Here is a 243,793-nt window from a genome sequence, read left to right on the forward strand (position 1 = left end):
CACTGGGAGCACTGGGAGGCTTCTCTCCTCCAGCTCTGTTGACGAAGTAAATGCCTGGCCAGGCCCCCGCGCTTAGCCTCTCCGGGGACAGACATCCGCATTTATAGACCAGGGCCTTTGAAAGCCAGTGGGGAGGCCTGGGTTGCGGGAGTGGGCAGAGGGGCTGTGCACCTGAGTGGAAAAGGTGGGGTTATGGCCGCCTGGGCTGAGCCGCTTGGTGCCGCTGCGGCTGGAGCTCAGCTGACTGGGCTCAGGGCCAAGCTTAGGCCTGGCCTCCTCTGGAAAAGCTGGCACTTTTCTGTGAGGGTGTGCCAGCCGGGACGGGCGCTGCTCATTCTGCAGCCTCTGTAGAGCAGATGGGGTTGCTTGAGGGGCAGGTACGAGGAGGCAGGAGCTGTGGATGGGACCTACCTGCTGTCCCTTACACCCTTTGCCCTCCCCTCCCCCACCCAAATCCTGGAAGCTGGAGCCTGCATCAGCCGTGGCTATGAATTCCTGGCAGAGACTGCAGTGGTGACTTATTCAAATGAATCTGGTTAGGGGAAGACTCAGCTCTCAACACCAGCTTACTAGGACCCATCTCCAGGGGTCTGCCCTAGTGAGGAGAGCATCTCAGGGCTCCATCTAAATGAAGAAGAGTGGGAGGAGGGGGGAGGGATGTCTCTTGGCCATCTTATGTCCTCTTTGGAGGTCACTGCAGTCTAAGAGGCGCCTGTGCTGAGGGTAGCTCCTCCAGACTTGCCCCAGGCTCTGCTTCAGTCATCTCAGCCATAAACCTCAGCACAGGTTGAAAAACAACGGTCACACAACCAGAGTTAAAGAGACATTTCACTTATACCAGCGGGTGCATCAACTCCAGTCAACAAACACTCATGGAACTAGTTATGGCCTGCACTGTGCCAGGCATATTTTACAATAGGAAGTGAGATTGTAAGGAAAAAAGAGGTTCTGACAAGCAGACCTTGTATATATCCTGCCGTAGAATTCAGGAAAATGCTTATAAATCTCTGAGGGAAATCGGTAAGTCGTTTAAAATCGGAAAAGTGGTGAACAACTTCCTTTGCTTTAATCTCTACAAACAGATGATGTGTCATACTTGAAAGAAGGAGCAGCTTAAAGCCACTGAGTGGTTTCTTTGTATTGGCTATGGTGAAAGGAGAAGGTTAAATATAGGAGATTTGAACAATTTTTTGGAATGTTGTTTTGGGGTCATAGCTATGGAGTGAGATGCACTTAATGTAATTAAGTTGAAATACAAAGTTGTAATTTGGAATTTCTACAGTGTTTGAGACTTCACACAAACGTGTTAGAAGATTAGACTCCTTGGAATTTAGAGGTCCAATTTTCAATATCCACAGAGTTTGTTTTTTAAGAAAACTTGGTGTTGGACATTAGTTCAAACTTTCACTTTGAAGATAGCTAGGATAACAATCAAAATTGTCCTGATTAAATGAGTTCTTATTTATCTTCTCACTGGTAAGATAAATACACAATTTTTCACTGTCCTAAAAAATATTCTAATGTAACAATTGAGTATTTAAAATCTGGAGGACTTTAATTTACAAGTAATTTTTCTTAGCAAATAAAAATAGACAAAGAACATGCAAATATTAACTTTAGAAAACAAAATAAATATGGAAACAAACTTTTAAAAATTTTTTTTCAATTGCAGTTGACATATAATATTATATTAGTTTCAGGTGTACAACATAGTGATTAGACATTTATATACCTTACTAGGTGATCATCCCAATAAATCTAGTACCCATCTGATACCATATACAGTTATTACAATATTATCTATACTAATAAAAGCCTTGGGGGTGATCAGGCCAGCAGCGGAGGGTATTTGGGGGCAATCAGGCCAGCAAGGAAGCAGTTAGGGGGCAATCAGGCAGGTAGGTGAGCGGTTAGGAGTCAGCGGTCCCGGATTGTGAGAGGGATGTCCAACTGCAGCATTAGGCCCGATTCCTGTGGAATCGGGCCTAATGCTGCAGTTGGACATCCCCCGAGGGGTCCCATATTAGAGAGGGTGCAAGCTGGGCTGAGGGACACCCTCCCCAGTGCACGAATTTCGTGCACCGGGCCTCTAGTTGACTATATTTCTGATTCTGTAATTTATATCCCCTAGGTTGTTTTCATAACTGACAATTTGTACTTCTTCATCCCTTTTATGTTTTTCACCCATCCTCTCAACTCCCCACCCATCTGGTGACCATTAATTTGTTCTCTTTGTCCATGATTTGTTTCTGTGTATTTATTTATTTTGTTAACTTTCACATATAAGCAAAATCATATGGTATTTGTCTTTCCCTGTCTGATTTATTTCACTTAGCATACTACGCTCTAGGTCCATCATGTTGTCACAAATTACAAGATTTCAGTTTTTTTAAATGTCTGAGTAATATTCCATTGTATATATGTACCACATCTTCTTTATCCAGTCATTTATTGATGTACATTTAGGTTGCTTCCTTATCTTGGCTAGTGCAAATAATGCTGCAGTGAACAGAGGGGCACATGTGTCTTTTTGAATTCGTGTTTTAGATTTCTTCAAATAAACCCCCAGAAGTGGAATTGCTTTTGTTCTATTTTTAATTTTTTGAGGGAAATCCACACTGTTTTCCATAGTGGCTACACAAATTTACAATCCCACCAACAGTGTACGAGGGTTCCCTTTTCTCTACATTGTTGCCAACATTTGTTGTTTATTGATATACTAGAGGCCCCATGCATGAATATTCGTGCAAGAGTAGGCCTTCCTTCCCCCGGCTGGCACTGGCTTCCCTCCGGCACCCAGGACCCAGGCTTTCCTCCTCTGGCCACCAGCTTGCTTCCCCCTGGGCTGCCTGCAGGCACCTGGGACCTGGCTGGCTTCCCTCCAGCCTCGGCTTTGTCAGGAAGGATGTCCGGAATGACGTCCAGAAGTTGTCCAGTCTAATTAGCATATTACCCTTTTATTATAGATTGATGACAGCCATTATATCAGGTGTTAGGTGATATCTCATTGTGGTTTTAATTTGTATTTATTTCCTTGATGATTAGTGATGTTGAGCATTTTTTCATGTCTATTGGCCATCTTATGTCTTCTTTGGAAAAATGTTTATTCAGGTCTTCTGCCCATTTTTTAATCGAATTTATTTTATGTTTTGGTATGAGTTTTTTTTTATGTATTTTGGATATTAACCCCTTATTGGCTGTGTCACTGGTGAACATCTCCCATTTGGTAGGTTGTCTTTTGGTTTTGTTGATGTGGCAATTATTTCCAGTTCTTCTGTTTCCATGTTATATGCTTTTAATACATTTTTAAATGTTTTTATTTATCAACTAGAGGCCCGGTGCATGAATTTGTGCACTGGTGGGGTCCCTTGCCCTGGCTGGCAATCGGGGCTGATTGGGGCCGGCCGGCCAGGGGGAGGGACCGCGAGAGGTTGGCTGGCTGCAGGAGTTGGCTGTGGGAGCGCACTGACCACCAGGGGGCAGCTCCTGCATTGAGCGTCTGCCCCCCTTGTGGTCAGTGCATGTCATAGCAACCAGTCAACCGGTCGTTTGGTCAACCAGTTGTAATGGTCGCTTAGGCATATATATATATATACATATTTTCTTTTGTTTCTTCTACCTCATGTTGTATGATATATATATTTTTAATCTTTTTATTGTAAATATTTGCAAACATACAGAAAAATTGAACAAAAAAGTTCAATAAATACTCATATTCCCATTACCTCGATTAACAATTGTTAGCATTTTTCTTACTAATATATGCTTTTTTTGGGCCAGAACTTTTCAAAATAACTTGTAGACATCCTGACACTTTACAACTAGGTACTTTAATATGCATTTTCTCAAAAAAAGACATTTTTCTACATACCACAAAAACATTATCACACTTAAGTAAATTAACAAAAATTCTCTAATGTCATTTACTACCCAGTTGTTTTTCATATTTCCTGAGTTGTCCCCAAATATCTTTTATAGCTATTTGCTTATTCATACTTGCTTAACAATTGTCTTACATTACTAACAGTGAATATTTCATGGAATTAACCAATTCTCCTAGCACCAACCTGAAATTTGCTTCTTTCTTTGCAAATTTGTTCTTTCAACTAGTGTTTATTGAGCACCTACTAGTACTATGTTCCAGCAAAGTGCTGAGTACTGAGATTATGGGGGGAAAGTCATTTTCCTATGACAATATCTCCTTTATGGAGATTTTTTTCCATTCTTTTAATTAATTAATTAATTTACTTATTTTAAAATATATTTTATTGATTTTTTACAGAGAGGAAGGGAGAGGGATAGAGAGTTAGAAACATTGATGAGAGAGAAACATCAATCAGCTGCCTCCTGCATACTCCCTACTGGGTATGTGCCTGCAACCAAGGTACATGCCCTTGACCAGAATTGAACCTGGGACCCTTGAGTCCACAGGCCGATGCTCTATCCACTGAGCCAAACCGGTTAGGGCTAATTTATTTATTTTTTAAATATATATGGTTTTATTGATCTCAGAGAGAGGAAGGGAGAGGAAGAGAGATAGAAACATCAATGATGAGAGAGAATCATTGATTGGCTACCTCCTTCATACCACACAGGATCGAGCCTGCAACCCAGGCATGTGCCCTGACCAGGAATTGAACCTTGACCTCCTGGTTCAAAGTTCAATGCTCAACCATTGAGCCACACCGACTGGGCTCCATTATTTTTCTTTTTGGCATCTCATTGGGTAGAAAATTATATTGCATTTTCTTTATTCCTTGATGAAGCAAAATGGATTTTTCTTCCCAAATCCTTCAATTGCCTCTGTTTGACTTTGCTTCCATGATCCTTTCCTTTGGTCCTTTTGTGCTGACTTCTTTACTCCGGGCATTCCCGCCCCTGGAGAGAGGAGGCCCTACTCAAGTATTTACTGCCTGGGTGTCCTGGGAGACAGTGTGCTCGAAGACTGGGAGGCGAGCTGGGTTGTTGACAGCCCTCTGTCTATGGCGGTCTCAGTCTTAGTCCATGGTGTTTTACAACTTCTACTGGGGGAGATGGGACATCAAGATTTGGCATGCCACAGAGAATGGGAAGGAACAAGAGACAACAGGAAGGAAAGGCTCACTCAGCTGGAATGACACGTTGGAATTCACGCCTCCTCATGCTGTTTCACCTTCTTGTCCTAAACCTTATCTGCGTGTGGTCCTCCTCAGAGCTGTGTCCCTGCCTGGAATGTGCTATCCATTCTTTCCTCCATCCTCATTTTGCCACCCCTCAAGGCCAATCTCAAGTTTTTAAATTTCCTCTTGCTTGGCTGACACCCTCTTGTCCAGCTCTCCTCAGCCTCTGTAGCCCTCGACTCTCTGTCCCTCTCCCTCCTCACCAATGACAGCTACCGACACCAGCCACCAACTCTCCCAGGGCGTCACCGCCCTGCTTCTTCAGGTGCTTCCAGCCAGCTCTGGTGGGAGTCACGTGATGGCTTCGGTGTGCAGGGGAAGCTCAGCATCTTGAGGGGAGTCCTCCACCAACTTGATTACAAGGGTTTTGGCAGCAGGAACCCGGCTGTCTGCTGCACGGCACAAAGTCATGACTCTTCCCAGCAGTTCTAAGGGGATGCAACATCAGCATCTTCCCAGCTGGCTAGAGGAGACCATCTTTCCAGCAGGTGGAGACCATGGTCCGTTCTACCCTAAGGTAGCAATAGCATGGGGCTCGTGGAAGTGCCAGCAGCTGCATCCACGGGAGAGGCTGGTTTGGGTGTGGAGCAGGTGTGCAGTTCTGCTCTGAAATGTTTGAATGTGCCGTCTCAGTGGGACAGCTGTTTGGAGACAGGGCCTTGGACTCTCAGGAGAGAGGAGGCACCAGAGATGTAGGTTTTGGGGTCAGCAGCACTGGGCAAAGGTTTAGACTCTGAAATCAGACCTCTATTTCCTGGGAGATGATTAGAAGAGGCTCAGGAGAGAAAACTGTGCTCCAGGAGACACCCCCATTGAAGAGGGACAAGTGGGGTGCTCAGTGGGTAATTTCTGTCATTTTATCCACGGCCCTCAAAGTGGTGGGAACTCCGGAGTAGTACCTGTTTGTGCACAGATGGCTCCCAGCAGCCCTTTCTCTCCCCCTGCTGGTCATATGATTTAATTATTAACTCAGGAAAGAATTCCGGATGGAGGGGAATTAAAACTCTGCTAACATTTCACAGGCCCGGACTCTTCTTGGCCTGTCCTGGTGGATTCTGGGCCTACAGGGAACCTACATTTCTCGCAGACCAGTGCTGCAGAGACCCCTGGGGGAGGCAAATCAGAATTGTGAAACAGGAAGGGGCCTGGGCCTGCGCTAGTTCCAGGTAGACTGTCCAAGCCTCACGTTTTCTGTCGCTTGATGCCCTGGTGAGGTCCCTGGGCCACTTGAGTCTCAGCTCCCGAGCTCTGAGCACCTGCTTGTCTGGTTTTCTCACCCGTGACACTGAAAAAGCACCAAGAGCGAGCAGGCCACTCTGCACCCTGCAACTTGCCTCTGCCTTGTGACTGTGCTTAATATAGGTCAAATGAAAACAGCTCCCAAAATAGACGTTCTCTGAGAAGCAGCTGGCTTGTGAGCTGCTCCACAGAAAGGGAAGAGGTGTGGGTGACGGAGTGGAGTTCTCCTCAGGTGTTACATAACCTGGGCTGGAGAACTCGGGCCAAATATCTGCAGAGAAAAAGTGAGCCCGCCCCTGCCCCCGCCTCCCACCTGCACCCCTGGCCCGGGAAGCAGCCCAACCACGCACATCACAAACTCACAAAGAGTCGGTTCTGCCCTGAGCAGCAAGGTCACCCCCTCAGAGCATCACTCCGGGGAGCTCGTCATACACGGGAGTGATCACATGACTCCCACCAGAGCTGGCTGGAACTGCCAGTCATGAGGTGGCTCCCCTGGGAGGCCTGGTGCACGGGGTGGGTTTCATCTGACCCCAGTGGTGCGGTGTGGGAGGGGTGGAGAGAAGTGGTGGCTGAGAGACTGAGGGGGGTAATGAAGCCGAAGGGAGCAGGGTAAAGCTGCCATGGGCCCCTCTTCCTGCAGCCTCTTCCCCACTGTCCTCCCAGGAGACAGCAGTGGGCCCAGCACACCCCATAGTGGCTTTTTGTTTTGTTTTGTTTTTTGTTTTTGTTTTTTTCCATTTTCGCCTCAGCCGGGAGGAGGGGGGGATTTCTATAACCAAAGAGAGTTGCTTCCCCCAGTATTTATTTTTACACTCACTCTGTGACAATATAGTAAGGCCTGCTGATGAAGGAAGGCAGGTAGAGGATCACGATTTCCCTGGAGAAGGGACTTGAGAAGGAACAGGAAGCTGAAAGGGGCTACCCAGGCAGGTGAAAGAAATACAGACAGAGGAAGCACAGGCAGGGCACACCACATATGCACAAAGGCCCAGAGGCGGCAGGGAGAGCTCACCGCCATGAGAAACTACAGCCACTGCAGAGGGACTGCCGGCCGACAGGCAGAGAGAGATGAGGCAGGCAGGGGGAAATGAAGCCACGTGGGGAAGGGCCTCTTGGGGGAGGAAGTGTGGACCTCCTCCTGACGGAACTGGGGGGCTGCTAACGCAGGGGCTTCTCGAACGTAGGAGCACGTTGGAAAAGCAGATCGCTGGGCCTCACTTCACATGTGCGGAACCAGAGACTCGGAGGTGAGTCCTGCAGCCTGTTCTCACAAGCACCCTCCACATGCTTCCGATTCGTGCTCAAGGTTGAGAACAGCTGAGCAAAGAGTGGCGTCGATAGTAGAAGTGAGACTGTGAGTAGAGGTTGAACTTCCAAGGAGTTTGGCTGTGAAGGGGAGAGGTTGGTGATGGTCAGTGGGGTATGGCGGTAAGAGACTAAGACATTAAATCAGTTCCCTGGGAAACAGGATGCTAGGTGGAGGTCTGCAGGCAGGAAGTTTTGGGGGATGCTCCCAAGAGTGGGGGCAGCATGCCAGAATGGAGAAAGAAGTTGGACTGTGACACAGGGATACACAGGCCGCAGCAATGCTCTGGGAGCGATGATGGCCCTTCAGAGTTGCCCCAGAATCCAGGCAAAGGGGGGCTGGGCCTCTACAACATGTATTAATCATACTGTTTTATTGTCTGATGTTTTGATCTCCGGGCCTTGCTGATCCTAGAGAGTCTGCCCCTTCCAGGGCTAGCAGTTCCAAGAGATAGAAACTAACTCCCCCGTGAGCAGAACTTTCATTTACAAACCAATCAGTCCAGAGTCCATACCCCTCACACTCAAGGGGCACTTACCCTGGGAGCCACTGTCCACCTGTTCCAGTCACCCCAGGGTCAGGCACCAGACTAGCTTGCACTAACCTGCTTACTCTGCCTTGCCTTGCTTTTCCCGCGGAAACCATAATAGAAGTTCCTGTCCACATTTCCTCCTCATTCCCTCTGCCTGTGACCAAATCAGGTGATTCCCTGTGTGGCCCTGTGTGATGTGCTGTGTATTCTGTTTCTAGGGATCTGTGAGTATAAACTTCTTCCTTCATGACAGTCATCTCCATGTCTGCATGTCCTACTATACCTGTTTAAAACAAATCTTGAGCACCCTGAAAATGGGTGTCACCTTGAGCAAGGCAGCTCTCTTGGGCAATTCCAGAGCGGGACTGAGCTGTGAGCTGTCAGCAGCTGACACTCCTGGCAGCTTGGAGAATGAATGCCTCAGTCCAGAAGGGGCCTGGGGTTATGAATCACAACATCCACTACAGGGGGATGTTAAGGTGGAAGAGACTTAACCATACTTAAGTGCTGGTAGAAAGAATCAAGTTGGAAGGGAGAGATTAAAGACATGGGAAAGGACAGAAGCAACTGATGGGCTGAGGGAGAGGATTGAAGTATAGTCGTGTGTTGCTTAACAACAGGGCTACATTCTGAAAAATTCATCCTTAGGTGATTTCATCATTGTGCAAACATCACAGAGTGCACTTGCCCAAACCTAGGTGGTATAGCCCACGGCACACCTAGGCTATATGACCTAGGAGTCATAATATCTGATTTCTTGTTATCTTTGCAAATATTTTTTGGGAAACAAGGTTGCCTTGGGCCTACTCAAAGGTTATTGTGCCTTGTTTCTACACTCCAAGGTTTGAAGACATGCAGGGCAGTCCCTCTGGCACGGCAGCTCTGGCTTCGTTTAAAAGTAGCTCTATTGCCCTAGCCAGTTTGGCTCAGTGGATAAAGCGCTGGCGTGTGGACCGAAGGGTCCCGAGTTTGATTCTGGTTGGGGGCACATACCTCAGTTGCAGGCTCCTCCCCAGGCCCTGGTCAGGGCGCATGCAGGAGACAACCAAAAGATGTGTTTCTCTCACACTGATATTTCTCTCTGTCTTTCCCTCTTCTTCTGCTCTCTCTAAAATCAATGGGAGAATATCCTTGGGTGAGGATAAAAATAAATAAATAAATAAATAAATAAATAAATAAATTAGTTAATTAATTTAAGTAGCTCTATTTAGGGAGATCCATGATGGCGTCAGAGCAGGTAGAAGCTACATTCATCTCCTCCCAGAGCCAAACTGGAATAAGAACTAAATGGTAGACTAATCATCCTGAACAACCAACTGAACACTAGCTGAAGAGAAGTCTTATAACCAAATATTTACAGAAGAAGCCACATTGAGACTGCTCTGAAGAGGGTGCCAAGGGCCAATCACAAGCAACATCTTACATTGGCTGGCATCAGAATTACTCCCAAGAGGACCAGAACCAACACACAGTGGCCAGCTTCAGACAATAGCAAAGCAGGATCCAATAAGCTTTACAAGTGGCATACCAAAGGGAGATCTTGGCAGGTACCAAACCCTGTTGAGGTGAATTCCATTTCATGTGGTCAGCACCAGCACAATAGTTCACATGCTGTGGTCATGGTTGAGCTTCACAGTCAGCCAGCCTCAGTATTGATTTCATGAATGAATGGGCCAATAGCAATCAAGTCTCAGTTACAACACAAGGGCCCATATAATCCATGCAAGGAACATTACTGGAATGCCCAGATCAGGTGTTTAAGGAGACTTCACCACTGAATCCCACAGAATACTGACTATATAAGGCCACCCCATAAAGACTTGGAGTCATAGCAGATCTATCTGATACATAGAAACAAACACAAAGAGGCAGCCAAAATATGGAGACAAAGAAACATGCCCTAAATAATAGAACAGGAGAAATCTCCAGAAAAAGAGCTACATGAAATAGAGGCAAGCAATTTATCAGATACAGAGTTCAAAGTAATGGTTGTAAGGATGCTCAACAGCATGAAAAGGGAAATAGAAACCATAAAAAAGTCACAAATGAATAATGAAATATCTGAAATGAAGAATACACTGGAAGGAATAAACAGTAGGTTGGGTGAAGTAGAGGATTGAATCAGCAATTTGGAAGACAAGATAGAAAAAAGCACTCAATTAGACCAGCAAAACATTTTTTAAAAATTAGGACCTTTTAAGGGATCTTCGGAACAACATGAAGTATAACAGCATTTACATTATAGGGGTACCAGAAAGAGAAGAGAAAGAGCAAGGTATTGAGAACTCGTTTGAAGAAATAATGACTGAAAACTTCGCTAACCTGGTGAAAGAAAAAGACACAAAAGTCCAGGAAATGAAGAATCCCAAACAAGAGGCCACACAAAGACACATCATAGTTAAAATGGCAAATGTTAAATACAAAGAGAGAATCTTAAAAGCAGCAAGAGAAAGCCAGTTATTTACTGACAAGGGAGCTCCCATAAGACTGTCAACTGATTTCTCAAGAGAAATATTTCAGGACAGAAGAGATTGGCATGAAATATACAAAGTAATGAAAAGCAAAGACCTACAACCAAGACTACTTTAGCCAGCAAGGCTATTATTTAACATTGAAAGAGAAAGAGTTTCTCAGACAAGAAAAAGCTAAAGAAGTTTGTTATCACCAAATCAGTACAAGAAATGTCAAGGGCCTGCTTTAAAGAGGAGGAAAAAGAGGAGGAGGAGGAGAGAGAGGAGGAGGAGGAGGAGGATGAGGAGGAGGAGGACAACAACAACAACAACAACAACAACAAAAAACAGAGGAACATAGTTAAAAGAATAAAATGGCAATAAATATTTATCTATCTATAATCACTTTAAATGAAAATGTCATAAATGCTCCAATCAAAAGACACAGGGCAGCTGAATGGATAAGAAAATAAGACCCATATATATATACAAGAAACCCACCTGTCTACAAGAGACCCACCTCAGAATGAAAGATACATACAGAGTAAAAGTAAAGGGATAGAAAAAGATATTTCATGCAAATTGAAAGGGAAAAAAGCTGTGGTAGCAATACTTATATCTGACAAAATAGATTTTAAAACAAAGGCTATTGTAAGACAAAGGAGAACGCTACATAATGATAAAAGGAGCAATCCAATGAGAGGATATAACCCTTGTAAACATTCATGCACCCAACATATGAGCACCTAAATATGTAAAGCAAATCTTGATGGGCATGAAGGGAGAAATTGACAATAATACACTTATAGTAGGGGATTTTAACACCCCATTGACATCAATGGATATATCTTTTGGACAGAAAATCAAGAAAGAAATGGTTATCTTAAATGACCATACTAGATCAGATGGATTTAATTGATACCTTCAGAGCATTTCACCTCGAAACAGCAGAATATGCATTCTTTTCAAGTGCACATTGAACATTTTCTAGGAGAGACCACATGTCAAGAACTCAAAACAAGTCTCAATTGAGATATTTCTTGTTTCTTGAGGTAGACCTATAATGCTATGAGTTTTCCTCTCAGGACTATTTAAGCTGGAACTATAAATTTGGGGTTGTTGTGAAGATTGAAATCATATCAAGCATCTTCTCTGACCATAATGGTATGAAACTAGAAATTAATCACAAGAAAAAAATTGAAAAATACACAAACACTAAACAATAAATAGGTTAACAATGAAATCAGGGAGAAATCAAAAGATACCTTGAAACAAATGAAAATGAACACACAACAAACCAAAATCTATAGTTCACAGCTTAGATAGTCCTGAGAGTAAAACTCATAGCATTACAGGCCTACCTCAAAAAAACAAGGACTATCTCAAACAATCGAACTTCATACTTACAGGAACTAGAAAAAGAATCACAAACAAAGCCCAAAGTGAGTAGAAGGTTGAAAATAATAAAGATCAGAGCAGAAATATACAAAATAGAATCTAAAAAATTATACAAATAATCAATGAAACCAAAAGCTGGTTCTTTGGAAAGATAAACAAGATAGACAAACCTCATCAAGAAAGAAAGAGGAGAGGACCTAAATAAATAAAATCAGAAATGAAAGAGGAGAAGTAACAGCTGACACCAAAGAAATACAAGGGATTAAGGTGTTACATACATATGTAACACCTTAATCAATAAAGAAATTTAAAAAAAAAGAAATACAAGGGATTGTAAGAAAATATTCTGAACAACTATATGCCTACAAATTGGACAATCTTGAAAAAATGGATAAATTTCTAGAAACATATAATCTTCCAAATGTGAATCAGGAAGAATTAGAGCATCTGAATAGACAGATTACAACTAATGAAATTGAGGCAATAATAATCCTACCTAATAATAGAGTAATATGCAAATTGACCGCACCTTCGCTATGCCCAAACCACACCCACCAGCCAAGCCATGCCCACCAGCCAATCAGGAGCAAATATGCAAATAAACCCAACCAAGATGGCTACAGCCACCGAGAGTGGGAGGGAGGCTTGGGTTTCCGAAGTAACAAAAGAAGCCATCCTGTTGCCAGCCTAAGCCTCCACTCAAGGCTACAAAGTTTCAATTATAGAAGGTGAAGTAACTCCAACAGAAATCGCTGCTGGCTGCAGAGCGAGCAACAGGCTTGGCTTTGCTCCAGGCTACAAAGTTTCAATTGTAGAAGTTAAATAAATTCCAGATACCAGGGCCTCCTCTTGGGTCACCAGGGGGTGTGGCCAGCCTGCAAACCACCACAGGCCCCTCGCTCAGGCAGCCCCACACCCCAAGGGAACCCCCACCCTTCAGGGCAAACCAGTCAGCCCCCACCCATGCACCAGGCCTCTATCCTATCTAATAAAAGAGTAATATGCAGATTGACCATCACTGCAACACACAATATAGCTGCCCCCATGTGGTCAAAGATCCTGCCCCCATGTGGACACAAGATGGCCACCACAAGTTGGCCAGCAGGGGAGGGCAGTTGGGAGGCACCAGGCCTGCAAGGGAGGGCAGTTGGAGGCAATCAACCCTGCAGGGGAGGGCAGTTAGGGGTGACCAGGCTAACTGCAGAGGAGGGAAGTTGGGGGCAAACAGGCTGGCTGGGGAGCAGTTAGGCATCAATCAGGCTGGCAGCGGAGTGGTTAGGGGGTGATCAGGCTGGCAGGCAGAAGTGGTTAGGGGCAATCAGGAAGGCAGGCAGGTGATCAGTTGGGAGCCAGCAGTCCTGGTTTGTGAGAGGGCAGTCGGACATCCCTCGAGGGGTCCCATATTGGAGAGGGTGCAGGCTGGGCTGAGGGACAACCACCCCCTCCGTGCACGAATTTTGTGCACCGGGCCTCTAGTAATAATAATAATAATAATAATAATAATAATAATAAAAATTCCCAATAAAGAAAAGTTCTGGGCCAGATGGCTTCACAGGTGAATTTTACCAAACATTCAAAGAATTAACACCTTTCTCAAACTATTTCAAAACATTCAAGAGGAGGGAAGACTCCCAAGCTTATTTTCTGAGGCCAACATTATCCTAATTCCAAAACCAGATGAAGACACTACAAGGAAAGAAAAGTATAGGCCAATATCCTTGATGAACATATATGCTAAAATCCTCAACAGAATATTAGCAAACTGAATCCAGCAATACATTAAAAAGATTATACACCATGATCAAGCAGGATTTCTTCCAGGGATGTAAGGTTGGTACAATATCCACAAATCAATAAGCGTGATACATCACATAAACAAAACAAAGGATAAAAACCACAAGATGATATCAATAGATGCAGGAAAAGCATTTGATAAAATTCAGCACCCATTTGTGATAAAAATTCTCAGCAAAATGGGAATAGTGTGAACATAACTCAACATAACAAAGGACATATATTACAAACCCACAGCCAACATCATACTCAATGGGCAAAAATTGCAAGCATTTCACTTAAGATTGGAAACAAGACAGAGATATCTGCTTTCACCTCTCTTATTCAACACTAGAGGCCTGGTGCATGAAATTCGTGCACTGGGGGGGTCCCTCAGCCCAGATTGTGAGAGGGCGCAGACTAGGCTGAGGGACCCCACCTGTGCACAATAGGGGCCAGGGAGAGATGTGGGAGGTTGGCCAGCCAGGGAGGGACTGCGGGAGGGCTCCAGGGCGTGTCCGACCCATCTTGCTCAGTCCCAATTGGTTGGACCCCAACCGCAAGCTAACCTACTGGTTAGAGCATCTGCCCCCTGGTGGTCAGTGCATGTCATAGCAAGTGGTTAAGCAGCCTTAGTATATCATTAGCATATTATGCTTTGATTGGTTGACAGACAACCAATGACTGGACACTTAGCATATTAGGCTTTTATTATATAGGATAGTACTGGAAGTCCTAGCGACAGCAATCAGGTAAGAAAAAATAAAATAAAAAGCATCCAAATTAGAAAAGTAAAACTGTCCTTATTTGCAGATGTCATAATATTGTACATAGAGAACCCTAAAGATTCCACCAGAAAACTATTAGAACTGATAAATGAATTCAGTAAAGTATTAGGATACAAAATAAATATCCAGAAATCAGTTGCATTTTTATACACCAATAATGAACTATCAGAAAGGGCAACTAAAAAAACAATCACATTCACAATTGCTTCAAAAAGAATAAAATTCCAGTAATAAATTTAACCAAGAAATTATAAGACTCTGAAGAAAGGAATTGAAGAAGATACAAATAAGTGGAAGCATATACTGTGGTCATGTATAGGAAGAATTAACATCATTATAATGTTCACACTAACCAAAGCAATCTATAGATTCAACTCAATTCCTATTAAGATACGAATGGTGTATTTCACAGAACTAAAACAAATATTCCAAAAAATGTATATGGAACCACAAAAGACCTGGAATAGCCACAGCAATCTTGAGGAAGAAGAACGAAGTTGGAGGAATCACTCTACTGGATATCAAACTATCCTACAAGACCGTAGTAATCAAAACATCATGGAACTGGCATAAAAACAGACATAAAGATCAATGTAACAGAATAGAGGGCCCAGAAGTAAACCTACACCTTTATAGACCATTAATATTTAACAAAGAAGGCAAAAAATATACAATGGGGTAAAGATAGTCTATTTAATACATGGTGTTGAAAAATTTGCAAGAAACAAAATTTGTTACACCATACACAATAATAAACTCAAAATGGATTGAAGACTTAAATGTAAGAATGGAAACCATAAAAATCCTAGAAGAAAACATAAACAGTGAAATCTTGGGCATTTCTCGTAGCAATATTTTTGCAGAGATATCTCCTTGGATAAGGGAAACAAAACAAAAAATAAACAAATGGGACTACATCAACCTAAAAAGGTTTTGCACAGCAAAGGAAAGCATCAACAAACTGAGAAGACAACCCACTGAATGGGAGAACATATTCACCAATGACACATCTAATAAGGGGTTAATATCCAAAATGTATAAAGAACTTATACACCTCAACACCAAAAAAACAAACAATCCAATAAAAAAAATGGGTAACGGACCTGAATAGACACTTCTTTAAAGAGGACATATACTAGTAGATGTCCAATAGATAGATGAAAACATCACTAATCACCAGGGAAAGGCAAATTAAAACCACAATGAGGTAACATCACACACCTGTCAGAATGACTATCATCAATAAATCACAAACCACAAGTGTTGGCGAGGATGTGGAGAAAAGGGAACCCTTGTGCACTGTTGGTGGGTATGCAGATTGATGCATCTGCTGTGGAAAGCAGTATGGCATTACCTCAAGAAATGAAAAATGGAACTGCCTTATGACGCAGCGATGCCATCTCTGGGAATTTATCAGAAGAAATCCAAAACAATGATTCAAAAGAATATATTCACCCTTACGTTCATTGCCGCCTTATTTGCTAGTACAATAGCCAGTGGAAGAGCCCCAGCGAGTAGATGTGTGGATAAAAAAGCTGTGGTACATTTACATGGTGGCGCACTATTCGGCTATATAAAAAAAAAGGAAATCTTACCCTAATCGACAGCATGGATGGACCAGGAGAACATTACGCCAAGTGAACTAAACCAGTCAGAGAAAGGCAAATACCATATGATTTCACTCAGATGAGGAATTTAAAGAACAAAATGAACTAACAACCAGAATAGACAGACTCATAGATAGAGAGCAGCTTGGCAGCTGTCAGGGGGTGGGTTGGGGGACTGGGTTGTGGGAGTGGAGGGATTGAGAAAAAAAAGAGAGAGAGAAAAAAAAACACACCTCATGGACATGGACAACAGTGTTGTGATTGCTGGGTGGAGGAGGGCCGGGGGAGGTGGATGTGCACAAACGGGACATAAATGGTGATGAGAGGAGACTTGATTTGGGGTGGTGAACACACAACACAGTGCACAGATGATGTGTTGTGCACCTAAAACCTGAATAATTTTGTTAACCAGTGTCAGCCCAATTAATTCAATAAAAAGGAAAATAAAGGGGCTCTGTTTCTATTACTATTTGCAAGCCTGTTGCTCCTAAGCTAGAAGCCTGTAGAGGGTGTGACTGTACAAAACAACCCGAGATTAAACCAAGCACAAGAGAAAAGGATGCAATCAAGAGATTGTAGCTGTTGGTTTGGAACCTGCTCATTTTGCTTCATTCTGTGATGTTCTACTGGATATCTCTGTACCCCTTGGGTCCACTCTACCTTTCCCTGCCTTGCTGTCTGCCCTGGAGGATGTCTGTGGAGCAGTCTTGCACTCTGGCTTCTAGATGGGTGTGGTGAGGAGAAACCCTACAGGAGATAAGAGGATGTAGGACTGTGAGGACAGGGTATTTATCTCAGGCAGCCACCCTGTGGGGTCACCTTGGGCTACCTGTGGTCCCCTATTAAAGGTCCCTGCTCCTCTCTGAGCAGCCCTGGCTTCGTCCAGAAGGTCGTTTGGAAGGTCATCTGGACGGTCATTCTGCTGTTCGGCCATTTGGTCTAATTAGCATAGTACGCTTTTTATTATTATAGATACCACAAATATGTGGGCATTTTCTTAAGATAAATTCCTAGTAGAATTTCTAGGTTAAATTGTATACACATTTTTAAAGCTTTGGCTATGCATTATGTATCAAAATGTACTGAGTTTCAGTTTGCATTCTGTGATTGCTAGTAAGCTGGGACATTGGTGTAGTCATATTTTTATTTCTTCTTTTGTGATTATCTTCCAGTTTCTTCAAACCCTCCCCACCCCCGGCGGTTTCTTTTAATAGCTTTCTCCCCCAAGGCTCAGACTGCAATGCATTGAGGGAGGTACATGGGCTGCAAAAATGTAAGGGCGCATGCTCTCTCACTTGCACAACCCTGAGGGTGAATGCCTCCTTGAATTTTGCATCATGGCTGTCTCCCTCATCTCACCCTAGTCCCTGCCCTGCTCTCCCTGCATCCTCTGAGGACTATGATAATGCTCCTACTAGCACTAGGTTATTACTACCCCTTCCGTTTCCTCTGCACTCTGCCCTTAGCTCTGTAAGTAGCCCTTTTATTAATCCCTTCTAAATTTCTTCCCATTTGAGTGTGCCATGAAGTTCCTCTTGGGACTCTGGCTGCTATGATTGTGTGCATCTTCCTATAGCACTAAGTATTTTTTATAGTATTATTATTTGTTAATCCTCACCTGAGGATATTTTTTCCATCAATTTTTAGAGAGAGTGGAAGAAACGGGGAGAGACAGAGAGAAAATCGATGTGAGAGAGACACATCAGTTGGTTGCCTCCTTCATGCACCCCAGCCGGGTCTGGGGATTGAACCTGCAGCCCTGGTACGTGCCCTTGACTGGAATCGAAGCAGAGACCCTTCAGTCCTAGGGCCTAACCACTGAACAAAATCAGCTAGGGCTCATTACTAGAGGCCCAATGCATGAAAATTCGTGCAAGAGTAGGTCTTCCTTCTCCTGGCTGCTGGCACCAGCTTCCCTCCGGCACTGGGACCTGGTCTTCCCTCCTCTGGCCACCCGAAGGCACCTGGGACCCAGGCTGCTTCCCTCCAGCCCCGACTTGGTCAGGAAGGACGTCTGGAATGATGTCCGGAAGATGTCTGTTCTAATTAGCATATTACCCTTTTATTATAATAGATTATTTTTAAAAGATATTTTTTATTGATTTTAGAGAGGAAGGGAGAGGGAGAGATAGAAACATCAATGATGAGAGAGAATCATTGATCAGCTGCCTCCTGCATGGCCCCCACTGGGGATTGAGCCCACAACCAGGGCATGTGCCCTGACTGGGAATTGAACCGTGACCTCCTGGTTCATAGGTCGATGCTCAAATACTGAGCTATGCTGGCTGGGCTTTATATTATTTTTAATGGTGCATTTACTACATTTTTAGTTGTGGTTTCTCCTGTATAAAATACTATTGCTTAAAAAGTCTTATTTCTTCTTATTAGACTTATTTGGTTTCCTGATGTTTACTATTATAAATAACTAGAGGCCTGGCGCACAAAATTCGGACCCAGGTAGGGTCCCTAGGCCTAGCCTCTGATCAGGGCCAATCTTCCCTGGCTGCTGGCAGCTGGCCCTTCCCCCCACCGCTGCCAGTCGCCCTCTGTGTGTGGGGCAGCCAGCGGGGTGATCAGAGCCCCAGCAATGCCCACGTCCGCCACCACCCACACCCGGTTCCCCATATCCCATCAGGCGATCAGGGCCTGCAGGCTGGGGGCAGCTCCTGCATTGAGCGTCTGCCCCCTGGTGGTCAGTGCGCGTCATAGCTGACTGGTCATTCCATCATCTGGTCGAATTGCATATTATGCTTTTATATATATAGACTAGAGGCCTGATGCACGAAATTCATGCAAGGAGCTTGGCCCTTGCAGTCCTGGCTTCATCCGGAAGGTCGTTCAGAAGGTTATCTGGACCGTCGTTCTGCTGTTCGGCCATTTGGTCTAATTAGCATAGTACACTTGTATTATTATAGATACCACAAGTATGTGGGCATTTTCTTAAGATAAATTCCTAGTAGAATTTCTAGGTTAAATTGTATACACATTTTTAAAGCTTTGGCTATGCATTATGTATCAAAATGTACTGAGTTTCAATTTGCATTCTGTGATTGCTAGTAAGCTGGAACATTGGTGCAGTCATATTTTTATTTCTTCTTTTGTGAATTGTTTGTTCATGTAAAATGATATTTTTTCATATTGATATGTAATGGGTCTCTATATATTAATCTTTTGTCATCTGTTGTGAATATTATTTCCTAGTTTGTTGTTTGACTCTTTCTTATTGGTATTTGATAAGAAACATTCATTGTTTTGTTTTTGGTTTCTTTCTTTGCTTTTAATTTAGCAAGGCCTTTCCCTCCTCAATATCATATAAATATTTTATATTATTCTTCTCACTTTTTTAGTTTTGTATTTCATGTTTAATACATAAAACTTTTAGTTTTGTATTTCATGTTTAATACTATTGATACATAATGCATAGCCAAAGCTTTAAAAATGTGTATACAATTTACTTGAGCTGTTGGAATTTTTTTGAATAGTCAGTTGTCTTAGCCTTTAAATCCCAATTTTTTCATATAGTAAATATTTACTCATAATTGTATTTGTTCCCGGACTGCCAATTCTGTTTCACTGAGCTGTTCATTCTGTGACAGAACTATGTTTTCATTATTGTAGCTTTGAAAATTAGGACATGCTCTTCTCCCCTTCACACCCCATTAACTTTCTTTTAAAAAAATGTCTTGACTATTCAGCTACAATGATTCTTCCAAATGATGTTTAGACTTAGTTTGTAAACTTTCACTGAAATCTCAAACATTTTTATTGGAATTACTTTATACCTGTAAATATATTTAAAGAGAAATGATATTTTTACATTATACTATTTTAACTTGGTGTATCGATATTCATTGATTCAACTTTTTTTTTTTTTTTAACATCAAGACTTCTGCCCTAGCCGGTTTGGCTCAGTGGATAGAGCATCGGCCTGCAGACCAAAGGGTCCTGGGTTCAATTCCAGTCAAGGGCTCGAACCTTGGTTGCAGGTTCCTCCCTGGCCTGGGTCCTGGTCAGGACTCATGCAGGAGACAACCAATCGATGTGTTTCTCTCACATCAATGTTTCTCTGTCTTTCCCTCTCTCTTCCACTCTCCTTAAAAATCAATGAAAAAAATATCCTGGGGTAAAGATTAACAAAAACAAACAAACAAACAAAAAGCATCAAGACTTCTTTAATATTAAAATTTTATCATTTTCTCCATATATATTTATGATTTAATGTAGCTCTCGTTTAATTAGTTTAGAAAGAGCTTCCTATTTTAAGTTGACTTAGATGTATTTTTATGTTGTTTTTTTAATTGAAAAATTTACTTGTTTAGATTATGGTAAATCTGTAACCATAAAATTTATCATTTAAAACCATTTTAAGTGTATAATTCAGCAGCATTAAGTACATTCACGTTGTTGTGCAACTATCAGCACCATCCATCTCCAGAACACTTCTCATCTTGCAAAACTGAAACTCCCAATTAACCAATAACTCCCCATTCTCCCCTCTCCTGGCAACCACCATTCTACTGCATGTCTCAGTGAATTTGACTACTTACTCTAAGTACTTCATGATATATCTCTTCAAGTTTCTGTTTCAATAATTTTGAGTATTTATCCAGAAGTGGAATTGTTAGATCATATAATGACTAGAGACCCAATGCACAAAATTCGTGCAAGAATAGGCCTTTCTTCCTCTGGCTGCTGGCACCAGCTTCCCTCTGGCACCCAGGACCCAGGCTTCCCTCACAGCCCCAGCTTCGTCTGGAAGGTCGTCCGGAAAGATGTCTAGTCTAATTTGCATATTACACTTTTATTATTATAGATTCCATTTTTAATTTTTTGAGGAATCTTCATACTGTTTTGTTTTTGTTTTTAAAGAAAATTGAAAAGGGAGTGGGAGATGGGATATCCAAAGGGAAGGGCTGCACAGCACCCAGTCAAGGGGACATCGGGTTGATGGTGGCAGCCTCCAGGAGCTGCAGTTTCAACCTTATATGCAGTCACTGGCGAGAAACTTGTCCTCAGTGGGTCTGGGGGCTGAGCTGGTGAGCTTGGAATGTGGACGAAATGCAGGTGTGTGATCAGGTGCCTTCAGGACAGTCTTGTGCTTATATTTGAATCAGGTTTTTCATTTTTTGTTGTTGTTATTGCTGTTAAGTTTTAGTAGTTCTTTATATTTTCTAGCTATTAACCCCTTATCAGATATGTAACTTATAAATATTTTGTCATGTTCTGTGAGTTCTCTTTTTATTTTGTTAATAATAAAAATGTCCTCTATTGCACAAAAGTATTTTCATTTCCAGGAAGTCCAATTTCTCTATTTTTTCAGTTGCTTGTGTCTTTGGTGTCATATCTAAGAATTCATTAACAAATGCAATGTCCTGAAGAATTGCCCCATGTTTTCTTCTAGAATTTTATAGTTTTAGCTCTTACATTAAGATCTTTGATCCATTTTTAGTTAATTTTTGTTTATGGTGTTAGGTAAAAGTCCAGCATCATTCTTTTGTTCATTTGTGTAGATATCCAGTTTTCCCAGTACCATTCGTTGAAAAGGCTGTCCTTTCCCCATTCAGTGGTCTTAGCACCTTGTTGAAAATTATTTGAGCATATTTGCAAGAGTGTGTTTCTGGGCTCTCTATTCTATTCCTTTGGTCTATACGTCTGTCTTTATACCAGTGCCACACTGTTCTGATTGCCACAGCTTTGTAATAACTTTTTAAATAAGGAATGTGATTCCTCTAACTTTGTCCTTCTTTTTCAAGATTGTTTTAGCTATTCAGGGTCCCTTGAGATTCCATATTAATTTTAGGATAGATTTTCCTATTTTCTCTAAAACCATTATTGGGATTTTGAAAGGTATTGGGTTGAATCTGTAGATTACTTTGGGTAATGATGACACCTTAACAATATTGTCTTCCAATCTAATAAGGCCATTTCATTATAAGATGTTTTGATATTAAGAATGTACGCTAGAAATTATCAAACAGCCTTTTGGCATTGAGATCATTTTCAAGGGATAATTAAATTAATAGATATATTAATATTCAACTACCCCTACATTCCCTGGATAAAGCCAACTTGGTCATAGTCGACTATTCTTTTATCATGTTGCTGGATTTGACTTGCTAGGATATTTAGGATTTTGCTTTTCTATTCATCAAAAGGTTGGTAACTACTCCCTTTTTTTACTTTGGGAAGTTTTGCTATCACATTTGTGCTAGCTTTGAAAATGTATTAGGAAACTTTCTATATATTTCTCTAATGGTGATCTTTTTTATAGCATGGGGAATATTTGCACCCATTATGATTTAATAGCAGGTATGAACTTCACATAGGTTCAGAGATACAGATATGTAACTATCTTTATTTCTCCATAACAGAATCTTAGTTCAGGACAGCCCATTTCTGCTAATGAAAGAAAACATACTCTTGCCACTTTTGTACTGAAATATGTCAATCCAGAGAATAAACAAATAAATTCAGTATTCACCCCTCTTTCCTCTCTCTTCCCCATGGTGATCTGAATTTCAGAGGTTTACTTGTCTTTCTAGCCTGAGGAGAGTTGTTTGGCGCTTGTGCCACCTCCTGTCTCTGAGTCCTGTTGCCGTTGCCGAGTGCCCAGCCCAGTTCTAGAGTCAGATTGGCCAAGGGCCCGTGAACACTGCAGATCCTTGTCCTGATGACATCATTCCATGTTTGTCTACCTGCCTACTCACTAGTTCTCTTGACCCCTATGGCTTGGATGCTTTCCTTCAACTGCGCAGGGTTTAGGGAGCAAGTAAGGCTTCCGTTCACCCAGACAACTCACTCAACCATTTGATTTACCACTCTGTTCCTCCAAGGCTTGCAGGGTCATGGAAAGCCAGCCTATGGGCCTTGCTGCTCTGGGACTCCTTTAAACTAGCGAGGGTTTTTCTCACACTGCCTTCTGTTTCAACCAGGAGAGAGCTAGGGTGCTGAGCACTCTTAGAGACTCTTTGTTTGGTATCTCCCAATATCACCTTCAAATCTCCTTTTTTTCTTTTTTTTTTTAAATATATTTTTATTGATTTTTTTACAGAGAGGAAGGGAGAGGGATAGAGAGTCAGAAACATCGATGGGAGAGAAACATCGATCAGCTGCTTCCTGCACGCCTCCTACTGGGAATGTGCCCGCAACCAAGGTACATGCCCTTGACTGGAATCGAACCTGGGACCTTTCAGTCCGCAGGCTGACGCTCTATCCACTGAGCCAAACCAGTTAGGGCGAATCTCCTTTCTTTCTGCCAGCTGGTTACCCGCATTCATTTTGGGATGAGAAAACTGTCCTTCTGTGATCATAAACTATATTCTCATTTGTTTCATTAATGGCCATTGATTTGCAAAGACAAGTTTTTTTAAATACAAAACAAAATAAAAATATTTTTCCCCTAAAAAATAGGCTCTTAATGACCAAGTGTTTCTGGCATTCAGGCGCTGTCTTTTCAATAAGGTAAAATGCGCTTTGAAACTCAAAGCTGAGCAAGAACTTTCTGTGCCACTGTCCTTACTGTAGTCATAAAGTGGTGAGCGCCTTTGAGTTAAGGATGGGTGATGAGCTGCTGGTGAAGTAGGAGAAACCAAGAGCTACTTTTATATGTATCTCTATATATCTATTGATTTCAGAGAGGGAAGGAGCGAGGGAGAGAGAGAAATATCAATGATGAGAATCATTGATTGGCTGCCTCCTGCATACCCCATACTAAGGATCAAGCCCACAACCCAGGCATGTTCCCTTGACCAGAATCGAACCCAGGACCCTGAAAGTCTGCAGGCTAATGCTCTATCCACTGAGCTAAACCAGCTAGGGCCCAGGAGCTACTTTTAATGAAACAAAAAATTAATGTTAAATAAAATACCCTGCTGTTTTAGAAATTATTTTCTCATAAAATAATCTGGGTCTAGTACATGTCCAGAAGGTAATTATTCTTTGATAACATTTGCAAAATTTTCATTGTTATTTGTCTCTTTGTATTTTTTATAAATTTAAATACCTTATATATTCTGAAAAGCTATCCATTTTACCAGTGCATTCAAGCTCGTTAGCATAGTCTTATACATGGTACTCATACTTTCAAAAATACCTTTCTATCTATGATGATATCCCTTTCCTTACATTATTGGTCATTTTTCTCTTTGACCCACATCTGTCAAGGTTTACTTCCAGAAAACAATGTCCTTCTAACTGGGGTAAGCAGAAAGGAAACTATGTCAGTGTGGAAAATAACTTACAGAATTGTTGGGAAAACTGAAGAAACAGACAAGGTTGAACTCTCAAAGACAGCTTCCCAAGGCACATGCAGACACTTAGGGAGTCCTTACTATGGATTCACCCCGCCCCCCGCCCCATCCCACCTTTTAGCTCTTTGCAAAAATCATCTCAAGGATGTTTCACAAAACACCACGAGGTAGAGTAAAAACAAAAACAAAGACCACAACCACATACAGGCCAAGGACCAGGACCTGACCTCATTCTCCAAGTGCAAGGTAACCACGAGTCAAAGCAGAGTTGGGATGAGCCACAAGGGTTTTTTTTAAACTTTATTTTTATTGTCGACACTATTACAGATGTTCCCCTCCCCACTCCTTTGCCTACCTCCACCTAATCCTCACCCACTCCTTCCCTTTGGCCATCACCACACTGTTGTCTGTGTCTATGGGTATGCATATATGATCTTTTGGCTAATCCCTTCACCCTTTTTCATTCTGTCCCTCCTTCCCCCCTCCCCTCTGACAGCTGTCAGTCTATTCCATGTATCCACGCCGCTGTTTCTATTTTATTCATCAGTTTATTTTGTTCATTAGACTCCACATTTAATTGAGATCATATGGTATTTGTCTTTCTCTGACTGGCTTATTTCACCTAGCATAATAATCAATGAACCACTAGTTCTTGGTGGCCATGGCAAGTAAGTACCTAGGACCCTCTTCCAAGGAACTTGAATTGCGCACATCTATGGGTCAGTCTGGTGTCCTGAGGAATCTGGGCCTGGAGTCAGAGTGGGACACAGTTGGTTCTGAGGGAATGTCTGACCTCCGCCGTGTCTCTGGGTTGTTTTGAATGGTTTGAGGGGCTGGTGCTCATCTGAAAGACACTGGAGAGGCAGCTGGAGTGAACTCCTGAGAAACTTGGACTCCAGTCTCTTCCTGTAGTTTTCCTTTCCTTTCTGCAGGCTTGTTAGTCTTCTCCTGATCTGACTTGTAAGAGCTCTTTATGAATTTCGTATGTGGAGGTGTTATTGGCTATATGCAATACACTGTCTATATGTGGGATCTCTTGATGAAAATAATATTTTTTGTTTTCTTTTAAAAATAGTTAACTCTATCAATCTTTTGTCATAAAGCTTGTGTCTTTTCTATCATATTTCCTTCCCTAGCTTATTTTTGGTTAAAAAGATACTTTCCTCTATTTCTATTTTAATGTTTTATTTTTCCCCCCATTGATTTTTAGAGGGAATGGAAGGAAGGGAGGGAGGGATAAGGAGAGAGGGAGGGGGAAAGAGAGAGAAGTAGAGAGAGAGAGAGAGAGAGAGAGAGAGAGACCTATGTGTGTGTGTGAGAGAGAGAGAGATCTATGTGAGAGAGCCACATCTATTGGTTGCTTCCCACACGCACCCTGATGGCGGGTGGAGATCCTGCAACCCAGGTACATGTCCTTGACCAGGAATCGAACCTGAGACCCTTCGGTGTGCGGGCTGATGCTCTAACCATGGAGCAACACTGGCCAGGGCTGTTTTATTTATTTATTTTTAATTCACTTGAAATTTGTTCTATGCAAAGTATGGTGTCATAGTCTAATTTAATTCAGCTGCCCCAGCACTATTGATTAGATAGTCTGTCCTTTCTCCATTGATCTCAAACATCACTGCGTAATAACCAAATGAGATTTCTGAGGGCCGCCATGGGAAACTGCACAGAGTGCACCCTGCCAGGTTCTTTGATTCTGTGCCTTCGGTTGACTTGCGGTATTCTACAACTCCGTGACTGTAGGTAACTAAAGGCAATGCAGAATAATTCTTGTCTGCAGACAAGTGAATAAATTCTGCCGGTGGAAGTACAATGGCTTCCCCCTCCCACTGTGGGAGAAACCAGCTTTGTCGCCATTTGCATGTTCCTCTCAATATTCCTGGTCTATCAGCCTGGCCGTTCTTTGGGTTACTCTTTGATCTGGTTTGGTTGTAAAAGCGTACCGGTTCCCTCATTCATAATGACTTGGACAAAATTTTAACATGTGTTCACTTATGTCTGTATGAAAGTGACGATTTTACCCTTATTTACCATTATGCTTTAGTCGCTACATATCAAGGTCATATGACTTTAAGCAAACCCCAAGGGAAATGATTATTAGGTGATAATTATTCACTTATGTAAGTTTTCCCATGTGAGCAGTCATCATAGGATCCAATTCACAAATATTTAGACTTTTCTCAGGAGCACAGTCCTGAGTACAGAGCACACGTACATACGACAGTGCTTTGGCTGGCCAGGGGGAAAACAGACAGAATGCATATTCTGATATGTTTCATCAGCATTACCGGGAACCTTTCCAACATTGTGATGATAGTGTAGTCAACACTGAGCATCTGGAAGGAAGGCACCTGACTCAGAGCTTTTCAGAAGCTCCCATTCATCCATTCATCCCTCAACACGTATTGACTGAGCACCTGCAAAGTGCAGCACTCGATGCTCAAAAGCAGCAGGGAAATAAAGACCTGCGTGTCTTTGGTCTACTTGAAACTAATGTCCTACTTCCACAGGGGGAACTGACCCCCTGGGCCCTGCACAGAGGGGTGTGCTAGGATAGGCTATTACGACATGAGGCAAGATAAGAGATGTGATGTGCTCACTAGATATGAACAGGTCAGAAAGCAAGTCGTAATGCTGCCTCCTGTCTTAGCCAGGTCGGGGGCAAGGGAGGAGCCCGGCCTGGAGGAGAGTGAGGAGCCCCACTTCTCCCCACTGCGGGCAGGGGCAGATCGTCAGTGCTGGCAGAGAGGGCCTGGCACTTTCCGGGACACCCCGGACTCTTGAGCTGGTCGTCTGTGAGGGCTCCAGTGGGTGTGGTGACTAGCTGTCCTGCAGAGGTGAACCTCCTTAAGGGGCCCCTGAGGGAAGCCACGGTGTCACTTGTTTATAATTCCAGGTCTGTGGGATCTACGAATTTAGTGGACAATTTGATGACTAAAGGAAGACAGTCTCGTTACCAAGTAGCATTGGCCTGGGGAGCCCAAGCCCCTTAAAGGACGGTTTTCCTAAGAACTTTCTGTTGTTACAGAAAACCAAAGAAGAACAAAGCAATACCAGAGAGATGGAGTTACATTTATTACGCGCAGGTCCAGAGGAAAATGTCTCTCAAATTCTGGGCCCCAACATGCAGGAATTCTCCCTATTTATTTGATTTTACCTTCTTTGTCTCCCAAATATGGAGTGTTTCCGGCCCTTTTTGCAAGTTCTTAAAGAGCCCGTATGTGCTGGCCTTGAGACCTCAGCCAGAGGCCTGGCCTGGCGCCAGCACTGATAACCTTGTCTGGGGTAGGTTTAATGGCCTAGCTGAAGTGGGAGTAGTCTTAGCAAGCAAGAATTTACAGAAGCCAATTAGCAGGGTTAAAATTTCAAACAGCAGTTTTCATATAAGATGGATGCTTCACTGTCACTACAGAAACACAGTAGCTGCTCTCAAGGTATTTAAGCATCTACTTGAGAAGACAAGACTTGTGTAGGTAGGAAGTCAAAGTATGACATGTCAGCTAATGAGTTATAGATAGGTCCAGAGGATCACTAAGGGAAGCTTGAAGAAGGAAATGGGCATGCGGTGGGCATTGGAGAGAGGTCAGCTTTGGAAGCAGGGTAAAGAAGGGTATTCCAGGGCAGGGCAGAGGGGAGTCCTTGGGACAGAGTGGGGAGTACGCCAGAGGGCTCTCAGGCAGTGCAGTGAGGGTGCCTGATTGTGGGAAATGCTATTCTCAAGCGTGAGACTAGGAGTGGAGGTGGCTCCCACAGTGGTACTCTCCCTGAGAAGGGGCAGCCAGTTACCCCCATGTGACCAGTGGTCCTTCCTTGGCCAACCAGAGTAGGAAATCACCCTAAAGCCCCTCATTTCAGAAGCCTCTCTCTCTTACATCCTATCAAAAAATACCCAGACTGTCCATGCAATGGGCTGGACCCAGGCCAGCCTTTCCGGAAGGCCCCATCCCTCCCACCAGCTGCTTTCCTCTCCCACAGGATCAACCCGGGAAGTCCCTGGTGGCCTGGAGGGGACCCTGAAAGTGGGACACAGGGTTTGTTAGAGGGAAGGTGCTGCCTAGGGTCAGCTGATAAAGACAGAGAGACCAAGGCCCAGTCCTTATGATAGGGGCAGAAATAGAATATTGGGGACCAGCTGTAATGGTAAGAAATATTCATCATGCTCTATTAACCGTGCTTGTTTTGTTCTGATTAAAGAAGGCACATTTTAACCTGGCTGGGAGTTGCATGTGGGACCGGGAGCTCACCTGGAAACTTGTCCCGTCTTCTCCATCCAGGATCTGCCTATTATCATGGAAAGATGAACAACCTTGTTGCAGAAACCAGAGCCACCAGCCCTTTGCATATCGCCAGCCCTTTGCATATTGCCAGCCCTTTGCATATTTCCAGCCCTTTGAACCCTCCCGCCGCCCCAGCCTTTGCATAACCGCAGGCCTTTGCAAATCTCCAGCCCACATGAACTGTAAATTGCCCATTTGGCATACCCTTTTGCCTACTTCCCCAGGTAATCTTTGTCCTTCTACCCAATATAAGCAGCTGGCTTATGGTGGGGGGCAGAGCAGATTTTTGTGGATGACCTGCTGCTCTCCCATATTGCTGGCAGTATTAGGATAAATGCTCATGTATGATTCAACTCTGTCTCTGCTTAATTGGCTCAGGTAGTGACAGGCAATTACACTTAGACTTGGGGAAGATGAATCAAGAGCACACGGAGGGCAAGAAGAGAGGCCTAGGGCCTCTGGCTTCAGGTGCAGCCCCCCATTCACTAGCTGTGTGCCTTGGGCAAGCTTGTCACACTCTCTGTGCCTCAGTGTCTTCATCTAAAAAAATGGGGATATAATTCTATACTTCATGAAGTTTTTGTGAGGATAAAAAGGGAGAACACATATAAAAAACACAGAAGAGCAGATAGCAAAGACAAAAGAAACAAGCTACTATCGATTAATCCAGTGAGTTTTAAATATTTCCTAACAGAATCATTCCTAAAGCAGCTAGCTCCACAGGGTACAGGTGGAAGCCACTGCTCCAAATCCACCCTTGACCCGAGAGTGGAATTCCTTCTGCCGTGGCCCTAATCTGGCACCATGGGTGCAAGCATTTGCTGATAGGCCTCTGTGGTTCCCTAGATGGCCCAGGAGGGGACAGGCCATCGCATCCCTGGGTGCTGGCCTTATGCTGGGCAGAAAACCGCCTCTGTTTGCTGGACCCATCTCTCCTCTAGAAGCATGGAGGTTGCGGCTCCCCAGCCTTTCCACCCACATCCACCTGGGGTTGCTTTGAAAAATAATTACACCTGTATATGCCTGCATCTAGAATAAGACAGTCTGTCTGAGTTCCCAAGAGGATCCACCTTGATCTTAGCAGGTACTTTAATTACTAACAAAGCCCCCTGCCCAGGTAGGCATCCTGGACAAGGTGCAGGAGCAGAGGAAGGTGAGAGGCCCAGGAAGACACCCGCGTTTTTCCTCTTAGGTCTCGAAAGCCTCCCCTGTGAAGAGCAATAACCTGGCCTTGTCCCAGGCCTGCTCTTCCTTCCTTGGCTGAAAGGTTCAAAAATGCTCTGAAACATGGGGCCAGGTGTCTGACAGCTCCCAGTGCGCAACTGGTGTCTGTCAGTGATTTCAGGCCTCCACTGGGCAGCGCTAAGCAATCAGCCCTCAAACTAAACGCTGCTCAGAGGGACTGATCGGTGCAAGGACTTGCTGGAGAGGTGCTTTGTGGGCCCAGCCAGAAGCAATGAGCCAGGGGCAGGTACGAGGTGTGCAGGGTAGCTGATCTAAGGAGACTCCGCAGGGACACAACCAGATGTCACAGCTCGGGCTTGTGAATTTGACGAATGAGTTCTAGTCCGTCACAAGGGAAATGGATGAGCTCAGAGTAAGCGGCCTCAGAGACTCATTGCAAATACCTCCTCCAAGCAAAGTCTTTCTCGTTTCTGGTCTCATTTCCCTCCAGTGTCCCTGCCGTTCACAGGTCTATCTTATTATAGATCCTGTCACAGGCTGCCTGATTTCACTGCTGGTTAAGTAAATACCTGTCTTTCTCATTAAACTGTGGAGGCAAACATGGTGTTGTATTTATCCTGGAGGAAATCCCTAGAGCTTAGGGTACTTTGCACATGGTGGGCCCAGTGGATGTTTAAATTGAATTGGCAGCTATTCCCGTCACCTTTCCCAGAGGGACCAGTTAAAGTTGTCTCCAGACCCAGTTTAGACCACTTACTTTTTTTCTAATTGCACACTGTAGCGGCAAGGGGCGATGCATCCTCACAGGTACACAGCACCTGGCCGGAGAGGACCCCAGAGAATGTCTGTCAACGGAATGAACGAAGGGCCAGGGTGAGGCATGGACATAAGTGTCAAAGAGGGCGGATCCAAACAGTCCTGTGGCCATTGCCGTTCGGGTGAATTCTGCATCAGAGATAGAGCTTGTTCAACCAAGGGATGTCTGTGTCCACGGGCCTTTGGGTGGAGCTGGGAAGGTAGTGAGTGGCCCAGGACATTCCAGTGAGGGGGTAAGAAGACAGGCTTGGGGTTCAGGGAGATTTGGTTGGGAGATCTGAGGTTTGGCTAACTATGTGACCCCAAGCTTCAGCTGCATAATGAGGATAATGGTCATGGCATAGAGTCACAGGGAGAATTAAACGAGATAGTGCTTGTTACATGCCCTCACACTGCTCGACACATACATCATCATGCTCAGTCCCTGGAAGCTGTCACTGTCATCGAGAAGAAACTTGACACAGGGGTACATATACCTTTATGAATTAGTGTCTTTATATTTTTCAGGTAAATAATTCCAAAAGAGGAATTTCTAGATGACATGGAAGTTTTATTCTTAATTTTTAAAGGAAATCTTATTTCAGGATCAACTCCCCACGAAGCCAGTTTCTGTCCCTGTTGAATATTCTCTTGCCTTCTTTCTGTCCAGCTCTTGGAGATGCTGGAAGCTGCGTGACAACGCCAAAGGAGGCATCCCACGCTGCCCCTGACATTTTCTGATCCAGCCTGAGACCCGCATGCTGTTCCCACCCAGGTTCCACTCGGTCGCTTGTGCCCCAGCCCCGTCTCTCTCCTGCTGGTGTCCAGGTGCCTTTTTCTCTACACAGTCAAATGCTGTTCGTCTCCCCCAGACTCAGGTCTCGGTGGCTTCCCTGTCTGCCCTTCTGCATGTTCTCTGTGTGCCTCTCTATGCCTCTTCCGCAACGTCTCACCGTCTATCTTGAAAGGTGGGAGAAACGGTAAGAGAATCATCTCTGTGGCTTTTGCTCTTTTCCTTAGAGTCTGTGGAAGGAGGAATGCCCCAAACCCACCCATTCTTCTTTTCCTGCTCTCTCCCACCCTACATATTAGCTCCTCCCTGGAACTTTCTAGAACTTCCTCCAACTGTCTCCCCAACGACCAACTGCTGCAGCCTCGGCTCCCCGCACTGTGGGGCATCCTCGAGGGAACTTGATCCCCACCTTGTCCAGCCCAGAAACCTGCCAGGATTTCTCACCTCCCCGCAGTCACCACCAGCAGCTCCCACACTGCTCTGGGGTAAGTGCCCCATCAGCGGGAGGCAGGGACTTTCCATAGGACCATCTGGAGAGACCTAGAGACAGAGAGAAGGAGCACATCTCAGGGAGGGACTGTGGCCTGGGGAACTTGGGGGAGTTAGGGTTTAGGGCGTATTTTTGGTTTCTTCACTCTGATGACTTGAGGCTACTTGTGGCTTTTCTGCAAGTTTGTCTCCGAGCATCTACGTTTCCCAGAAAAGACACTGTGGCACGTTTCTCGCTGCTAGAGCTCTGGACTGGGACCAGCATTGCTGATTTCAGTTCAGACAGCCTTACTGCCAACAGACTTAGGAAGTTCCCATCCTTTGTGGGGTCCTGATTTGCCTTTCCGCGGGAAGAAGAATCCCGATCGCCGGCCATCCTTAGATATGTAGGGAGAACTGGAGATTCGATCTGTTCACGAAAGGAGCGGGTAAATCACAGCTCGGTAGGCTCTAAGGTCAGTTCTCACCTCCATGATGACAGGCAAATATTCAACCTTCTGAGAATAGTAGCAAATGAACCTGAAAAGTGTGGATGAAGGGATTTTGTTTTTTGTTTGTTTGTTTTGTTTTGTTTTGTTTTTAGCATTTAAAAGACTGTATTTTAATGAGAACACTTTCTCACCATCTTTACAGAAAAATGATTTGCACTATTTAATCAGAAACAGCTCTGGCATTAGACCTTAGTTCTCCCTGGTCCATGGGGCTTAGATGCCACCGCACTACCGACTCCCCAGTGCTCGCGAGGCCCGTGGGAGCCACTCCTCGGTGGGAAGTCCTGGTGGCAACGTCCAGGGCTTGATTCTTATCAAATGTTTAGTCACTTTCAGTTTTGCATTCACCGAAGGGATGTTCTTGTGAACTCGAGGAGTATGTGCTTTTTCTTTTTCTTTCTTTTTTGTTTAATATATTTTTTATTGATTTCAGAGAGGAAGGAAGAGGGGAGAGAGAGATAGAAATATCCATGATGAGGGAGAATCATGGATCGGCTGCCTCCTGCAAGTCCCCCACTGGGGATCGAGCCCACAACCCAGGCATGTGCCCTTGACCGGAATCAAACCTGGAACCTTTCAGTTCGCAGGCCGATGCTCTATCCACTGAGCCAAACCAGCTAGGGCAGTATGTGCTTTTTCTAATCCAAGCAAGCATCATCATCACCACATATTTTCCCCAATGTGGATCCCACCATATTTTGCATGATCTTCAGGTGAAGGCTGAAACACTTTATCTGGAATTCTGGAGGAATCCAATCTATACACACGAGAGCCTCTCCATCTTTTGTCACCGTATGTAGTCTGCCCGGGGGCCTCTGAACTGTTGAGCGCAAAATTCTGGCCGTGAGTGTGGTGACTGGCCTCGGCAGAGACAGGAGTTGCTCAAGGTTATTAAGCCTGAACTTCCTGCCGACAGGAAGCTGAACCTGAAGGGAACTGTTAATACCGTTTGTGGCTGAAGAAATGGGCTTATTAGTCAATGGTTGGGTGGTGAGACCAACAAGCTGAGGCTCCTAGAAAGGAGAATTTGTGTCCCTGGAAAGAAGCGGCCCAGGTCCCCAGCTTCCTGCCAGAGTCTGCAGAGCCCTTGGATTAGAGGAGTGGTTGGGGCAGGGGCAGCGCTGGGCTTGCCCCATAGACACTCTCCTAGTTTCCTCACTCTTAGGGGATGTACCTGCTCACACATGGGGCTCTGGAGCTCTCTCTGCCCCTGCTCCGACACCCCACCCCTGTCACCACCACCAACTCCTGCATCTTCTGTTTGATAAGTTAAAAGATCTACAATTCAAAATGCAATAGAAGGAAAGCAGGATTTAAAAAAAAAATAACAACAAAAGAAATTACATTTTGATACTTTTACATTCCAAGACAATTTTCAACTTGATTATCTGATATCAATGGTGCTACAATTAGTAGTCAATAGCACAAAATGGCCCAGATGCATTTTGGGAGACTTTGGGGATTCTTTCCTGTTCTTTATTTTATTTTTTTCAATTACAGCTGACATTCAATATTGTATTAGTTTCACGTGTACAGCATAGTGATTAGACAATCATATACTTTCCAAAGTGATCCCCTGATATTTCCAGTACACTCCTGGCACCATAAAAAGTTATTACAATATTATTGACTATATTTCCTATGCTATGCTTTAGATCCCTGTAACTATTTTGTAACTGCTCATTTGTACTTTTTAATTCTTTCATCTTCACCCATTCTTTCAAACCCCCCTTTCCCCCTTCCACCTGGCAACTATCAGTGTGTTCCTGGGTCTTTGACTTTGTTTTTATTTTGTTTGTTTATTTAGTTTTTTAGATTCTACATATAAGTGAAATCTTATGGTATTTGTCTTTCTCTGTCTTACTTAGGACTCTAAAGGTCCATCCATGTTGACACAAATGACAAGATTTCATTATTTTTAAAATAACTTTATATTTTTTAATGTTTTTATTGATTTCAGAGAGAGGAAGGGAGAGGAAGAGATAGAAACACCAATGATGAAAGAGAATCATTGTTTGGCTGCCTCCTGCACACCCCCTTCTGGGGATTGAGCATGCATGCTGGGCATGTGGCCTGACCCGGAATTGAACTGGTGACCTCCTGGTTCATGGGTCAACGTTCAACCACTTAGCCACATTGGCTGGGCAAGATTTCATTTTTTTGTGTTTTTTTTTATGGCTAAATAATGTTCCATTGTATATATGGTACCACAACTTTATCTACTCATCTATTGATGGCCACTGTGGTTGCTTCCATATCTTGGCTATCTATATATATAAAAGGCTAAGTGTCCATCCAACCGTCTGACCAGTAGCTATGATGCACACTGACCACCAGGAGGCAGACACTCAATGCAGGAGCTGCCATGACACGCACTGGCCATTTAAAAAGAAATGGCACCATGGACCTGGCGCCGACAAACCAACACTCGGCTTCCCCCAAGTGGGACACAGGCCCCGCCACCACCCCGGATAGACAGCCCACTAAGTCACAGTCAATGCTGTCAAGATCCCATGGCACAAAATGCAACCCATAGCCCAGCCCAGCCCGGAAACAGTCACTGGGGGCTCCGGGTAATGACATCAAGTAGTAATGTCCGGCTTCCTCTCCCTAGTGACTAGCCTCCTTAGAGTTTCTTCAGCCCAGGAACATGACTTGCTTTATAGCCAAGTACAAACATTTTACAGTTTAACCAAATGTCTGTGAAGCATTTTCCCGTACCTCATCTCATTTGATCCTCACAGAAGTCCTAGAGTAGGTAGATAGGAGACTTGGTAGAATCCTATTTTCTTTTCATTAGCCAGAAAATGGAGATTTAGAAAGTTTAGAAACTTGACCCGACTGAAAAGAAGAAATGGTGGACCTTGAAAAAGACTTCAGGTTTTCTCACTGCACAGAATATAGTCAAGCACTGCTGCAGTTAAATATTTACCCTTTGTTCTCCCTGCGTGATCTACAATAATAATCTGCTTCATGTTGATATTTACTGCTGTGTTGCTGACAATTACCTGAAAGAGAACTTGGGGTGCTTCACTGGGCTGGAAAAAGTTTAGCTAAATCAGAAAGCAGGTCTAATTAAGAAAGTTTATTCTATATATATATATATAAGGCTAAGTTAACTAGCACATGCACGATACATATAAAGCTCTTGCTGGCGCCAGTCACAGGCATGTGTTTCAATCTGCCATTGTTGATTGTGAATTTGGTTGACACTTCTATTATAGAGAAAGGGGGAACAGCGATATTAAAATATTTTTTCTAATTAATTTCCTTTCAATTAGAAAAGTGCACCAGGACACTTCCCATGCCTTATCTCATTTGATCCTCACAGAAGTCCTGGAGTAGGTAGATAAGAGACTTGGTAGAATCTTATTTTCTTTTCATTAGCAAGATGCGAATAGCGATATTAAAATATTTCTTCTAATTAATTTTCTTTCAATGTGCATGAATCCGTGCACTGGGACACTAGTTGTAAATAATGCTGCAATGAACATAAGAATGCATATGTCCTTTCAAATTAGTGTTTTGGGTTTCTTCAGATAAATATACAGAATAGAATTGCTGGGTCCTTCTTTGTCTCTTGTTTATAGCCTTTGTTTTAAGGTCTATTTTGATCAATATCAGTATTGCTACCCCAGCTTTTTATTTGTTTGTTTGTTTCCATTTGTATGAATATATTTTTACATCTCTTTACTTTCAGTCTCTGTTCATATTTCAATCTGAAAATGGGTCTCTTGTAAGAAGTATATGTATAGGTCTTGTTTTCTTATCCATTTAGCCACTCTATGTCTTTTGATTGGAGCATTTAGTCCATTTACACTTACTTATTGATAGGTATGTAGTTACTGTCATTTTATTATTCACATTTTCTTCTTCTTCTTCTTCTTCTTCTTCTTCTTCTTCTTCTTCTTCTTCTTCTTCTTCTTCTTCTTCAGAAGTTTCTTCAACATTTCTTATAATATTGGTTTGGTGGTGATGAACTCCTTTAGCTTTTTCTTGTCTGGGCAACTCTTTATCCTTCTTTGATTGTAAATAATACCCTCACAGAGTAGAGTAATCTTGGTTGTAGGTCCTTGCTTTTTATCACTTTAAATATTTCATGCCAATCCCTTCTGGCCTGCAAAGTCTCTGTTGAGAAGTCAAGTGACTTATGAGAGGTCCCTTGTAGATAACTAATTTCTTTTCTCTTGCTGCTCTTAAGATTCTCTGTCTTTAACCTTTGGCATTTTAATTATGATGTGTCTTGGTGTGTGCCTCTTTGTGTTCATCTTGTTTGGGACTCTCTGTGATTCCTGGACTTGTATGATTATTTCCTTCACTAAGTTAGTGAAGTTTTTGGTCATTATTTCTTCAAGTAAGTTTTCAATCCCTTTCTCTCTCTTTTCTCCTTCTGGTACCCCTATGATGAAAATGTTATACTTGATATTCCAGAGGTTACTTAAACTATCCTATTTTTTTGAATACTTTTCTTTTTGCTGTTCTGATTGGATGTTTTCTGCTATCTTGTATCCCAAATTGTTGATTTGATACTCTGCTTCATCTAATCTATTGATTCCATCTAATGTATTCTTCATTTCAGTTATTCTCTTCTTCATTTGTGATTGGTTCTCTTTTATGGTTTCTATATCCTTTCTTATGTTTACTATGTCTGTTGAAGTTCTCACTGCATTCATCTGTTCTTCACCTAAGTTCACCCTTTAACCAGTGTTTTGCACTCTGCATCTGGTAGATTGCTTTCCTCCATCCTGTTTAGTTCTTTTTCTGAAGTTTTGTCCTATTCTTTCACTTGGGACATGTTTCTTTGTCTCCTCACTTTGGTTGACTTCCTGTGTTTGTTTCTATTTATTAGATAGATCTTCTATGTCTCCCACTCTTGGCAGGGTGTCTTATGTAGTAGGTTCCCTTTAGGACCCAGTGGCACAGGACTCTGGTCACCTGAATTACTGGTGTCCCTTGTATGGGTTATGTGTGCCCTCCTATTATAGTTGAGCCTTGATTGCTGTTGGCATTTCAGTGGGTGGAATTGACCCTCATGCTGACTGGCTGTGGGGACTGGTCATGACATTAGGGAACAAGCTGTTGTGGGGGGCTGACCCAATGGAGTGGTATTCACTGTAGAAGGGCTCTGGTGTCTGCTGGGTCCTCTCTTTGAATGTGTCATTTGTGGAGCTAATTGGGTGGTTCTCTAATGTGGTCTGAAGCTGGTTACCACGTTTGGTTCTGGGACCTCTTGGAAGGGCTCTGGTGTAGGCCTAGATCAGTTTCTGCCTATATCCAGCCCAGGGCCACCTGGTAGAAGCTACAAAGTGGTATGCAGATGGTAGCTGCCTGTGTTTGGCTTCTTTCCTGTATTCTTTAAATATGGAGGACAACAAAAGGTCAGAATATTCTTTTTACAACATGTTATCTTTAAACTAGATGCCTGGTGCATGAATTCATGCACCAGTGGAATCCCTCAGCCTGGCCTGCGGGATCGGGCTGAAATCAGCTCTCCGACATCCCCTGAAGGGTCCTGGATTGAGAGAGTGTGCAGGCCAGCCTGAGGGACCCCACCGGTGCACGATCAGGGCCGGGGAGGGACGCAGGAGGTTGGCCAGCTGGGGAGGGACTGCAGGAAGGCTCCAGGATGTGTCTGGCCTGTTTTGCCCAGTCCCAATTGGCTGGACCCTAGCAATAAGCTAACCTACCAGTTGGAGCATCTGCCCCCTAGTGGTCAGTGCATGTCATAGCGAGCGGTTGAGTGGCCTTAGCATATCATTAGCATATTATGCTTTGATTGGTTGAACAGATGAACAAACGACCGGACACTTAGCATATTAGGCTTTTATTATATAGGATGTATGTGCTTGTTTATTTATTGAGCATGTATTATGGTCAAAGTATTGTGGGGAATGCAGAAATAATAGAGGCTCTCACAGGACTAATTATGTACACAGAAATCTAGAACAGAAGGAATATATTGATAAATGCTATTGAGGGAGAGACAAACACTTCCCCTAAAGCTTAATAGAGGTGGAGGTGTGACCTTTAGGAAGTTTATATCGACCCCCTCCCTCCCTTATTTTCTTCCTTCTTTATTTTATTATTATTATTTTTAATTCTCACCTATAAATATGCTTTTACTGATTTTGGAGAGAGAGGAAGGAATTAGAGAGAGAGAGAGAGAGAAAAAAAAAATCAATGTGAGAAAGAAACACTGATCAGTCACCTCCCGTACATGCCTCAATCAGGGATCAAACCCACAACCTTTTGGTGTATTGGATGATGCTCCAATCAACTGAGCCACCTGGCCAGGGCTCCTTCCTTCTTTAAATGATAACTGAACACCTGCTGTTTCCCAGGCACTCTGCTAGGTTCCAGACACACCAATTCACAGGATACACATGGTCCTTCCCCCATAAAGGTAACACAAGTAAATGGCAAATTAAAAAATGTCCTGATACCTACTGTCCTGGTGGAAGGATTGCAGATACTGCGTGTGGATATGAGAGGACATCCAAGAAGGTTCTCTGAATAAAGTGATGTTTAATTAACACCTAAAGGATGAGTAAAATTAGCCAGATGGGTCACAGGGCAGGAGAGAATGGCACTCCTTGCAGAGAGAACGGCTTGTGCGAAAGCCTAGAGTGGGAGAGTGTAGCCAATTGGCAGGTGGAGAAGAGTAGGCTACCCAGGCTGATTAAGCTGTCTATACACTGCGGGGAATGGATTAAGCCAGTGTTTCCAAAGTGGGCCTTGTATAACACTAGTTCCTTAGATGTGTGTGTGTGTGTGTGTTAAAATATACATAACCTAACATTTAAATTTTAACCATTTTTAAGTATACAATTCAGTGACTTTAATTACATTCACAACATCGTGCTACTGTCACCACTATGTATTTCTAAAACATTTATTACCCCAACAAGAAATCTGTAACCATGAAGCAATAACTCCCCATTCCCCAAGTTCCCCAGTCCCTGGAAATGAATCTAGGTACCTCATACAAGTGAAATCATACAATATTTGTCTTTTTTGTGACTGGCTTATTTCCCTTAGCATAATGTCCTCAAGGTTCATCCATGTTGTAGCATGTATCAGAATTATACCACATGTTCTTTAGCCATTCATCTGTTGATGGACACATGGTTTGTTTTCACTTTCGGGCTTCAATGAACACTGGCATACAAGCATGTGCTCTAGTCACTGCTTCAGATTCCTGTGAGTATATGTCTAGGAATGGAAGTGCTGGATCATATGGTGATTCTGTTTTGCTTTTTGAGAAACCACCAAACCGTTTTCTACAGTGGCTGCACCACTTTACATTATCACCAGCAATTTACAAAGGTTCAAATTTCTTCATAAGCTCGACGACAACACTTGTTAGTGTGTGTGTGTGTGTGTGTGTGTGTGTGTGTGTGTGTGTGTGTGTGTGTGTGTGTGTGTACCGGTATGTGTGTGTTTACTTATAGCCATCATAATGGGTGTGAAGTGGTATCTCACTGTGGTTTTTATTTACATTTCCCTAATGACTAGTGATGTTGAGCATTTACTCATGTGCTTATTGGCCATTTGTATATCTTTGGAGAAATGTCTATCCAAGTATTTTGCACAATTTGTAGTTGGATTGTGTATTTTGCTGTTGTCGAGTTGTAGAAGTTCTTTATATATTCCAGATATTAATCCTTATCAGGCATATGATTTGCAAATAATTCCTCTCATTCTGAAGTTGTCTTTTCACTGTCTTGATAGATTTCTTTGATGCTAAAAGTTTTAAATTTTGGTGAAGTGCAACTTCTCTGTTTTTTATGTTGTTGTCTGTGTCTTTGGTGTCATATTCAAGAAATTATTGACAAATCCAATGTTATAAAGCTTTCCCCTTGTATTCTCTTCTAAGAGTTGTATAGTTTTGGCTTTTATGTTTAGATTTTTAAAAATCTATTTTGAGTTAATTATGTGACCGTATATGTAATGGTTTATTTTTAAGCTCTCTAATCTATTCCACCAGTCTGTGTTTCTGTCTTTATGCTGGTTTGATTATTATAAATTTATAGTAACTTTTGAAAGCAGGAACTGTGACTCCTCCAACTTTGTTCTTCTTTTCAAGATTGTTTTAGTTATTTGGGGTCTCTCAAGATGAATTTTAGGATGGATTTTTTATTTGTGTGAAAAACATCACTGGTATTTTGATAGAGATTGCAGTGAATCTGTAGATTGCTTTGGGTAGTACTGACATCTTGACAACATTAAGTTTCCAATCCAGGAATGCAGATTTCTTTCAGCAATGTTTTGTAGTTTTCCATGTAAAAGTCTTTCTCCTCCTTAGTTAATTCATAAGTACTTTATTCTTTTTTATTCTATTGTTAATGGAATTGTTTTCCTGATTTCTATTCAGATTGTTCATTGTTGATGTATGAAAAATGTGCTGATTTTTGTGTTGAATTTGTACCCTACAACTTTGCTGAATTCACTTCTTAGCTTTGTTTGTTTGAATGATTGGTTTTCTACATATAAAATCATGTCATCTGAAAACAGATAATTTTACTTCTTCCTTTCCAATTTGCCTTTTATTTGTTTTTCTTGTCTAATTGCTCTGGCTGGAACTTCTAATAGTGCATTGGATAGAAGTAGTGAAAGTGGGTATCCTTATTGTCATGGGCTGAATTATGCCCCCCCCCCCAAAAAAAATTTTACACATTGAAGCCTTAACCCCAGTGCCTGAGAATATGACTGTATTTGAAGATAGAGCCTTTAAATAAATGATTATGTAAAAATGAGACCATTAGGATAGGTCTTAATTCACTCTTACTAGCGTCCTTATAAGAAGAACATTTAGACACACAAATGGAAAGACTATGTGAGGACACAGTGAGAAGGCAGCCATCTGCAAACCACGGAAAGAGGCCTCAGGAGAAACCACCCCTGCTGACAACATATACAAAATACCCATAGCTAACAACATACTCAGTGGTGAAAGACTGAAAATTTTTCCTGAAGATCAAGAACAAGACAAATGTATTAGTTTTCCAGTGCTTTTATAGTAAAATACCACAGATTGGGTGACTTAAACAACAGAAATTTATCTTTTCATAGTTCTGGAACAGCTGGATAACTACATGTAAAAGAATGAAATTGGACCTTCTGACACAATTTACCGGGAGATGGCATTAGATCCCACAGGTTAAGGGCGTAGTCCTACAGTACTGCCCCCCCCCCCCGCCCCCCACCTTCAGATGTCAATCTCAAATCCAAGTTATCACCTGGGCTTCAAAATGAGAAGTTCCAGTGACCCCCTCTTGGGTTTGATTAATTTGCTAGAGTGACTTACAAGAACTCAGAGAAACTAGATGGAAGAGATGCATAGGGTAAGATATGTGGGAAGGGGCATAGGACTTCCATGCTCTCCGACGTGCCACTTGCCCTGAATATCCACGTGTTCGCCAACCCGGAAGCTCTCTGAACCTTGTACTTTTTGGTTTTTATGGAAGTTTCATTACAAAGGTATGAGTGATCAAATCATTGGCCACTGGTGACTCACTTGACCTCCAGCCCCTCTCCATGGAGGTGGGGGTGGTGATAGGAGGGGAATGAAAGTTTCAACTCTCCAATCACACGATTGGTTCCCCTGGCATCCAGGAGGAATCTGGTCACTACAGTTCAGAGGTTCCAGAGGGCGTTAGTGGAAAAGTTTAGGAGGAAGGGGAAGGGGAAGAGTCTGTGTCTGGATAGAGAAAGGAGATGGCACCCGGGTAGTGACAGGAGGTGTCAGGCACAGGAGGCCTGGAGAGATGAGAGAGGGGGTCAGAGGTTCGGCAACACTGGTCCAGCAGATCCTGGGGCCTGGAGGGACTGAGGCTTGGCCTGATGGATGATGTTGGGAGACTGTCCCAGCCCAGGTGACTGAAGCAACAGAAGCGGGCTTCACATGTGAGCACCAAGGGATGTAGGGATGGGCGCGTCCAGAAGTGAGTCCATTGAGTAAAACAAGCTGGTGATGGGGTGAGGGGGGCAGGGGCTGTGCCTCCCTGGGCTTGATCTTGCCCTCCTAGATCTGAGATTCTGAGTAGTCCTATGAACCCCCAAAGGGAAGATCAGATTTGAAAATACCAAGAACCACTACATTCTGTCAGATATCTCTGTACAAAAACAAGCCGGAGAAGGTTAGATAAATAAGAAAAAGGGATCTAGGGCCAGATGCCAACCTGAGCGGTTAGTTCCCTACAGGTGTCTATAGAGAGGTAGGAGCTGTGAAGTGAAAATAAAGATGATCAGAATCAGAAGTGGCTAGTTTGTCAAACATTCAAACAAGAATTTATTAAGCATCTAGACAGACCAGGGACTGTGCTCGCAATGCTAGACACAGATCGAGTGCTGCCTGGAATCACAAGCAAATCACTAAGCAAGTGATTACAGAAGATTTCACGTAAGAACAAGGGAAGGGGTAATCAAACACATAGGGACAGCTAGGGAAGGAGCAAAGTGCTCTGATCCTGTATAACTGAAACCCAATGGACCCTGGGGGCAAGAGGAAGTTGCTCTTGAGGAAATGAGCTTGGCTAGTGATCAAAGGGGGGTGGAACGAGGGGCATAGGAAGGCCTCGGGGCAGGAAGGAACTTGCAGGAATAGCTGGAGTTAAGAAGGGAGCAGTGGAGAGTAGAGAAACAGGGCTAGAGAGGCAGGAGAGTCAGACGGAGCAGGGCACTGTGGGCTACGTGGAGGATTCTGGGCCTTATTCTAAGAGCAAAGGGAATACAAGGGGAGCAAGTGAGAGGACAGCCGAGCTGCAAGAGGGGGCAGTAGAGCAATAGAGCAGAGTAGTTAAGGAGCATGGAGTCTGGAGTCAAATGGCCTGGGTTCAAATCCCAGGTCAGCCACTTACTACCCAAGTCTCCCTTAGTTCAGAGGCTCATCATGAGGATTCAATGAGAAAAGCCTGGAGCATGCTGAGTGAGGAGAAATTGCCCACCTGCGTGGGCTCAGCAGGAGCAACCCTGCACTGAGGACGCTCCCTCTCCTCCACACAGCCATTCATTGCTGCTGCTAAGGGCTGTTGGCACCCAGGAAAGTATTTCCTTCTCTAGTGGCTGCCACTTGAAGACAAGAGTCTCTTGGCCTTGAACGATCGTTCTGGCAGCATCATCCGCTGGCTCTGGCTGTCCTTGGGCTCCACGAGGACAGGGACCCTATACCTCGGGCTGGCACAAGCCCAGCGCATGGGGGGCGCTCGATACCTGTTGGTGAAATGGGTTATGAATGAATGAACAAGTGAATGGATGGGCCTGTGGAAGAAGGCCTACACCATATATCCCCTAGGTGCCAGGCAGCTCACCAAGTGCCTTACCTAAGTCATTTCCTTTCATTCTCACAACCATCTTGTGAGGAGGCTACCAGGAGACACTTTCTAGTCGGGGAGTTCTTGGGAATGAGTTCTCTGTGGGGGAGCCCTCGTCACACTTTAGGGAGTCTCATTATTAAGAAGTGTGTTTGGTTTGTAGCCCCAAAGAAGGACTTCTTGCTGGAAGCTGGAATCCTGGAGTTAGGAATTCAACTGAAAAGCAAGCTATGCTGAAAACAGTTGCTCTAAAGATCTCGCTGCATATACTAGATGGTTGTGATCTCATATTCCTTAGCAAGGCACAGGGGTCACCAGGTCATATTATTTGTTTCTGAAAGGGGGACACGGTGCATGCTAGAGAGGCATGGCACTCCATCCCCCAGCAGCCTGGAGCAGCTCAGAGCAGAACTCAGGAGTCCTCCGTTCAGGGCTGGTGAACTCCCCCACACCCCTGTCTCAGAGAAGTGACAGATCAATTGGAAAGGCCGTGGGAGAACCGCTTTTGATCTTCCCCTGCCAGTTCTGCTTCCAATCAGAGTCCCACACACTCCTTCCCGCAGGCCTCTTTCCCCAGGAAGAGTTCAGTATGACTCAGCCCACGGCGCCCCTTCCTCCCGGCACAGTGCTGGTGCAGGCCCCCCTTCCTCCCGGCACAGTGCTGGTGCAGGCCCCCTTCCTCCCGGCACAGTGCTGGTGCAGGCCCCCTTCCTCCCGGCACAGTGCTGGTGCAGGCAGCCGCTTCCTTAGAGCTCTACTGGCTTTCTTCCCTGGAGACTGTTATTTTGGGAGCGTGCTGAGCTCAGCACTGTTGCAAGGTGAAGTCGGATGAGCCCTTCTGTCCTCAGCTGGCCCCTCAAAGCTGGCCTCGGGCTGGGTCGGCCCTACCCCATGTGCAGCAGCCCTTCCTACTTACAAGATGGCTGTGCCCAAGCACATCCACCACCAGACAGCCCGGGCTGTCAAACAGGTGGCGGAGGAACTGTGGGCAGAAGAGCAGAGCTGTCCAAGGAGCCCAGCCCAGCCAGACCCCTGCTCTTAGAAAAACAACGAAGGCCAGGCTCCTGCCAGCTCCCCAGAACCTCCCCCAGCCCGGAGCCTGGCGTGGCCAGCTTCCAGGGTTTGCATAAAAGCCAAAGGAGCAGGCTGGCCCTGGGCCAACCGACCACGCACGGGCAAGTGGTGAGGGCAGGATGAGCTGAGAGGCTCACCGAGCACCTCTGCTTTGCAGCCTGCTCTGGGCCCTGGCAGCCAGGGCTTGAGTGACAGCAGAGCCTTGTTCTGACAGAGGCGGGGCCTCAGCCAGGACTGCAAATGGAGTCCAGCCTGGAGTAGGCCTAGGTCCTCCTAAAGTCCGGGTGGCGATTAGCTGCCCGCTCCTCTCCCGCTGCTCACTAGGGGTCTCTGTTCCTCCAGGCAGGCCCTGGGGAGGGGGGCGGAGGCAGGGGAAGTGGGGGTGGCAAGGGCTCCACCTGCAGAGGGCTGGCAGCACTAAAGGCTCCTTCTGTTCCAGGTGCCCATGGGCTGGACAATGAGGCTGGCCACCGCAGCCCTGTTCGTGGGCCTGGCGATGGTGGCCGCCGGATCCCAGAAGGCGCAGCAGAAGTGTGCGCCCGAGCCCGTGAATGCCACGGACGCTGACTTCTGCAAGTAAGGCTGGTGGGAGCCCAGAGCAGCTGGGCAGGGGTCTCGGGAAGGTGCTTCCAGAACAAGGAGCACCGCCTCCTAAGGCAGCCTTTGCAGACAGGCAGAGACTGAGACCCCGTGACGCGGGACGGCCCTGAGCTGGGCACCTGCTTCCAGAGGGCAGCTTCCGGGGACCAGGGCGGTGTGTGGATGTGGTCGGCTCCTCCTGGGGCTCTCAGGGGCTGGCCTGGCCCGCCTTGCGGGGACCCTGAGAGCCCATCCTGCCCTACAGTCCCAAAGGCTCCCCCCGCCCCCTACAGAGTGGCATTTTAAAGAAGAGTGGCAGCTTGAGAGCTGGTTGTTTGCTTTTCAGTAACAGGCCCCAGGGGTGTTGGGACAGGCTGGCCTTCCCGGGGTGTGGCCACTGGTTGCTGTCCAGGAGGAGGCTGGGCATCCGAGGCTGGGTGTTTCCTCCAAGGGCACAGCTTCCCTCCGTCTACGGCTGCGTGGAATTTCAGCTCCCTCCGCACAGACCGTTGGTTGGAAGAGCCAGTCTTCCTTGTCAGGGGTCATCCTGAGGGCTGCCCGGCCCCGTGGCCAGTTTGTCTTCCCACTGAACCAATAGAAGAGAGAGGGAGGAAGGCGGCTTCTTACTCTGTCTTCTTGTGTAATTTGAATTCTCACAGACATTGATTTTAGAAAGAGAAGTAATCCTTCCCCTTAAAGAGGTAGTTGAAGCCCCCCCCCAAAAAAAACAAAAACAAAAACAAAAAAAACCCCACACAAATTCTGCTCCTATGAGTACATTTTAAAACTCTAGTGAACAGTTCTGGGTGAAGGTTCGTGTGGGAGGGAACCCGCCCTCCTGGTGCTCTGCTGAGCGGAACCTTCTGGGCAGGCTTCTTCCTCTGGGAGGCAGGGGTCACGGCCCCTCCAGCTGGCAGGTCTGCTGGGCCAGGCAAGGCAGGGCCAGGCTGCAGTAACAGCCCCGTGGTGGAGTGACTCTGTTTCCCACCCCCACCCCCCCCCGCCACCAATCCCTGAGTCTGGGTGAGGACCCGCTTCCCTGTTCATAGACACCTGTCTTCTTGCTGTGTCCTCACACGACAAAAGGAAAGAGAGATCTCTATGGGATCTCCTTTGTAAGGGCACTAATCCCATTCACGAGGGCTCCACCCTCATGACCTAAGCACCTCTCAGAGGCACTGCCTGCCAATATCATCACACCAGGGGCTAAGATTTCAACATATGAATTTGGGGCTGGGGGGTGGGGGAGGTGGTTCAGACCATAACAGGAGCCATTCTTAAGACTCCCCAGAACACACCAGCACACCCCAGTTTGAGAAACACAGACTTCCACCACTGAAGTTGTGTGCTAGACAATGTCTTCAGGCTGTAAACCGTTGTTGCAAATTGGAGGCTTTGTCTTTGTTTCTGCTGAAGGTTTTTGTTTGTAAAAGATCATCACAGATTGTGAGCACATCTGGACACCTCGGACCCTGGAGCAGGGATCAGTAGGTCCTGTGCTGGGCCCCCTCCCCAAGAAACCCGCTCAGCTCAGGCTTCCAACCTATGAGAGACACCCCCCCCACACACACACACACAACCCAAAGCCACTCCTCTTGTGGGTATTTAGTCTAGTAGGAAATGCTTGAAGTTAGAGCCCAATACCTAGAGGAATTGATCTGTGAAGGAGGAATTTTATGTACAGGGACAAGCAGTGGGAAACATTTAGAGAAAAGCTCTTCTAGAATAATAGCTCACCTACCCCTGAGATAAGCCAGACCAGACTGACAGAAACACCGAGTCAGAACCCTGGCTCCATCTCAGACCCAAAAGAACCACAGGTGCCCAACCCATGCCTTTTGGGTGATTCTACTCAATAATCCTCTCTCTCTCAAAGCCCTCTCTTTTGTGCTGAAAAGCTCCACCCTTCAGAGTGTGTCCTAATCTCAAGAAAGGGGCTATCTTTTATTTATTATTTATTTATTAATTTATTTTAGAGCCGAAACCGGTTTGGCTCAGTGGATAGAGCGTCAGTCTGTGGACTGAAGGGTCCCAGGTTCGATTCCGGTCAAGGGCATGTACATTGGTTGCGGGCACATCCCCGGTAGAGGTTGTGCAAGAGGCAGCTGGTCGATGTTTCTCTCTCATCGATGTTTCTAGCTCTCTGTCCCTCTCCCTTCCTCTCTGTAAAAAATCAATAAAATATATATTAAAAAAATTTATTTTAGAGAGAGGAAGGGAGAGAGAAACATTGACTTCTTGTTTCACCCATCTATGCATTCATTGGTTGATTTGTGTATGTGTCCTGACTAGAGACTGACCCCGCAACCTTGGTGTATCGGGTTGACACTCTAACCAGCTGAGCTGCCCAGGTTAGATGGTCCTTCGAATGTTTGGAGACAGATGTCATGCCCCACCCCACCCCACCCTACCCCAGCCCCGGATCTTCACTCCATTTGTCAATTCCCCCTCAGGGGCCGTGGTTCGGGGCCCTCACTTTCAGGAAGGGTCTGTTGCAGACAGACCCATTGCTCTTTTGTAAGTGTGGCACCCCACACTTTCATGTTGAGAACCATGCAGTAGTGGGTGGGGGTGCCCACAGAGACCCTTCATGCCTCTGTGAACGCAGCCCCGTCACTACCCTTGCTTTCGGGCAGCTGGAATTTTGAGGGGAGCTGTTTCCCTCTAATCCAATTCTTACAACGCCAGAGGGTCAAACAGAAGCCTGGAGAAGCTGAGTGACTCCCTGGGGAAGCAGTGTGGTATGGGAAAGTGCAGACAAGCCCGCTGCAGTCGCTCTACATTGCTGCACAACCTGACTGTCTCACCTTGCCTCCAGTTGTGGCTCAGCTGGGCATCTCTGGCTCAAGGTCTCTCAGGAGGTTGCAGTGCAGCTGTCAGCTAGGGCCGCAATCTCATCTGAAGGGTGGACTGGTGGGAGACTAGGCTTCTGAGCTCGCCCATGTGGCTGTGACAGTCTTGGCCACCTTGCCAGGTGGCCTGTCCACAGGCTGTTTACACACAGCAGCTGGCTTCCCCAGAGCAAGGATTTGAGAGGGAGAGCATGAAAACGAGGACCTCCAAGCAGAAGCCATCATCTCCTTAAAATTTTGGAAGTGACATCCTGTTACTTCTGTTGTATTCTCTACTAGAAGCATGTCACTGAATCCGGCCTCCATTCAAGGGGAGGGGATAACACAAGGAGACGGGGATCATTGGGGGCATCTTGGACACTGTCTGCTACGCCCATGTCCCTTTCCCCCTCCTCAGTCCACTAATTATGAGACTCTGGGCTGGTTCCTTAGCTTCAGTTTATTCATCTGGGAGATGAGAACAGTGACAGTAGCTGCTTCAAGATATTGCTGTGTGAAATGGAATAATATTATGTAATGCACCTGACCTATTGGGGTGGTCCAACAAATGACACTTCCTTTCCCCAATCCCCACCCCATTCTCTATTGCAATGCCAGATAATGGCCAAGTCACGATCAGAGTCCCTGCTCCTTTCCTCCAACTTTCTTGGATGCACCCTAGTCTCCTCAGGAGATCAGGAGATGCCCCACATCTCGGGGTGGAGATTGGAACGTGTCCCATGTAAGGGACACCATGAGTGGAACGGGCACTCACTGCAGGAAGATAGCCCCTTCAAGGTTTTGGAACTTGAATGCGAGGGTGTTTTCACTAGATTTAATTTCTGGTTCGGTTCATCTCAGGTTTGTCCAGATCTTCTTGTAGGCGGGTTTGATCATCTGAATGGTTAGTTACCAGCGTTGGGCCATGCACAAACCAAGTTTGCCTCTGTCCTGATCCAAGCCTTTAGTAAAGCGGCTCCTCAGAACCCTCGGCTTGCCCTGCTGTGGAGCGACAGGAGGGCTTCACACCCGGCTGGCAGTGCCCATGGGTGTGATGGGGCTGGGGCACTGACCCCGGTCCCCTGGCACATACATACCCTGCCAGGGCACGCTCAGAGGCTCTAGGCCCACTAACCAAATACCAACCTGCTGATTTTGCGTCACTGTTTTAGCACTTGCAGCAACTCTACGCAGATGAAAACAAGAGACCTGTTTGTTCCCTGGGGAAGGCCCATCTGGTCCTCAGTTTCCCCTCCTCCCTGACCCTTGGCCTTTCCCAGTTCAGTGCCGTGTGATGAATCTCTCTCTCAGCCTCAGTTCTCAGGAGCTGCAGGTGTGGTAGAAACAAACCAAATGATCCTTGGAAGGCTGCTGTGAAGATAAATGCAAACCTGTCCTCTGAAAGATCCTCAAAAGCTATTAAAACCACGCCATCCAAAAGCAATGGCTGTAGACTGTGAAGAGTTACAAGTTTGCTCAGCAAGTCGGTGGTGCAGCTAAGTGGTGAACCGTCCTGCCTCAGCCAGCCTGAGTCCTGGCATCGGGGTGCTGGCCTGAGGAAGAATCTTGCATCTGGCGAGAGTTGCAGGCTCCAGCTGCCTTTGCCTAAGATAGGGCCTCAGAAGCCTCTGGAAGGGTGGGGTCAGGAGGGGGAATGTGGGGCTCCTCACCAGGTCGTTGTCCTTGCCTCTCTCCCAGGTTCAAACTTCAGGAGCTCCCCCTCCAGCTCTACTTCCCAAATTCCATTTTCGCCCGGTCCCCTTCAGGCGTCAAGCCCAGCAGGAAACCATGGGCAGTGCTAGGTGATGCTCGGTGGGCTGCGGAGCTGCTCAGCCATGCTGGGCTAGTTGGAAAGGCTGAGGACACACACCTTCTCTCTCAATGTATCATCTGAACCAAGTGAACTGTTGACTGAGAGTTAATGTACCTGTTGAAAGGGGCTCCTGGTGGCTAACTGGGCTAAAATCTACAAACAGAGCCTAGCAGCTGCTGCTAAACAGGAGCTTCTCGGGAGCTTCAAGCCGCACTTCAGGGAGAAGCCAGCACTGTGTTCCTGCCAGCTGAGCCAGCCTTATATAGGAGTTCCCTGACTCCTATTTCAACCAATAAGACTGAGATTGTTCCTGTCCAATTAGAGCGGCACAGCTATATCCTCATTAGCATCTTCACCAACCAATCAGAGCAGCTCCATTCTGACCAATCAGGACAAGGCTTTTTGGACCAATCAGATTGTGAGGATTTGGAATCCTCTTTTGCATGAGAACAAATTAATCAGGGGCAAGGGGGTGGGGACTTCTCTCCACGGAAGTCAGCTCCCCTCTAGCTCAGCGAGCACCGTGTTTATCCCTGGCTGAGTGGAGCAGAGCTGTCTAGCTGGAAAGGGGCCATGCCACCTCACACCCAGGGGTGCCTCACAGCCATGCTGTTTCCGAATTGAGATGTAACACTGTTGAGCTGTTCCACAGCCATGCTGTGTGTGTCACAGTTGAGCTGTTTGCACTGAATGAAGTCTCCTCCTCCACCATAATCCATATTGGGGATTCCTGTTAGTGTTGAATTGGCACCAGTGACCATCAGTTGACAAACCCTAGGGAGACCCTGAGTTTTTGTGATAAAAAGTGACAGAAGTCTGAGGAGGAAGAAGCAAGTGAAAACAAGGCACAAAGGTTTTTGTAAATAATGGATTTGAAAGCCTGGCTTACATCCCTGACTTTTAAACACAAGTAAGCCCTTAAGGCTCCCCCTGGTGGCATTGTGGGATCAGCCCTCCGGCTGAGCCGGATTCTCAGAGCACTCATGCTGTTCAGACCCTTCTCAGGGAGAAGGTAGATAAATAAGTACACAGCACAGTCTTAGTGATGAGATATTTTACCCCCTGAGAGATATTTGCATTTTGATAGTGCAGTGAATAGTAGGCCAGGGTACGGGCAATATCTAACCCAAAGAAGTGGATTGTTTAAGTGGTGGGATTCCAAACATTGAGAGGATCTCAATTGTAAGGGAAGAACACAGATTGTGCCATGAAGAAGGCTGTGTTAATCTGCTAAATATTTCTTTATGTGATAAAAACATTCCTGAAAAGCAATGTTCAAATACAATTCTTATAATCGTACTTTAAAGATACTGATCACACCTGGCCCCTGATTAGTTTGCCTAGGATATATGTTCTTTTTGAGAAGAAAACACTGATGATAGCTAACACTTTCTGACTGCTCTGCCTTGATCCCTTACTTTACTCCTCGAGCCAACCTGTTCATAGATTCTGTTAGTATCCCCATTTTACAGGTGAATAAACTGAGGCACCAAGAGGTCAGGTACCTCTTAGGCCACACAGCCACACAGATAGTGGCAGGCCTAGGATTCAATCCCACTTGATTATACAATTCCCAACAGAGTTAGACAGAAGCCTTATATACCCCAGGCTCCCTAAAGCCCTGTCATAGGCCAATGACTTGTCTCTCTCTGTAGGGGCCTTGAAGTTTTCTACCCAGAGTTGGGAAACGTCGGCTGCAAGGTTGTTCCTAGCTGCAACAGCTACAGACAGAAGATCACCACCTGGTCCCAGCCGAAAGTCAAGTTCCCGAAGGCCTCGGAGGTGAGTGAGCAGGCCTGGCCTGGAGGATGAGCCTGCTCCTCTGAGTGACTAGAAGCTGTGTGCAGAGCCATCTGGGTTGGGTCTGGTGGTAACAGATGGCTGTTAGCCTTGGAGAAGGTTGGATGGGTGGGGTGGGGGAGGTTGCAGATTGGGAGAGCTTTGTCGGGGCTCAGGGGCCATCTGCCCGGGCCTTTCCCTGCTTCTGCAGCCCCCGAGCCCCCAGCCTGGCCCCTCGGTCGTGGGGACCAGCTGGTGCATGCTTTGGAGTCTGCAGAGAAAAGGAGGAGAGGGAGGGTGTGGGGAGTTCTTTCTCAAGGTGCAAGGGGCCTGGGCTTTCAGAACGACCCTCCGAATGGGGAGGAGCGGGTGTGTGAAGGCAGCACGTCTGGTGTAGGCTGAACAGCGGGGTCAGTGTGCCTTGACTCGGTTATCACAACGGGCAACACGCTCAGAAGTTCACCCCCAGTTGCCTAAAGTAGAAGATTGGAGCACTTTAGGAATTGGAAGTGACTATGCCTCTTACTGGGAAATGATTAGCACCACATTGTTCTGGAAGGTTCCCCTGGTTTGGGGAAGGGCCATGGGACTGGGAAGTGGGATGTGGCTGCTGCTCCCGGTGTCCAGGCCACGTCCTGGGGGGAGCTGCTCCCGGGTTCTGGGCGCCATTTACTTCTTCCTTGACTCCGGGGCCAGGCCGAGCCCCCAAAGCATCCGGGGTGAAAGGTGACCTTCACTATGTACCTCGTTTTAGTGGGAGGTGCCAGTGTCCACCCGGGGACAAGGACTGACGTGTCCAGGGCCCAGGCCCTGAACGGGTGGAGACAGAGGGCCATGATCAGGACGGGACCGCAGGGGCACCGAGGCCAGCCTATGGGTCTCCTGGGCATGTGGCAGGGAGCGGCCACAGCGGGCTCCTCACCTGTCAGCGCGGCCTGCCCTCTGTCAGCCAGGCAGAGCGCGGGAGTCCGTTCAGGGTGGGGTCAGTTAGGGGTAGAGGGATAGATTTTTCTTTCTTTCTTGAACTGTTTCTCACTGTCAGGGGCCAAATAGATTGTGACGTGTCTCACAGTTTCCGAGGCTGGGAACACGAAGGGCTGATAGGCTATCGTGTTTGCAAAGGTGACAAGAATCCTTTCCGCTGGGAGACGGAGCAAGGGAGTAACAAGGAGACCTTCCAGATCTCCTCCCCTCTGCCCTCTCAGTCCTCTGTACACGCAGGCACACTCAGGCACACGCGTCACCCCTCCCCGCTGGAGACCCTTGGCCTGGGTCACGCCATGGGCAGGCGGGAGAGGCAGGGGAAATGGTCACTGTGATTCTAACTCATGGGACGGGATGGAGGGCTGAAGAAGTAGGGCGGGAGCAGAAGAGCGCAATGTCGCCCGTGGGAAAGGACTCTCAGCTCACCACTAATCCACTCATCCTCGCATTGTCACTGAAGGAGTGAGAAGGTTGGACCAGATGATTTACAGCCCATTAAGTAACTGCCCCAACAAGGATTCTGTTGCTTACTCATGTTATTGCTGCAGTTTCCACTAGATGGCAGCAGAGATTTTTCTGAGTACCTGGTGTCCTTGGGAGGGACAAGTTTGAAGCAAGTTGGGAAAGTCTGCATTTGATTGGATTCAGTTGATGCTGATTGTCCTGGGGTCTGGGCACTTGACGCAGAGAGGTTATCACCCGCTCCGGGTCCTGGGGTCTCCCATCCTGTCTCATCCCTGAGGTGGGGCGAGGAAGAACAGCTGGGCATTTAGGAAAGACACAGAGCTGTGGCTAAGAAAGCCAAGGAGGGCAGAGATTTCACAGAGGGAGGCTGGTCGAAGTGGTGGAAAGAAAGAAAGAAAGAAAAAGTAGTTTTGTGCGACTACACATTAGAACTACACATTGTGGAAATTTGACCTTTGAGAAGGCAGATTCAGTTAGACTTACCCAAAGCCACCATTCATCACGTGGAACCCACATGATGCTGAGTGCTGTTCATGTGTCATGTCATCTAATGCTCTCATCAAGTCTGCAAGCTGCATTTTTCTTTAATTGAGATTATTAGTGGCAAGTGACAAGAAACAACTGAAACTAGCTTGAGCCAAAAAAAAAAAAAAAAAGAAAGAAAGAAAGAAAGAGAGAAAGAAAAAAAAGAGAAAGGAAGGCATTACTGGTTCACAAACTCAAGACTCCAGGGATGACTGCAGGCGTTGCTGTATCCAGGTGCTCAAACAACATCACTAGGGCTCTATCTACTGTCCCTTTTCTCTGTGTTTTTTTTTCTGTGCTGGTTTTGTGTGTAAAAAGACTTTCCTCTGATGACAAAGACCACCCTCAGCAGCTACCGATTTGTGTTTTACTAGCTCACCAATCCTAGTGGGAGTAGATTGACTCTTTCCAACCCTGAAAAGTCCCAAGATTTGTCCCACTTGGATCGCATGCCCATCCCTGAACCAAACAGTGAGCTGGGCAAACATCTTAAAACGCATCCCTTCTCGAGCCAATGAAAACCGAAACTTCTAGAATGAGGCTTATTCTTCACCTTGAATTTAAGCAGCTGGAATCCTTTTGAAGTGAAAAAAAAATTGCCTTTAAGTGGGGACTGTGCATTGCATTCAGGGAAGGAAAGACCACGGGGCTCTGTCCCGCTGTCCCTCGGCTTCCCAGTGAGGGGCGGCGAGGCCCTGGGTCTCCTCCCGGGGGCGGGGGAGAGGGGGCAGGCAGGTCCCTGCAGCATCTGTGTTGCTGGAGGCCTCGCCCGGGGCCTCCGCAGCCGAGGTGCAGATGGACGCTTCCAGGTGCGGAGCTGGCAGAGGGGAGGACAAGGAGTGGTCAGCAAGGGCCGACCGCAGGGGTCCGGTCAGACAGACCGACACCGGGAGGCTCCTGCACGGCCAGGCTCGGGGACAGCCTGGCACTGCTCTCGAGCAATGGGGACAGGCGTTCCGGACAGTGGGTAAGGCCAGGACCGGGTGAGGACTCTACTTGGGGTGGGGAGGGCCCACCCGGGGAGGGTGGGCTCACCCGTGTCCCAGTGACGATTTAGGGAAGAATCAGTTTGATGGGACCGTCACCCAGGGCTTCGCACAGGAACGTGATCCGCGGCCCCGTCGTCCTTAGGATGGGAGACTGGCTGGTAGTCTGAAGGGTGGGCGGTGCAGACGGAGGATTTGTGTTTCACTGGCTTCCCAATCCTCGTGCGGGCAGGCGGCTCCAGGAGGCCTGGTGAGTCGGAGGCCCCGGGGCAGGAGCCAGTGAGGCTGTAAGAGAGGGAGGGGTGACAGGTGGGGCCGGCCTGGGAAGGCAGCACCCAGCGCTTAGATGAGGCTCACGCGTCATTCTATCCTCTGTCCCCGGTCAAAGTCTGCGGCAATCACCCCGCCGTGCCCCGCCCCAGCCCTGCGGCTCAGCCGTCTTGTGGGGGCGCCCGTGGCCACACCAGGACCAGGTGAAGGGGAGCCCTGCTCCTCAGCCCTTCTCACCTTGGCAGCGTGACCTTGAGGCTGCAAAGGGACTTCCCCGGCAGGGTTTCTCAGGGTCCTCCCAGCAGCGGGGATGATCCCACCACGGCAGTGGGGCGCTGCCCAGAGCCACACTTGCCCAGGCTGGGAAGTGCAGGCCCCAGGCCCCTGCTCCTTGCCACTCTGATGAAGCGGGCCGGACTCGGGGTCATTCGTGCGTCTGCCCACCGGAGCAGATCCCGGAGGAGCCCTCCTCTGGCCCTCTGCCCACACTGTGCCAGCAGCCAGGGACACAAACAGAACCAAAGCCCAGCCCTGCCCACGGGCCCCTCGGAATGCTGAGTGTGAGCTGCGGTCATTCCGAACAGAACGGACTCAGAAGCCCCATGTGATCGACTATCGCTCCCTCCCCGGCGCCTCGGCAGCAGCTGCTGGGCCTTGATCCGCGTTCCCAGTCCCCTTTGTCCCCACCGCCCTTCCTGTCGTTACACTCCTGCCGCTCCAGGGCGTGCAGAACCCGGTCAGCCCGGCCACCCGGCCTCCAGGGCCTTAATGAAGCCGCGGTCGGTTGGGGCGACCGGATGTCTGCTCCCCGAGCAGCACATGTCAGCCAGCTCTCCCAGGCCAGTGCTGGGAAGCGGGTTCCAGATGTTTTTCAGATCAAATGATGTTTCTTTGAAAAACCGTGTGGGCTGCTCCACGGAGGGGCAGATGGGACCCGAACGCAGAGTTCAGTGGGTCTGCGTCCCGGCTGAAGGAAAGGCCACACTCGGCATGTCTGTGGCCGGCGGCGGGGGGTTGGGGGAGGGTGGGTGTCCTTGCACGTGGGGGGTCTGTTCACAGCCGTCTGTTGAGAGTGTGAGCAGAGGCTTCTGGGAGGTAAAAATAGCTGCCCAGCCTTCATTGGAGCCATTTAAATGGACACACGCCAATTTTGAAGGCGGCAGTGGCTCGCCTCCTGCTGTCACTGGACAGGGAAGGTGGTGGCCCGAAGAGTTCAGACAAGGATTTGAGGATTGTACACTGAGTAATAATGTCCCTTACTGTTTGCTCAAGCTTGTAGACTTGGGGGGGGGGGGGGGAGGAGAGCAAGCGGGGGGGGGGGGGGCGGGGAGATGGGGGAGAGGGGAGGTGCTGTCCCACGAGCAGCTACCAGGCGCCCCCTGCAGGCGGTCGGCCTCCTGGAGGGTGAGGACCTGGGAACAGAGTGGACATTGCCCCTTGCCCCCAACAACCCCTCCCCCACTGTCATCTCCCACCAGAGGGCGCGTTTGTTACAGCCGATGAGCCTGCGCTGACTTGGCATCATCACCCACAGCCCCCGGTGGCAGAGGGCTCGCTCTTGGTGTCGGACCTTCATGGGTTTGGACAGACGTGGTGACACGTACGGACCTCTACAGTATCATGCAGAGTCGTGTCCTGCCCGACAGACCCTCCTCTGTGCTCCGCCTTCGCACCGCCCCCTCCCGGCTAAACCCTGCAACTGCTGGTCGGCTTACTGCCTCCGTGGTTTCTGCCTTTTCCAGAGCGTCGTCGTGTAATCCTACGTATGTGGCCTTTCAGATTACAGGGCGCCGAGGCTGCAGCCTGGGCCTCCTGACTCCAGTTCCGGCACCTTCTTCACCGTCCGAGGGTTTGGGAACGCTGTCCATTATGGCCCAAGCCAGTGAGTGGCCCGTGGCCCTGCGGCTTAGCTTCCTTTTGGGAACTGCACTTCCTCACTGGACGTTTCTAGCAGGACTTCGAGCGGACAGGATCCACCCACTCCTGCCCTGGTGTCCACCCTTCGTTTTCCCGTCCGTCTGTCCCGTCCGTCTGTCTCTCCAGCTAGAATGTCAGTTCCCTGAGGGCAGACCTCTACGTGCTCGGGAGATGGGCAGGAGAGCGGCCACTTCCCAGGGTGCTGGGGAGGGGTCTGTCTCTTGGCAACAGGAGTGTAAGCTTTACAATTTCAAACCCCTTTTCCTGTGAGGACAGCCCTTCCCTCCCGTCGGTCCTGAGGGATAAGCCAGGCAAGGTGCTCTGTCCACGCTGGGGGATCCAGAGCAGCAGAAGGCAGATGCTCAGCCTCATTTGAGCTTCTCACAACCTTGTGGACGTCAGTTTTGCTCCAGCGCACAGAGAAGTGGGGTGATGGGACTAGAACTCGGGTCCCCTGGCTCCTGTGCCTTGCTCTTTCCTACGCCCGCCCCCTCCGTTCCCGTCGTGCCCAAGTGTTTTCCCCATGTGGCCTGATCCGTTTCCCGGCTGCAGGCCCAGGGAAGAAGCCAGGCCTAAGCCAACGCCAGGAAGGAGTGGGATGTGGAGTCCCCTCGTCCCGTCACCTCCCTTTATAACGGGGCCTGGCAGGAGCGAATGATTTAGGAAGGGGAAGGTGGGAGGGAGGTGGGGGCTTGCAGGGTGCAGGGCTGTGCACAAACCAGAGATCCCCGGTTTCTCCTGCATCACCCACAGGAGGGAGAGTCAGGGTAAGCCATCGGGCCTTCTAACCCCCTGAGTTCTTTTGGCAGCACCAGGAATTCAGAGGCCCGGGTGCCCGGGGGTAAAGACCAGTCCCTTGCGGAGGAAGACAAGGCCCAGAGGGGCCGGGAAGGGAGGGAGGAGGGCCAGGCCAGCCCTAGGCATGGCTCTCCAGGCCCTGCTCCTGGGAAGGCCTAGATTGCCTTCTAGCTCCTGAGGCTGCGATTGGAGGAGCTGACACCAGAGGGAGACAGGCGACCGTCATCCTGCCCTTCCCAACTAGAGCAGCGGCAGGGCCATGGGCCTGGGCACAGGAGGGCATTGCCAGGGCCTCGGGCAGAGGAGACAGAGGAGACCGCGGGCATTGAGGAACGGAGGTCCCTAATTTGGGTCCGGTGTGCATCCCTCTGAGCCCCTCGCCCCATTCGATCCCTTTGCCAGTCATTTGTGAGAATGCTCTCCTATTCAAATATAAATATGCCTGGACTGGAATGCCTTAAACCAGGGGCCACTAACTCGAAATGCCCTCAGGCTCCCGGCTCCTAATTAGGTGGGTGAGCAGCCTGGAGGAAGGAAAGGCAGGGTGCTGGGCAGACCCGCGTTCCCGCAAGCGCCCCTCACACCCGCCCTTAGAAAGAGTTGTGGGTTGGGCCGGTGGTTCTCTGTTGATCCCGTTTCCCTGACCTGCACACCTCCGGATCACGAGCAGTCTAGCGGGAGTGAGCGTTGCTGAGGCCCTGGGTCAGAGCGCTCAGAGGCCGGGGGTGGTGGGAGAAGCAGCCACAGCCCTTGTCCCGTGTCCTGGTTCTGTCGCTCATGAGTCTGTGTCCTGGGGCAAGTGACTTCCGCCTAAGATTCCTTTCCTCACCCTACAATGGGCATGATATCCATTTCTGGGTAAGGGCCCGTGGCCAGTTCTTAATTCTCGTCTTTTTGGACTGCCCCCTGGCATGTGACCCCGTCGGTCACTTCCGCCTCCTGGCTTCTGGGACCCACACTCTGGGTTTTCCTGCTTCTTCACTTCCCAGTCTCCTCTGCTGGGTGCTCCTCCTCTCCCCACCTCTCCATGGAGATAGCCCAGGCCTCGGCCTTCTCACCTTCATTTACACTTTCTCCCTCGGTGGGTTCATCCCATGTCATGACTTTAAATGTTGTCTACGTGGTGTCCTGCTCTCAGGGCCTCTGGGGTATCTGACAAACCCCTCAAGGGCAATCCCAACCCCAGGTGCCCAGTCTCCACCCTCCCCCAGACCTGCCCCAGCTGCCCCCTTCCCCATCTGAGCAAAGAGCAGCTCCAGCTGCCGACTGAGTGTCCTGAGTCACCAACCACTGCCCTTTCCCTCCAGCACACGTCCAGCCCACCTTTCCCTCCAGCACACGTCCAGCCTACCAGGAAACCCTCCTGGCTTCACTTTCAGAATTTATCCAGAGGCCGACCACTTCTCTCTGCCACTGTGAGCACGCTAGCCTGGGCCACCCCCGTCATCCGGGATTATTGCAACAACCTTCTGGCTGTTGCCCAGGTGCCCAGCATATTCTCAGCACAGCAGCCAGAGTGAGCCCTTAAACCTGCAGGCCGGAGCACGCCACTCCTCTGCTCAGAATCCTTCCCTTTCTCCCCACGTCACCGAAGTAAGAGCAAAAGTGCTCACAATGGCCTGCAAGACCGATGGAAGCCAGCCCTCTGTCAGCTCTCTGACTTCAGCTCTTCATCATCTCTTCGTCTTGATCATCTGGCTCCAGGCCTCCGCACCCTTTCTGTTTTTGACCACACCAGCATGATTTAGGGCCCTGCACTCGCACCCCGCTTCGCCTGAACCACGCTGCCTCCTCAGATGTTCATGGGGCACCTTCGCACCTCCTCCAGGTCTCTGCGGAAAGGTCATCTTCTCAAGGAGGCCCTCCTGGGCCCCCGTCCTCTCTACTTCTTCCATCGTATTTATCACCTTCTAACCCACATATAGTTTCTTCATTTACTATGTTTGTCTGTTGGTTTTATCTATTTCCACCCCAAAGCTACAACATGAGCTCCCTGAGTGCAGGAATCTCTGGTTTATGCACCCAAGTACCAGAACAGTCTCTACCACATAGTAGGCACTTACTAAATGTTTGCTGAGTGAAATTATTGGATGAAGATTATGAGAGTTTATATATATAAAGGCTGCCAGTGTTGACACAGGAAGCATTCAATAAATGCTGGTGGTGGTGGTGGTGATGATGGTGGTGATGTTGGTGGTGATGATGATGGTGATGGTGGTGATGTTGATGTTGGTGATGATGGTGGTGATGATGGTGGTGGTGGTGGTGGTGGTGGTGGTGGTGATGGTGGTGGTGATGGTGGTGATGATGGTGGTGGTGGTGGTGATGGGGTGGTGGTGATGGTGGTAGTGGTGATGTTGATGGTGATGATGGTGGTGATGATGGTGGTGGTGGGGTGGTGGTGATGGTGGTGGTGGTGATAGGGGTAGTGGTGGTACTTTTTTCCGAAGCCCAGGTGACCAGTGCAGCCGGCAACATGAAAGCCCAGGCAGGGCAAAGACTAGAGGACATGGGGTTCAAGGTAAAGGGTTGTGGTTTTTTTTAGGGATTTAAAGATAGATAATGGAGGGGGGAGCTGAAAGGGAAGTGTTTTGTGCCTGGTTGAAGAGGAGTAGATATACCAGGCTGGACAAGAGCGATGCAGACAGCAGACACAGTGAGCCTGAGTACACGCAGCTCTGATGGAACCTGGGCCAGCGCCTTGGCAATAGTTTTGGGGGCTGGATTGAAATAGGGACGATGGGATGCTGTGTTCTCCTGAGGCCGGATGAGGGGCAGTCTGCAATGGTGTCTTCCCAGAGGGTGGCTGGGTACCCACTCTCTGCTCAGGGTCCCGCCGTCCCACCTGGTACTTACCAGCTCTTGGGGAAGGGGAGGGGGGTGTTGGACTGGAGAGAAGATGCACATTTCTGGGGAACTGAAGTCCCAGTTCTCCTCCTCCCCAGTGCCTCTGCACGGAAAACTGGTGTTTGGTGATATACAATGCCAGCAAAACTGCTCTAGCTCTTCGTCTTGCAAATCGAATGATGGCTAATTTCAGGTTTGGAATCCAGTCCCTTGATTTCTGTCTAACGTGCTGAGGAGGAAGCTGCTCACCAGCTCTCCTTACATCCGCCCCCCCTCCTCCCCCCGCCCCCCAGATGGAAACAGAGTCACGTGAGGTACCTTTCCCAGCATGTAATCTCAGAACAGCTATTTCCTCCTCCCTGTTCATCCCTCCCATTCACTAGCAGAAGCCCAGGGCCCGTGGACAGGTGCCTGCCAGGCGGAGACCTCCTGAGAGGCGGGAGCAGCAGATGGGACAACTCCCGCATCTCCCTGGCGACCACCTCCGACCTGGCCCGTGTACCCCAGCCTCGGGACCGCTAGGCACGCAAATGTAGGATGTACCCTACCTGAAGTACAGGCGGTGAGTTTAGAGCAGTCATTGTCAAACCAAACACCACAAAGCCGTCCAATGGCTGGGAAAGCAACATGCAGGTAAAGATTTACCTGACCTCAGGGTGGAGAAGGTGTGCCCAGGCAGAAAATCAAAGGACAAAGCCGTAAAGGAGAAGAAGGACGGGTATGATTTACACCAATATTTGAAACGTCTACCCTTTAAAAAATGCCATAAAGAAATAAAAACCCAACGACAAACTGAGAGAACATATGTGCCACAAATATGGCAAAGGGACTATTATCTTTATGTGTAAAGAGTGCTTACAAATCAATCGGGAAAAGATGGATGCCCCAGAGAGAAAGAGGGCCAAGCTTGTTAACAGGAGATTATAGGAAGGAGAAAGTTCATTAAAACATGGGGGCGGGAGGGCTCAATTCCATTTATTATTCAAAAACTGTAATTTAAAAAACAGTTTAGACTTGACTGAAAACCAACCAAATTTGCACTTTGTTTTTTTGTATTTTTTTATTTGTTTGTTTCAAGAGATTCTACATTCCCGGTAGAAGCACACATTGATCCTTTTGGCGGGGGGGGGGGGGGCGGGCGCGATTTGACAATGCGGATTAAAATCATTAGCATGCTCATGGTATTTGAACAGTAATTTTAGCTCTATGAATTTATTCTAATCTGATCACTTCATCAGAGACATACCCACAGATGTATGTAAAAGGATGTTTGTTTTAATGTTATTTAAAATAGCGAAAGAAAAAAAGAAAAACCATCAAAACATTCAACAATAGGTTGGTTAAATAGAATATGTTCTATCCATATGAAAAAGTACCATGTGGCCATTAAAAACATGTGCTCAAGGACTAGGCAAGGCTATTGAAAGTCTTACAATATATTTTTAAGTGAAAGAAACTAAATGATAAAACAGTGATTTCACTAGAGTCCCCATTTTCAAAAATTGTATCTTTTTATGCGTGCAAAAAAGAAGCCTAGACAGACAGAGAGCACATCAGATGTTAACACTGGATCACTTCAAGCGGTGGGATTAAGGGTGATTTTTATTTTCTCTTTTACACTTGTCTGTAATTTCCATATGTTCTCCAATGAATGCGTATTACTTCAATAATAAGGAAAATGCTATTTGGGGAGAAAAAAAAAAGTGAATGCTAAGAGGAAAAGGCTTCAGCTACCCAAATGATCTGAGTGCTGGTTGCTATGGAAACTATAACTTTGAATTGCCCAACTTTTTGTGAATTACTTCCCTGCTCTGTGGGGTTAGTGCTAGGGCTAGATTCAGCCTTACCCGGGCGTGGGCATGTGTCCCGGGGGTGGGGGGAGGCGTGGTAAAACACAGAGGGGCCCTGCCTCAAGCGAAGGCCCACAGGAGGGCCCTCGGTTTCATTCTGGCTCCTTCTCCCCTCCTAGGTACAGAGGGGCCTGGTGTCCCCCACGAGCACAAGCTGCCCCATGCACAGATCAGTGGCGGGGGGGGGGGGGGGGGGGCAGGGGGGCCCAGAAGAAACCCACTGCCTCTCTGAATAGGGTTCCCCAGCACGTGGGTGGAGTGGTTGATGGCCCTCTAACATTCATCAGCCTTGCCGCACTCCCAGCCTGCCGTCTACAGATGCGGTCCCGGCATCAGTGTGGGGAGGATAAGGATGGGCATGCACCTGAGTTCCAGGGACAGTCGCTTGAGTGAGGCACCTAAACAAAGTCTCGGTCCCAGCATGAGCCTTGACTATTTGAGCTCTGTCCCCCTTCCTTCTCTTTGCCACCCAGAGAGCGCCCCCTGCCCTGAAGGAGCCTCACGAGGTGGAGCACCGGCCACAGGCCCTTGGGGACGCTGGGGGCTGGGCACCCTGTGCGCAAAGGCTCTTTCGTGTCCTATACTCGGAACCGACTGTCTTGCTGCCATTTGCGAATCCTGCTCCGAGCTCTGGGTGTGGAGGGCTGGTTGGTTTATAGATGGAGGCAGCCACAAGTTGGAATTTTAAAAAGCAATGTGTCCTTTGAGCAGGAGCCCGGGCTGAGGGCTTTGCAGGCTGTCGCTTTGTCCCAGCGACCAGATGGAACTTGTTTTTCTGCTCACTTGGGGGTTTAACCCTTCGTGCACTCCCTCCACTGCAGCCCCATTCAAGAATCGCTGCCTCTGGGGCCAGGAGTCGGCACAAGTGAGAGCCCATGCGTTTGAGCCTCGGTGACATTTATTGGAAATGCCTCATCGTTTTAATCCCCGGCCTTGGCTGGATTATGCTGTTTTATTTGGCACACACTGACATGTGTCAGGCACCCTTTCTAAGCGCTTTAGAAATATCAACCCATTTTCTCTTCACAATCATTACTATCCCCATTTTACAGGTGAGTGTCCGGAGGCACAGGTCAGTTAAGCAACTTGCCTAAGGTCACACAGCTGGTTGTGTGAGTGATAAAGCTGGGATGTGAAGCCCTCTGAGTGGTCCTCAAGTTTGTGTGTTTCATCACAAAATTACGGCTGCCCCTCAGAGAGCAGGTAAATGGGTCCTGCTGTTGATGGTCCAGAGCTCCCGGGGAGGTCCACCCCACTCAAGCTGTCGCGGTGGGAGGCATCATTAGAGTGAGGTGAAATCTGTGTCCAGATGTTGTGCCTGAAACACCACTGCCACCCTGGGTCCATCTCACCTGAGACCCAGTGTCTCCTTCAGGCCCATCAGACTGCAAAACCTCTAATGATAAGGTGTGTGCAATGGAGCGAGTCCAAGCCCAGTGCCCACCTCCCTCCCTCCTCCCCGTCCCTCCCCCCCCCCCCCCCCCCCCCGCAGCAGCACATGTAAACCCAGGGGCGCCTGGTGGGACCCGGGGTCCCTGAGTTTGGAACTTCGGTTCTACTGCAGAACTTGTGCCACATACCGCCTCCCTCCAGCAGGGGTCCTGGGGCCTGCCTCTTGCAAACTCTCCTGCCTGGTTACGGAGCAGAAACCCCAGGGCTTTCTGAAGCGTTGTGGAATGCTGGAACCCTGTGCTTCCCAGGGAGAAGGAGCAGGTCTTTAGCCTAGGACACCCCAGCACGTTCTTTGTCCCCTTGGACGCAAGTGGGAGTGGACAGAGACCTGAGCTCAGCTCCCCCCGGGGCCCAGGGTGCAGAGCTGCAGTGAGGGTCCGGGGCCCGGGGCGCTGAGGCTGTGTAGGGAGAGGCAAGGAGGCATCAGACCCCACATGAAGCAGCGTGGGGCTTGTCACGTCCCCACCGGGGTCATAAGTGCACTTGGGGGCATGTGCTTCAGGCCGGAGGTCACTGGGGACGGGAACTTGGGTTGTCTATTAAGGAAGAGACGGCAACGCAGTCATGCCACACTGGAGAGGAGCTGCTCTTTCTAACCCAGGCTTCTGGAGAGTGGACCCCGGTTCGTTTGCATGCTCAGACTTCTTGTGTTAACCATGTTCTGTATGGCAGTTTTTCTAACACAGATTACATATGACCCAGCCTTCTCAAACAGTCTTAGACAGTCTAACAAGCATGAATCAACCTCTGGTAAATGACTCCATGCCATCGCCGCCAACACCTGTCACAGAGCGGGGCCCCTGCTGGGGACGAGCCCTGCTCGGTGACGCAGGAGTTGAGCTGTGCTCTGACACCCGGGGCAGGTCCGCTCAGCCCTGACGGGAGGGCGCCCTGGTTATCGAGCCCTTAGTACAGGGGGTTGGAACTCTGGAGGCCGCTTCAGCCGCGCTGTGGTGTTTCCTCCCACAACCCGTCTAACACCCAATGTATGGGGTTATCTCCACACCAATACCAGCTCTCCAACTCTTCACCCACCAACATGGAACCCTAAAATTCAACCCAATTGTCACAATCACTACCTGGGCTTAGTATCAGACCCCATGTGTTAAGGGCTCAGTCACACAAGACCATCCCCCACTTCAGATGCCAGTCTCAAGTCTTGGGTGCCCAGGGTACCCACACTTCTCTCTGACTTGGCTAAAATAATCAGGACTCCCCACTACATCACCCCCTTCCAGGTTCAATAATTGACTAGGACAGTTCACAGATCTCAGGAAAACAGCTTGCTTATGGTTACTAGTTATGATCGAGGATACAACCCAAGGAGCAGCCAAATGGGAGAGATGCGTAGGGCAAGGCATAAGGGGGTTGCATGGGGCTTCCATGGCCTCTCTGGGTGCGCACCACCCTCCCAGCACCTGGTTGTGTTCACCAACCTCGAAGCTCTCTAAACCCTGTGGTTTAGGGGTTTTTATGGAGGTTTTATTATGAAGGCATGAATGATTAAGTCATTGGTCATCAGTGATTAACTCAGTCTCCAGCCCCTCTCGCTCCCTGGAGGACTGGAGGTGGGGCTGACAGGACCAACTCTCTAATCATGCCTTGGACCAGTCCTCATCCTGAAGCAATCCAGGGGCGCCCAGCCACCAGTCGTCTCGTTAGCCTGCAAGACACTCATCGCTGGAGATTCCCAGGGTCTTTGGAGCTGTGTTGCCAGGAACCCTGGACAGAGACCAAATATGTATTTCTTATTCCGCCAGGATGGTGTTGGACAGCGTAGAGAGTGGTTGGGAGCTATTGCCTATGGCTTCAGCCTCATGAAGGCAGACAGCACCACAACAGATAAACACAGGACATTCCCTACAAGGGCACGGGGAGCTCCCAGAGGGCAGGGAGGGTTGGTCAAGCTGTGTTCTGGACAGTTGAGAGCCCTGGGCCTAGGACTGTGCTGGCACCTGGCTGGTGCCTGGTCAATATTTGCTGATTATGTAAATGATTACGTAAATTATGTAAATGATAAGCAAATGGCTACTTGCACCAGATCACCTGGTTTTGTGTTATTCTCTTCATTGGGTTCCCTTTTGCCGTGTCGAGGTCTTCGGTGCCTATGTCGATGCATCTCGCAGGGAGAACAAGAGTCCAGGTCCTCTGTGCTCTGCTCTAGATGTGAAGGTGGAACAGTGCCCAGGGCAGGCCTCCGAGAGGGGAGGTCGGAGCTTGGGCAACAGGTGTCAGAGCTGCTTGAGGTCCCGCTGCCTTGCCCAGTGTGGGGATTCTTCCCCGGAGCCAGGTCTGCCTTGGGAATGTAGGTTTATTTTCTTTTCATCAGGAATTAATTTTCAGATCCCTCACAAGTGATATCTGTTGGGATCAAAGAAATTTGTAGGGTTATTTGCTTCTACACGAACCACCCAACACTACTAAAATTATTTTAAAAATTTGTTTTCCTCCCGTCATCTGTCATTTCTTGCTACTGTCAAAGATGATTAATATCCTTATGTCCCTTCTAATCTGTGGCAGGATGGGAAAGCTGATAAGTCTGTCAGAATTATTTCTAAACTAAGAGTAAATAGGCTCGAAATGAGGATGTAAGTGCCTAAGTTTTAGCCTATGAGCCCTGTGACATATATGCCAATATGTGTCTTTTAAATATATATATATATTTTTATTGATTTTATAGATAGAGGAAGGGAGAGGGATAGAGAGACAGAAACATCAATGATGAGAATCATTGATCGGCTGCCTCCTGCATGCCCCCTACTGGGGATTGAGCCCACAACCCCGGGCATGTGTCCTGACCAGAAATTGAACCGTGACCCCCTGGTTCATGGGTCCACGCTCAACCACTGGGCCCCACTGGCTGGGCTTCTGAGATGGAGACAAGGAACGCAGCAGAGGGAAGTTAGACATGAGCCGCGGAGGTTTGAGTTCAGATTCTAGTTGTGTATCTAACCAGCTTAGCTAGTTTCTTACCCTCTTAGCTTCACTTCCCTCATCTCCGAAAGTGGGTAATACTTACCTTGAGGGGATTGAGGGAGACATGTACGAAAAGGAACAATTACAGTGCAAGAGAGCTTTTTCCATGAGTGGGCGCTCACCAATGTCCGTTCTCATCTTCCCTCGAACCCTTCTGACGCGCAGCTGTGGTGGGACTGAGGGAGAAGTGACCTCCAGACTTGTTTGAATTATGCCTTACATTTGGAGCGTTGGTGATATTTTTCATAGTCCTTATCCGTGTCTCATAATGGTCCCTCGGGTTGGTGCAGTGGGTTTCATGAGTCTCGATTTGCACATGAGAAAGTTGAAGCAAAGAGAAGTCAAGGATCTTGCCCAAGGTCACACGGGCAGATGGTGGGAGGGCCCAAATAGAGGCCAGGCCTCCTGGCCGCCTGCCTTCTCGGGCTTTCTCTGTGCCCGCTGCTCCTGTTGTCACTTGCCCGATAGCCGCAGGTGAGATGGTTAACCTCTTCACATCCTTGATCGCCTCGTGTGCCACCCCTCCTGTCCCAGGGTCGGTAGGTGGTTCAAGGGACATAAAGGCCACATGAAAGCTCTTTGATGAATTAAAAGCAGTACACAGAGAAAGTCTGCCATTGCTCTGCAGCCTGGAAAAGGCAACCAGGCGAAAGGCGCCAGCACCCCAGGCACTGCTCAGCAGACATCACAGTCACAGGGTGAGTTGCAGGTGCTGGAGCTCAGCATGGGCCCGAACCAGCAGGGCACCCAAAGAGCCTTCCAGGCAGAAAGCTAACCAATACGCTTTTGCTGCCTGCAAAGAGGGTTCTTTGTCATCCACCGGCTCTTCAGAATGAATCATTCTGAAGACTCAGCTACTTCATGCAAGCACTTCAGTCCCCTCAGACAGAGAAACGGGCTCCCACTCTCCCTCCCATCCCAGGGCCAAGGCTCCCCAGAGAACAGCTGGCACTTTCCCAAGGGGCTTTGGGGTGGGAAAGGCCAGAAAAGGCAATGGTGGCCCGATGCCCCGCGGTCTTGTTTCCCCAGGTCTGAGGCCAGCTTGCTTAGTAGGGCAGCTTTTCCACCTCCAGAGCGTGGGGTCGCTAAGAGTGTGTCGGGTGCTGTCCTAAGTCCTTTATGCCTGTCATCCTTTAATCTTCCCTCCAATGCTGTGAGGCAGTTGCTATTGTTATCCCCATTTTCCAGAGGAGAAAACCGGTGTTCGCTTGCCCCGGCTAGTGAACTTCAGAGCCAGCCTTTAAGCCCCAGTGTTCTGATTCTAGAGGCTACGTATTAACAACCATGCTGTCTGCTTCTTTGAGACCAAGGACTTGGATTCATCAAGCCACATTTCCCTGGAGACATCCACAGTAGGGACCAGCCAAGGGAGACTTGGTTGGGCTCAGTTTCCCTGTCTAGTCTAGTTTCCATGGTGAGACCCGTCCCTCTCTGCCTTCCTGAGCTCCTCCCCTCTTGGGAGTATGGGAGCCTCCTCAGGGCTCAGCCCCTCAAAATTCACCCCTTCATTACCCAACAGGGCTCTCCAGCCTGTCCTGCCCTCCGTCCTGGCTGGCATATTTCATTCAACCACAGATCTTCTCTTACAAGCGGTGTCTCATATACCCCAGACCCACGAGAAAGACTGGGGAAGTAACAGACATCCCAGGGGCCACTCTAGCTTCTTCCCAGGAGGCAGAGCGTGAGGGCGTACACCCAGTTCCCTTGGGTAAGAGCATCTATGGTTGTCTTTCAAATCTCACCCTAAACCAGAGGGTAGAGCATTTTGGTTGAGATCCCTTTGTATTAGATTGAGCTGCCTGATGACTGGGAGGACAGAGTTACATTTTCTGGGATGGAGTTGTTTTCTGCCATAACAAATACCACAGTCTGGGTGGCTTAAACAACAGAAATTTATTCTCACAGTTCTAGAGGCTGGGAAGTCCAAGATCAAGGTGCTAGCCAGTGCAGTTTCTGGTGAGAACTCTCTTCTTGTCCTCTCTTGCAGCCAGCTGCCTTTTCTCTGTCTTCACATGGAAGAGAGAGAGAGTGCACACACGCTCTAAGGTCTCTTCTTATAAGGACACTAATCCCATCATGAGGGCCCCACCCCCATGCCCTCTTCTAAACCTAATTAGCTCCCAAAGGCCCCACCTTCAAATATTATCACATTGGGGGTTAGGGCTTTAATATATGAATTTGAAGTAGATACAAACCTTCAGTTCATAATAAATGGAAAAAACTGAGGAATGCGTAAGTTTAGGGGATGGGTATGGGAATTTAGGTAATCTGATACAGACATACTGAGTTTGAGGTGTTATCAGACATCCAGGGAGAGATGTTGAGTGAGTTTTAATATATAAGCGTTTGATGTTCAAAGAGATCCAATCTGGAGATAGAAATGGAATGGAAACTTAACCTTTCCAAGCCACAGTTTTCTCAACTATAAAATAGGATTCACAATATCCATCTCATGGGGTTGTTGTAAAGTTTGAATAGGAAAAACAAAATGCTTGGTGGTGTTTTTATGCATGCCAAAACCAGAGAGCTAATTATTGAGAGTTAAATGGCTAAAAACATGGCATATACAGTTTGACTTTGGTACCTCGGTCCTCCACATAGTGTGTCCTATCCCACATCTCTTTCCCCCTAAACATGGCAGCATCCTCTTCCTTGTTCACCCCACCCCCATTGATGCCTGTTCTTCTGAAACACATCACATCACAGTGTGGTAGCTGATAGCAGCTTAAAATGTTAAATGCCCCAAGGGAGTTTGCATGCTAAGAGACCAACCACTTAAATTAAAAGAATAAAGAGAAGGAAAGGGGAAGGAGAAGAAGGGAAAAGGGCTATATTTGTCAATTAGCAGAAATCTATAGAATTTACTCAATTTTAAGTTTTTCTCATATTTTTCTTAAAATTTTCCTTTCCACATCAATGTCTACATTAAGCTTTAGTATATTTATTTAGTATGTATGCTTTGTTTAGTATATTAGTATATTTTATTGCAAGAGGGAACCATCATATACTATGCATTAGTATAAGTTTAGAACTGCTGTGCTAAAGAAAAGAGACACTAATTGTGGATTTTCAGGCATCATAGAACAGATGGTGAGATGGTTGAGGCATCTGACACCTCTGAAATTCTGCCCCATCATAAATTGTCACCTCCTAACCTCTGTGTAATGCTGGTTCTACCAATCAGCAAATAGGGTGGGAAAGTCTCAATTGCTGAGCCTCAGCTTCGACAGTCAGAGAGGACAGGTGGGGGAAATGAGAAATGAAATAGATGATGCGTTTCTCTAGGTATCCAGAACTAGAAAAATCTTTCTGGACAAATGTTAGGAAAATTGGTATAGGAGTGCACCTTAGCCAGCCACAAGAACCCATGTGGTGAGGGGTGGGAGGAAACTGAGGGTAATCTCAAGAAGAAGGATGGAACCCCAATAATATCCCCATTGAATATACCACTGGGGTGAGAATTGATAGGCAAGCAGGGGCAAAATTCCTCCTTATTAATGGACTAGAGGCCTGGTGCACGAAATTCATGCATGGGGGGTGTGTGTCCCTCAGCCCAGCCTGCACCCTCTCCAATCTGGGACCCCTCGAGGGATGTCTGACTGCCCGTTTAGGCCCGATCCCAATAGGATTGGGCTTAAACAGGCAGTCGGACATCCCTCTCACAATCCGGGACTGCTGGCTCCCAACTGCTCGCCTGCGTGCCTTCCTGAATGCCCCTAACACTCCCCTGACAGCCTGATTGATGCCTAACTGCTCCCCTGACAGCCTGTTTGCCCCTAACTGCCCTCCCCTGCAGGCCTGGTCACCCCTAACTGCCCTCCCCTGCAGGCCTGGGTCACCCCCAACTGCCTTCCCTGCAGGCCCAGTTGCCCCCAACTTCCCTCCTCTGCCAACCTGGTCACCCCTAACTGCCCTCCCCTGCAGGCTTGATCGCCCCCAACTGCCCTCCCTTGCAGGCCTGGTCTCTCCCAACTTCCCTCCCCTGCTGGTCATCTTGTGGTGGCCATCTTGTGTCCACATGGGGGCAGCCATCTTTGACCACATGGGGGTAGCCATCTTGTGTGTTGGAGTGATGGTCAATTTGCATATTACTCTTTTATTAGATAGGATGTTAACCCTAACCCATGTATTGCTCTAGTTCAGATCTTCACTATGCCATACTTGAGCTATGGCAGTGGTTTTCTAAACTAACTCCCTGTCTATTCTCCGAGATTAGTACACCTCCCTCCTCTATGTTCTAAGGGCATTTCTCTCACTCTACATCAGAATGCGGTGTTTTGGAAACATGTCTCATCTCCACAACTGCATCACCAGCAGCTTTACGGCAGTGTCTTGCCCCACACATCAGACCTGCCCCCAGGCAGAGGGAGCACAGGCAGGCAGTAATTGGGAGTTCAGGCAAGGGAGCTGGCATGAAGAAATCTGCCCATGGGAAGCAGGGCCCATGCCTGGGCTCAGGGCCAGGTTTCATCCCCTCAGAGGCAATCTCACAGAAACGGCAGAACCTCCTTCAAGGGAAACTAGACAGGTGACTGAAATGGAACTTAGGATGAGCTTGTGAGCAAATGGACATAGCAGGTAAAAGAATCATTGAACTTGAAGACAGATCAATAGAAATTACCTAAATACACATAAAGAGAAAGAAGAAGGCTATAAGGAACAGAACAGAGCAGCCAAGAATTGTGGGACAATATAAAATGGTCTAACATACTAGGACAGTAGGAGTCCCATAAAGATAAAGGAAAGAGAACAGGGAAGAAAAAATATTGGAAGAGATAATGGCCAAGAATTTGTGTTATTTTGTAAAGTAATGAAAGCAGACAGTAGATCCAAGAAGCTCAGAGAACTGTAATAAGGATTAAAAGAACAACAACAAACACCTAGACATATCATGGTAAAACTGCTGAAAATCAAAGAGAAACTCTGAAAACAAAGAAAAAAAATAATGCTGGCATTTCCCTCACCAGAGTATTTCTTTTTCTTTTTACTGATTTCAGAGAGGGAGAGGGAGAGAGAGAGAGAAACATCGATGATGAGAAAAAATTACTGATTGGCTGCCTCTTCCATGCCCCACACTGAGGATCAAGCCCGCAACCCCGGCATGTGCCCTTGACCATAATCGAACCCAGGACCCTTCAGTCTGAAGGCCGACGTTTTATCCACTGAGCCAAACCAGCTAGGGCCAAAATATTTCTGAATACTCAAGAAGAAAATGTGTTCTCAGGAGACAGCGTTAGGGAGTACCTGAGGGGGCCAAAGGTGTTAATCTACTCCAACATTTTTATAGTTCTCTACATATTTATATTCTTTCCTTTATATTAAATCAAGGAATTTCTGCCCCCCTGAATTTCATTCAGCACAGGATACAAATGGTATCAGATAACCCACCGAGCAAACAGATCTGCGACCAGATGCTCTAGCTTGCACCTTGGATCTAAAATCCACATTGATCAGTGTAGATTGTTTTCTTTCCTCTCTGATCTAACACCTCGCTAGATATTCCCACATATATTTCTTGGATTCATGAAAATAAATATTTTTTATATGGCAATTTATGTGAAATCTACTGTTTCAGAATCAAACTTTGTATTGTTTCCATAGGGCATGCTAAAATCTGACTCTTGCATACACTGGGAGCAATGAGAGGTGATTTATGTGGGCATCAAGAACAAGTATCCTTGCTGGGCCAACGTGGCTCAGTGGTTGAGCGTTTACCTATGAAAACAGGAGGTCATGGTTCAATTCCCAGTCAGGGCACATGCCCGGGATGTGGGCTCGATCCTCAGTGGGGGATGTGCAGGAGGCAGCCAATCAATGATTCTGTCTCATCACTGATGTTTCTTTCTCTCTCTCCTTCTCCCTTCTTCCCTGAAATCAATAAAAATATATTTAAAAAATAACAAGTATCCTCTTGCAAGGCATGATCAGCCTTATCAGACAGGGAGACGGAGCAGCTGATGCTGGGAAGGGAAGCTCTGTGGGGTCTGAGGTTCAGCCATCAGAACCATGCATCCCAATTCACAGGCTCCTAACCTTTCACAATCAATGCTCTTTCCCATAAGAGATCTGATGAATCTGTGAACATAACTTAGGTCATAATTCAGCAACCTCAGAATCAGATTCCCTTCTGATTTCAGTTTTGCTGCCCCTGGAGCTATAGGCTACAAGAAGATCTGCCACAGCTCACTGATGTACCACTCCGGTTTTTCCCCCCAGAGGTTCTTTCAGGAGAGTCATGTTCCCTCATTTTCTGATTGTGCCTTAAATCCAGAATTTAACCCCCAAGTTTGTAATTCTTTCCACTCCAGGCAGAAGAAACCATCTTATTCTACTGTCTTTGCATTCATCATCCCAGCATAATGAACTATCATGCAACTCTGCCAGTCAAAGTCTTATCTTTAATAGGCAGTCACACTAGGTAATTAAGAATCTTTGGCTACTGCATGTCATGGGCTACCGCTGTCACACCACGTAATGGCAATCTGTTCCCTATCTCCATCACTGGTTTTAAGCAATTTGATATGATGTGTTTTGGTGTCATTTTCTTCATGTTTCTTTAGGTTGGTACTTCTTTTGTAGGGCTTCCTGGATCTGTGGGTTTATAGTTTGCATCAAATTTAGACTTTTTTTTCAACTATTATTTCTTCTAATATTCTTTCTGCTCCCTCCTCCCTTCAGAGACTCCAATTTTATGTATGTAGCTGCTTGAAGATGTCCCACAACTCACTGATGTGCTATTCTGGGGTTTTCCTCTGTGTTTTTTCTCTCTGTGCTTCATTTTGGATAGTTTCTATTACTTTGTCTTCAAGTTTACTGATATGTTATTCTGTTTGGCTAGTCTTCTGTTGATCCCATCCAGCGTATTTTTCATCTCAGAGATTTAATTTTTTTGACTCTTCAAATTTAATTTGCATTTTTAAAACATATACTCCATCTCTCTTAGGATATTTAAGCATCTTTACTTTCTTAAACATATAGTTTATAGTTAAAATTACTGTTTTAATATATTTTTCTATTACTTCTATCACCTGTGTCATTTCTGGATCGATTGCTATTGATTGATTTTTGTCCTCATTATGGTTTCTTTCTTTTTTTGTTTCTTTGCATACCTGCTATTGTGTTTTTTTTTTAGTTTCCAGACACTGTGAATTGATACTTTGTTGGGTGTGAGATATTTTTATATTCTTGTAAATATTATTGATCTTTATTCTGGGATGTAGGTAGGTTGATTAAAACAATCTGATCCCTTTGAGGTTTGCTTTTAAACTTTGTTAGGTGGGATCAGAGCAGTCATTTTTTAGGGTTAATTTTGCTCCGCTGCTGAGTACAGTTGTCCTTTGGTGTCTGCTGGAACTGGTTCCAGGACCCCCCAAGGATACCAAAATCTGAGTATGCTCAGGTTCCTTATGTAAAAAGACTTAGTGTTTGCATATAACCTATGCACATCCTCTTGTATACTTGAAATTATCTCTAGATGATTTATAATATCTAGTGTAATGTAAATGCTATATAAATAGTTGTTGTTCTGTATTGTTTAGGGGATAATGACAAGAAAAAAAGTCTGTACATGTTCAGTACAGATGCAACTATTAGAGGCCCAGCTACATAGTACATGTCAGCAGCAACATAACTTTTTCCCCCTCAAATATTTTCAATCCATGGTTGGTGGAATCCTTGGATGCAGAACCTGCAGGGCTGACTGTATTCTGCAGGCTGCCCCATGAATGATGGAATGGTGTTTGTTTGTTCATTTGTCTGTTTGCTGTGGCTGGTGGGAATACAACCCTTTCTTAGCCCTGTGTGAGCCCTAAAGATGTTTCCCTCTGTTCCTTTCAGAAGTTCTTTTGAAAGGAACAGAGGGAATTGTCCGGAACTATTTGGACTCAAGATAGTTTCCTCACATACACTTGTTCATCAATACTCAACTGAAGACTCAAAGAGGGCTCCTCAACTTCCAGAGGTCTCTCTCCACACAGTTCTCTCCCTGCTCTGTGAATTCCAGGCACCTTGGCCTCCTTGCACCTCCTGCTAGACCTCAACCCAGAATGACTATCAGACTCCACCTGGGTTTCCTCTCCCTGCAGCCTGTTCGGCAGTACACTGGGGTAATTGTAAGTGTCTCCTCATTTGTTTCCCCTCCTGCTGATCTCCTGCACTTTCTAATGTTCAAAGTCTGAAAACCATTATTTCACACAATTTGTTCAGTTTTATACTTGTCTCAGATGGTAGGGTAAATCTGGTCTCTATTACTCTATCTTGGCTGGAAGGAGACTTTTACCTGTCTTCAAATGGGACCAGGCAGATAAGCAACCCCAAATACGAGATATACTGTCTGCAGCCTCTTCAAGTTCCAAAACACTATGTCAGACAGTGTGTAGTTGCAGAAAACTGAAATCACACTCTATCCATTGTAAGCAGAATAGTATTTCGTACCGGAAATTGAGTGCTTACAAGATCATTAGATGGGCTGAGGAGTAGACTCTAGCTTCAGCCTTCAGGAATGACTCCCCAGGAATAAAACCACCAACCTAACTTATCAGAGGAGCTGTTTTGTTTTGTTTTTTCTGCCCCAGGAGGAGCTACTCCTGCCTGGAGCTGTTGGCTTGCAAAGCACCTCACAGCCTAACTACATCCAGGCATCAGGAAGTTGCCCCCATCTCTCAAGACCCTCTTAGCTCCCATGAAGTCGGTGACTAGACAAGAACAGCAAGTCTGGCTATTCTCTGCTGCCACATCTCTCTCGCAACACCCATGAAGCTGCCACCCAACACTGGAACTTTGCTGTGGAGAAACCTAAACATTTCCACAATTGCATCAGCCCAGGAAGTAGGCTTTGCCTCACTTTGTTGAGTGAGCGCATCTCAGTGGTAAAAATGAATTTGTATCCAGAACCCTAAATGTCAGGGAGTCTGGGAAATGTAGTTTTTAACTTCCGGACTCTACAGTTCAGGATGGTGCACTTGCAGGAAGTTGAAGAGGATGCCGCGGGACATCACCACCTGGTAAAGAAGAGACAGGTTCGGGAACGCGATGAATGTGGGAGGCTGGACTAAAATGCACAGAACCATGATTTATCAGGACAAGTCTGGATGCGTTGTACGGAATTTATAAATCTGAAACATCTTCACTGTGGTGATGAGGAAGGCATGGATGAGAGAATGTGACTTGATGAATGTGAGGAGGTGCCCAGCGATGGAGGAGGGCTGTGGGCCCCTGCCTTCACCATGGGGTGGTCCCCAGATCCTCAGCTAGTGACAGCACAAACAGGGACCACCATGTAGAGCCATATCCACCTGCAAAAGAAATTAGGGTGACCATTTTAGTTACAATTTCCTAGTCTCTTCTCCAAGCAGTGACACTGGGAGTCAGTAACCTGACATAAGTTCCAAGCTTGATTTAAAAGGGATTGGAAAGGAAGAAAAGCAACAGCTGAAGCAAAGGAAACTCTCAACAAGGGTTTTATTGGTGGCATGCTCACTTGTACAGAGCACAACCCTTATCCTGGGGCTCAGCAATAGTCTGGGGACCTTGGATAGGCTCTGGGAAAACCACAAACCCCCTAAATTATTTGCAAATTTACTTATGCAAAGTGTTTTATGGAGCCCATATTTATTAATTCTCTTTAGGACTCTATGCTTTTTAAAAGTTAAGAATTCCTGAGGTGATCACCATTTAAAATTATTTCTCTATTTCTTTTCCTTTTTTATTTTTGGCCTTTGCGAAACATATTATCTCAGTGGTTTTTGAAACTCAACTGTCCTTCTATAAATGTCACCATGGTGTATTAACATGCCCATTTTCAAGCTATGAAAACTGAAGCTCAAGAAATTTGAATTTGTTTTAATTCCAAGTTAAATTGGTAAGTAGCATGAGCCATCATTTAGCCTGGAATCTTCTGGGTTTCTTCGCCTTCACTTAACCTATTGAATCATGCTACCTGTCAGCAAACAATCTCTATTTGATCACCCATTACCTATCAAGAGCAACTTTAGAAGCAGGACTCAAGTTTCCTCTTTTGGTTTTGCTTACCATAAATCAGGGGAAGCAAAAAAAAAAAAAAAAAAAAATGAACACCTCTATGTGTCAAGGACATACAAAGGAAGGAGAGACCAGAATGATTAGCCTGAGCCAGGGAAGCCTTCTTGTAGAAATGAGCCTTTAAGCCACTCATGTTTACTTGGTACTGCCATGAAGAAGAAAGGGCTGCATGTTCAAGGTGAAGGTGTGGAGCAGAGCTCAGAGGCTGATAGACGAAAGGACACTAACATTATGTGAGCACATACTCTACTCCTGGTCTCATCTAATCATCATAATCCTAGAAGGCTGAGATACAATCATCTCTGGTTTGTTTATATGGAAACTGAGGTTCAGAGATGTAAGTAGCTTGTTCAAGGTAATAAATTTGTGAATCATGATTTTAAAAAATTCAACAAAACCTGCCTGAAGTGGAGAAAAAACATACAAAACTTTAGCAATCTAATCCAGGAAATGTAGATTTGTTTACATGTACCTATTTTATTCATATTAATGTTCCTGCCACCCTTTGGTAAAATATTACCTCCTAAATGTTGATATTTCATTGCTATAGTCATAGTGATAGTAAAGATAATATTAAAAAACTGCATTAAAACATAGCCTAGGATCCTTACCTTATACCATATATAAAAATTAACTCAAAATGGATCAAAGACCTAAACATAAGAGCTAAAACTACAATACCCTAAGAAGAAAACCTTGGGGAAACGCTTCATGACATTGTATTTGACAATGATTTCTTGGGTATGACATCAATAGCACAGGCAACAAAAGAAAAAATAGATAAATTAGACAATATCAAATTTTAAAAATGTTAGCCAAGGATTCAATCAGCAGAGTAAAAAGGCAACCTACAGAATGAGAAAAATATTTGCAAATCATGTACTTCCTAAGGGATTAATATTCAGAATATATAAAGAAGCTTTACAACTCAACAACAACAGAAAAATCAAATTTAAAAAATGGAAAAAGGACTTGAATATAAATTTTCCAAAGATATGCAAAAGGTCAACAAGCACCTGAAAAGATGCTCAATGTTACTAATTGTTAGGTAATGCAAATCTAAACCGCAATGAGATGCTACCACATACCCATTAGGATGGCTACTAGAGGAGGGGGGCGGCAACAAGTGTTGGCAAGGATATGGAGAAATTGGAACCCTTGTGCATTGTAAATGTGAAGTGTTGCAGCTGCTATGGAAAACAGTATAGTTGTTCCTTAAAAAATTAAAAATAAAACTACCATATGACCCAGCAATTCTACTTACGGGTATATATCCAAAAGAATTGAAAGCAGGATATTGAAGGGATTTTTACACCTATGTGAGCAGTATTATTCACAATAGCCAAAAGGTAGAAATGACCTAAGTACCTATTGACAGATGAATGGATAAACAAAATGTGATATATATATATTAGAATATTAGTCAACCTTAAGAAGGAAGGAGATTTTGGCACATGCTACAACATGGATGAACCTTGAGGACATTATGCTAAATGAAATAAGCCAGTCATAAAGAGACAAATATTGCAAGATTCCACTTATATGAGGTATCTAGAGCAGTCAAATTAATAGAGACAGAAAGTAAAATGGTGGTTGCCAGGAACTAGGTGATGGGAGAACAGGAAGTCATTGCTTAATGAGTATGGAGATTTCATTCTGCAAAATGAAAATAGTCCTGGAAATTGGTTGCACAATAATGTGAACGTACTAACACTATTGAATTTTACACGTAAAATGGTACCATCTTAACCATTTTATGTTAGACTAGAGGCCTGGTGCACTAAATTCGTGCATGGGTAGGGTCGCTAGGCCTGGCCAGTGATCAGGGCTGATCAGTCCTTCCTTCCCCTGGCTGCCGGCTGCCGGCTGCCAGCTGGAGCCTTCCTTAGTTCCGCACCACCCCTGGTGGTCAGCGCACATCATAGCAAGCAGTCGAACTCCCAGTTGGTCGAACTCCCGAGGGGACAATTTGCATATTAGCCTTTTATTATATAGGATGTTATTTTTCACAATTTTAAAAAACATAACCTATACATGTTACTTAAAAATAATAACAAGCTGTGGCTGGTATGGCTCAGTTGACTGAGTGTTGTCCTGTGCACCAAAAGGCTTCTGGTTCAATTACTGGTCTAGGTTTCAGGCTTGATCTCTGGTAGGGGGAGTACAGGAGGCAGCTGATCAAAGTTGAGAATGTGGAGAAATGGGAACCCTTGCACATTGTAAATGTAAGATGAAACATCTGCTCTCACATGAATGTTTCTCTATCTATCTTAAAATCAATTTTAAAATATTTAAAGTAACAATAATAATAATTCAGAAAAGATGTTACTTGGAAAATTATTTCAAGTATTTTAGCACTTAATAGGCTGGCTACTAAATTTTCATTTCTCATAAGTCAGTTTAATGTAGCATAACTCTTAGAACATCTACTTTCTCTTTTCTTAGTTTCTTAAGATATGAAAGAAGCTATGATGTGTGGTGGAAAGATGGTGGGTTGGAGTTAAAAGACACAATCATAACCCCAGCCTCACCCCTCCTCAGATGTGTGAGGCAGGTGTCCCTAACTGAACTTTACCAAATGCCCTAGTTATCTCCCTAAGACTGCTCTCTAAATAACTCTAACATTTACCTTCAGAACCATTAATTCTACATAAGGAACATCCCACCATGTGCTGGAGGCAATACCACGCCTAACTGTACTATCATTTCCACACCCAGACTCCTTGTTCCAGAAACTGCTTTACCCTCTGAATGATAAGTTATTTGTGGCCGACCATGAAGCCAAAATGAGCATGTCATGCATTTGTCACTTGGGTTTCGCTGAAGGGAGGTGAGGATGTGGGAGAAAGCAGGTGGGGTGTCATGGAGAGCAGGAGGAGCCAGGCTTCTGCCTCAACTCCTTTCCACTGTGTGATCTAGCATGAGCCACTTATACTTTGTTTGTCTCGGCTGCTTCATGCGTATTCATTCATTCATTCATTCATTTGGCAAGTGCATATAGAATAAATACAAAATGGAGGTGACCCTTTTTGAACAGCTGGTGTGTTAAGCCCTCTCTCTATGTCATCCTATTTAATAATATGGGAAAACTTCATTCCCCAGTCACCAGTGAGAAAGCTGGGACTCAAGAAGTATAAGTGACTTGCTTAAGATGAGACATGCTTGTCAGCAAGTGGAATCGGAATTCAAACCCACATTTATCTAATTCCAAACTTTACTCTTTCCACCTCACTCACTGCTTCCTGTCACCTGCCAGGCACTCTCCAAACATGAGTGGCCTCCAGGCACTCACTGTCCAGTGGATGACACACTGTGAGTTGGTGGGAAGAACCACAAGGGTGGCCTCAGAGTGTGCTGAAGGGCAGAGGAGGGCGCAGGGAGTTGGAAACACAGAGCTAGTGATACCTTCCCCATGTGACGATCAGGGAATGGGCCAGATCAGTTCATGGGTTTTCCCAGCTCTGAGACTTGTGAGGCTATGTCTCAAGGATGCTCGCTGTCTGGAGAATTGGTACCCAACGCGTGGCCCAGGCACTAGCAGCATTGGCTCGCCTGGGAGCTTTTGGAAACGCACAGTCTCAGGCCTCGCCAGACCTACCAAATCAGCACCTGCATCTTAGCAGAATCCCCAGGTCCTTAGGGGGTTTGTCGCTGCAGCTTCTTTGCTGGATATTTTCACACCCTTCACCCTTCAGCCCCTGGATGCTCTGGAGTACAGTCATTGCTGGGTCCCCAGGCCAGGAGCTACCTCTGCTCCATCATCATCTACTTCCCGGGCCTTCTGCCTCCCTGCCTGCTGAGGGTGGCGAGTGCCAGCTTGAATGTCCTCACTCCTCCCAAGGAGCGTGAGGTCTTCAGGTAACATCTGGTAGTGCTCGCAGCTTGCTCAGAGACCTCAATATTGCTTGGCTCAACCAAAAATAAATTGGAAAAGAAAATTGAACATTGCATCAATTTGGAGCAAGTTTATAAATTCTGCAGCTAAGCAATACCAATAGAAAATGATAGATCGCTGCCGAGCGGGGCGTCCCTGCAGTGATGTATAGTCACATTAGCTGAAATACCGTATTACATGATTCTGCTTTATTACCAGTGTTGGTGGCAGACAGAAAAACAGATTACACTGGAGTTCAAATCGATAGGAACTTTATTTACTGGCCTTTTAAAAACATATTTCTGCACTTTATAAAAACATACGGTAGATGCTATTGATAGAGCTTGTCTGCTTGTTAAAAAGCAATTTGCCCAAAACGAGGCTTTTAAGCTGTAATTTACGGCATTACCTTTTACCTCCTTTTTCAGGGTTCTGTTCGCCTGGCTGTGCTTTGACGACTTCCTTAGATTTCTCTTGCCTTTAATTTTCTCTCCTACTTACCATCTCCCTAGACGCTGGGCTCCCCAGGGCCCTTGAGCAGGAAGGAGGAAGGAGAAGCATCCTCTCCTGATAAGGCTGGGTCTCTCCCCAAAGCCTGCCTTCTATCCGCAGCCCGTTCTGTTTTCTGGTTTTTGAGGAGCTCCTTCAGGTTCAGATGGCCCGGCCTCTCCCTCCTGCTGTTTCTCACTCCTATGGACCCTCCTCTGTTCGCTCTCCCTCAGCCCTGATTTTTTAAAAAGTATATATTTTTATTGATTTCAGAGAGGAAGGGAGAAGGGGAGAGAGATAGAAGCATCAATGATGAGAGAGAATCATTGATTGGCTGCCTCCTGCATGCCCCCTACTGGGGATTGAGCCCGCAACCCAGGCATGTGCCCTTGAACGGAATCAAACCCGCGACCCTTCAGTCCGCAGGCCACGCTCTATCCACTGAGCCAAGCAGGCTAGGGCCCAGCCCTGATTTTCAGTCACCCTGTGGCAGGCATACTACCCCCATTTCATAGCTGTGCAAACTCAGGTGCAAAGAGGCCAAATCCAGAACCCAGATCTTCTGACTTAAGGTCGAGTCGTTTCTGAGGCTAGAAGGTGTGCCCTGGGAATGCAGAGCTAACTCGAGAGCTGGACTATCCGGGAGACTGCGATCCAGTTGGGGAGACAAAACAAAGGTACCTTTCAATGAACTATGGGAGGCACTTGCCAGTGGCAAAATCACATAGCGACTGACCCTTGTTTGTGGGAGTTTGAGAAAGAGCATGACAGGTGGGCAAAAGCCAGGGAAGCTTCTTGGAGAAGTGAGGACTTGAGCTTGGCCTTGAGGGATAGCAGGGGGGGGGGTTGGGGAAGTGGGAGGTGAGGGGGTGGGGTGGAGCTGGCCCAGGTCAGCCAGGAGAGTGGGGAGGTGACAGGACACCTGCAGGGGGAACGAGGTAGGGGAAGGAGTGCACACAGCAAAGCTGAGCCCAGCATGCTCCTGACAGGGACAAGGTGGCCAGGCTGCGTGCTGGGGGAAGTGAGGAGCTAGTCCGATGGGCATGAAGGGCATGGTGGTGGCGGGGCGCTGACAGCTGGTGGAGTTGACAGTAGATGAGAGTAGCATGGAAATGATGGTCTAGGTCCATGGTAGGCAAACTGCGGCTCGTGAGCCACATGCGGCTCTTTGGCCCCTTGAGTATGGCTCTTCCACAAAATACCACGGCCTGGGCAAGTCTATTTTGAAGAAGTGGCATTAGAAGAAGTTTAAGTTTAAAAATTTCGGCTCTCAAAAGAAATTTCAATCGTTGTACTGTTGATATTTGGCTCTGTTGACTAACGAGTTTGCCGACCACTGGTCTAGGAGAACTTATTCCTGGTTGGAAATAAGGGGACTCAGAACAAGTGCCTGCAGCTGTGCCAGTGCCATGCAAGCCAGCACGGCGGGCTGACAGGGGCTCCAGGTGGGCGGCTGGAGGTGGGCAGACCCGGCGGCCGCCTCCGCTGCGAGCCCCCGCCTCAGAGCCAGGGGCCGAGACTGTTGGTTCCTCCATAGCTCGCCCTATTAGAAGTGTCAGTTGAAGACAGACCACCCGGGAAAGAGAATTAAATGTAAAGAAGCAGAAAGCAATTAAGCTCAGCACTAACTCCCTTTGTATCATCACTGTCTTTGGTGTTATATTTTTTTAGTATAACGGTCATAGTGAAAAGTTAGCCGTGCTCTCAGGCCTCCACCTCCGAAGCAGCCACCATCGCCAGTCTGTATGTGAAGTAGGCACCCTCCAGAGATATTTGGAGTTTTCTTTTAAAGAAAATGAAACCTGAAGTGTTTTAGTCAGAGAACATCATAAAACTTCATTTGGTAAAATATTATAAAAATGTATTAGGAGTTTTCTCTCCTGGCCGGTGTGGATCAGTGCTTGTGCATCAACCCATGAACCAAGAGATCACAGTTCCATTCCTGGTCAGGGCGCATGCCTGGGTTGCAGGCTCGATCCCCAGTTGGGGGGCATGCAGGAGGCAGCCGATCAATGTTTCTAAACTCTCATCAATGTTCTTATCTCTCTACTAGAGGCCCAGTGCATGATTGAATCATGCACGTGTAGGGTCCCCTACACGCTTTCGCTTTCAATCGCGGGGGAGCTGGGTGCCTGTCTGCTGGTGCACCAGGCCTTTCGGAAGCCTCTGGCTCGGTGGAGGCTTCGGAGGCTTCTGAAAGGCCTGGTGCCGGAGCAGACAGGCACCCAGCTCCCACGCTTTCGCTTTTGATCGCGGGGGAGCTGGGTGCCTGTCCGCTGGTGCACCAGGCCTTTCAGAAGCCTCCGGCTCTGCAGAGGCTTCTGAAAGGCCTGGTGCCGGAGCAGACAGGCACCCAGCTCCCCCACTTTTGATGGTCCACGCTGGACGTGAGCTCGCTGCCCCAGAAACCCCTTCTGTTCCGCAGCACAGCCATGGCGCAGACGCTGAGCTCACGCCACCGCTGGTGACGCGAGCTCAGCGTCCTGCTGGCCCAATCAGCTACCCCGGCCACCCCAAGTCCCACCCCCTGCGCCTCCCGCTGGCCCAATCGTGGGCGTAGCGGAGTGATGGTAATTTACATATTACCATTTTATTAGGTAGGATTCCTCTCCCTTCCTCTAAATAAGTAAAAACATATCTTTAAAATATAGTTTTCTTATGGCCCAGCAACTTGGGAAGATTAAAACATAAAGAAGGACAATCACAAGGAGTAAAATAAGGATGAGCCACAGTTAGACTCACAAGCTCCCTCCCAACTTTGCTCTTCCTGACCTCAGCAGCCCCCAGAGGGTGGTCCCTTCCAGCCCTTCTACCTCTCTCCCTGGACCCCTGCCTCATGACAGCTCTGCTAGCGGCACCCTCCACCTCCCACCTCCGCACCCCTCTGAGGGGATCCTGCTTCAGTGTGCCCAGTGCTGTGGCCCCGAGCACCCCTCCCCCTCACATCTCAGGTGGCCCCTCCTCTTAGATGCTAGCACTGTCCCTGTTGCTGCCCCAAGAGTGGGGCATTTGGACTATTATACAGAGTGGCACGTGCCCCCGCCCACTGCTCTGGGGCAGGCAGGCTGATGGGGGGAGGGGGGACTGTAGCCTCACCAAGGGCTGCCAAGTGGCAGGGCCTTGCATGTCTGGGGGACAGAAAGGGCTCCCACCTCTCCCTGTCCCTATGTTTTGGCCTAGACCTGAATGCTTTGTACACATGCTTCCATTTAACCCTTACAATTCCATGAAGCAGGCATTGCTTCCAGCTGCTTTTTAAAGACGAGAAAGTCTAGGTTCGAGACATTTTAAAAAACCCTCAAGGTCCCCCAGTGACAAACCAGTGTTCAGGGTGATCAGATACCGAGAACTCGAGTGCTGGGTTCAAATAGCTGTGGGTTGCATCCAGCGCCTCCTGATAGCCAGCCTGGTTTCTGAGAGTCCTTTACATGTTCCAGAAGTGTGGGCACTTGCAGGTGGAGAAGGGGGAACGTGCCAGATCATTGATCAGGAACCGTGATGGTCCCTCACACCCCGGCACCAGGCGCCCTGTCGAAGCCCCGGGTGGGTGGCTGCTTTTGGTCACGTCTGTCTTGTCTATCTGTAAAGTGCCAAGGTAGACGGTGCTGGCACTAGCCGAGGGCTAATTTGCAGCAGTCGTATTTGTCTAGTGAGGGCTGTATTATTGAAGATTGATAAATAAGTGAGTGAGTGAGTGAGTGAGTGAGTGAGTGAGTGAATTGACAGATATAGTAACTTCCTTCCTTAACTGCACCTCCGTGTTCGTCATGCTTAAAGGTCACAGGAGAGAAGTGAGGCTGACTCCTCAGAAGGCACGGATAAGTCAAGCTCTTTACACAGTGGAAGTCACGAGGCAGCTTCTCGGGGGGACCTGTAAGCTGACAGAAAAGGCGATTCCCAGACAGAGGCGCTCCCACACGCTTGCATCCTGGCGGTGTGCGGGGGACACGGGCTGGCTTCCCCAGAGGACCCCGGGGAAGCCACTGAGGAGCATCCCTTTGGATGCATAAGTCCTGGCTTCATTCAGAAAGCCCCCGGCAGTTTCAATAGCAGCAGTACGGCAGAGGCCAGAAACCGGGGAGGATGCCTGCGGGGGGTCTCTCTAGGCTGGGCATCGTCAGAGCATTTTTAAAACCCTAAATGAGACTAGAGAGTTCATTCAGCTCCTTTGCTTCAGCAAAAAGGCAAGTGTCAGCTTCCTGGGAGAACAGAGAGGGATCACAGATGTGTCGTGAGCTTGGGGCCAGAGGTGGACAAATGGGGACTGGCAGCTGGTGTACCTGATTCTGAGCTCATCTCAGAACAAACCAGTGCCAGCCTGTTTTGTGTGTGATGTCAGAGGAAGGGGAGGAAGCCGGAGTCAGCCAGACCTGAGGGTGAGCTCTGGCTCAGCCTGAGCAAGTCACCTCCACTCACTGAGCCTCCGTTTCCTTGTCTGCCGAGGGAGAACTAAGAGCAATGCCCTCAGGATTGCTGGAAAGATTAAACAAGATGACCCACATAAAGTGCTGAGCACTCACAAGCTCTCCAGAAGGAAGGGCCCTCTTTAAAAAATATATATATATATTTTATTGATATTTTCACAGAGAGGAAGGGAGAGGGACAGAGAGCCAGAAACATCGATGAGAGAGAAACATCAACCAGCTGCCTCCTGCATACCCCCCTACTGGGGATGTGCCCGCAACCAAGGCACATGCCCTTGACCGGAACCGAACCCGGGACCCCCCAGTCCATAGGCCGACGCTCTATCCACTGAGCCAAACCGGTTTCGGCAGGAAGGGCCCTCTTACTAATTAGCATCAAGCAAGGATGATGCCCACACCCTGGGGCCAGGTCATATCTGTTTTCACTGTTATCTCCATCTCCACTTGAATTGCCAAATCGAGGACACTCCATTCTCTCTTCCCAGTGGCTCATGCTTCATTCAGGAGAGTGCCGTGGGCTCTGCATTAGCCGGAACCCGATGGTTTCTATAACAGTAAACGTCACTGTGACTCAGGACAGAGCAGCACTGCAGGTGGGGCTCCCTGGAAGGCAGGTTTCCCTGCTGCAGCGTGAAGGATGGGCAGGGCTTGCCTGAGCAGGGAGAAAGGCAAGGCTTTCCAGACCAAAAAAAAAAAAAAGGGGTGGGGGTGGGGGTAGGGGAATAGGATGAGCCAAGGCATGAAGGCAAAAATTCACATAGGAGGATGCAGCAAAATGAAGGAGAGGACATGCGAGAATATGGAGGTGGCATGGAATTGAACTGGTCGTGGGAACTGGGGACAAAGTGAGCAACATGCTCAGAGGAGGAGAAAGGGAGTCAGGAAGCACCAAAGCACCGAGGCTTGTGGGGGAACATCCAGGTTAAGGAGACGGGTGGTGACGCTCGAAATGCATGCTGGCCTCTCCTGCCTTCCTTTCCTGGCATTCTCAGCAGCCGTGAACTGAGGGAATTTAGGGGCTGGCTCCTTCCTGATTAACTCACCTCTCTCCTGGAGCCTTAGTCATAATTTTCACTTGCTTCCCCCTAATAGCCAGTGCGCGCCCCTGTCCCACTGGGATCGGAGAACACGCATCCTGACATTATAATAGGCTCGGAAGGAAATGCTATCACGCCTGATGGTGACAGCGGGCGCCAAGCCCTGCCAGGTAGCTTTCGCAACTTTCCAGTCTTCCTTGTCTTATTAATTAGGAGCGCCTAGCTCACAGACGGGGGCTATGCATCTCAAATAGCAGCTCTTCAACCTTCATAACCGCTTCTAACTAGGTGGGAGACCAGGCGCATTCCGCAGTCATTGCAAGGAGGCCCTGGCCTTTGAGATCACGTGAGCACTCTCTGCAGAGTGGAGGCAAGAGGACTGCCAGGGATGGGAAACAGGGGCGTTTTCCACATGCCTCTTCAAGCGCCTCCACACTTGCTAACTCCTCAGCCCTGAGCCAAGCCGTGGCCACTCAGCTCCTTTCTCAGACCCAGGGACGTCTGTCCAGGTGTCAGGGAGCCTTTGCATGCCAACAGACGTGTTTGTGAATGCCGGAGCGGAGAACGGGTGAAACCCGCTGATGGAGTTATGCCCTTCTTTTTGTGCCCCCTGTAAATAGTATACAGTAATCAGAGTTTAAGCCTCCCGAGATGAAATAATTGCTTAACCATCATAGAAGACGAAATGATTCAACCAATGACAATGAGGCCCCGTGATATTCAAGCAGATGCAGTCAGTGTACCATATTCTAATGTGCTAATGCAGGATTGACAGCACAATAATAGGAGCGAGCAGCAATTCAGCCTATAATTCCAAACCAAATGCAGGGCTGTCCACAGAACTCAAATCCTAGCAGGCTGCAAAATTAGAGGTAACACCACGTAAGGTTCAAGACGACTCATTAGCAGGTTAGCAGAGTGTTTCGGGAGCAAATTTGTCTGCCAGAGGAACTAATTTTGTGCCATCTTCAGCTTGACTTTTTTTATTTTTTATTTTAAGTGTGCAGATACAACCTTCCCAGAGAGGAAGGCAGGGCGGGAGTTTGGGACACAGCGAGGTCACTGGTGTCAGCTTCGGAGCGGCCACTATTGGCTGAGGAAGCTGGGGGTGTATGGCCTGTGGACAGGTTGTGTATGGGGTGTGCTGGGGGTGTATGGCCTGTGAACAGGTTGTGTACGGGGTGTGCTGCGGAGCAGACAGTGGTGACGGTGACATGCAATTCGGGCCAATCTCAATGTGAGAGAGAAGAGACTCCCCACTGGCTGTTAGGGGCCGTTCCCACATCAGAAAGGACTTGGAACAAGGATACAACTAGGGGTGTGATAAGCACCCCTCAGGCCCTGAATTTCTGAACCTCTCAATAAGCGTCGCAATCCCTGCTTTGTACAAGTGCCCCACTTTTTTCAGGGTGCCGGTATCTGTCTGGATCAGAATGGTAAGATGACTGTCACGAAGGAAGCAGTTTATTCTCACCGATCCCTGAGAACAGGAGGCACGCAGGCCACACAGGGCCACACAGGGGAGTGCCAGGGTTTGTCAGGAGGCAGAGGGAGCAAGAGTGCTTATTGCAGTTTCCCTGGAACGAATGGGGAAGTCAGGGTGAGGGCTGGCGGGCTTGAATGGTTTCAGCAGGCTCTAGTTGTCTGGTGCTGACCCGTGTGAGAACTGATAAAGGAGGTAGTTGAGGGGTAAGGACTCTGGATTGGTTGGTTTGCATCAGAAAAACATGCTCTGCTTGCAGGAATTCGCTAGTCCTGAGAGGCATGAATCCCCCTAGAGTCAGCGAGATCCCAAGATGTCAAAGCATCAGAATTCAGAATAAAAAGACATGACTAACACACTTGCATAGCCTCACACCATCAGCTGCCTTCCCTTTCCTGCCATTGGAGCCCCCCAACACCCTGATGCAAACAGGGCATGGAGACTTCACCACCTGCACATGATGAAAAGCCCCCCCCCCCCATATATTCCCCCAACCACCCCGATCCTGGATCTGTGGGGTCAGGGTGGGACTTTCACCAACCTTCAACCAGCAGAGCCATTGCAAGCTTCTCCCCATCTCTCCTCCTCGGGGTTGCCTGCGTGTGGACAGCACCGGCCATGTCCTGAGGCTGTCTTAGAGTGTGACTCAGAAATCCTAGCCTCTCAAGCCCACCAATCGAAAGCCATGTGGCTGTGGTGAGGCTGCCACACATGCCTGGGTTTCAATTTCTTTTCCTTCAAAAAAATCAGATTGATCCCAGTTAGGGGAAAGGATGAGGGGAAGCGGAAAAACTAAGGAGATTGGGGTGGGAAGCGTGCCTCTAATCCTCACATAAAACCAGTAAGTGGCCCTAGCTGGTTTGGCTCAGTGGATAAAGCATTGGCCTGCGTACTGAAGGGTCCCAGGTTCGATTCCGGCCGAGGGCACATGCCCAGGTTGTGGGCTTGATCCCCAGTAGGGGGCATGCAGGAGGCAGCCAATCAATGATTCTAATCATTGATGCTTCTATCTCTCTCTCCCTCTCCCTTCCTCTCTGAAATCAATAAAGAAATATATATATTTTTTTTAAAAAACCAGTAAGTGGCCACAGAACCAGAGAAGCCACCCAAGTCCCCTTAGCCCACCTTTTGCATCCATCCTGTGGAGCTGAGACCCTCCCAATGATGGTGATGGTGATGGTGATGATGGTGATGATGGTGATGATGGTGATGATGATGATGGTGATGATGGTGATGGTGATGATGGTGATGGTGGTGATGGTGATGATGGTGATGATGGTGATGGTGATGATGGTGATGGTAATGATGATGGTGATGGTGATGGTGATGGTGATGGTGATGATGATGATGATGGTGATGATGGTGATGATGATGGTGATGATGGTGATGATGACAATGGTGATGGTCAGAATAATGGGAATTGAGCACCAGCAGGGAAACCAGGCTTTCACATGTATTACTTTGCTTATTCTTCGAACAACTCTAGGATGGGGCAGCTACTCTCAGTGCCATTTTATAGCTGGGAAAACGGAGGCTTAGAGAGAGGGTGTCACTTGCTGGCAGTCATATAAGCAGTGAGTGACAGAGCCAGGTCTCATGCCCAAAGCCTCATTCCTACTCACTGTGCCCTGCTGCCTCTTCTGTCACGGCAGGATCATTCAAAACGGGTTAGATGGAGTGTGTCCCAAGTAGCAATAGACATTAGTTCCAGGAGGGTGACCTCAAAGGGGGAGAATGAATCCCAAAGGAAAGGCATTGGCCCATGGGGAAGACTGTTTTACACTTAAGGGGGTTCACTTATTTTTTCTCTCAACAAATAGTCTGTGTCCTTTAGATGCCTGGCATGGCTCTAGGCAGCGAGGATGCACAGCCTCGAGTGGGTCGGCCAAGGACCCTGCTCTCGGGGAGCACTGGGCCAGCGGAGGGGATAGACAGGAGAAAAGTGAATGAATATGAGAGTTGTAGGAGCTCCAGTTTTGGGCACTGGCCCTTCCTGCGTCGAGGCTTGCAGGTTGGAAAACTCTGGACACCAGAGAAGTCCTCCATCGGAGGCCAGAGGGAGGCTACTGCCCTCGGTGACCAGGTGAGCCTCCCTCAGGACTCAGGGGGCCACCAACAGGCTCCAAACAGGTAAACAAAAACAAAAAACAAACAAAAAAAAAACAACCACTGTTAGTACTGAAAACAGGGGATTTAAGGCAGGGAGTTGGCTATCCAGATGATAGGAGGTCTGAGAAGCCAGAGAAAGGATGGGAGACAACCTCAAAATTAACAACATGAGGTCACTATTACCCCCTGGCCAGAGGGACAGTAGGAGGATGTGGATTTACCAGAGTCCGAGATTAGGGTGTCCTGGGGACACCGGAGCCCTGAGGGTCCTGGAAGACAGTCAAGTCTGGAGACACTGTCCAAGGCCAGGAAGGAGGGGTAGAAATATCCCAGCTTCTCCTGCCCTCTGAACTCCTGTCAGCGCCTCTCCATGACCCTGCCCAGACTAGATCCAAATGCTATGGAAACTCTGGGGAACTCAGCCCTCAGGGGTCAGTCCGTGCCCCTTTCCCCCATGCAGAGCAGGGCAGGAGAGGGTGAGGGGCAGACTTGGCGGTGACTGAGCAGGTCCCAGCCCCACACTTCTCCTCCTCTCCTCCTCCGTGGGGCACATCAGGGTCTCAGGGCCTACAGCTGCCGGTGGGGCAGGGAAAGCACGTGCTCTGAGCAGAGTTGGGGGCTGGGGCCCCTCCCCACCAGAGGCCCATTGGACCCATTCCCTCTCTCACTGCTCCACTTTGGCCACCCCACACCCGCCTCTATACAGCCCACTGAATGGGGAGAAAGGCCTCTTCCAGCTCCCTGTCTCTTTGAGATGTGATGAGAAGGGAGAGGGGCAAGTGGGGAGCTCCCCTCCCCTCCGCCAGCCCTGATATAAAAAGCAGTGCTGGGGACAAGGGCACAGGCACCCTGAGGTGTCTCCTGGAGCAGGAGGCGCTGACTGTGGGGCGGGCACCTGCTCAGTGAAGGGCGGAGACTCCGGTCTTAAAGCTCCTCAGCCAGTATCAGGAACAAAATAAATACCCGGATAGCTGTGGTGAAAGAGTCAGTCCAAGTGTAAAGCAAAATACAGCAGCCTTAGGAGAGGTTTGAATAGTTTTTCCTTTTAAACTCCAGGGTGGCCATCGACAGCCCTTATCGCCGTGTTCCTTCCAAATAACAGCACTTGAATTTGTGCAGCCACGTGAGCCTCTCAAGTGCATAAGTGGCCCAGGTGACACCGGTGCTCACTGGCAGGTGGTGCCAGATTCAGGCGGCTCTCTCCTCAGCTGAGTCTCCCCGCAGGCCTGTGCCCAAGCTCCTGGCTCAGTCCTCCACTCCCCAACAGCCTTGGGTCGGAGGGAGCGCTGCGGCCCTGTCACCACTGCAGCCCTGTCACCGCTGGCGGCTCCTCCTCCTCGGCCCCTTGCTCAGGCCAAAATCTGGGTGCAGCTTTTCCGATTTGCAGCCAAAGTACAGTGTGTGCAGCAATCAAACAATATTTTCAGCTGCAGGAACAAAAAAGAATGGTGTTTAGCATCCCCTTTTATGCAAATACAGCATGCCCCTCTGTGTGGTGTAGAATTGTGCCATAGTTTACGGTGAAATAAACATACCAGAAAATACTTTTTCTTTTCTTCTGTGGGGGAGGATGAGGCGATTTGGGTAATTGAAACTTCCATCGATCACTGCTTAGGTCTCAGAGATAATTGCATTGCTGCTGCACATGTGTGGTGAAACATGCAGTTTTGTTTTCAAGCGTGTGTGCACCCCCAGTCCTGGAACCACAGCTTCCCACATCCCCCCCCCCCCCGCTTGAGGGAAGCACCCCTGTGTCCCGCTCACTGCCCTCTGCAACCAGCATTGCCGTGCGGAGACACTGGGTGGTCATCCTGGGCCTGCCCCCAGTTAGCTGTGTGAGACTGAGTACCTGGCTTAGCCTCTCTGGACCTGTTTTCTCTTCTGTCAGCTGGAGCTGGCACTCAATTATCTCAAGGTTCTTTCTGCTGCTTTTGCAGCTTCATGGAGTTGACATTCCCCTTAGGAGCCGGTCATCTCTCCCCAGTGGCTTTTAATCTCGTCTCTGCTCCTTACGGGTTTGTGTGTCCACGATGTACGTGTTGAACGCCTGGTGTATGCCAGGCCCAGTACATGGATGCCTAAGGTCCGGCCCTGCCTCTGGGCAGCTGTGGGCTGGTGGGCTAGACAGCCCAGATGCAGTCACATCATAAGAAAATATGTTGAGTGCCTTTCAGAGATAAGCACTTAGGTTGTGTGGGCTGCCTGCCCTGTGGCACCATCCGCTGTAGGGAGAACAATGGAGCAAAAGCATTTCTCATGGGGAAGGGCCAAGGTCTTTGTTTACCCAAGTACATGGAGGCTGATGCCGAGGCCGTGGGTGGGTCCCAGAGCCACAGGGAGTTGGGAACAAGAATCACACTTTGTAGCTCTTGCTCATACCATTGTTCTCTGATAAGAAATCAGACCAATCATTTCTGAATCATTCCGAATGCCCCTTATAGCCTTGAAGGTCTGCACATGGTGGCTTGACTGTGATGACAACAGTTAAGGAGCAATAACTCTTTAAAAAGGAGGGATGGCGCAGTGGATAGAGCATCGGCCTGAGGACTGAAGGGTCCCAGGTTCGATTCCAGACAAGGGCACATGCCCGGGTTGCGGGCTTAATCCCCAGTAAGGGGCATGCAGGAGACAGCTGATCAATGATTCTCTCTCCCTCTCCCTTTCTCTCTGAAATCAATAAAGAAATATATATATATATATATATATATATATATATATATATATATCCTACCTAATAAAATGGTAATATGTAAATTACCATCACTCTGCTATGCCCACGATTGGGCCAGCGGGAGTGGCCAGGGTAGCCGATTGGGCCAGTGGGATGCTGAGCTCGCGTCGCCAGCGGCGGCGAGAGCTCAGCGTCTGCGCCATGGCTGTGCTGCGGCACAGAAGGGGCCTCTGGGGCAGCGAGCTCACGTCCCGCCGTGGACCATCAAAAGCGGGGGAGCTGGGTGCCTGTCTGCTCCGGCACCAGCGGACAGGCACCCAGCTCCCCCGCGATCGAAAGCGGAAGCGTGTATGGGACCCTACACGTGCATGATTCAATCATGCACTGGGCCTCTAGTATATATATAAAAAGAAGGGATGTTTTACCCTGGCCAGTTTTTCTTAGTGGTTAGAGCATTGGCCTACACACCAGAGGGTCCTGGGTTTAATTCCTGGTCAAGGGCATATATCTGGGTTGCAGGTTTGATCTCCCCCACTCTCCCCAGTTCGGCGAGGCAACAATTGATGTGTCTCTCTCACATCAATGTTTCTCTCTCTTTCCCTCCCTTCCACTCTCTAAAAAATCAGTGGAAAAAATATCCTCAGGTGAGGGTTAACAAAAAATAAAAGGAGGGATATTTTTCCCTTGGCGTCCAGCATAGACTGGGTGTTCAGTTTGCTGCCTTGCCCATGCACTCCAAGCCTCCTCTGACGAAGCTGGGTAGTACACCCCATTAGTTCTTGCTCCGCTTGGGGCTGTCTGAGAGCACCCTGAAAAGGGAGGCAGGAGACCCTCTTCCCACCAGCTCCCGGGAGTGCCACATGCTCCCCTGTTGTTTGGCAATCAGAATGGAGCAACCGATGACTCAGGGTCTCCACTGGCAGTGATCTCATTAATTTGGCACATTAGGTAAACTGACACCCCAAAAAGTGTGAAAGTGTAACCCAGAGATAGCAGCCTTTTCGGTACCACCCAGTTCTGCCACCTCTCAGAGCCTTCTCTCTCTCCACAGCTGCTGACCTCCCTTCCAGTCTCTCCAACAGTTTCCATATGGATTTGACCTGCAGTGTAGGTTTTAAGTAGAGGCCCCAACCCCTTCTTACTACTCTATTCTCTAACTTTCCATTTCAGGGACTTAGCCCCTTCCTCCCCTGCCACCCTCACCCCACTCAACCCCTCCGGGAGTTGCTTGTACAGTCAGCCTCCTGCATCTGTGATGGATTGATTCACCTGCAAACACCCAGCCTGCAGTAGCACTGGAGACCCCAAGAGTTTCCTTCCCCAGGGGAGTGTGAAAGGAGATGAGGGTGCTGGGGACAGAGGTAAAGTATGAGGCCCTTTGATTTTATTGCCTTCTTACCTTTGATTGTATTGCCCAGTTACTATTGAGCTGGTGACAGAGCCCTTGCATGCATGCCATGAATGGATGAATAGATGAGTGGATGGGTGGGTGGATGTGGATGGATGGATGGATGGATGAACAGATGGGTGAATGAATGGGTGAGTGGATAAATGGATGGGTGGGTGGGTGGGTGGATGGGTGAGTGGATGGATGGGTGAGTGGATGGATGGGTGGGTGGATGGATGGATGGATGGATGGATGGATGGATGGACTGACTAATGTCCATTTTGTCCTCTGAAGTTAGTGAAGGTGCTGTCCTCTCACTCCCCCTGTGTCTTTCTGCCTCCCCCAACTCCATGTCCCTGAGGCAGTTTTTACGTAAGCAGCTCTTCTGAGGAGCTACACCAAGAAGCTACTTCAACCGGAGGAAAGCCCTCAGGCTGCCCACATGTGTGGTTGTCCCCTGCAGGTTTCCTAACAAAACTGGGCAGCGAGGTGGGTGCCTCCTGGGGCTTGAGTATGCTGGGCTGAGCTGGGTGCCTCCCGCGGCCACCCACCTGCTGTGTGTCTGTAGGCCGAGGCCTCACTTCAGGCTTCCCGGGCACAGCATCTGGAGCCGGAGCTCCTCCTCCTTCTGTCTGCTACGATGCAGCCTGGCCACGGGGGCTGTTGTAAGGGCAAAGGAAGCTGATCCCTCGAGGGCATGAAAGCCCCAAGGACTACCACCCAATCCGGGGGCTCATATGAGCTTAGAATTGTCCCTCTGGTTTTATTCTTAGTCAAGAAAACAAGCTCTTTAACTCTATGCTCATTATACAGTAATGGCCCCTTTATTCCAAAGTTCCCTGATCACATCCACACATCCAAGGACAAGGAAGGAGTGAAAAGGCTTTGGAGACACCAAAGCAGTTGAAATGGTTCAGAAGCCTTATCCCTGAGGCCGAGGGGCTCAGTTTAAGGAACCCACCCAGCACAGAGGTATCCCAGCGCCTCATCACCGCCTGGCTGTCTTCTGACTGTTAGGAGAGCCCCACCGGGGAAGAAAAAAGTCCAAAACATGATGCCCATTTGATATACACTGAGTGGCCAGATTATTATGATCTCTGAACGCATAATAATCTGGCCACTCAGTGTATTTGTATCTCAAATGGATACCAAACGTATTCTAGACTGTTGCTGGAGATCAACCACCTATTTGCCCTGAGCTTCCTATCAGCCAGTGCAAAGGGGAAAACTGATCAGGTGCACGATTTATAGTATCTTTGATATCAAATAAATGAGGTACTCAGGAGAAGTACACTGAGCGGCCAGATTATTATGCGTTCAGAGATCATAATAATCTGGCCACTCAGTGTATGTATACGGGCAGAACAAAATCCCTGAAACCCAAGCCATAAATAAAATAGCTAATATTTATGGAGGGCTTCTCTGTTCCAGACACGTGCTATGTGATTTATAATTAGGTCTTCACATGGGCTGTATGAAGGAAGCACTATTTTATCCCCATTTTAAAGATAAGAAAGGGTGAGTAACTGGCCCAGGGTCACACAGCAGCTCAAGGAGAGGATCCATCAAAACTCAGAGTCTTCCTTTCTACTTTTAACATCACAGAAATGTGTTCATATTTTCTTGCTGACCAAACCAGGTTCTGGCTTTACTCCGTGGAAGCTGATGTCCCACCAAGATGTAGCTTTGTTTAAATAGCAGAGGAAACAATTCCTAGCTCATTCATTAACTTCTCATTTGTCTACTGAAGTCCTGCTTATTGACACAATCCAAGAACTGTAAACATACACTGTCATCGGTGAGGCATGTTGGCGGAGGACGCCTGGGCTGGGAGCTGGGGTGGAGACAGGATGCACAGGGGCACGTCATCATGGGATAACAACCTCCTTCCTGGGTTTCTGGCTCTTCGAGTGCTCCCAAGTCATCTCATGCAAATCCTTCCCTGGAATGGGGCCCAAAGACAAATCCTGAGAAGCCGAAGAATGAACTGGATACCCATCTGTTCTGGGTAATTCATTCGTTCAATCCTTCCACGAACACTGGCTGAACTTCACAGCGGACACTCTGTTCCGCTGACCAGAAAGTTGTAAGACACATCTCTGCTCTAGAGGAACTGGGCAGGAAGAGTCAGCAGACACATCGCTGTAGTTGAATCGGATGCACAAGGAGCTGCCTAATAACCAAAGAAGTGGTTACAGAGGACAGCACATTTGAATCTTGAAAGCCAAAGAGACCTCTTTTTCTCCTTGTTTGACTAGGGGGGGAAAGGGGTGGAGTTACAATTTGGGGCAGGAATTTGTTCACAGTAGCCGGGCCTGTGCTCAAGGCTTGAAAAACATCTTGCCTGTGAGTCTCGGGGTAAGAAGGCTGCGCACAGCTGCTCCCTAGAGGAATAAATTCATTATCTCTCTAACAAGGTTGATTCCCAAGGCGGTGAAGGGAAAAGACTGAGAGGTCGTGGCTATCTGACCCGAATGGGGGAGCAGGGAAGCAGCCAGAGACCCCACCTAGAAAACAAAATGGGGAGGCGGACCACCCAAACCTTTATTTCTCACCGCCCTCAGGAACAGCTGAAAATGACTTGCCCATGAAAAAATAAAATAATAAGTTCCTCATTATCATTTCAATGGCTCCTCGCACAAATACCAAAAAAATCAGAAAAGCTGGTGCCTCATGTTGCTCCCAGAACCTAAGAAATGGTATCTTTCCGTTATCGGATTTTATTTCTCTACAGTGTTACATTTTATACATATTTATTCATGCAGAACAGAAGTGCGGCGTTATTGAGGCTGCCATGGGAGCGGAAGAAAAGCTGTTATACATAAGAATGCACCGCATTTACATTGTCGCACTTTGCAACAATTGAACTATATGCAACTGTGCTTTTTTTTTTTAATAATAAAAAAATATTCTGGCTTGCATTTAACTTGCTGATTTTCCCCCCTTCTCGCTCTTGAATTTTCCTGTGCCATAGAAATGTGAAGGGGGGGCCCGGTCAAGATCCTTGAAGATACAGAGGGTTGCGGGGTAGCAAGCGTCGGGCGACTTTCATGGGGAGGGGTTGGGGGGTCCAGAGCAAGTTTATAACTAGTATTTCTTATAACAGATGCAGTTAACTGAACCGCAAAGCATTCATCTTCCGACTTAATACCTCATTCTCCCTGCTTGGAGACAGGGGTATTATAGTGCTAGATATTGCTTTTCAAGCTTTTGAGTGTCAGTGATGAATCCCCATTTTCTAATAAAATACATTTTCATAGTAATTGAAATAATAATTTTTTGCCTCTTCATTTTCCCAGGTACTTAGAAAGGGGCTTTTGACTTCTTTCCCTTTCCCCTGCCCGGGCTTTATTTCCTTTTCATTGAAATTCCTCTGTGTTCCGGAGACGCACCGCGTCTGTGTTTCTGGCATCTGTGTTCCGATGGTGTGCACACTTCCCCACAGCCCCAGCGGCCACAGGATGGGCTCCACACCCACCAAGACCTGTGATTCTCCGCTGGCTGTGGCCTTTCATCTCCATTTACTTAGCACTTTGTCCCCTAGGGAGGGACAAAGGTGGTCACCAGGCAGCTGTGGTGAGCCCAGAGAGGAGCGGGCAAGGGCCCGAGCCCTACAAATCCTGAAGTTGGCACATTAGGCTGACCCCTAAGTCTCCCGTAACACCCCCAAGGTCAAGATCAGGGACTACCTTCCCTATTCCACATGTACTCCTCAGGGTGCTCATGACCTCATCCCTGGGAATTAAAATGAATATCAGTGTGCTAAGGACAGAGCATTAGCTTCTCAAGAATAAAATTTGGGAGGGGGTAATGTGGGCAGCAATGTGCTGCACTGGGTGTAATGTAGTTAGTCTGCAGCTCTGTTTGTGAGCAGGCTTACTTCAATGCTATGTTGGTGAACTTGAACAGAAAGATGTGATAGCTGTCTCCTCAGATAGCTCTTCCTCTCATCCTTCCCTTCATGGTTGACAATGAAGAGAAAGAAGAAAAATACAAGTAAGACTAGAGTGGGCTGAAGAAGAACACTCGAGGGACAGCCTCTCCCTCCCTGTGCCAGCCTTGGAAGAATGTCTTGGCCCTTTCTCTCCATGCCCACCCAGGGAAGAGTGACTGTGGGGACACCTTGCTCAGTTGAACTGTAATTGAACTTTGCCGGTAGGAATTCTCCCCTACCTGCATCCAGTCGTTCCTAATCTAGCAAAAAGGAGCTCAGAAGTCAGGAATCAGGACTTGAAAGTCTTGACCAGGAAATCAGAGCAGCTATTGAGTGAATGGTCAGGGGGACCGGAGGACTTTCAAAGCCATGTCTTCCCTCGTTGTGACAGAAATAGCATTTTTCGGCGTCCTCGTTTTCCAAGATACTTACAAACAGTGTTTGACTTCTGTTCCTTTCCCCTGTCCTATCAGAAAACGCTTACGTGGCCCTGGCTGCCCCAGGAGACTCGGCATCTCTGCACAAACTACAGAGAGGAGTCCTGCCTGTTGCCCTGATTCATCCCTAGGTCAGGAGGCATGGTTTGGCAAGGGGAGCAAGAGCTGCATTTTAGACCCCAGCCATGCCTTTGCCTCGGGGCCCATGGGCAGTGCACACCTGGCGTAGCCCTATTGGCAGTAGATACAGCTTTTGAGTTAGAAAGCCCCAAGTTCAAATGCTGACTCCTCCAGAACCTATCTCGTAAGAATGCTGTCAGGACTGATTGAGATAATATGTGTAAATCTGTTTGCTCAATCTGTGGTGACTATTACTATTCCAGAGAGGTCTTTTTTGGTCCTGTAGTGCCCATGAGAGGCAGGAGTGAAAATATTTTCTACAACAGGGATAGGAGTAACAAAACGTGGGCCCAAGCCTGGATGTGAACTGCTCTTAAGTCAAAAGTGCTGGACTAGTCCGGCTGGCGTGGCTCAGTGGTTGAGCGTCAACCTATGAACCAGGAGGTCACAGTTTGATTCCTGATCAGGGCACATGCCTGGGTTGCCGGCTCGATCCCCAGTGTAGGGTGTGCAGGAGGCAGCCGATCAATGATTCTCTCTCACCATAGATGTTTCTATCTCTCTCCCCCACTCCCTTCTTCTCTGAAATCAATAAAAAAAATTTTTAAAAAGTGTTGGACTAGAATAGTGGTCGGCAAACTCATTAGTCAACAGAGCGGCAAACCGCGGCTCGTGAGCCGCATGTGGCTTGCGAGCCGCATGTGGCTTGCGAGCCGCAGTTTGCTGACCACTGGACTAGACGATCTGATCTGCTAACTACTGGAGTGGTGGGGGGAGAAAGGAGAGAAACCAGTGGCTTATTTGACCTTGGCTTCTAGACAGAGACCAGGCCCCGACTCCTGCCTCCGAGGCCATCTGTCCCACCTGTTCTGTTTCTCTATTTCTCCATCCCTCACCCCCAGGCCCAGCAACATGTCAGTGAATTAAAGGGCCTGCTTAGCCCTGGGATTGTGGGACTAGGGGGTGGAGGCAGCAACAGGAAGTCTCTTTTATGCCCCTGCCCCCGTTCTCTGGGTGAGCAGGAAAGGAACAAGTCCAGGCTTCTGCACAGCGTCTTTCAGGGTACTCCCCCCTCACCCCATTCTGGGCCATCCCTGATGCTGAGACTTTTCAGATGAGGGTTGTTTCAGAACAAAGCCCTTTCTCGGCAGACACCAGGGTCTTCTTTGGATAGGTGAGAAGTAGCTAGTCAGAGCTTGTGAATCTACTGTTTGGAAGGACCTGTGGCCCACTCAGTTCTTACAAGAGTAGCTTTAGGTTCACAGCAAAACTGAGTGGAAAATATACAAAGTTCTCATATATCACCTATCCTTGCACTTGCATGGCCTCCCCCACTATCAACAGCCTGGACCAGAATATTATATTTATTACAATCGATAAATTTTCACTGCAGGGTCATTACCACCAGAGTCCATAGTTTTCATTATGGACTCCATTGACTCACAATTCTGTGAGTTTGGACAGATGTATAATGCCACGTATCCACCATTACAGTATCATATAGAAGAGTTTCACTGCCCCACAAATCTTCTGTATTCTGCCTATTCATCAGTCCCCCATCAATCCCTAGCAACCACTCATTTTTTTTTTTATTGTCTCCATAGTTTTGCCTTTTCCAGAACGTAATATAGTTGGGACCATATAGTATGTAGCCTTTCCAGATTGGCTTTTTTCACTTGGTAACATGCATTTGAGATTCCTCCATGTCTTTTCATGGCTTGATTGCTCGTTTCTCTTTAGGACTGAATGATATTCAGTCGGGAGGTACCCATTTATTTTCCATTCACCTACTGAAGGACATCTTGGTTACTTCCAAGTTCTGGCAATTATGAATAAAGCTGCTATAGATGTTCATGTGCAGCTTTATGTGTGGACATATATTTTCCACTCCTCTGGGTAAATACCAGGAACGCGATTGTTGGATTGTATAGGAAGGGCATCTTTAGTTTCATAGGGAACTCTGAAACTGTCTTCCAGAGTGGATGTGCCATTTTGCGTTGCCGCCAGCCATGAATGAGAGCTCCTGTTGCTCCACATCCTCATCAGCACTTGCTGTTGCCAGTGTTCTATATTTCGGCCATTCGAATGGGTGTGCTGGTATAATGTTTTATTTTGCAATTCCGTTATGATATGATGTTGAGCATCTTTTCATATGCTTGTTTGCCAGGTGTACATCTTCTTTGGAAAGGTGTGTCTGTTCATGTCTTTTCCACATTTTAATTGGGTTGTTTTCTTATTACTGAATTTTAAGACTTCTTTGTATGTTTTAGAATTAGTCCTTTACCAGCTATGTCTTTGGCAAAGATTTTATCCCAGACTGTGACTTGTCTTCTCATTCTCTTACCCCCATTCAATTTTGTCCCCTCTGCTATGTGTCCTTATCTCCCTGTAACCGATACAAAGAAGCCAGACTAGTGTGGAGGGGGCATGGCTTCCTAGGGAAATGTGTGGGCCTCTGACCACCATTCACTTCAAACCAATGTTTATTCATTCCTTAAACACTTACATTGTGCCGAGCACTAAGTCCTGGGGATGCGTCGGTGAACAAAAAAAGACAAAGCTCTGAGTCTTTCAGAGAACTCTTTCTGATAGGGTTTACATACTAAAAATAAACATAGAGACATATACTGACAACAGTACATAAGCATTTTACACAGCTTTCTAGAACTCCAATGTGGCGGGACGGGGGCGGGGGGGGGTGAGCAGAACAAGGGAGATTAGAGGTGTTGGCATGGGAGGGATTTGCCATCTAAATAGGGCTGAAGGGTTGACTGCATTAAGAAAGGGATGTGTAAGCCAAGAGGATCTCAAGAGGGTGGATGATCAGGCATAGGGACCAGCCAGTGCAAAGGCCACGAGGCAGGAGTGCACCTGCTGTGCCTGAGGAACCGAGAGGAGGCTGATGTGGCTGCAGTGGAGTGGAGTGGTGGTCAGGAGAGGATTTCCTGATGGATTCAATGTGAGGGTGAGAGGGAGGAGATTCATACAAGACACTGAGCCTTTGGGAGTATGTCATTAACTGCGACGGGGAAGAGCGGTTTCCCAGTGGCGGTGGGTGGGGCGGAGATTGGATATGTTGAGTTTACACTGTTAGACGTGTTGGTGGAGACACCGGGTAGGCTGCTGGACAGATGGATTTGCAGTTCAGGGAGTTTGTGTCTAAGACTCTGGGCTGAGTGCTGTGGGGAAGGAAGAATAAAACCCAGTTCCTCCACCCTTGCCACTGTCCAGGGAATCACGGGGAAGGAAGTTGGAGGGAGCGTGGGAGGGCAACACATAAAACAGGCACAGCCACCAGAAGGCAGCCCTTAGCCTCTCTGGAGGCTGGAAGGTAGGGGAACAAATCCAAGCTGCCACAAATTCCACTCAAGAGACAATCAGTGAAAGACAACCCCAAGGCACCTTGACTGCCCTCTGCGAAGAAGCTGGCTAGAAGGGGAAACCAGGGCAGTGTTTCCTTCTCCAGGTGCAGTCGAATGGACACTTCAGTGTTTTGATATTTATCACAAGGGCTTCTCATGAGTCCGCCTGCCTTCCCATTCACCTGCAAGACGGATGAACGGAGAGGAGGAAGGCTGAGAGGGGGCCCACCAGAGGCAGGGGCGGTCATTCCAACTCTCCCTGAAACCTTAGCTGTGCTCCCCAGCCACCCATCAAGCAACCAGAACAACTCCAGCCAGCACCAGGCTGGGCTGGGTCCCGAGTCTGTGGTCTTGCATGCACAGAGGTAGCTGTTTAAAGGGAGGAGAGCTAGGACGATGGCTTCATCACTTAGTATGCCACTCTTAGGCCAGCTCACATGCCAGTTGTGGTCCTCACCCCAAAATACAGTCAACTGCCCAAGCAAGAGCCGTATTTTCATATCCAATATCCCCGAGTCTCTCTTGTTCCAGTGGCAGATGGTGAATTTCATGCAGTGACGTGAGCAAAGGCCCCTCTATTTCCAGCCTGGAGCTTGGAATCTGTGGAGAAGCTGCCTCCCTGCCTCCCGTGCACCGGACCCTGCAGCTCTCGGGGTGGGGTCTGAGGGCCTGCATGTGCCTGTGAGGGGCCAGGAGCAGGGAGAGCAGTGAACTGGCCTTTGCTGGGTTCTTTAACGGGGAATGGGGAACCAGGCCACTTTGTGAAGCCCAGGCTGGATATGGAAGACAAGACCTGCCATCCACAACCTGAAAATCTAGTGCTTTAATAAGCCGGGGCTGATATTAGAACTGGTGCGCCCAGGGACCCCAGAGAGATGGGCAGCATGGTGCAAGATCTGAGCGAGAGCAAAACTGAGTTATGAAGCGGGGCCAGATTAATGAAAATGTGCATGGTAACAGCCCGTCCTCAATGATTTCCACCCAGCACTTGGGCACCTCCTGACCCAAATCTATTGACAGCATCTTATGTCCTACACTCAGCCTTTTCACCTCCAAAGACAAAAAGATTTATAACACAATAATAGCCTTCAAGAATCTCAGCCCACTCCTGGACTGCTCTCTCTTATCCACAAGGGACTTAACCCCTAAGGGAAGGTTTCGGGACAATATTGGTGGTCTGGCATTCTCTATTGAAGGGCTTCACAAGAAATGCCATTGGGGCCTCATGCCCAGTCGCTTTACCCTCTTCACTCCTACCACACAGACAGACATGCTTGCAATTTCTTCATCTGGCCTCTGGCCTCCTGCCCTGCTTTTCCACCCCTGGGGTACCCAGTTCTCTCCCAGGGGTAGGGGGGGGGGGGGGCCCTTTCCAGCCTTCCCACTCTACTAACTCCTCTTCTTCCTTGAGGGCAAACTCAAGCATCACCATTTTTTGGAAGCTTTGCATTCAAACTGTACTTTAATAACATGTATTGCTTTTTTTCCCCCCTTACTATAAAATTTATGTTCAGTGTAGAAAATATGGAGCTTATAAAAGAATGAAGAAAACAAAAGTCACCCATCACTTTGACATATAGTCTTCTGGTCTTTTTTTTCCTGTGTGTTTATACGTGTTCTAATTGGGAGCATGCAGCACATGCTGATTTGTGATCTGCTTCTTCCCCCCACTTAAGGCTATAGAGTTAAGCAAAAAAAGGTGGGCAGTTGAGCATAGTGGTTATGTGTGGGTGGGCTCTGGAGTCAGACTGTCTGGGTTCAAATCCTGGTGGCACCACCACAGTCCCGAGACCTGAGCAAGTGACTGAGTCCGTTTCCGTGTTTAGAACAGTGTGGTTTACACCGAATTTTAATCTGTAATTTTGTTTTGTCTCTTTCTCATTCAACCGTGCGTTCCTTGGGGTCAGAGAGGGGCTCTCGTTCATCTTCCTGCCCTCAGCATCTCGCTCCTACGTAATAGACACCCCAAGATGTTCAATGCGGCAAAGACCCCAAAGAATGAGGCCTGGCGCTGGGAGTCCCAGGGAAGTTCCTGAGACAGAGGGCACATTTGCGTCGGCGACCTTGTGTCCGACCCCTACTGGCTGACTCGGGCCAATAAACCAAGTTTTCCGAGGCTCCCACCGCGTCCTGGGTGAAACGTGGACGCCAGCCAGGGTGACTGTGAGACGACTTCATTGACCCGCTCTGCAACCTGCAGGCTGTGTGAGTGAGGTGGTTCTTTCCTACGTTCTCGAGGCTCCGCTCCGCTCTGAGCGCGGACAGGAGTGGGGAGCGCGCCCGCCGTTCCGGAGAGGAGCGAGCAGGAGCCGCCGCTCTCCGGCTGGCCTGGGGCGCCTGTTCCGAGGCGGAGAGGTGGGTGTTGGGGCGCCCAAGCTGGGAGAGCCAGGGGTGGCCCCAACCCCCAGTCCCGGCCAGGGTCCCAGCGGGAGGCCCTCTGCGCGCCGCGCCGCTCGGCCTTCTGATCGGCCGCCCTGCCCTTCCCGGGTCCACGTCCTGCGCACCAGATCCCGCGGGGTCCCGGTTCCCCTTCCCGGGATCCGGGAGGGGCGGGGCGGGGCGGGGGGAGGGGTGGCTCGAACTGCGTCTTCCTTTGCCTCCCACGCTCCCGCAAAAGCCGCTCTCGCCTGCTTAGGACGGGGCGGCGGCGGGGGCCGCGCCGGCGGAGGGGATTCCTCCCCGCGGCGCCCGGGGCGCCCGACGCAGCGCGGCCCTTTTTTTAGCTCCTCCCGGGGGCCCCTCTGCGGGCGCGGCGGGGGACGGCGCGCTCCCCTCGCGATGGGACCGGCGCCCCGCAGAGGAGGTGTAAAGGCAGCGAGGTCCCTCCGCCGGCCCCGCCGGGAGCCCGGCTGCAGGGAGCCCGGCTGCTTCCCGCCGACCTGCGCTGCCAGGCTGTCCTGAGCCGGGAGTGGTTTGTCATTTTGGGGGGAAAAACAAAACAAAACAAAACCACATAAAAACAATAAAACAAAAGCCCTTACCCTGCCCCCTCCCCAGGCTGTTTCAGAGGTGACATTGAGTCAGAGCTGAGTCACAGAGAACGTGCCCCCTCCCCGCCCTCGGGTTCCTTCTCGTCCCGCCTGCAGCCCAGCTCTCGACCCCCAGCCCCCGCGGGGCCCTGCCTGGCGACGCACCCCCAGGGACCCGGCCTCAGACCCCGCGGGACCCAGCCGCCTCCCCTGCCTGTCTGATACTGCCCACCCTCCGGGGGCGCGAACCCCGCCCCCTCCACCCCACCGCGTGCTGTGAAGACAGTTCATCTGGGGACAGCCATCTCGTCCTCAGACTTTGAAAGGGCCCCAGCTGGCCCCCAGCTTCCGGGCACGACGGGCCACCTGCCCCTGACCTTCCCGAGCAGATGCTGCGCTCTGGGGCCTGGCTGAGCGGGGCGCTGGGCGGGGGCCACGGCGTGCCCCGCGGAGGTTTACGGGAGCGCGTGCCCGCCCGGACTCGGTCAGCCTCTTCCACCTCTGGCTGCCTCGTTCTCACCCTTCCGCCCGTTCCTGCGCTCCGGGCCGGGAAGGTGCCACACAACTCTATTTTTAGTCCTAACAAGCTGCCTGCCTGAGCAGCTTCCATCTGCAGCTCTCCGAGCCCTTTACAAATGCTAATGAATGGAAGCTGCTGCCTCCGGAGTAACTTAGATTCCTCTCGCTCCCTCCTCCCCACCCCCACGCTTTCCCAGTGGGGAAACTGAGGCCTGGAGTTAGGGCATGCAGATGGGATCAAGCCCGGGTCAGGACCCCCACTTCCTAGGGCCTGTTGGTGGTTCTGCCTTCTCCGTTGCCTTCTGACATCTACTTGGCAGCCAGGGACAGATCCTGCCTTAAGTTCAAAGGTCAGACAGTCTCTTAGGAAGCTGGTCCGTGGGAGAGGTGAGCATAGCAACCCATTACTGCGATCCGAACAGGTGGTTCAACAGAGCGGTTCCGCACCGAAGGCTCACCCAGGGAGGGAGGGAGTGGGTTAGTGTCCTGCTTTATAGACAGGTAAGGCTTCCTGGAGGAGATGACCCCTGAAGTGAGTCTATAATTGAGAATTGCAGTTAATCAAGCACAAGGCAGGTGCATTCTGTGAACAAAGCACAGGATTGAGAAAGAAGCAGTTTGGAGTTGCTAGAGGTAAAAATGTTCCCTGTGCAGAGGTGGGAGTGGGTTAGGGTGCAAGTCGGGAGAGGACCTGGTCAGATTGGAGTTTTAAATACATCATTCTGCTGGCCGGGAGGAGGGTGGGTTTGATAGGATAAGAGTGCAAGCTGGGAGACCAATCAGAGATGCTAAAGGGCTGGTTCAGGTGCCGTGGAGAGGACAGGGTGCATTTGAGAAAAAACGTGTAACGGTTACTTAACTGGGAAATCCAGGCTGATATAATCTCCCCCCCCTCCCCCCCCCCTCCCCCACCTCACTGGTACGCTGGCAGAGCGCATCACTCAGGTGGCGCTGTTCCCTTTTGAGCTAGATGCCTGGAACTCCTGAAGGGCAGGACCTGCCCTCTATCTCTGCCTTGGCAACGAGCAGCGATGCAAACAGTCTGCGTTTGGGAATGCTGGTTGAATGAATGGTGCTTTACTCAGACAGGGGTAATGAAAAGGAGTGGGGAATACCATCAGCAACTGCCGGTAGAAGGAGGTAGGCATGCAGGACCCTAACCACTCTCATCCTCAAAGTTAAAGCCCAGCGCACCCTCCCTCCACAGCCTTCAGGGAGAATCCGAAAACACTGCAACTGCAATGAATGCAGTTTCAGAAGCTGTAGGAAGTCCCTTTGCCAGTCTCAGGGCCCTGCTTTCCAACCAAAAAATCATGGGACCTGAAACGTGTTCCCATTGGAGCAGGCTGTGCAGAACATGGGCATGTGTAATGGGCGGGTGACATGGAGGGACTCACCCACATTCAGCAGTTTAGCTTATTCGTGTGGCAGAAACTGAAGAATTTGCTCATTTAATTCTCCCTGTTGTGTGTGCTGTACCAGTAGGTCCCCAGTGCTGCCTTTCACTGTAAAGCGCTTCCGATGGTCATCTTCCCAATATTAAATCCCAGTAGGTCTGCTGTGGCCATAAAAGGTCAGCGTAGTTAAGAGGGTGGGCTCTGGTCCAGGCTCACACTCCATCTCCTCCACTCCTACTGGCTAAATGACCTTAGAGAAATTAAGCGACTCATTCAGCCTTTTGAAACCTCAGTTTCCTCATCTTTAGATTGGTATGTACTAGAGTCATTGCAAAGTTTAAAAGAGTTTAAGCACTTAGAACAGTGTCTGATACATGGTAAGCCTCAATAAATATTAATTACTAGAGACCCAGTGCACAAAAGTCGTGCACTCGGGGGAGTCCCTCAGCCCGGCCTGCACCCTCTTGCAGTCCGGGAGCCCGCGGGGAGCGGGCCTAAGCCGTCAGCTGGACATCCTTAGTGCTGCTGCGGAGGCAGGAGAGGCTCCCATCATTGCCAACTGTGAGCCTGGCTTCTTGGGGCCCTGTCCCCCACCAGTCGCCCTCTGTGTGTGGGGTGACCAGCGGGGCAATTGGTGCCCCAGAAGCTGGGCTCATGGCTTCTGGCTGAGCAGCACTCTCCCTATGGGAGCACACTGACCACCAGGGGGCAGCTCCTGCATTGAGCCTCTGCCCCCTGGTGGTCAGTGCACGTCATAGCAACCGGTCGTTCACAGTTCGGTCCATTTGCATATTAGCCTTTTATTATATAGGATTATTAATATTGCCAGAATCCTCCATCCTCTGTTTAGTATGGCTGCACTTCCAGCTCCTTTACCAGCTGATCAACCTGCATTGCTGTTTTGGGATCCCATGAAGTCTTCCCTCGGTCCCTTCCTTTAAGTCCTGGATACTTAGTAAGAGAGCCACTGACCCTATAATCACCAAATCACTCTGCTGGAGCCAAAAATATATAGTACTTCATTTAGAAGGAAAATGCCATTTTTGATTGAAGATTTGAGGCATTCTTGTAGAGAATTGGCTAAAATATGGAATCATAGAATGCTAGAGTTGGAGGGCATCTTGGAGGTACTAATTCAAGTTGCTTTTTTTCAGAGACCCAGAGAGACTGGGTTGCTGGGTTGTGTAATGAGTGGAAGTTGGAGGGCACAGCCCAGGTCTCCTAATCATCCCTGCTGGGCTTCCAGGCTACTCTCTCACCCATACCCTCGGGCCAGCCTGAGTCCTTTGGCCTTTGCTTTTTCCTCTTCCACTTCTACTTCTGGTCAAGCCTCCTCCTGACTAGTCTGTCCCTGTATTAGTCAGGGTTCGACCAGAGATACAGACCCAGTGGGAGCTGGAGAGGAGGAGATTTGTTGCAAGGAATTGGCTCACAAGGTTGCAGGGGGGCAACTAGGCAAACCCACAGTCCATAGCGCCAGCCATCGGGCAGGAGCTGATGCTGCAGTCCACTGGCTTCTTCCCCGAAAATTCAACTGATTGAATCAGGCCCCCTCAGATGATCTCTGACAATCTCCTTTACTTAAAGTCAACTGGTTATGGACGTTAATCGCAGCTACAAAATACTTTCAGAGCCAATATTTAACAGCAATATTTAAGTGAATATATAACTGGATTCTGTAGCCTACTCAAGTTGACACATAAAACAAACCACCGCCATCCCCTGGTGGTCTCTATCTGTCCTCCTTCCAGTCTGTCTGACGTCCCACTACCACATCCATCTTCCAAAATCGCTGCCTTGCTCTCCTTTTCAGAATTTCCCATGGTGGTCCATGGGTTGCAAGAGAAAGCCCAGCTTGCCTACAGATAGAGTGAAAATGGGAGATACACCCACTTCTCCACTTAAACCCTCCATTCTAGTCAATCCAGCCTCCTTACACTCTGATTAATAACCGTCTCTATAGCTTTCCCTCATTCTGTCACTTTCCATTGCCCAAGCCCACCCCTCCCTTCAAAAAGCCATTCTGTTTGGTGTCTGCTTCAAATCCAATCCCCCTCCCGCCCAGTCCCTTGGGACTACTACAGCATCCCGAGTCCCATCTTCTCTTCCTTGCACCTCAGGCATTCATTCTCTACCTCACTCACTCACTGCTTAGCCAGACAAGCAGCAGAGATTAATTCAGGATTGGTGGGGTCGGGGGAGAGAATCACTATTATTGTCCCTCCCTTTTCCCAAACCAGTCAGGATGCTGGTCAGACCCTAACAAATTGCTCCTAAGATCTTATTACTAACGTGAAAGATTGGGTCTAGGTTATTACAAATGGCAACTGAAACAATTTTCTCCCCATTTCTTTTCATTTCCCCTGCCCACCACCTCTACCCCACACCTTTCTGTCAGGCGGTCTTAGTTTTTTATCTCTCTTTTTAACCAAGTTGACATTCCATGGACCTAAGGAAATTCGGACTCGATAGGGGATTCAAACACTAAAGGAGCCAAAACAGAAAACAGATCCCTGACAAGATTCCCTTTTTAATGTTTAAAGAGATCCTCCAGGGAGTTCTGCTAATTGTAATCTATATCAGATCTTGCCAAAGCCAGATGTCCGTACCAGGACAGCATAGTATGAAAAGTTTGCCTTCCTGGGTTTGCAGACAAATTTCTGGCAAATCTGGTATCACTTAATTTCCTGTATAGACACTTAGCCTGTAAGGTACTTAGCCTCTTTATGCCTCAGTTTCATCACTTATAAAATGAGGGTAATAATAGATGTTCATTTATCCCAGATAAAACCTATTAGGTTGGCTTTGAGGATCCAGTCAGTGTATGGAAAGCACTTAGAAAGCCTGGCACATGGAAATAACCTCAGCTATTACTGTTATTAGCCAATACAGGGCAAATCAAACCGCCACGTCTCCCTCTGCACATGCTGACATCTGCAGGCTCAAGTGTGACACTTCCGTAAAGTCACCCACCATCAGAAACAGCTCTGGCAATGAGGTGGCCTGGCCTTCTTGCTTGTGGGGTCACTGGTCAGTCACTTAGAAGTCAAAAAGCTCGCATCCCAAAGAGTGCAGATTTAACTCTATTTGAAGAAATATTTATTGACTAGAAGCCCGATGCACGAAGATTTGTGCTAGAATGGGCTTTCATTTCCCTGGCTGCCGGCACCGCCTTTCCACTCCGGCCCAGTCCCTTTCCGCTCCAGGAGCCGCCTCTTTCCACTCCAGCCCCGCCTTCCCATGCTACCCAGAGGCCCTGAGAGACGGGGGTGGGGCAGAACGCCTGCGTTGTCGCCATGGCATCTGGCCCCAGTCACTCTGCGCCTGTGCATGCAAATTAACCGCCATCTTTGTTGGGTTAATTTGCATATCACTCCTGATTGGCTGGTGGCGTAGTGGAGGTACGGTCAATTTACATGTTTGTCTATTATTAGGTAAGATTATTTCTTATGTTTACCGTATGGTGCTGAGTACTGGGGATGCTGAGATAAGATGTGGTCATCGGGCAGGAGCTGATGCTGCAGTCCACTGGCTTCTTTCCCGAAAATTCAACTGATTGAATCAGGACCCCTCAAATTACTGGTCCTCAGGAGCTTATGAGATGAAGGACAAATGTGCTAACCACCAAGCAGACCTACAGGCAGCATGGTCCATCATGAACACAGACAGTCAGGCTGCCACAGAGTCATTCCTTGGACAGCTGGGGAATCACAGGAGTGGAGCTGTTTGGCACTGTGGCCCAGAAGGAAATGAGCCTGGCTTTCACGAATGAGCACTCAGTTAAGGTTATCCTCAATCTCACAAGAATTCTGTCTTCATTTCGGTAAATGTAGAGATGGAGGCATACAAAACATACCCTCTGTGGCAAGGGTTTAGTTCCAGAATCCTTGGAGAACGCGGAATATTCTTATGTATACTTCCAGTTATTTAGATTTCAAAGTATGTCATCATCTCTACTCCATTCATCTCCTTGATATCCTTAGAAAGCCAGAAAGGGGTTATTACACTCACTTTGGAAATGAAAAAAACTGAGGCATAGAGAAGATAACTAAAGCTTTAAAACTTCATGCTGGGTAGCTGGGCGTGGACGGACTATGAGGGAGAGTCGTGGCTGCTCACGCCCAGGTCCCTCCCCATTGCCTAGCATGGTGGCTGGCACAGAGCAGGTGCTCAAAGGATCTTTATGAACGACCAGCTATAGCCGAGGGTCTGAGGAAAGCTTCAGGAAGCAGGTGCCCCGGGTTTTAAGCTTGGAAGACAAAGTCAGATTTTGAGGGGGCAAAAAATACAGGAATGGATAAACAAGATGTAGTATAAACATACAACAGAATATTATTCAGCATTAAAAAGGAAGGAAATTCTGAGCTATGCTACAATATGGATTAGACTTAAGGACATTATTCCAGTCACAAAAAGACAAATGCCGTAGGATTCCACTGGTATGAGGCACCTAGAGCTATCAAATTCTTACAGACAGGAAGTAGAATGGTGGTTGCCAGGGTCTGGGGGTGGGGGTGGGATGGGGGATTGTTGTTTCATAGGACAGAGCTTCCGTTTTTGCAAGATGAAAATGTCCTGGAGATGGTTGCCCATCAGGGTGAATGTACTTAACACTACCCAACTGAACACTGGAAAACGGTCAAGATGGCATATTCTATGTTACGAGTATTCTAGCACACTTCAGTAAAAGCAGATGGAGAAGGAACTTGCAAGGACAAAGGTGCCAGGGGAGGTGAAGAGGAGAAGAGTGTAGTGTGTGTGCAAGGAAAGGATGACTGGCTGATGGGGCGGAACTGAAAGCACAGGGAGGGAGGGACGTGGTAGGAGAGGAGGCCAGATGGAAGCCACTGGGCCTTGGATGCCGTGCCGAGGAGTATGGAGTTTTAAATTTTGGCTTTGATTTCATATATGGCTGAGGTGAGCCTTCTGCTATTCTCTTCAACCTTGGCTGCTGTACAGTTGTCATAGGTATTCTGTGGTCCAGCACACCGAGCTGTATACCATTTCCACTCCGATCAACCTCTTCTGCTAAGCAGACCCCAAGGCTCTCCTTACCTGGGCCGGTAAGCACCCACTGCACCTGAGCGCCTCTGGGCAGGGCTGCCTCTGCTGCCTTTGGTTTGTTTGAACTCATGGAAACTAACGAGATCTCAGCCTGATTAGCATGACTCCTTTCCAACTGAGTACTGGTGAGCAAGCTCAGTCTGCAAGCTCACATTTGGCAAATTACGGGATCAGCCTCAGAGGCTGCTTGGATTTCCCGCCCTGACCCCCCTACCCGAGGTGAGACCCCACAGGGGAGTGCGATGGTCACGTGGTAGGGTCCTTGGTAGTTGCTGTCTCATGTTGCTTCATAGCTGGGCTGTACTCAGTGTAAGACAAAAGGCTTGCTTGTTGGAAGTAGAGATGGGGTGGCCCATGACCATTTTGGAGTTTATTTTTTAAGCGTTTGGGTGGCATAAGGACACCCCTGCAGTGGGGACTTCTAGATGGAGCTGTGAACCGATGGCCACAGGGCAGACCTTTCCATGTGGCCCTCTTATTTATTTAGCATGAAATTTTAAAGCTTTCAAAAATCTCTATGCCTCAGTTTTTTCATTTCCAAAGTGAGTGTAATAATCCCTTTCTGGCTTTCTAAGGATATCAAGAAGAGGGATGGAGTAGAGATGATGACATACTTTGAAATCTAAATAAGGGGAAGTAGTCCTAGCTGGTTTTGTTCAGTGGATAGAGCATTGGCCTGCGGACTGAAGGGTCCTGGGTTCGATTCTGTTCAAGGGCATGTACCTTGGTTGCAGGCTCAAACCCCAGTAGTGGGCGTGCAGGAGGCAGCTAATCAATGTTTCTCATCAAAATTTCTAATTCTCTATCCTTCTTCCTTCCTCTCTGTAAAATCAATAAATTATATTAAAATAAGAGGAAATATACACAATATTATGCATTCTCCAAGGATTCTGGAACTAAACACTTGCCACTGCGGGTATATTTTGTATGCCTCCATCTCTACATTTACCAAATGAAAACAGAATTCTTGTTGTGAGATTGACGGTTGCCTTAACTGAGTGCTCATTCGTGAAAGCCAGGCTCATTTCCTTCTGGGGCCCACTGCCAAACAACTGTTGAACTCCTTTGGTGCCCTAGCAATTTTGCTGCAACATCTGAGAAAGGAACTTGATAAAAAGAAATGCGGGAATCTGAACTATTCCTTCCACCATTTTCACACCCACATCCCACTTTGACCAGCTGTGTCTGTCAACAACAGCTCCCTGGGATATGGAGAACACACACACACACACACACACACACACACACACACACACACACACCTCAGTTGTAAGAGCAGCAAGAACAAAATGCCTCAAGCCTGGTCACCTCAAATAATTCTACCACATTGCCCCCACACTCTAGAAACTGGTGGAGGAGACGTTTGGGGTAACAACAAAGAGTTTGCCCCATCTGTGGTCCATCCAACGTGGACTATGAACCTTGCATCACGCACCAGGGAGCATCTAAAAGTCAGGCCATGGACAACCCCTGTTTCAAGTGGTGCTCACCGATGGCTCCCCTCTTGCACCCTACCCATTGCTTCCTATTCATCTCCATGGTCCATTGCTGCCTGACTCAGTGCCCCGCCTTAAACGTACAAAATGAAGATATTGAGAGAGAAGCTCATTAGGAATACCTCAATATATGATATCAGTTATTGGCTTTTCAGCTTAGTAACCCCATCTCCACTTTGGTCCTAAACTCTGCATCCCACTAGAATCAACTCTGTAAGCTTCCCCAACTTAAGGTTCTCCTGGCTTCAGATGAGTGATCACACCAGTCTTAGGTTCCCAGCTCCTGGCCCAGCGTCTTGGCTTCTAATTCTGGTTCTGCTATTTACTTGAGTCTTCCTCTCTGCATGAAGGCCAGAATACACTGGGCATCTACCCTTCCACCCCAGGTGGTTCTTCAAGAACTTGGTCCTGGCCGTGTTTCTGGGATGAGTGATTGAGAGCAAGAGGCAAAGAGAAGGGAATAGCCTTTGATGTGCAATGGGAGCCCCGCATTGAAGGGAGGCTTTGGCTATAAATTAGGAATTCTTTTCAGCCTCATCAGGGCCTTAGACCAAAGTGTGTGTGTGTGTGTGTGTGTGTGTGTGTGTGTGTGTGTGTGTGTGTACTATAAAAGTAGTCCAAATGTTTACCATAAGATTTTGGACTACCCAGATTTTTTTAAATGTATTTTATTGATTTTTAGAGAGAGGAATAGAGAGATAGAAACATTGATGAGAGAGAAACATTGATTGGCTGCCTCCTGCATGCCCCCCACTGGGGACTGAGCCTGCAACCCAGGCATGTGCCCTTTCAGGGAATCGAACTGTGAACTCCTGGTTCATAGGTCAACTCTCAACCACTGAGCCACAGCAGCCGAGCTACCCAGATTTTTTTTAAGAAGGAAGGAAGGAAAGAAGAAAGGAAGGAAGCAAGGAAGGGAGGAAAGAAGGAAGGAAATACCCTTACTCCCATACCAGTAATAATAGATGACTAGTAATAATAATATCTTGGTGTAAATTCCTCCAAACTTTTACATGTATAAATTACATCTTTATATACTGGTTTATAGCTTAATTTTTCACATAATTGTGCATTTATTCATGACACCAAACACGCATTCGTAATTTTTCATGGCTGCATAGTATTCCATATGGTTATGACTCTACCAGACTTCCTTTTACCCCCTTTGTTGGACATTAGGTTTGTTTCTGGGGATTATAAATAATTTTGTGTCAGGAAAACTTAGACCTAAATCTTTGATATTTTTAATTCCTTAGGATAAAATTCTAAAAGAATTAACAGGTCAAAGGGTATGCTTTCTTTCAAGGTTTTTGATATTCATTGCCAGGTCAGCCCCAAGAAAGTTAAACCAATTTCTACTCCCGTAGCTTCAATCCTTCACTAACTCTGGAGAGAAAGGCGGAGAGGTGTTGGGAGAGGTGATTAGAGGCATTATACATTTTGCATGGTCTAACCTATCACTCTTTCTTCATTTATAATTTCTATTTCATATCATGATTGGGAAGGCCTTACCCACTCACTAGAACATTCTTCCTCTTTAACTCTGAATTCTACGAACATGATACTTGAAGCTATTTCTCCAGAGCCATGGACTTCAGGGAGGACCTACAGTGTAAAAGGGAGGAATATGAAAAACGTGGGTCTGAGCACTGATCCCACAGCTCATAGACAGAGGGCTGGGAAAGGATTTAAACCTGCTTTCGGCTCCTGGTGACCATCCGACGAGTCCAGGGTCTGCTTGAACATCCCTAGTTATCCCAGCCGGGATTTTTCTTGCTCAAACCTTTAGAAAAGTCCCCTGGGTTCAGAATAAGGTCAACCTCTTTCCAAGCATTCACTCCCCGGAGGTCTTTGTGCTCCCAAACCATGTGGCCTGTGCCCTGACAAGTCCACCTGCAGGGGCAGAGGTCACCGCAGGCAATTACCAGTGGGAGAGGCACAGACAGAGCAGAGGGGCTGACCTCCACCATGTCGATGGCTGCACCGTCAGCAAAGGGAATGCTGGCTGCAGGCTATGTGCTCTGCACACCAGGCCCTGACACCTCTGCCGGGATTTGCCAATGCATTTCTTTCGTGTGTGTGTGTGTGTGTGTGTGTGTAAGCACATATGTACATGCTCACTTGCACAAGCTTGCACACACACTTGCTAACCTCACTCTTCGGCTGTTTAATTCTAAATGGGAAAAAAACTCTCTAATTTTGAAGAGGGGAAGGGGGAATGGAGCAAAGAAAACCTTCAGTAGAAATAGCAAGAAAAAGATGTGCATTGAGCATGTGCAGAGTAATTTCTCCTCTGCATGCTTTATTAAAGAATTATATGACATAATTACACGTTATCATATCTTTACACATATTTATGGTAATTACGTCAATGCACATTTGATGTTCTGTAATTACAGTAAATACACAACAATCCTGACAAATCGCCTGATCAAGAATTCAAATCCCTGAGCAAAGACGGGAGAAAAGACGTTAACTCTTCTGCTGCCCCATTGCCCCGCGCCGGTTATTCCTCCGCCTTTTCCTGACAGTTCTGATCCCGGGGTGTCATAGAGGTGCAGTTACATTCATTTCCACCAGGATGTTCCTGAGACCGGTCCCTACAGCAACACCATTCACTTTTGCCATGGTTTCCTCTATGATGCTGATGTGTGTGTGTGTGTGTGTGTGTGTGTGTGTGTGCTTGTGTGTTGGGTGGGGGGCTGCCAGGCCGTAATACAGCTCCCGAGGCAGGTAGGTTGTGAACTTACGTTGGTGCCCTCAGTGCAGAAACTTTCTGGGAGATGTGGGGCAGAACAGAGAAAGTGTGTGTGTGTGTGTGTGTGTGTGTGTGTGTGTGTGTGTGTTTGGCGGGGGGCGGGGGGCGGTGTCAGGATCCCTCTCCCAAGGAAAGCAGAGCCTCGTGGAGGCCAACAGCAGGGAGAATGGAAGCCTCAGAAGCAGTTGCCGTTAACCTCCAAGCCACTTAGTAACGGTAACTTCCTAAAGGCAGGGCCACATCCCGTTCTCCAGCCCCTGGAACCGCACAGGCTCTGCCACAGTGAGGCTCCGCTACCCCCGTCTGTGTCCGTCACTGCGCGCATCAGCTCTCCTGGATGGGTGGTTGTCTTCTCCTTTATGAGTATTTTTCATCATCTCGTTGTCTCTGGATTCTGGTGGTGGTGGTGGTGGTGGTGGTGGTGGGGGGTGTTGTTCTTGCTAAGTGGAGCCTGTGGCCAGTTTATGAAAAACACTCAGTAATTGGCATAACTGTTGTCCCAACCCGAGGCGTCTCCTAAGATCTGTTCACCTGTGGGTCCCAGTCCCTCCAGACTGGGGTCTACTGCAAATTCCTTACGTTTGCCTGGAATGGAAGGAATTGTAAGGTCTGGAGGGAGGGTTTCTCTCCTTTCCCCCATGAGTTCAGGCCAGCATTCATTTAGCTCAGAGGAGCGCTGGGCCTCCAGGAGGCAATAGAAGAACCAAGTCCAGCATTTAGACTCCAAATCCCCAAAGGGACTTAAGAAAGGCTCACCATCCTGGGTTCCTCCGTGGAAGGAATTTACCGTGAGGCAAGCTGTAGAATTGAAGGAACACAGGGCTAGAGCTAGGCGACACTCTCTCTGCCTACCTCCTCAGGGGCTGGAACCGGGCGTTGTTAAGGACTTTGAAAAATTAAAAGCTTTAAATAATTGTAAGGACTTTGCAGTAGACCCCAGTGCCCAGCGCTGACCTCCTTTATGGTGGAAGCAGGGATAACACTCCCAGTTGGCACCCACTGATGTCATCCCACCTCCGTGACCTAAGGAACTAATGAACCCTGAGCGGGTGGTCTTGAAGGGAAAAGAAAAATCTGTGACACTGGCTCAGACCAGTGCGGGAAGGACTGCGACGAGGGCCGACGGACGATTCATCCAAGCAGCAAACTTACTGACTCACAGAATTCTTAGTCATGAAATCTCCGAGTTCCACACAGACCGATATCAAAGCGATTACCGTCTTAACTGCAGCTGGAGCCGGTGCTGCGGACGATGCTTGTGGTAGCCCAAGACGGGGGCTAGAAGTGAGTGACCCGTTACTCCCCGATACTCCCCTGGTAATGAACGCGCCTGGCAGCCTGCAGGCTCCTCGGGATGTAATCGCTGCGGGCTGACACGGGCATCTCACCGCACTAATGATGCCCCGTGCCAGGTCCCGGGGCCTCACTCCGCTTTTCACGCAAGCGCCAGGACAGCGAAGGAACGCCGCGTGGTGGACATGAGCACACGAACACGCACATCTTAGCAGTTTGCATTTTTCAAAAACGTTGCCATCATTTTTTAGCCTTCTTTCTTTCTTTCTTTTTCTTCTTCTTCTAATTGTTCCTTGCTGAAGACCTGGTAAATTTAGACGGATGCCTCAACCATGTATTTAAACATGTGAGCAAGTGAAATGGAAACAGATGTAGCATTTTCTTTCTTTCTTATTTTATTTTCTTTCTAGTGAGGACTTTGCACGGCCAGGAACCATAATGCATATTTTCTTCACACTCACAAAAGATTCTGCTGGAACCAAGAGTGTGTTGGGAAACAGATTTTTTCCTAGGCTCTCTCTGGTTGGGCGTTGTTGTGCTGTGTTTTTCACGGCTGTTCATTTAGCAACTACTAGGGAAGGTGGGCTAGGACCGAAAAGCCCGCAGCTTGCTCCGCGTGGCTTCCGAGAAGGAACTGGAAGGTTGGTGCTCCTTTGAAGGTGGAAGGAGCGGGAACCCGCAACATTGGCTCGTGTGATCAGAGCAGCTAGCTCACAAAGGCAGTTTCTTGTCTCAGATCAACAGGTGGCGGGCGAGAAAGAAGAAAGAAAGAAAGAAAGAAAGAAAGAAAGAAAGAAAGAAGGAAGGAAGGAAGGAAGGAAGGAAGGAAGGAAGGAAGGAAGGAAGAAAGAAAGAAAGCAAGAAGCAGCTCCTGTACTTTCTAAGGGTTACCGCTTTGGAGGTGGAGGGCAGGAGTCTGGAATTAAATATGCGGAAGAGAAACCGGTAAGAGGCAAAGCCTCCAGCAAGACATGTCCATTTCGCCGCAGTGATGGGTTTCCCAATGAAGTCTGCTTCAGCCTCCCATCCCCCACCCCCTCGCCTCATCTCACCAGAGGCTTTGGGGAGTTCAATCACTCCCCCGGTGGGACTGTGCTCGATTCTCTCCAGATCCGTGTAATCCTTGGCTGCTGAGCTACCAACTGCGGTCCCTGGGGAGTGAAAATTAATTTCTTTCCCTGCCCTACCTGGCTGATCCCAGCTGGCCCGTGGCTCAGCCGGGAGCTGGGGTCAGCTGCGTGAGACCACCAGGTGCTTGGAGTAAATGATCGGGGCCTTGGGCCGAGAAGGCTTCTAACAATACGGAAATGGCATTTCCCACGTAACTCGATTGCGATGCGCCCAGCTGTCTCTCTACACCAAGATTCAATTATCAGAGACGATGCGTGTCCCTCCTTCCCGCCAACTCTCCGCTGTGCTTTCCGGGGAGCTGTGTCATGTCCTCTTTTTCTGGCAGCGATGGGTGAGGAAATTCCAACCCGCGAAAAGAGAGGGTTTTCTGCTCGTTGTCAGCCTCAGAACTAAGGCTGTGCGCAGGGGCTGGCACCGCGAGAGAGCACTGGAGGCTCTAGCCGCGTGGCCTTGGGCAGCCCCGTAACCTCCCTGGCCTGTTTCCTCCTCTGCACAATATGCCAGCTGGCCTTCGGTCTCGGCATCTAGTTCTAAACTCCCAAGGAGTCTGTCAGAGTGCATTTCGCTGAGGATCCCAAAGCGCTTCCTTGACAGGAGAGTGGTCAGCTTCACAAATTAATTCAGAAGAAACTGGAAAGCAAAGTGAGGAATCAAGGGCACACTGTGACCCAGTAACTGGTGCGGCTGGAACTCAAGCCAGATGCTTGGGCTCCCAGCCGGGGTCTCCCGCGCCCCTTCCTCAGGAGGCCCAGGGGCCTGGGGGAGTCCCGCGTGCTAACGCTTAGAGGCAGCTTGCAGGCCAGACAGGGGTGGCAGGAGGAAGCAGAGGCGATCACGCAGGGCGACTCGCTTGGCACTGTCTCAAAGAGGTTGCCTTCGCAGGCCTCCAGCCTCTCGCTCTTCCGCTCGAGAAGCTATCAATGGAAACTGGATCCAAGTGTTGCTGATTCAATGATGTTTGCCCAAATGCTGTTTCCTAAGAGCTGTTGGATGCCCAAGATGCCTTCTGAGTCTGTTTTCTTTTTCCAACACACTCGTTTCTTTTCCTGGAAGTGGGACATGGCATGAAGCCGGTCGAATCTGAACCCGAGTCTATTCCAACTCCGTTCTAAACTTGGATCGCATTGCAATAAGAGGATCCGGGAACCCAGCAGAGGCCCCTTCCTCCAACCCCCTCCTGAAGGTCCCGGAAGCTGTCGCCATTATTAGGCACTGAGTGCATGCAGCAATTTCATGCATATGCGCTAGGCGTTGCTCTGTGCATCTGTTTCACGTCATCTTCAAACCACATGGAGAGGAAGGTATTAGTGCCTCCCTTGTACACATGAAGAACTTCTAAGACATAATAAATGGCAGGCTTCACATCCAGACCTAGGCCTATAGCCCTTGCTCTAACGTCTCTCTCTCTCTCTCTCTCTCTCTCTCACTCTCTCTCTCTCACACACACACACACACACACACACACACACACACATACTTGCAATGAAGACCTGCTCTTTTTCAGACCAAGGAGAGTCCCTAATAGGTGGCCCACCCATGAGTCACTTTGTTAAAAAGGCAGCTCCAACCCATGGGGCCAGATCATAGCTTTTGATTGGCTGTTGCGCATCTTCCTGGCTATTTGAACACAACTTTTCTTCACAGTTCTCCCAGAGTCTGGCTCTGCCCAGTCAGGAGGCCCTGGCTTTGCTCCTTTGCCAGCTCCTCCTTCAACCCCTTCCCACTGCCTGAAGTCTCTTTTGTCTTGTTATTCTCATTAGAAATGCTGGCCAGTGTAGACTAGCCCCATCACTCCCTCCAGCTACAATCGACATGGCTTTCTGCACCTCCCGTCCACCCTGACCCTAAACTGGGGAACGCTTTAAAAATAGCAACAACCCCAGCTTTATTGCTCACTGGCTCGTGTCCTTGCACTCACCGCTTCTCCTATCTGAGCCTCAGATCTCTCTGTCTTAAGAAGGGGGTAATAATAACAGTCTTCTCACACAGGGTTTCTGGGGGATCCAATGAGTCAATATGTGTGGCTGTACTTGGTGACTGTAGAGCACCAGGTCAGATCAAGTCCCTCTGTGCCCATTACCCCACCTTAATCCACTCTCTATTGCTTTTCATCCAGCGTTTAACAAATGGCCACATACGCCATTTCCTCAGGGGGTACCCAGGTCCCCTCTCCCAGCCCCGCCCACAAACTGGTTGCATTCCACCACAACAGAAGACAGACTAAAGCCACGGACACATGCCTCCATGTGAAAGGAATCAGAAGCCCTGGATTTTGACATCTTTTAAATTTTTTTTCCTGCATAAAAAGTAGATGTGAAGAGTGAAGACTTGTAGTAACACCCCAGGCCAAGTAGCACGTTCAAGACAGCATGGCAGGTGACACACAGGATGTCAGGGAGCGTGACAGCAGCACTGAGATGTGGGTAGCATAATGCCACACATCAGCCTTGCCAACAGCTCGTATAACTTGGCCGTGGGCATGGAAACACCGTTTGGGTCAGAAGATGCCAAGAAGGGCTGGAGTGTTACCATTAGCACAAGCACCACACACATCCCACCGAGGCTGCTAATGCGGAGGGGCCCCTCTCCCACCTTGTCTTGCTGCCCTCTAGTTGGCCTCGGGTGGGCCGCTTTTCTTTCCCCTGCCCACGCAGTGGCATTTCCACCTTAAGAGCAAGGGCCATGTCTTTCATGCCTCTGGTTCTCCACCAGTCCAGAAATATGTCTCACAGGTAGATGACACTTAATATCTACTCGCCAACCAATAGGCACAATCCATTTTTACCCACTGCCTTCTCCAAGTATAAAATGGGAGGATAATTTTAATCCTCTCCTAAAGGATGAATAAGAAGAAAGTGTGATGTCCCGGGAGAATGCTGAAGCCATCGATTAGACCTGCCTTGTGCCCATCTTCATTTCTGATGATGACCCTCACCATCCGTCCATCCCTGTCTGACGTCAGGGTGGTCCCAAGCACTAACCAGGAATCAGGACACTGGTGCTTTCCAGATCTCTGCCAGTGACTCTGAGGGCCAAGAGGGGGGTGAGATATTCTGATTTTCTGGAGTGACAGCTGCTGTGCTTCTAAAAGAGATCACCGACGAGACAGGGCATCTTTGCCTTTAATGGGTAGCTATTCAAAGGGAAGCTGTTCCATTCCTTCCGCAGTCATCCCACCTTCTTAGCCAAACCCCTTTTTTCTTGGTGACACTCATCTTTTCTTCCCTGAAAACACAGCTGAGGAAAGGAAATTTCTCCATCCTTCCCACCTGCAATTGCTACTATCAAAATCCCGTGTCTCCACCTTTGGGACCCGTCTTCTCCTTTCCACTCGCCTTTTCCTCTGGCTACCAGGCATTTAAGATTGATCTGTTTCTCGTGGCTCCAAGTGAATTTGACTATGTGCATGGAAACAGCCAGGCAGAGCTGACAGCCCTGTCAGGCAGTGAGCACAGTTCCTGACATACATGCATGGGAGTGAGTGCACACACACACACACACACACACATACACACACACACACAGTTCCCCTTCTCTGAGCCCCCACAGGATGTCCTCTCCATCCCCCTTGGCTGGTCCCACCTGCTCATCCTGCCCTGGTCCAGCCCAGTCCACCATCACTCGGCCCATACTCCACTGCAGGCAGGCAGACAGCCCTCCCCTGCCTTCCCATCCCTCACAAATCCAGCCTGGGGGGGCGGGGGAGAGGGGGAGCTGCACTCTGTTGGATAATGAGTTGAGAACTTACTGCCTCTCGTCTCTCTCTGGCTGGTGACTGACACAAATGGAATTCATCTTTAATCATCTGTTAACTCGTTGTCTATTATAGCTCTTTAATAGCACCATAGATATTCTTAATGAAGCATGATTTAAGGTATTTACAGCACATGGACCGACAGACATCACTCACAGTGTGCAGGTAATGAGGCATAAAACGGCTTTTGCAATCCCCCCCCCCCCCCCCCGCCCGCCCAAAAGAGAAAGCGACAGAGAAAGAGAGAGAAAGGGAAAGAGCTTTAGCACTGGGGCAAGAAAAAAAAAAATTAAAAGCCTGTGTTGTAAGGTTTGTTTTAAAATGTTTAGGCATTTAAAGTCACTTTAGCTTTTTCCAGGTGTTTGGCTCACAGTGTTCAGCAATTACCCCCACTGAGAGTGGCAAGCTCAGGTCCCACATATTCTCCGCAGCCGCCTCAGACCCTGACATCGTGGTGCATTTTGGGGTGTGGGGGTGGTGCTGAGCTGGTTGCTCGGGGGACCCCTGAGTGTTCCTCTATGTAGAACACAAGCCTTCGTCTGGTTCCCTCCACTCACACAGTGTTCCCTGATGGTGTTCAAGAGACATCACCGTGTCAGAAGAATGGTAGTGGAGCTGGTGGCCGCCATCCCCGCAGGGAAGAGGGCCGGGGCGGGAGGTGGCCTTCGGCGGACATGCTTTCTGGGGCTGGTGCTTCTGCTCTTGCACGTGCTTAAATGTAAAGCTTGAGATGCCCAGCCGGTGTGGTTCAGGGGTTAGGCATCGACCCAGGAACCAAGAGGTCACTGGTTCGATGAACACAGAGCACATGCCTGGGTTGCAGGCTCGATCCCCAGTTTCTAACTCTCTATCCCCCTCCCTTCCTCTCTCTCTCTCTCTCAAAATAAAAATGCATTTTGAAAAATGAGTGAAGCAGAGAGGACCTAGCCCATGGCCTCAGGCAAGCCCTCCTTTCTCCAATGAGGAGGCACGAAGTGATCTAGTAGTTAACAAACCAGAACTGGAACTGGGCGTCCTCTCCCTCGTGAGGGCTGTTCCTCTCACCACACAGGGGTACTCTGCTGTTCCTGCCAGACAGACCCCACAAAACGTCGAGGACAATGAGGGACCAGAGAGATGGGTGTGTGTGGGTTGTGGGGGGGAGGGGGACAGACTCTTTTCTAAGGATATGCTTCAAATGTAGAAATCTCCAAAGCAGAAGAAAACCCCTCAAACACCCTACAGAGGATGACAGGATAGAAAATGACAAGATCCAGCTTCAGGCTCTGAGCCTCCCTTCCCTGCAGTGGGCCTTCGAACAGACTTCCTTTCTCTGCCTTGGAGGGAAAGGCCAAACCTGCCCTCCCTGTAGTCGAGAAATGTCGTAAAGAAAAATACAACTTGGGGCCTGGGGACCAGAGATGAACATCACTCATGGGGATAGGAGCCATGTTACTTACTTTTTGAGGCCCAGTCCACCAAGATACCGTCAATTTGTGGCCTCTGCTACTCTCCATCGCTGCCCCCATGTGCTGTCTGTGCTGAGCCTGAGCCCAAGGCAAGGGCTGAGCAAACAGTGTTTGCGTTAATGTGTCATTTTCATCAGATCCCCTTTCTGCAACTTCCCAGCGTTGGCCACTCTCCGGTTCTTGGTAGAGACTGACAGGGAGCAGGAGCCCAGGCCCACATGCCTTCTTCTCAGGAGGGGGCAGAGTGGGGTGCTTGGGATTGTGCCGTGCCGCTTACCGGGCCGTGGCGGGTGTAGACCTAGGCGCTCTGCCATCCAGCCTCTCCTGTCCTGGAGGAAGGGCTGTGAGAATGGCGGCGAGGTGACTTCATGTACCGCTGCTTCAGCAGCCAAATGCGGGGGTGAGCCTGGGTGCGAGAAGACATGGTTTCTCTGCATGGGGTGGTGAGGAGCCCATGTTGGTGTGACTAAGGTGACCAGATTCTCCTGCTAAACCACTTCCCCTTTGGGTAAGCTGCCTCTTCTGGTGCATTTGGGGCACCAGTGACCGTGGGAGGGAGCCAGACATCGTGATGAGCCAGACACATGCGCGCGCGCGTGTGTGTGTGTGTGTGTGTGTGTGTGTGTGCAGGGAGTGACATTCAGAGGACACAAAAAGGAGAAGGGCACCCTCAGCACCCGTCCAAGGGTGGAGGTCCGCATAGGAGAAGGCCATTGAACTCAAACCAAAGAGCATGCTTCCAGGCATTTTCCATGTGCTACTCCCTGTCCCAGACTCTGCGACCCAACTTACCTTCCAGGTAGGCCTGACTCAAACAAGCAAGAGAAGAACAGGGAGCCCATACATCCCAAACATTAGGAACCACATCATTCATTTATGTGTTGAACCGTGCATGCATTCCACACCTGGCCAGACACTCTGCCAGGCCCCAAGGAAAACTGAGCAGTTTGCCCAGAGAAGCCCGTGATCTGGTCGGAAGACAGACTTCTAAAGAAATTATGTCTGATGAGGGGTTGAGGTGGGGGCAGCGAGAGGTGCCATATGGTGTATGAGGGCAGGGCAAAGATGGTGTAATCTACACTAATAAAAGAGAAACATGCAAATTGACCGTACCTCTGCTATACCAACTAGCCATGCCCACCAGCCAATCAGGAGCAAATATGCAAATTAACCCAACCAAGATGGCCACGGCCACAGAGCTGGAGCAAGCAGGAGGCTTGGGTTGCCCCCGGCGATGGAGGAAGCCAAGCTTCCCGCCCACCCTGGCCTGCCTTGGCCTTCGCTCAAGGCTACAAAGTTTCAATTATAGAAGATAAATAAATCCCAGATACTTCCAGCAGGCCCTGGCCTCCGCTTGGGTCGCCAGGGGACGTGGCTGGCCTGCAAACCACCACAGGCCCCTCGCCCAGGCCACCCCACACCCCAAGGGAACCCCCACCCTGATCCTGGACACACTTCAGGGCAAACCAGCCAGCCCCCACCTGTGCACCAGGCCTCTATCCTATCTAATAAAAAAAAGAGTAATATGCAAATTGACTGTCACTCCAACACACAAGATGGCTGCCCCCATGTGGTCAAAGATAGCTGCCCCCATGTGGACACAAGATGGCTGCCACAAGATGGCCAGCACAGGAGGGCAGTTGGGAGGGACCAGGCCAGCAAGGGAGGGCAGTTGGGGGCAATCAAGCCTGCAGGGGAGGGCAGTTAGGGGTGACCAGGTCGGTGGAGGAGGGAAGTTGGGGGCAACTGGGCCTGCAGGGAAAGGCAGTTGGGGGGGACCCAGGCCTGCAGGGGAGAGCAGTTGGGGGGACCAGGCCTGCAAGGGAGGGAAGTTGGGGATGATCAAGCCTACAGGGGAGGGCAGTTAGGAGTGACCAGGCCGGCAGAGGAGGGAAGTTGGGGATGACCGGGCCTGCAGGAAAGGGCAGCTGGGGGGGACCCAGGCCTGCAGGGGAGAGCAGTTGGGGGGGACCAGGCCTGCAGGGGAGGGCAGTTGGGGGGCACCAGGCCTGCAGGGGAGGGCAGTTAGGGGTGACCAGGCCTGCAGGGGAGGGCAGTTGGGGGGGGGGGACCAGACCAGCAGGGGAGAGCAGTTAGGGGCAATGAAGCTGGCAGGGGAGGGCAGTTAGGGGTGACCAGGCCTGCAGGGGAGGGCAGTTAGGGGTGACGAGGCCTGCAGGGGAGGGCAGTTAGGGCCAATCAGGCTGGCAGGGGAGCAGTTAGGCATCAATCAGGCTGGCAGGGGAGTGGTTAGGGGCAATCAGGAAGGCAGGCAGGTGAGCAGTTGGGAGCCAGCAGTCCCAGATTGGAGAGGGTGCAGGCTGGGCTGAGGGACAACCCTCACCCCCCCCCCCCAGGCATGAATTTCATGCACCGGGCCTCTAGTAACTGTGATATTTAGGATGGACCCTCAACCTTAAGGATGGCAAAGCATTTCCCCCAATAGACCATAGAGCCAGGTACAGAATGGGCCATCCTTTCAATAACGTAGACTCACAGGGTGGCAGAATGGGAGAGAGCCTACAGTTTCCTACTTGTAGTGGTGAGCTTACTCTTTCCCCCACCTCCATCCCACCCCCCACTCCCAAGCAACCCATTCCATGTCTGCTCAACGCTGACTCTTAGAAAGCCTTCCATCAGGTCACGTCCTTTCCACTGAGGAACCTGCTCTCCCTTCAAGAAAAAGAAGGCTTATGTGGGGGATTTGTGAGGACCAGACAGGGCGTAGAAGGCTAGCAGGCCCCAGGTGGTCCTGGGAACAGAATTCCCTCTGCACCCCTCCCCTCACCCTTGGACTCTGGTCATTCTGGCTCCTGTGGGGGAGGAGAAAACTTCTCTTTTCCTCTCTTAGTTCTTCTGGTTGGTAAAAGAATTAAAATGACATAAGACAGATTAATAGGAGAAAAATAATCAAATTTAATCCCATAGGGACATACAGGAGTTCCATACGAATGTGGGGCTCCAGAACAAATGTGGCAGTTGACGCTTATATGCTAGAGCTTCAAGAAAGGGGGCTCATGGTTTGGGCTTCAAAGGGCAGGAAGGCAATTCATCACACAGAGATGAAGAAGCAAATGTTTGGTAAACAAATGTCATGGGACCATCTTTAACAATGGAACACAGAGAGAACTTTGACCAAATGGGCCTTTTTAAGTTCCTCCCTGCTATCACCTAGTTCATATTTAACCCAACCAAATTAACCCAACCAAGATGGCGGCCGGCCACGGAGCTGGAGCAAGCAGGAGGCTAGGGTTGCCCCCGGGGTTGGAGGAAGCCAAGCTTCCCACCCTGGCCGGCCCTGGCCTCCACTCAAGGCTACAAAGTTTTAATTATAGAAGATAAATAAATCCTAGATACTTGCTTCTAGCTGGCCCTGGCCTCCACTCAAGGAGGTGCTGAAAAAAAAAAAGAAAAAAAGGAGGGGCTGGGACCTTGGGTCGCCGGGGGGTGATCAGGCCAGGATGGGATGGCAGGGGCCATTGGGGGTAAGCAGACCGGCAGGGGGGCCAGTTGGGGGTGAGCAGGCTGTCAGTGGGGGTCAGTTGGAGGTGATTAGGACAGCGGGGAGGGTGGCAGTTTGGAGTGAGCAGGCCAGCAGGGGGGCAGTTGGGGGTGAGCAGGCCAGTGGGGAGGGAAGGTGGGGGCAAGCAGGCCAGCAGGGGGGGAAGTTGGGGGTGAGCAGGCTGGCATGGCGGGGGGGGGCAGTTGGGGGTGATCTGGCTGGTGGGGGGGCATTTGGGGGCTAGCAGGCCAGTGGTGGGGGCAGTTAGGGGCGAGCAGGCTGGCAGGCAGAGTGGTTAGGGGCAATCAGGCAGGCAGGTGAGTGGCTGGAGCCAGCAGTCCTGGACTGTGAGAGGGATGTCTGACTGCCGGTTTAGGCCCGATCCCTGTAAACCGGCAGTAGGACATCCTTCAAGGGGTCCCAGATTGGAGAGGGTGCAGGCCGGGCTGAGGAACACCCCCCACCCCCATGCACAAATTTCATGCACTGGGCCACTAGTAGTTATCTATAATAATATCCCCTATTCTGGTGCAGCCCTCTAAAGTCTTTTAGGATTAAGGGGAATCTGGTGGAATAACCATTGTATTTAGGATGGATCCTCAGTCTTAAGGATGGCAAAGCATTTTACACAATAGACCACAGAGTGAGGGTCTTTGTTTCTTAAAATAACCAACTTCAAATAATTCATATTCTAAAACATCATATTTTGGGGTGGCAAACTCTGCTCCACTCAATCCTCAGGAGTCTCACCCACTTATGCTTTTGAGTGACCTTGCCTTTACCACCCCCTGCTAATGGATCTGGTTCAAAGGACTGAGAACAGAATAGGATGGGTCCAAGCCAGCTTTTCTTGTGCCAGGGCATACACTGTTTGGTTTATGGATTGCCTGCCCCAGGGCAAGTGCCTACCATGGTCCAATCAACTAAGGAAGATAAGGTGGCTATCCTGTGAGTGGGTTAGGGACCCACCTCTAAAATCCCCTCAGCTAGAAAGGATTTCTCTCTCTCTCTCTCTCTCTCTCTCTCTCTCTCTCTCTCTCTCCCCCCTTCCCCCCTCCACCCAGAGACTCCATTATCCCAATCAGTGCTAATTTTCTAAATGGAAAATAAAATAACAAGTAGAAAAATTAAGTGAAAATGTAGGAAGGAAGCATGCAAAACCTTGTTGGAATACTTGAAATTTTCTAACCAGGCAAAGCCTCGTGGTTTGGGATTTCCTTATGGCGTGACTTCATCATAATTTGCAGCAACTTCCTTTCCTCTCAGCTGAAAAATGCGAGTCTCTAGATGTATAAATGTCTGTGGAGAGTTTCTAGGGCCTCCTCTTGGTTTTTCTTCTCTAATGATTCCTGGGACAATATGAGCACTGAAAGCTAATGATTTCTTATTTTTTTTCTTTCTCAACCACATTTCTGCCAAGAATCAGCACCTATGTACTTTCTGAGGGGGCTTTGAGATAACTTGCTCTGAAGATGGAGAAGCCAAGGCCCCCGAGAGTGAAGTGATTATTAGAAAAGTCACTTTGATGTGGCAACAGGATAGATGAGAGGAGTGGAGAGGCACAGCCTGGCCTAGGGCTCCTACGAGTGTGTCTTTCTTTCATTCAATAATATCATCCTTCCCCCTGATTCAGAATCCAGGCTCTTCAAGCTTCCCAGAGAACTCAGGAGTGGCCCTTCTCATAAGCTAAACTCATTACTTAAGAATGTCTCTGAATAATATGTGCTAGTATGTTTTGGGGAGAGGCCAGGAAAAGGAAAAGGTGCCAGTCAACCCCAAAACATGCACTGGAGACCAGGCCCATTAAGATCTACATTTTCCTCTATTCTGTATGGTTCTGTTAATGGGTTGGTCATGCAACAGGTTATTGAGCACCCTCATATGTGCCCCAGGTTCCCCTGGGCCTGATTTCTCTTGTTTTATTCCCTGCCATTAAGAAATGTTTATAGCAAAGCATTTGTGTGACACTTAGATAGAACAACTAGTTGCCTAGGAAACTGTCCATTCTACATGTGTTCCACTTCCTGGTATCATTTGGGTCCAGCTGCCTCAATTGGCCTTCTTCTTTAGCCTTCTTTCAACACCCCACCACCACCACCACCATTTTATGCCAATGGAGTAGCTCCTAACAGGGACTGGCTACATAATTCGTGGGCCCAGTGCAAAATGAAAATGCAGGACCCCTAGTTGAAACATGATTGAGAATTTCAAGATGGAAACAACAGCAATAAACCAAGCCCTGCTCTTCTCAGGGCTACACAGGCCTCGGGCCCATGAAGCCAGCCTTGCTCCTAATGGCAGTAGGTATGGCCCTGCACCTCCCTATGGCTCAGTAGGGCTACGGGGATCCTGTCCTGGCAACAGAGACATGCTTCTTCTGTTTTATCATAATAGCTTTCCAAAGCTCCATCCACATGCTCAACCCACAGATTTTTTAAGGCTCTTCATGTTGATCCCCAGGAGGCAGGGCTCATACATAACTGTAGGAACCAGGCATTACTTTTTTGTAAACCATATTTACTCTACTCAGACTACACTGAGTGGCCAGATTATTATGATCTCTGAATGCATATATATATATATATATATATATATAGTTAGAGGCCCGGTGCATGAATTCGCGCACGGGTGGGGTCCAGCCAGCCTGGCCAGGGGGAGGGGACATGGGCGGTTGGCCGGCCTGCCTGCTGGTCGAACTCCTGGTCGAGGGGACAATTTGCATATTAGCCTTTTATTATATAGGATATACACTGAGTGGCCAGATTATTATGCGTTCAGAGATCATAATAATCTGGCCACTCAGTGTATATGCATAATAGCTCTTACCTCTTTCAGCCCAAGAAGAGCTTCAGAATCGGCACCAGGGGTCAAAATGAACCACAGTCTGTCCAGTTATGATGGCTGCCTCTGGCCACCACACCCAGAGACTTTCATTTAATTATTTTTTCCCTCAGAGACTTATAATGGCCCCAATTCTCTGCTCTGCCATCAGCCCTTAAGGATCACCTCCTGAAAGTCACAATTTACCCAAGCAGCCACTGTGCATCCATATCCCCTAGGTTTCTCCTAACCTTTCAGAGAGCAATTTGTATTTTCAACCTGTCTCACCTCTTGGGTAATGAAGTAGATGAGCTTACCACCCACTGTGTACGTTAGCTGTTCCTTTTTCTGTACTAAATGCTTCCTTTTCAAGTGCCAGGAGTTCCCTGCAGTTCTGCCTCCCAGAATTTGAAGACCAAGACTGTGTTTGAACATTTGTACTCTTAGTGATTTGAAAGACTTTGCTCATTCCTTATCTCCTTCTCCCATCCTTCACTGGCTGCTCCCTCTCTCCCTCCCATTCCTCCTATTTGACCATTTTAGTGGCCCCTTTCGGCAGCACTGGAAACTGAGGACAGTGCCTCCAACTGTGTAGCAACTGTGATATACTTGTCTGAGTTGTCTTCCCAAATTACCCAGGATTCTGTCTGCCAAGGCCCAGCCAAAGCACAGGCCTGCCAGGAGGCCACCTGCCCTCCCCACGCCCTCCCCCCACCCCCCCCCCCACCGTGCTCTCACACAATCTCTCAGGGCCAGCTTGGATTTCTCCCCACAGAGTGGGGGGAAGTAGGAGCCTTTCTATCCAAGAAAGGATTCCCCCATCAGCTGATTATCTGGGGTTTCATCGCAATCTTTGTAGAATAAAAAGTCTAAAATGGAGCCCCAAGCACTTTAATCTAGAGGTGAACAGAGAAAGAGGTCCTTCTGTGGCTTTGCTTATTGCTGTCTCTAAGCACTTCCTTGTCAATCACAAAATATTTGGCACCAAAAGTTCTAATTTTGAAAGCCACCTTGTCAAAAGCCTTTGGAAGACTGAATGCAATTTCATTTCCCACTCATTTATTTACCTCCTCAAAGAACTGTAACCAATTAAGGAGGCATAACGGCACTTACGGAAGTCCCACTTCCTCTCTCTCAGAGGGCGGCAGAGCGAGTGCTGGAGAGCCCTGGCTCAGAATCACACAGAACTGGGCTTGATTTTTCCCTTTGCCACTTACTAACCATGTGCCCTTGGACAGGTTACTCAATCTTCCTAAGCCTCAGTTTTCTCATCTTTAAAGTGGAAATAATAGTGGTGATCTCTATGTTGGCTATGGAATTAAATGAAGTAAAATATATGAAATGGTTGAAATCTAATACAATAGGGCTCAACTAATGGTAGCTGTTATTTGTTTGATAATCTTTACTTGAGGAGTACATCAATTCGTACATCCAGGGTTCACTTTATACGGAAAGGCATTTATTTAGTGGTAAACTCCTTGGCTGTTAGTACAGTTAATGAAATATTTTATTCATGCATTCAGCACACACATCTATCTCATGTATGTAGAGGTCCCAGGCCTGGTGATAGAAGCAAGTATACCAAAAACTAATATAATGTAACAACAAGTCTTTAACACAGGCATTCTCTCAAGGAACTAATTCACATTCTTTCCAATCAAGTCTTTGGCCAAAAGATGTAGATGTCCCAACATAACTCTAGAAATGTATCCATAGGTAGGGGTAGCTCAAAACCCTCCCCTTCCCACAAAAATCGATCCAGAGACATAGAAGCATGGAATAGACTGTGGAATCACAGAGGGAAGATGGGGGAGGGTTGGAAGAGATCAATTAAAGAACTTGTATGCATATATGCATAACCCATGGGCACAAATAATAGGGTGGTGAAAGCCCGGGGGAAGGGGGAGGGGCAGTCTAGAAGAGGTCAGTTGGGGAGGGGGGGTGGATATAGATAATAATTTCAACAATAAAGATTTTTTTAAAAAAACCTCCCATTCCCAATTTATTAATATTCTTTTATATTTAAAGAATCACATGGGGGGGGGGCTGCCAATAGTGTATTCATTCAAACCTATGTATTTTGGTAAAAATTCTTAAATACAGGCCTGCCAATCTCTGGGACTCACTAAAACTAGTTGTAAAGTATATCTAGAATGTCCTGTTCGTTTTGAGGGTGATTGGAAGTGGGAAAGATACGTTAAATCTATCCAATACCTGGAAAGATTTGCACTGTGACCATCATCAGATTCTCCACCTGAGCTTTTCCAGAAATTTAAAAAAAAAAAATCATTTTATGGGTTTGGAGAATAGTATTGAATACACACACACACACACACACACACACACACACACACACACACACACAAATTTTTCCCTAACAAATATCTTGTTTGCAGCTGACCAGTCACATTCAGTGGGTTTCTCTCAAATGAAAATATTTCCTTGAAATTTCAAGAAGACTTAGAAATCACATGGTTGTATTCTCTTGATTCTTTTTTTTTTTTTCTTTCCCCATATAATGTACCCCTAGGAAAGCTCAACAGTGCCTTCCTCCTTGAGCATTCCCGTGGGGGTTGGGCAAGAGGGGAAGACCACCATTTCCAGCTTCACAGGATGAGATGTGTCACAGAGTCGGGCCCCTCTTATGGACGAGCAGGGCGGTGGGAAGAAAGGCCCCAGAACAAAGACACACCAGGTCATTGTACCCACTTATGCCTTGTTTAGCACCCCAGAAAAAAACAGAAACCCACACACACAACGCTTACAAATCAGAGTGCCTCAAATCCACAAGTATTGGTTTTATGCTTTTAATAGTTATGATATCTCACACACCAAGTCTTAATTGTTCTTTGTAGTTCTCTTAACCCTCTATCAGATGAACCCTTAATATTGTGTAGTAACCCGTTCTTTCTCCTAACAGCCCTTCGGGGCAGGAGGTCATTAGATGATCTCCTCCCATCTTGTGTGAGAAGAATCGGAGGCCCAGTCATTTAGCTTAAACCTTCACCTTCCCACCAGCCCTTCTGGGTTCCCCAGCATTTCCTCCAGGCCTTGATAGCCTCTCGCTTCTTCAAGCAGGACATGCCATGCCATCTAAAATGCTTCTGTCTCTGCCTAACAGCCCCATTCTGCTCAGCATCTCCTTATTGGGTAGCGTGACCGTGGCTCCACCCACCTGAACTGGGGCCAAATCCCCTGGTGACCAGCACCAGCTCCAAAAGGCTGAGCCACCAGCCTAGCCACTCACCCCCATCTGGCTGGGCTTGGTCACCCCAAACAAGTGTGAAAACACCACCTTTGCAGGCCTGAATCCGAAAGAAATTGGAAACCTGCTGTTAGCTCCATTCCCACTCTCTTCTCATGTTTGCTGTTATTTTTTAACACGTTTTTTTTTTTCCTCATAAAAGCACTATCCTCTTCCCCAGAGCTTGCCTGTAGCAAAGGCATGGTCTGTACAACTGCAATTATTTCAGAGAACAGATGGAGTGAGGAGCAGAAAGTCTGTTAATAGTAATAGAAATGCTACATGTTAACCTGGACAGCACACGATGACAGTCCCATGACTACCCGTTCTGTTCCCACCAGCTGGGCAACCAAAGTAGGAATGAGATATTCACAAACACAGCCATCAGCCACGTAGCCACCTAAAGTTAGAACTCAAATTCCTTCACACTAGGGGCCTTGGCGACTGCGGTGGCTCAGGCCGAGAGCAGAGGAAGCCGAGCCACAGCTCAGCGCCAGGCCTAGCAGAATTGCCCTAGCTCTGGTTCAAATGCCAAGGCCTCCTGGGCTGGCTGAGGCCCAGACCCAGCTTCTAGGCAAACACGGGCCCTAGCAGGGAGCCAATCCAACCAGCACTTCATAGCCATACTCTGGGGAGGAAACATTAGGTCTGGCTGGGCTGACCTTGACTTCCTGGGAGGCAGTGGGTGAGTGAGAGGCCTGGCTCAGGAGCCAGAGGCTTCGGCTCCCCGAGGCCGAGGTCCAGCAGGACAAAGGCAAGTCTCTGTGCTGAGTGTTGTACCGTCAGTCAGTCAGGAGCAGCAATACAAAGGGCTTGCCCAGCTCTGGGACCAAAAATTTCTTCCCCCTTCCAGAACACGAAAAGAAAACAATGTCTTATCTTGACAGAGGAAATGGGTACATTTATTTCAACAAGTATTTCTTAAGCGCCTACTGTGTGCGAGAAAATATGCCAGGCCCTTTAGGAACAACAAAGAAATAATTGTCCCTACCTTCAAGAAAATGACAGTCTAATAAGAGGGAGCAAGAGAGGCCCACATGGAACCGGGCGCAGAGCAGAGCATGGTAAGTGCCCAGCGAAGGTTCCAATGGCAAGGACAGCGTGTCTTGTCCAAGGGGCTTGGAAGTCGTCCTCATGGAGAGGTGGGTGGCATTTGAGCTGTGTCTTGAAGAATGGGATGGACTTTCTGGTGGGCACAGAGGTGGGGAAGCAGAATCACACTTGAGGTCAGAATCGTCCCAGTCTGTGTGGGCATGCGTGAGGTGTCTGTGGGATCAGCTGGCGGGCTGATTGAAAGCAAGCTACAGAAGGCCTCCAATGCCAGGTCACAGAGTTTATAGTTAAGTCAAAAGTCTGTGGAGAGCTGTTCCTCAGAAAGGTGAGATTGGCCGCTGTGTGCTTGCAAGAGCTAATTCTGTGACCTCATGTGGGTAGCGTGGATGGGCCATGGTGTGAATATTTACTCATGAAAACGAGCTAGCACTGCAGATCCGGGGGCATGTTTGTTTCTTTATTTCTTTGTTTTCTAAAGAACTTGCTTACCAAGACACCCTGGATTACTCTAATAGAAGCCAGCGCAAATGAGTAGAAAGGGAGGTAGACAGGTCATGGGCCGGTTGGGAGGCTGTTGAAATAGTAGAGAGAGACAAGAGCTAGTTCAGACCTCACCCAAGGGGTCAGAGAGAATGAGAACGGTGAGAATAGGCTCCAGAAAGAATCGATCTTGATTGGAGAGGGAAGAGTCAACAGATGATTCATATTTTGAATATGGGTGACAAAATGGTAGTGCCATTCCTAGAAACAGGTAAGTCAGAGGAGGAACTGGTGAGTGGGGTGGACGTGAGTGTAGCTTTTGGAGGTAGAATTATTCATCTGATAACGAATTAAAGAAAGGATCCACACCCAATGTTTCTTATACGCTCCCCTTTCCCTTTCCCTTTCTTTAGTTTCCTTTTTCTCCTCCCTCCTAGGCAGAATGAATAATAAAACATTCCTCACCTGACATGCATGCATTTCTACTGCCTGCTTGGCTGTGTATGAGGCTTTGAGATTTAAATACGTCCCTCAGCTTTATTAAAGCCAGGAAAGTTGCAGTGGGCCAGAGGGACAGAGTGCAGGCTCTGGGGAGGGGGTAGAATACTGTGAACTTGGCAGGATTTGAACTCACCACTCACTGCTCCAGTCTCCTTGGCATGCAGCCAGAACCGCTGAGCCAGGCGATAGCATTCCTTCCCCCAGACATCTTGAGTGGGCAGATGCTACGGAGCGACCGTCATCCCCAGAGGACTGGGCAGCGCAGTGGCATAAGGCATTTGATTCAGAGATGCTGGCACATGTTGCCAATAAGTTCATCCTTGCAGTATGTATGTTTTAAATTACACGAGTGCCCAAGAGACCTAGGTGTGGAGGAACTGGCAACGCGCAAACAAAAACCATAGTGTTGTGAATAAGAGTCAAGCCCAATTCTGTCCCTCTACCTCCTGACCTGTGCCTGCCCTTCTCTGCAGGGAGAAGAGGGAGGAATTGGGAGACAAGAGACATGGTTTTAAGTCCCCGAGAAGCCTTTCACTTGCTCACAATGACTGGCATTTATTGACCACTTAGTACGTGCTGGGTGCTATTCTGAGCCATTTATGAACTCAATGTGCATAACACTCTAGGAGAAAAGCATGATGATGGTTATAATCTCTATTTTATACAGTGATCCTGAGGCTCAGAGAGCTTAGGCAACTTGCCCAAGGCTGCACAGTAACTAGACAGGATTCACATCACTAAGGTATATGGCCCCAGACAGATTCTCTGATCCTTCTGAGCCTCCCTTTTTCCATCTGTAGACTCAGAATAATAACCTCTATTTAGGGGATTTTTTTCCTATAGTGACCCCTTGTTTCCAGTAATGTGACTCTTGTCCACATCAAATTATGGCCTTCACTGACTCAGACCCATATCACCTGCCACCTCTGACCACAACATCTGGCCCCTGCTGAATCATATTTTATTCTTATGCCGACCTTCTCTAGATAGAAGTGCCCCCACTGCCACTCACACTCTGCCCGGGAGTGTTTTGTCCCTCCCCTGTGTCCCCATAGCCCCTTATGTAGGTCTCCCCAGCATGTCACACTGTACTGTTGTTTACGGATCTGCTGTTGGTTTGTGAACCATGCATCTTTGCACAGACTGAGTGTAGGATGTTGGGCCGGGGAGCTGAACTCATTGAAGAAATGGGGATCTTCAGGCTGAACAAAAGGTGAGGACTGCCTTCCAATGCGTGAGAGGCTATCATGTGCCAGGAAGGCAGCACTTGCTCTAGGCAGTTCTCAAAGAAAAACAGGAACAAGTGTGAGCTTCAAGGGGCGGTGTTTGACCCCATGAGATGTGGCCTAGCTGGACTTGAATGAGTCGCATTCACAGGGAATGGGGGACACCCCTTGCTGGGAGTGCCATGTCCATGCTGGGTGGTTGCTGACTAGGTTTGCAGTAAAGGAAATGTGGCCCCGATTTCCTCCACTGATCCAGGATTCTGTGATCTGTCCCACTCCCAGGCAAGCTTAGTCGCCCGGCCCACTGTCTCTGTGTGCTCCATTGTCCCCAGCCTGCACTGGGGATGCGAGGAGCTCCGTCTCTCGAGCTCCAGGCACTGGAGACAGGCCTTCTGGAGCAAGTCTGCTGGCCATTAAGGTAACTGCTATTCCAGGAACCAACACAGAGGCCATTTGTTCACAGTAGCAAAACTTGACCCGTGGACATTGCTTCACAGTCTGAAAAAATACTCCCACACTTTTAACTCATTTTCTTTTTAGAATAACCCTGTTGTATGAGACATAAATTATTGCCATTTTGCAGACAGTAAACCGCCCCTTGGTGAGAGTGAATAGCCTCGCCCCAAACGCTCAGCCTATTCAGGAACCATTCAGGCCAGGATCCAGGCCCTCTGTCTTGTACTTGTCATCTTTCCACGACATCGGGTGCCTTTCTGAAGAGCAGCCTCTGGCACTCACTTGCCAAAACCAGCACAGAAAACTGAAGTATGCATCAAGTAGGAATGTGTTTGGGTGCGAGGAAGAAAAGTCCCTACCACAGGGACTTGAGGGCTTTATTTGTTTCATGCAACAGCAAGTCTAGGGGCTGGCAATCCTGGGTGGATTCAGCTGCTCCAAGACCCGGGTTCTTTCCATCTTTCTTTTTTACCATCCTTAATACATAGGCCTCCAACCTTAGGATTGTCCCCTCTTGGTCACAGGATGGCTGCTGCACACCCAAGATCACATCCATATTCCAGACAGGAAGAAAGGAATGGGTGAAGGGACAAAAGGCAACAACAGTTTTCTCCTAGAGAGTCTTTGTCCTTTGTTCAGGAGGAGATCCCTTCCTGGGGACTTTCTCCTACATCTTCTAGGCCAGAACGTGGCCTCCCCTCGGTGCAAGGAAGGCTGGGAGATCCAGTACTGCAGCTTTCCAGCCTCTATAGTAGAGGAAGGCAAGGAGGAAGGGTAGCGGATCCACAGTGACTACACAACACCTCTGCCCAAATGTGCCAAAGCGTGACATGAGCCCCAGCTCCCGGGTCAACGTGCCTCTGTCCACACAGCCCAGGAAGTGTCTTTGTCAGCAGCTATGGAGAGAGAGGATGGCCTCCTGGATGCCAGCCTGAAATGTGAGTCTGTCCTCGGAAAGGAAAGGCTTTAGGCTCAAGGGGCACCACCGACTGCATCCTGGTGGGACCATCAGCCCTGGTGAGGAGCAGCTGTTACACTCAACCTCCCCCAGGAAGAAGGCTCTTAACTAGATTTCCCATGCAGAACTTTGTGGGGGAGGTTCAAACACAACCAACCCACCATAGGCTAAATTTGTATGCCAACCAACATCATAATGAATAGTGGGAGCGGAGGGTGACTTCAGCTTCTCGATTCGGTGCCCAAGGCCCTTAATCTTCAGAGCCCAGGCACAAGGGACCCCAGCTGAGGTCATGGAAGCCTGTCCCCTTTATGTAGAGGGCACCTGGTCTTCCCCAAGAGTGCACTAAGCAGGAGGAGAAACCTGGGTTTCAGTCAGTAGTAGTGGATTTGGTTGGGGACTTTCAGGAACCAGACTTTAGGACTGTAGATCTCACCTGTAACTCTACATTAGTGTCACCTGGGGAAAGTTCCAGATTGACACCAATGCCTGGGCCCCACTTCAGATCCCTTAAGTCAAGGGTCCAGTTTTGGTAGCTTTGAAAATCTCCCCTGGTGCTTCTAATATTGAGACAGGAATAAGAACTACTGCCTGGAAGAGATTGGCTCTCCACTCAACTTGACCATGAACCTTAACCTTATCAAGCCAGCTCAATTTCTCATTCAAGGATATGTGAGTGCTGTAGTCAACAAACCACATACATAATCATATCAGAAACTAGAGAAATACAAAGCCAGACACTCAATTTTCCTGTGGTCTCCAAGTGAGCTGGATGAAATATCTGAGTCACAAGGAGGTTCTAAAATGCACGTGGGGTTGTTTTAATTGGAAAAGGTAAGACACACAGATGGACATGGTGGCCATGAAGGAAGAAGGACCTGTAACTCACAGGTCCCCAGAAACAGGAGTCATGGCAGCCACACAGGGTCACAACGGGAAGCACCAGGGTCGGTCACGAGGGGAAAGCATGGGTGAGAGTCTTTATCGTGATTTTTGTGGGAAGCAATGGGTGAGGCAGGATTAGCAGGATAGGTAAGTCTAGGATTGACTGGTTTGAATAATTCTGGTGGACTCTGGGGCAGAGGGGCTGCCCCTAGTTGTCAGGCTCCTGGCCCTGGGATCATTATGTCAGGGAGATAGTGGCTCAGCCGGATCATAGAGGTGATGCAGGGTGTAGGGTGTGGACTGGTGGGTTTGCATTTGAAGAGCCTGCTCTCAGGGGAGCATTTGCTGTCTCTAGAAACGGGCAGCCTCTCCAGGGTCAGCAAGGCCCTATGTCAAAGCATCAGAAAACAAAATACACGATTAATACAGGTCCCACCTTCTCAGTACTTCTAGGACTTGAGACTCTCCGCAGGCATCCTGTCACATCTGTCCAAAGAATACTTTCACTCCTTCCCTCTGGGAAAGAAAGCTACGCACAGACTCCTCTCACAGCAAGGTGTGGGGAGGTCTCGGAGCCTCTGTAGAGTTCACCTGCACGTCAGAAAAGGCCCTCTGCCCGGGCACTGCTGAGGTGCAGAGAGGGTTCCGTGAGATTTTGTAACCTACCCATTGTTTCTATGTACCTTACAAACTCTGGGGATCAACATAAAGAAACATGTATGTCAATTTTATAGGCAAAAATGAGATTTTATTTTATAATTTGCATATCTTTGAAATCAAACGTTTGTGCTTTTATTGATCATTTGCATTTCTTATTTTATGAATTGTCTATCCATGTCATTTGCTATTTTTCCATTGGGTTATTACTTTTTTTCTTTTTCTTTTTAATTAATTTATTTTTGTTCTAAGATACTTGAATCTTTATTGTTGAAAGTATTACATATGTCCCCCTTTTTCCCAGCCCTCCCCCTCCCCCTAACCCCCCGCCATTACTCATTTTCTTATTGACCTAAAAGCTACTTTATATAGTAAGGATATTAATCCTTTTTCATAGGTCTTGTAAATACTTTCTTCCAGCTTATTATCTTTGAATTTTATTTTGTTTTATTTGTCATAGAAAAGTTTCAAAATTATATCTAGTTAAATTTATCAGTCTTTTCCTTCATGCCATTTACTGTTAACAGTTTGGTGTATACTATGCATTGCAAATATATTTATAAGTATATATATAGTTAAATATATAAAGTTTTCCTGCACATTTTAGATTATATTATATAAATTATTCTGAAATTTACTCATTTCAATTACTAGTATAATTGTGAATATTTCCCATATCTAATAAAAGAGTAATATACAGATTGATCATCACTGCAACACGCAATATAGCTGCCCCCATGTGGTCAAAGATCCTGCCCCCATGTGGACACAAGATGGCCACTACAAGATGGCCAGCAGGAGAGGGCAGTTGGGAGGCACCCGGCCTGCAAGGGAGGGCAGTTGAGAGGGACCAGGCCTGCAAGGGAGGGCAGTTGGAGGTGATCAACCCTGCAGGAGAGGGCAGTTAGGGGTGACCAGGCTGGCAGAGGAGGGAAGTTGGGGGCAAACGGGCTGGCAGGGGAGCAGTTAAGCATCAACCAGGCTGGCAGTGGAATGGTTAGGGGGTGATCAGGCTGGCAGGCAGAAGCGGTTAGGGGCAATCAGGAAGGCAGGCAGGCAAGCAGTTGGGAGCCAGCAGTCCTGGATTGTGAGAGGGATGTCCCAGATTGGAGAGGGTACAGGCTGGGCTGAGGGACAACCCCCCAGCCGTGCACGAATTTCGTGCACCAGGCTTCTAGTCCTATATAATAAAAGGCTAATATGCAAATTGTCACCATGGGTGAGAGTTAGATGTGCACTTACCACCAGGGGGCAGTGCAGAACATGGCGGGTGTTGGGATGCAGCGCTGGCAGGGGATGGCAGTGGAGGCGCTGCCGGTCCCGATGGGCCCTGATGAGAGCAGGACTGTGGCAGGATGGTAGAGCAGGTGAGCAGATGGCGCCAGGCCAAGGTGGGTGCAAGCGGGGGCCCTGATCACCCCGCCGGTTGCCCCACAAATTGGCCCTGATCACCAGCCAAGCCTAGGGACCCTACCTGTGCATGAATTTCATGCACTGGGCCTCTAGTTAAAATATAAAGCTCTAACTCTAATGTGATATTCCATTATAGGACTACTATAATTTTATTGAATCTGTTTTTAATTTTTTTTTTAATTTTCACATTTAAATTTGGACATTTTGGGGGTTGAGAGAGTTAGAGACTGAAGTTTATTTATTCCACGTGTTGAACCAATTGTCTCAATAGTACTTGTAAAATAATCTATCCTTTCCCCACTGAACTGAAATAACTTAATCATATATTAAATATCATCCATTGATAACATATTAAATACCCCTAAATATACCTATATTTAGAACATTGATTTCTCTCTAGATTTTCTATTTTGCTTCATTTGTTTATTTATTCCATAATCAGAACAACATGGTTGTAATTATTTTAGTTTATAATATATTTTAATGTCTACAAAGTCAACATTATCCCATTTTGTTTTTTTCAATATTGCCTTGGCTAATGTTTTTTCTGCATTGATTCTGAACTTTAGAATCATTCTATGTAGTTCACAGAATATCTATTTAGAGTTTTGATTGGAATTGTGTTAAACTGACTAATTAATTAACGAACTAGTGACATAATTTGCTAATGATTATTTCAGTTTAAAAGCATAGTATGTCTCTCTCCATCTCATCAAGTTTTGTTTTTATGTACACTTAGTAATGTTTTTGTTTTCTGTGTAAGTCTTGCATTTTTTCCTCAAGTTCATTCCTAGATATTTTATATTTTTATTAAAAATTTAAATAAAATTTTAAAAGTATATTTTCTAACAGTCCATTATTATTGTCTGTAGGAAATACTCATTTTGTGTTCATTTTGTAACAACTCACTTTACTGAATATTAGTTTAATTGTTTTCAGCTAATTCTTGTGGATTTCTCATGTAGACAGTCATGTCATTTGCAAAAAATATAATAATAACTAATTTTCCTAATATTTTCATCTTTTTATTCTTTTCTTCTGAGTTCTTGGAGATTTTCTTGGGTTTATCTTCATATTCCCTGATTTAATTTTCTATAGTATATAATATGTGGTTCACTGCTTTTTTTGGATTTTAATATTCAACAATCATTTTTCTCTAAAATACTCATCTTTGGAAAGTTGCCAAACTTTCTCCCACTTGTCCAAACCAACGGTCCTTATCCCTTGATGGCTCTGTTATACAGACCCGATCCCCACTGCTTCCTGGAACTTCCTTTTCTCTTGGCATCCATGCCACTGTGCTCCCTGGTTCTCCCTCTAACTCTCTCCTCCTCAGTCTCTCCGTCCTCCCTTCTGAGTTCCCAAGTTCCACTCTAGTTGTTCTTCTGTTCTCACTCTACAAGTTCTCACTGACAATCTCATCCACCCCCACGCCCACCACCCACAGGCCAGGTTTTGAGAGAGTCCCAGCCTCATGGTTCCATTTAAGGTGCATCCCTGCCTGGATGTTTTAACACCAAACCCACTGTCTCCCAAATGTGTTACTCCTGCTATTCACAGTGCCATCGTCCACCCAGTTGCCCAAGGTAGAACCTCAGCAGCATCCTAGACATCTGCCCTATCCAGTCACTTCATGCTGTTGACTCAATGGTACAAATACCACTCCTCTCTTCTCTTCTCCCCTCTTCTCCCCTCCCCTCTTCTCCTCTCTCTCTCTCTCTCTCTCTCTCTCTCTCTCTCTCTCTCTCTCTCTTTCTCTCCTACTTGACTTTTCAGGCACTCAGGATCTCCAGAGCATCCCAGTTGTCTTTTTCCCCACTCTACTTTTAGTCTTTTACTCATCCTTGTCACATGCCTTCCCAAAACACATTTAGTCATGCCAGTTGTTTGTTCAAACAATTTCAGTGGATTCTGTTGCAAAACAAATTTCAAACAACTTAGGACAGGTAGGGCTTTCTGCTATCTAGTTCCAATAACCCTTCCACCTTTTCACCTGCCATTCCTTCTAGACACGCTATGCTCCAGCACACCAAGACTCTCGCCATCCCCCAGTCAGCTTTGCACAGCCCCTTCCCTTTGCATATAGAGTGCTTTTCCTGAACTTTGTCCTTCAAGATCAAGTTCAAAAGACAATTCCACGAAGCCTTCCTGGACTCCTGAGGTGGAGAGGTTTAGGATCCCTCCTCTGTGCTCTATCTGATAAATGCTCCTTTACTCAGGCACTTTGCATGGGACTGCAGTTATGTCTATCTCTCCCTCCAGATCAAGAGGAGGCCCAGGACTCCTCTATCTATCTTGCTCACTTCTCACTCTCGTGCACCCTTCTCTCCAGCATACTCACCAGTCTAAGTTTCTATTCAAGTTAAACCCAACTACCACTTATTCCATGCCTGCATTGAACAGTTAAAAAGCACCCATCTGGGGCATGTAATATTACCCAGTAACCTTACTATATACCTATGGTATATTCAGCTTCTCACTTTCCAGCTATTTCTCACTATTTTATACCTTCCTCTCTGTCTTCAAACATCCTAAAATTCCTCTTCCCCTGATGATCTTGCAATTAAGTCACTGAGAAAATACAAGCAACCAGAAGACAATTTCCTCACTCCCTACCACCACATCTTCTAATTCCCTGTATCCTCTGCTCCCACCAAAGGCCCAGCTCTCCACTTTTTCTCTGTATCCTGTCCCCTCCCACTTCCCAGTCTAGGCTCTTGCTATAGTCTCCTTTTTCTTCTCTAGCATATATATCTCTCTTTCTACTGGATCATTTCCATTGGCCTGCAAGCCTGCCTCACTGTCATCTGTCTCTTAAAATACAAGAATAAAAATAAAGAAGGTCTCTTGACTCTTCCTTCCTACTAATAAGAACCACTCTCTGTTTCAGCTGTTCTTCATACCAAAACTTTTCAAAAATCATCTTTAATAACTATCTCCAATTCCTCATCTCCCATCTCATCTCCAATCAAACCTCAGTCCTTTCTACTCCACTGAAACTGGTCTTGCCAAGATAACAGTGGTCTTCTAGTTATCAAATCACGTTGTCACAACTATGTCCTCAGCTTGCTCTACCTTTCAGCTGCATTAGACACAGCTGACCACTTCCTCCTTCTTAAAAGACTTCCTGTCTCAAATTTCATGATACCTACTATTCAGGTGTGCCCCCTATCTCACTGGTCTCCTTTGTTCAATTTTCCTTCTCTTCTCTTCTCTTCTCTTCTCTTCTCTTCTCTTCTCTTCTCTTCTCTTCTCTTCTCTTCTCAGTGTTAGAGTTCAGTCATAAGATCTCTTTTCTTCTCCATGTCTGATCTTTCCATGAATAATTTCATTGGATTATATGGATTTAGGCTCAACTATGTGTTAATGACTCCCAAATTTATATATCCGGTCCAGAACTCTCCCCCAAACTCCAGACTATGACTTATATACTTGTCCTCTAAGAAGCATTTCTAACTTAACATGTCTAAAACAGAACTCTTGATGTTCCCTTTCAATCTTCTCTCCAAGTCTTCTCTATGTCATTAAATAGTACCATTCTCCCAGTTGCTCAAGCCAAAAACCCAGGTATCATCCTTGATTTCTCTTTCCCCACCCCTTCCTCACTGCTCTACTATCTAGTTCATCAGCAAATCCCTTGGATTCTACCTGAAAATACTTCCCTAATCCATCTACCTGCTTCTATCTCCATTGCTGCCATCCTAGTCCAAGATGCCACCATCCCGCACTACACTATTGCAGTAGCCTCCAAACTGGCCTCCTGGCATCCTCTCTTGCTTCCTGCCGACCATTTATTCTCCACACAGCCACCAAAACAACCTTTTAAAAATGGAAATCAGAGCATATCATTCTCCTGATTTAGTCTCCTGACTAAAACCTTCCAATGATTCTGCATTGCACTTAACCCCTGTCCTCATCCAGGCCCACGAAACCCTCTGTTGTTGTTTTGTTCCATCCACCTCTCCAACCCTGCCATGTCCACACACATACACCCTTGCTTGCCACCATCCACATGGCATTCTTTCTGTTCCTTCAACCTTAACTTTTTTTCTGCCTAAAGGCCTATGTAGCAGCTCTTTCCTCTTCTTGGAATGCTTACTCCCTCTCACTCTACCCTATTTTATTAATCATAGTACTAATCAAACTTAACATTTCCTCGGGTTTTGTTTGTTTGTTTGGGTGTGGTTGTTTTTGTTTCTTTTTTCAAATATGTATATCTTAACCTAGAATAAAAGCTTCCTGAAAGTATGGACCATAGTGTCTTGTTATTTTTTGAAATCCTAGTACCTAGAACCAGTTGCAGGCACATAGTAGGTGTTCAGTAAATGCTTGTTGAAGGGATGTGTCCAAGTATTCCTTGCAATTGGTACAGTTCCTGACCCAGAGTAAGATCTCCTATATTTGCTGAATTAATAGATAAGTTGCTCCAACTATACTGTGAGCTTCTTGAGAGCAGAGCCCTATTTTATATTCCTTTGTTTCCTCCACAGCACCTAGCATGATGCTAGGGATTTCCAGGTGCTTAGCAAATATGCTTGTTTGATTTAGTCCTTTTCATACAGGGAAATCCAACTTATTGAGCTATCTTTTTAGTGAACTTCTTTTTTCTGAGCGCAAACATGAGGCACAAGAGGAATGTCATGAGAACCAAGATGACGTAGGTAGGAAGTTATGGGGGTGGGTCAGCCATTATAGGTGAGAATAGAGGTAAAGGTTGGTCTGCACGGGGTAGTTTTCCTATCACTATTCTAGCCATAATGATGCATTTCTTTTTGGTGAATGTGTTACAGAGTGCAACCTACATCCTGGTGATGGTGGATCCAGATGCCCCTAGCAGGGCTTCACCTCAAGCTCGGTTCTGGAGACATTGGCTGGTGACAGATGTCAAAGTAAGCCAGCCAAGAGGCACTTTCTGATTCATTGGGGATTATGGCTGGACGATTGCTATCATTCTCTGCTGTTCTCGGTTCTCATTCATGAGGGTTGAGGACTCTGATGAGCAAGGACTTCTGTGTCAGGTCACCCCCCAGCACCAAGCTGTCACAGCCCCTCCCAAGTTTTCTAACGATTTCAAAAATGTTCCAGGATCAGTGGTGCACAGGCAAATGGGCTGCCAGAATAACAGGGGGAGGAGCCCCAATTTGTAGTGTTTGCTGAGTTCTATAGTGCAAATACTTCCGCCATAGCCAATTTCAAGCTACTGATGAATTTCTGAAAATTTAACAATTGGCTCTGGCACCCCACTGCCAGGGCCTGGGTTCGGGGGCATGGAGTGATTCTGTGCAGTCCAGGTGGCAGAATTGGTGGGGAGCATCCGGCAGGACCTCCTCCCGATAGGCAGACACTTCCTTTCTTTGTGCAGAAACAAATGGCCTCCCCTCATCTTTGTCCCTTTGCTGTCATATTCGTGAGGGAGCCTGGCTCACACTTTCTGGCGTAGGTCTGAGGAACTAAATCTGGTAGATTGTCAATGGGCATTATGTGGGGATGGGTGGAGGGAAGGTTCTAATGACAGACAAGCTCACTGAGGGGCTTTTTAGAGCTTTTGGTATCCTAACATGCACTATATAATATGCATTTCTTTTCCAAACTCATTTGACCACTGAACCTTTTGTGCATGAGCACCTGGCAGTGCTCTCTGGGCAAATCCACATTAGCTTCGAGCGTTCACACAGCTCTGCCTAGAAAGCCCACCGAAGACCATTGCATAGAGTGCACAAAGGCATCAACCCCGTAAGATGGTGGGAAAGACAAAGTTTGCATTCAGGCTTGGCTGGTTCCCAACTCAATGACCACCGGCAAGTCACTCGGAAGCCCTCTGGGGTCTCATCTCCATCATACAAGGGGGTTGTCATGATGACCCAGTGAGAACATACTGCGAGCATTTGGAAAACATAAAAGACACCACAGATATAAGGAATTTGTGTTCTTCCTTCTAGAGCAGTGGTTCTCAACCTTTCTAAGGTTCTCACCTAAGACCATTGGAAAGCACAGATATTTACATTTCGATTCATAACAGTAGCAAAATTACAGTTATGAAGTAGCAACGAAAATAATTTTATGGTTGGGGGTCACCACAACATGAGGAACTGTATTAAAGGGTCGCGGCATTAGAAAGGTTGAGAACCACTGTTCTAGAGCTATGGGGCAGAGGAAGGGGTATCCGTCTAAACTAGCTATTGGCATTCCTGAGCAAGGCAAGAGCTTTCACTGCCACTGGAGTAGGGCGTGAGGGGGGAGTTACCCTGGCAACCAACCCTGCCCAGTGACCACAGGCCCCTCACAGGATGCTCAGGTGCTCCACACTGCCCAGCCAAGCACCCTTCGGCCTGCTGAGGAGCCTTGGAAACATGATCAGCATTCGAAGGGGCAGAGCTTGGGGAGACCTATGCCATCAGGGGAGGGAGGAGAGCTGAGGGCACAAAAGGAAGATAACTGGATCTTGCCCCAATCTAGGGCGTTGCCATTCTCTGAGCTTGGTGGTCATAAGGGGCTGAAACTCTCAGAAAAGCTGTTACACCTCAGTTCACCATCCACACACGGCTGTCTCTAAGATGGTTCTACGGGGCGATTCTGAGGCCAGAAATCAGAAGCTGTTGGGGATGAAATAATTTCAGCATTGAGGCTGCCTCTTTCCTAAGCCTGAAGTCCCCCTGCCCATTTCCTTCACCACGATACTCACTCAAGACAGTTCTCTCACACAGCCTTCCAGTGTAGACATAGGTTCTGCCTCAGCAGCCTAGCTCAGAAGCAGAGCAGGTGGTACCTGGCAGGTGGCAGCTGTCGGCAAGGCTGCTAAGCCGCAGAGCTTACCAAGGTCACCTGCCCAGGCACAGCCCTCTGTCTTCCCGCTCAGGCTGGAGAAGGCTTGGGTTTCAGCCGCATTTTCACCCCCTTGCCCTCGATCCAAGGGGCCAGCAGGAAGGAGCAGCTCTCAGCTATATCCACTTAGCCTGCCCACCAGCCCACAATTTCCGCCAGCCACAGAGCCCACGTAAACCAGGTCCTTTTGGGTCTCAGGCTGTGGACGTTGGCCAAAGGAAGACAAGCTGTAATCACACTCAGAGGCGCTTCCTTTGTGTTGGTGTTAGCTGCTGCTGGGTGATCTCAAACATTTAGAGCACCTTCAGGTCAGCTTGTAAAACACAGATTCCCGGGCACCGCTGCAGGCAGGCAGAGAGGGCTCGGCAGCCGAGGTTAACAAGCACCCAGGAGGAGTTTAGCAGCTTGAAGGAAGACGGAAGAGTTCCATGTCAGAATGCCTGGGTCATTGTTCATATCAGCCATTTGTGGAGCAATTTTCAAATGAAAGGCACTTTGAAACGTCCTTTTGATCCTCATGATGATTTTGTGAACTGGGCATTATCCCCATTTTAGAGATGGGTTGTAGAGGTGGGTCTTCAATCCAGGACCCCACCTCCAAGCCATACGCCCTTCCTGCCATGCCTTGTGGTTTGGGTTCACAGCACACCTCTCCTATCAGCTCCACTGTGGCAGGGGCGTGCCACCGTGCCCTCTGCAAAATGGGAAACTGATCTCTTTACCACCCCCCCCCCAATCCCAGGGCCCTATTTCTGGTTATTTTTATGGGTAGATGCATCCAGGCACCCTCCCCAGAAAACGCTATCTTGGTAAATAAAGCACACCTGGCCAGCGTTGGGAACCCCGTAAAGGTAAACCCTACATGTTGTCATTCCCCTCAGCAGTAAGTGGCCAGCAATAAGGCAGCCATAAAGCACTGCACACGTGGAGTAACAATGCTCTGTGAGCCATAGTGGCCACAGAGGCAAACTTGGTGAAGCCTTGGTGGGCCTGGATATTAGGGTCCAGGCCTAGTTGGGTGATGGACTGGGCCATGCCTGGGGCAGTCCCTGCATAGGGTCTGTCTTTTCCGGTTAAAACAAGACAGCAACCAGTTCAATACAGAAAGCATCCACAGGCCCCTCCCTCCCACCCCCAGAGAGGCTGGCAGGGTCTATGACAGAGCAGTCCATGAGTAGAACTAAAAACTTGAGAGCAGTCCATCAGTAGGAACCATGCATTTGTGGTACACATTGCTCCTTTCACTCAGCAAAAAATGGATTGACCATTACTTGCTGTGGTATCGTGTGTAAGAGCAAGGACCCTGGAGCCGGACTGCTGTCGTTCCGATCTGAATCCACCAGTATCAGCCATATGACTGCAGGCGGCAAGTTGCTCAGTCTGCTGGCTCGTCGAGTGGGGATACCAGTAGTCCCTGCCTCACCCTGTTGTTTGGAAGCTTATTGAGTTATTTTAAATTAAGTGCTTAGAACAGTATCCAGAACGCAGAGTAAGCTCTACATACCTGTTTGCTGTGACTTTATCATTGTGGCTTGAAGTCAGGGGCTGTGCTAGCATTGGGGTCCCAGAGGCAAACAAAGGAGGGGATGTCTCTGTCCTCCGAGGGCTTTTGTTCAGGGCAGGAGGTGGCAGCTCGGAGTGGGACTGCGAGGGCACTCGGCTCACTCAGGGCAAACTTGTGGGTGCCCATTAGCTCGGGGGCAGGACTAGATTTCCATCCCCCTCTTGGAAAATCTCTCCTTGAGCAAAAGAGATTTTCAGAGAGCACTGGCACACATAATATCTTTCTCTCCCCAGGGCCACGCCCTCAGCTTTTCCTTTAAATTTTTCGGTTCTGATTCAATCTAATCATCTTCATGCGAAAGCCTAATTAAGATATCAATTAATTTGCATCATTCCTTTCAGAAGAGACACTTACTGGTTCATCTTCTATTCGTCTCTGAATATAGTGCTCAGACACGTTCATTAGACTTTTTATTGTTAACGGGAATATTGAACACAGGAAGACGGTATATTAAGACTTTCCACAAAGAACATCATGATTGGTAACAAAGAACACTAAGAACAATTAAAGAGACAAGGGTACCTTTTTCCTTCCAAAAATGAAAATCTTCCTAAAAATCGCCAATGACTTGAAAATGTGTCCTGGACGTATTTTTTGTTTAAGAGAGTAAAGGACACGGCTGGTTCGCGGGTCCCTTCCGTTCAGTGTCCTCAGCCTGTGGCAGTTCTGAGGGCAACCGATTCTGGATTGAATTAAAAGGACCTCTCAGGTTTTATTATTCCGTCTACAATTTTTTAGAGGGTTGGGTTTTTCCACAATAAGAGGGGTTTTTCCTAAAGGTCCTCTACGTGTAAATAAGATCAATGGAAAACCCAACAAACAGGACCAGGATCGTAGCCCCTTGCTTTCCGGTGATGTGGGCAAGACTCTTGAGTTTGGATTATCGCTCCCACTTCCTGAGAGATCTCAGGCAAGTTAGTTGACCTCTCTGGGAAGGCTGCTTGTCTGCAAAACTGACACAAATCCCTGCTCCTCAAGACTGAGACAAGGAAAAAAGGAAATTACATATGCAAAGAGGAGACGCCTCCCCTGAGACAGGCACTGTGGAAAGCAGCAAATTTATCCTTGTTTCTAATCAATCAAGCAGTAGATATATATATATATTCAGATAACCTGATTTTCTATATGCTCATAAGTAAGCTAGTGATAATAAACAGAAGAATAAACTTTATCAGGACCACAGGTTCGGACAAAGAGGTCAGGCCAAGGAAATAGAATTAATTCTTTAATTTCTGTGTTTAGACCTGGATTATTCATTTTGCTGCTGATAATTTGTGCTCTCGTCTGGGCATGCTTTGCCCTATACTGTGAAGGTCCACCTTGCAAGGCATGGCTTATGCCCCCTCAGAGCATGTGGGTTTAGATCTATGGGCCTCACAAGCATTTGGTGATGGGGACAATGCAAAGGGGCCTTGGTTATAAACCAGACTTGTGCATGCCACCAGAGGGAGGGCAAAGAGCCTGCACTTTTGGGTCAGACGAACCAGGGGAGGTTCCAGACTCTGCCATTTTCAGGTGGTAATCTCTGAGCCTCCGTTTCTTCACCGTTGAAATGGGCATGATAATATCTATTTCCCAGGGTTCACTGAGATTAAGGCTCCTGAACCAGAACAGAATAGGAGCAGGACTTCAATAAATGTGATTCTCTCTCCCACAACCCAAACTGTGAAATCTGACCCCAGCAGCCACTTCCCTTAGGGCCTAAGTTAGGCTATTGGACTCCTCTTTTGCCAAGAACTCTAGACAATGCCCCAACTCACAAACCAAGAGGGAGGGCACCCATTCTTTTGCCTTTTGATTCTAGATGGATTCGGCCCAGCCTGGAGGACCTGACCTGACCCAGACTTATTTAGGGGATGGTCGTAGTTGGGAGAGAGGGATCTATCCCACAACTCAGCCTCTGGGAATTGCCCCGTGACCTCTGGACCAGGTCAGGGCCCCCTGGAGGCATCCCAGACCACAGCCAGGGCAAGAGGCTAAGCTACAAGTGGCAGGCCTGCTGTGTGCTTCCCACACCCACTGCTGTGCTTCATCCCCAACACCTGCAGCTTTTATCTCTAACACGACCCAGCAGCCTTCACCCTCTCCTTAGCACTCACCGTCCCCACCTTGCTGTCACTGTCCCACCCCAGAGATGCCTTAGGTCCCATTCAAAATAATTTAAATAAAGTGTTGCTCCAAAGTGGAATATTATCTTTTGATGAATGTTTTTAAAGCCCTTTAGGTTTTCATGGTAATTTGCAGTGTAAAATTATTTGGAGATAAGAGCCAAATTAGCTCTCGTACGCTGAGGTCGCCGTGTCCTGTTATCCATGTGAGCGGTGTTTAAATATAATCAGCCCTTAAACTAATGCAGCATAATTGTTCATTTGAAATAGCTTTTTTTTTTTTTACTCCATTCAATGAGTCATTAAAATATTCAAGGGATAATGCAGTGAATTGGAAATGAATTTATCATATTATGCCATGCATACTGTAGTGCTTCAGGTAACTAAGGAGAAAGGCGAGAGGGAGAATAGGAATATAATGTCTACAGGCAGGGAGGGGCCTGTACATACAGGAATATGGTAAACAATGCTTTTTAGTTGGTTTATGGAAAGTATGTAGAGAAAGGCTGACCATGAGGGGTGAAAAAAAAAAAAGGAAAAATGTTGTTCTTTGAAGAGCCCAATTGCTTGCTCTCTCTCTCTCTCTCTCTCTCTCTCTCTCTCTCTCTCCACTCTGAGATTCTGTGCTCTCCGCTGTTAACTTATTTTTATCAAATATGTTTATATCAGAAAGTCGTTATGGAAACCAATTCTGCCATCCAGGAGAATTCCTGGAGCAGGCAAAAAATTCTCTCTCTCTCTCTCTCTCTCCCTCTCTCTCTCTCTCTCTCTCTCTCTCTCTCTCCTCCTCCCCCCCCCCACTCTGAGATTCTGTGCTCTCTGCTATTAACTTATTTTTATCAAATATGTTTATATCAGAAAGTCGTTATGGAAACCAATTCTGCCATCCTGGAGAATTCCTAGATCAGGCAGAAAACTCTCTCTTTCTCTCCCTCTCTCTCTTTCAGTCTCTCTGACACACACACACACACACACACACACACACACACACACACACACACACAGAGATACCCTGAAAGGAACAGCATAATCTTGCTCACACAATTCTAAACTCATCTCTGACGGGGACAGAGCGTGGCACTCTGGCTTCCCTCTGTGGGCAAAGCTGTAAAACGGACAGGACTGAGACAACAGTCCAAACCCACCCTCCCTAACGTGAGGAACCTGGGCTCGTCGCTGTCCACGGGCCTCAGCCTCCACCCAGAGCACATTCACTTAGGAAGAGACATAGGGGGGTGGGGGCAGCACATTCGAAACAGTGACCTTTCCTCGATCCCAGGAAAGTTCCCGTATGCACATTGCCTGTGTCACCCTGAAATATTGTCTTCTGTCCCGGCCATGCTATTATGAGAAAGCTTGGGCGTGACATCAGGAAAGCAACCAAAACAGTGGGGCTCTGAGAAATCATACCAGGTGAGCAAGAGCGGAAAGAGGTAGGGAGGACACGAGAGCTGCCTTTAAAGATGATTTAAAGATTTCCTGAAAAATCTGAAGAAATCAAATTGGAAAACAGGCGATCCTGCTGTGCTCCACTGGACAGAATGCGATCTAATGGGTGGCATTTACATGGAAGTCAGTTTTGGCTGCATGTAAGAAAAAACTTTCTAAGAATCTGAACTGCCTAAGAGCGGAGCATACACTCTGCAGGGAAGCTTTTATCACTGAAAGGACTTATTCCTGGATCACCCAGGAACTTTCTCCCTGCATAGAAGGCTGGATGTGCCCCTGGGCATCTACAAACAGTGTCTCCACCCACCGTATTTCTTCTCCTGGCTAGAGATGCTCTTCTTACAGCTCATCTATATATATAAAAGCCTAAGTGACTGAACGACCAGTCGACCGGTCACTGTGACACGCACTGACCACCAGGGGGAAGACGCTCAATGCAGGAGCTACCCCCTGGTGGTCAGTGAGCTCCCACAGCCAACCTCCTGTGGTCCCTCCCCCCGGCCAGCCGGGTGGTCAGTGTGCTCCCACCATCAACCTCCCTGCGGCCAGCCTGGGCAAGACTGGGTGAGACTGCCCTGATTGGCCCCGATTGCTGGCCAGGCTGAGGGACCCCACCCATGCACGAATTCATGCACCGGGCCTCTAGTATCTATATAACATATTAAAAATAATAATTAAAGAATGAAGAATAAAAAGGGAAGGGAAGGAAAGAGAAAGAAAAATCATTCGTACACTTAGCGTGTGGTGCTGGGCACTGTGCTTCCATGAATATCTCCTTTAATCTTCACAAAGCCCAAACAGGAAGGTAATATAAACAAGAAAATTAAGACCTAGAGGGGCTAAGCAACCACTGCTAGCAAGTGGCTGATTGGGATTTGAACCCAGAGCCTGCACGTATAATCATGACTCCAGATCACCTCCCCAGAGAGTTCAGGTAGATTTCACCCCCACTCCCCAGGCCCAGCGCATGTGACAGCTTATGTCAGGGCCAGGGATGGCTCCTGGAGGCACTGGTGCTGGTGTGAGTGGTGTGCAGCGTAAGGTTCCTGGCCCTTGACCCTCAGCCTCCATTCTTGGCCACACCCTCTTCAGCCATAGTGCCGCTCTGAACCTGGGCCTTGGAGTGCAGCATGGACCCAGGGAGGGAGACTCTCTGACTTGCTGTGAGCAAATTATATACCTCCCTAAGTCTGTTCCCTCATCTGTAAAAGACATTAGCATCAACCTCACAGGAACGTTGTGAGGACTCAATGAGATGAATATGTAAAGCACTCAGCACCCAGCACATAATAGATGCTATGGTAGCCCTAAATCCCTCCCCAAACCCCTTGACCCCCTTCCCCCTCCCTCCCCCCTCCGCTCCATGAAGCTTAGAAAATAGAGCCTTTATGGTAAGGAGCATATGTGGGCCCCTAGAGTCAGGACAGGGCCTGGCCAGGAGAGTGAACTGCTCACGTGGCCGCCACCTAAAAAACTTTGAGGGGAAAAGACACTTGGGAATAGGACTTAATAGGGAGGTGTTGGGACCAACTGTTTACTTCCACTGTGCTCAGCACTGTGGCTATTAAAAAGTAATGATAGCCCGGCCGGTGTGCCTCAGTGGTTGAGCATCAACCTATGAACCAGAAGATTATGGTTCAATTCCCAGTTCAGGGCACATGCCCAGGTTGCCGGCTCGATCCCCCGTGGGGGACGTGTAGGAGGCAGCTGATCAATGATTCTCTCTCATTATTGATGTTTGTATTTCTCTCTCCCTCTCCCTTCTTCTCTGAAATCCATAAAAATATTTTTTAAAGTAATGATAGATGATAGATAGATAAGTAGATAAAAGATAATTCAACAAATGAAATGTTAAATAAATTTAAAATGTGTTTTCTCCGATCCCCAGTTGGAAAGACAAAGTCAACATATAGGAAATAAAGAGAGGAACTCACGGGGTATAGCGTCAACTCCAGCTGGCCTCTTTAGACTCAAATGGCTGTGAGAGTTCGGAGCATTCTCCCCTCTGTGGCGATGCAACCCCTTCCTTCAGGGCTCAGTTCAAATGTCACCTCCACTGAAAGGCTCACCCTGATGTCCCCAAACTGAGTTAGTCAGTCCCGCCTGTGCTCCTACCACAGTCAGTCAAACCTTTATTAGCACCCTCATCACATGGGCTTGTTATTAGTTATGTCTCTTTTCCATAATTAGAACGTGAGTTCCTGGAAAGCAGAGCTGCATCTTATTCTTATTCTATCCCCAGCACTTAGCACCGTGCCCAGGACGTACTAGTAGAAGGCCCTCAGTAACTGTTGAGTCAATGAATGAAGGCATAAAAGAATGAATGGATGAAAAATGAAGGAAGGGATAGATAGACGGGTGGATGGATAGTGGTTGGGTAGGTGACTGGATGGACAGATGGGTGACATCACTCTGTGATGATTTCCTAGTGGAGATAGGAGTTGAGTGAAATTATGAGCAGCCCTGACAAAGTCAAAGGATACAAGAGAACTGCATTTCAGGAAGGGAACAGAATAACTAAAAACTCAGACGTTTGGGGTAGAAAAAGAATCATAAACATAGAATTAAAAGCCAGCATGGCTGAGGTATTTAAGGCCCTTTGACCTCTCTCTAGATGTTATTGCAAAAGGCTACTGACTGTTCCCCTCCTGTAATCTCACCCCCTACAAAAGTATCTCTTTCCTTCAAGGGGTGATTCTTCTAAAATGGAAATATGATCATGTTACTTCCCTAGTCAAAACCCTTCAGCGACTCCTCAGTGTCTCAGGACAGGGTTCTATCTGGTTAGCGTTTTATTCAAGGCCTTTGAAGCTCTTACCCCTCCCTGCCCCCCCCCGCCCCAGCCCACTGGCTCTCCTGCTGCACTGCTCATGACATCTCAAACTTCTGGCTGTCTCTGGCGTCTGTACACCATTATTTGCTCTGTTTCTCTTCCTAGGAAGCCCTTCTGTAATCTGCAAACACTTAGTTGCTTTACACACGAGCTAAGATTTCTAGATGAATTACATCTTCAAGGTCAGGCAAGAACTTAGATTTACAATCACAAAGTCATTTACAGAAATCGAAGAGGAAAATGTGGATTTCCGAATGTAGGTTAGTGAGTGTAATATCAATCCACATCAAAATTCAATTAAATTTAATAAGCAGGTGGTCTGAGACTACACAGAAAACAGTGAACATTGGGAGTTAGCATAGGTTCACTAAAAACAAGTCACACCTGACCACTCAGATTTCTTTGGTGATAAAGGCACTGGTCCAGTGGATCAGGAAGAAGCTATAAGTATGCACAGCACATCTTGACTGACCAAGGCATTAGACCAAGTCAGTCATGGTAACCTGGTGGGCAAGGGGGAGAAATATGGCTTCAATTACTATTGTGTTAGGTGAGTTTGTGGCTTGTGGACAAACCATTCCTGAGGAATGCTGACCAATGATTTAGTGTCAACCTTAAGGGCAATCCCTGGCAACATGCCACAGAATCCTGTCATAGGCCCCAGCTTGTTCAGTCTTTTAAAGATAGCATGTTCAACAAATTTGCTGGACATACAAGTTTCAAGGAACTACTAAGGTGATGGGTGGCACAAAACAGTTACTTTTAGCAAATTGGAAGGATGTGTCTGTACTGGAAAAAATAAGTTTAATGGGGATTATTCTAAAGTTCTATATTTAGGTTCCAAATCAATTTCACAAGGACAGAATGAGAAAGATCTGACATTGCAGGAGTTCATGAAACATCACAGGGGAAAATACCGCAGGAGTTTTAGTTAATTTTTAAGCTAATTTTAAGCTAATAATAGAATGTCAAACCATAAGTTGGGAGTTAAGAAAGTTAATATAATCTTAGATCAGATCGATAGAAGTGGAGGCTTTTAGATCATTGAAAACTATAGTTCCCTTTTTTCTGCATCGGTCAGATACCTCTGCTCATTCATTCATTCATTCAGCATGTGTTCAGCACATCCTTGGCAATAGTTTTATTCAAGCACTGTGGATTGAAAGTTTTTAATCCATTCCAGTGTGTAGCAAGGGAGCAGAGAAGTAAATCAATGACTACAGTACAGAGTAGGGAGTGTTAGGATAGAGTTAAGAACCATGGGAAAAAAGAAGGTGGGCAAGGAAGGTCACCTCAGAGGGTGACCTTGAGCAGGTAGGAATTCACCAGGTGAACAAGTGAGGAAAGGACATCTAGCAGAGGAACCAGCAGGAGCAAAGGTCCTGGGGTAGGAACAGGTTCAGTATTTTCCAGGAACAGAAAGACAGCCAGTGCAGCTGGAACAGAGGGATCTAGGGGAAGTGCTCAGTGAGGGCAGCAGGGGAAGCTGACAGCATACTCTGTAGGTCAGCGGTTGCCAAATTTCGGACCTCACGGACCACCAGTGGTCCACAGACCACCAGTTGGCGACCGCTGCTGTAGATCACCTGGGAGACCATACCCAGACCAACTCAATCAGAATCTCTGGGAGTAGAGCCGAGACATGGTTGCTTTTGAGACTCTTCAGAGGATACAAATGTGCATCTGGGTGAGGGGAGGGGAAATGGGAGATGCTATTCAATGTGTAAAGTTTCAGTAACACAAAATGATTAAGTTCTAGAGATCTACTGTACAACATCAATACTGTATTGTAAACTTAGAAATGTGTTAAGAGGGTTAAGTCTCATGTTAAGTGTTCTTAACACAAACCTATATAATAAAAGGCTAATATGCAAATTGTCCCCATGGGCGGGAGTTTGACCCACCGGGAGTTAGATTTGCACTGACCACCAGGGGATGGAGCAGAACATGGCGGGCATCGGCGATGCAATGCTGTCATTGGGCGGCAGTGGAGGTGCTGCTGGCCCCAATGCACCCTGATGAGAGCGGGATGCGGCAGGATGGTGGAGCAGGTGAGCTGGCAGCACCAGGCCAAAGTGGGTGCGAGCGGGGGCCCCATAGACCAGCCCTGATCCCCAGCCCGGCCTAGGGACCCTACCTATGCACGAATTTCATGCACCTGGCCTCTAGTAAGTAAATAAAAAAAAGAAGCAAAAACAATGTGCAACTGGGATTGAGAACCACTGTTGTAGGGCCTTGTCTCCAGGCCTGGGCAAGGAGTTTGGCACATGGGCTATTAGAGGGCACTGAACAGGAGGGTGCAAACTGCCTTGTGTTTTTAAAAGATCACTCTGACTGCTGCTAAGGTGGCCACGAGAGGCCATTTTGCTCCTTTGGGAGGGATGAGCGTGGCTTGCACCAAGGTGAGAGCAGTGCACTTGGCGAGGACAGCTTCGGGGTCTATTTCGAGATTAAAAGCCAACAGGCCCTGCCAATGAGTTAGATGTGGAGGGCGCAGGGTAGTCCAGGGATGACTTCTAGCTTTGGGGCCTGAGCGAATGAATGGCAGTGCCCATTACTGAGATGGGCACACCAGAGGATGGGCGGGTCGGCGCAGGGAAGGAATCTGAAGTTCTCTCAGACACGTTGCTCCTGAGATGCGCTTCTGCTCCCCTTTGGATGTTTCAGGTAGGAGAGTGAATGAGTCTGGTAGGCAGGAGAGACGCCTGGCACTGGGCTACACTGGGGGCATTTATCGCCTTGGGCTGAGACCGTGTAAGGCTGTTTCCTGAGGAGTGGGCTAAGCTGTCTTTGGAGATGTTCAAGAAGAAGCCATCTGCCAGGGACCGGGCAAAAGGTTGGGCGTGATTGGCTCTAAGCGGCTTCCTCTAGCTCTCAGCTGCTTTGATTTTATTAATGAGCTTCACAGCCTGCGACGAGCAGGGTGCCATGGTGGGGGGAGAGAGGGAGCAGAGCAGAGGGCCTTGGGGGCCACAGGGAGTGTGCAAAACGAGGCCGTTAAGTAGATTTGGGTGATAACGACCAGCTCCAGGGGTCTATGGTTTCAAAATCCATCCTCTGATCAGCAGTTCCCCTCCTTTCTTTCTGCCAAAATGTTGTGCATATGCACACCCTAGGCCCCCACACATGTAGAACCAGCCCCCTGTTCTGGGCAGGTCCCTCACACTTGCTCTCCAGCCGGCAGAGCGTTTCCGAGGGCCGGAGAGTGATACTATTAGAGGGAGAGTGCGGAAGCTGCTCCCGTGTATCTTAGAAGGTAAATCACTAGCCGGAGCTTCCTTATTAGCAACACCTGCCCGGGAACCGACCTCCCCAGTGATTTGCGAACCCCAGGTGGGTGTTGCAGACCTCAGCTACAGACCTGAGCGGCCTAGACTAGCCCAGTGAGCAGAGCAGGGCCCAACAGCTCTAGTCGAGGAGAGAGTCGGCCAGCACCAAATGGAGGACAAGCCCAGGACAAGAGGGGCGTTGGGGGTGGCTGGGTCCCTGCAGCCAGGCCAGGGTGGCAGCAGCTTGGAGTGGGAATGGGGTGCAGGATGGACAGGGGGTCAGGGTGCTTCCTGGCACTCTCCACCCAGCCTCAGCCCAGAAATACAGGTGGAGTCAGTGTGGAGATTCAAGGCCACCGAGGGCGGAGAGAGCTGTGCCCCCCCCCCCCCCCACCCCACCCCCATCAGAGCAGTGGGCTCTGCTGCTTCCCAGGAATGAAGAGGAGGAAGCTGGTCCTGGGTTGGGAAGAATCTGGGACTCTGAGTGGGTGCGGCGAGGGGCCGCGGGCAGGGACCCCAGGGGGGGTGGCAGGACAGCCACCCAGAGCTCCTTGGGCCGCCGGCCTGTCGAGCCCTCGGCTAAGAATTAGATTTTTCCTTTCAAAGAGGGTGGAAGTCACTGTTTTCTTGTCTCCGTTGATGAACAGATTCTGGGTGGCAAGAGTCACCATAGAAACAGGTGCTATCTTAAGCAAATGAGCCTTATTAACCTTAAGAGTGGTGGAGTTTTCACAAGATTGCACATGTAGGGTAGGAGGGAGAGCGGGCTTTGGTGGGGAGGGCCGCAGTGGCTGGGAGCGATGTTGCGTGTAGATGTGTGTGTGGTGTGCATATGTGTGTGGATGGGTGTCTGCGTGTGCTTTAGTAAAAGCGTTCCCCAGAGAGTAAACTCATATTCTGCCTTTTCCCTAAGAAATTCACACATTACCCCCCCCAAAAAAAAAAACCCTCCGTTTCCTCGAGAGCTGGCCCCCAGGTGGCAGAGGCCAAGAGCCCTGCCTCCCCGTAACGCTCCCCCACTGCTGTGTCCAGTCCCCCTCCACCGCCTGTCAGGACCAGGTGCTCCTGAGGCCCAGCTCCAGGAGGCAGGGCCCTCTGCCCCGGGGGGCGGTGCGGTGAGGGGCGGACGCAGGACACTGACATCAGGGGGACCCGTGTCCATATGGCTGCTCTGTGACTCTCAACCAGTGACCTGCCTCTGTGAGCCCCAACCCCTGAAAGGCAAACACACAAACACCTCCCAGGGCTGATGCGATGACAGATGAAGTGTATGTTGAGGTGACAAGCCCCCGTTCTGGGCAGGGGGAGGGGCCTGTCCTCTCAGGCATAGCTGTGACCTCACAGACTTCTCAGGCCGAGGCTGACCTTCCCCGGCAGTATCCGTCCACGCAGGTTCCCACTCGTACCTGCTGTGCAAGGTTCAGGGGGAGGTCTGAGTGATGTTAGGACACAGCCTACCCTCAGGGAGGTTACCATCATTGGGGGGCGGGGGAGACTTTAAAACCCAGGAACACCACCCAGAAGTACTGAGCTGGGTAGAGAAGAGCTATAGCAGTTCCCAGGGGGTGGGCAGGCAGGGGGTGGGCAGGCAGGAGTGGGCAGGCAGGAGTGGGCAGGTGGCAGGGGGCAGGCAGGGGGTGGGCAGGCAGGGGGGGGGGGCCAGGCAGGGGGTAGGCAGGGAGGGAGTGGGCAGGGAGGAAGTGGAAAGGGCAGGGGTGGGCGGGGCTTTGACGGCCAGGTAGGATTGGGGTGGGCAGGGAGGAGATGTCCAAGAAAAGGGGGCACACATTCATCTTCAGACGAAGTCCACTGAATTCTGGACTGTCCCTGCCTATGAAAGGTGACTAGGAAACGCGCTCTCCTGCAGGATCCAGGAGTCCTGCATGCCGGCTTCAAGAAGCAGGTCTGCTGCCCTCTGCAGCCCCGCCTTGGGCAGGACAGCAACCAGCCCTGGTCCAGCTCCAATTCCAGGAAATAAAACGGGAGCTGCCATCCAGGGGCTCTGAGGAATAGTCCCCCATTCTCCGCCATGTGGATGGCGCAGCCTGAGGTGCCGTTTGCCCAGAGAGGCAAGGTGGAGCCAGCCTGCCCGGGGACTGTGCCCTGGAGGGCACCGCAGGGGGACCTTCATTCTCCTTTACCAGCGCAGGAGGGTCCCCACACGCCTGAGCTGGGACGGGGTTGGCGGCATGGCTGAGGACTCTTCCTGCCTCCGATTCCTAGATCTCCAGAGCTGGGAGGGCCCCAGACTTATGTGGTCCGGCTCCTCCACTCCACAGACGAAGAAGCTGAGGCCCAAATCATCTCAGCCGATCGGTGAGAGTGTGGGCCAGAACTGAGGTGTCCCTGCTCTTAGTCCTGCTGCTCTTTCCTGTCACTGCCCCAAGCTCCCTCAGTGCGAGAAGCCTCCACCTGGCACAGGCCCCTCAGGCCTGGCAGTCACTGGGGCAGTGATTAACCAAGTCCCCGGGGAAGGGGGAGGGACTGTGCACCCTGAGCTGCTCAGCTCCCACCTCCTGTCCCTCAAATCCACAGCTGGCATTGTGTGAGTTTCACCTGCCCAGCCAAGAACTGCAATTTCGCGACTCCCAGAAAGTTCTCCCAACCCATCATCCCTGCCTCCCCAGTTCTGGTCCCATTGGCTTTGGGGGTGCCTAAAATCCCTTCACAGCAGGGAAGGCATCACACCCTGATTGCAGGGGAGGCTGAAAGGACTGCTTATGGGGGGAGGTCGTGGACTGACGTGAAGGAGCAGCAAACAATACGGGAACTTGGGCTGGAAAACAGCAGGAGGCCAGTGGGCAGGGAAGGAAAGTCAGACATGAGCGAGACAGAGCAAGAGGGGAGTCAAAGGAGAGGAGGGGGTCTGAAGCTCGCTGTGTCTCCTCCCAAAGTGCATGCTCTTTCCTCTACACCAGTGGTCGGCAAACTGCGGCTCGCGAGCCACATGCGGCTCTTTGGCCCCTTGAGCTTTTAGCAAAGGCCAGCTTAGGAGTCCCCTAATTAAGTTAATAACAGTGTACCTACCCATATAGTTTAAGTTTAAAAAATTTGGCTCTCAAAAGAAATTTCAATCGTTGTACTATTGATATTTGGCTCTGTTGACTAATGAGTTTGCTGACCACCGCTCTACACCAAAATACAATGGCTGTTCCCTTCCTAGTGTTTTGGTTGTACCTAGAATTGAATTTATAGACGTGACTGAGTGATGACGCAGAGATCAATGCCGTTCATTACTCACAGTTCCCAAGAGAAGGAAGGGGCATGCCACGCCCTGCCATGCCACACCCTGTAGAACCACCTGGGGAAGCACCAGGGTGTTGGTCTGGAGACAGGAGGAAGGTGTAAGCATGACCTGGGGCCATTACTGTGGTTTCTGTGGGAAGGAATGGGTGAGGCAGGCAGGCAAGTTTGAGAGAGTTCAGGATTGGACAGTTTGAATCATGACAGCAGGCTCTGGGCTCTAGCGATGCTCTCTAGTTGTCTGGTAGCTGGCCCTGGGTGATTAGGGTAGGGGGACATTGGCTTGGTAGTAAAAGGTACAGGAGGTGGTGGTGGTGGTGGTGAGGTCTGAGCTTGGCATTGCTTGGTTTGCATATGAAAGGCTTGCTTCCAATGGAGTTGTCTGCTCTCTAAGAATTAGCTAGCCCAGGGCAGTCTCTCCAGGATTAGCAAGGCTTCAGGATGTCAAACCATCTTAAACGACAGAAAATAAAGAGCATGATCAATATACCCGGAACCCTCTTTCCTCCAAAAGCTGCTCTTTTTTAAAAAGTTCTGCTCAAAACCCACCTTTTTCAGCATGCCTTCCGGTGATCCAAGACCCCTCCCCTGCTCTAGCCTCCCACTTAGCACTTAGCCTGTGCCGCACAATTGAGCACCGGATTGCACACTGTCTGGTTTCCTAGTTGTCCCAGGGCACTTGCCCTAGTTTCCCGGCCCCTTGGGAAGACTCTGCTCCCCTGCCTCCTGCCCGGGTGTACACCCAGCCCTCCACCCCAGAGGGTGACCGTTCTTCATGGCATCACCCTTCCTGCCCACCATCCCGGCCAGGGTGGTCACCCTCACCGCCTTGCCTGTCATGTCTTCATCTCCTGGCCAGTCTGTCACAATATACTACATCGTCCCACACAGACAACTAACAGCAAGGCTATCTTCTCCCCTGCTTCTGACCACCCGGGCCCCCGCAGCAGTCTGCCAAGGGCCTGCTCCACCGACAGACAACCCACCACTGACCATAGCCGGTGACCGACTCCCACCTCCATAAGTCTTCTCTTACCATCCCCTCCCCCAAAGTATCCTCTCCCTTCTTTTCTCCCAAATCAAAGCTTCCACCACACCACCTTCAGAATCACACTGAAGTCCTGCCAGCTGGTTCCCTGGCTGAGGGGACGCCCCCTGGTCCGTGGTGCCCTCCCAGGTAAAAGGAGAGTTGGCCTGCCGGGTCCCTTAGGACCCTTTTAGCTCTAACCATCTGGGGGGCTGACATTCTCTATAGACCTGTCGCTTGGTGTGTGGAAAGTGTGTCTTCTTAGGCAACATGTAGGCAAAGGATAGGTCTTTTATGCTTGGTGTGTCCTCTCCACAGAGCCAGGGCAGGGCACAGCCCAAGGAAGCCCCCTCGGCTCTTATTACAGACCAAACTGGCACGAGTTATGATGACAAGAGACGATTTCATTCAACTCAACCATGCCACCTGAGTTCAGCTCTCTGCTGGGTATTTGTGGGGGCTCTGAAAGGATAGGATTAAATTCCTGCCCTCAAGGAACTTAAAACTCGGTGGAGAAATTAGTTACACCTACACACACACGTGGTCCCTCATGTCTGCTGGGGACTGGTGCCAGGACCCCCACAGATACCCAAATCTGTGGGTGTTCAGCTCCCTTATGTAAAATGGCACAGTTTTTGTACAGAACTCATGCGCATACTCTAGATTACCTAGAATACCTAATGCAGCGTCAGTGCATGTAAATCGTTGTTATATTGTATTGTTTAGGGAATAATGACACACACAAAAAGTCTGCTCATGTTCAGTGCAGATGCAACCACCCCGTAGGCCTAACTACATAGCACACATCAGCAACAATGTAACTTTTTAAAAAGTATTTTCCATCGGCAGCTGGTTGAACCCAAGGAGGCAGAGACCCAACTGAATATATTCTACTTGAGAATCGCCAAGGGAACTGGGTGAATCTATATATATAGGTTAAAGGGAAAACTTAGTGGCTGCTTTTAATCCTTACTTTGGATTTGTCAACATTCGACTCTAAGTATCAGACACTATGCCAGTGTGCACCCACCCATAAATATTGATGTTTACCATAGTGTGGGCACTATACTGGGGTGTGGCCAATACTCTTCCAATGTTAAATATCCCCACTTCAAATTTTAAATTTTTTTTAATATATTTTATTGATTTTTCACAGAGAGGAAGGGAGAGGGATAGAGAGCTAGAAACATCGATGAGAGAGAGACATCGACTAGCTGCCTCCTGCACACCCCCCACTGGGGGATGTGCCCGCCACCAATGTACATGCCCTTGACCGGAATCGAACCTGGGACCTTCCAGTCCGCAGGCCGACGCTCTATCCACTGAGCCAAACCGGTTTTGGCAAATTTTAAATTTTAAATCCCCAATTTTAAACATTGTCCTCTTAACCATAGAAATGCTTGGAAATGATTACATTTCAGCATACAAACTGCCCCTCCTAAAATGTCTTTGACACTTAGAAAGCACACAAAAACTTATCAATGTGGGTGTTGATTTTTGGTTCAGAAAACATGATAAATCCATCTATATTTATACTAATAAACAGTATCAAATATTGATAAATAAACTACCCAATAAACGTGAAGACTTTCCATTTAAAAACTCTTCTAGAGAGTATGAAAAACTTTAATATATAAAATCTTATTTAATACATAAATATGTATAATATTTTATACATTTGTATATTTATTAAATATATAAATATATTTTACATATAACTATGTTATATAATACATATACATAATATATAATTAATATATAAACATGTAATATATAAAGTCTTTCTTTCATATATAAATGAATATTTCCCAAATCAATTTTCAAACGTGCTCCTAGTTAATAAGAAAGAGATTTTTATTGGAACTAGTCAAAATATTTTGTATTGGAACTTAAGGTTACTTCTAGATATTAGTACATATTCTAAAACTACAATTATTAAAAAGTATGGTACTGATGAGAGAATACACAGACATACCATTGAAGTAGAAGAGAAAGATTAACACACTCAGCAGCTGATAAAGGAGTCATTTCAAAACTGGTTTGGGGATCATTGGCTAATCATTTGGGGGGAAACAATGTTGAAGCTCTTTTTCATACTATAATCAAAATAAATTCTAAATGGATTAAATATTTTAATCCTAAAATTAGACCATAAAGCTCTGGCTGGTGTGGCCCAATTGGTTGAAGCATCATTCCATACACCAAAAGGTGGTGGGTTCGATTCCTACTCAGGGCACATGCCCAGGTTGCAAGTTCAATCTCTGGTTGAGGAGTGTGTAGGAGGCACCAACTGATGTTTTTCTCTCACATCAATGTTTCTCTCTCTCTCTCTCTCTCTCTCTCTCTCTCTCTCTCTCTCTCTCTCTCTCTCTCTCTTTCTCTTTCTCTCTTCCTCCGTCCCTCCCTTCCTCTCTATAAAATCAATAGCATATCTTTCGATGAGAATTTTTTTTAAAAAAATTGGACCATAAAGGAACCAAAAGAAAATATACATTAGTATATATTGCTCTGATCTCAAGATAGGAAAATATTTAAGCATATATTTGCAAAAAGGTTAAGTAAAGAAAATCAAAATTTTGGGGGAAAATGTGATATATAGGAGAAAGGATTACTTTCCTTAACATATAAGGCATGTGCAAATCAATAAGATAATGATATGTAACTCATGGGGCTGTGGGAAGGATTAAAGAAATAAAGCAGTATACAAAATGCTTAGGGCAATGCCTGACATAAATGTTGGCTGTTATTAATTTATTTTTTAATAAATAGAAAAATGGGCAAAGGACATAAATAGGAAATTCTTTAAAAAGAAATACAACATAAACATATAAAAAATGAAAATCTACACTAGTAGTTAGAAATGCAAATGAAAACAAGAAAGCACCACACCAATTGTGGCCACTAAATTGACAATATTTGGGTTTTGTTTCTTAAAACAATAATAGCAACATCCAGTGTCCTCTCCCATAGTGCTGATGGGAGTGTAAATTGTTAAAAACCCTTTTGCAGGTTACTTGGTAGTACGTATCAACCATCAAACGCCTTCACCTGCATATAGTCTTTGACCCAACAATCTCCTGCTAGAGATTGATGCTAAGGAAATTATAATGGATGTGATAAGCAATTTATTCACAATGCTATTCATCTCAGTGTTGCTTATAATAGTGAAAAATTAGAAACAGACTATTTGTCCAACAAGATATATTGGAATATGATCTATGGAATATTATGCAGCCATTAAAATGACAGGAGATGAATATGTAAGGCCAACAATGAAATATTTGTGCCATATTGTTATGAGAAAAGAAAAACAAATTAAAAATAATTATATAGAGTACAACCCATATTTGTTGCATGGGAAAATATGCCTACGGAAAAGAAACTGGAAAGTGTATGCACCAAAATATTCATAGTAGTTAGGTCGGAGCAGTAGGATTATGAGTGATCTTTATATTCTTTTTTGGGATTAGCTATTTTTCAAAATTTCCTATAATATATTTAGTTTTACAATCAGGCTTTAAAATGCCATTTAAAAGTTAAACTGCAGAGAAAGAAATACGATCATTACCACTATGGGGACTATAAAGAGAATTAGGTGAGGACCCAGTTTCCAGGAGTCTGTGGTTTCTTTGCTTCTCCTTGGGTGCAAAGCCATGAGGGTAACCCCGTCCCTTCATCCTGCCCCCAGAGCACCCTAGACACACCTGGCACTCTGCCATTACTGGGCTGGGAGTTCTTTATGGGCAGAGCCAGGGTCCCCCAGAGCACAGGGCCAGGCACTGAGTAGAAACCCCCTGAGTGTTCTTCTAAAGAGCAACAGACGCTCAGAGCAAAAAACGGTACCCATCACCACAAGGCGGGCATGTCAAGTGTCTGCCGAGTCGCACAGACAGTGGGATAAGCCCCTGAGAGGATGACCTAAGGTATGACTGGGATGATCAGGGAAGGCTTCACAGAGGAGGCAGACATTGAAAAACACCTGGAAGCATGGATAGGATGTGCCGCCCTCTCCCGCTGACCCCAGCTCTTCCACTTAAAAGCACCTGGAAGTATTCTATAGGGCATGGCCCTGCCACCCTGAGAGGTCATCTGTACAGGGAACCCCAATACCACCCTTACTTGCCACTTTTTCACCCAAATGGGCCATCTCTCTTGTGCTAAGGGAACGTTGGTCTATTGACATATCCTACTAGCTCACTAGATGGCTGACAATACAGATTTCTGCACGTGGTTGGAAACTGTGTGTTTGGGCTCCAGTGGATTCGATGTTAGCCCCTAAGGGAGGGGCTTCCTCTCGCTTGTTCATTGCTTTACCCCCAGAACCTAGGACCGTGGTTCAGGAATAGGAAGGGCTAATTAAATGTTTGTTGAGTAAATTAAATATGATAATTTAAATATTGGCTTATGAGAGTCTGTGCTATATTACACATATACATATGATTAATACATGTATATGATATATACAGTGTATATGATATATATACTTCTGAAGCTGCCTTGTGAATATGCATTATGTGTTTGTGCATAAGATAAGCAGAGAACACTAAAACTAATGTGCATGCATGAGTATATGGGCGTACGTGCATGCACACACACACACACACACACACACACACACACACACACACACAGTTTGGGAAGATATCAAAAGGAGATGCCCACAGCTTTCTCAGCAGTCAGTTGCATCCTTGGAGACTAGGATTCCAATAAAATAGAATTTGGATGGTGCCACAGATAAATTTGCCTTTCTAAAAGCTCCCAAATTAAAATCTGAGAGAGGCTTGAGCATGGAGGCAGGGTGGCAATGACTAGATATGAGTTTGCTTTATTTGTGTGGCTCAGAAATCCTCTCCATACCAGATGGTTGAGGAAAGGAGGCAAGATGGGAAGTGCTGAGGCTCACCTGTACCCGGCGGCCTCTGGCCTCCTTCTCTGCCCACAGCCTGAGATTCTCCGGAAGCCCATGGGCAGTGCAGCCTCTCCTCTCCTACCCTCCACCCCCAACCAGGCTCACCCCCAGAAGTCCATGGAATTCAGCTTTCTGAGGGGAGGGGAAGGTTTGCATGAAGGCAGCACTTTAGGTTAATGGTGCCTGAGAATTACCCAGCGTAGCTGGCTATTCTCTAGGGCCTCTGGCCAATCAAAGGACACTGGCTATATCCTCCCCCACCCCAGACCCCACCCCCAGTGAAAAGTTACTGCTGTCATTTTGTCCCAGCATCTTAAGCCCTGGAGGATCATTATGTGTCCCAGTAACTCACAGATCCTAGCGCCTCATGCTAAAGACTGTATTTAAGGGTAATATAAACAGTTTGATCTTTAAAGCACCCTGGATGCATACTATCTATACATAGTTCCTGAATTTTTATTCTAAAAACAATTAGCCAAAAAGCCCTTTTTATATGGTATTTGCAACTACACTGACAGTAACAGCAATTAAACCCCGTCTGTTTGCTGAGAAAGGAGCCAACTCTCTGTTTCTCCAGAAAGAAGCCTGTAAAATGTACAAATTCGGAACAAGGAAACCAAGACTTCAAAGGTAGCCGCCCGACCCTTCAAGGTCAGGCCCCAGCCCAGCTTGTATATGCCCCTCCCAACCCCACAGGAGCCCATCATTCCAACCAGCCACAGCAACCCCCAAATATTCCTAGTGTTTTGCTCACACCTAAGCCTCTGCCAGGTGTGCTTGCTAAGACGTCTTCCTTCCTCTTCCCTCTCTTACCTGCCCCTACTCCAAGGCTCATTCAAACTCCGTGACTTGGGAAGGCTCCCTGTCCACTGCCCCTTACAAGCGCTTCCATGTGCCTCATGGTGCAGTGAGTTCCACGGGTCTCTACTCCCCTAAAGACTTATGGCAAGGGCATCACTACATCTGGCTCTGTGCCTGCATAAGTGATGAATAAATGAGTGACTAGATGAGTGAATGAATGATGAGACAGTCCACACAACTGAAGGTTGAGTTGAAAGCCAACAGAAGGAGGCTTCTGGGTATGAGGAATGAAGACTATGGTTTTGGGGTGGAGAGTTTGAGCTGGTGGTTTGGTGCAGGCAAATTTTCATGTAGACTGAAACCAGTGTTTTTACCCCTAAACGCCAAGTTACTTCTCATTGAGAGCTATCTTAAATTCCCTTTGTGTGCTTTCCTGAAAGGAGAAATGTTTCTAAGTTCTTTTACCCGTTGTTTGCTTTTATTTAACAAATTAGAGGCCCAGTGCACAAAATTTGTGCACAGGTAGGATCCCTAGGCCTGGCTGGTGATCAGGGCCAATCGGGGCCTTCCAGCTGCTGGCTGGGCCTTTCCTTCCAGCTGCCAGCCGGGGCCTTCCTTCATTCTGCATCACCCCTGGTGATCAGCGCACATCATAGTGGGTGATCTGTCTTCCAGTTGAACTCCCTCAGGGACAATTTGCATATTAGGCTTTTATATATAGATAGATACTTTCTGAGTGGCTACTCTGTGCCTTTCTATCCTGGGCACATTAGGTACATCAGTGCCAAGATTCCCTCCCTCCATGGAGCTTGTTTTCTAGAGAAGGAAGACAAACAGGTCTCATTAAGCATAATAAATACATAAATAATCTAGTGCATTAGAAAGCATTAAGGACTATGGGGAGTGCGGAATAGGATTGCAGGGCAGGGGGGATGCACAGTTTACAGGATTACTGTGCTCAGAGAGGGGCTCACTGAGAAGGTGAGATTGGAATGAAGACTTAGAGGAGGTGAGGGAGCCAAGCGCAGAAATGTGGGAGGAGGGCCCTCCAGGAAGAGGGAACAGCTAGTGCAAAGAGCGGGGCAGGTGCATGCTTGCTGTGTCCAAGCAAGATCTGGCAGGATGGTGTGGCTATCTCGGTGGGGGATGACAGGTGAGGAAATGTGAGAGGAGATCTGGGAAGTAAGGGAACCAGACGAGGCAGAGTCTGGTCCAGGCTCAGGCTTGCACCGTGTGTACTGGGAGGCACTGGGGCATGTGAGCAGAGGAGGGGCATGCGTCACTTGGGTTTTAGCAGGATCTCTCTGATTGCTCTGGGTAGGAGCTGATGGAGTGGCCATGGCGGGCAAGTGACCACGGGGCCAGAGAAGAGACAGGCCCAACACCCTCTCTCCTGCATTAGAAAGAGGGCTGCAGTGTCACTGCATGAACATAACAGGACATTTGCAGCTGTGCAAAGTTCAGCTGGCTGCAGATGAAGTGCGCAGTAGACCCAGGCACAGTCCTGCAGCCTGGAGCGGCCGGGCACTGCACAGGCCTCCGGGCTTGAAGGGAGTGGAGGAGCCACAGTCCCACCCCAGCTGCTGAGGATGCAGTCACCTTGTGAGCATCTGCGGGCCTCTGACCGGCAGTGTGTTGACATAAACCTGAGGTTGGTCTAGGCCTCGTCTCCCAGCCACCTCCCAGACTAATAACTGTGCCAGGAGTCCCCCTAAGCTTGAGTTGATTCATCTGAAAAGCGAGGAGGTTGGGCCCCATGATCTGTAGGGTGAATTCCACTTCTAAAGTTCTATAATTGCAGACTTTCTCTACTTTATGGATTCAACGACAGCCTACTTTCCATCCTAATGACTTAAAAAGTCACAGGAACGCACTTGGTGTATCACTGTCTTTCTGTTTAGTTTCTTAGTTACGTTATTCCAGATAATACTCTACTTGCTTGCCAAGAGAAGAAAAAAAAATGACATTAATTAAAGATTTGGTCTGTGTCCTAATCAAAAATTTTAAAAATGAATGTCTCATACTGTACATTCTGTAATGTAGCCTGCTTTTTTTTTACTTAGCAATATATCATTAACATTTTCCATGTCAACACATATTCTTCTAAAGCATGATTTTTAGTGCAGAAGTAGTTTACCATATGGATGTACTATAATTTACTCAGCCGATCCTTTACTATTGGACATTAGGTTGTGTCTTTTTTTTCATATATTATTAACAATGCTACAGTGAATCAAGTTGTGAATACCCACTTTTCATTCACCTTTGTAGTGACTTTCCTAGGATAAATTCTCAGAGGTCAAAGGTTTCTCTCATTTGAAGTCTTTTTGTTAGGTGTTACTGAAATGCCATCCAGAATTTAGAAATTCTGTCAATTTAGAATCCTGCCGATAGCATATGAAGAACCATCAGGACAATCCAATTTTAGAGTTGAGAGGAGACCTAGCAATGCTGTGGTCCAGCCCCTTCTTCCACACCAGGAAACTGAGGCCCGGGGAGGTGTGGGGCTAGATGTGTGTGCTGGGCACTCCCACCGGCGTGTGTGACACTTTGAACACAGCCAGGAAGCACCCAACATTGTTCGTGCCGCGGCCCTGCCAGCCTCAGTCCCCACTGCCAGAACGCAGGGCCTCCCAGAGCCCCCCAACTCCAGCCACGGCCACCTCACCGGGTGCCTGCCTTTCCTCAGACCAGGCTGCAGGTACAATTTCTCCTTCTTCGCTGCTCGTTCACCTCTCCCACACTGAAACTCTTCCTCCTTTGACCCTCTTCCTGCCACAACTGATGGAGACTTGTCAGTTCTCATCCCCGTGGCATCTCTGTGACCTTTAGATGACATCTCCCGTTTTGAAATGTGCTTCTCCTGGGCTGCTGTGATGTTCTTCCCAGCTTCCCTCCACCCGACTTCCAACGCTGCTGCTCTGGGTTCTCCTGGCACCCCTTTCCCATCAGGCCTTCCCAGGATGAGCGTGTCCATCCCCACAGCTTCCAGCACACCCGTGACCTCTCCTGAGCTCCAGACCTGGGTGCCGATGGCCCGGGTGTCTCTCTGGGTGCTCTGCAAGCCCATTCTCAGTGCATCCAAAATGGAAGTGATGAACTCCCCCACTCTATCCTGCCACCCTACCCCTGACCCCCCATCCTCCACAGCAGGGGCGGGGAACGTCCGGCCTACGGGCCACATTAGGCCTTGGAAATCATTTGGTCAGGCCCTGCCAAGGCATCAGGGGTGAGTTAAAGGTCTGGCCAAATGTAGCAGGCTAATTTTAAAGTTGCTCATTTTGTATGGTTCACGAATGATGCTATAAATATCCAAATGGCCCTTGGCAGAAAAGTGGCTCCCCACCCCTGCTCTACAACATCACAGCCACCTGGGAAAACCTGTGACTCATCCTGGAGCCTCCCTTTCCCCTGCTTCACCCATCCTCCCATCCAGCCTCTCCCCCGTGCCTCCTGGGTCTCTTGTCTCACCCTCTCCCTTGCAGGCCCCCACCCAGCGCTGGTCTGGAGCAGGGCAGCCGCTTCCTAACTGCTCACCTGTCTCTAGTCCCTGTGTCCTCTAGCCTGCACTCCAGCTCATCACTGGACAGTCTTCCTCATGAGACCTTCCCCTCCTTGACCCCACAACCGCTTCCCATGGGGAGTTAAGCCCGCACACCCTGGTGTGGCATGGAGGGCCCTCCCTGACCCGCCTGGCCTCCTCTCAAGCCTCATTCCCACCCCAGCAATCGCAGACCTCCTGGGCTCCTCCTTAGCATCTCATACGTGAAGCTCTTCCTTCCCAGCCCTCGCCTCAGCCCCGTGTCCGCCTAGCTCACCGCTTAAGGCTGAGCTGAGACATCGCACCCTTCCGCAGGCCTCCCTGGGGCTGCCTTCCTCAGGCAGCTCTGAGCCCTCTCCCCCAGGAAACCCACGGCTCAGACATGGAACTCAGCGCAGGCGTGCGAGCAGTAGCAGCAGGAACAGCTTATGACTCCCCAACGAGACTCTAGGACCTGAGAGGGGAGCCATGTTTAATCCTTCCTATCCCCAGGGTGTGTTTGTTGGCTGAATTTCAGTGGCAGAAAAGGGGGTGTTGTTGTCACCAGGTAATGCCTCTTCTCTTTGCCGTCACGGCCCACTGGGAATCTGTACACAGAGCAATCTCTGACTGAAAGGAGGAGCTGGGAGTTCTCCGGAACTAAAATGGCCTGAGAGAATGCGGATGCCCCTTCCTGCACTTCTGCCAGTTCCCAAACCTGGGGATGTCGGGGCAAGGTCAGGTTGAGAATTTACGACTCTGTGTAATTCCTGCCCTTCCGACCATGTCGCCAGTACAAACCGTTCGTGCAAACTTAGCTGGCAGCTACAAACAGACCCTAGCTCTTCGCTCTACTCACCGAATTCCATTCTTCTAGAAAGCCGCCCCTCTCCCCACCTGTGCAAATCCTCACCTTGCCACGACAGGGACCTGGGGAGTGTTCCCAGAGGAACCCACCCTCAGTTAGAGGGGACCTGCCCTCTCCCTTTGCACGGCTCCCGGGCACTGATGAGCCACTTTCCCTGGCAGCGCCCGTCCCCCAGCCACAGAGCTTAGTAAGGAGTGTGTGCTCTGATGGATAACGTTGGCTCAGTCGGTTGAAAATCTGACTATTAGAGAAACTGAAGAGAATTCGTTTCCTCTCTGTACCCTCAAACTGCCGTGGCAACTTTTTTTAAAAAAAATATATAGTTTTTATTGACTTCAGAGAGGAAGGGAGAGTGAAAGAGAGATAGGAACATCAATGATGAGAGAGAATCATGGATCAGCTGCTGACTGTATGCCCCCACTGGGGATCGAGCCCGCAACCCAGTCACGTGCCCTGACCGGGAATCAAACCGTGACATCCTGGCTCATAGGTCGATGCTCAACCACTGAGCCACGCTGGCCGGGCCCATGGCAACTTTTACAAAGCCACGAATAAGTGGGTTTTCAAGTGCAGAGATATATCTAATCTCCTCCCATAGGTCCCACCTTAATCCTAAGGAGAAATGTGCCCGGAATACTACCCAGTATTGGAGTATTCTTTTCCAGGTAGCTCTCATTCAGAAACCTCCCAAATGGGCGGCTTAGCAGCTCTCTTTCTGGGAGGTGAAAAGATGGGTGCAGTGGGAAGAGGAAGACGGGGAAAGAGCCAGGATTCACCCAGTTTCTACCCCATGTGGGGCACTTTCGAAAGGTCCACGATCTCATTTCATTCTCACGGCAACACTGAGGAACACTGTGCTTGACAGATGAGGAGACTGGGGTTCAGAGAAGCTTATTACCTTACCCAGGGTCTCGGAGCTACTACGGAGCAGAGCCAACGTTGAACTGGGCTCCAGGCTCCACCCTGAGCAGCAGCGAGCCCGGGAAACATGACCGCGCGTTTGCCTGTGTCCTGTCACTCCTCTGCTCGTGCTCAGTAATGACCTCACGTCAGGAATTTGCGGACACTGTCCCACGGGCCCCGCAGGGCCCCTAGGGGGTAGCTACGGCTCCCACCCGCCTGAGGAAGCAGGCTCAGACAGGGTACTAACACGGGGCCAGCTGGGTCTGTCTGGGTCTTGAGCACCACACATCAGCCCTGCTTCCCTAACGGCTTTCCTCTCCATTCTCCTCCCCGACCCCCAAATAATAGGAGCAGCATCTGTGGGGGGTCCCCACGCAGCAGATTTGTCCCAAACCAGACTGAACCTTGACATTTCTAAACCCAGGTCCTGGCCTTCTGTACCCCGTCCCAGACATGTAGCTGCCACACTGGGGGGTGCTCAGGCTATGATATGGCCATGCTTCTGTACTGCACGCTGGGCAGGAAGTGCCAAGGAGAGGTCTGGGCCAGGTTCCCACAGGTGCCCCAGAAGGGTGGGGCATGAGGGCTTGGCAGGTCCCAATTCCACTGCCAAAGGCCCGCTATCCTGAGGGACACTTGAGGACGAATGGCCTTGTTCTCAAAAAGGAGGGTTGTCGAGATACCATTGAACATGGCCCTTGCTCACATCTTCCCACGGTCTGCAGGAAGCTTGGAGAGACACTTGCTGAGCAAAGGGCACTGTGGCCCCCCGTGGGTCTATGGTAAGTGGTTCTGTTGACCAAAAGAGGAGCCACTCAGGGCGACAAAGTGTCGTGGGCACACTGGGGCCCTGGGGAGGCAGCAGAGCCGAAGCTCACAGGCCCACGGGGCCTGTTTGGTGCTCGAGCAGGCGCTGCATGGCCCACCTCGGCCCCCGGGCCCCGGCGGTGTCTCCAGCACCTCCAAAGGTGGGGGAGCCCAGATGGCACTCAGAGCGCGTCTGATGGTCCTCCCCTCCTGCTCCCTGCCTTTCTCCTGATGTCATCGCTGCTGATAGAAGATTATATAACCTCCAAGGAAGGGAGGTCTGGAGTTCTCCCCAAAGCGGCGAGTGAATCCGTGCTGGCTGCCACCGTTTTCTCGTTTTCTCGGCAGGCATCTGCTTTAGGCAGGCTGGGTTGGGGGTTTCTCCTGGATGCTTCTGTTTCATTTAACATGCAAAGGCTAATAACTTGTCACAATTCAATAAGGCGGTGGTTACAAACACCCAGGCGGCTGCTTATTTAAATGCAGGTTTGTTAATTAGCTTCTCTTAACAAGGCGTGCGCTAAATCAGGCAGCACCCAAGCCTGGCACGTCTCCCGGGACCGGAGGGTGGCTGCGAGGTCACGTCCAGGGGCTAGATGCAGGGCCAGAATTCAAGGCTAGGAGGCCTGTCCCGGCCACGGCCTTGGTTTCTTTAAAAACAGGCATTGATGACAAACTGCAAGGTAGCCACAGTCTGCCTTTTCCGGGCTGTCCGGGTCCTTTTTCCTGCCTTTGAGTCTGAACCCATCCTCACTTCCAAGTGCAGTGTTTGTGTTTAACCTGGTTGCTGTTCTACCCCGTCCCCACGTCTTCCACTGAGCCTTTCTTCTTACGTTCTTTCACCCCTCTCTGGCACCGTCTCCCCTTACACGTCGCTAGGTGCTCAGCTTGGGTAGTGGGTGTCCAGTGATGGGGACAGAAGAAAACCAACCAGGATGGAGCCCCTGCTGCCTCCAGGGTCCAGGTGAGCACTGACATGAGTGATCAGTGTGATCCTCACAGGGGCCCAGAGCTGGGGTGTCTGGCCTCCTGAGCCCCGAGGGGTTACGGAGCCTTCCCGAGGTCACTCAGCAGTGAGCTTCGCTCTGGCCTCACCCTCCAGGCCTGGCTTGGAGGCCTGTGCCCTCCCCACCCCATGTGTACAAAAGGCGCTTGAACAATAGGTGTGCTGAGTGAGTGCTCCTAATAATGATCGCAGCTCTGAGAGGTCAGGTGGAGCCCAATGACCCCGGGCGAATCCTAGTTCCATCCTAGAATCTGATTCCACCCAGATCGTGCGGGCCTCCCCCAGGCACCTGCTGTAAGTGGGCCACCCAGAGCCAGCGGGAGCAGCCAGGCAGCTGCTCTTGGAGGGCCTGGCCCCTTGTGAGTCCCTCCGGGGCCGCCCGGCCCCCTAGTCTAGTGAGGAGGCTGAGCTGGGCCAGGACCAGAGGGAGAGGGCCATGCAGAACTCTCAGGAGGCGTGCTCTGCAGACTCCTGCCCTCCCAACTGGATGGAAGAGCCCGTCTCTCCTTATAGGAAGAAGGACTGGAAACACAAAGAGAATTGCTGGGCATCATTTGCTTATTCTAAAATAAATACACACACACACACACACACACACACACACACACACACACACTAATAGAAAGGAAATCAACGTGAAGTTGGAATAGGGGAGGCAGAGCTCTGACAATCCCCAGGTTGGCCAGCCCTTCCGCAGTGAAGCAGGAGGCCCTCCCCTGCCCCCAAACCTCGGTGAGCCCTGCTCAGCAGAGGCCGGGTGTGCCCGTGCAGGATAAGAGAGCACGGTCAGGCCCTCGGACTAAGGCGGGACCTGGCGCCTGAGTTGGAAGCCTGGGGGAGCCAGTGGGTCTTCTCATGACCCTGGCGGAGATGAGCTCCAGGATCCTGGGAAGCTGATCCCTAAGTTACTGCAATGCTGCCCCCAAGGCCTGTTGCACGTGTGGACTCTCACTCTCAGGAGCGCGCGAGGGCATGCTGCTCCCAAGCTGGCCAGACCCTACTATCAGGAAGGGTCCTTAACTCTCACAGGATCACAGACCCCAGTGTGATGAAAGTGATGGGCCTCTCCCGAGAGAAACACACGCGCACGCATATGAAAATGTGTGTAAGTTTGTAATTTAGGGCATTTTCATGCCCCGAAGGCAGAGGTCTGGACCTGCGCCATGCTGAGCACATAGTGGGTTCTCTAAAGATTCGTGTGAGTGAGTGAGTGAGTGAGTGAGTGAGTGAGGGGTTCCTACCTGCTCTGAGATTCTGTGCCACGTTGCTTTCATAGCTCACACGATTGCTCTTAATCAGTGGTATCCATCCCAGTGGCCAGCACCTTGCATCATCAGGAGCAACACCAGGGCCTCTGAAAGGGGAGCGTGGGAGCAAACCAGGCCTGGCTTCTGGTCCCCTGCCAAGGGACCTCCCTACCTCACCCGCACCCAAGTCTGCTTCACTCGCAGTTGGGCATCTCCATCCAGCTGAGGATGACACGGGCAATATGAAGGGAGCCAGAGAGGGACTGAAGAAAGAACACAGCATCCCAAATCCTACTCCCCCCCACACACCCCTCCCGAGAAGACATTGAGAGTTAAGAAGGGGACACAGGCCCTGTTCTTAGGGTGTGGTGGCAGCGTGGGCAGCTCCAGCCCCAGGACTCCTGGTCCCAGCTCTGCCACCTCCCCCAAGAGAGAAATGAGGAGAGTCTGCCATGTCTAAAGTCTAGCCTGGGCACCTCCAGACATGAGCTGGGAGCCCTGAGCCTGAGCCCCCCTCCAGGCCTGGAAATGTGAGGGTCTGGAATGGGGGCTGACGCCAGCAGGGCATTTGGTCTCCCAGATTTCTCTGCGGCTGAGCCACATGACATCGCCCACTGAGGCGGGGTGTGGCTGTGTGGGAGGCCGGGTACAGGGGGAGGGAACTCCTACCCCCGCCCAGGCCTTGGATCATTTGGAAGGCAAATGTGCTGGGTTGCCTAGGGAACGGAAGGAAAGGGACTTCCCTAGCACCGGTGACTAGTAAGGGATGGAGATGGGAGCTGTGATGCTGAGAAAATTGTTTCCAAAAAAAAAGTAAAAAGCGGTGACTAAGCAGGCCTGGTTATGTAAAGCGATCCCTGAGGAAGTGTGGGGAAAAGCCTGGAACCCACCCCCGTGTCCCTCCTCCCCACTCCCAACCCCGTTCCTGCTGCCTCGGGGAGTTTCCACCAGCCCTCCCCTCTCCTCCCCGGAACTTCCTACTCCTCCACAGGACCAGCCCCAGCCTGGCGGGCTCTCACTGCCAAGGGCACCCAAAGGTGGTGGGCAGGGCACAGAAGAGGGGTGCCTTCCCTTTCCCAGAGGAGAACCTTGTGACAGTTCTGGGACCTCCGCTCAGAACAGGGCACCCAGGGTCAGCCCAGCAGTGGGCAGGGGGTCATTTGCCACCCCAGAATCCGGGGCTTTTCGCAAGACACAGAGTTCCAGATTTGAACCCCGACATAGCTGGTTGCTGACTGTGAGCTTGGGCTAGTTAGTGAACCTCTTTAAGCCAGTTTCCTGAGCTGTAGATGGGAGGGAGAGATCCATCTCCCCTTCCCCCACCCCAAGGCCACTGGGGTAAGAAACTGAGACAGCGCGTGTACAGTTCCAGGTGCAGCATGACACCTGTTAGTTGTCTTTCCCACAGTAGGGAGCGCTCTCAAGACCCGCCGGCCCTTTCATGGGAGGGAAAGTCTGAGGCTGGTCATTAAGTGTACGCCATATACTTCCTAACCCAAAGTACGAAGGAAAACATCCCTTAGGGATGGAGGCCTGAAACCTGACATTTCCAGGAAGTCCAAGGTCACTAGAGTCACTTGGGATCTGAGGAGTCTAGCTGTCACTTAGTGCCTCTGTCCACGTTCTTCCAGCTGATGAAGGGCCACTGATGCAGGACCTTCCCTGCCCGGTGGGCATGTGGCAGGGTGAGCCTGTGCCTCGGCCTCGTATTCCCACCCCAGGTACTCTCCCAGTTCCCAGGAGAGCGGTGGAACCTCACAGCCTCCATGAGATGTTGCTGCCCCCAAAACCCCCATCTGTGGTTTAGGCAGAAATACAAACGCCTCTGGCTCCTCCCTTCTCCCTACAGTGCATCCCCGGGGAGGGAAGAGGACCTGGTTACTCTGGACAAATGGATTTCAAGGCATGAGCTACTTTGGGCCTCAAAAAGCTACAGAAAGCATCTGGGAAACAAGGGCCTCTGTCACCAGTGGCGTGATCAAGCCTGAGTCGGGGGACCGGGAGGGGTGCGTTGTGATCTGTCCCCTGCCACAGGATACCAAAACCTGGAACGTGACCTCACCTGCACTATCCCCAGCAGGCCAGTTGCCGGCTTCTCTCTCAGGAGGGGTTGCACATGTAATCAAAATACCCTGGGATGTCACTTAAGCCGTGTGTCTTCTCATCTGTCCTTGTAAAATAAAAGTAGCTACTCGCCTTCCGCTTATACTTCCCAACCCAAAATACGAAGGAAAACATCACTTCGGGATGGAGGCCTGAAACCTAACATTTCCAGGAAGTCCAAGGGATTGGGAAAGCCTTTAGTTCTTTGTCAAGCGCTGTGCCTGGCACTTCTCTTGGACTGACCCTTAAAAGGGCGCCTAGGGTCATGGGGCAGCTGGGCTGACTCTGCAGCAGCGGCCCTGGGAGAAGAGGGGAGACCCCTCAGCAGAGGCTTGGCCACCTCGGATCTTTGCTGCCCTCCCTCGCCACTGCCCACTAGCAGATCCTGTTCCACTCTGCCCCACACTCGGGTTCAAATCCACCTTCTCCCAGGCCCAGCCAAGCAGCTGTGGGTTTTCTTCTGGGATCCTCAGCACCTCTCCCATTTGCTGTGGAATGCCAGCTGACGCTTCCTCGCCCTTCCCAGTGCCAACTAAGCACAGCGCTAGGCCCACAATAAGTGACCAGCGGGTACGCGCTGGGCCAGTGACCATTCCCAGTGGATACATTGCCTGGCCTCCAAGAGAAGAACCTTCCTCTTGGCGGGAGGTGGTGGGGAGCCAGGGCTCTTCAGTCCCCCTCATATAATGGGGAGCCAGGAAACTTGTGGCCATCGCCCTAGATGACCTTCTAAGACCCTTAGCACTCTCTTCCCGGCACCTCCAAGACACCATAAAACCACAGTCTTGGAGTCAGGGACATATGTGCAGCCAGCCTGATCACCTCTGGCTGGGTGGCGAGGTACCTGCTTCTCTGCACCTCAGATTCTCCCTCTGTATGTAGAGGCCAGTACCAGCGACCTGGGGTTGTGAGGCCTGTGGGACATCCCAAGGTCCTCAGAAAATATTAGGGGAGTCCAAACAGGGAGCCCCCTGAACCCCAAGGGGGCACCCTGGACCCCACAGGGGCACAGAGTTCTCCTGTGTGGAGTCTGGGTCCACATGGGTTTCCTTTCTTGGGATCTTAGTCTCTCCTCTGGCCCAAGCAGCACAGGCAGCCAGGCAGCTGACGAGTGAGGGAACCCCAGCCCCCACCTCCCCCGCCTCCTGCCACCTTCCCACCACCTCCTCCTCAGAGGCTCATCATTGGAGTTGCGAGGATTAGTCACCATGCCAGCCCAGCGCAAGGCTGCCTCCCCCACAGCCCAGGCCCCCACACAGGCAGACTGGCTGAATGCTTAATTGGAGTTCCTCACACCTCCCAGGACAGCCTCCTACAAGATGACAAGGACCCTGAGCCCCATGACAGGCCCTGACCTGAAGGGGTGCCCACAATGGGCCGAGGGCTTTGCTTTCGTGGCCTCCGCAGAGCAGGGAGAGAAGGCTGGGACTCTGTCTCAGAGCCCAGCACTCGGACAAGACAGGACTTCCAGAACTTTCTCCTAAGACGCTTGCTGAGAAGATCTCCACTCAGTAGAAAGAGCGGCCCCAGCCCAGCTCCATCCCAGGAGGCGTCTTTCCCCTCCCAGGATTACAAGAGAGGGAAATGGGGACAGCGAGAAGGCAAAGAGAAGTCGCTTGGGTAGAGCAGCTCCTACTGTGCGCAGGGCACCTGGTGAAGGCTGAAGGAGGCAGAGGGACTCGTGCGTGTGTCCGTCCTTCTACACACACACACTCCTGTGTGCCCCATGACTGCCTCTAAAGAAGACCGAGAGATGTCTTAGAGGCCTCAGGACCCTGGGTTTACTGACTGGGCTGCTGAGGCCCTGGGGGATCACTGAGACCAGGGGAATGAGGTCACTTGTCACCTTACCAATGCTGAGCTGGGTGACATGGACACTCACTACAGAGCTAGGATGAGCTCAGAACAAACAGAAGAGCCCAGGTACAGAGAGGCACCCAGCTCAGGGGTGCAGGAGGCAGCCCCCCGCCACTCCAGAGCCAGGAAGCCAGCAGAGAGGAAGGGACCAGTGGTGGCTGCCGGCCTGGGAGTGCTGCTGTCTGAAGGCTCTGCCCTGTGGGACTCTGTGTCCTGCCTGTGGGGGACTGTCCCGCCCCGAGTTATGTAGAGATGCGTGAGAGGAGGCCTCAGAGTGTGAGATGATGGCTCTGGGAAGGGTAGGTAGGACTGGAATGAGGGAGCCGGGCTGTGATTTCTCATTTAGGACCCAGGGAAGCCAGAGAGCAACAGGAAACAGCTCACCCCTCAGCACGCTCTCAGCCTCCACAGCTTGCCCCACTTGGATCCTCCAGCCTCCTGCAAGGTCATCCTTAGCGCCAGGAAAATGCCTCACGGTTGCATTCTCTCTCCTCTGGGACTCAGAGAGCTCTGCCATTGACAACTCTGCCGGTGCCCCAGTCACCGCCCCCAGCTCTGGGAGCGAGCGAGCGACAGGAGTGTCATGCAGGGTGAGTGAGGATAAGAGTCTGGCCACCGCAGGGCAGGGCACAGCACGGCAGGGCAGGCCCGTAGCCAGGGGCTGAGCTGTGACCTGGAGACCCTGCCAAATGCAGTCCCACTGAAGCGTGCACTGCCTCTTTCAGGAGCCTAGCTCTCCCCTGAGGGTCCAAGGGCTGCTCCCCACTCTCCTCGCTGCCCCTCTTACACCCCTGACTCAGCCTAGAGGGGGATCCCACCCCCGTCATCCTCCCCAATCCAATACAAATCCCTTGAGTGCTTGAGTCCCTAAGAGCTCGCTCCTTCCGCAATCCATGCACAGTGGCCACAGCTGTCTGGATGGGACTTCCTGCAGCAACCTAACTGCTGCGTGTCCCACCCATCCTCCCGCCGGAGAGTTCCTCCTGGGAACAGGGCCACTTCTGCACCTCTCTGACCTCCCTCATGAGGGCCCGGGGAGGCATGTTAGTGATTGGTTGTGCACTATTAGGACCCAAGCCCAAAGGGCCTGCTTAGCTGCGTCTCAGGGAGCAGAAGCAAACAGGAACGTCTTCCTCCAGAGGGAGGCGTCCTCTCTGGTCTACAAGTCCCTAGGGGACGGGTCTGGGTCGTGTGAGAGCCACACACACAGCTGACATCACTCATCACAGGGGCTCAACAAAGGGAAGTGGGGCCCCAGGAAAGTGTGATGGCACCACCTCTTCGCCCCAGGGTCCCCACAGTGGACTGATGTCCACTGAGGACAGCCAACCTCGGCCAAGCCTCTGCCACGCTTGCTTGTCCCAAGTGGAGCCCAGGGTTGTCTCCACCAACCCCAGGTGGCCCAGCGGGCCCAGCAGGGAGCAGACCCAAACGTTTTCTGAAAGCATCATTTGCAGTCCCGGGTCCTGAGAAAAGGGCAGGAGGAGGTGCTGGCCACTGAGCGGGTCACACCCAAATCCTGTCTCCTGGCGCTGCCACCAGGCCAGGCACTCACCTGTCTAAGCCTTGAGTGCTCCCAAGGTTCCATTGGCATCAAAAGATTTGATTTATCCCATGGACACTCAAAAATAGCTTTTGGGCAAAGTTCCCACACACTTTGGTCATCACCCTCCTTGCCCTATACCTACTTAAGGAAATACTGAAGAAGAAGAAGAAGGAGAAGGAGAAGGAGAAGGAGAAGAAGAAGAAGAAGAAGAAGAAGAAGAAGAAGAAGAAGAAGAAGAAGAAGAAGAAGAAGAAGAAGAAGAGGAAGAAGAAAGAGGAGGAGGAGGAGGAGGAGGGGAAGGAGAAGAAGGAGGAGGGGAAGGAGAAGGGGAAGGAGAAGGGAAAAACTTTACACGTTGCCTGATTTTATCATGTGACCATTCCCAATGCAGATATACCTCTCCCCCCATATTCTCTCTTTTCCTCCTCCTCTGACCCTCGCCTCCTGCCTCCCTCTCCACCTCTCGCCCTTTCCTCTAACCCACTCTCTGTCCAGGGAGGTGAGGCGGAGGAGAGAGGACAGGGGCTGCAGCAGCTAGTGCAGGCGCCCACCTGTCCATCTTTTTGGTGCAGAATAAGGAATTCTGAAAGAGCGTCTTCAGAGCTAGGGCAGCAGGTCTCATCTCCTCCATCCCCAGAAGTCCTCCTGGAGCGGCCACACCCCCTTTTCCATCTGAAAGGGAGAGGCCATAGCTGGGGAAATGGGAGAGAAAGGAGGGTGGGATGAGGAAATCAGTTGTGCCTGCCCAACTAACCTCCTTCCCCAAGCCTTTCCCTTGTTTTTCTGTCCATGCTGCTTACCTGCGCAATTGCCTCCTCTGCAGCACCCTCCCCTCCAGACCTGAGCTGGTGCTTCCCCTTCCCCTACCCCTGTTTCCACCCAAGCCTGCCCTCCCTGGAACCCATCACAAGCCATCCCAGTGTCCCAACCCCACCCCTCCACCCCGAGCCATGCTTCCATGCCATCCCTCAAGTAGGTCCAGCTACTAGGGTGAGCCCATGTTGGCCACCATCTTGGGTGCCTGGACCAGAAAATGCCACCTCTTCTTCATCTCCCACTTCATAATCTGTTACTAAGCTCATTACGTCAACAAGTGGTTGTGTTTTAACTAGTTGGGAAAGAGACAGCAGAATCAGAGTTAGGGAGGAATCAAGTGTTTGCAAAACAGAACGAGAAATAATATCAAGAAAAGATAAGTAAACATGCAGAGAGGACTGGACTCATGGAGAAAGCGGTGGTGGAGGAGGATGGAGTGGCCACCTAGATGAAAGGCCAGTGGTTTGGAGGCGGTTGGCGTGCCCGGCGGTGGCAGGGGCCAGTACACCCTACAACCAGCCTAACTTCTGTTCAAGGGGTCCCATGTGTGGGGCACCCCTGGAAAGCCCCTCAAAACCACATCATGTTGCTGTTTAAAGACTACTACCAGCTCCATCATGGCTTGCTCTTTGAGCCTTGGAGAGCATTCATGCTTTCCACCAGATCCTATCTGAGTAAAAAGAGGGATGAAGGGATGGCAAAGGAGGCCCACGTACCCCCAAAACTCCTTGGTGTGACCCTCCCACCCAACACGTGAGCCCCAGCATCAGCCTTTCAGGGTTCTGTTCTCCAGAGGAACCATTCCCCTAACTGAGGCTTTCAGAGTGCTCCTCTGATGTTGGGGAAGAGAAGGGAGGGGAGGGGAGGGGAGGGTGCAAGTGGTCCTGGTGGGGACAGATGGGCCAGAGAAGCTCACTGCCAGCGCCTCCAGAACGGGAAACCCCCCCAAGAGCCAAGGAGTCAGGCAAGCCTTCCTGCCCACTCAGAGATTCCGGAAGCCCTTGGAGTCTGGAGAACCCGCCTCCCCAACCTCTCCCGCTTCCTCTGTCTGTCTCCTCGAGACTCCTGCGAGTGCACAGGAGGGCTGAGGGAAGCCCCGTGCGCCTGTGATGAACGGAGCTAATTTCTGGTTTGCTGGTATGCCGCAGAGACTGCCTCCGTTCCCCTCCTTCCCAGCAAACCCTCTCCCACACACAGACAAATAGGCTGCATATTTAATTGGAATTCCTCACACCTACAGGGTAAAGCCTTGTCAGTAGAAATAGAGCCCACAGCCAGCTGGCTTCCCCCATTCCACCCACCTTGTCTCTTAAAAAGAAATCCCCCCCCCCCATACGTGAACACCCACCCACAGGCCCTCACACGTCCCTCCCAGCATGGTTGTAAAGGAGAGATTCGTTGGCAGTGACGCTCTCTTCCTGGGCTGCTCCAGCTGGGCCCACCCGGCAGAGACCACCCAGCAGCTTCTCCCTGGCAGGCGGGCCCTGACTGCCTCCCCATCACCCACCTCAGGAACCCCCAGCCAAAGCTCTTGGGGCGCCAGGGTCCCTGAAGGGTGCTGAGTGGAGCTGGCTGCTGGGTATCAGACCTCAGCTGATGTGAAGGGGCAGGAGAGGGAACAGTGCCCTAGGAGAGCCCTGGGCCCCCTGTCACGGCACAGGTGGGCAGCCTGTCACACAGAGCCGGGCCCAACCCTGTTCTCCCTTCCCTTATGCTGCGACATCTGTCCCATTCGGGGTGTGGGAGGCGGCAGGACTAAGGCAGGGGACTCCTGAGGAAAAGCAAGGGAGAGGCTGGGGGGCACACAAGGGCAGGAACCAAAAAGGGGGTGGAACTGAGGAGTCCTTATGGCGAGAGGGAGCTTGGTTTATTTCCGTACGACAACAGAGAAGGTCTGGGCCAATGATCTGGGGCAACCAGAGGTCAGGGTGGTGCTGGCCTGGGGAGGCTGTACATCGTAGGACTTCCTCAGGGGCGTCCAACCCGAGCTCTGCCCAGGAACCACGTGCTGGTGGGGGCAGATGGGTCAGAAGGGCGCACTGCCGGCACCTCCAGACAGGAAACCCCCAAGCCTCACGTGACCTCGGCATTCAGGGTCAGCAGCCTCCGCTAGTTCCGCCGACAGCGATGATGATTTTCTTGCCCAACTCTCCCTGCCAGGGAGGGGCTTCTCTCCGGCTGGCTCTTCCATCACACTGAGCCTGGCGCCAGGCCAAGCCAAACCTGTGTGTCAGTGAGCAGACAGCTGCCGATGGGGCTCTGAGGAGCGCCGTGACATCTCATTCTCCCCCACAAAATATCATCTCAGTTTGCCTGAAAGTTCACCATTAGTGACTCACTTCTTTGGGTTAAACATAGCCCTCCCTTTTCCATCGCAGCTGCTCTAGGAAAGGGTAACTCATTGAGTTCTTAACATCCTGGAGTGAATGGGGCTAGAGAGGAGATCTAGGAGGCCGAGAGGAGAGGAGGAAGTGGAAGTGGAGAAGGAGAGGAAGGGAGGCTACTGAAAGAGGAGACGAGACCCAAGAAAGAAACCGTGATCATCACCTCTGTCCCGGGCCGCCTGACACAGGTCATCGCTGTTCCACGATGACTCAGAGAAACCCCCTTATTCAGTACAGCGCTCTGTGAGTGACAAACCGCTTCCGTTTCCATCCTCACCGCTCTGCGAAGCAGAAAGAGGGAGGGTCATGTGCCCAAGGTACAGTTGAAGAGACTGAGGCTCCTGGGCTTTGGAGGACTTGCCCTCTGGCCAGTGAGCAGGAGAGCCAGCTCTCTCCACCGTCTTTGTACAGAACCTTTAAGGTACCCTCACCGAGCTCACCTTCTCGCCAGTTCACCACAGTTCTCTGTTCAGAACGGGAGAGTCCCAGTAGAGGAACAAGAATGAAACAGCGCCAGGAAGGGTGTGGGGGACAGAAGGGAGAAATGCAAGGCCTTCCTCAGGGGGGCAGCAAGCACACTCCCCGTCCTAAAGTTCCCGCCTGAGACCCAACATGGAGAGAAGGCGTGGGTGAAGGTCAGAGCCCCCACTTGCTCACTAGTAACAAGCCTGATGCCAACAGCTGGCACGTCCCATGGGTCCTTCCACTGGCAGCTATACCTTCCCCCCAAGCATCCACGCAAGGGCCAGGACGCCTGAGGAGCGCTTTGCTGGCCTTGGGTGTGCGGAGGAGACCATCCCAGACAGAGTGGGGTAAGCTGGACCCAGAAAGGTCCCCAGGGAGGCAGAGGGAAGCAGGAAGAGACCCCAGGAGCTCTGCTAAGAGATCCCCCAGGCCCGGCCAAGGTTACTCAGTGGTTGAGCATCGACCCATGAACCGAGAGGTCATTGGTTTGATTCCCGGTCAGGGCACATGCCTGGTTGTGGGCTTGACCCCCCAGTAGGGGGCATGCAGGAGGTGGCCAATCAATGATTCTCTCTCATCGATGTTTCTCTCTCTAAACCTCTCCCTTCTTCTCTCTGTAAAAATCAATTAAGAAGGAAGGGAGGGAGGGAGGGAGGGAGGGAGGGAGGGAGGGAGGGAGGGAGGGAGGGAGGGAGGGAGGGAGGGAAGAAGAAAGGTCCCACAGGCTTCCAGACCCAGGTTTTCCCGCTTCCCTCTCTCCTTTCTCTGTTGCCACCTCTTTCTTCCCTGGAGTCATGGTCCTGTCTTCACTCTCCATCCCGCAGGAAGTGGTCTGTCTGCCATAGTGAGACCATCCCCCGCCTCTTCCTCTTAACGAGCCAGGTTAAATACGCCGCAATCAGAGTAATAGCACACCTGGGCTGGTTCTCCAGCGACCTGCCTTTTGTACTGCAATAGGACATTAATAGCAATTATTCTGCTTTGTAATTGGAGCTTTAAATACTAATTCAAACAGCCAGAGGAAAACCAATTAGTGCTAATTTATCTCTATGTGTTTTCCAGAGCTGGTGTCTGTCACACTGTGAAGAAATAGGTTGGTAATTAGTACAGTTGGGTGGTAGATAGAAGTAATTATCAGATTCTTTCATTTTTCTTTGGAAAAAAAATGGGTAGGGGGTGGGGAAAGCCAAGATAGGTTCTGTTAAGTCTTTGTTCCCTTGAGGTTTAAAGAAAGGGCCCAGGTTAGCTCTGAGCTCCCAGCCCTCAGCACCTGACCTGTCCAGGCATTTCTGAGAGACAGGTGGGCCCCCGCAGAAGTGCCTTGAAGGCCTCAACCAGGCCCCTCCCACTGACAGGCTCACAAAAGTACCACCAGCAAGAGTACAGTAATCAGCATTCTGGGTTGTCTGGGGAAAGGTTTGTGAGCCCCAAACCACTGAGCACAGGGGACAGGGGACCGTGGGGCCTGGGTCCCAGGCCAGCCTCTCAGTCTGCATCTGTGTGGCCTTGGCAGAGGCTCTGAACATCCGTCTCCTCGTTTGCAAAATGGACAGATGTGTAAGGATTGATTCAAATAAAACCATGTTTATAATGGGCCTAGAACCCAGTAATAATAGGTGTAGGTTTATGAGTGCTTACCATCTGCCTGAGACTCTTCTAGAAGACTTTGCATTGTTATCTCTAACCCTCCAAGCTACACGGCTGATTCACCAGCTAGTTTACGTCCCTATTTCCTCTCCTGTCCTACCTGTCACCAGCTGTACAACTCAGGAGACATTTCACTGAGCCTCGGTCTCCTCACCTGTGGAATGGGGTAGTAATAGCACCCCATTAGCGTTGTTGTGAAGATTAAAGGAGACAACGATTTATAGACACCCACAGCACAGTGGCCAGCATGGAACAGGGGCTCCGTTGTCACTATCAATATTATTTTATCATTTCATTCCACAAATTCTCTACTGAAAGAGGCAGCCGTGGTACTGAAGGACCTTTTACTGACTAACGCACAGGACGTAACAAACGCCCGATGTGTCCGCACTGCTGCGGGAGCCCGCTCTCGCCGTTCAGAGACGCGAGGCCAGCGTGCCCAGAGCAGCAGAAGTTGGGACAACAGTGGCTGTCACAGAGCTTCGCGGCTCACAAATGCTTTCGCGTGCATGGTTCCAATGCCTTCTCACAAGAGAGTGGGTTGAGAATTATTGAAACCCCATTTTACAGGTGGGAAAATGAGGCTCAGAGAATTTAAGGGACTTGCTCACGAGAGTGGTGGACTCAGAACCCGAACCCCGGCTTTTTGCTGCAAAACCCGCGTGGCACTCACTCAGATGCTTGAATGGGTGAATGAGTGCGCTTTCCACTGAACCCTATCCCCTAAGCTGCCAACTGGTATGAGGTACCATTACGTGAGGAGCAAGGCTGAGGAAGGAGAGGCGGGTGAGGCAGGGAAATCTTCAGGGCAGTGATGGGCAGTGACAGGGCTGGGCAGCTCTGCTCAGCCTGGACAAGGTCTAGTAATGTGTAAATTAGTAGGCGACATTGAGAATTGTGAGGCTGCATGTAATCATCTTGATGCACATCTGGCAACCCAGGCCATCTCCTGTTCTCACAGACCCCACCCCGCCCCCACGGGGGACCTGCCTGGACCCTGTAGGCATGTGAGGTACCCCCTCGGCCATATGAAAGAGCATATGAAAGTAGGGAAGGGGTGGAGGGTGTAGGGGATATGGCTTCGTCAAAGACCCATGGAGGGGCCTGAGCACGGTATTTGAGATGAGGGGAATAGACTGGTCTGGCAGCTCGGGAGGGTAAGTGCTGGGGAAGGGAGGGGCCCTGGTTAATAAGGTGGCTTTGGCAACCACATGGCAGAGGGCAGGGGTTTTTTATATGGTTTGTTTGTTTGTTTGTTTGTTTGTTTTGTTATTCCTCACCTGACGATATTTTTTCCATTGATTTTTAGAGAGAGTGGAAGGGAGGGGGAAAGACAGAGAAAGAAACATTGATGTGAAAGAGACACATCAATTGATTGCCTCCCCCACATGCCCGGGCCAGAGCCGGGGATCAAGCCTGCAACCGAGGTACATGCCCTTGACCAAAATCGAACCCAAGACCCTTCAGCCCTGGGGGCCGGTGCTCTAACCACTGAGCAAACTGGCTAGGGCGAGAGGGCAGGTTTGACCAGCGCCACCTCCTACAGTTATTTACTGCCCCTCAGAAGGGGCACCAGTCCAGGCTCCAAGGAAGGGAAGCCTTCTTTCTAATCCCACGGGGCACCAGCCGTATGATGGCCAAGCTGTGGGCTTCTCCCAGAGGGACGCCTGTGTGCTGTGGGCTAACGGCTGCCCTTGATTTGACATGTTTCGAAGGCAGTGTTCAAAAAGGTTAGACTGGACAAGGTGGCAGGGTGGAGGAGTCAGAGAGACTGAGGAGGAGGGTGTAGATGAGGTGACAGAGGCAGGAATGGGAAGGCGTGGAAAGAAAAAAAAAAGGGGCCCTAGCCAGTATGGCCCAGTGGATAGAGCATCAGTCATGGACTAAAGGGTCCCGGGTTCGATTCTGGTCAAGGGCACGTACCTCAGTCGCAGGCTCCTCCCCGGCCAGGGCCCTGGTCAGGGTGCGTGCAGGAGGCAACCAATCGATGTGTTTCTCTCACATCGATATTTCTGTCTGTCTTTCCCTCTCTCTTCCACTCTCTCTGAAAATCAATGGCAAAAATATCCCCAGATACAAAAATATCCCACTTGTATCTGGGGTGCATGGCCAAGGGTGGGCTTCCTGAGGATTAAAAAATAAAAATAACGAAGGCAGGAAGGAAGGAAGGAAAGGGGGTAGCTATGAAGCATGGACAAGGGACTAACTGGGCATGTGTCAAAATAATAATGATAGTTAGCTATGGTGGGATGAATTGTGGGTAATTTAAGGGTATTTTTCTTTTTGGCTGTTGATATTTTTCTGAATTTTCTATACTGAGCACATTTCTCTTTTACACTAAGAAAAACAATGAAACTTATAAAAAAAAGAAGGGACATATGCTAGAGACATTTTGAAGGAAGAACTGACAGAATTTGATAAGTGACTAGATAAGGGTGATAAAGGAGAACGATGAATCAAAAATAACTCAGGTTTCAAGACTGGGTAATGGGGGAAATGACAGCGAAAAGGGGGAGTCAGAGAACGGGGACGATCCCTTCAACTTGAGGCTGTGCAGCCGAGCTGCTGGCAAGACGGCGGGGGTTGGAGGGTGTTCACGCAGCGGAGAGGGAGAACCGAGGCCCAGCGGGGAGAGGCTGTGCTCACAGGGCTGCAGGGCAGCCTGGGGTCGCGCACGGAACTTGGGATCTCCTCACCGAAATGCTAAGTCCAGAGCCGCAGAAAGCCCCCAAGACTGGGCCCTGAGGCAGCCCTGGCCTAGTGGACCAGCCGAGGAGCATGGCCTGAGGAGGCCAGGACAGGATGCCAGGACAGACTTAATGCTGACCGACAGCCGTGCCAGGAGTGGAGGCCTGATGCCCTGCAGGTCGAGGCTACAGGAGACAGAACACAATGGCGGGGAGGTCCCAGTGTCATTAGTGATGGCGATGTGAGGATGTAAAGTGAGGCAACTCCCTTCTGAAGGGTACGGGAACCATTTCCCACACTGAGAAGGAGCCCCTGAATTTTAGTTCCCAGCCAAGCCCCTCACCCTCAATTGTCCACAGATGCACTGCCAGAGCCCAGAAACCCATTCTGCCTGCTGCTGACTTGATGGTCTACAGAGGCTTTGGACGTACTGGAGTCTCAGAGACCAACTGTCCCAGGTCCCGCAGATACCCTCTGGCCTCTAGAACCACTGCCTTGTACCTGGGGTGCATGGCCAAGGGTGGGCTTCCTGAGGCTCTGAGGGAAAAGGTGCATCCCGACTAGCGCCGCCCAGCGGCCAGCAGCGAACCTGCCACCATGTGGGTCACCCCTCTCCAGGTCCCCATCAGCCCTGCACCATCCCTGGAGCCCTCCCTGAACCACCATTGCCTTGAAGGCTCCGCATAGACTGAGCCTGAGGCCCCACCCGAGGCTGCGTCACTGTTTCCTTGGCAACTGAAGGGGTAGTTGAAAAGTAACTCACAAAGCAAACAACATGAGCTCCACATGGGTGACTGGGAGAGTCACCTCAGTATCTTGGGCTATGGGTTAAGGGGTCTGCCTGGCTCCTCTTTATGAGGCTGTTCTGGGGGCTCCATGAGCCCCCCAAACCCCAGGCAAGGAGCACTTCACAACACAGGGCAGCATCCGTGCTCTTGCTCTGCTGGGAGCCGTGTTGCCAGGAGAAATGAGATTATCACCATTATCACGTGGAGGGTCCTGCCTCTGCACCCACTGATGAGGCTGAGCCACAGCCCCAAAAGCTATCAGGAGGAGCCCAGAGCCACTGCGGAGTGCTCCTGGCCAGTCACTGCAGGGCAGTGCCTGACAGAAACGGGCTGGTGTGACCCAGAGCTCCCAGGCTCCTACACTAGGTGTCCTCACCAAGGCCCTGGCACATTTGGGGAATTTTTAGTGGGTGCTGTAAGGAAAACACTGATGGGTGTGGACCTAAGATTCCAAAGGACTTTTCCAAAAAAAAAGTTATCCTATATAATAATAGGCTAATATGCAAATCGACAGAATAGCGGAATGACTGGTCACTATGACACGCACTGACCACCAGGGGGCAGACACTCAATGCAGCAGCTGCCCCCTGGTGGTCAGTGCACTCCCACAGGCGGAGCACCACTCAGCCAGAAGCCAGGCTCATGGCTGGTGAGCGCAGTGGTGGTGGGAGCCTCTCCTGCCTCCGTGGCAGCGCTAAGGATGTCTGACTGATGGCTTAGGCCCACTTCCCACGGTGATCAGGCCTAAGCCATCAGTTGGACATCCCCCAAGGGCTCCCAGACTACGAGAGGGCACAGGCTGGGGCTGAGGGACGCCCCTTTCTCCCCCCCCCCAGTGCACGAATTTCGTGCACTGGGTCTCTAGTTACATTATAAATGTATGCGCCAAATACACAGGTCTGAAGTGTAAAACATCATGGCTTTTACCCATATTCTTAGTCAGTCTGGTCTGCGATAACAGAATACCATAGGCTGGGTGGCTTATAAACAACTGGCATGTACTTCTCACAGTCCTGGGGGCTGGAAGTCTGAGGTCAGGGTCCAGCAAGGTCAATTTCTCCGTGCGTGCTCACAAGAGGAGAGAAGCAAGCTCTCTTGTGACTCCCACAAGGGCACTAATCCAGTCATGAGGGCCCCACCTTTACAATCTAATCCAAATTACCTCCCAGAGGCCCCACTTCCTAATACATTGTGGGGGGTAGGGTTTCCACATATGCATATTGTGGGGACACAAACATTCAATTTATAACACATGTAACCATCACCAAGTTAAAGATGTGGAATCTTCCCAACGCACCAAAAGGCTCCCACCTGCCTCTCCCCAGTCAACATTCTCCCTCTCCCCCGCCCCGCAGGGCAACGTTATTCTGAGAGCTGTCATCTCAATTAGGCTTGTGGTTAAGCTCATGTAAATGGGCCCATAGAGTGGTAATCCTCTGTGTGTGGTTGCTTCATGGTGTGCTGTCCTGAGGGTCAACCCAGGTGTGGTAGAAGGCAGGGTTCATTCTTTTCTTTTGCTACACGGTACACCCAGTGCTTCTAAATTTCTCCAGGGCTTTCACATCTGTGTTCTTCTCCCAGTCAGTGGCTTGCAACTGTCATCTCCAGGCCACATGCCATGCAGACCTTCATGCCCAGGTTGTGCTCCGTTCTGGGGCGCACTTTTCTGTCCCACTAGAAAAATCACATAGGAATGGGAGTGGGTATAATGATATCATGGGGATAACCTTGAATTCCCTCTAACTTACCAAAAAAAGGGGGGGGGGAATTATTCGAAAACAGTGGCACTTTATTATTAGTAACATATTTGTGATACATCTCACAACTGCTGGTACCACGCCAGGTGTCACAGCTTTTAGGCTGAGAACTGCTAGTCTAAGTGGTGTGAATTCAGGTAAAGGAAGGTCATTTCCTGCCCCCAAAATATCTCTTTCCTCTACCCCACTGCTTCCCCTGAAATCCGCCCCCCCCCCCACCACCAGTAGATTTATTGTGCTTTGTCAAACAGCCCCAGGGTCCTTCTTTTAAAATGCAACAGCTCCTGAGGAGAGAATCCATTAAACCCACTTACCTTAGTGTGACCGAAAGGGGGACTGGAAACTCCTGGCACCGTGTGGGACACTTTTCCCACACTTCCTCTCTCCATCCCCACAGTGAGGTCATGAGGATGGTATTATTCTCCCCCATTTTGCAAATAAGGAAACTGAGGCTTGGGGAGATGAAATAACTAGCCTAAGGCCACACAACCATTCTGTTGCAGAAGCAATCCTTCAAACCCAGTTTAGTCTCCTCTGAGGCCCTTGTTGAGACCCAAGTGACGGAGGGGGGGGGGGGGGGGTGTATGCACTAGGCACCTATGAGCAAGGAGAGAGAGGACATAGAAAGAAGATGCTGTGCCAAGGAGAAAAAGTGACCTGGGCCATAAATCAAAGCATCAGAGGAAAAGGAGAGCACCTTCCTATTGGACTTCACATTCTCCCAGACACGGCCGCCCCAGAGCCAGTGGCACGTGTGCCATCGGAAGGTCTGTCCACCATCAGCACCAACGCCCACTTCGTTCCTGGAGACCACCCAGGCCAAGTGCAGGGATGCGTCACATACCAGGTCATGTCCCTACAGAGATGTGCAGAGGCATTCCCGTCTCTGAAGGGCCAGTTTTTTTTCATGCACCTCTTGGGGTGCAGCAAAACGCTCATTTGGGAACTTCATGGAGCATGAACTCCATACCAAGCACCCCGTGTGCATGATTTCTCTACAGCAACCCTGGGGAAATGGGTGTTCTGAGGCCCCTCTGCAAGTGAGAAAGCTAGCGCTTAGAGAGTTAAGTGCATCTCCATGAGGCTGCAAACCCCATGAAGGCAGAGGCCAGTACCACCATGCCTGGCATATACTGGTACTGGTCCTGTTTCCTATCTGCCACTCAGAGGTGTATGGCAAGTGTGCCTGGCCCTGAAGAGAGCATGTCCTGATCACCAAATGGTCCCACTGAGACAGAGCTGGGCAGAGACCCAGTGTAGGGTGAGGAAGGCCCGGCTCTGGGGAAGGAGACATGGGCTTTGGAAGGAAGAGGGTGTCTTTAATGAGTTCATCAAGGTGGGCCAAGGAGCTGCCAAATCTGTTGGTGGGAGGCAAGAGCTCTTCCTCAAAAATAGCCCCTGCACTTCCCCTACTGCCCCCAATCCTGCCATGTATGTTTACTCTCTTGGGGGGGAGGGATCCTTCAACGGTGAGGGTCAAGTTACACGATTCACCAAACCCTCTCTGTGCCCAGCACTGTGTGACGCTGTGAGATACCAAAACAAACAGAATGCAGTGGCGTCGTCAGGGTCTAGAAAAGGAGAGGTGCCAGCACATGATTGCTATGAGCTATGGAAACAACCCCGGGGGTGGGGCTAACATGTGAGAGGCACTCAGTGCCTGGCAGAAGCGCCCATCAGACACGCACACATACGCAGGCGCACGGGCCAGGGAGCTGGTATGTGATCCTGAAGCAGATGAGGAATCTTGTGGAAGGGGTTTTAGCAGGAGAGCAACAAAGTCAAATGTATTCCCTATGGTGCTAACTGTGGCAGCATCAGTGATGGGAAGGATGGACTTGCGGCGTAGGCAGTGGCACTGTCAACTAACTCATGCATTCTGCAGGGTTCACGTGTCATTCGCCAGCACTTAGCCTATCAGCTAATACCTCCGCAGAGAACCACCTGGACTTGAGAGATGCAGGAGAAGGTGGGAGTCGGCCCCGGGGAGAAGGTGTGTCCCAGAGAAGCAGACGCATAGGAAGGCAGCCTTCTCGATTTACCCAGGGTGGAGGGGCTATGCGTGTGCAACTGTGTGGGTGTGTGTGTGTGCACATGTGCACACACACAGATGCTTCCATGTGCAAACACATATATTGGATTCAAGAATGAGAATCAATAATATTGTAACAACTACATATGGTGCCAGGTGGATACTGGAATTACCGGATCACTTTGTAAACTATGCTGTACACCTGAAACTAACATAAAATAATATTGAATGTCAACGCAATTTTTAAAAACTGTGTTTTAATGAGGAGCTTAAAAAACACACACCCATATGTGGGCGCCCTTCACTCAGTGCAATCCCAGTTTCATTTAACAAGCTCATAGGCTGCTTGGGTAGCAGACACAGGCATGCCCTGGACTGAAGCTCAGATTTGCTGCCATTTTTCTTCAAATGATTTCACATGAGGAAAATGGGCCAGAAAAAGTTAAGTGAGGAGCATACAAAGAAACTGCTGGGCACTTCCCCTGGGGAAGAGAGGCTGAGCAGACAGCCGTAAGCTCTGAGTGTTGACTGCGGGAGATGATGGAGGGAGGCCCGCAGCAACCAGAGGGGTGGACAGATGCCTTTCCGGACTTCTCCCCGCTCTAGAAGAAGATAAGTGTATCTTGGTCCATTTGAGCTTATAGCAGGGGTGGGGAACTGCCAAAGGCCATTTGTATATTTATAACAGCATTCTCGGGCCATACAGTATCATCAACTTAAAAATTAGCCTGCCATGTTTGGTAGAACATTTAATTAACTCGTCCCTAATGCCTTGGCAGGGGCAGACCAAATGATTTCCAGTCCTTACATGGCTCGGAGGCCAGACGTTCCCCACCCCTGTACTATAACTGCCATAGACTGTGTGGCCTAAAAAGTAAATGTTTACTTCTCAGAAGTCCAAGACCAAGGTAGATCCAGTGTCTGGTGACAGCTACCTTCTCCTTGTACCCTCAAGTGGCCGAGAGAGCAGAGAGGAACCAAGCTCTCTCACGTCATCCAATATAATAAAGAGGTAATATGCAAATTGACCCTCAAGCCCTCACAAGATGGCCACCCCCATGTCATCACAAGATGGCTGCCACAAGATGGCCACCCCCACATTGTCACAAGATGGCCGGCAGGGGAGGGCAGTTGGGGGGGACCAGGCCTGCAGGGGAGGGCATTTGGGGGTGACCAGGCCTGCAGGGGATAGCAGTTGGGGGCGATCAGGCTGGCAGGCAGAAGCGGGTTAGGGGCAATCAGGCAGGCAAGTGGTTAGGAGCCAGCAGTCCTGGATTGTGAGAGGGATGTCCTACTGCCGGCAGTCGGAGATCCCCCGAGGGGTCCCAGCTTGGAGAGGGTGCAGGCTAGGCTGAGGGACACCCCCCCCCTCCAGTGCACAAATTTCGTGTACTGGGACTCTAGTATCTTATAAGGGCGCTAATCCCATCAGGAGAGCTCCACCCGCAGGACCTCATCACCTCCCAACCCCCACCTCCTACCATCATCATATGAACTGGAGGGGAGGGAACACCAACATTCATTCCCTCGCCCCGATGTCCTTTGATTGCTTTGTCCTTGACGGTTCTTGCAAGGGAAGAGTTGCTCAGAGTTACTCTAAAGTGGAAAGAATTCTGGCGTGGGGTCGACCCCAGTTCCAGCCTGAACTGCAGGCAACCCTGTAATATTAGGTGAATTATAAGCCCCCTTGGCCAAGGTTCCTCAGCATAAAACAAAGAGGATAGGAAATCTCTAATTCCTTCAGCTCCAAGAGCCCACACTTCTTTGATTTGGTGTCGGGGAGAGAAAGGAAGACTATGGTAGGGAAACAGGGCACCATTTTGCTTCCCAGAAGTGACTTCCTCTCTGGGCCCCTGCAGTCCCTTTTACTTTAGAGACATGATCCTTGGAGGCCTGGCCCAGAAGAAACCAGTGGGGTCCCTATCAGGCCACCCATCCCCATGGAACTTGGCCTTTTCCTCCCTTCAGGGCTGAGAACCTGATAGGCTAGGACATCTCAAATTGATCATGCTTTTTCTCAACCATGGGCTGGGGCTGATGTCAGAAATACCCAGAAAAACCAATGGAGCAGAATCCTGGCTCCATCTGTAGATAGGCATTTTGAAGGACCACCCTGCATTTTTGCTGGAATGCCCCCTGCCACATGGTGTTCCACCCCTCGTTGCTTTTATAGATAGATATTTATACACCTATAAATATCTCTTTCCCTGAGGGACAGTGAACTCGGCCAAATGGGAATTCAGTGTGATCCAGTGGAATATGTTACGAAGGAATTTCACCGGGGTGTGGAGCAGAGATTAAGTATTCAGGACATCACCTGGTTAATAAAAAATTGCACAGCTCCCAAGAACACATAAGATCTCCTTCCTTTTTTTTTCCCCCCTTTAAATAACAAAGAGTGTATTTTTTCTCCCATTTTTTCCAATTCAAATTGAGATTTTTTTAAAAATCCAAAACAATAAGCAAACTAATAGTAGGGGTTAAATAATTTGTTCAAGGGTGGGGAGTAGAGAGGAGATGGGGTTGGGAAAGAGGGTTGGAGGGGGACTGGAATCTGCCAGTAGCTGCAATAAATGTAGAATTATGCCTCAGGCATAATATATCAAAGAAAATATAATGCATCCAGCTTAAAACTAATGATTGCCATATAATTAGATGAGAAGCATTGTGCTATAAATGTGTATTCTTTAGCGTGCTGTGATTTTACTGTAAAAAGAGAGAGCGAGAGCGAGAAAGGAGACAGAAAAACACAGAGCCCAGCAACATACTATAAAAAGAACCTTCTGTTGACTTCTCTACTGTTTAGTATTCCTTGGCTGTTCTCCCTTGGGAGTGTGTAATTAGTACTTTATGAAGAGTACATTTAAAGCAGTTTAATATTCACCTCATTCAATCTGAAACAATGTGATCCATGCTTAGACAAATCAGTGCTCCTTGCTGACATAATCTGTCAGAACATTACCTCTGAAAAGACCTTTCAGGAGGCTTGGATGTTAATTAGTTGTCTATCATGTATAAACAGAGCAGCGAGCAGAAGGGGCTCCGACAGGCCAGAGGGATACGCTGGGAAATGCATTTTGTATGAACGCGGCTTGCAGGGGGGTCTCCGTGCTCTCCCCGCCTCCCCCACGTTCCCGCCTCCCCTGTGCCAGCAGCCACACGGGCTTTGGACTTCTTCTGGGCAAGAAAAGAGCTTTCTGCTTGGCTTCGAGGGGCACCGCCAGCCCCCAAACGGGACTGCGAACGCTAAAGGGGTTCCCCGCACACCACACCACCTCTGCCCCGGAGCCTGGCGCGCCCCAGGACAGGGCCACCTGCGCGGGGTGACAGGAAGCATGCCCTCACAGCCCATCTGGGCTTACCGGGAGGCTGCGAGCTTTGGGGCAGCAGGGTCCCTCGCCCTGTGGCTGAAGACAGGGCCAGGAAGAGATGGAGAAGGGACATCCTGAAACGCATCTGCCTGCTCACCTGAAAGCTCAGCCCCCTGTAAAGAGAGCTGCTCGGGGGCGAGACAGACTCACACTCAGGAAATTCAACACGCAACTTCCCTTCCAGCCCAGACCCACAGCGTGCTGGCCAGGCTCTGCGTCCACGGGCACGTGGGCCAGGCTCTGCCCGGGTGAGCTGTAGGGACTTGAACTAGCTCTCCTTCATTCTGGGCTGAGAATGCCTGCGTGTGAAATGCTTCCTGGCATGTTGGACATGCTTACTAAGGGTGGGTCAGGACATATTCTGCTGATCTTGCCAGGCCCGTGATTCCAAGATGGCATGGCAGCTGGCAGCAGGGACCTCCTTTCCCCCAAGGGTCAAGTGCCCCCCCCCCCGTGCCCCTCAGCTGTCTCCCCCATAGGTCTTCCTTTCCCCACTCCCAGGCACCCCACTTTCCTTCAGTAACCTCAACACCCACAGCCTCTTTATTCAACATTCCTGCCAGAGGCGTCCACTGAGTACCTACTGTGTGCATCGCATTGTGTTACATTCTAGGGCAACAAAGATGATTAAGTTATGGCCTCAGCGCCTGAGGCATTTACAGACACATAAACCAACCATTACAGTTTGAGGTAATTATAAGAGGTGTAAGGGAGGCAATGTAATTTAGTGGTTAGGAGGGAGGGCACTGGAGTCAAACCCCAACCTTACCACTTAACAGCTAGTGACCTTGGGCAGGTTATTTAGATGCTCTGGGCCTCCACTTCCTTCTCTGTAAAATTAAGGTATGAATATCTAACTCATAGGTTTTTTTAATGTCAAATGAGATAATTCAGTAAAGCATCCAGTGCAAGGCTTAGGTATAATCAGTGCTCAACTCAAATAGTGCAACAAGAGGAGCTCAATCAAAATGCCTGAAGGTGGAAGAGAGAGATACTAACTGTGCCTAGGTAGTCTTGGAGGGCTTCCCGGAGGAGGTGACATCTGAGCTGTGTATTGGAGGGCTAAGTTGAAGTTTAATAGGTAAAGAAGTGACAGAGGGCTTTCTAGATAAAGGAACAGCACCATTACAGATGGGAGGGGGCACAGAGAGGAAAAGGATGTTTGAATACGAAGACCCTGTGGCCCTGTGCTCTGTGTCACCCTGCTGGAATCATTGTCACAGCCTGGGAGGCTGGTCCCAGGTGAGCCCTTTAGAACCAGCCATGGGATGGTACAGGTGTACAGAAGGCAGGGCTCTGGGTGAGTGATGATGGATTATTCCGACAGCCTAGAAACCAGTGGCTCTGCCCTGCAGTTCTCAGAAAGGAGAGTTAAGATCTCAAACACCCCTGGCCTGGGTAGCCACCCAAAGCTGAACCCACAGCAGAGCTGGGTGCACAGGGAGGCAGCAGGACATGGCAGACGGCAGGACCACGGTGCTGGCCCATCTCACCCGCTCCAGCCCCTGCAGCCATGAGCCCTAACCCTTCTGCATTGCCTGGGTCTGCTGCGGACAGCCACAGCCTCCAGCACAGCCCCGGGACACACAGGTCGCTTAGTCTGTGGTCCCTTGAATTACTAATGAAAAGAGCTGGTTCTGGTCCACACCTTTTTCAGAACTGCTGTCCCTGTCTGGGTTTTCACTCGATAAAAAGCCAGGACTCAAGGGGTCCAGGAAGTCCACAGTTCCCTCTCAACAAAACCCTGGGCCTCCCTGGGCCTTGGTCTACATGGGGTCTCTTCTAGCCCTGCAGACTCCCAGCCCTCCTCCTGCCCAAGCCAGAGCTGGGCAGGGGGGGGGGGGGGGGGGGGGTGCGCGGGGCGCCAGGTTTCCATCCCCCACACCTAGCCCCTCAACACAACCTCAGTTCTTCCTTTCCTCGTGAAACCCCAGACCTTTCCCTCCGAGGCAAGTCTTTGGTCACCTTATAAAATACCCCAGATGCTGAGAGAGTGCTACCCACCCTGCCACAGCAAGGACAGGGCGGGCCTGCCCAGGCCCTGTGTCCCCTCCCTCTCTCATCAAACAGTGACCATGGTGTCTGCTCCCATCCATCGGAGCCTGCTGGGAGGCAGGCACTTTGTGTGTGGTACTCTCTCACCAGCTCTCTGAAGCAGGCACCATTACGGCCATGAGGCAGAGAGTCCGAGGGAGGTTAAAGAAGTGGTTCGAAGGCATGCAACCAGGCAGGTGGCAAACTGGGGTTCTGGGCCTTCTCTGTCTATTTCCAGTTCCCACCCACCCACCCATCCACCTTTACACTAACTAGACCAGGGGCAGCAACCCATAGGCCACAGGCCACATCAGCCTGTTTTTGTAGGACCTGTGAGCTAAGAATGGTTTGTACATTTTTGAAGAGTTGTAAGAAAAACAAACAAAGGGCATGTGACCACAATCATATGTGACCACAGGCCCCAATATTTACTACCCGGGCCTCGACAGCAAGTTTGCAGACCCTGCACTAGAGCCCATGGGACATTCGATTTGGTGCCAGACATTGGGTAACTAGAGATGCCACGTGAAAAAGCCACACTAAGGAAGACTGACCTGTGACCAGGACTATCCTGCTGCGTGACCCAGAGCTCCAAACCCATTTTTAAAAAGGTCTCATTAGAGATGAAATTGGGCGAAAGCGAACGCCAGTGGTTCCTCTCTGTGCGTAGTTTATGATGGCATATTTCCCACGCCATGTCTGTTTCATGTAGTTAGTATCCCCATTTGTTTTGAGTGAAAATGGAAAGGCTGAGAGGTGAAATGACTAATTTGGGGGCCCCGGATGCATGTTCTCCCCTGGTCCCATGACCTCAAGGTTAGGGTTCTGTCCATCGAGCACCATAGCTGCGTCTGGGCCCCAGGACACCTGGGAGGGAAGCGGGGACCAGAGGCAGACGCGGGGCTGCAGGAGACCGGCCACGCGGGGAGCAGCTGTGGTGACTGTTTAGTCCCTGCTGCCTCCCTCTTCTCATGAAGACTGGATTTGTACGCATCTCAGATTTCCTTTTCCAACACAAGCCTCTTGGAGCTGTTTCAGCCACTGAGTCACCCCTCAAGAACACCCCAGTTTTCTGGATCTCGGGCGGGGGGGGGGGGGGTGATTCTAGCTCACACCCATCAAGCTAAATAACAGTCCCAGTTCTCCTGCCAGCTGGCTGTGTGACTAGGGCAGGCCACTGTCCCACTCTGTGCCTCCCTTTCCTCCCCAGGAAATGGACTCAATGGTCCTCCCCCTCTCCCTCCCCCCCGCCCCCCTTAGCCCACAGGGGCTGTGTGAGAGTGAATGAGATCATGTCTGTGTGCTGCTTGGCGGAAGGAAGCAGCAGGAGGAGTACAAGGTAGCATTATTTTCTGAGTCGAGTTGGGCAGCCGCCACGAAGTGGCTGTGATGCTTAAGCATTTCAACTTCTCGGGAATGCTATGGGCGGGCAGTACGTCAGAACCAGCTTGAGCTTCCTAGTCACTGGGCTATGAGGTCAAGCCCAGCTCAGCCACTTCCCAGCTTCGGCAAACCACCCAGGCACTTTCGGCCTGTCTCCTCGCCTGTAAAATGGGAGCAATCCCAACGACCAAGGGCTGTTTGGTTAAGGGCTAAAGAGGTAGCACTCATAATTGGCACTCATAATTGTGAATGCTGTGGGCCCTGTCGGACTCTTCGTTGGGTTTCTCTATGAACTGCCTCCATGTAAGCGCAAACGCCCTCCACCCATGTGTCTCTCCGGCAGCCTTCTGCAGCAGGGCTGGGCTGACTTACCAAGCACCTCCTGTGGGAAGAGAAACCTGGAGGACTGAGCCATTGAGCACAGCCCCATCCCAGGCGTTGCCCAGGCAGCTGGCGACCTGCAGGGCCAGGGGTGTAAGGCCAGGGGACTGGGTGAGGCCAGATGTTCCCTGCAGCCCTTCCCCCTTGGGGAGTGGTGGAGAGAGGCCCGGAGTTCTGAACCCAACAGTCCCAAACCTCAGCAAGCCAAAACACCCCGCCTGGCCGCTGTCCAAGGCAGCAGGCCACCGAATGGCAATGGCTCTTGGGGGCAGGAGTAAATGAACTCTTTCCTGGCCTCTTTTTGTAGGGGAGGAAGGGGCGGAAAGGTGGGGGCTGGACGCACGTGGAACCGGTCTAAGTGGGGAGGACTGGTGATGGGGCGTGGTTGAGCTTGACAGAGTGAGGCCAGCAAGGAAGCTGAGAGATCCCTCCAGCAGAGGGGGTGAGAAGCAGCCACAAACTGGCCGAGGCCTCCTGCAGCTAACAGCAAAGCTGCCGAGCCAATCTGGCCCAGGCGCTCTGAATTAGTCACCGGTTTTGACAAGGAGTGAAGAGGGTTACATAACCGCCTCCCTCGCTCGCCATTGGCTCTCCTGAGCTGGGCTCTCCAGGTGAAGGGTCTGGGGCAGGCAGGGTCTGGGAGCCCCCCTCCCCCCTCTCCGGCTAAGGTGTCCACACAAGCCCTTCCCAGGCCTGCGCCAGCCCTGCAGGGCCAGAAGGAGGCGCCAGCCGTTCACCTCCTGTCTGAGTCTCTGCTACCCGGCCTCCCAAACCAGCCCACGCTGGTCTTGCAACCCAGGACGTTAGTCCTTAGTAGGGAACATGCCCCAGACAAGGAATTACTGTTTCTCAGCTCAGTAGCGCTCTGAGCACTCCCAGCCCACTTCCCCTACTGAATTTATTATATGGCACCACCATAATAATTATCAGGAAGCATTCGGTAAGCACCTTTGGTTGCGGCCCTGTTCAAGGCATTGTCGGGGCTACGAAGACGAGTGAGACACGGATGTGCAGCAGCAGAGGGGCTTGGGATTCTAAGGCCTTTCCTCCGAAGAGCAGGGCACTCTCTCCCGGAGGAGCGCTAAGCCACTGGCCACGAACCGCTGGGGGTCAGACTCAACCCCTCTGTGAGGATTGGAGTCACCAGCCTTGACCTGAGACGTACCAAGTACAGTGCAGGCTTCTCGTAACCAAATTTTCTTGCTTATTTATTCATTCCCCTTGCACATGCCCGAATTACAAAAAAAGAAATGTTTCACAGTATTAACAATGGGTGATGGCGATGATGGTGATGATGACAATGACGAAAATAACGTTAGAGGCGAGTATCCATGTCCTGTTTTGGCCTCAAGCCCTTGGGACTTGAATCCTTCCTTCCTTCCCACTGGCACTTTTGTTACACTCCCTGGATAATGGGAAACAGGAGTAGAAGCTTGAGAAATTTAAGTCTCATTCACACAGGCCTTCTGGCTCCAAGCAGGACTCATCCATCCAGGAAGAGTCACTATGGCAGCGAGGGCTGGGAAAAAGAGTCAGTGAGTGGGAAGGGGCCTTCTCTGGCCTCTCCTCCCTTCCCCAAGCCTAAATTAAGGGAAAGTCCCCAGCCCAGACTCTCAGGGGACAGTGACAACATCAAGGGCCATATTTCCTACTCATCATCCTACCAGGTTTATGGCTATTAACACTGGAAGAGATCTCAGAGGTCATCTAGTCCAGCTTTCCCATTGTACCGGTGAGAAAACTGAGGCCCAGAGAGTAGAAATGACTCGCCCATGGCCACAGCAGATCTGAGACTCACACTCCCATCTCATTTCATTACAATGTGAAAACCAGCCAGAGAGGGGTGATGGCGGCGGGGTGGGTAGGGGGTGGGGATAGATGCGGGGGAACCCTGGGCCCTCCCTACTTACAGAGCTCCATGTGATCCATCATTCCTGCCTCTCTGGCTCGACACCAGGAAGGTAACAGCTTTGCACAGAAGAAGGGGCAACTGCCCCAACTGCACATGCCAAGTCCCTGCATACGGTTTCTAGAACAGTGAGCCCTTCCTCTCTGCTCAGCTTCCTAGGAAAGAGCCAACAGGGGAAGCCAGCACATTCCTGACAAAAGGCCACCCAGCTTCCATCTCCCAAATATCTCTCTGGGTGTCTTCGTGGGACAAAGTCTCACTGCAACACTTAGAGCCAATTAGAAAAAATTACGGGATTAAATAGGAAACCTGGGGTCAGTCCGTTTGGGCCACACAATCATTTCCTCAACTCAATAAACATCTACAGCATCTCCTGTGTGGGGGCTCAGTTATGAAAGAGATAGGGTCTCTGATCCTAGTACACCTGCAGTCCAGAAGGTAGGAAGCCTTGGGGTCACTGAGAAGGGGAGACCATCCGTTTACTGGGGAGAGATGGGGTTGGCAGCTTTACTGGGGAGAGGTGGTGGGACACACAGGACCCTGGGCACTCTGGCGCCATGAAAAGCCAGAGTCCATTCTGAGCAGATGCAACCTGACCTGTTTGTTTCCATTTTCCACTTTGCCCTTTGTCCCTGCTCTCCTCCCGAGCTCAGCAACCCCTAGCTCCAGCCTCTATCTTCAGACTTCCTTTTTCCATCGTTTTCCCTATTTGGGACCCAAACCCAGTCCACACCCCACCAGTGAGCCGGTAGACTGGGTGTAGAGGTTGTGGGGCGGGGCCCCACCAGACTCACCCGGACAGATGTGCTCTGTTCCCTGCACAGCTGTCCCAGCAGCAACCCATCTGTACTCACTTCCTGCCTCCCAGCTCCAGCCCCTCACACCTCCACACAGGGGCGGGGAAGTCTGGTCCAAAAGCCAATGTTGAGGCCGCTGGCAGCACAGCAAAGCCTGTAGGCCAGGACCCTGGCTCCCGCCCGCCGCCACCCTCCACAGGAATGGGGGCCGGGGCAGGACTGCAGCAAGGTGGTCACTCTGGAGGGCTCTGCCTCGGAGGCCAACCTCAGCCTCTAGGCAGCTGTGGGAACTGCCCAGCTCTCAAGGTCTCCCCGCACCACTTGTCCGTGTGCGGTACACCAGCAATCCTGCAGATACGGTGCCGTTATTTCGTCAAGACTAAGAAGTCTGCTCTGCGCTTAGCTAGATGTTCTCCAAGGGAAGAAAAAAAAAAAAAACCTGTTTTTAAAAAAGAGTTTGATGCAAAAAGATGTCCCTGCTCAGAGTCTGTCCTCATGCCCCGGAATCGTTGACTCCTTATCAAAATCCGTAGCGGCTCCCCCCGTTTCGATGCTGGGAGGTGGTGGGAATGGGAAATCGCCTGCGGAGGTGACTGCTCCGGAAAGCTGCGTGTTTCTGGGGTGCTCAGCTCCCTCCTGGCTCCTCGGCAGGAGCGTGGGGACGGCGCAGGCCGCTCTGCGGCTCCCAGGGGCCGAACACTCAACCCAGAGCCCGCTCTTTAAGCCTGTGTCCTACTGCACTGAAAGTTAGGCAGAATGATGATAAACTGTCCCCTTTTCCTGGAAACAGAAATGTCTTGGGACCGTGGTCGGCAAACTGCGGCTCGCGAGCCACACGTGGCTCTTTGGCCCCTCGAGTGTGGCTCTTCCACAAAATACCACGGCCTGGGCGAGTCTATTTTGAGGAAGTGGCGTTAGAAGAAGTTTAAGTTTTAAAAATTTGGCTCTCAAAAGAAATTTCAATCGTTGTACTGTTGACATTTAGCTCTGTTGACTCATGAGTTTGCCGACCACCGTCTTAGGAGAATGTGCAAGGCCCAGAATCCTACATCTCCTGAACAGTGGGATTGTGGGGTGGCTACTGGCAGAAATGAGCCCCCCAAACAAGGGCTGGTGTCCAGAACAAGAGCTCACCCAACTGTCCAGGTGCAAGAGGGGCCTGCCTTCCGTGGCCGCCCCGTTTTAGATGAGGGCAAATTCCAGGTCACGTGCTCTCCACCACGCCACGGACACGCAGCCTTGGATGGGGCTTTAGGTGAGGGCAGGGCTGGTCTTTCCGCCGGGCTTTCTGCTGGCGCTGATTCGGGTGTTTTTAAAACGCTCTCTTAAGATGAGCTTCCTCAGGGTGACCAGACAACCACACAGACTTGGGTGACTTTGTTTTCAAAGTGTTTTGTTAAGTATCTAAGGCAGAAAATGTCTTTCACGAAGATATAAACGGTCACCATTTTTCCACGCTGCAAATCTGGCCACCGTAACTGTGACGGAGTCCCTGCGATTCAGGTCCTAACCTGAAAACTCTGATCACCCGATAAGTCTGAGCCTAATATAACAGAGAGAGAAGATGGGTGAGTCGGTGGCTGATGACGAGAGGATGGATGCCAGCCGGGCAGGCAGGCTGAGAAGCCAGCAGCAGGCAGAGCCCCATCCTTGCGCGGGGCCTTTGAGGCAGGCTGCTGGGCAAAAGGAGGTGCTCCTTTGTTTTAAGAATGCTCCGTTTATGCTCGAAACATACCTGTGATATCAACCCAAAGCTTTCTTTAAATGCAAATATGTAGACAGAGAGGAGGGGGCCTCCTCCTCCAAGGCAAGGCTCCTTTCCCCCAGCCCACCACCGATTGGGGTTTCTCTCTCTTCCTACTACAGATTTAAGGGAAAGGGAAAGTCCATGCTCACACATCCACCTAGATTCTTCCACTAGCTCATCACGACAGGGAAGCCCTAGCCCTAGGATCGAAGAGATGTTCCTGAGCATCACACTCAAGGTGCCCAAGGCAACTGGGGCTCAGAGGGGAGGGACAGGGCTCCACGCTGAACACCCGCAAGGCCCACAAGTTGTCTCCGGGAACCTCAGAGGTCCCCAGGTCTCACAAGGGCATAGCAAGGCTTCTGAGTGGACCCCAGCCTTTGCTCTCTTCATCTTGGGTCCTTAGTTCGGGGTGGCCGTCCTAGCCCACCCCAACCCTACCTGGAAGCAGGGGGCTTGACCTTGGAACCCCTGTGGCGCAGATCGCCTGGGACAGATTTCACAACCCAGCGCGGAGTTTTACTACAAGTTTCAGACAAAGAAGGTGTGTCGGAGCCGAAAGCATGCTTCTGCCCGCTGTGTGGGCGTCGAGTTCAATACCTTCTTGTCAACACTTGAATGTGTTGAACATCACTCACAAGGGCATTCTTTAAGAAACCTATTAACTTAATTACCCAGGCATTTTTTATTTATTTATTTATTTTTTTGCTCTCTCTCTCCCCCTGTCCATGCATCTCATATAAAAATTTGGCTTTCTTCCTCTCTGAGATACTTTTGATGTAACTCCTCTCCCCTGGCACAATACCATCTTGTTTACTTCTCTACAGTTAGTCGGGGTGGCTGCGCTGTACAGACTGACTCCTTGGCTTAGGTCTTAGCACGGAAGGAAGTCCTGAGAGAGCAAAGTGGGACCCTCGGGATGGGGGAACGGGGCATCCGGCATCCTCCTTCCCAACTGCCCAGCAAGAGTGGAAATGTGGAGGATGACAGCAGTGAAGGAACAAGCCGAGGTCTACCAGGGTAAGCCCCTCCTTCCTTCAGAAGGTGAGAGAGGAGTCACCAGAGATTCAGGTCAATCAACAGTCATTTATTAAATACCAGCCATGTGTCCGGAACCATCCACCTGGATTTTGGAAGAAGAGAAACTTCCCAATTCCAGCTCCATTGCCCATTCAAGACCCTGGGCGGAAAAAAAGAAGAGTTAATTTGTTTATAAATTATCTCACACTAGGAATCTGTAAAATGAGGTTCTAGACCCTATAAGTCAGGGTGGGGAAACTTTTTTTCTGCCAGGGGCCATTTGGGCACTTATAATATCATCTGTGGACCATACGAAATTATCAACTTAAAAATGAGCCTGCTGTATTTGGTCAAACATTTAATCAACTCACCCTCATGCCTTGGCAGGGCCAGACCAAATGATTTCGCGGGCCTTATACGGCCCTCCGGCTGGACGTTCCCCACCCCTGCCAAAGTGGTCCTGTGGTGCCGGGGCCCCGCATGGTTTGGTCAGTAAAATGCAGAGGGTGGGCCTCGCTAAGGGATTCCCAGACCCCCTTCAGATCTCAGCATCCATGGCTCACCTGGGCTTCCACAGCTGTCTGCAGCTGCCCAACTCTATGGGGAATCTGATCAAGGAAGGGAAGGCATGGCCATGTTCAGACCAAGAGGCAAATGGGGATCATCTTGGAGAGGGGTAGGCTGCCTTTGGTGTCCATGCCCTGGATAGTGACTCCCCTGTCCAGGAAGAGAGGAGACAGAAAGAGGCAGGGGCTGGGAAGCCATGGTTTCACCTCTAGCAGGGTAGGGAGAGATTCCAGGAAGATAGCTGTGCTCCTACGTCTGACATTACATAGAGGGGCCCTCTTGTCCACAGATTTAAGCAAAAAGAGTGACACAGAGGCCCCAGAGATGTGGGGGGGAGGTGCCAACCAGCCAGACCTCAGGCTCTCACTCACTGTACTGTGGGAAATCTGGCGGCAGCTATAATGATGGAGGAACACACCCCATGGCTTTCTTGCCAAGACCATGCGTAACTGAAGAGCAACTTGCAGACCTTTCCAACTATCCCCACTCTCATACCTACTTCCAGGGAAGTGAAAACCCTGGAGCAAATTCAGAAAGTCCAACAGAGCTCTGTGGGGTACCACCTTCTATACCCACCCAACAGCAGGCCTCCTCAAACTTTCAATGGACCAATGTAGGTCCGCAGAACCAAGAGACATTGATGTGGTGAGTCCTCTGCGTGGAATTACAGAGAAGGGACCCAACGGGTCCTCTGGTCCAGCTCCCTGCCTCCAGGCTGGTCTGCTTCTAAATCACTCACTTGTAGAGGCCTCTCTGTTCTCCTGGAGTGTACAGTGATGGCAGAGAAAGACTTAGGGTGCAGTCAGAGCCCCATAGCTTCCAGGCAGGGCCCTCTTTTCCTAGGAAACTCTTGCTTGTGGGGAACCCCAAGACTACCTGAAGTTGTTTCCACCCACCTGTCTGACTCAGGGCTGATTAAAGCCTGGTGACCTCTGATTCACACACACACACACACACACACACACACACACACACACACAGTCCTCCCTCATCCCAGAGACCACCTCCATCTGCGTGCAGTCTAGTGCAGAAGAATGCTGGGGAGGGGCAGAGCCGCTGGAGGACTGGGATTTGACCCTAAGCACCTTAAAGTTGGGAAATGAGGATCACAAGCCCTCGGTGCCCTCTCCCCCAAGGCATCTAGCACGCAGTTTCGCTCTGATGCAACTCTCCGCCAGGCGGGTTCTATAACCTGAGATCCCTGGAGGCTTGGGCACCTTCCGGGGCAGATGAGAAGGCAGCCTCTTCTCTCTGTTGGCCATGTCCCTCCGACCTCAGCCACAGGCTTGGAGCCTCCATCACACCCAAGGAGCCTAAGAACAGCCCTCTCGGGGGGAATCTCCCCCTTCTTCCTGATGTGGGGGGGAATCTGCAGCAGAGGCTTGGACAGGGGCAAAGCAGCAAAGGTTAATTGATCTCCCTTTCGCACACAGTGTAGTTGGTGTGTGCAGTGGGTCCAAGTTGTCCAAGTTGACTAAGCGGCGAAACATTGCATAAGCCAGGGTCCCGGTCCTGGCGAAGCCCCTCCTCCTGCCTCCACCCAAGCTGGAACAGACATCCCTCCAGTGCCAGGGGCCCACAGCTCTGCGGGGAGCACGCACATGCGCGCGCACACACTTACACATTCCCTACGAAAGCCCCGGGGGCCTCTGTGGGAAGGCTTTCCGGGATACTTTTATGGCAAAAGAGGAAGTCTGGGGCATCACTGGAACAGCCCGGAGCCAGGGAGCAGGCAAACGCTGCCAACAGTGTAGTCAGGCTGCAACCTCCCCTAATGACAGAGCCTTTAACCCTTTTCTTCATCCCAGGATGCTGTCAGGCTCGATAAGCAGGATCCCCTGGGATCTCACTGCTGTCCCTCATAGCCCCCCTTCCCAGGCGTGCAGACATACACACACACACACACACACACACACACACACACACACACACTGCCTGTCCTGCTGCTCCAACTGACTCACCAGATCTGATCAGAGCAGTCTGTGGCCCAAAGAAGCATGGGACTTAGAGCTGAAAGGAAGCCTGGAAGCTTGCAAGAAATTATCCTCATTATTTTACAGAAGCGGCCCCTGAGTCTCACAGATCCAGTGGCAAGGGTCACCTAGCTCCAGGCCTCTAGGGTCTCTCACAAGCTGCAGATCAGGATACTGAGTAGAAAGGCATTTGGGGGAGGGGTCAGGGCCTCGACAGAGGTTGGGGTGCCTCCAGGGATCTCCTGGGAGCCCAGCACTCAGTATCATTTAGAGCTCTGATGCCCAGTTCAGTGGCCACTAGTCTACTAAAATGAAAATCAATTAAAATGTAATGAAATGTTTAAAAATGCAGTTCCTTGGCAGCATTAGCTACCCCGACGTGCTCAACAGTAGCCACCTGTGGCCCGCAGGTACTGTATGGGACGGTCAGAGCTAGAACATTGCCTCCGTCACAGAATGTTGTTGGAAGGTGCTGATCAGGAGGAGCAGACTTGGGGCTCAGATGGCCTGAAGGAGCTGTTTCCTGACAGAGGGCTGGGGTTCCCTGTGAAGGAGGGAGAGGAGGAGAGGGGTGCAGGGAAAGAGTCTGGAGAGAGGAGAGGACAGAGGAGGAGGCTGGAATAAGACGGGAGGGGGAGGAGAAATCCGGTGGCTTTCCCCTGTGGCAGAGATCTAACCAACTGTCCCTAGTCCCGGGGGGGGCCTGACACTGTCCCCCAATCCTACTCCAGAAGGGCCAGAAAACAGAATCACAGACCGGCAGCCAGGGCCTGCAGAAAACACATCTGGGCGTTTCCAGACCTAAAAGCCCAACCTGTCCCCAGACTGATCAGCCCTTGTGCCCAGGGCTCTTCATCGCGCGGGATGGCTCCACAGCTGAGCACCTGGATTCCCAGAGAGGTGGCCCTGCTCCTTCCCACGGAGGCCAAAGCAAGCAGGGATGACCCTGCGGCCCCTTCACGGGTCACTGCAGCAAACAAACAAACAAATGTTTATAGGAAGGAAGGAAGGAAGGAAGGAAGGAAGGAAGGAAGGAAGGAAGGAAGGAAGGGGAATCTAGTGAAATGAAGCTGCTTCTCCTGCCACATGTTGGGTGCATTACTCAAGCCTGGGGACAACACCTTGATGCAATTCCATAAACACAGAATCCATGTTGTCACTTTCTCCCACATTCTTCTAAGCAAACATTTGAGTGACAGCATTGAGCTGAGCAAAGAGAATTATGTCTGAAAATCACAATACCTGGGTTTAATTCCAGTTCCGCTGCCTAATGACTTGGACAGGTCGCTGCCCTCCCTCCGCCTCAGTTTCCTGCCTTGTGGGGCCGTTGGGGTGACCAAGGGCACGAGTGGATGTGGATCGCATGGACAAGGCAGTGTGCGTGTCAGACCCTCCCCTCTGCCCCAGGCACTTACTGCGAGCAGGAGATGGAGAAGTATGGGGACGGGATGCCCTGGAGGAGCTCAGGGCGAGAGGAGAGAAAATCAGGCCGCTGCGGTTCTAGCTCAAGTGGGGTTCGCGCCACCGTAGAGCCAAGCCAGAGTGTGAAGGAGGAAGCGGTGGGAGAAGGGCTATCGAGGAAGGCGTCATGGCAGAAGAGAAGCGTGAACCAGACCGGAAAAATAAGGAATGACAGCCTGCACCCCTCTCAGACCTCCCCCATGGTCTCACTCAGAGGCCTCTCAGCTGGAGAAAGTGGCCTGTCCCTGTTCCCTGCCCCCAGGCCTGGCCATGACCCAGGAGAGACTTAGGAAGGTCTAGACGGGTCTTTTAGCCCAACGTGAGCACATCAGGGGACGCCTGAGCAATTCCAGCAACGAGGATAGAAACCACCTCTTCTCTTCAGAGTGGGTTTCCCTAACACAGCCCCTTCTGGTATGTAGTGTAGGCCAAAGAGCGCTGGACTGTGGGTCGGGGGCTTAGGTCACGGGCCAGCACCCCTGGACCCCATTCCCAGACCTGCCTCCGATTGGGACTCTAATCTCAAGCAAGTCACTTCAGCTCTTCAGGGCTGTGATCAAATTGGGGGTGATCACCTCTGCCCTTTCTGCCTCCTTGTGAGGAGGATTAAATGACACAGTGGTGTCAAGTGCCCCAGACGGAAAGAGTGGAGAGTGCCCGACACCACGTGTCTAGGACGGTGGTTGTAACTCTCTAACACCCGTCCCCCATGCTGAGTGACTCACCCTACCTGTTACTTCCCACTCTCCAAACCCAGGGTTTCAACCTGTGCCTCCCTGAGCGTTCCTTTCACTCTGTGCTGCCCCGGCTGAGAGGCTAAGTGGGACCTGGGGCAGTGCTTTTTCTGCCCTCCTTTGTGAGGGGGCCATTGCCTCTTAAGGGGAGGAAGGTGGGAGGTTCTTGGGATCCTCTGCCCTCCATGGACCCCAATTATCTACAGATGGCCTGGAGGCAGGGCTGTGCCCGCGCTCAGATGGGAACACCGAGGCTACAGGCTGACTCATTAATGAGTTTTTGCCACCGGCAGACCCTGTCCTGGTGGTCCGTGGCTCCTGCCCAAGCTCTGACCAGAAGAGCACAGTTAGGCAGCTCCGGAACTCTGGGGAAAGCAAACGAGGCTGTCTCTCCATCCTCAGGGGCTTGCGGACTCTGAATCTGCCCATCCCGCCTCCCCTGGATGCCGCCAGTCACCAAGACCTCCTGCAACTACCCAGGGGCTTGTCCGTGGCAAGGGGATTGTTTCTTTCCACTACACATTTTTATCCCAAGGGATTTCATGTTCCCCTGGCCAATTCCTACAGTCAAATTGGGGTGGGGGGTGGGGCTCAAAGAACAATTTGAGTTCCTCACTGAGTGAAGCCTGGGAACACAGGGGCAAGTATCTCTCTTAAAAAAATCCTCCCTGCATAGCAGGTCACCCTGGCCTGCAGCCACAACACCCCAGGCTGTGATCTCACCAAGTTCCAGGAAGCCAAACAGGGTCAGGCTTGGCTAGTCCCGGAGCGGGAGACCTCCCAAGCAAAACACAGGTGTTGCTGGTGATTCAGCAGGCCAGTCCCTCCCTCCCGAGTCTAAGGCTTCTCAGGTGTTTGAGTTGAGGCTGGGATGATTCTGTGCGATCCTATCAGTCCCTGGGCAGGGGAAGGGGGCGTGGCGCCTCCAGCGGTGCTAAATGTGCTCTCTCTCTCTCTCTCTCTCTCTCTCTCTCTCTCTCTCTCTCTCTCTGCTGCTGCTGCTGCCGCCACCACCACCACCACCACGTGTTACCAGTGTCGACACTGTTCTGAAGAATCAGGGTGTTCTCCCTCCCTCCCCATCCCTGCCCACTTCCTAAGGCTGCTCAGACAGCGACCTAAATTCCTTAGGCTGGTTCCAACAGATAAGAGCTGGAGGAGGAAAAGGCAGCCTCGGAGGGTCCTGGGGCTCAGGGACCAACTGGCCCCTGCCCCTGCCCCTGCCCCAAACCGCTGCGGGGTGTGGCTCAGCCCCCAGGATGGTCCCTTCTGGTTTGGGAACAGGTGAGGATGAAAGGGGTCCATTAAGTGAGGGCGGTCATTAGCCTGTTTTATGAGCACACAGATATTCATTACACCCCAACCCCATCATTACAGGCTGCAGGGAGAGCTCGGGCCCTTTCTTTATTGCAGTAGAAACTGGGGTGTTTCTCCCCCAAAGGGAGTTCTGCTTCTCTTCCCGTCAGGGGGACCTGCCCAGAAGGTCAGCAGCCCCTAGGCCTCCATCTCACTCCCTTTCCTGCGCCTCCACCCCCAATCCCTCCTTCCTTCCCCGGGAGCCTAGCAGCCCAAGGGGAGGGTCAGGCAGCTCAGGGAGGAGATGATCAGGGCCTGGGGCTCCTTGGGAATGAGGAGGCCCTGAAAGAGCCGGGGCCAGGTAGCTGGAGTCTGGGAACAGGGGCCTTTCCATCCATCCCGTTCCCCTGCCTGGCACCACTCTTCTCCTGCCTCCTCCAGGAAGCCCTCCCTGCTCCCCAGACGCAGCCCTCCGTAAGAATTCTTCTTAGAACCCATCACACCTGTAATTACCTCTTTACTCTCGTGTCCCCACGCACACATGGCACAGTGCTTGGCACTTAGCAGGAGCTCAGGAGCCAGGGCAGGTGAAGTGGGATAAAAAGAGGGGCTCTCCCCTAGCCCCGGTCGTCCTCTCTCTGCCTTTCCCCACAGTGGGAATGGCCTGATGGTCTGGCTGCTTTCTCAAGGCCATCGTCCGCCCGTCACTGGAAAGCAAACTACCTGCCATTGTCTAGACCAGTGATGGCGAACCTATGACACGCGTGTCAGCACTGACCCGCGTAGCCATTTCTGATGACACGCGGCCGCATGCCGAGGATGAAACACTTGCTGCTCCTGAGGATGAAACATTTGCGACTAGAGTCCTGGAGTTAGTTTTTTTTTTCCTCAAAGTGACACACTACCCGAGTTATGCTCAGTTTTTTGGCGAAGTTTGACACACCAAGCTCAAAAGGTTGCCCATCACTGGTCTAGACAGTGCCCCCACTTACCTCTAAATTTGATCCCTTCACACAAATCTCACTGAGCAGCTAGTTGGGTCTCTCCTTACCACCGGCCCTTCCTGCAGGGAACACCCAGTGACAGAGTCGAGCGAGTGGGGGCAAGCCCACTCCTCTAAAGCCAGCCCCTCAGGCATGACAGGCCGCAGGCTCAGGAGGCCGAGGAGGGGCGGGGCATGCCCTCTTCCCCATCAGGCCTGGAAGCCTCGGTAGTAATAGTTCGGAGCTCACTCCGCTGGTGCGGGCCACGGAGGCTGAACGAAGCGTGGGCAGACCCCACAGAGAGGAGCAGGACTGCGGAGCTGGCAGACTCATCAGCTGTCGTTTGCCTTCATTAAAGGCCCCTTGCTTGTGTACTGCAGCCCAGGACGCCAGGGCAATTCACTGCTCACCACAAAAAGTTCTGGGGAGAAGTTTGTGTCACCCCCCTGGGCCATAGCCTAGGGATGGGCCTGGCAGCCTAGAATCCCAGACCCCTCGGGTGGAAGGCCCCTGCGGGCCAGCCCCATGGGTGAGGACTGAAGGAGGCAAGCTGAGCCCCGGACCCAGAAGTCTGGGGAGTCAGCAACTGTGGAGCCAAGGCCATGGGCCCTTGACCCCTTTGGGCTTCTTCCCTGCTGTCACCCTGTCTGTCCCCTTTCCTCCCATCTCCTCGTGACCCTGGGCACTGTCACCTGGAATTTCTGGGCCCTCCTCAAGGTTGTGCAAAGCTCATTTCAACACACTCTTGAGATGATGATTCCGTGGGGCTGGAAGCCAAGCATTGCTACTGTCCCCAGCCCGGCTCCTCACCTGCCAGGAGGAAGGCGGGCGCCAGCTCCCGGGGCAGCCAGGGCCCTCGGCTCCCGAACCTTCCCATTGGCCTACGGAGCCCAGCGGAGTGGCCCTGAACAGATGACCACCTACTAAAGGGGCAGCCTAGTGACCAGGTTCAGCGGCCTTGCCAGAGAGGGCCAGGCCTCCCCTCCTCTCCCCGGGGTTATGTCAGTCCCCAAGCATTCCAGAGATGGATGGGACCAACTGTGAGGTCAGGGTGGAGTTTATTGAGCTCAGTCTCGGTTGTTGTTTTTTTTCATTGTAATTGCCAAGCTCCCCAGATTGGCATTTGCCTGGCGGGCACTGTAAAAGGTGACACAACAGAATGAGAGCACGCCCTGGTTCCACTGACGTCTGTGTGGCCCTGGACCCGGCAGGCTGCTGGGGGGCCACATTCGCTGTTCTCCTGGCCCAGGCCAAGGAGCGTGGCTCGGCACAGGCAGGCGGGGGCACGAAGACCCACCGCGCGGGCCCTAGCGCGGCCGAGGCAGCTTGTCAGGATGGCAGCTTTGCTGAGGCATCTCTGAGGAGAGAAACCTGAGGACGTCTCTTGGCTGCAGGTCTCCTGCTGGGACCAGGACCCTAAAGCAGACCCTGAGCCACAAACCTAGGCCACCTCGCACGCCCGCCTCTGGTCCGCAGGATACACGAAAGAGCCTTTCTCTCTTGCCTCCTCCTTTCCCACGGTCCCTAACTCCTGGGGAATGACCATTTCTCTCCTCAGATAGGGTTGGAAGTGCAGAGCGTGATCAGGAGAAGGGAGCACCAGTGGGTGTGTCAGCTCAAAATCCTTGATCCTCAATCTTCCTTCCAGGAAGTCTCTCTCGTTCTCTCTCTCTCCCTGGAGCTCTATCAGCAGTGCACCCAGCTGTGGCCACACAGGTCCCCGGGGGAGCAGCTGCCTTGCCCAGCTCCAGAGGCTCAGAGGCTCAGACAGGGAGTAATGCCAAGAGTCACTGAGCTGGGGGTGCTTTCGCAGCTCTAAGGAGGGGTGCAGGGAAGAGGATGTACACACCAGCCCTGGTGCCTCCTGGTCCTGGCCGAGCCCCAACCCCTCCAGCCTACCCACCTCCTCTGACCAGGAGCCTGACCAGTGGAATAATCTGAGTTGGGAGCTAGAGCACCTCAGGACCTACAGGTCAGCCAGGTCCTGCCCCAGGAAGGATGATGCCAAGGGTACTTCCGAGCCTGGAAGAGACCTGAAAGGGGACAGGGTCAGGGACAAAGCGTAGATGGGAACACCCCTGCCGCACGACAGGTCTAAGGAGGAGCCCCCTGCCCAATCCAGAGACCTGGGGCCACAGAGCAGGACTGTGGGGCAGTGCTTCTCAGGCCTTAAGGTGCATGGGAATGACCTCGGGTTCTGGTTAAAAGGAAGAATCTGGTTCACTAGGCCAGGGGTGGAGCCCTACGTTCTGCATTTCTAAAGAGCTCCCAGGTGCTGCCGCTCTGAGTAACAAGGGGCTGGGCCACTAGGACCAAGGTCACGCTCAGTCCCTCTGAAAAGACCAAGATGTGATCGGAATGAGATTTTGACTGTTTCTCCTTATTGTCACACTGTCTAAGGAGCATTGGGTTTCACTGAGCCTCCGAATCTTACCAGCATCTTTTCTAGCTCAAAATTCGTGATCCCCAACCTTTCTTCCAAAAAGTCTCTCTCTCTCTCTCTCTCTTCTCTCTCTCTCTCTCTCTCTTCCTTCCTTCCTTCCTTCCTTCCTTCCTTCCTTCCTTCCTTCCTTCCTTCCTTCCTTCCTTGGGCTTTCTGGTAGGGAAGGAGAAAGGAGGTCCAAAAGTATGGATTATGCTTTATCTCCTCACTAAAGCTGCGTATGGGAACCTAAATAGGATGAAGGAGGGAGACAAAGCAGAGAAGAGAGCCAGGGCCTGACTCCCACCACTCCTGCCAGCTTCCCCCAAGGAGGCATGGAGGGGCTCATGATTACTGGCTTCCCCCTCCCTACTCCCTTCTCCCTCCTTGTGGCCTGGGTCCTCCAGGGCCACCCACATGTTAGATGGTGCACAGGAGGGCAGAGCAGCCAGAGACAGTGGCCCATTTCCTGGTTGGCCGTAGAGAGCAGGGTGGGAGGGGGTGGGAGGCTGAGGGGCGCCTCTCAGGCACAAAGGGAGGAGGTAGGAAGATTCGTAGGGCAGAAGGCAGAGGACACTGCTGAGCCAGGCGCTCTGAGAAGCAGTCGGTGGAGGTGTCTCTACTCCATAGAACCTGAGAGAGCCCCATGCAGTTCTCACAGCCCCTGGGAGCCGTCCAGACAACAGCGGCCCCTGACCATGTATAAGCCCTGGGGTACCACTTCCCAGGCCAGGGGGCGCTAGGGGGCCGCCGGGCCCCTTTGTCCAGTTGAAGTTGGGAAACCAAGGTCTGCTCAGGTCGCCTCCTCTCAGCTTATGGGTCCTCCCCAGTTCCTCCTGTCCTCTCCTGGGGTGGCAGCCACCCAGCCAGAAAGACCGCATGCTGGAGATGGAGGTGATAAGGGCCAGGCCTGAGGAGGCAGCCCTGCAGCTCTCTCCCCTCTGGTTGGGTCATAATTGCCTAAGCCCTGTTTGTTAGGGGGATTAGCTGCACCCATTTCCTAATTGTTCTGCTGCTCCAAGGAGCGGGGAGCAGGCCAACCTGCAGCCTCCTGCTACCGCACGGGGAGGAGCGCAGGGTCGGGAGAGGGGACAGGGTCGGGAGGAGTGCAGGGGCGCAGGGTCCAGGTACTCCTGGGCGCTACCGCTTCCAGCTCCCCCCAGGGCTCCCCCTTCCTCCTGCATCCCCGCTGTTGGCGCTCAGACTCTGGGAGGTAACAGACCAGCTCAGTTCTTACTCACAGACCTCGGTCCTAATCAGTCATCTCCGTCCTGGTCTCCTGCCAGGGGCCTGGCGATTCCTTCCCACACCCGCCCTTCCCAATCCCACAGTCCAATCTGAGCCTCACCGCTGGCCCTTTCCCAAGTGCCCGCTCCCCTCATGTTCAGCCCTGACATGCCCACCAGCGAAAGGCTGCCTGGGAGAGGTGTGTGTGTGTGTGTGTGTGTGTGTGTGTGTGTGTGCGCGCGCGCGCGCAATCGTGTCTGTGTCTTGTGTGTGTGACTGTATGTTTGAGTATATGCATATGAGTCTAGGTGTGTATGTGTGAGTGTGTATATGTGAGTGTATGTGTAACAGTGTACAAATGTGTGTAAATGTATCGTGTGTGAGGATGTGTATGTGAATGTATGTCTGAGTGTGTATGAGCATTATGAGTGCATATTTGAGAGCACTCATTATAAGAGCATGGGTGTCTGTGAACATGTGTTCATAAGTGTGTGAGCATGTGTGTTTGTGAACATGTGTGCATGTACATGTAAGTGTGTTATACGTGTGTGTATATGTGAGCATGCGTTTGACCTCTCGAGTGTTGTGTGAGTGTGAGCGTGTGTCTATGTGAGTGTGTAAATGTGTGAGGAGTAGCGAGTGTGATTCACCACCCTCCCCTTCTCTGGCCCCCACATCTCAGGCCCAGTGAGCTGCAGCCTTGGTCTCCTTCCCTTCCCCTCCTTTCAGGAGCCCAGGCCTCCAGCTCCAGCTGCTCCTCTCTCACCCCTGCCACTCCCCACCCTTCCCCCCAGCTTTGGAAAAATCTTGCCACTGTTTTCCTTCCCTTGCTCCCACCACCAAGCAGTTTCTGGCCAAGTTTCCACCTGACAGCGGAGCAGGCAGCTTTTTCCTCCCTCGCCCAGGACCCTGTGTCTGACCCCTGTGGCTGGCCCCGCCCGAGCGCCCCCTCCTCCCCAGGATCTCTCTCCGGACCCTCCTCTAAGCCGCCTGTGTCCGTCACACTCTGTCTGTGCATGTGTGTGTCTCCATGGGGTAGCGGGGAGAGAAAGGAGCAAGGAGCAAGAGAAGGAAGGAGGCCGGGCTCAGATGGTGTCATTAGGAGATATTAATGCCCTTCATCAAGGCCTATTAATAAACATTATGTACCATGCGCTCCACGCACCGCGTGAGTGCAGACCCAGCAGGACGGGCCCCACATTCACAGCTGAGTAACCTCCCAGCCCACGGAGCCCACGGCACAGCCATTAGCCTCATGAGGCTGACCCTGCCAGGAGACTCCTTAGGCCCATCATGGCAAAAGAAAGCTCGCAGGATGAGTTCTGGCCACCATGCTCCCTTCTCCCTCCGCTGAGCACGGGGAAGGGGAGCCATAATGACCCGTGCACTTGGACGGCACTGCGGGGCTTTAGAATATTTCATTTCCTAATTTCATCTTCGCAGCAACAGTGAGGAAAGCGGGGCAGGTATCGTTATCATGGCCACGTTATTGGAACAGAAACTGAGGTGCTGAGAAATGAAGTGTCTTGCCCAAAGTCATGTAGCTAATTGGTAATGACCCTGGACCCGAGCCCAGGCTGCCCTTTGGAACCGCTGTGTTAGCAGCTCAGCCCCTAATGGAGTGGGGCTGCTGCAACTGGATTTCCCTAGTTCTTGCAGCTGCCGGAAATCAGACCACGAAGCACAGCTTCTTTCAGGGGACAGCGGGCCTCTGCCCTCCCAGTGTGGGGGCACCTGTGGGTCCCTTAGCTTAGCGGAAAGTGTCCTGAAACGGGGGGGGGGGGGGGGGGCCAGAGTGAGCTCACTTGTGTAAAGATGCTGAATGGGGAATGCCTGCCGCAAGTGGTGATTTTCCTTTCTCTGTGTACTGGCCACTCATCTATAATAATAAAAGCATATACTAATTAGACAGGACATCCTTCCGGACGACCTTCCGGACAAAGCCACGGTGGCAGAGGGGAGGGACTGGGGGAGGGGGCCTGAGGCAAAGGCGCCTGCCGCGGGCCAAGCCCCTTGCACAAATTTCGTGCATCGGGCCTCTAGTACATAAATATTAAACTACTGGCTCCTAAGGAGGTTTGAGCAGGTGGAAGCCTGAATGGCCATTCTTTTTATCTGTTTTTCAGCATTGCAGCCTGGTGCTTAGCAGGGTGCAAAATCGGTTATTCACTGTGACAACCACAGTGGTGTTTAAAGGCACACAATGTTTTCTCCATGTGTGTTTAAGAAGACAAGGACTCGTGTTTTCATAAAATCATTATCCAAAATAGTTAAGATAAAAGGAGTTGGGGAACTAAAAGTATCAGAGTCAAGAGATCAGGGAAGTGTGCCTATGAAAAATACCCAATTCCCTACAGAATTCCAGATACATGAGGCATTCCAGCAAACTGTTGTTGATGCTAAAAGCTTCAGCTTTTGTTCCTTGTACCTAGAAATGGCAGTCTTTAGTCTAAACTGACATTGATGCATAATAATTATACTTAGCTATCAACTCATGATACTTGCTCTCAACCTATCTTAATATTTCTTGTCTATTTCTAAATGGAACAGGTTTAATAAGACCTTGCACTGTGTTCTTTATTCCTTTTCTCCATCCCACCTTCCTCCTAACTCAACCTTAGAGCCACAGCCAGAGAATGGGTGACCTGCAACAGGCAAGGGTCAAAGAGGCGTGGGCTCCTGAGGTCCAAACCAGTCTCTGAGCTTCAGACCCTGAAAGTAACTCGGGCAAGTTTCCCCAAACAGGGGGTCAGATGGGAGTCCAACCAGTGCAGGCTCGAAGGGGAGCTGGGGCTCGAAGCTGGCACCTATGTGACCAGAACCTTGGGGACCCAGATGCATAGAAGAGAGTCGCGTGTCCTTAAGGCAGTCATCTCTATGTGGATAGTCCAGGGGAGTCTTTTTCCTACTAGTTTTATTTTTTCGTTTTTTAATTTTTTTTTTTTACAATGAACACATCATACTTGAATGACCTGGGGGGAAATTTACAGTTTGTAAGAGGGAAGTTTGGGGGTTTGGGGATCATAGACTCACCTGCTCTGAGAGAGGCTACGGTGCTGGGGTTCAGCTCCACCCAGCTCTGACCTGCCTGTGCCCCAAAACCTGCCCACCCCCAGATCCTTTCTTGACCAGAGAGGCAGCTCCACCATCCCCTTCTGGTGACGCTCCTGGGACATGGCTGCTGGGCATTTGGAAAACTAAACAGTTTTGCCCAGGGTCTATAGACCCAAAGTTTAGGTGGCTGACAGCTTTGATTCTCAGAAGTCAGAAGCATTGCCTGCCGTTCAAGCCCAACCCCAGCCCACATTCCCAATCTTACCTTGCGCTTCTTCCAGACCCAACTGTTTTTTCACGGTTTGTTTACATATTTATATATTGCTTATGCAGTGTCAACTTAAGCTGCCCTTCCCCTCCCGTATCTTGTCCACTGGAAAACTGAAAAACCCCTGCACATCCTTCAAGGCCCAGGTAGAGTGTACAGCCTCCTTTCAACAGCTTTCCCTGGTTACCACCCCCACGCAGCTACAACTTCCTTCCTCTATACTCCGCCAGCATTGTCTATAGCAGTGGTTCTCAACCTTTCTAATGCCGCGACCCTTTAATGCAGTTCCTCATGTTGTGGTGACCCCCAACCATAAAATTATTTTCGTTGCTACTTCATAACTGTAATTTTGCTACTGTTATGAATCGTAATGTAAATATCTGTGTTTTCCGATGGTCTTAGGCTCTACAGCAGCGGTTCTCAACCTGTGGGTCTATAGACTTCAATTATTTAAGCCTTTGACAGTTATTTCTTTGTTGATTTATCTGTCCTACTAGACCCTGAGATCCTCAATACCATAAAAACATGTCTCATTCATATTTCTCTCTCCAACACAGGGCTTCTCATTCATTTATTTCATTTATCGACCCATCTCCCCAGCCATGATTCCTTGGGGCCAAGTCTCTGCTAGATACTATCACATACACACAGGTGTAAGACAGCATGACTTACTTGGGAACACATGCACTTCCACATGGCCTGGAACAGAGGGCCTTGGGAAATCATGCCTCTTAACCCGGTGTCATGGAGTGTGGTGAAGCCCCTCCCATGGGTAGCCGTGTACTCCAGGAAGCAGATCATTCCCCCTCAACCACAGCACACCCCACCCTATGTTGGCATCTGGAGATCTAGGGAAGTAGATCTGACGCCAAACTAGGAATCAAGATGCACAAGTCCTATTGCCAATTGGTGCCAAGATACCAGAATCTCCTGGCCGTTGTTGGTGTATTCTAAAATCAATATTCACGGATTTTGGCCCCCACTGCCCATGACGGTGCCAGGAAGAGGCCTATCTGGTCTTTGATGCTAACACTCCTTGAGGGAAACTGGTGCACAAATTGGCCGTCCTACATCCTGGTGTCTAGAAGCTCCCAGGAGGGCTCAGGTCTGTGCCTTCTTCTCACCACTTCCCACGGACTCCATTCCACCCACTGCAGTGGCTGGCCCTCCTTTTCCTGGCCCTGGGGCAAAAAAAAAAAAAAAAAAAGCAGCCATACACTGAGTTGATCACAGCCTTTCCCTTGGAGCAGGCACTAGTCTCTGAGGCTGGGTCCTCTCCAGGCTGGTGCTAGCCCCCGGGGGCTCTCTGAGCGGGAGCTGTCAGTGCCTTCCACTCACTTAGCCCTTGTTAATTGCAGAACACACAGACTGCTGGGTAGCACTTTCCAATCCTGTGCCTTTTGCTGGCTCCTTTGCCACTTGGCAGCTTGCAGGCAGCTGTGCAAAACAGCAAGGAGCTTTCTCGTTCGGTGCCAGTGTCCCAGAGCCGGGAACTCTGTTTCTGTTTTTCCCTGTGTCTTCATCCCCCCGCCCCCACTGCCAAGTGCTCTGTTTTGCTCACTTCTCCCTCCACTCTCCCTTATCTCCGTGACTTCTTTCCGTACCTCACCTTTCAAGTTCAGGACTCTTCTGATGGGCCCCCACCTAAAGGTCAAAAAGTGGAACTGCCCACTCTGACGGGTTTGCGGGCAGGCCGAAGTGATTGAATCCTCCTGTCCAGATGGGAAGAAGAAGAGGTGGGTAAAGAGATTAAATCATCTCCCTCAAACTCAAGGAAATGTGCAGCTGACCCTCCGCTTCGGGGGTCAGCACGCCCAAGTACCTGGGGCCTTCACCAACACCCAGGTGGGCGGCCAGCTGCCTGTAGGTAATTGAAGCGAAATGAGGAAACGGGGCCGACCTTCCTGCTGGGCCCTGCGCTGAGCCAGGCCCCTTCCCCATCCACCAGACCTCACAAATCCGGCCACCACGTCTCAAAGAGCCCTTACCTACAGCAGCCCCAGGCCTGGGGAGGGAGGGGTGTCTCTGGACACTCAATTCTCAGAAAATGGAGCTGTCTGGCTAGCCCCATAGGGACAAGAAACAACAAATAGAAGTGACTTCTATCTAGTCGGCTTATCTGTTGGTAGTTCTCCAAGTGCTTAATATATCAGGGACCAATCCGCTCAGGGAACTCTGGGGCCTGGGCCGGCCAGGATAAGCAGGTTGGAAGTGGAGCTGGTAAGCACTGCCAGGGCAAGGGTCAGGGGACAGGCCAGGGCATCAACGATTGCCTACTACCCCAACTACGTGCACAGCACCCTACAGGCTACAAAGATGGGCAGGGTGCAGCCCCTGCCCTTGAGAAGCTTCTCTGGGTTCTTTAGTCAAATGGGGAGACCGATCTCTGCCCTTCCCGTGCAAGGACGGCCGTGAGAGCCAGCGGTCGGACAGTGCCCTGCGGGGTGAGCACGGGAAGCTCGTTACCAGTGTAAGGTAATAGTGGTGGGGCCGGTGCCTGAGACAAGTCAGTCGGAACAAGACCGCCTGCATCACCTTGGTCCAAGAATGGAGTTGCTACGACTATCGGTTGAGCCCCAACTTTTCTTAAGCATCTCTCATGCCAGTTCCCAGCCATCTTGACGGAGAAGCAGCGGGTTCTGAGGCATCAGAGAGCTGGAGAGGAAATCTCATGATAAGGAGAGGAGTTGCCTTCTCCAGCTCCTCCATCCCTGACACCTAGGGGGGCCCAGGACAACGCCCGAGCCCGAACACCTGGAGTGCGCCTGTCCTGATGGCCCTGCAAAACCATCCTGGGCATGTCAGGGCTCTTGAGGATCAGAGAGCTGACTATTTCCCCAGGCCCAGGGTGGATCAGTGGTTGAGTGTCCACCCATGAACCGAGAGGTCACTGTTCGAGTCCCAATTCCCCGTCAGGGCACATGCCTGGGTTGTGGGTTGGATCCCCAGTAGGGGGTGTGCAGGGAGGCAGCCGATCAATGATTCTCTCTCATCGTTGATGTTTCTCTCTCTCCCTCTCCTTCTCCCTTCCTCTCCGAAATAAATAAAAATATTTTTTAAAAGAAAGCTATTTCTACAATTTCTGCAATTATTTCCTTTTTTAAACCTTACCATTTAGACAAGTTGCTTTTGAAAATGTCAACCTGTTTTAGGAGGATTTGTCTGCTAGGGCCCACCTTAAAGAGCAGCCGCATAGCTGGGGGGTAGGGGTAGGGGTCCAGGTCAGGCAGCAAGATGAGCTCTCAGCAGCCCCTCTCCTCCTGCAGGCTCTCATTCCAAAGCTCCTCTCTGCTCAGATGTAACAGATTTGGGGTCTGTCCCTCAAATGCTGGGCTCATCTTCCACTCTCAGGGCACTTTCCTCGGCCCAGTCTCCTTGAGAAGTTCTCAGAAGAATAGATTTCTCCCTCTGCCCTCTGGAAACACCCCTGCATTCCTTCCATCCCCAGAGATGTCCAGCTTTCAAAGGTGATCTCAGGCTAAATGTGATCTTGCAATCCACGAAGATGCTTTAGCAGAGTTCATGTTTCATAGAGATGCAGGGGCAACCATTTCCACCATAACCCCAGCCTTCCCGGTAATATCTGTGTATTTTAATAATGGGTTTTTTTTTAAAGCCTCCTAGAGAAGTGATGGGATTGTCATGATGGCATAGAAAAAGCACATACACACACAGACACACACACACAAGGATGCAAACTAAAAAACAGCAACAACAAAAGCACAAGACAGCACTGCAGGTCAAAAGGCATGAGACCCTGAGTCAGTGGGTCTCAAAGGTCCAAGGGTCGAAGGCCCCTTCTTCCTAGAACATTCTGGGACTCTCCCATTTGCTCCTGCAGCTCTGGAGGAGGAGTTTGACCTCTTTGGGGCTCAACTTTCTCACCCTTTGAATTTGGTTTCCTAAGGCTCCTCCCAGATGTTGATTCTATGGTGGATATTTTAGGCCCCAGAACAGAACAATGAGGAAAGGGGGCTTACTGATGCTCAAACCAACGAGAGCAAATACCAGCCACACTGACCACACACTCCATCCTTCCTCAGAGCCTTCCTTCCCCGCTCCCCCTTCCATATGACAAGCTCCAGAGAGACCCGAAAAGCCTCTGAAGGCCATTGAAGCTCTCTGCTCAGGGCCCCCCCCCCCACCCCCCGCAGCTGCCTCGGCTGAGCTTAGGTCAGCGGGCCCAGTGAGGGCGGCAGGAAGGGCTGCTGGCTTTACACAAGTCCCAGGGTTTGTGTGTGTCTGAGGAGCTGGCCCCAGCTGATGAGAAAAGACTCCCCGGAGGGAAAGGGAGGGGAGGAGAGCCTTCCCACCCTGACCAAGGCTGCAGATCAGACTTTCCACACTGCTCTGCACACTGACTCCCTGACCTTACGGGCCCAGCCCCCACCCCCGCCCTCCCGCTCCACACAGAGGAGAGAGGCCTGTTTATTACTCTGGGTGGGACCCAAGCCTGTGGGGAATTGAAAAGAAACAGCCAGCTTAGGTTGCTATTGTTTTATTTAAACAAACCGCTGGCTGGACTGACTTGGGAAGGAATGAGGGGGAGGCTGGGAGCTCAGAGCTGGGCTGGGCCTGGCCTGCTGGGCTTCCCTGGGCTCAGCCCCCTTCTCTCGACCTTGCTAGGGAGGCCAGAGAGCTATTTCAGGAAAGTGGCTGCTAGGCCTCAGGCCTTAGCTCCTTTCCTAGGAGAGATGGGTATCAAGGAGCCTCCATTCCCCAACCCTCTCCCTCCATCCTGGTGCCTACGGCATCTCAGCCCCTGGCCACACCTGGGCCTCATGCTAGCCCTGGATAAAGCAAGACCCAATACTGGGGGAGTCGGGGAGCTGAGCTGAGAGGGCCAAGGCAGAGGCAGAGCATGCTGAGCTGCGCTGAGGGACGGAATGTGAAGGCTGCCTGGATGCACCTGAGCAGGCAGGACTCGGGTGAGGGAGGCGGAAGGATGCCCAAGGAGAGAGATCTCACCTGCGTGGGGTGAAGATAGCAAAGTGGGGAGGGGCCAAAGGTGGAGGGGTCCGTCTCTCTATGGTCTCCCGTCCTTTCGCCACCCAAAGGACACGCAGCCCAAAGGAGAACAGTTGGTGGGCAAGCTGCAGCCGAGGGGAGAGGAGATGGGGGTCTCTAGAATAGGGGGCGGGGCTTTCGTTTTGAAGAAAGCAAACCGCACTAGGGGTTGGGTCACTGAGATGTTTCCACAGAGAACTGAGGTGGAATCTCACACTCCCCCTCGGTGCCCCCTACTGCTCTTCCCCATCCCCCCACCACCACCCTGAGCCCCCCATCCCCCACCACTACCACCACCCAGGGAGGAGCAGGGGCTGCACCAGGAGGGGCCTGGTGGAAAGGTGTCCAGGGCACAGTTAGGTGTTGGCAGAATCCATGAAGAGCCTCGCTAATCACCATCATTAAGGCTATAAAACCCCACACCTCGGGGCCGCAGGGCTCCCTGGCATGGCCCGGGGCCCCGAGCTGTGGCACGGACCCAGGAGCCGGGCTCCAGTCCCTTTCATCTGAGCATCTCCCAGTCCTGCACAAACATTAATTAGCACCCGCCCCCGGAATCGCCTCATTATCCCACAGACATTGAGCGGAGGGGAGAAGGGAGGGAAAGGAAAGAAAGGAGGGAAACTGAGGCTGTCCCAGCAGCCACAGACTCTTCCTGGGGAGTACGGGCTGAGTTCGGTGGAGGCTAGGGAAGAGGCTGCCTCCGAGTCAGGCCTCCTCCTCCCCTTCCTGGTTGTTCAGGCAGTCACTGGCCTCCTGTTCCGAGGCCCAAAGCCAGCCCGAAGGATGGTCTGACTTAGCAGGCCTCTGAGGACTGTCAGCCCCTGCCTCAGATCTGGCCACACCGCACAAGCTGGGAGTGTGTCCTGTGCCTAGTCTGGGGGCGCAGATGGCAAGAGTGGGGCAGCCCATCAGGAAGTGTCCTCTTGGGTCTCTCCAGAGATCAGGGGCCCACCCCTCACCACCAGGCCATCCTCAGTTTGTCTGTCTGCCCCCCCTTTCCCAGTTCCCCAGAGGCACCATTCTAAATCCCACGGCTCATTCTGGCAACGTCTCCCCGAAACAGCCATGGGTCTTCATCCTCCTCCATCCCACCCCCTGAGAGAAAGAGCCCACTGGGACTGAGGGTGATGGCGTGGCCTTCTGCTGCCCCAGGAGTAACCCACACCCATGCCTGTCTCTTGTTTCAGGGCGTTTACCTGCAGGAAGGGACGATACAGGGCAAGGTGTTAACAAGTGAGTAAGACCCTACAACGCGCCCCTCACCCCCTCACCCCCTCACCCCCGGCAGCCAGGGCAACGATGATGATCGCCAGATAAGAATACAACTTCATGTTGATGCTTCACAGCGTACAAAGAAAGCACTGATCCCAGCATTTGCGTGTACGCTCTGATTTAATCTTCACAATTTCCTTTTCAAGTCGCTGCCATCAATATCTCCATTTTAAAGAGAGTGGCACTGAAGCACAGACCCACCGGCCCCGTGCCCCACAGCTGGTGTGAGGAGCCAGTATTAATGCAGGGGTCTCCGGGAGAGCACCCAGGCGGCTTTTCCCTCCGCCTACCTCTCTTCTTTCCTGCTCCCAGTCCCACGACGTGGTTGCACGTGGCTGCGTGGACCTCCCTCTTCTCTGAGGCCCTCCTCTTCTCACCCCATCCTCCCCACCAGGTCCCCCTCCCTCTCAGATCCCGGCTGCAAGAGCAGGCCCTCCACTGACTAACAGGGAATTCCCCGGGGGTAAGCTGGCCTCTGGCAAAGGGCTGAGCAAAACGACCAACAGAGCCACATGGTTTTGGAAACCAACTCGGCTCAGGCACCAGGAAGGCCTGGATTCCAACCCCAGCTCCACCACTGACTGTCAGTTACCTCACCCAGAAAGGGGCAAAAACACCCACCCTACCAAGGTACTGGGAGGGTTAAAGGGATGTCACAAGGGAGGCACTTGGCCAGGGCCTGCCCCCGAGAAGTGGCCGAACCTGTGTGCCCTCCCTTCCTCCTCATGGCTCTCATCTCTGCTTCCGTCTCTGCTTTCGCCTCTCCTTTCCGAGGGAGTTCTTCAGGAAAGCTCCCTAGTGAAGGGATTCTGGCTCCATCTCCCCTGAGGCTAATTCCCAGCTGCATAGAACCAGCGAGTTACAACTCCAGCCTTACCCACAGGGAATCATGGCCACCAGTCTCTGGCAGCATGGGGTATACCCACCCTCAGGTTCACTCGGCCACCCTCACACCCACCTTCCTTGCCAAAAGCTGGCCCGGCCACCTCCACCCTCCACACACCACGCACGCAAAGAGACATTGCGGCCCTCACCTACGCTCAGAAGTCTCTCAGCACTGGCCATGTTTGTGAAAAAAAAAACACTGACTTGCTCACATTTGCACAGACACTGGCAAACACCCTCCAAAACAGCCTCAGCACACATGCACCCTGACTCCCCCAACACCTGCCCCTGCCCCAGCGTAGACCCCACATATACAAACCCTTACGGCTCCTGGAACAGCCTGTGCTGTTCTCACTCTGCACGCGCGCGCGCGCGCACACACACACACACACACACACACACTGTACACACATCTGATGCAATCCAAAAACTCAGGGAGAGATGAATAGTTAGGAAATCCCCTGGCTGCGGGCAAGCTGGAGGCCCCTGGCCGGAAGTGCATCGTGAGGAACACTCCAACAGCTCCAAGCGGCAAGTGGCTCTTGTCTAATGCTCAGGAGAGGGAGGTGGCCATAAAGGACCGATACTCCCTCCCTCCGGCATCTTCATTGCTAACACCCACCCCCAGGAAAATTCTCGGCTCCTAGGAGAGGGAGATGAAGAGAGTGAGGGGAAGAGGAAGAGGCACAGCATGCTTGGAAGGAGGCCCTGCTGGAACAGCCCCGTCCAGCCTGAACAGTCCTGGGGGAAGGATAAAAGATGTCCCCTCCCCCTGCTTTCCTCCCAGGAAAGATCTGCCCCCCCCCCCCCCCCCCCCCGTGCAGGGGGCGAAAGGGAGGGAGATGGCCTTCTCCCCCGGAAGAGCCTGAGTTGGTTCCCATTGCCCCAGGTCCTACAGCTTCCAGGATCAAACCTTTGAACCGAGTCCCACCCACCCCCGTAACCACTTCCAGATCCTCCGGATCCAGCCAAGAAATTGACTTCTTTGGGGATTGAGTTCATAAGGAAATGCTGAAAAAATAAATAAAAATCCACTGCCAAGTGTACTCAGAGGAAGATGGGTTTCTCTGGAGGCAGGAAATCTATCAGGATAGACTAAAGCAAAAAAAAAAAAAAAAAAAAGACAACACCCACTGGCCCAGAAAGGCCCAGGTGCCCACCCGCACCCGAAATCTTCCAACAGACCACACCTCTTCCCCCTCCCCCCACATCCCCAAAAATGTGCTTCTTAAATGAAGCTTCTGCGGATGAGATCCTGACAAAGACAAGTCTAATGGTGCGCAATGGGTAAGCCCCCATCTGGGACCCCAGGAGGGTCAGCTGGGACCAAGAAAGGCACAAATGATTCTCTTTTCCTCGTGCCCAGAGCATCCAGGAGCTCCTGGGTCCTGTGGCATGTGGAACCCACCCTCTCTCCCTTCTCTGCCCATAGCCTACCAGCCTCCCACCCCACCACCCAAAAGTGGCTTCCATCGCTACCAGTTCTCCATCTATCTCCAGGAAGGAAAGGCCATCTCTCTCCTTCCAGAAGAAAACGCAGCTCTAGGTAAGGCCTCCCCATCCTTCAAAGCCCGCGTGAATTCTGGGATGGATCAGATACTCCATTAATGGGGAAGTCAGGACCTTGACCTCTACCCATGAACCTTGAAGGCTAAGGTCAAAGGGTGGTGTTTCTTGGGAGTGAACTGGAATAAGTGTCCTAAAGGAAATGCTGGTGTCAGACATAGTCTCTCCACAGAAATAAGTCCCATAGACCAAGATGGTGGCGTTAGCTGGATGGGGGGGGGGGGGGGGGTAAGGGGAGTCTATTAGGTCGGGTCTCAAGGGGAGTAACTGGAGCCCGGGAGAGAAGCATCTCCCCCGCAGCCTTGAATGGCATGTGCAGGCAGCTACCCCACAACACTTCGCAGGTAATTGTACCCTGTAATTGAGTCTGATCTGGGCAAGAGGGCCCTGGAATGCCACCCTGCCGGTCTGTCTTCATTGGCCTTTAATTGCTCTGTCTGCCTGGTGCCATCTCAGTGGTGGGGCAAAGACTTCCCCAGCCATGGCCCCTCCACCAGCTTTCCGAGCAGCCCTCCTGGCATTCTGGAGAGAACCCCCCACCCACCCCGTAGCTTCCCAATGGCTAACCCAGCCTGCCCGGCCTCGCTCCTCCTCCGGACCCTGTGTGAGCCACAGCCCCTCTCCGGGCCTTCCATTTCTCTTCAGGAGAATGGGACATAGAACAATTCCTGTTCATCTACCACCGCCCCCATTTTAGGGAAGGGCAGATAATGTGGAACACACAAATGCCAAGTTGAGAGTACAAAGAGCACATCCCCCAGGCTGGCAGGAGGGTGAGTGGGCGTCGTCAGCCGTTTCCTCTCACCCAGTGACCCTGAGCAACCTCCACCCACTGGGAAGCCGGCGACGACATTGTTACAAACCTGCTGCCCGAGGCCCCAGCGGAGCGGAGACAGAGCCCAGAAAGGCCCTGGTTGAGCCATGGAGCCCTTCGCGGAGCGGAGGCCGCCAATCACAGGAGGCTCCAGCCACCCCGGAAGCCGAGCTGGGGCAACCTTTCCACTGGTGAACCCTCCTCAGGTGCCCTCAGCTCCTCGCCAATCTGTAAATCTGTTTCGAGAGCTTTCCCAAAGACACGCTTTGAAGTTTGGCGACAAAGAAAGAAACGCATCTTTCCCAGGCCAAGCTCGATTTCTCCCTGTTCCTGGACCCCTGCCTCACCTAAGACGTCATGAAGCCCCTTCCACCTGGTTTCTGGGGCTGGGAACTGGCACCTGAGCCGACCTTGCTCCCCCACACAAGGGAGTCTCAGGAAGGAAGGCAGTGCCTAGGAGTCCTGCGTTAGCCCTCAGGGTCCCTGGGTGGTGCCCTGGGCCGGACAAGGCTCAGACAGTCCCCTGAAGGAGCCTCCCTTGGATCAAGTGCTTTCTGCGGGCAGGACAGAGGGGGCAGGAGAGAGCATTAGGCGACGCCAGGAGGAGCCGTGAAGAGGGCAAAGGAGGAAGGGTGTGTGCCGAACACTCTCCCACCCCTGCCGTGGTGGGGCCTGAGGTTTGAGCCCAGCCCACCCTCCAGAAAACACGGCAGCTCTTCCTCTGAAAGGAAGCAGGCAAGGATGCTGGAAACCTATCAGGCCTGAAACCCATTATTATTCCTCTTGGGTCTTTGCCAAAGCCAGGGTTTCTTGTGCACCTTGCCGCCACCCACCTTTCATCTACATGAGCGCTTGGAACTGGACTTGCATCAGGGCAGAGTACCTTTGGCTTCCCTGCTGTTTGTTTGCCGCCAGGTATGGAGGCGGGAAGATTATCCTCCCAAATAAAGCTCCGCCGTGTGATGCCTTCCACGGGCCCCGCGCTGTGCCAGAGGCCCGGAGAGGACACGATGGCACTGTGGACGTTCCCTGCCCTCAAGGGTCTGACAATCAACTTTGGAAACACCTAACAATGTAGGGCAGCCTGTAATTTAGCAGTTAATTGTGTGTGTGTGGCGGTTGGTGTAGTCTTAGGGATTGGCCCGTCCCTTCCTAGGATCCCCTTCCCTGCAGGACACATGCCCTCTTCAGCCAGGAAGGGTGCAGAAGTATCTCACCGCGGGGGAGGAAATCTGGATGCCAGTCTCTAACTAGTGATTTGACTTTTGAGCAAGTCAACTAACCTCTCGGAGCCTCAGTTTCCTCATCTAGAAAATGAGGGGTCGGATCTAGATGATCTACAAATCTATGTGGCCTTGAGGCTCTGAGGATCAGGTACGGCCTGGGCTGGGCACTGGAAAAGAAGGAGGTTTGAATCCCTGAGTGAAGGAGAGAGGGGAGGGAGCTCCGAGCTGGGAAGCCTGCAGATGCAAAGATGTAAAAAGAAAAAGAAAAAAAAAAAGTGAGAAGAAGAACCCTTTGCGAGGGGCCAGGATGGAGATGAAAAGAGAAAACGGAGGAAGGCGGTGGAGGTTCTCAAAAGCCAGGCAGGGGTGTGACTTTGATGGGTACGGTGGAGAGCACGAGATAATGCCCGGGGGAGAAGGAACACACAAAGCACTCCCCAGAGCTGACTAAGCTGGACTGGTGGGCACAACTGGCCAGAGGAAGAGAACAGGAGGCTCCAGGGGCATGGAGATGTGTGGCCTGGCGGGACCTGGGGTGATTGCAAAAGCAGGAGCAGCCCTTGCACGACGTGGGGACTCCACAAGGCCTGGCGCTCTCCGAAGCAGCTGCACAGGCTGGACGTGAAGCCCTGCCAATGGGCACGGGCCCTGGGGCTCGCCCTGGTCTGGTTTTCTTTCCATGGGAAGGTATCAGTGGAAGGAGCCGTGTGTCCTGGGGTGTGAGTGGTGTAACCAGCCACTGTGTCCCCTGGAGGAGCAGGCGGGAACAGCTTCTCCAGACTGGAGGGGAAAGGTCCGCCTGCAGGAGCCAGGTAACTTGTCTTCCATAGAAGACAGTGAACTTGACCCAGTCCTGTTGGGTCGCTCCCTCCCTGGGATTTAGGTATGAATAGCAGGTTTAGGATGAGAAGGGAGTGTGAGATTACTCTAGTTCAGTGGTCGGCAAACTCATTAGTCAACGGAGCCAAATACCAACAGTACAACGATTGAAATTTCTTTTGAGAGCCAAATTTTTTAAACTTAAACTTCTTCTAATGCCACCTCTTCAAAATAGACTCTCCCAGGCCGTGGTATTTTGTGGAAGAGCCACACTCAAGGGGCCAAAGAGCCGCATGTGGCTCGCGAGCCGCAGTTTGCCGACCATGGCTAAGAGGGGAGGGGGTATTACTCAGATCCAAAGGCTGAAACCCTCTCCAGGATTCCTCTTTGTTCTGTGACTCCAGGACAACATACATGGGGTCAGTAAATGGGGGATGTTGACACCCACACTCCCGTGTGACCTTGAACAAGCCACCTCACATCCCTGGGCCTCGATTTCTACATCATCAGCATAAGGGGTTGGACTAGTTGGTCACCACTGAGTGACCCTGAGCAGATTTGCTCCCAGCTTACCACACTCTCCCCTTGTCCAAGTTCTGCTAGACAGATGCAGGGAGCGGGGGTCAGGCCTGACTCACCCAGCCACCCCACATGCTGCTCCGAAGAGGCCTTCAATCAGAGACTGGACTGCTAGGACCACAGCAAGGGCCCTGGAAGGGGATCCGGAATGATCTTGCTTCTGGTTTATGACACCCGTCCTTCCCACCTCCCTCCCCTGCCTGTACACAGCTCCTTCCTGTGCGCGCCATTTCCCCCACCATGCTTTGCTTGATCCGCAAAGGCCTCCATGTTCATCCCAGCAATGCCAGGAGCCGCACGTTCGAGGCCCCATTGCAGGAGCCGCGGGCACAGAAGTGGGCCACATGGATGTGTGTGTCACCCAGGGTAGCGCGCGGAGAGAGGAGGGGACATTCACGTGGCTCAGGCTCGACCACATTCCCAACAGAGGAGAGCGCTGAAGCTCACGGAGCCCGAATGGGTGCCTCTGACCAGAGCGGCCCAGTTTCACTGACGTGTGCTGCAAAGGCCACAGCTCACCTCCCCAGGTCTGGAGTTGGCATTATCTCGGCCTGTCTCCTCGCAGCTGACCCCACCCGCCCGCTCCTACTCCTCTGAGACACTCACGTAACATTCTGTTGCACTTCCTCAGTCACCTGCTTTGATCTCTTGTCTTGCTCAATCATTTTTACTCGTATGGGCCCCGCTTCCATCACGAGACTATAAATTCCTCGAGGGAAGAGCTCACTTCTGTCTGTGTTTCTCTTTCACCACCTGTCCCTGCGCTCAGCCCACTGCGGACTTTCAGTCAATGAGCGTGTGTGTGTGTGTATAGGACACACCCACGTAAGCACATTCACAAGCCTGGAGCACATGGACCTGCCCATTCTCACACCCCCATGTTCCCCAGCACACCTCACTGTCAACTTCCTTTAGCGCCTGGAAAGACAGCCACCTCTGTGAGCACCAGGCCCACCCAGGACAGTTTCAGCAGCCGCATCCTCCCTGTCCCAACACCGGAAACTGGAGCCCAGGACAGTGAGTGGCTTGGTTGATCAAGGGTCCTCAGTTATAGCAAACTAGTTTTCTTCTGCCTTTTAGAGCAAAGCTCTTTGTACCTGTCACCAAGTCACCCACATCCCCGCTCCTCCCACCCAGACCACCAGACTCCTGGGCCCTGACGTGGGGACAGACATGGAGCCAATCCAATTGCCTGCCCTCGGCATCCTTGGCCAGCAGCAGCGGCCGCCCAAGGCGGCGGGCCCACGCGCCCCTTTCCTGTGGCTGAGCGCTGTGTGGAGCTGTGCTCTGCGCCATGCCACACCTCACCCAGAGGTGTCATGAGCCAGCCTCACGCTCCTCTGGCGAGTGAGCCAGGGAAATCCCCTCTCTGTCCCTCAAGATGGCGTGCCACAGCTCACTCTGGAAGCCTCTACAAAGCCATGAGCCCGGTGTCCGCACCAGGAGAGCTAATGGGCCATGCCAGGCTCCGGTCACCACCTCCCAGGGGCAGCCTCGGGGCCTGCAGAGAGACTGCTCCCGGTAAAATGGGATGCGAGGGGCAGAGAAGGGGTCTGGGCTCTGGACTAGGCAGCCATGATCTGCTCTCCAGCACCTCAGGCGGTTGAATTAAGCAGCTCAGGGGAGCCCCCCACCCACAGGGTCAAGGAGGAGGGGCAGCAGAGACTTGCCTCTCGGCGGGGTTTAAGCCTTGCTTGTGGCACCTAAAGGCCACTGGGACGCCGTGGGTGATTCAGACGAGGGATGCTACGTGGAAATGATTGACAGCACAGACCGAGGGCATGAAGGCAGCAGAGCTCCAAGCGGCCTCACAGGAGGTGGCCTTGGTGTGGAGGGACAAAGGCCTGCACGGTGAGGGAAAAGGTGGAGGGAAGGGGCCCTGCCTGGAGACCAGCCCCAAACACACACACAGACAGACACAAACACGCACGGCCCACTGCAAAACAACCCCCACTCCCCGCCATGACCTCCCATGGTGGTTCACCTGGCCGGGCCCCAGAAGCCCCCAGGGCCAGCCCCTGAGTCACCGTGTGGGCTTGTGTCAGGCAGCCCTCTTCGGCTCCAGAGGGCCCTGCCCACCTGGCAGAGCTGGTAGGACTGGGGACCTGGCAGCAACTCAGATGGAGCCATCCTGGGCAGCTCTGGGGCAGGCACACTGGCTGGGAACCCTGCGCTCTCCATAGGGCCCACGCAGCCCCTCGTCAAGACGCAGGCCGCAGTCGAGCCAGACATCAACCACCCAAAGCGATATCGAACACATCGTCCACAGGGAAACCACTGAGCAGCGCCAAATTTTGCCCCAGATTCCAGCTGGCCAACACTACCACCAAATACTGGAATTGATAACTGGGAGCGAAACTGACAGCTGCAAGCCTCCACTCCTCTCACTCCCTGCCCCGCCGCCACCAGCCACAGGGACCAGAGAGGAGGGTGATCCACTTACGGGTCATTAGGAACTGCAGTTCTCCAGAGGAGCCGGGGTCACCCCTCCCCACTCAGGAACTCCCCCGGCATCCCCACCCTCTCACTCCCGCCAAAGTCTAAGTGGTCCCCTCTGCCCTGAGCCTCTCGAGCCCGCAGGATCAGCACTCAGCAAATATTCCCCAGGAGTAATTGGATGCGATGGAACATGGGCTTTTCAGCTCCTGAGTGGAAGTCTCTGGATGTCATTTAACGGCACAAAAATAAAAGGCTCAGGCCTCCCGCCCACCACCGCCAGGACATCATTAATCTCAGCAGAAAGGATCAGCGCTCCTATCACCGCAGCCAGCCCCGCGGAGAGCCAGACAAATTGCGGGCGAATCTGCGCTCAGGGTGGCGGTTACCAGGCTGGCGGTCAAGTTTTGTGTTTTCCCCTGACAAGAAGCCTAGCGGGAGAATAAGGGCAGGCCAGGGAGGAGAGTGGCCACCTTGGTTAGACACAGCTCACCCACCTGTGGTGACGGGGCGGCTCTGAGCCAGGCACCCCAGGTCCCAGGAGAGGCTCAGGCAGCTCACATGGTGGTTCAGAGGAGGTGACCCCAAGGCTCAGTACCCTGCCCCGTGTTCTACAGCCTGAATGGGGGCCTGCCTCCCAGTGAGGGCTTCCCAGCCCCCACTTCCCAGGCTGAGAGGGGGACACTTGATGGCCTACTAAGGACCAAATGACAGGTCAGGTGGGGAATGTCCCTTGGCTAGAGCAAGGGCACGCAGGGAACACTTTTTCCTATGCTGTTGGGAAGTCTTAAGAGTGGGCCTGCTGGAAAGACTCTGGGGGTGCTGCTAGGGGTGGGACCTCATCAGCTGGATTTGGTGGGGGGCGCACTTTGAGCTGCTGGCCAAGGCCACCCTTCAGAAGTCTAGCTTATTAGTCCAATGCTAACTGTCTTAGCAACTCATCAAGGGCCAGAATGGGCCTGGGTAAATGTTCCTCTCTCTCTAAAACCAGTAGGTGAGACGATGCTTGAGTCTGATTCTGCAAGATGGAAACGATGCTCCCTAAGGTTGTGTGGGGACCCTCCTGCTCATCACAAGCAGCAGCCCCGCCCTAAAGAGACCAGACCTCTGTGTTCCAGTCCCTGGGTGGCTCAGGAGACAGGCACCAGACACCCTGGCTCTTTCTCCCTGTAGCTGAAGGCCTCTGAAGGGCACTCCCCACCCAGGCCCCGTCCCAGGAAGAGCCCATCCCGGGAGGGTCCAGGGCACACGGGCAGTGGCCAGACCTCAGACAGCAGCAGCGCTCTTCCTGCATGGCAGTGGCCCCTGCAGCCCGGGGCCAGCAGTGCCGTACAGGATGGGGCTTTCCTCCATGGGGTGACCATGGAAGCCACAGCCCGCAAGCTCCCCGTCTCTCCCCACACACCCCTGAGGGCCTGACTCACCCCCATGCCTTCTACAACTTGCACCGGGTCAGTTCCTCTTGCCCTTTGTGGCAGGAAACGGGGGTGTAAGGAGTCACCGCCAAGCCAGGGGAGGAGGCAGCGGGAGGCCAGCAGCCTCCTGAGGGACAGAGGGCAGGTCTGAGGAGCTGCCCACGAAGCCCACGACCACAGCGTTGTTGGAAGTGGGACAAGGAAGGAGCTGCGAGGCTGCCAAGCCCTCCAAGCTCCGTCAGGGAAGCCGTCTGAGCTTGGGGAGGGCGCGCTGCTGGAGCGGGAAGCCAGGTCTCCCTCATGGCACAGGGGATTTCTTTCTGCCATTGCCCTGATCTCGTGATGAGTTTCAATTCCCTCCTTGCCACCCCGGTTCCTTCCTGCCCTGCTCAGTGGGGAAGGCCCCCTTGTCCCCATGCCGGCCACACACCAGTTCACCCAAAGCCCTTCACCTGGCATGAACATGCACACACATATGCATCCACATAGGCACACACATGTGCACACACATGCACACAGGGTCATGAACCAAGCCAGGCTCCCTGCGTGTAAAGGCCTGGCCAGGCCTCCTAGTGGAAGACCCACAGCGTCAGGTACACACCTCTCAGCCCAGCGGCAGCCCATCTGATAGGAGAGGCTCTCTCCAGGGCCCGGCCACCCTTGCTCCAAAGGAACTCCTGAAACTGCTGCTCTCCAGCCCAATCTGAACACGCAGTCACTGAGCCCAATAAAATTTGGGTGAACCTAAAGAGGCCTTTTTTCCCTTTACCACTAAGAAGCGACCTCACCAGAACTCCACCTATGCACTAGGGATAAAAATAGTCTCCCTGTGAGGATGAATTGAGTGAATATGCATGGAGTTCCTAGAACTGTGCCTGGCACATAGAAAGCACTCTATCAGCCCTGGCCCGTGTGGTTCAGTGAGTTGAGTGTCATCCGAAAAGTCTCCGGTTTGATTCCCAGATTTCGGGTTTGATCCCTGGTCAGGGTGCATATGGGAGGCAACCGATCGATGTTCCTCTCTCTCTAAAATCAATAAAAACATTTTTTTTTAAAGAAAGCACTACATCAGTGTTTTACTATTCTTTTTTTGGCATTATTATTATTTTGTTTATTTGGATGAAAAATGTCCTCCCCTTGAGAACATCTTTGAAATGCAAACAGCCTCTGCAGGGAGGGAAGGTAGGTGGAGTATGGAACACTAACAGGTGGTGGGTGCAGACAGAGAGCCACAGGTGGGTAAGTGGGCAACTCTGAGCGTAATCCCAGGATGCCAGCCGCTCAGCCTATTCTCTCTGTGCATTTCTGTCCTCCATTGGTCCAGGTCATACCCGCCGCTGCCTTATACCCGCCACTGCCTAGCTCTGCTCTGGACAAGGTTTTCCCAGAGCACTCCCTCCGCCCAGGGAAGGTTACTGAATTTAGCAACAACAAAAAAAAAAAGAGAGAGAGAAAGAAAAGAAAGCCCTGGCCCGATGGCTCAGTTGGAGAGTCGTCCCATACACCAAAAGGTTGTGGTTCGATTTCTGGTCATGGCACATACCTAGGTTGTAGGTTCAATCCCTGGTCAGGGATTGAATACGGGAGGCAACCCATTGAGGTCTCTCTCTCTCTCTCTCTCTCTCTCATCTCTCTCTCTCTCTCTCTCTCACTAAAAACATATCCTCCGGTGAGGATTAAATGTGAAAGAGAGAGAGAGAGGAAAATACAGGAAGCCCAGTTCAATTTGAATTTTAGATGAACAAGGAATAATTTTTTACTGTAAGTATGCTCCATGCAATATGTGAAACATACACTAACAGATTATTTGTTGTTTACCTGAAATGCCAATTGAACTGAGTGTCCTGTATTTTCTCTGGCAACTAGCTGACAAGGGTCCCTGAGGCCCAAAGTTTGGGAAACAAGAGCGTGGGAATATGCCTCTGACCACTTCCCTCGGCCTCTCCCCAGTGCCCGGGGCTGTGTCCTCCCTGCCCTGTTACTGGGCCTGTTCACACTTGCCCCAGAAGATGCACCTCCCTCGATGCCCCTGTGTTTTCTCCCCTTGAGGGGGCCCCTCAGACCTGGCACAGACTGGGCTTCTCCAGTCCCCAGCCTGGGGACGTCTCCCCCACACGCAGCTCCCCTCCAGGATCCAGGTGCTCAGGAGCAGAGAGAAGGGGCCCTGCCCCTTGACCTCTGCCACAGCCAGGAAAGAAACCCCGCTGCACAGTCTCTAAGGCGGTGGTTGGGGTTCTGGGGAGGAGATTAAATGAATGGCACGGGCACATCTGCCAATCTCAACCCCAGCAGCTGGGGTGACCAGGTGTGAAGGAAAGAAGCTTCAAGGCTTCAGTCATGGGGTCAAGAGAGCCTGCAGGAAAGGAGGGTGGGTGGGGAAGCGTGCTGACAACCTGATTGGGTGTTTCCTTTCTGCATGTGAACGAGGCGGCAGAGTTATGCTAAATAAAGGGCACTGGGGACGAGACCAAAGGCTGCTCTTGACTCCAACCAGATTCATGTCCCCAATGCTTTCTGGGGAGCAGCCCCTTCCTAGGTGCTCTGCTAACATCCAGGGGTGTCCTGCAGTTAGGAGCCAGGGGCACCCCAGGTACTCAGACCAATGGCCAAGGGCATTTCCTGCTGTCCCCACTCCCCCAGAACTGGCCTCCCTCTCACCCCTGCCAGCTCTCAAGTCCGCGGTTCTCTCTCATTGGCTCCCTGTGGTCTGTTTGTCCTTCCAGGCTTTTGGAAAATGGAACAATTTCTGAGTCGCTTCCACCTGACTGAACCTGTAGCAAGCACCCAGTTCATGACCCAAAATTACGAGGACTCGGTAGATGCCCAAGTCTCGTCAGATGCCCATGTTCCCATACGAGGAAGCAGTAAGCCCAAAGACAAGCTCAAGACGTCAGGCTTCGCCTTACTGGTGTGTGTCCACTTTGCCCACCACCTATAGTCTGGGTATGAAACCCCTTCTCTTCCAAATTAAAAAAAGAATTGTCCAGGGCTCACTGGTTGGATGTTTTGTTTCCTAGCCTGTCCTCCTTCAAACACCCAGGACAGGAACTCAATCGGTGCCCAGCACTGAGGCCTGTAAATGCAAGTGCGGAGGGGACGTTGGCAGGGATAGCTGGACAGGCAGAAGGTGGAGATCCCCAGCCCTGAACCTCCATGAGGCGCATTGTGTGACCTGGAGAGAATCACCCACCCTCTCTAGAGGGTTGCTTCCTCGGTGAAGTGGAGGTAGGAAGAGGAGGGAGGGGCAGCTGGTTTATCTCCGGGGTCCTTTCCAGCTCCACATTCAACACCATTCATTCAACAACTATTGTTGGCAACTACTACGTGCCTGACCTTATGCTAGGTGCTGGGGACCCATGTGTGAACATGGCAGACAAAACGGGGCTTATCATCCAGTCTGGGAGAGGAAGTTTCATCAGATGACCACAAGCAAATTACTGCAAATGTGACAAATGCTCTGAGGGTGCAAAGGGGACTTGCTGTATGATGGAGGGGGCGGGGCGGGCAAGGCCTCTCAGAAGAAGTGATATTTGACTTCATGGCTGAAAAGCAGGGTAGAGATTCACTATGAGTAGGCACAGGGGTGACGAGCATGGCGGAGAGGGGGAACACCTCTGAGCTCCCATGGCGAGCAGGGCCACGCGTGGCATCTTCCAAGGAAATGAAGGCCAGTGGTGTGGCCACCAGGACAGGTGGGCAATGACCAGAACATGCCAGGCCTTACAACCATGGTCAAGTTTGGGATTGTACCCTGAAAACAAGGGGAAATATTCCTATGTAATAAAGGCCTAATATGCAAATTGGCCCCTAGGGCGGTTGTTTGACCGGGAGACGGGAGTTTGACTGCACTCGCTATGACGTGGGGCTGCGACCTCTCACTGGCTACCTGGGGGCAGGGGTGACAAGGACGGAGGTGCAGTGAGAATGCAGGGTGTCCTCTGAGCTCCCTTTCACTCCCCCTGCTACCCTCCCCCAGGACACCAGTGCAGCTCCCCTACCCCCAGGTGCCGGGCACCTGCGAGGAGCCAGCCCTGTACCTGCACAGTGTCTTCCGGGTGAGCCAGGAGGCAGCCTCCGGACCGCAGGGGCCAGTCAGGCTCCCTGTGGGTTCACACAGGAGCCAGTCTGCGAGGCCACTGGGAGAGAGCACGCTGCTCGTGTGGGGACTCGGGCGCCGTGACTCAGGTGGAGGGGGGCACACGGGGGCCCAGGGGCCCAGGTGCTGCCCATGGCCCAGAGGTCAGCTGGGACCTGCCCTTCCATGCCAGACACTCACGCTTCAATCGCCAGCCAGGCCTAGGGACCACACTGGTACAGGAATTTCGTGCACCGGGCCTCTAGTGAAGTGATAAGTAGATTAGAGGGCAAGAGGGGGCATAATCTAATTTATGCTTTTAGAAAGCTATGAATAATCTCCTTAGTTTCTGCAAAGAAAGGATTTTCTTTTTTTAAAAATATATTTTATTGATTTTTTTACAGAGAGGAAGGGAGAGGGATAGAAAGCTAGAAACATCGATGAGAGAGAAACATCGACCAGCTGCCTCCTGCACTCCCCCTACCGGGGATGTGCCCGCAACCAATGCACATGCCCTTGACCGGAATCGAACCTGGGACCTTTCAGTCCGCAGACCGATGCTCTATCCACAGAGCCAAACCGGTTTCGGCCAAAGAAAGGATTTTCGGTGACTACCTGCCCTGGATGTCTTCTGAATGTCTGGGCTTCCCCACCAAGGACCCCTTGGAAGCCCCTCTTAGCTATGGTCTCATTCATACCCTAAACCCTGGTACCTCAACTACCTAACCCCCAACTCCAGCCCTCTCAGCCCCCCAATCTCTGCTCAGTTTCCCTCCAAGAGTTAACCCTTCCCCCCTCGCCACTCCCCCTCCACACACACACACACACACACACACACACACACACACTCCTTGGCTAAAATATGCAATGCTGTGACTCATGTGTGCACAGTGCCTTGAGCTCCCCAGATGAAAGGGGCAGGCTGCAGCCGGGCACCGCGTCATTACCCTCTTAGGGCCAGGGCCCACATTAGCAGGAAGGCAGAGGGGCCCTGGCCACCCCTCAGCCAGGCTAAGCACACTCCCAAGTCGCTGGAAGGTTTGCATGGTGGGATCTGAAGAACACAATGGGCTGGGAGACTGCATGTGTGAATGCGGAGGGAATTGGACATGTTTCCCGCTTCGTTGATAAATTCAACTCCCTGCCTAGGTGGTGGACGCCAAGCTCTTGTTCCGCAGAAGATCCATGGATGCCAGCCCAGGCAGTAGAAACTCCCTACTCCC

The 243,793-nt window shown here is 50.0% G+C and overlaps 1 protein-coding gene across 1 annotated transcript; it reads left to right on the plus strand.

Annotated features, from left to right (window-relative positions):
* Nucleotides 1-31,897: 31,897 nt before the first annotated feature.
* On the plus strand, nucleotides 31,898-241,484 carry PEBP4 (phosphatidylethanolamine binding protein 4). The gene is made up of 7 exons (XM_028160609.2): nucleotides 31,898-32,045; nucleotides 45,366-45,502; nucleotides 51,805-51,931; nucleotides 146,178-146,276; nucleotides 228,671-228,716; nucleotides 231,073-231,186; nucleotides 241,219-241,484. Exons 2-7 carry the CDS (start codon nucleotides 45,372-45,374, stop codon nucleotides 241,431-241,433), a joined length of 732 nt encoding a protein of 243 aa, XP_028016410.2. The 5' UTR covers nucleotides 31,898-32,045; nucleotides 45,366-45,371; the 3' UTR covers nucleotides 241,434-241,484.
* Nucleotides 241,485-243,793: the final 2,309 nt, after the last annotated feature.

The sequence above is a fragment of the Eptesicus fuscus genome, chromosome 6 (genome assembly GCF_027574615.1).
Source record: "Eptesicus fuscus isolate TK198812 chromosome 6, DD_ASM_mEF_20220401, whole genome shotgun sequence".
Taxonomy (NCBI): Eukaryota; Metazoa; Chordata; class Mammalia; order Chiroptera; family Vespertilionidae; genus Eptesicus; species Eptesicus fuscus.

Coding starts and splice junctions, on each gene's coding strand:
- PEBP4 (XM_028160609.2), top strand. CDS start 45,372: ATGGGCTGGACAATGAGGCTGGCCACCGCAGCCCTGTTCGTGGGCCTG. Junction 228,717..231,072: donor ACAGGGCAAGGTGTTAACAA/GTGAGTAAGACC, acceptor CTCTGCCCATAG/CCTACCAGCCTCCCACCCCA. Junction 231,187..241,218: donor AGAAGAAAACGCAGCTCTAG/GTAAGGCCTCCC, acceptor TTGTCCTTCCAG/GCTTTTGGAAAATGGAACAA.